Source organism: Gavia stellata, chromosome 6, assembly GCF_030936135.1.
Source record: "Gavia stellata isolate bGavSte3 chromosome 6, bGavSte3.hap2, whole genome shotgun sequence".
NCBI lineage: Eukaryota > Metazoa > Chordata > Aves > Gaviiformes > Gaviidae > Gavia > Gavia stellata.
Genome location: NC_082599.1, coordinates 40,752,217 through 41,040,574, shown reverse-complemented (window position 1 = coordinate 41,040,574; position 288,358 = coordinate 40,752,217). Strand labels below are relative to the sequence as shown.

At 37.5% G+C, this 288,358-nt stretch overlaps 1 protein-coding gene across 1 annotated transcript; it reads right to left on the bottom strand.

Moving 5' to 3' along the window:
- Positions 1–80,068: 80,068 nt before the first annotated feature.
- KCNH8 (potassium voltage-gated channel subfamily H member 8) lies at positions 80,069–272,951 on the bottom strand. The gene is made up of 16 exons (XM_059818632.1): positions 272,876–272,951; positions 215,241–215,474; positions 199,458–199,589; positions 183,629–183,756; positions 180,695–180,935; positions 159,438–159,595; positions 153,648–153,855; positions 127,102–127,299; positions 122,306–122,505; positions 120,041–120,290; positions 115,311–115,525; positions 99,857–99,895; positions 97,787–98,142; positions 93,753–93,859; positions 92,585–92,661; positions 80,069–80,779 (listed from the first exon to the last, which is right to left on the bottom strand). Exons 1-16 carry the CDS (start codon positions 272,949–272,951, stop codon positions 80,069–80,071), a joined length of 3,330 nt encoding a protein of 1,109 aa, XP_059674615.1.
- Positions 272,952–288,358: the final 15,407 nt, after the last annotated feature.

Sequence of the window (288,358 nt, the reverse complement as noted above, 5' to 3'; positions counted from 1 at the left end):
ATTTAAGCTCTTTGCTATGTGTTACCATTTCTTCTGTTACCTGCTGCCATTCCAGCTACTTCAGCCTTTGAAACTGAAGCAGAATAGTGCAGAAATGATTCTTTCATTGCCCAGGCTTCCTGATTCTGATAATGCTGAATCAAGCTCTGCCAGTTTGTTAAGGATCGTTTTTAGTAATTGATTCTATGGGCTATGACAGTTCTGCCATTGGGCATTGACCTCTAACTCTTAACATCACTTACATAGGTATAAAGCAGAAAAAACTCCACATAGGTACAAAAGTGGATAACTAATCCAAGGAGAAACAGACCCTATGTATAGACTGAAATAAGTATTTGTGTAACTAAGTGCATCTGATATTGGGCTGAAATCCGAGAAAATATAATTTTAAGTGTATATTTTATTAGATGTGAGTCAGGTAGTACTTCATTGCAGATGGTGCTGAAGCTGGCATTGCTTCCTACTTACTGTGGCTTTTGGACTAAATACAATGATGAAGTTGAATAAAATATGTTGGATTTGTGTGCTTAAACTGGATTCAAAATAATGAAGTAATAAAGTAATTGAGCTCATGCTTTTGTAGTCACTGCTGGAGTGACCGATGCTTCTCTGTCTTCAAGGTGGTTAAACTGTGGGACATGGGGGCCGTCATTGATCTTGCTTTGTGAAGAATGTATCTGCTTTGTCTAACAATTTAATGTATATTTTGTATGTGATTCGACAGACAATAAAAAGTGAGTATGCCAGACATCTGTGGCCAAGAAAATGAGGGAGAAAATGATTATTCTTCAAAATTATTTGTCGCTTATTTCCCCAAAGAAAAAAATAAAGAACCCCAGAAACCCAGTGAAAGCTGCTGGATATTTTTGTTTGTTTGTTTCGTTTCCATTAAAATACTTTTAAGCAACATCTGCTGTTGAGATCTCTGCATAGCATTTCCTTTAGGTTCTAACTGCCCAAACACAGCAAGCAGCATCAACAGATGCAGTGGACTCAGATTAGTATTAATCCACAGGTGTAAATGCTGTTCCCGAGACAACCTTAGGAAGCTATTTCTATTTTAATTTCTTTAATACCCATTTTGTTTTACGTGTAATTGCAATGATGCTTCATTACTTGTAGCTTTCCAATCAGCTTTTTCTAAGTTTCTTTTAGAAATCCATATTTAAATAAACTTATGGGTTAGCTGCAATACTTAATGCTGTGTCTAGCCACCTCCATTTTTACTATAGTCGTCTTACATACTTTCACTGTTCTTCAAAGCTGTGTGCTTTAATTCAAATACAACATGGTTTTGTACTTGAATTACTTATTCACTAAATTGCTAGATAAGGTGAAATTGTCAGGAAATACATTCTGTGTAAGTATGTGGGGTTTTTTGTATTTGTAAAGAAAAGATGTTATTGATAAATATCTTTGTAATTTGAAATGATAAAGAAAGCTGTGTTTGCTGTACTTACCCCATTGTTTTAAAGACTGATGAAAAATATGTTTATTGGTCCATATGGCTGGGGTTGATGCATGTCCAAGAGCTGAAAAGACCCTTTAAAGTAAATGGAAAAGTTTTAAGACATCAAATATACTAAGGTATACTGGGTTTATGTTCTAGTTACTCCAATGTCATAAATATAGGAAATTTAGATCAAAAATTAACAACATAGAGAAATCAGTAATTTTCAGCATAATCTTGTGTAATAAGACTCTGATTTTTCTTTTTAGGTTTTTATTATATCAAGATAAACATATCTTTCCACTCCTAAATACATAACTTCATTAAATTTGTCTAGATTCAAAGGGCAATTTGGTAGAACACTGTTTTTTCCCATGAAACAGTGTTTTCTGTAGTGAAAATTGTCTTCAGGTATTACTTGTGACTGTGTAATGGAATACAAGGAGAGATTATATTGTATATGAAATGTAGTAGTAAAATGGGAAAGAAAGAAAGCATTGATACAGGAGCAGAGAAACTGATTCAGTCCTCCCTTTCATACACAAATTATGTGTTCCATAGTGTAGCCAACAGTGAAAGGAGCACAAAATATTTTAGTTATATCTCTCTTCCTCATACCTGTTCAGGGAAACGGAGACCAAGAATGGGCAGCGTTGGGCCAGCTTTGATGGATGAGACTAAAAGGAAAGTAAAACTGCTTATTTAGCATATCTTGGCAGTTATTTGTCACTTTCAAAACATGACCTAGTCTTTTTTGTAAAGTAATGAGCCTGATTAATAGAAATTATTGTATACTTCTGCTGGTTTAGGCCAATCTGACTGTTTCTTCACTAAACCCCCATATTCCCCTCCAGTCTGTTTTGTTCTTTCTGCCAGGTGTGTGTACTTTAATTGCACCGGGACATTCTATCAGAGTTTGAACAGTCTGCCCTCAGCCTGAAAGGGAATATGGTAATATCTTTCACCTGGGAAGAGTCACAGCTGCTCATATTAACTGAAAATGACACTCAGATGAGAAGATGAATACAGGCAAAAAAAGCTGTTCTGTCTCCATGCCCCCCTTGTTTTCCATTGTGCAATTAGGTTGGGATTTTATTCAGGTGTTGTTGCTAGCATTTCCTGGTATTCTGTTTCTGTGGGGAAAAGGATCGAGAACTCCTAATCTGTGCAGTATGGCAGAATTAAGCTTCTGCTTTCCCTTGGTCTGCTGATTTTGTCATTTTGTGGTGGGATCCCAGCTAATGCTGTAATGATTTCATGTTGAGACAGAATGAAAAGAGGTATGTGATGGTCTTCTTGGTGTTGTTAATTCTTGTGGTGGCTATGTAGTTTGTTTGCTTTTGTTCAAGCTGCAGTCTGAGAGATAAATGTAAACTTCTGACATTTTTTTCTTTAAATAAAAGCTTTTCTAATTCTTGTGGCTTTAAAGAAATACTTGAAAGGGTCACTAGAATCTACTATATAGATAGAGGATGGAGCTCTTTTTCCTAACTCCCAGGACTAATTAGTGATGTTTTTATAAAATATGCCATGAAGTTTTTCAAATTGGGCAAATAACCCTTGAAACTGGGATACATAAGTGAGGTAAAGGCCTGGAACTTCAGGTTCAAGTATGCGTATTTCTTTGTTTCTCCTTTCCCACTGGGACCCAAGAAGCTGCCTTAACAAACATCAAAACAGACTTTATTAAAACTTATTTCTGTTTGTTCTCCTCAGAAGTTTAGTTTGTTTACTGTCAATGTTTCTGAAACTCTCCTCTCAATGTGACCCATTTTCTGCAACCTCATGCACTCGGTGGCAGTACAGAACGCTGCCATCCGGATTTCACAGGGTTTTCTGTCTGCTTTGCATTTTCGTGGTTGTGGATTACTATATGATGTTCAGAACCATGCAGAGAAGTACCCTCTTTATCCAAAACAGTTACTCTTTACAGATCATTAAGATTATGTGGATTTTCAATATGCTTTAATTAGCTACGTAGATATTCCTAGTGTGTCTACCTGAAAGGTAGCTGCTTTCTGATGAAATGAAAGTGAAGCAAACAACCTTTCCAGGTGGTGTTGGGCAGTAAAGTAATTTGTTAGCGAAGTGCAGTATAAGTATTGTGGTGTAGCTTTAACATCCACCTGCACTGGATTTCCTCTCCAGGAAAGACTTACATAGCTGGGTGGAAGACGGAGCCGAATAACAAGTTAGAAGTTTTTGGCCCTGTCCTTTCTGATATGCAAAAGTAGCTCTGGTGGTAATCTCTTGGAGATCTACCTTAGGTGTGTGATAACTGCTGGGTTACAAATCCTCTGCGCTTCAGTGCTGTCCAGGTCAAGAATTTGGTTTTGCTTGCAGTGATGCTGGTTATAAACAGGCTGTAAACTATCTTAAGCTAAATGATTTAAGGAAGTTCTCAAAAAGATGAGAGCAGGGCTAATCTTTAAATCTAGCTAAAAACAAAAGCCTGAAAAGCATAGTACGAATGCTGATTATTGCTTGATTGGTACAAAATCGGACAATATTGCTGTCCTCAGTGGTATCCTGGATGACAAATTCAGCTGTACAGAACGATGACTGGTTATGATTTTCAGTGCTATCCTTAGAGATGGAGGATGCATGACAACTCATTTAGTGCCTATGAGCTTACTGTCTGGTCCCCATATGTTTAGGAGGTTTGAGTACTGGTTATTTGGCTTAAGAAAATGGACTATAATTCTTGAACCAAATGGCCACGTTGGCTTTTAATGTTGAAAACATTAATATCAGGAAAATCAGTGAACCTGTTATGAATAAATGTATATAGAACAGAAGGTGCTCAGACTTCTTTTTTTAGCTAGTAACGATGAGGAAACAGTAAACATACGAATAAAAGGTGATTGTGGAGCATTCTGTAGATGAAGTTACAGAAATTCAGCTGGAATGTTCCTTAATTACTTTAATTTTGTCCTTGTAACACCAGACACTTCTCACCAAGAATAAATGTTTTGGCTAATGTCACTAACTGCCCTAGGTTTTAAGTCCTGGTGTACTGAGTATTTTTCCCTCTTTCAGTCTAAAGGAAAAAAATAGTATTACTATTGGCTTCTCTAGATAAGAAAACTAGAAGAGTTGTTTCTTCTTATTTCGTGCCTCCTCCCCCAAAGTGGGGTGGGGAGGAAAGAACGAAACTAGTTCCCAAATACTCCGTCTGAAGTGTTGTACCTGTTCTTATAACAAGCTTCCTAAAATGAACAACTGTAACTATATATTTGTATTCTGATTTTTTTATTTCCTTTTTTTTTGCTCAGAAGAAAAAGAGTAGGAATCCTTTCTTGTAATTTTGTTTTGTTGAATTCTGTTCTCGATTTTTGCCTATTGCTAGTTTTTATTTGATGCTTCAGAGGAAAAATGATATCGTACTGCTGCAATATAACTTGTGATTTGACAGTTCTTCCTTTGTGTCCCATGAGGCAGAAGAGAATAGGGGGAATAAGCCATTTCATCTTTCATTGCACATAGGTGCACAGGAAAGACAGGCAGCCATTGCTTCAAGCAAAGAAATCTGCTCTAAGGGCAGGGCTGCTGCACCTTGCCCATCAAGGAATAATCCCAGTATCCTCCCTTCAGGTTCTACAGATACTAATTATGCATAATGGCTCGTAAACCTCTGGGCTGTGTCTTTGTACCCAATTCCAATGCTTAGGGGCTGACCCTTATGTTTCAAAAACATTTCATGCATGAATGACACTGTGAAGAGAACACAGTGACTGCTTTATTTTTTTCCTAGTACTTATGCATACTTATGTCTCTCAAAAAATTAGGTCTGATAAAACTAACCAAAGTTTACTAAATAAAAAGCTAGCAAAAGGCATTGCTCGTCTAGAATGGATGAGGTTGTACAGATGGTAAGCAGTGTTGTTGACTAACACACTGCTTACACAGGATTGTGAGGTGTGGTTTTTTTATTTGATATGTCTTGGATATTTCAATGGTCACTATTAAAATATTAACTGAACTTATGACATTGCTTGAGGTATTTATCCTGTCCTTGTAGCCTGGAGTCAAAGGTGCTGATATCCATCTCCTAAATCTTCCTAGACCTTCATTCCCCTGGTGACTTGCGTAAGGTCGTATCGAGCAGTGGGTGATAATCTGGGGAGTTGATTCTGGGATCTTCTGAACTACAGCTTGGAGTCCAGATTGCTGAGCTATTCTTCTTTCTGCAGTAAAAGAGGAATACTGACAAGGTAAGTATTGAAACAGTCCTAAAAATAAAGGTCAGTGGTTTTACATTCAAACTCAGGAAAGAAAAGCTGAGTAATGTTTCAAAGGTGGAAATGGTCCTGGAAATTTCACTGGAACTGTTGCAACAGTAATTAAAACGCTACTGAAAAAATCCTGAGAAACATCCATGCTCTATACTGCATCATGTTGCTATCTGAAAATTATATATCTTGAATAAAATTATCAACTCTGTGTGGGGTTTTCAGAATAGTCAGGTGGTTGATCAGCAATACTTCAAGGAAGTGAAGTTGTTCCTCTTCTCTATTTTCCTCCCTTCATCTATAGATTGGGGCAGTAAAAGAATGAACTGAGCTGGTGCAAGTTACAAATTGGTTTTGTGTTTTGAAGCTGCTAACAAAAGAAAAGAGCATCTGCAATGCAATCATCTACTGCTATTGAGGAAATGAGGAGAAACGGAATAATCTCAGCTTGTCTCCCCTGACAAGTTCAGAAATCGGTAGAATGTTACTTTGATCAACACTTAAGCCATTACATTATCCTTATGATTCATGCACTATGGTATATGATTTAAAGTACCAGAATATGTTAGCCAAAACCTATTTAAATCTTTGCTCTTGGAGAAAGGAAAGGAGCGGAAACAAATACTTTGCTGCAATGTTAAAGAGATTTAGAGTAGTAGTTTGCATTTCTGCTAATGTCTGCTTTGCCTTAGACACTTAGAATGATTTCTCAAGACAAATTTAAATGCTTTAAATGAACATTAGAAAGGTGGTCTGCTGCAAAAGTGGTTTTTTCTTTACTTGTATGGCCCTCAAAGTGTTTTAGGAACTTTACAGAGAGCTATTGGAAAAGGGAGCTTCCTTGAAGAGCTTGCAACATATTGAAGGAAGCAAGTGGTGGTCATGCTCTGGTGGCTGTGCCTTCTTGTCAGTGATGTGAACTGGTACCTGTGGTCTCTTTGAGGATTGTAGGTGTGTTGTGAGGATGGAGGTTAGCAGGTATATCATTCAGAAGTTATTTTTGAGAAGCCTTGTGGTTTGCTCAGCAGCCTCAGAGAGAACTAGGCATAGAATCATTTGGGTTGGAAAAGACCTTTAAGATTGAGTCCAACTGTAAACCTAACACTGCCAAGTCCACTGCTCGTGTGAGAGATTACAGGTACTAGAAATCACGAAATACTAGAGTGAGACTGATGGTCTATCTCTAGATTAATTTTTCTCTTTCTTTCATGTAGTGTTATCTGTCACTGAAAAATTACATTTTTTTCCACTTGTAAAAGTTATGTTTGTCAGGGCTTTCAGCCGCCTGCCACAAATTTTGTACAAAAAAATGCGGTTGAAACTAAAGTGTGTGCAAATAGTAGCATTTGCTTAGTGACGCTCTTTTTTGAGTCAGAAGAATGGTGTTTGGTTTTTTTAATACATAGTTCACCTGTCCAGGGCAAGGTTGAATACAGAGTTCTTCATGCAAAATGAGATTTCTGGTTAAGTGTGTTTCTTCAGCAATGCCCATGCCCTCCCCAGTGAAAGAGGAGGAACTTGTGTACTTGTGACTCAGCTGTTGCACTTCAGCGTAAATTGATGCTGACTGCAGGTCCCTCTCTAAGACAATATGCTGTAAACTAGGACAGCTGGGGCCTGAGTGCTTATACTGTTTTTTTCACTCCTGCTACAAGTATGGTAGCTGGGAGGAACGAAGTATGGGATGAACAGCTGCAGATAGTAACACAATAAACTACCACAACTGTGTTGACCAGTTTGTTGCATCTATAATATTCATATTTGTACTATTCAGTGGGAATGGTAGTGTTACCAAAAATCATAACCAAGAAAACTCTCCAAACCAAATGATAGTTTAGAAAGCTGACATTTGTTTATTGCAGCACTGGGTGCATGGGGGTTTTTCCTCCTACCATGCACACCCGGTTGAAATCATGACAAGTATTTAAACAGTTAACAAAGTTAGTTATGCCTACTGGTCCTACACCTTAACGAACTATTGGTTAGTAACTTTCTTACTTCATCTTGAAGATACAGTTCTCTCTTAATTCACTACGCATGCCCAGAGAGTAGGAGGCTTATTTGGGTTGGGGGCTTTTCTAGCTAGGAGGTGTGTTTTTTAACATTATAATGAGGTAGGTCAGCCTTAGGACACCCATTTGGGGCATTTTACTGACTTTGCTGTTTGGTATGTAAAAAATACCAAGTCTCAAGGTTGTATATCAGTCATTATCAGGAGACCCAGAAGCTCCTCCAAGGTGCTATATCTCAGTATACTGTTTATCTCAAGGTAAACAATGTCAACATAACCCAATACAGCCAATCACCGCAGCCAGACCGTTTCCAGGAAAACTAATGCGTATTTCAGTTTATGTGATGCAGTATGTTCTTATCTGTACAAAGTTTGCATAAAGGGGTCTGTTCTTTGTATGCTAACTAAATTGTTTAAGTCTTTGGTATCAGTAGATGCATGGTAATGTATATCAAATGGAGATCTTCACAGGGCTGTGGAAACTTTTCAGCCACTATTATTAAAATTTTTCTGAATGTTCACAGAGAAATTTTACTAAGAACTGCTACAAAAACTAATATTGGTTGTGATTTTCTTTTAAATAAAAATCTCGTAAGTCTGGGGAAGTTCCAGGAAATGGAAAGGAAAGCTAAGGTCTCTCCAGCACTTAAACAGAAGAGACAAAATAACCTAGGTAACTGGGCTGGTTGCCTGGACACTGACACCAGGCAAGGTGATTGAGGCTGATGTGGGATGCAATCAGACAGTAATGTTAGCAAAGCTAATGCCAATCAGCATGGTGCTATGGAAAGCAGATTCCCTGTTGTATTTTCTTTTGAATTAGATTGGAAGTGCTAAATGAGACAGTCTTCACTTAGATTTACATATGACATGGAGCTTGGATGCAATGTGAATTTCCTTAAAGCAACATACAAGCAGACAGCAGATATGAAACAAATCAGAATTATGCCAATGCATGTAAAAGTAAATGTGGAAGTATCCAGTTATGTGGATATTTTCTAATGGAAATCTCCAAATTTGAACTTGGTCCATTTTTTTTTTTCAATGGGTGTTGTGGAAGCATAAGATCATTGCTGGCTTAAAGTGGGGGGGAGAAAATGACAAAAGCTAGTAATGTGTTCTTCTGAAATGGAGAGTGCAGAGTACTTGAAAGCAGTGAGGTTTTAGGAGGCAATGTATTAGCAATAATCATTGCTTAAGAAAGTGTTTTTGGAGACTAAATACATGTGCTATACTGACACAGAGCTCTCTGGGCAAATACATCTGTAAATGTGTTTATAAAAACATCAGTGGCAAATATCTGATCAAATTTTCTCCTTATAAAGATGTAAATGTTTTATTGCTGTATCTGTTGTGAATTGCCTTTTCCTTAGTGTGTGTAAGACACAGATTACCAGCGTTACTAAGAATGCCTTTATTCATTAGACAGTAATTGGTGACTGTTTAAACAAAGCATGCACTTATTTGCTCACATAGCTCACTCGCATATTTGCTCATAGTACCCTTGGTGGAGCCACAGCTGATGGACCAAGCCCAGCTGGATGCTTACACGAGGAGGGATATGTTTATGCCCCAGGGGCTGCCAGGCAGCTGCTTGGAAGAGTCCTTGGTTCCAGCAGGTGTGTAGGTATTACTGTGGCTTCGTCTCAGTGTGGTCTGGTTTGTGCAGCCCCTTGCTGATGCCACTGTGTGCTAGTGGCCTCTTAGCACATTGAGCAGAACCTCACGATCTGAGTTTGTCAGTAACAGAATCACTATGGTTGGAAAAGACCTGTAATATCATCAAGTCCAACCATCAACCCCACACCACCATGCCCACTAAACCATGTCCCGCAATGCCATGTCCACGCGTTCCTTCAACACCTCCAGGGATGGTGACTCCACCACTTCCCTGGGCAGCTTATTCCAATGCTTCACCACTCTCTCAGTGAAGAAATTTTTCCTAATATCCAGTCTAAACCTCCTCTGGTGCAACTTGAGGCCATTTCCTCTTCTCCTGTCACTTGGGAGAAGAGACCAACACCCACCTCTCTGCAACCCCTTTTCAGGTAATTGTAGAGAGCAATTGGAGCGAGTCCTTGCAGATTCAACAGGACCATCGGTCTCCGGAGCTTATCAGTCCTTGGGAGGTTATCACACACTACCTTGCTGCAGAAGCAATGGGAAAGGAAGTGCGTGTTACTTGCTTTCCAAAACCTTCAGCTGCACCATGTGTTTCATCTGCCTCTGAAAACTCACCACCACCTTTCTAAACAACTTTTATTGTGTTTAGAAAGACTTGAAAACAAGCTGCGCCCCCCCCCCCCCAGCTTCAGAGCCCTTAACTGATGCTTTTGAACAAAACCCAATATTTTCTTGTGGCTTTTGTTGAACAACAAAAATTCATATATGCTGCTGGCAAATTGGAGATCTGATTTATACAGTTATGTTTATGCAAAGAGGTGGAAAAGCTTTCAGAAATATTGAAGCCATAGTACATACAACATTTTTCCATTTCAGAGAATGAGCAAAAAATAACTTTGTGGAGAAGGAAAAGCTGTGCGCTTACTGAAACTGTTGACTCATTGTTTGAGGTAAAATATCTCTGTTGTAAGTTACCTGTCAGTTCTTCCACTCTGTGTGGTTGTTTTCTTGTTTTTTTAAATTTTGTTCCAGATTCCCAGTCGTGTCTCAAAATTGGTTTTTCAGTGGTTATTACTTGCAGACTGCCAAACAATGATAATCCATCAAAAGCCATGTGAAAAAGGTTGGTAGTATCCTAAATGGGACTGCCTGAAAGACATCTCTTCAAAATCTATGGCAGCTGATGCATGTAGGATCAGCTTTGTCAGTTCTTTGTGGACTGGGCAAAACCTCGCCAAAGGTGGTAGGTGTCATGACTTTTCAGAAGCTGTTAAACCCTTTTTTAGTGGTTTCGGTTACTTTGTTTGAAATATATTGTCAAACATAGGGGACTGAAATCCTGGCCAGAAACAGACTTGTGTGGGTTTTGTTTTGATGACAAGTGATACACAGAAGCTGCAGAAAACAAAGTGTACAGGCAAACAAGAACTGCAGAAATGGTCCTCAGAAAAAAAATTGAGACTGCCTTTGGGGTGTTGCAGATGGGAGTGATAGAGAATGCACTTCACTCATAAGAGAAGCAACAGTATATTTTATTGATATGAAATATAACAAAGTTTGGTAAATGCAACAGTATTTTAACCAGATTTGATGGCAAGGTGCACTTGGTCTATTTACCTCATGGAGGATAGGGTCAGAAAAAACTGTCAGGGAGACCCTCCTGTTGAGTCATAAGGTTCAGGAATGACCCCCTTGCTTTCTAAACTCCTTCTCAGAGAGGAGTCTAGGTGTGGCTGGATCCAATCCTTGTCCCAGGCTTGGTCAGTGGTTTATGTCTAAAGGATTATATATATATGCACAATCGATCCTTTATATCACTTAGCTAAGGTTTCAAAGTTTCAGCATGCTGTTAGTCACTTACTGAGAATCTGTTGCAGCAAGGAATCTCTCAACCTCGAGGAGTAACCTTGAGAGGCATCTCTACTCAAGGGGACATCCTGGCATGCAGCCCGCTGCCATGCAGGAGAGCTCAAAGGGCTCTTGGGCTACTCGCTATTTATGGGGGTAAGATGATTGCCTCCTAGTCATATTTACACACTGACCACAGATTTTAGTTTCTTTCAAGTTTGGCTCGAGTTGAACGTTGACCAGCACTGTGGTTAGGTGGCCATTGTGTTGTTATCTGTCTTCCCCCTTATCCGCTCTGAGCCAGATGCAGCCATTGTGACCACCACTGGTGGTTATCGCTTCAGCGGGGTTATGGGCGGTAAAGGTCGGGTGGGGAGAGCACACTGTCACAGGGATAATTGCTGTCTGGAAAAGGGCCTTGGAACTAAGGAAAAATAAGTTGTAGCATGCCTCTTATTCCCTGAACGTGAAGGAATTTGGGCTCTGCTACATTTTTTTAATAAATGAATTGCATGAAGAAAGTGACTGTACATAAACAACTTCCTCTGGAGAGAGGTGTGAGGGAGGTAGGAATTATTTTCTGAAAACAATACAAATAAACTGTTGTGCAGTTCTTAAATAGGTCAGGTACAGCTGAGCTTTTGCAAAAGTTGCAGGAGAAAAGGCGTACAAGATTGTTTTACCTTGTCCTTCAGAGAAGTAAGAGTTACTGTTGGATTATAAACATATTACATATTCAGATTTATTCAGTATATAATGTCCATAAACATCTTCAACTGAGCATCAATGTTATAAGCTTTCACAGAGATCAGTGAAGCTTAATTATGATACTGAGATATGGAGCCAGGTTATACAACTGAGCCACAAGAGTCAGCTTAAAATACAGACAGATTGCAAAAAAATTTGAACATCACAAGGTATGATTCAACCTACCTTGTAAATACTTGCTTTATTATAATTTGAAGCGCAGGTGAACAAACTGCAAAGATTAAAAAGTTGGTTTTACTGAAAACAAATACAAGCTGCTTCTGTAATTTTTTCCCAGTACAGCTGATGTGGAAAATGCTGGTATTGCTTGTAGTTGATTTAATGCATCTTTGCTTAACTATTTACAATTACTGTTATAATTAGTACCTCCAGAAGTATTGTTATAAACCATATTACATGGAAATAAATTGCTGATACCAGTGGTCAGAGCAACACTAAACCACTTGAACACTTGCAAAGGATTCTACTGCCTGGAGGAGACCTGGCTGAAGACGACCCCAAGGCCTTTCACTGCCATGAGGAAGGCTGTGCTTCGTTAGCTGGGTTTGTCACCTATAAAGCTACTGTGGCTGTCAGATGATAGCAAAGGCAGCTGCAGCATCAATCGCTGTCTCTCCTCCTGCACCCCTTCTGACCTGTGCCTGCAGTAAGAGAGAATACAGCATGTACTGGTGCCAGGGACTAGTGCCAGCTACTGCTATGACAAAATGACAGGTGACAGTTTGTGGTGGGTGACAGTCACAACCGATAGACCAAATGGGAGCTGCTACTCGCGAGCAGCTGTTCTGTAAGGCAGGAGAGACAACTGGCAGGCAGGACGCAGCAGATGATGCGGCTGCCCTAATATGCAGTTTCCTAGAAAATGGACCTATGTCACTTTTCCAAAAAAAACCCAAAAAACCCAACAAACCAACCACCAAAACAAAAAACCCCTGAATTAAATGCAAATCTATGCCTTATTCACCTGCTGTGACAAGATTGGTAGTATTTTCTTCTTCTGTTTCTTGTAAAAAGTGCCCGATTTCATCAGGCCTCTGTTCTCCTTTTTCCTGAACTAGACTTAACTGCAAACCTAAATGATGTTTTACTGCATGTGAACTTCAGAAATGTGGTACAAATCTGAACTGGAAACTTTCATAGAAATCTGTTAACAGGACCATAAGCCCTGCTGTATGCACCTAAGTATTAGATATTTAATTGAGAAAAATCCTTAGAACATCGGGTGCCTTTCCAAAATCACTCCTTAAAAAAACCAAACAATATTCAGTATGAGGTTTGGAAAGAAAAAAAAAAGGTCATAAAGAGTGTGAGATACTGAGGAGGTGATTCATACCTAAATGATGTTGAGGTAGATTAAATACTTACAGGAGTTCTTATGGCTCAGATCTTAAACAAATACCAGAGGACAAATGTGAGAGCTCTGTGGCAATTGGTTAAGTTATTGCTTCTGATGTCCAGGGTGGATTTAACAGTTAAGGATATGGAGGTAACTCTCTGTTACTCTCCAGTGGGGTATGTTAGTCATTCTGTGAAAGCTGTGCAGCTGCTTTTGACTTTAGATGAAATAAGGTGGGTGAGGATGGCTGTGGTTTGACTGGGGCATAGAAGAATCTGTGCACAGCGCCAAGCGGGATCACTGAGTAGGGGTGAGGGAAAGGGGCAGCTCTAACTTCTTCCTCAGTAAATCCATGCCTGAGTAAAAGAAACCCTCTGAAATCCTGTGGATTGGAACTGCTGCCAACAGGAAAGAACTGGTGATTAAAGAAAATAATCTTTGCCTTTTGATGGCTTATTCAGAATTTGTGCAGAAGATGAAGCAAAGCATCAAGTGCACCTAAAAGGCGAAATAGATATTTTCTGTTGGCTGACATTTATTTTTATTTTCTTTCATTAGAATGGCTTTAAACATCCATTTGCTCAGGATCTTGGGTGACATTATGTGTGTGTTTCATGTGACTATAAAAAGAGAGGAAAAAACTGAGATTTGCCACTTGCATTTTTTTTTTTGTGACAGGTAAGCTTTAAATCTATCATTTTTGCTCAAGATTAACTCAGTAATGGCCTCATGAGGGGTAGAAGCTCTGGACCTTCTAAAGGAAAGAAGGATTTTTGACATTCCCTGTACTCAAACTAAATACAGAGCCATAAAAATTTCTTCTGCATTGCAATTACACATGTTTCTAGCTTAAACCATTCTTTTCCAGTGGCTGAGAATGGTCTGGCTAATTTTAATAACTCATTGAAATGAGATATGGATGAGTAGCTACAAAATTACAGTACAATAGACTTGTTTTACAAATATTTTTCTTCCAATTGGGAATGTGGCTATTCTATACCATTTCAGATGTGGCTTCCTATCTCACATGAGGTGATATTTCCCATGTTTAAATCCGAAAAAAAATTCGGAGTCAGGCATTGAAAGGATTGTGACTGATTCAAAATTACTCTTACAATATTTATACCTAGTGTGATTTTTTGTCTGCCTTTTGCTCTCTGTAGTTTAAAGATGGTGGCAGGGGAGGAGGTTAAGGTTCATGGGCTGCTGCTCCCTGTTGTCATGAAGTATCACAGATGTTAAGAAATTGCTAATAGAGGTAATAAATTCTTCTACTAAAGAATGCTACTTCTCTCGCATCTTGCTGTGGCTCAGGTCATTGAACCTCTACTAAGATCTGGGCCTGCCAGAAAATTGGTAGACTCCATAGTAATATGCTAAAAAACTTGGAGGGACCTGAGAGTGGTCTACACGATCTCCCATGCTCGCTTAGTAGGGGATCTGCAAACTGAGCTAGGATGTGCAGCTCTGGAGGCTTGCATTAACGCAACTAAGGTCTGAGGGAGATGTTATTTTTCCACATTCCTCCTACAAAAGTCTTCTTGAAAGATGTCTGGGGAAAATGAGTCATAGGAGGAATGGCCAAAATAAGCTTGAGGGCTCAGAGTTACTCTTACTCCTGAAAAACAGACTCAGCCATCAGTGGTTCAGTCTTGTAGCTTGAAAAAGAACAGGTTGGCTGTTGCTTTCTGGTCCTCCAGCTGAGGTTGTTATACCCAGGAAGCATGGGGACAGCGGGTGGGGTGGGTGGGTTGGTTGGTTTTTCGGTTGTTTTTGTTTTGTGTGTGGTTTTTGTTTGCTTTTCTGCTTTTTTGTTTGTTTTTGTTGGGTGTGGGTTGGGGTGTTTTTTTTTTGTTTGGTTGGGTTTTTTTTTTGGTGTGTGTTTGTTTGTTTTGAGAATGGTGGTGTTCCTTTAAGGGATCGTGATCCTGGAAGTCTGTTTTGTCCAAGAAGATTATTTTCCTTTCAAGCTAAGGGTGTGTGCCCCCTTCCCGCCCCCCAAAAAAGTGGTAGAGTCTACATTATAGCTGAGGAAAGGCCATCTGATGCTGTACCTCTGGTCTCCAAAAGAGTTAGATGCCTGTTCAAACATATTTTTTTTTCTAAATGGTTGATCTGTACAGTTATGTTAAGTGAGTGATTTGAGGCACCTCATGGCTCTTTTAAGTTCAGTCACCTGTGTGAATAGATGAAGGCCAATGAGATGTTCCGATAGATGAGGCCACTGGAGAGAAAAGACCTGAGCAATGAATAAAGAGTGGTCCAGAAGCATTTGTGTACAATATAATTTCCATTTAAAATTTCTTATCTCCTACTTTTTAATTGTCCTTTGCTATCAACTGGTAAATACTACAATTCTGTTGTAGAATTTGACAGAGTCATTATACCTTCCTAAAGGAAGAAAAAGGATTTTAAAAGCTTGCTTCTAGTGCTTTATTTAAGTACTGCAAGGTTTCTTCATGCCTGAAATTTATGCCAAAATACAGTGACTAATTATAAGTGTGGTGTAATGAATGAACAGTTAAATTACAACTTTGTTTTTCTGTGATGTAACTAATCATAGTTTAGTCTCCTTGAGCTGAGTAAAAACCCGTGTAACTTCCTGTGAACCTCTCAGTTTTCTGTAAACCTTGCTCTTAAGATGTATTGTAAAAGATATTTTAATATTAGTCTTAAACCTAAGTTACATAAACCCATGCTTCCTAACAAAATTCCAAGACTCACAGTTGAACTTGCCTCCAAAAAAATCACTTGGGAGGGCGGGGGGCGAGTGGAATAAAATAAAACATGAAGGTAGCCTATCCTTGTTGTCAGAGCCCTACTCAGCCCCTGGCAAGCGCAGAGTGGTGCGGCAGGCCTGGTAGGATGGGGAAGCAGGTTGCTGAGGTCTGGCCTAAAAGTGCTGAGACTTGTTTGCTGGGGAGGACAGAGCAGTGGATGACAACAGGAAAGAAAACGGATGTAATATGCCGCAGGCGTCTCCAAGTATAATTTGTAAAGTGCTTGGGCATTTGTCCTTGTAGGCTGACCTTGTAAGGTCTGGAAAGTGTTAAATGAAAATATGTCATGCTGGTTCCCACAGCCTGAGCGAGGTGAGGCTGCTGCAGCTCCTTGTCCCCCGATCCAACCCATAGTGAGGCTGAAGGTGTATTCCCAGCAGGCACAAACACATGTATGTGTAGTGGTCACACAGATTGCGGACAGGCATTCGGAGCACTCACATGAGCACAGACAGCACCAATGGCCTCATCCTGCTCCCCTCTCTGGCTGAGTAGGATGGAGGTCTGCTAGTGAGGATCCTGCCATCAGGATGAAGCTGTGTCTCCCTGCCTGCCCTTCTCCTACTAACATTTCCAGCTGTGTGGCATTTAAGATTCTGGCCTGGGAGGGAGCATGACTGGGATTTCAGAGACAGCTTCCAGGAACGGGTGTGTGTTTTACATTGGACTGTGTCTGGGTTTAAAACCAAAAATAACAAAAAGAAAAATCTTATCAGTGTAGATAGGGCAACAATTCTTCTCATCTCTGGTACCGATCAGAGGGGTGCTAACTATGAAGCTGTGGTGGGTACTTCTTGCAGGTTCATAAAAGAAGTGGGGAGGATGCCTGTGGGAGGCAGGGGCTCCATCCTGTCAGGCTCACTGGCACTTGAGGACCGGAGCTGGGGCTTTCTTAGGTGAGTGCTCTAGGCTCTTACACAAAAAGTGAGCAGTGGGGATGGGAATAATGGCACCTGGCTGGAGGCAGACATAATTCCTTGTGATCTTCTAACAGGTTTCTGTCCTAAGAGGGCTGTGTTGCTGCCTGCATCTTCCCATATTTGGTCAATGAACAAAAGAAACTGCCTGAATTAGGCAGATTGAAGTTATTCAGAGGAAGGTGGAAAGAAATCTGCCTCTCTGTGCTGGCATCCTACACTCCTCAGGCAGCGAACGTCAGGCAGGCTGAGTTAGCCCCACTGACATCTGTTAGGCTGAGTTAACTTGCTGATACTAGTTTTTCTGTGTGTTTTGGTTTTTTTTTTTGAGGTTTGTTAGTTTGGTGTGGGTTTTCTTTTAGCATATCCAGAGAACTGTTTGGATTTAGCACATCCAGAGAACAACAGGATTTGGCTGTCCCAGCCCATGTGAGAAGAGTGCCCTAGCTGCCATTTGAAAGATGGTTTTTCTTCTGTGCAGAAATTTGCCCAAGATAGCCAGTGAAACAGGTGTTTCTTTGCAGCCACAATGAGTCAAAATGAAGATAGTGGGAGGCAAAAACTGCACAGGACTGTTCCCTGCCCCCCATTAGTGGCTATCTGAACCCTGCTCCGCATCTCGGTACACACTGCATTTCAAGCTCTTTTTCTGGCACTGCAACATAAGCCGCAGCTGTCTCAATAAAGAGTTGAGCCCTGAAAAGACTGTGTGTCCTAAGATCAGGGTGCTGGGGAACGTATTTGTAGTCAAAAGCTTTTCTGCAATAAAGGCAGCTGATCTTTGCAAATACGTGGTAGGACTTTTTTCTGCCCTTTGTGAATGACAGTTCCCTAGGTTTAAAGGTGTTGCTCCCCTGTGTGCTTCACAAAGAGCCAATTAACGTTGATTTGTTTGATTTCTGTTCTTTTTTTTATCGCTCTCTTCTCAGATTGGAAAATAAAAAGGTGGATGAGTCATCCTTTCAGCTTTCCAGTCCTTATTTTACCTGGTACTTCTACAGCTCCCAATACACTGTAGGGATTTGTTGATACTTCTAATAGGGAGATAGGACACTGCTATGACAAAGCAAGTAAGTGTTGCTGTCTCTCATGGGGTAAATTGCACCAACCCTGTAACTCCCAGAATAAGCATCAATAATTTAATTGATACTAGACATCAATAACTTAATTGGATTTAACTGCTTACCAGGTCCACCGCTCTGTGCTCATTATTTTCAATAGCATGCCTTGTTTGAAACAGCATCATTAGTTGAACAAATTTGTTAGCATTGCTTTAGGCTAAGTGACAGGTCAGCAATGTGGATAGTTGCCTATAGAAAATATTCAAGCAATTTCTTTCTTCTTTCCGTGAGAATAGAATGGCAGTGTGAGTGGTAATGAATATTTAGAGTGCTTTTATTAAAAAAGTACAAAAGAAACAACACCCCAACCAAACACACACTTTCTAACAGCATTAATTCTAATTTAATTACAAGTTTACCGAGATGAATGCAGTTAAGCACTATGTTGCACTAAAGGCAGGGGTTAGATTCATCCCTGATGCACTTCCAATGGACTGTGGAGCTATGCCAAGAGTGGATTCAGCATGCTTTCCATGTATTTTCTTGAGGCTGTTTGAGGTGGGGGGGGAATTGATGGATACTTAAGAATTCAAGACATGAGTTAAAGCAACAGATTGAAGAGAAATGTACATCTGTGCTACTTGTGACACTTTGAAGAATTCTGTAGGTTGCATTTTGGATGTCTTTTCTAAATACCTATGTAAATAAATGTGTTCTTTTCTGGGAGCCTTTGATAGGCAGGGGGAAGCCTTACAGCAGCAGTGAAGGTACTGCACATAACCCTGTAATAGTCATTCTGTACCAAGAAGTGTGCTGTAGAGAAAGTGGCCTCTTGCGAGTCCATAGCAAAGCCCCTTTGTGTTTAACCTTTGAAACAAATTATGGTTTATTTATAGCAATAATACACTTGGCAAAATTTTGATTTACATTCAAGATTTCTATTCTAACCTGGAAGCTATGGGAGCCTTGTGATGGGTATAAGTGATTTAATGAAAGGCTGAGACTATCTAAACAACAAAGGATTCCTATTCTTGTCAAGCAGTATGGTTTCAAAGCAGGGCACTTGGCTGCAATGCAGAAAATTTTGATTTCTTGCCATATAGTAGCTCTGTGATGTTAGGAAAAATCTTTTCCTTCTTGTGTGCTTCCTTTATCTTTCTGAAAATTTATAATGATCGCTTACGTCATCATGAGCGTCACAGGTTAAAGTCTAGGCAAGACTGGATATAATTTGCAGAATACCCACTCACAGAACGCCATGGAACAAGGGACTTTATGCATTGCAGCCTGTTGCTTTGGACACGGACAGGTATGTTGTGTATCCCGCTCAATTCCTTGGCTTAGAAGAATCAAATATTCTTATGGTTAAGGATCAATATTGCATGTGTTTGAGCAAAACACTCTAATCTGGAGCTTACAGACTACATGATTTGTCTGGCAGTTTATCTTTTGAATATTTTCAGACAGCCTCTTCTTTCTTTTTTCCTTCCCTCTGGAATAGATCTGGGACTCTGCTTCTCACAGACGTGCTTTCTGACATCTCCCAAAGCCCAGTTCCCCAATGAGTTAACCTTTCTCTCCAAAGCATTGTGCATCCTAGCTTTCTGCAATGACCCCTTCCCTCCTGTCTATCTAACCCTTGAAAGCCCTCGTTGTGCAAGTCCTTTTAATATTGCCTGTTGGTCCCCTTATTTGAGGAGGCCCTGGGGCCACCTTTTGTCTCCCTGTCCCAGCCAAGCTCGCTACAGCGCTCCCTCCTGACTGTCCTGCCCTACCTCATTATCTACAGCTTTCCTGAGCAGAAGTTTAGCTAATGAGACTCTTGCCTGCACAATAAAAAGGGGCTGCTTAAGTCTTTACAAACAAATGTGCAAGCTTCTAGTAACTCCACAGAAAACCTAGCTTTCTGTAGAGGCAAACTCGTACCGTTTTGAGGGGGAGGGAACTGAAATTCAACACTCGAGCAAACAAAGTCCTTTATGATGTTGCTAATGAACTGCAGCATCAGAATCCCAGAAATACCTATTGACTATTGCTAACTTATTTTTGTGCTAGGTGCTGCATGGGCCAGTGAAGAACTTGTAATCCTGTCAATCACAGAAAAATTAAATCCACTTTTCAATATTGGAGTTTCTAATAGACAAGTCTTTTGAGTGATTTTCCCCACTTGCTGAAGAACACTTTAAAAATCTTTGAAATGAAGCATGTACTTAAGGATTTTTTTTCCCCTCTTATTCATAAGTTTCTAATTTTGTCTTTAGTCTATTGGTTTGAATTAAAGATCAAAGTTGAAATTATTCAATCTATAACTTCTTTCTCTATCTGTTCTGCTTGCAGGTAGGCTTAGATTATGTTTTACCTGCAAGCTAAGGCTTTGACTTCTCTTTTTATTCTGTATGAATTTCAAATTTTAAGAGGAGAGGAACAGTTTTGTATTGTTTAAAAATGATCAGTATGACTGAGGTAGATCGCCATAAGAACAAAATATCCCTTTGTCCTCAAATTACAATCTTTTAATTGGCATGAAGGAACCTCTTCCTCCTTTTATTTTCCCTATTCCTCATCGAGCAGGTTGCAAGTAATTAACAAACAAGATTTTGGAGACAAAGTCTTTTCCTATTTAATTCTCATCTGCTACACTGCTCCAAAAAAGTACTGCACAGACTTTTTTTCCCTTCTAGGAATTCTTTGAAGGAGGCTTTTACCTGGCAATTCTAGTGTGCTTGCATAAATGTTTTGTGGACAACATTTAACTTCAGGTTAACTCCTGTCTCTTTTGCCAGGGGTTTCCAGCACGCATTCTACAGCTGAAGGAGTTTTTCATTTGCTCATGATGTCCTACTTTGCCTGTTGAACGCTACTCGCTATAGCTTTTCTTCTCAGCCCCAGACCAGGGCAAAACACACTGATTATTCTTTTCATGCATCCTAATTTTGCTTATCCTCTGCACTTCTTTCCTCCCCAAAGGTAGGCATTCACTCCTCTAATTCCACTTTTTAATTTCTGGATTCTGCCTCCTCCTATGCTTAGGCAAAGCCAGCCTTCACGTTGTTTCTTTTTCTATTGCTGCTTGCATTTTTCCCTCATCTGTGGTCATGGTCAAAGTTCAGAACTTGTGCTCTCTGGCTTCTCTGCTTGTCACTTGAATTTCCTCCTCCGCCTGCTGCATTATCTCCTTTGGTACTGCTCATCCTTCCTTACCTGTTGTATCACACTGTTCTACCACCTACAGTTCATTAGTATCTGTCCAACAACCTGCTCGTTTGGGAACGTTTGAGCCGTAGGACACAACGCCATCTAAGGAGAAGTAATGACCTCCCTGAGCCCCTGTCCTGCTTCTTGTCTTTGTGTCTGACTCTACATCTAAATCAGTATACCTGACGCAAATCCAGGCTCTCTGTCAGAAATGATGAAAGCCATCATAATCCTTCTCTAATGATGAGACAGAGTATTTACATGTTCACCTCTGATCTTTCTATAAGTGGCCACATTTCTTACAGTTTTCTCTCATTAAATGGCTTTTTTAAGTTAGAGGTTGTCAGAATAAGTAGGACAGCAGTTTCTGGCACCATTTGTTAGGGTGTTCTGACTTGAATGCCATCCTTAAAAGCACTGGCACAGATATTTGTGTTACCTTTGGCTGCTGCTCACTCTGAACTGCACATAGCACATTTTTCAGGGCAAGGGGAATGTAGTAGGGGAAGAAAGCTTGCTATTGCAGGGTTGTTTGGTTTTTTTTTTTTAATAGTTTGTGCAGGTTTTTTTGGCAGTGTTTGCACTTAGCTTCATATTCTAGGGCTTTTGTCATCACTGGATCAAATAAGCCTGTGTGGGCTGCTGAAGCAGGAGAAAGCTTGATCTTTATGTGTGCTTGGATTGAATCTGGAATAAGGATAGAAGGAGATACATTCTCAGAACTTTCCTTATTTCCTTAAAAAGTAACTCAAAAGGAGAAACTGTTGCAAAATTCCTTTTGTTTTCAGCCAAATTACTCAGCTACCCTTTAATAGAATAAAGTCTCTGAGTCATGGTTGTTCTCAGGACTGTACCACACTCAGCAGCTGTGTGTATATATAATAGGTTCAGGAAATCCTCCCGCTTACCTAAACTTGAAAGTCAAATGGTTCAGTTTTCTCATGAAACAAAATCAGTTGTGTGAGTTTTAAATAAAATGTAAGGAGTAGATTCATATGGTGATGGTGGTAGTGGTGGTGTACTCTCCCTTATAGGCAAGATTGAAGGACACTCAACATCAGGAGCAGATCAGCTTGGTTTTTGTTGTCCGAGTTAGAACAGAGACCGAAATGCCAGTTTACTCATTTAAATGGGGATTAAAACCCTGTTTTCTTCCTGGGTTTGCTAAATATTTGATATGAAACGAACGAGAGAGAGTTCAACACAGGAATACTGTGTGTTTCATGGCAAGAACACATGCCTGGGAAGAGAGACCTGAATGAATTTCCCAGTTTACTTCAGTGAATTTTGTAAATGCTGAATGAAAGGATATGAGAAGGCATCTCCATAGCACTGCGTTTCCATTCAGTCAGGATTATTCCTGAACTGGACTTGATGATTATTCTTGCAAATAACTCTGATCAGCAATCTGTGGTTTTTGATGGATTAACTGTTTTCTAAAATGGTTGTCTATCCTTAAGCATCTTAATTTACAATCTAAACAGTTCTGTGTTAAATACTAGGGATTCCTCAACTGCGACAAAAAAATGATGCATGATTTTTCATACTGATCAGTATGACATTGCCATTGATCAAGCTGGTGGTATTATATTTTTAAGGTTTTGCAAATTTCATTCTGTTGTCTTTTAAAACTGTTGGAATTCTCTCATTATTTTTAAAACTGTTGTAAAAACATTTTTCAACCAGAATTGGATCCATTTTATGATATTAATTTTGTATTGTAGAAAACTATTACATTTTAATAAGGTCTACGATTCACTGAAACATAATACTACTGTAGAATCACACAGATTTGGGTATTAACACTTCCTTGTTACATATTACTTCCAAAAATATGCCTCTGGAGGAAAGAGAATGCCCTACTACCTGAAAATGAACAGTAGCCTGTAATACTGTTTCAGAATTGTATAGCGGTACAAAATCCCTTGAGCATAAACCAATATCTCTTTAAGTGATTAGAGGTTTTCACCTTCAAAGCACCCAAGCAAGTTTAGTGTTATCTACTGTTTCCATATTCTGTTGCCTCTCCTGGTTTAATCATGATAGAAAATTGTATGCCATAAAGTTCTTTATGCCTCTTGTTATGTATGGATAGACTCCTGTTAGGCAAAGCTACTTGATGCATAAATTAAAAAGAAAAAGGGAAGTCAATACCAAGTCAAGACTCTGGGAAATGCAGGTTCAGTGGTGATGACAAGGTAACTGTAGAGAGAGACTATCGGAGTGGAGTCTATTTATAGAAAGTATACGTCAGGAGCGTAATGCATTGAATGGAAGAAGTAATTCTTGTCCTGATAATGTGCGCAGTGGCAACTATTTATATAGCTTTTCTTCTGTACTCTATAGAGTTTTTGTGGCTTTTTCTTTTAAAGTGAATTTATTTCTTGTGAAAGTTGATATAATAAGGGCATTAGAAATAAGAATCCTTTGGCTACCTGCAAAGAGGGGAAAGTATGAAGCAGTATCATGGTCAAGCTTCCTCTGTCAGGACGCTTGAATCCTTTTTTTAAAGGTACTATGTGACAGATGAAACCTTGTGAGTTTTAAACACTCAGTTTACAATTTCAGCATTTCAGGTTGTCCACAAGGGAGGGCTCTGTCCCAAAGCCCTCCCATTTCCGCTGCTAGTCCCCTTGTCTTTGGAGGAGGAATGTCTTACAGCATTCATAATGGTGATTGAAGGGAACTTTAAGTTGGAAGCTTGTAATGATGACAGTGCAATGAAGCAATCGTATAAACTAACAAAAAAGTTTGAGAGGAATTGTGGTGTCTCTTGTTTGCTAGGTGTCTTCTTCCTTTTGGAGGTCTTGGAAGGTTTAAAGAAAGTTAAATATAAGCCTAAGCTGCTCTCCTCTTGCTTCAAAGACTCTAATAAAGGAGAGTGGTAGAGGGGAGAAGTCACTATGTGCTGTCTCTAAAATAACTTCAAGTTATCCCATCCTGAAATGCTGCTGCAAAAGACCAGGTCTCAAAATGTTTGTCCCATGAAAAAAATAAATAGAAGAGATCAAACTGAGTTGCTGGGGGAGTGTATGATCTGAATGTTTCTGCAAGTCTGCCATACTGGTTCAACCTCTAACCTCATGGCTCAGTCACCTGCTAGGAGCTGGATTATTTCTGAAACATCGTACTATGAAAATGGTTCAGTTTGGCTTCAATGAAAAAAAATTACTTTTGGATTTAAAGGAAAACATTCAGTGTTTTTCTTCAACAATTCTCTCCTCTTACATGGCCTATGTCTTTGCATATTGGTTTGGTTAGAAAATGTAATCCATATTTTTCCCTTTTTCTGTTCAGCCAGGTTAATGCTCATGTTTGTCTTTTTGCTATATATGCGTTAATTAGTGCGTGATATCTTTTATTATGCCTATTGTGATAAATTAGTATAAAACATAGTAGGTCAGCATTCTACACTGTAATCAATTTTGCAGTGATTGGGTTGCTGCATCATTAATACATCAGTGATCTAGAGGATGGTGGAGGAGCTATTTTACAACTGTAATTGCCAATGAAGTATGAAAATTACCTGTGAACGCATCTGATAACACCTGGATCCAGAATTTCTTTGTTCCAATTCACTCATCCTTACCTTCAAAGATGAAGTTTCAGTATCTGTAGTGCATGAGCTGACACACTGGGTGGAAAGTTCTTGATCCAAACAGCTACCTATGCTCAAATTATGGAAATTCCAGTCCTGATTTATTCTTCATCATCTTAGATTCAGGCAAAAAAACCCAAACCCAAAAAATTCTTGTGCACCCCCAGCCTGCTCGCTGGTGGGTTGGTGTGAGAAGCAGAACCTTAAATCTGTGTGAGCACTGCTCAGCAATAACTAAAACATCCCTGTATTATCAACACTGTTTCCAGTACAAATCCAAAACCTAGCCCCCTACAAGCTACTATGAAGGAAATTAACTCTATCCCAGCCAAAAACCAGCGCAAGGAGATTTCTGGCTGCTTTGCTAGACGTGTTAATTGTTGATAGTTTAGAGGACTCTCTTAATTGATTGTCTGCCATTACATAGGGTGTTTGATGGAAAGCACAAAGCTCAGGTGAAAATAAGAAATTATTGGAGGTTGGAAATTTGGCAATTATGTTTCCTGATGGAGGTTTAGACTTGATAGGGAAGAAAATCTTCACAGCACAGCCATTACAAAGACAAGGTTTTTGAATCCCATAAGTAAATTATCTGTCATTACCAGGTGCCTCAGATTTTTTGTAAGGGGTATTCCTGTTTCACGTTATTATCAGGTATCTGTTAGGTATCTTCTGGGTTATGGAAGTACCATGGTTCAGATGCAGCTTACAGTGAGCAAGAGGATTGTGTCTTACAGCTGAGTTGAGACAAGTTGGCATACTGAGAAGAGGACAAGACTCAAAAAATTTCATCTTTTTCTATTGTTTTAAAGAGCAACACTGGGTGGTGAAGCAGTGTGGTAGGACAGTGTAAGGAAGCTGGTTTTGACCATATGAATGTAGCAAAGTAGGGGATCTTTTCTCTGTCTCTTAATTAGTCTAAATGTAGTAGTAACCCAATATATTCTTAAACTTTAAGTTACTGATATTCATCAAGAGTAGAGGAAATAAAAAGGCTGCTTCTTAGTGGCAAGTTCATCTGGAATGTTTACATTTCCATGGAGGAGAATTGCTCCTGCACAAGCATACTCAGACAATGACGAAAGATTAGTAAAGATAGCATTAAGATAGCAGTTGAACAAAGAACAGCCTCTAAAGCCAGAGGAAAAGTTAAAAGTAGCTGAACAAAGCACAATTTTGAGTTTATTGGTACCTAAGTCCTTCGAGATACTGTTTGAAAGGGAGATAAAATAACTGTGTTTGCTGTGCTTTTTTCAGGGCTCTTATTAATTTACTCCAGGTCAATGTTAATGGTTAATTGACAAATTGCAAGGCATGTATAGAAATACATTGCATTTAGTGTGTTTGTAGCAACAGCGTTATTAAAAGGAAAAAAAGAGTATGTAGTAATGTCCTAGAAGTTAGGAAATACTCAAGTTCACAATAACGAAACCTCAAGTTAATTTCCCCACAAGACTCCTTCTTGATTTATTGGGCTGAATATAACTATTTAGAGGGTGAGCTAATGAAGGAGGATTTTTATAAGGCCTTTTTCCTGCTTCTTGTAAGATTGAGAAAGTGTTTAGCAGAGCTAGCAAAAACAGAAATTACTTGTAAACTTGTGTAAAGTTGGTAAATGGTTTTAATCACCAGAAAATAAGATGAAGATTTCAGGACATAATATTCCAGGAAAACCTGTATTACATTATACTTGGTCCCTTCTGTCTGTGAGGGCAGAGGATTCTGGAAGTAGCCAGTGCAGCAAACACGTGCTATGAAGGGAATTGGCAGCTCTTCGTCAGTCTAGTCAACCAGGTGGTGAAGCCTAATAAATGGAGCCTGGACTGGAAAAGAGGTAGTTTCCTAAGGAAAAGAATAAAACCCAAACTACTTGGAAAGAGGAAAAAGAAGATAAATGAGCATGTAAAGGAGTATTGGAGAAGCTGAGAAAGAGAAGCTAAAGCAAAGAAAAGTAGGAGGAGCAAGCTTTAGGTTAAGCCTATTAAATAGTCAAACTGTGCAGGTGAAGTGATCACTACTAAGTGACCAGGAGCAAAGCTTATCTGACATCATCAAAGAGGACACAAAAGCAGCACAGAAATAGGTACAAAGGGGGGAAAATAATCACTTAATCATCAAGGACATTTTGACTGTTGAGCAAAACTGTACAGAGAAAATATCACTGCAGATTCCTTCACAAAGACATAATATGGTATAGCTTATAGCAATACTTAATGATATTTGGATAATGCTGTCCTATCAGAATTTTAATGTCTGTGGAGTCACACACTGCAAAAATTACTAAGCATCAGTACTACTGTAATATTTATGTGGTCTTCTGCCCTTTTCAGTCTATGTTGTACTCTGAGCCATATGTACCTGAGGCAATGCATTCTTACAATACACAGACTTCTGCTCTAGCCATAGGGAGAAGCAGGGGAAAAGAGCTGGAGATGAGCTGTGTTCACTCTCTTCTCTCTCTCCCTTCTATCTCCTGTCCAGCCAGTAGTCCTCTCCCTGCCACCCCAGCAAAGTGACAGAGCAGAGAAATGCTCTGCTCATGGGATCTGAGTCGGGGAAGAAGGGAGCTATTTGTTTCATGGGAGGGGTGGGATCCAGGTGCCTCACAGCAGTGTGCCTCTGGGAATGAAGACTCTTGGAGGGCAAATTTCATTCTTTCTCCTCTCTTGTCCTTTCCTTCTCCTCACAATATCAGGTCAGATATCAAGCAGGGGATTAGAGGTCACAAAGAGAGAAGCTTACATGTACATCTTCTTCCAACCTACAGTTATCCTAGAAGTTAATCACTGTTACAATAGTTTTATTTTGGTATCCATATGGCAGAACATTTAAATGTTGATCTTAGGGAATTCCCTTAGTGAACTGAGACTCCTGGAATAAATCATCCCTTGCTCAAGATAGGTTTCCTTGTGTGCCACCTGCAGGAACAATACATCTGTCTCATAAACTGACCTCTTTCTGACTGTTGAATTTAGGGTAAATGCTGGATGGGCAGGAGGAGGTTGAGGGGGACAGAGTGGTAGGTAATAGAAGCCTTGTGCCCAGCTGGGAACAAATGTGTTCTGTTACATGTGTTTCGGCAGTTGCACATCGTATTGTCCATTCTCCTTTTCAGGCCAAAGAAGCAGGAGAAGCCGGGGGAAGGAATACACAACTCTGCAAGCTGCACTAAAAAAAAAGAGGTTAAAATGAGTTAATGTTGAAGTTGCTTCCTTTTTTATTTGCTGAACTAATAATGACTCTTCTTGAGAAAAGTTACTTGAATAGTCGATATAAATGACAGACATGAACACTAAATATAATCTTCTGTGAAAAATTGAAGGTTTTGATGACTGGAAAATACTTTTTGATTTACTTCGTATATTTTACTTCTATAAAATTCCTTGCCTTCTGTAGTTTCCATAGGTGCTGGATTGTTTCTCTCTATTGTTTTTGTACCAAATCTGACTTAGAAACTGCAATAGAGATGAAGATCAAAATTAGTTCAGGCTTCCAGGCCTGATACTGTCCACTCTTTCTTTTAGAAGGACTGGAACTTATACATAAGAACTAAGCAGTTCAGTTCATAGGTGGAAAGAATTAGAGTACAGTTACAGAGTGTTTTGTCACAAAGTGGAAAAGTCATTTCATTGCCACCCTCTTATTTTCTCTTCCTTAGTATTTTCTGAAATCTGTAATTTCTGGTAGCCTTTTTTCTTGAAGAGAATGTAATAGTTATTTGCTAACTTTTGGTGTTGTCGTTAGGAAAGCACAGACAATTGCATGTCAGCGTCTGCCCTCCATCTTTGTCTGTATAAATTGCATGGATTACACTAAAAAATTAATCTGCCCCACGTAACGAATGATAAACTCCCTGGAATTTCTGAAGTGTAGGATATAGTATGAGGCCTGAAGAGCTGTCTGCTCATTTGCTCTTAAACAGCTTTTATTTCTCTTCCAGTGCATTGTTAGTTTCCTTATGAGATACCTGCTTTAGCTGTTGGATGATGAAATCTCAGGTGCCCAGCACTGATTCTCATCAGTGAGAGTTCATTCTGTTGGCCAGTTCACAAGGAAATTTGGATATATAAATGTAGAGGAGTCAAATTAAGCTCTTAAACAACTGTCCGAGTAAGGTATGTACAATAAAACCAGTATGAATTTGCTGATCATCAGCAAATCGGTAGCACTGATTCAGGGAATTGGTAGAAATGTTGCGCTAATCTGAAAGTCAGATTTTTAGGCTTCATGATTTTATGGTGGAGGGAATAGATACTGTGATTGATCTACTCCTTGTCTTCCTGAAGCTTCCCCAGTTCTGTTAGATAAGATGATGTGTCAAAGTTTCAAAGACTTAGTAAAACCCTGTTATAAGAAAAATACCACACGGTAGCTATTCCTCTAATAAAAGAGAGCTGTTACTTATGAGAAAGAACTACCCATGGGCAAATACTTGAAAAACTTCCATTAGATTTTGTTCATATGGTTAACGGTTGAACTTGATGATCTTAAAGGTCTTTTCTAACTTAAATGATTTTATGATTTATAGATCTGTCTTTTAAAATTGCAGAAGGCCTTCTTGCAACACCCAGGTTAATGTGTTTCACATTTTTCTTTACTTTTACAATTGCTTCCTATCATATAGACCTTAGTAAAGCCTTTGACACCGTTTCCCACAGCATTCTCCTGGAGAAACTGGCTGCTCATGGCTTGGATGGGTGTACTCTTTGCTGGGTAAAAAACTGGCTGGATGGCCGGGCCCAAAAGGCTGTGGTGAATGGAGTTAAATCCAGTTGGCGGCCGGTCGCAAGTGGTGTTCCCCAGGGCTCGGTACTGGGGCCGGTTTTTTTTAATATCTTTATCAATGATCTGGATGAGGGGATTGAGTGCTCCCTCAGCAAGTTTGCAAATGATACCAAGTTGGGTGGGAGTGTTGATCTGCTTGAGGGTAGGAAGGCTCTGCAGAGGGATCTGGACAGGCTGGATCGATGGGCTGAGGCCAACTGTATGCGGTTCAACAAGGCCAAGTGCCGGGTCCTGCACTTTGGCCACAACAACCCCATGCAACGCTACAGGCTTTGGGAAGAGTGGCTGGAAAGCTGCCCCGCAGAAAAGGACCTGGGGGTGTTGATCAACAACAGCTGGCTGAATATGAGCCAGCAGTGTGCCCAGGTGGCCAAGAAGGCCAATGGCATCCTGGCCTGTATCAGAAATAGTGTCACCAGCAGGAGTAGGGAGGTGATCGTGCCCCTGTACTCAGCGCTGGTGAGGCCGCACCTCAAATCCTGTGTTCAGTTTTGGGCCCCTCACTACAAGAAGGACATTGAGGTGCTGGAGTGTGTCCAGAGAAGGGCGACGAAGCTGGTGAGGGGTCTGGAGCGCGAGGCTTATGAGGAATGGTTGAGAAAGCTGGGGTTGTTCAGTCTGGAGAGGAGGAGGCTGAGGGGAGACCTTATTGCTCTCTAGAATTCCCTGAAAGGGGGTTGCAGAGAGGTGGGTGTTGGTCTCTTCTCCCAAGTGACAAGTGATAGGACAAGAGGAAATAGCCTCAGGTTGTGTCAGGAGAGGTTTAGACTGGATATTAGGAAAGGGTTGTCAAGCACTGGAACAGGCTGCCCAGAGAGGTGGTTGAGTCACCATCACTGGAGGTATTTAAAAGGCATGTGGATGAGGCCCTTAGGGACATGAATTATGGTTTAGTGGTGGACTTGGTAGTGTTACGTTTATGTTGGACTTGATGATCTCAAAGGTCTTTTCCAACCTTAATGATTCTATGATATCAGAAGCCAGAGAGGAAACATGGTCACTTTGACTGGCAAAGTCAAATGACATCTTTTCTAATGTTGTGAATTTTGGTAACTTTTCTGTTTGGATCATATTAAACAAGTAATGATATGGAGGTATAAGAATGTCTTAAAATAGTTTATTAGTTTGGGGGTTAATTTTGGTTACCTGAGAGAAGCAATGACTGCTGCAGTCACCCTATTCTCTTTCCTTGTACCTCAGAAACTCCACCTTAATCATCACTGTAGGCTTTAAATTTGGTTTGTTGTGGATGGTGACAAAAGACAAATGAGGTGGGGGGTTTTTTTTGTGCTTTTTTTTTCTTAAAGTGACCAGCTAAAATTACTGAATTCTGGGTAGTGGTGAGATCACAATTTTCCCCATGGTGGGTCACACATGTATTTAATTTCGGGGCCAGTTACTACCTGGACAGAGATGGGGTGTTCCTGCAGTAGGAGCTGGATCCCAGCAAAGAATTGTAAAGCTTCCTCTGGAAAGAAATGTGGAGACACTGACAGTGCCTCATGGCTGTGACAGCAGTCCATCAGTCATTACTGGCTTTTCCTTTCCGTGACTATTTCTGACTTTACCGTGAGTGGGAAAATTAAGATGAGTGGGATTGGCACAGGTAGGAAGTCTGTCTCCAGTGATATCGTAGAGCACACCTGGGTCTGTTGCTAACAAAGCAGACCTTTGATCCCCAGAATAAGGCTGCTTTGCTAGTCATTCATATTAGAACCCTGGATGAGTAGATTTGAATATGGCTCAATTGCTTCTGATCTTATTTTGATAGAAATGGATTAAATGGCATTAAAGCAAAGGTTTAACCATAACTGGTTTTAGAGCCACATGTCTATGGACTTCAGTATTTGAGTGTCATTTATTCTTCCAGAGCCCTGGGATAGTAATGTGTGATTTCCTAAGTGTATGCAGTTTTGGGATACCACAATATTCTGTGTAGTTTGTTTAACTCTGTATGTGCTGGGTGGGAGTGGAACAGAATGAACTAGATCAATATCTTGTTTTTTTATTTTATGGACTTGATGATCTTACAGGTCTTTTCCAACCTTAGTGATTCTGTGATCTAAACCAGTGTTTTACTTTTTCAGCTTGTATTTTTCTGTGAAAAGTGTTAAACTGCTCTTGGACAAGTTTATTGAATGCTTGATTTTGACTTATGGCATGATAGACAGGAATATATTTTCAGTAACTAGGAAACAACATACTGAACATAGGACTGGTGAAAATCCTCCCATAAAAAGAATATATTCACAGAAATCTTACCAAAGCTGCGTATGTGTATTTATATTTCTTTTTTCCTTTCCTAAAATAAAATCCTGCTGGCAGAATTTTATATTCAGAAAAATAATCTTATTGTTTGTAAAGAACATAAAACTTTAGCCTTTTATTTTGTGAATTGTTATGCTGAATGGATCAGATGCTTTTTGGGCTAAAACATGTATTTCAATGTGTGTCAGACTTCAAGACACTGTAAATAATCTGTTCTGATGTACACTATATGAGGATTTGGCCATTTAAAAAAACAGTTCTATATATTTTTGGGAAGGAGCTAGTATGCCTGTCTTTTGTGAAAGAATACCATGTCCTTTAATGCTTTGCAGCTTTATTGGTAAAGGGTTTGCATAAAACTTATGAAATGGCTCAACGGAATTTATATTTTGAAGCTCCTTCTAGGGTAGAAGTTGTATCCTTATTATTAATATTTCAGCCTTGATTTAAAAGGTTTTATTTGCATTTTTTTCCCTAATAAGCAGTACATATTCTCATACTCTCAAAGCAAAATACAAACAAAGAACATCCCTAAACCCTTTTGATCTTCAGGTTTTATTTATTTATTTAAATGCTTTGAAGGACAGGGAATTAAGAATAGTTTTCATTGCAAGGATTGTGAAGCTATCCAACATTTTAACAAAGCCACTGCTAGCACTTTGGAAAGGCTTTTCTTTAATCAGATATTTAATGCTGCAGCAATCAGAAAAGGATAATAGTGATTTTTTTAGCAGCTTAGAAAATAGAAACAATGGCTATTGTAGTGTGTAGCAGTGGTCCTTAACTGTTAGTCTAACATAGCTAAACACCTATTAAGAACCAAAGAAGATCTATTTTTCTCCATTTGAACAGCTTTCATCATCCTCTATTACTTTTTGATGTGATGCGCCACAAGAATTTACCTGTTGTACTAATGAATATTTCGGCTTGCTGTGATAGCTGAAATCTTCCCTAATTTATAGGGCAAAACCTAGAAAGGTCTTTGAAGATCATCAAGTCATTTTATGACTGGGAACCATATTCTCTTTTTCTCTTAAAACTGGTTAGCTATTTGAATTACAGGTTGCAGTCTGGTCCTGGAATTTTGTTAAGGAAAACTTGGTTAAAGTGATTTTAGCCTTCTCTGGTTTATGTAACATCATCTTCATTTATAATTTAAAAATAACAGAGTATCATAAACCTTTTTGGCCTTCAGCAAGCATATTACAGAATAACTCCACTGAAGTCATAGACTTTTGTCTGAAGTTCTAGCCTTCTATGGCTCTGTGAATGGCCACAGAAATATGATGCCTGTGGCTGTGGGGGACATGCTGAATACAGGTCTATAAGTATTTAATAATTGCATAGAAGACAACAAATTCAAAACATGATGTTGAAAGAGATCCACCACAGAATCAGGACAGGACAAATCAAGACAATTTTTTCTGAGAGCAGAAAATTAATTTTCTCCTCGCTTATTCTAAACAAAACATGAACTTTGGGAACCCACGTGAGAGTTTTAACTATTAGGAAGTAATAGAAAATGGGACTGCATTTAATGGATTTTTGCTTCCAAATTTCCTTCAGCTTTTTTAATTGACTCATCTAAAAATGCTGTAAGGAAAAGTGGTGTTAGATTTGCTTTTCATTTAGGTTAGCAGAAATAACCAACCAAAACCCCCAAATCCCCAACCATTCAAAAAGCCCCAAATCTTTTTGGAACTGGAAGTGAGTGGAGCAATGCATTGCCCATAAAGAGGGAGTCCCAGTTCATGCTACTGCATCACAGAATCATTAAGGTTGGAAAAGACCTGTAAGATCACCAAGTCCAACCATCAACCAACACCACCATGCCCATGTCCCACAATGCCTCGTCCACATGTTCCTTGAACACCTCCAGGGATGGTGACTCCACCACTTCCCTGGGCAGCTTATTCCAGTGTCTCACCACTGGGTTAAAGATCAGCCCAAGAAATCTTCCAGCAGTGAAATCACTTATGGAACTCCTGCAAAAATTGCAAATTACAGTGCACTAACATGTTAAAGGAAAAATGTCTAACTAGTGCTGTTCAATGGCAGAAGAGAGTTCAGTTTAATCTTTGCTATACTTCATAAAGATCTGAACATGACCTACGTGTATTCTACTTTGTCTCCCTTTCTAATGTGGGGACAAGGAAAAATGGTGGAGAACTTCAGACCAGTAACTGAGGTGTGATTTTTTTGGCAAGTTATTTGACTTGCTTTTTATCTTTATTAATACCAACCACAGTAAACGAGGTCAAGTGCTTGGTAAATGTGAGACAAATATTATCCCTACTGCGATCCACTCATATGGGAAAAATTGAGGGAAAATTAGAAACGCCTTCCTCTGCATGAAGGTTGTCAACTGTCATGTGATTGTGGGATACTGGTCAGTCAGAGGATTGTTCCAGTAATGGTAACTGGGCCCTGTTGGAGCAAGAGCTGTAAGGATTACAGAATTTTCATGTACTGAATTGCTGAGATTTCCTGGCTCGGAGTGGAAACTTGATTCAATATTTAAGAAAAGATCCCTGTTTTAAGTAAAGGGAGGGTTGTCTGATAACCTTTTTCAGTTTTGTGTAAAAGATTTTTTCAAACACCTTTCCACCAAATGAGTCACATGAGAGATGCTTTGTGGATTCAATAGAGGATTCAAGCAGTTAGTATTGATTTGATGAGTATTTCCCTAATATTATATATAAAGTGAACAACAGACAGTGATTTGCAAGTCAGATATAAAAGAAAGCATTGACGTTGTAGGAACCTGTCCATTAATGCTGTCTGTATGAGCTTTTTCAGTAACAGAAGTAATAACTGCATCCTAAACCTTTGTCTACAGGAACAAGAAAGCTGGTGTTTTTGTTTCTCCCACTTTTCTAGGTTCTCAGACTTAAACAGTTCCCTCGCTATAGAGCCTGCACTGGATTGGGTGTCTCTGTTTAAAAAGAAGTAGGGAAAAAATTCCTTTGTTTATCTCTGGGGTGCATTTGTAACTGTTACACATGAGCATAAATACTTATACACATACATGGGTGCTACATATCACACACACATGATGATGCTAGGGAGACTGAGAGTGGACAGAATGAGTGCCTATACTGAGCTTATAATATGTTCCTTCCACAGTAAGGTAGTGAGAAACCTGTTATACTCAGAATATACTGTCAAATCTCTGTAACTCTCTTTCCTGAACCATTACACTTGCACGGTGTCTTGAGCAAGTTTATACAATGCTACTCAAAGCATTGCTACCCTAAAAATCCACAGAAGGGAAGATATTTGCATTATAATGTTCTTTAAAGGAATATCAAGTAAAGAAATAGTTGCTTCAGGCCAGGTAGGCTAAAGAAGAGATTGCTGTTCTTTGCTTCTCTGTATCCCTATTGGGCCACTTTATATTATATATATCTCTTTGAAAGTCAGGCTAGCAAACACAGTGTAAGAATATACAGGACAGCTGGCTGGACCATGATTAAAAAAGACATAACCTCTAGCTTTGTGCTTAGCTGGATCTATTTCTACAAGAAAGTCTTAAAAAGTCTTGCATTACTGTGCACATCAGTTCTGTCCTTCTTTTGTGCAGCTTTTGATGGGCTGTAATTGTGTTCCTGGCATTCACAGTGAAGCACATTAATTTTGCTTTTAAGTCTTTTGAAATTCAATAGAAAAATATGCAAATGCTTCAGGAGGAAGTATGTAATTCAAAAGAGGTGTTATATGTGATTTTTTTCCTAACTGAAAGAATAGAGGCTTCATTGTCTTTTTAGGACTACTTTATTCATCATGATAAATCAGGAGTCTATTTCCTCCCCAAACTTTGATATGTGATTTTTCCAGATCCTGACAAGATTTGTGTGTGTGTGGAAGGGAGAGGGGTTCCTGTTGCTGTTCTTATTATTTAATTGTGTATATACCTCCATGATAAAATGGGTTGTTCCCTCATGGATTTTCTTAAAAACGAAACCATCACAGTAATATTAGCTTATTTAGTCAGCAATGTAGGGCAGAGATTAACTTTACTCCCATGATCTCTTTGTGAAAAAGTCTGCTACTATAGTTTAAGGATGTCAAGGGTCCAGTGTATGATCAAGTGCATCTTACAGAAGTTAGGTCTGTGAAGTGACAGCCACTGCCTTCATTATAGTCTGGGGAGACTTATTTGCTTGTCAAGACTTACAATCCAAGCTGTTAACAGGCTGAAAAAATCCTCTTTCCCAAAACATAATATAAAATGGACATCAATTTACATGTCAACAGAATATGCTGTGGATGACCATGCAAAAAGGTTAAGTACGCTATATATGAGCTATCCTTCCAGGTGCTATCTACCTTAGTCTGCAGAAGTACCCTTTCATTCCCTCACACCATATGCGTCAATAAGTCAAACCCATGTAGGATGACCCACTGATGATATGATAGGCAAGATCCCTATGCACAGCACTTGAAATAACTATTACCCGTCTTGGTTTGGATCACTGACAGAGAAGTAATTACAAATTCTGGTAACTGTCCTGCTTCCTGTTGTCAAGTCTTGAGGTATTCTGCATAAACTTTAGATAGGTTAGGCAACAGGACTAAGAAGGTTTTATTCACTGGAGCTTGTGACTATTAAATGGAAATTGCTTTGGATTCTAGAGGGACTCTCTGGCCATTGTTTGAGATCCTGGCAATAAGCTAGAGAAAACTACTGTCGGGGGAATGGTACAATCCAATACAGGCACCTTTGCCTGTAGAGAGAGTCCTGTCAGATGCAGAAAAGGAACTTGCAGAAGTGGGAGGTGAGCAGCTTGGTTTGACACTTGTCACTTTATAGAATTTCCAGAATTTGGCAATCCAGAAGTGTCATTCCTCTGAGGCATAATGGGAAGAGTATACCAACTGAGCAGTGGGATGTCTTAAATAATACTTCAATAATTAACACTTGTGGCATTACAACATTGCTGACAAGTTCTCTCAAATTTTGTTCCCCATCACTCCAGTCTCCCCAGTTCAAATTCTGATCCCAGCCTGAATGAGGACTTTTTTTTTCTCTTTTGAGTGGGATGGCATATGGATGAGATGACAAACAGAAAAACACCCTATCAAACAAAACAACCCACAAAACCTTGTCCTTTGGAGGTGGGATATGCATCTATTCAAACTCCCTTCATTTTATATTTAGTTTGAAGACAATGCAAATGTATATTGAAATCTGTTGCTTGTTTTTGGCTTGCTATGAACAGAAGATCAGGCCATACATAAAGGCATTGGCCTCTCTTCCTACCCAAGCTTCTAGAAGTTACTCAGTATTATGTGATCACAAGCACTGTCCAGACTGTTATGGAAATTACACGTGCCAGTCACCATGACAGAGTTTGACTCTAAGTTTCCTCTGAATCAGTAAGCCAAAAAGAGATTCTTCTATAAAGTCCTTTTTATTAATAGTGCTACAGCTCGAGCTGGGTGCCTCCGAGGAGGGACCTTGAATGAAGAAATCCCTGGGCAATTATACCCTTAAAATCTAAATTCTCCACCCCTCACGCGACAGTTTGGACCAGTAGTAACATCTAGGGTCTGGGGTTTTCCCGTTCTTCATTGGGTCCTTTCATTGTCTCTAGGCAGGCTGTTTCTTTTCTTATCTCTAAGGTTGCAGCTTCTGTCAATGAATGTAGCTTCCTTATCTTCTGCCTTGAACCAGCTCCTGGGCCTTCTTTTACTTGACTAGGTAAAAGTTCAACATCTCTAGGTGAAAGTTCACAGCTTGTGGCCTAAGGTTCAGCAAATTAACTACTAATGCTAAGCAAGTTATGCTAAACAAGTTCTATATAAGTAGTATACCAAATAGCACAACGTGACTGCCTTTGCTTTGATTTTCCAGCCTGGTTCCAACAGCTGCCCTTGCCAGAATAACTTGTTGGCTGGAAAGAGAGAACAGTCTTACTGCCCGCCACTTACCTGCCAGGGAGCGTCCCCTGGAACTCTTCTGTGTTTTCTCCCTTATGAAATCGGGTGAGAAAGGAAGATAAAGACACAGTAGCACCATAAATGGCTATTGCGAGTCATTAGAGTATCTCGCAGTTTTGACCTAGGAGCGAGCTGTTACCCATCAGCTGTACCGCACTAAGTACAGAATAGAAACAACCAAGGACAGTTACTGTGGAGAAAACACCTTGTGCCGACTCGCTATCCTGTGGGAACTTCTGTTCCTAAAGCTTTGAGAAGAATGGAGCAATTAATGTCTGTGAGGCTCAAGTGGATATCGCTCATTAAGTTGTACTTCATGTATATTTCTCATGTTGTATTTGTGACTTACATTGGCCCTCGAGGGCTAGCTGAAGGATAAAATGTTGCTGCTTTAAGCACGGTGCAGAGTAATAGCTACTGTGGCTGCCATAGGGAGTGGGTAATGCAGGGGGAAGGCGGACACCGAGTAGGGGAAAGGAAGGAGACTCGGGACGTGTCTGCAATGCGCCTGCTAAATGGGGAGGGAAGCAATGGACCTTTCTGTTTGGCAGGTATGTTTCAAATCCTCCAGGCTGTATGGCCTCAAACCACTTTTTTCAGCCCTATGCTTGCAGTCTGAGTTGCTTTTACTTATGAGAAAGGTACGTGAAAGGTGTATTTGTACACTTGGGGATAGGTGTATGTTTCCGATAAAGTCTGCAAGTGAGATTTGTGTGGGAAATATTGAAAAACTGCTAATGCTTCTAAAAGGTTTTTAGTCTTAATGCTCTTTCAGTCTGCTTCTGCTTGCAGATGAGGTTCTGTTGGCAGTAGAAGAGGCCTAAGAAGTTTCTGACCTCAGTTATTCTTTCCCATTCTTGCATTGAAGTTATACAAAAATAACTGGTGGTGGGGCCATATGGTAAACTGAGCTGACTCAAACTTAGAAAGTATTTAAAAGTACTATTTTCTTGCTGTGAATGGAAGGTAAGTGGATATATTATTTCAATGACTAGAGTGTTTCTGTGCTATTTAGGGAGTGGACAGTGAGCAGCAATACAAAGTTGACACCTCCCTACCCTATCTTTCAAAAGAAAACATTCATTGAACCGCAACTGAATTTTTTTCTTTATTTGTGCAAGCAATCTTTGCTGTTTATCTTGTAATTGCTAATTAACAGTGTATTGCTACCTTCAGCCTTTCATGCTAACTGCAAGTGTGTCCCTTTTAAGCTTACTGTTGTATTTTCACCTGTTTGAAAAAATACTTTGAAAAAATATATTCATTGGCTTGCATTTTCTCATTGTTTCTTGGTTCCTGTATGTTGTGGCTATCCATGTGTATTTTCAAGTACATCAGACTGAAAGCTTAGATCCTGCAGTTGTTCCATAGCAAAGATTGACATTTAGTGGTTACTACTTCAAGGTTTGCTTTTGCAAGAGCACTGCAGTATTCTGATATGGGACCTGTGATGCTATTTTGGCCTGGTGGGCTGGGAAGACTTCAAAACAAAACTGGTGGGTAACTGATAAAACCCCAGGTGTATGTAATAGCTGCAGTGCAGAAGGCTCTTTGCAATGTACAGTTAAGTTTGGAGTCTTGCTGGTGATGTTTTACTCGTCTCCAAACGCGAAAGAGGAGGACAATGGCTTCAGCTTTTTCGCCTGTTGTACTTTAATGCATGTAACAGTGCCAAGACAATAAAGCATCTTCATGGTCATTTTCACAGATATTTTTCTATTAAAACTACTAAAATAGTACACTAACACTTAACTTGAATGGAAGTTACAAAGTTATATTTGATATATGGATGTGTCAATTGATTTCTGTGCTTGGCAGTTGGTTTGTTGATATTTGTGGAGGAGGAGGAAGGTTTTTAAACACCTGAACACTTTAAGAAGTTTTATTGTAGTTCTCTTTCTATGTTAGCAGTGTAAAAACTGTAGGTTAAGATCATAGTGATTGTTTTGGTGAAGGCAAAGAAAACTTGAACAAGAGAATGACAGCTCTTACTGTGAAGTGGGGAGGTGGGAAAGGATAGGAAAATATCATTAAATGGGCTATTTTTTTATAGAAAAGCAAACACAACTTATCAAAACCAAGGCTGTTACTTGTGAAAGGAAGTACGAGCAGGGAGTTCACACCTGATTTCAGTGGAAGAGTAGACTCTAAAGCGTTTGGCTTGGTCCTTTCCCACTGTCTCCCCTTCTCACTTGCTCTTGCTCTGCTCGTTCTCACTCACTCTTGTTTTCACTAGCCTGTCTCAGGAAGAGATTTCCCTTGGCATTCCCATTTAATAAAACAGAAACCTAAGTTTCTGTGTTTACATAAATTTATTGCCAGCCTCCAGGCTTGTCTTACTATGCCTGTAGTTTAAAATGAATTGCAGTACACTATTAGCAGATTGAGAATACTAGGGGTTTTTTATTGTCTACTGCAATATTATCTGTTAAAGAAACTTCATCCGTTCAATGCACAGTCATGGAAGAAAGGGAGGATTTATCCTTACCCCTGACATAGAGGGAAGACAGAAAGAGAAAGATGAAAGTGGAAAAACTACTTTGGCCCTCTGTGCAAACTGAAATTCTATTTCACTGGTAATTGCCTTCAAAACCCTAGAAAAGGCACTGTTGCTGTAGCTATGGCATTCTGCAATATAGCAGCATCCAATGTAAATTCCCCTCACTTACACCACTTCCAAGTATATCCCTTGCATTTGGCCTCTGCTTTGTGGGCAGTGTGACCTACTGGTCAGGACTGCTGGCTGGCTGCTGAAATTCTTGGAATTTTACTGAAAGTCTCTGTATGTGTGAGAGAATTCAGGCTAGAAACAGCAAGAATTTTAATGGCGGGGGGGAATATCTCATGCTCATAGGGAGAATTTTGAAAAGATGGTCTTGGAAATATCTTATGTATTACAGTCTGAAAGCAGATGACTCCTCCTCAACCCCAAACCATCCTGTGAGTGTGCTTGCTAAACAAGGTTAGTGAATTTAGGTGACTTTCTCTTTATTCCTGAGCAGATGGATTTATAATATGCTATTGCAGAGGAATACGTAGTCTAGTTTAATAATACAGGGCTATCTAAATAGATTACATGGTTTTTACACAATTTTGCTTTTCAGTACCAGTAAGGCACAGCCAGACATATTCAGGAGCACAGCATAGGTGAAACAGACTCTGAGTCTTCTCCTAAAATGGCTGTAAATCTACTTATCGTTCATACAGCTCTGTTTTGCCTCTGAGGAGGAAAAAGTGTCGCTTATAATGCGAGATTTGATGCATCTAACTAAGTGAGCCTTGGCTTTTAATTTACACACCTATATAATCCCTGCAGAGAGGGAGGTGCTCCTAGTTGTTCTCTGAAGATGCTTATCTTCTTAAGTTGGCTGAGAGAGGAGAGGTGGAGGGGGGGACAATCTTCCCTTATATTTAGTTACAAAGACATGAATATCTCCCCTTCTCCCCCACCACCCATGCTGATGAATGCTTTATTCAAGCAAACTAATTTCCAGACCTGGAAAAAATATTTGAGAAAGTATGTGGCGATTTAAAAACAAAAGGAAAAGCTGTTGCGGAGAGTAGGCAAAATGCTGCATGTGCTTGTTGAAGTGGTAAAACTTGAGGAGGGAACAGTAGGGAGGTGAATAAAACAGCCTTGAAAGCCATTCCACTACTGGTGTATAAGCTGAAAGATGGAGTAAGAGCCAATTTTCTTATCTCAACAGCATAAGCCTTGCAATCAAGGCTGTTCTCATTTTTAATTGTCACCTGTACTGTCAGCCAGCTTAGTGTTCCTGCATAGAAAAGTGTTTGCATTTACCTTCACAGTCACATCTGGAGCTAAGGTGCTTATGTACATCCAGCCCAGCCTCTGCTCACTGTGTCCGATAGCAGGCTCCTCTTCAAGGCTCAGAACGTGCTTACAGAGGGGACGTCAGTAATGTTTTGCACTCGAGAAAGTGCTTAATTTGTATGTAGATCCCCACGTCTCCCCTTTTAGCCTCTCTTCTGATGGGGAAAAAATGGTCCATCCGTGATTCTTTGAATTGAGAGGGTCTTGTTAGCTGCTTTTTTGCTGGTATGATAGAAAAAAGTCTAGAAATGGAAATCCAGGCCCTGTAGGTTTTCTTGAAAATTTAAATATTTGAGTTACATTAAAAAAAAATAAAAAAAAAAAATCTTGAATTACTTTATTGATTGATATATGTGTGCTGAAGTAAAGCATACACTCTATTTATCTCAAAACCCCCCAATGTTTCTCTGGATCTTTGGGAAAAGCAGGCAAAGAACTGACTATCTCAGAAAAACTATAATTGTCTTCTCTCTCTCTTTCATATTAATATGAATCACAAATGGCTTCAGTGAAACTTTCTGAAATAGTTGATCTAAAAATCAATGCTACGTAATTCCAAGGACAATCGAACCCATTATAAAACCAAGTAACAAATCCAAAATAATCCCCGTATGTGGTAATCCCATCAGACCACTGATATCAATGAAACCCATTGCTGGTTTAAAATTTTGATACTTTTAATGACTTTGGAGTACCACGGGTGGTGCTTATCAGAAAGTATATGCTAGTGTCCACTGTGATGAGTGGTAGGGTTCATATTTAAAATAGCTTCTTGCTGTTTGACAAGAATATATATTTTCCCCTGCCTCAGACAGAGTTGCATGCCCTAAAATCTGCACTTTTTTTGTGAGATCACTGTTGTTCATGGCTACTATTTAAAACTCTGTAACAATACTTGAGGAAGGAAGAGTTCAGTTCTACTAATCTCTGTCTTCCTACAGACTATTTTTTTTAAATGTGGAATTTTGGGAGCATTTAAAAATCTATTTAAAATGCAACTTGTAGTAGGGTGCTACCTCTATAATGGTAAGAAAATGTCTTTAATTACCTTTTGGATAAAAGCTACAGGTATTATCCTGATGATGTTTTTTCACAGTCATCTTGTTAAGCAGCATGACATGTTTGGGAAGCTTCTAATTTGTAACAGCCAATGTGTATTTGTTGAGAGCTGTCATGTCAAACCAATCTCATTTCTTTCAGTGACAAGGTAACAGGCCTTTTGGATAGGAAAAAGAAACAGATGTTGTATATCTTTAGTAAAACTTTGTTATTGATTTGGACAATATTCCCACAAGCAAACTAGACTAATACATTTAAATGTAACTTGTAAAAAAAAAAAAAAAAAAAAAATTTGAATTTCAGTAGTATAGGGACAGAATGGATGAGTAAAAGTAGGATGCTTCAGGGATCTTTCCTGGCTGGAATACAATTCAATGTTTTCATCAATTACTAAGATGATAAAATTGAGGCTACTGCCTCAATTTTACACTCCTTTGTAACCACAGAAACAACTGTGCAGGTAGCAGTTCAGTAAAAATGTCTGGGAGGTAGTGTGGATCAAAAGCTGAACAGGAGCTAACAGTGTAACACAGTTACCAGAAAGGCAGAGGTAAATGAGATTAAAGAGTTTGAAAAATGTGAAATAATTCTAAACATTGGTGAAAAACATAGTTGGGATGTGGTGGCAAATTTTGGTTAAGAGGAGAACCAACTGGGCCAAGAAGACCAGAAATCATAGCAAAGCAGGAAAAACTATCACAACATAGAAAAGACGAACAGTAAGGACAGACAGACATGAAATTGCCTTAATATACTGAAAATGAGACCTAGGAAGAGACGTAAGTCTTGAAATGTATTAAGAATGCCTATAAAGGGAGAGAACAATTTATCTTCATGTTTAAAGGACAAGAACTAATGAGCTTAGGCCACAGCAAAGAGTATTAAGCATCAGGAAAATCCTTCTAACTTTATAGCAAAGTCTGAATGAATTGTCTGGAAAGCAGTGGATTATCAACATAGGAAGTTTTGAAGAATAAGCCTGACAAATATCTGTCAGGAAGGTATAGGATCACAGAAGAACCATAAGTCGTCTTTTTTTGTGGGGGTGTGACATGCATGTGTATTAACACCAGTTATGTTCATCTCATAATGAGTAATTGGGGAAACCTTTACTAAAGTTTGTAATGCTTATAACAAGACAGTGACATGGAAAACTCTTGGCGTTACTTGGCCAGAACTGATCTGTTGTTAGAGATGTACGCAAATGTCTTTACCGAAGCTATCGTTCCCAACTGTTGTTGCTTCTGTCATTCCGTTTAACGCTTACATCTTTGTCAGGCGGATCATAATGATGATCACTTGCCACACTTTAAATATCTCAAGGGTATGCTATTCTTCAAGGCAGCAAGCTGTTAGGCTGGCTCTGCTGATTGTCAAACTGCACTTTATAGCTAGTAATAATAACATGAATTTTTTTTTGTTAGTCTTAAATAGCATGAATATTTTTGCATTCAGAGTGGTGATAAAAGATGTTGCGAACACAAGCCCTTAAACCTTGTTGGAAGTGAAGTCAAACGGTGTTTTGGGAATGTCAAATCTCGGATTGAAAGAAAGCATAGAAAATTTTCGTCATTGTTATTCTGTGGTTTTTTGATTATTTCCTGTGTGTCTCTGAAATGTTCTGAGGTTCAGTTGTCCATAAAATGTGACCTGTGCTATTCAGTATGGAGGCTTTTGGGAAACATGGGAGTGCATCAGGCCTTGCCCACGTAGTTCTTTACCAGATGGGTTGGAAAGTTGGGGAAGCAGTCAGAAAAGCAAGGGAAACCTCCTTTAGATTTCTCTGAAAGACACATAAAAGATAATGATTTAATGGAATGCCTTGCTTTTAAACAAATAGAAGTTTCCTCCTGTCAACTAGGCTTATTCTACTGTTGAAATTACCATCTTAGCAAGTGGGACGCTGATGTGGTATCCTGGAGAGAAAACCAGACGTAAAGTAATTTCCTCATATCACTGTAGGTCAGGTCTGCAGATGCAGTGGGATGCCAAGGTCCAAAGGTAATAAACTGGAAACTTCCCTCAGTTGTTGGAATTACTACTGTACAGGATGCCACTGAACAACGGCGCGCAGTTTGACAGTAGGGCTTTAGTTTTAGACTTGTGAACCTTTTGTTATCCACCTGTGGCCGTATTTGTGCCACCAAAACAGCAGCTGACCAAGTGATTCAGGTAACTGCCTGAACACCAAGGCCTACTGAGACTTTTCCTTAGGTTGTTTTTGAAGAACGTACAGCATTTCTTTATTTACTTGTTCAAAGCTGCTCTGGATCGCTTAGTTTGTTTGAGATAATCTTCACCCTAACTGAGCTATAAAAGATTTATAAAAGCTGAAATTCCCCAACAATGTGAGAAAAGTTTTATAATAGTTATGCTGTATATTCATTTCACTGGATCTGTGTTGCCCCTCCGCAACTCAAATCCTTGCTTAATTCTGTTTTCACCTTTAGTTTTATTGCAAATATTGTTATGCCTGAACATACCTCCCACACCTCTGCAGCAATGTTTGATCCATTTTGAATGGTTGTCTTTTTCAAATATTATTTCAACTCATCAACATGCTTAAAGTCTGCATGCTGCATGTCTTTTCATAGGTGACACTGTGCCATCTGGGTTTCTGTTCAGATAATAAATGCTCCTTTCTTTGTTTCATCTCACTTCCAAGTTTGCTTTTTAATGGCTGACCACTGTTCCTTCATCTTCACCTAATTTCCTGTTTCTCTATGTAGTGACTTGTTCACGTAAAAAAAAAAAAAATTATAAAATGTGAGGCCAGTTCCTTATGTTGACTATTTCCTTGACAAAGAATTTGATTTCAGCTATGTCAGGTTGACTCTCTAAATCGATTTATTGATCAAAAAATAAGAAAATAACTAATTTCACCACCCCACTGGTATACTTTTTCATTTTTGCTTGTTCGTTTTAAAAGCAGTCATATGAAATATCAGCATAGCTCATGTATGGACTATCTGTTGTTAGTATTCATTTGGAATTGTTTGAAGAAGCAACAGAAACACAAACTAGAGGTGTCTGAGATTGGGTATAAACTCCCCAAAGCTGTGAGGATGTTTAAAATGGTTCATTGTGCTGAAAGGTGAAGGAGTGTTTCAGAATAAATAAAACAGAGCTTACAGCCTTTTCATTTACAGCTGTAATATAATGAAGTTATTTTAACAAGCACACAAAGTATGTTAGAAAACAACAGCATGCCTTTGACTCTGAAAAAGCTTTAGTTATAAATGCTGACTTACCTTGACCCTGTGTGTTCACCTGTCAGACAAGGACCATGATATCCCAGTCCTCCTGACTGGAGGATCCAGTTTTGCATAAATTCAAGAGCAGCTTTTCTTCACATATCCTAGCAGAGAGAGAGATTCAGAAGCCAAGCATTTCTCTCAGCCTCCCTGGGTTAGGCCTTTCAAGGGTTAATTTAAGTATCTATCATCTCAGATGACAATGTATTTTAATAGTCAAAGTAACTTACAGGGTGCTTCAATAACTATATAACTGTAGAAGATAGTTTGGAAAAAAAAATCTTTATTTATAATCTCTCCTGTTCTTGAGTTAACATTTTTCTTTACTAAGTGGAAAATTATTCAGAAGCCTCACTTTTTTACATTGTTTGAAGATAATAGTAGTAGATCAAACACCAGCATCATTTATTAATGTTTTCTTACAACTGAATGAACCCATAAAAGTTAAACTCATTCTGTAGGAGGAGAGCTGTTCTTTTCCAGAATAAAATTAATGCTTTGCCCTGCCATAACTCTGCCTGATTGCATATGTGTCACTGAGCAATCTGACTCTTGGATACACATGACATGGCTGTCAGCTGCAGAATCCTCTTGTGCACATTGTGTGTGTGTATATATATACACACACACAGGGCTTATTAATGCGGCTCCTGAGGGCTTAATGGGCCATGGGCTCCCTGGTTTGCGGTTGCCAGGCCTCTTTTTCTTTTCTTCTTTTTTTTCTTCTTTGGGGTGTGGATCCTCTGCTTTCATAGTTTATTCCTCCCTGCCCCTCTCATTCAGTAGCCCCCATCCCATCCCATCCCGTCCTGCAGAGCTGAGGTACCAGAGTGGGTGGTTCTTTGCTGACTCCAGTATTAGTGGTAACCTCTCATCAGCAGGTGCTGACCTGCTATGCTATGACAAACAGCAGCGGCAGAGTGCTAAAGGCCAGTGAAGTTACTCTCTGTCATAGATATGTACTTAGTGAAATGTGAATCAAAGCTGAACTCTGATTCCCCACTGTGGAGTGGCTTTAATGAAGCAAAAGTATTGGAAACGTCTCCTTTGGCATCATCCTGGAATAGCTTTATCTTCTCTCTCATTTAAAACAAACAAAACAACTTCATTTCCAGTTAACCCTGTGGTTAACCTGCAACTCTGTTCCTTCAGGAATGTATCACACATTAAAAATGTTGAGCATCTGCTTTGGGGTAGAACAAAAATCACTCTCTCACAAAAGAACTCTCTTTCCTATACAGAAAAGCACTGAAATAACTAATTCTCATTTCACAAATGCTCCATAGCCTTTCTTTTTTAATCAAGGATTAGTGAGTGGAGTTTTTTTTAACTGTTGTCTGTTAGAAAAAGGGTAATGAAAACATAGAGGAGAAAGTGGTTGGTATCGTAATTTGTGTGTGTAAATGTGCTACAACATTTTATGGTATTTCTTGGGTCATATTAAGTTGGTTGAAGAATTCTGTTTGTGAATTTGCTGCCTTGGGTATTCTGACAGAAAATCAGCTTCCGTAGAACAAATCAAAAGTTGCATCACAACTTCAGTAGCTCCTAGAAAGTGAGCTTAAAAGTGCAGCTATTTAACTGGCTGCTTGTGTAAATAACTGCTCAGAAGGAAAGAATTGAACTTTGGAGAAATGTTTTGATATTTTTAGTTGTCTTTGATAATGAAAGCTGAAATACTTTTCTAAATGGACTTTTACATAGTATATTCTTCTAATTCTCTATGTGACTCTTTTTTAAATGTTACAGAGTCTGTGAATTCATATTAGACAGAAATAAGATTAAAATACTGAGCAAACCCACAGACTCCTGTACGTCAGAGAACAGTTCAATGCCACAGATGAGTCCAACTTTACAGTCTTTCCACTTACAAGGGCGTATTTAGAGCTTAATGAACGTTGTGTGCTAGTTTATATTATGGGATAAGTTTCCAAATAATAACAGAAAATTAGGTTGCTGTTCCCATATGACGCTAATAAGCTGCATTATAGAGAAGGCTCTAGAATGAAGTGGTCATCTAAAATTGAATTTAGGGCTGAAAACCTGTACTCTGTTCCTCATCATCAATTTATCCTGTGCTCTCCATTTTAATTGTTCTGTGATGATCTTTGAAAATACAGCTGTCGTGAGAATGTCAAATGAACAAAAGTACATGACGTACCAATGCATTGAGGACACTGAGGACATTGACCTTTGTGTAAACCCATGTTCCATTTCAATCAAATATGCCATCACACCACCCATACATTTACAACAGCTTCATAAAAAGTTAGTGCTGGCACATATGACAGACAATTAGACTATCCTGCTGAGTTCACTTACAATGAAACAGGACTCAGGAGTGGAAGAAAATCATCAAGTGGTAATAAGTATATAGTTTCATTTGTTCGTAATATATTGATTGGGGAAAAGTGCAGCTGTGGAAAGTCAATATGCCCGTATACTGTTGTCCCAGCTGGACAAATGCACTTAGGGTCGTCTTGTTATTGTAACTACAAAAGTAATCAGTTTTAAAAGAAGACCATAGCTACCATGTAAATGGGTATTGAATTTAGCAGAGCAGAACCAGTATGTTACTTCTTGGCAGCATCAGTTTTCCTATATAAAGCAACCCAAAAAAATTACCAGCAGAAAGTCTGTCCTAGATGGTTTGTGTTTAACTAAAAATATAACATAAAAAAAGCATTAAGCAGTCAGTTCCGGAAGGGGTAAGAAATAACACACAGAGACACAATTACATCCACCAAGCAGGTATATTCCGGTAGCATGTAATCCCAGTATTATGACAAATTCAAGTAACCCTATTAGAAATGTTTCAAGTTTGAATTCGAAGACTTCCCATGCACTGAAGGTAAACAGAATTGTTGACAGTGCAAGTGACCCTCTTAGAAAAGCTACAGGAGAGGGTGAAGTGGTGGTGGGAACAGAATATGTTATGAGGCAGGAAGTTGTTCAGGTTTACAGCATCCTTCTCAACTTCTATTGAACATGCTACAGATACTTTTGTTGTGAAATAAAAGTTGATGGCTTCCAAATGAATGCAGCCGAGAAAACTAGTTTTGCTGTAGGCTTGCTCTTATGTATTTGTGGAAGTATCACGAAGAATCACTTCTAACACAAAGCTTTTTTCAGAATAAGGTGCATCCCACCATCCTTTTAAAGAATTCCCACCTCTGTTCATGCTCAGATCCCTGTAATACGGAGGGTAAAAAACCTGCCAAACTCTGCAGTCACATGATGTACACTGACTATGTGGGAAAAAGAGGTAATAAAATCCTTCATCATAAAGAAGGGATTGCACTCTAGAAGAGAGTTTCCTGGTATAGGAAAATAAATGTGCATGTTTTTCTTCTGCTCTAGCCAGCTCCCTATCCACCTTCTCCAGCTCTAGCCCTTCTCTCTGCAGTGTCTCCCTTTCCAGCTGTACATCTGCTCCTCCTATTTCTCAGGACCGACCAACACACAAACCCTTTCAGTTTGCATAGGTTGACTCAGAATCAGCTGAGGCAGAGAAAGAAACACTGGTAAAACGGAATAAAGAAAAGAGACAAGACAAGCTGTGAGAGCAAGTAAGGGGCTGGAAGAAATTAAACACAGGGATAGGAAAGGTGTCCTCAGTGTTTTCCACCTGAGGTTCAGCACCCAAGCTTGGGCTTGCACACTAGCTGCAGGCAGTGCCGTATGAATTCCTGTGCTTGGTGTAGGTTAAAGTTGCTTGACAATACAGGTTGTGTGAGATCTCTCAGCAGCTTTTGATGCTTCTGAGAGTGGAGATGGTGGAAAGCCAGGGACAATCTGCCTTTGGGTTCCCATCACATCCCCATGAGGGAGGAGACCTTGGGCACTCCTATCTGCACCCTTGCTCATGCTGATCTTACGTAGCGTAACTACATGAATTCCCATCAGGATGCTCTGAGCTGCCAGTCATACAGAGGAGCATAACCTATCTCCTCACCTCACAAAGGTCTGATAAACTGCACACAGCTTTCCAGGTGCCACATACAGGTGAGGTAATCTTACGATAGCAGTGCCATGTGAGTTAAAATCTTGCTTTCCTTTAAGCCAGCAGTAATCACTGCAGACACAGAGACACCTCTTCATGTTTTCACACTATCTGAAAATACTTTGGGAGGATGACTGCTAGTTCTTCCAGCTCTCATTCATGTTAATGCAATCTGTGCTATTATTGCATTTATATTCTGTCAGGGCTGGAAGTTCGAATCAGAAGCTGGATTTTTCAAGGTGTCAGATGTATCTGCATCAAAAATCAGTCCCTTGCCCCAGTGTCTTACTCTTCCTTAGAAAAATAAGTGTAATACTGAAAGTAAATAGTAATAGGTAAAATATTTTAATTGTAGAAACTTTATGGTATCAATCTGAGTTGTTATGGGATTTGAGCACAACTGCATATGCTTTCTTTTATTTCTGGTGTGAGAAAATGTTAACACACACCCACCCCCACACCCCAATTACAGCCTTTAATTAAGTGTGTGTCTGTATGTGTAAACAAGCATACAGCACTTGAGAGTCCCTTTTGTTAAACTATATGCTGTGTTACCTTTAAAGGTGTCAGTGTTGTGTGGACTGAATATATGCTCAGTCTGTATTTTTTACAATGGCATCTGCTTCTCAGGATTTATCTGGCATTTGTAATAATACTTGTTAAATTTTTCCTTGGCTCTTGGTAATGATGAAGGTTTTATGGAAAAAAAAATATTCTTCTATCTTCTGTCACCTAGCTTTGCTTTCTCTGGCCTGTCTCATTCTACATACTACAGTCACCATCCCTGCTCCTGCTGGTACAAGCTGTTGTCCCGGTCTGCTCCAGACTTTTAATTTGCGAGTCTTGCTGTTTATTCCAAGTCATTCTTTCCTATAGTGTCCCTGTGAGTGAGTGGCTACAACTGCTCTTGGCTTTCCTGCCCCACCACTCTTCCAATTTATTTCCTTTTATTCCCAAATTTCTATCCTCCTGCTGCAGCAAAGTAGATTGTGTTCCTGATGTTACTGATTTTTTTGTGAGGGGCTTTAAGCTTTTTATTTTATCAGTAAACCCCCACGTGGTTGCTGCTGCCTGATGGGATGCCTGTGCTGACCTAGCATGCAGCATCAGTTTCTTTTTCTCCCTTCTGCATTGCTATTTTTGTCTCTCGCCATTCTGATCATTACTAGGGTTTTTTTTTTTTTTTTTTGGATCAGCTAATGCTCATTCATGGAATTCTCTTCACCTCATCCCTGCCCCATACACCTGCCATGTTTGATTTGCCCTGCCGTTTATTTGACTCCTTAGGCTTCACATACGTATATATATATACACACACACCCCCCTGTTTTACGTGGACTTCTTTTCTCTTCTTCCCTAATGGCTTTTGCAAATGTGGCCAATTTCAACCACACCTTAGAGAGGTAAAGTTATCCAGCAGAATTAAGTTTCTACTTTTTCTGTGAAAACACGCAGCACTGAAAAAGAACATCACTGTAGGTGTTTTCATGTATGTGTTTTTGGACGCTAGAGATGCTGTGCTGCAGAGAACGCTTTTGAAGGGCTCTGAGGAGAGACACACGACATCCATCCGTGAGAAACAAAACTATACTAGTTTACACTTGTTTTATTTGCAATTTGTATTACTCTAACAGAAGGCACATTTTGGACAGACATGAAACTTCTTTTTCTCAGTTGCCAGTATATATGTAACTTGTGTACAATTGCAGTCGAAGATTCACCAAGTTCGGTATATACACCTGTTTAAAAACATGAATTTGTTTACTATGGTAAAAAATGCAGGATGTAATCTTTTTTCCATGAAGACCTGTTTACTTAACAGACTTGTATTTCTGTCTTTTTTTGCACGTACTTGAGAGCTGCTTTTGAGACCTTTTTTGCTTTCTCCTTTTTGGGCTTCACAAGCTGCTGTTGGACAATTTCCTGCTGTCATAAATAAATCATGCCCATAGTTAAGTATTCTGTATGACTTTTTTTTTTGCCTGCATTTACCATATGAGTTTATTTTTAGTCTTTATTCTTTCAAAAGATGCTGGTTTAACAGAATCTCTCTTCTTTGACTCTATCTTTCTTGCCAGAGGTTATTCTACTAAGACTGTCAATGGGAATGCATGAAACAGAAAAATCTGCAGCAGCAAGGATTGCTGTAATCCTTTAGTGTCATTCCACAGGCAATGAGGTCTTTCAGGGGTAAAATAAGTTCACAGTTCAGTCGCTAACAGTAGCTATATCATGTCTCATCCTTGAGATACATTGAAGAATGATTTCTGTTGAAGTATAGATTTCCTGATGTGGAGGGTAAGTGCTGGTAGGGGTGAGAGCATCTGCTTGGACAGCTGTATTTCTGATTTCCAGAGCTCTTCAGTGCAGCTCTGTTACTCTGAGACTTTCTGAAATAGAAATTCGTATTTTTGGTTTAGCCCATCCAGATGTAATTCCCTTTATCATCCATCACTTTCAGTAATGATTTTCTACCCGGAAACTCTAATATCTGAGGTGGGGCCACTTTAATTGAGTAGAGTTGATTGAAATAAAACAAGAGGCATCAGTGTAAGGCTGTGCAATGAAAGGGCTGTACTATCCATGAGCCTTGCAAATGGAGGGGATGATGGCTGGCAGGGGGTATAATGCTTATGAGGGGCAAACCTTATCTCTACTACTAGACCTTGGTATTTTAAAATGGTTTGTCTTGTTCATCTTCCTTGTCCTTATCTGTGTTAACATCAAATGAAAATACCTTTCTCACAGGTTTCCCACTTGTCGTTTCAGGCAAGAGTGTATAGCTTGACATGGTACCTCTGGTAGCACGTTTAATTGTCAATCCCTGCCTCTACCAGTCCATACCTTAAACCATGGCCCAACCACTGTGCTTGCTCTGTTAATTGCTTTCCTTAGCATTGCCTCTTTGGTGAAAGATAATCCTTCATTGCTGAAGGTGGGACCATTTTAGGTGAGGTGAACAGTGGAAGCCAGCAATTAGGCGTTTCCTGATTTCTGAATTGTCAACAAAATCATAAGGATTCTTTCCATAGAATCACAGAATCACAGATGTTGGGATGCTTTCTGAAACCAGAGAATTGTTTGAATGTGTTCTTCAAAATTATCCTGCTGGAGAGAAAGATAAAAATGTCATTGAGTGACATTTGCCTTACCTAGCGTTGTTATAATTTCTCAGTGCAAATAAAGGAGCTACTTCCACAGACACCCCACCCCCTCACCCCTCCCGCCCCGAGCTTGAAATCTGAACATACCTATAGTTAGACTGCCTTTCTTTAGGAAAGGAATTAAAGAATGGAGATAAAAGAATAGAAATTAATAGCACCTGACAGTGTGACTTCAGAATCTCTGAGAGGGATGTTCAAAGACTCTTCAATGCATAATATTAATTTTTATCACTGTTGACTATTACATTTCTTAAAATTGCCTCTAAATAGATCTACAGGGGTGCAAAATCATGCACACACTTGCAAAGCATTTCTTGCACAATTCGAAGGAGCATGGAGGAGGAGATCCAGGTCTAGGTTATCTAGGGAAGGAGGAGGAAGGTCTGGTCAGTGCAAAGCCCAAGGAAAGGTCTAACATAAGAACAAAATTTTCTGTGAGCAACTTCTAAAGATTTGCATAGAATCTAGCTGCAGTTTTAGGATCCTGTTTTATCCAGATGAGCAGAATCATCATTGGCATAGTACTACAGAAAGAAAAAATGTGAGAAAGAAAGGACTTAATAGCATAGCGAGACTTGTGTTTATGACAGCCTCTGAAAACTGTGTTTCTGTAGCCAGCCAAAATAAAATTCTAAAGCTAAGCTGCCTGTGATACATACACCTATAATAAGAATTTGAGTTGGAGAGTGGCATAAACATGCAGTAAAAGTTTGGTTACTATAGGAGAGAAGTTCTTTTAATTTGTAATGCAAATCTCAGAAGCTGTATAATGAATATAAAGAGGAATGAAACATAAACATGTAACTTAAAATTACTGTGGAAGAAATTACTCCAAGAATGGTGCAAGTAGGAATAATTTAAAATTACTGTATAGTGCAAAAGATTCTTCATCCATAAGACTGAAAATCGTGGAATGCTTACACCACAATTTCTAACAGGAGGCTAGAAAGAAAATCTGTGCAGTGGATCTGTGGAGCAGGAATCTTGCCTTTCAGCAACACTCTTTACCTCCATGGTAGTTCTGAAGGTACTGGTTATTTCAAAGATGTCCTGTAATATCTAGCTCAGTCTCAGACAACTAACAAGAAGCAAACAACTTTCAGTTAACAGATCCCAGCATAGGGTGAATCTGTCTGTTTTGTAGCGTGCCCTCTTTTGTAGTTAGCTTGTGAAAGCTTTCCTAAGTTAGTACAAGTAAAAAAAAAAATAGCATTTTTTCTTACAGTGATCAATTATAGTATGCTTTGTTTTTCCATGGAGAATAAAACTTTGGTTCACCACAAGTTATTCCAACAATAATGTACTGGTATTGCGCTCAGTATTGCACATTCCTCTACCAAGTAGTATGGTAGCGACCTAACAGATACATTGACCACAGTACATCCTGTTTTCCCAATCAACAGCTAGTTGCAGCTGTTATGGCAGACAGCTTCCAGCACTGATGCATTGCCATGCGCAGCAATTGATTTGGATGTGAAGCTGCTCCACTGGCAGAACTCCTGGCAGTCATGCTGGGCCAAGTCAGCAGGCTTGAAGGCCACCTCCATGTGACTGACATAGGTATGTGGTCTACTAAGACCTAGGAACGCCTGTCTAGCTGTACCATGAGGATCAGCTGGTTTGTGTTGGGGATCACAGATGGAAGAGTGCTTTGGAATGCTAAGCAGCACTAAAGATATGAGGACCCAAAGAAGGAGGTCAACTGAATGTCACAAGTACCCTGAACAAATTCCTGGTTTTGAGGGAATCATTTTTGTCCCTATGCTGGAATAAGCAAGCTCCCTGTTCAGGCCTGGACACAAGTTAATTCAAAGTGCTGCAACAGCATTGGCCCAGCTGCAGATACAACTTGGTTGGCTCAGTGGAAGAAAGCCAGAGCACTGAGGAGGACCCTAAGGTATGGAAAATTGTTCCATGCACTCCCATTGAGTATGCTGGGTGTGCTGTGAAGTACTCGCACATTGTCACTAGGTGTTACGCTCCCAACTTCTCTGGGTAACCAAGAGAACACATGGAAAAAAAAGTTGTCAAACTGTACCTGAAAATTTTCAGATTTTAAAAAAACATTTGCAATGTGTTACGTGTAGTTTGAAAATAAGTCATTGTCAGGACTTTCACTGCATTTTGGTTTGAGAGACAATCTGATTGACAATTAAGGGATAGATGGTATTTATTTATAAGGCTGAAGAAAGGAAGTAGAAAACCATTCGATCAGGATGAAGCAGCTCATGGAGCATGGAAGTAATCCTGCAGTTTGCAACTCTTAACCCTTTTGACATATGATGGCCAGTTTTTGTGGCTGATACATAGGGAAATTAAATGATCTAACAGAGTGTCTAAGTGTAAGTAAAACTCAAGTGAAACCTAAGGGCTGTGATACCTGAATAAAATAGGTATTGGTGGTCCCACAGAAAAAAAATAATATGGGACAACTATCTTTTGGTAAATGCAAGGTCATCTGAAGCCACTTACCCTTCTTTTCTTTGCATTGAAGGATAGGATATAAGTAGGGAAGAACAGGTACATGGATAACTGGTTTGGCATAGCTGATATGCAGCAGCTAATTTTTATTGTAGTGTTTAAGCCCTATCAGTTTAGTTCAAATATTTGACTTACGTGTGTAACCTAAACCAATTCTAAGCAAGTGTTTTAAATTACTTTAAGGGGTTGATATTAGTAGTTTGTAATGTCTTTCCTTAATGCATTTATGATCAACGTGCTTAGTTTTTTAGTATAGGGAAAGCCTTGTGTATAGCCTTGGTTTGAACTTTTGAGTTTCTAAAGTTCCTTTTATTACTCTTGTTGATCTGAACTTTTATTCAAATATTCAAATATTGTTGGAATAGTATTTGATTGTGAGAAAAAATTGAAGTAATTTGGCAGAACTGAGGGAGAATGTATCACTACTGGAGTCAAAATAGTGCACCAGGACATACAAATGATATTTCTGAGTATGAAATTGTTTTGAGAATGAAAAAACTTCTCATTTTGCCTAGAATTTTTGTGTTGACTGTCAAAAATATTTCCCAGTGCATTAAAATCGATACTTTGGGGCAATGATTTTGGTGAATTAATATTTTTTAACATTTCTCCTTTATCTGCACCCAAAATAGAAAGAACTCAGCCCCAATATATTTTGTCAAAAAAATCGTGACCAGATCAATCTGACATAATTTGTGTTCAGGAGCTGATATGTATAAACAAACATTGATATCAGTGTTACTGATCCGTTTGAAAGCTGTCTCAACATCTGTTACTGTTTGGCAGAGGGGCACAGAATGTACGGATTTTTAAAGCCTTGTAAAATGCTTTCATATTTATGTAATGATTGATATTTCATTGCAATTACTATCCTGATAAAATTCTTCACCAGAGGTAGAAGGATGAGAGAAGTTGAGACAGGCACATCTGCTAGTCTTTTGGAGATCCAACAAACTTCTAAATGAGATTCAGACTTTGAACTCCTTTCAAGTTTTTCAGCCTGAAACCCAGAGAGGATAGTAATGGACTGAAAAGAAGCACACTGTATTGCAATAAAATGTATCCCATAGTAGCCATTGTGATGGTTCTCTAACCAGTTTCACTAGTCAAATGTTTTCCTTACAAATAGGAATGAGAGGAAATGGGAAGCTGGCTGTTTCCTAGCAAGTGAATACCACTACATCTATGACACTTCTAAGCTTCTAATGTTATTAAAGGATACTTTAAAATATCCCTTCTCACAAATTATAGTAATTGTGTAGTAATAATTACAATGGAGTAAGACTTCTGAAAACACTGCTTAGAAGTACCATGAGGGAGTCGCACATTCAGAAAAATATACTTCATTAAATAGCAGAAAAGTGGAATTTTGGAATGACTGAAGATGACAGTTGTCATCTTAAACGTTGAAGTGATTTATTAAAGACATTCTTAATTTGTTTACACTTGAGATATGCTGGTCTTTAAAACGGACATAAAACTGACTAGATGTTATCCTCAACAAGTTTTGCAATATCAAAATCTCTATGGGCATGCCTGTGCTGTACTATACAATGCACAATAGATACCCCCAAGCTGATGTTAAGAGCTAGAAACAGAACAGTATAGTCACCTCACTTGCCCCAGCCAATTTGCTGCTTAGCCTGGAAGCGAGTGGTGGAGCTGAGGATCAGAGCTAGAATCATTAGTAGTATTTTACAGTGTTTCATGGATGATGATCCACTTTGCTTGGAGGCAGGTTGAGAACCCCTGCAAGAAGCACAGTGCCCAGAGCATGTGCACTTCCCTGTGGAACCCACAGCAAAGTTGCTTTGTCTTTTCTGAGGCTAACTGGCTGAACATCAGGCTCATATCTTTGATAACACTGGGGCACTGGGGTTTTTGTTAAAATTGGGGTAAGGCAAGCCACACAGCTGTGTTTTCAGGCAATTGAATTTACAGAACTAGGGCTTTAAACTTAATTTCTCCCTTTACCTAAGCTAGAGCTGTAACAGCCAGTGTTTGCAAGCAGAAGTGCAGGGATAACAACAGGATAGCTGTCAAGTTTCTTGGAAAGTACAGTTGTAGGTAAAAAGAAGCTGTTTTTGTGATGGTGTTTTAGAACAAATTTCACTTCAATATATTATAATGATATGCATATCAGTTTACAAAATCAAGCAAATAAAATTGGAAAAGGCCAGAATTTATTTGTCTGTGAGCTCTCATGGACATGCATCATGGCACAGTCTTTACTTTCCATAAGACCTCTCAGTCTATTGCTCCCAGTATATTCTTTTGTGGTTTGAGCTTGAATCATTGAGGAAGCAGCAAAGAGAGAAACCTTATGGTTTTAGTTTCTTTGTTGGAGCAATTGCAGGGGAAATACTGTAAAAGTCTGTGCTAGAACAAATCCAGTATAAAGGGAACTTACTGAGAACACAAGTGCTAGGCAAGTCTCCGTTGATCATGTGTTAATCATAGTGGGGTTTTTTTCAGGATGCTCTTAATTGTACCTGTTTGAATCTGTTTTGCTGTTACGTGAATTGCCTCTGGTTTAAAGAAGAAAAGTTTTAGTGAATTGTGATACAAAGCCTTCCAATCTGAGAAAGCCATAGAAACATGGCTTCCCAACCTTGTTCTGGAAAACCACGAAGCCTCTCTCATGAGATTATCCTAAGCAAATAAATAAATCTTGACTTGAACCAAAAACAAGGGTTTGAAATTTTTGTGTAACTGACACAAATTTTTTGTTGTTCAATGACTGAAAACAAGAAAGTGTTGGAGCCTTTTGCCAAATGCATTGAACTGAACCTGTTTGCAATGATATTCCCACTTCTTCAACCCTTGAGTATATTTCTTAGTAGAAATGCTATTTAATCTGTCATTCCCTTCTACAACCAAATTCTTTAGTAGAACAAAAATGACTGTCTACTAGATATTGCCAGTATATAATGAAAGAAAAAATAAAATTAAATTGAATATTATGATTTCAAAAGCACAAACAGTTGATGCTAAAAGTAAAAATCATCTTTCCCAAACATGGCACACATCAATTTAAGTTTAATTAACAGTAATAGCATCAATGCCATCTTGGTGCTCGTCAGAATATTTAACAGTTGTTGGCAGATGTCTGGCAATACAGCAGTAATTATGAATCTTTCCCTGTTGTATCATTTCTATTTAATTCACTTTTTAAATGAAATCACAGAGCTTATAGACTTTTCAGGTATGTTCAGGTCCACAGTCTATGGTGCACACACAGCATACGCCAACCTGTTTTCTTAAATTAAATCTATGCAAGTCTAAAAATAACTCTATGAACATATGTGCTAAAGTACTTAGAGGTAACCTTTGTTTTCTCTCAATGTAATAAATCAAAACTGTAGAGCCAAGCACCTGCTGTTGCAGCTCCTCTTGCACAGTCATACATCACTTCTCAGTGCAAGAAGGAAACTGCTGATATGTATATAATAATTTGTAGAAAGTACTTATGACAGGATTTTAAAAAGGAATGTAGTATTTCTAAGGAACTTACCCTCCGCCTCTTTGAAAGAAAAAACATACTAAAAAAAGATGGTTGATAGGAGAGTAACTTTCTATAGAAAATTTTTACCACTTTAAGAGCTTTATACTTACAGATCACCTGTTGGATGATTACTAACTGTTCATTATCTTGTGGTTTCTGTTAAATGAGATCAAGGTGTGTTCACCAGAAGTCTGTCTTGGAGCACCTTGAATAGTACATGGACCTCATTCACATTCTTGTGGTTTTTCTTCAAGTCCCAAGAATTGGTGGTCAGAGCTGCTTTTATCATCTGAGAAGTAAAGCACTTTGGTATGAAGCTGAAGAAACATTGCTCTGTTTTGGCATACCACGTGTGCTCTGTTCAGTGGGAAAAAGTTTGTCAGATCATCACTCATGCTTATTAAATTGACTCAAGCATTTAAGATGCGAAAGCAAATTGCTCGTCGAAAAGAAACTAAGCTTATGACTCTTAAAAAACCCAAACAGCTATTCTGCGTAACCGTGAAGGGCTAGGGATGCCAAGGAAAGGCTGCTGCTGAGCAGCCTGGCAGAAGGACTGGAGGGAAGGAGGAAGAGATGAGGAAGCTGATGCTAATATCAGCAGTATAGAGAAGTGTTAAGGAGGCAAATGGAGAGGCCACGCGGGAAAGTTTAACACATATCCAAGGCTGACAAATGCAGCACCCAAGCCTTCAAAGATCTGCATCTCCCTAATTAACGAGTATTAATAGATCTTAGGGCAATAACAACAAATAGTGCAGGAAGGGTGCTATCTATGTTCTGTTTTGTGTGTCTTGTTTCTTGGCACATTAGAACTGAGTGGCAAGGCGGCATCCAAGTCCTCAGTTATTTCAGTGGGTTTTTGTCTGTTTGTTTGGAACTGCTTTAGGCTCGTGCAGTGTGCTTTCTGATAATACCATGTCTTTGTCAATTTGTAAAAAACTGTAAATCTGAAATGTGATATTTTTCTGTGGCCAAGTGAAGGAGCAGTCATGTAACTTAGATTTATGCCTTTTGGCTGGTTTGCCTGTAACCAACTGAATGAGATACTGCATTTCCTTTTACATTTCTTAAAGACAGTGTTTTTTCTCAGCGTATTTTTTTTTAATAAGGTATTTTTATGTTACTGTTTACAGTTATGAAACTTTTGGCCACACTGGTGTTGGGAAGTATGGCTTATGCTGATAAAATACAGGTAACTGAAAATTTATCAAATTAAGTTTTGGATAAAATAATTTCTAACAGTATATAATAAAATTAAATGAAGGCATGATTTATATTCTTTGTATAATGATCTGCCTGCAAATTAAAAGTTTTGGATCATCATGCCTATAACGGAAAAATGATATGAAGTCTTTGGTAGTACACTGAGTCAACAGCTCGTTGCGTGGGATTGGTGCTGTGCGGGCTTTTTTGGCTTGCCTTCTGGTTGACTTCTTAAATTCTTTTCAATTATTCTCCATATTTGGTTTTCAAATAGCCCTAGTATGTGTGGGTGGGGTTTTTTGTTGGGGTTATTTTTTTCAGAAGGTAATAGGGAAATAGCCCTAAACGTTTGGCTACTGAGACCTCTTTTTTATAAACTTAACAAGAAACCTTGTATTTTAGGACTTTTTTTAAAATCATGGTTATTATAATGTTAAGTGGAAGTAGGCAGAGTTGAATAAGATGTTCACATCACTTAGCTTCTCACACTGACTTTGTTTCTGGGAGTTTAGGGAGACTTCTGTGAGTGAACTACAGCGAACTACTACATTACTAATCATTAGAAATGAGTTGCCCACCGGTTGGTAGCAGTCCCAACCAGCTTTTTCGATTGGTTTTCTCTTTCTTAGGCTGGATTCTGAGATTAATGCATTCTCCACATGTGGGGTTTACCGCTAGTGTGAATTACGAGGCTGGTGCTATAAGGCCATGCCAGAACAAAACCTGCTTGTTCGCTTCTGGCTTAGCGGGGTGCACAGAAAGCAGAAATATAATGAGGTGAGACTGACTTTTTACCTGTCTGTAACAGCAACTAAAGAGTGTCAGGAGAAGATCAGTCTTTTGTCTCACCAAGAACTTTGACTGAAGGCTTCAGCTTCTTTAACCAAAGCAGAACACCCAACCCAGTCTTGGGATCGATTTTCAGTAAGCCCTGGTCAGCAAGCAAATGATTAAGTCCATGGTATAATAAGGAAGGGGATGGATTTTTAGCTTTATTGCTTGCCCGTTGGAAAAGAAGAGTTACTTGAAGGGAGATGGAAGTGAAGGAACCTGGTGCCGTCTCTTTGACAGCATTGGTGATGATCACAGATGAAGAAGACGGGCCATCTCTATGGGGAGTGCCAAAATTGGCAGGTTTTTTTGTCTCCTATCAGAAGGTCACAACATAGTGGGGTGATGTATTACATACAACTGCCATATGGCACCACTTGACAATACTGCTGTAATTAAAAATAACACCTGAACACCATAAGACTAGTGTGGATTTCAGGAATATGTGCTTTTCAATCTATCCTATTTGCAAGTCTCCCATCACATTTCATCTGACTATTTTCAATGAAAGTAGACGAGCTATGCTTTTTACAACATGTATTCTAAGGTAAATCACTAGAAATACTCAAATACAAAATACAGAAGGTAAATAAATACATCTCTCAAAACAGCCAGTAATCCCTTTACTGTAAATGCTGTCAAGCATAGCAAGAGGCAAGGTATTCCACACGAAGTACTTAATCCCTTTCAAAATAACCTTTTTAGGTTAGACTTAAACGCAGCGTGTAAAATGTTAATGCAAATAAATCTGCTTTTGTTGCCTGTGAATTATTCAGATCTGAATATCTGCCACGTGTAGTCTGCAAGTTCATAGAAGAATCTTAACTGAGTCAATCATTAGAAGCTTCAAGCAAGTATAATGTGCTCAAGTACTGTAACCCAGCTGATTACACTAATGCAGCTCAAAGAGAAATATTTGTACTACCAAGGTCATTAAGAAAAAGGTAGTTGTGTGTTTCAAAGAAAGATGTGTTTGCAAACCACAATTACATCTAGTAAATTAGATTATTATGCAAAAGCCATAGAATTGGGAGTCTTCTTTCAGTGATAGTTATCTTTGCCTCAGCTGAAACATATGCTTCTTTCGAATGCTTGGGATGGCATGCAGGCACAAAACCAACTCATCAACAAGCAGTCCTTTAAGAATTAGATAATAATGCCTAGACACTGTAAAAACAATTCAAAGAGTTTAATGATCCAAGACTTGACTTGGCAAAAGAAGAAATAGCTGAGTGGAAACAGAAGTGAGGTGGTGTGGGCTGGGACTGTACCACTTCGTTAGGCAGTGCGTTTCACCTTTCCTGTCTTGTTTTCCTTTTGTCTGCTTGTCTTTATTCAGGACAGGGATCATCTACAACTGCGTGTGTGTTGTAGTACATGACACTGCACACTGGGGTCTTGAGGCAGGGGATGCATGTTAAATCATGCCCTTGTGGTAAGAGTATAACAGAGATAATAAGTGTGCTAAGAGGATACGGATGTCATCATGGGTTTTTTTAATCTATTGTAACAGTCATTTGTGTAACGCAATGACAGGAATAATTTGGCATGTAGAGTAGAAGTGCGTGTGGATGGATAGATTTCTAGGAGAAAGATGTGAAGGGGAAAGAAAAGGCAGAGTGGGGAGAGAAATGTAGAAGGTTATAAAAAGAGAAGAGACCTGATACAAAGACTGTATTTCACATGGAAGGAAAAAATGACCCTGAAATTTTAAGGACATTATCTTCCAAACTTTTTTATATCGTTACTCCATATTAAGGATGGGCCAGCTGAGGGGGAGAGCAGTAGCAAGTTGGGGTAAGATATAAAAAAGAAACAGGTGCTTTGATCCACTTCCATGCCTAAAGTTTTATTTTGAATGCGGCATTGCACATGACACACTTATAAAAGAGTGTGGTCATAATGACTTGTCTCAGACTTGCCCAAACAAACCTTTTGGGCAGTTCTTCAGACCTCCAGGGGTCCTGTGAGTGTAGCTATTTGAGGTGGCTCAGCAGTCTGGTTTGCTGCTCTCTTAATCCCACTCTCCATGCAAGCCTGCTGCAGTCAGCCCTGCTACAGCAGGGTTCAGCTTATTATGCAGGCAGAATGTATTTACCTTTCAGAACAAATGAAGGTCTCAGTGCTTTCAAAGGGTACCAAACCACGCATACTGCTTGGTGGCCTGCATCCAAGCCTGCCCCTGCTTCTCCGGAAGCACAATGACAATTTGGTTAGTCAGCAGGAGACAAGCTTCAGCCTTGGAGATCTGGAGAGGCTCCAAATATGAGATACAGATCACATTGTTTTAAACTGCATTCAGTAGTCTGAATAGTAGGTATTATCTGTACACAAACCTTGTTTCCACTGCATCCTTAGCCTATTGCAAGAAATTTTCCTGTTCACTGTATACTGTATATAGGTACTTGATTCAACTACCTGATTTCTATTTCTCAGGTGTCACCATACACAAATCTCTGTATGTATGCAGGCCCAGGTTTCTCACCTCATTCTAATTTCTCAGTATATGAGTTTCTCTGAATAATTACACAAGGCAGCAAAAGGGGAAGAAGGCATCATGACTCTGTATGAGGGCTTTTTTCATTCAGACACTAACAGAGGCATATGCAGTAATTGCTTCGTTCTTCAGAGAGCTTAAGAGAAGTGGCAGACACTTAAATGAGACTATTCTTACCCAGGATTTCCTATGAAAATGAGAGATGAAAAAGGGGGGTAAAATAGATAAGTTCCTTGTGAAAACCACTCAAAAATGCTTCAGTATGCAGTGTTATTACAAACCACTATTACAAGTCACTTGCTAGGGATGCACGAGTGAGCTAGAAGTGGTTTTGGACTTGGATTGTTCCTCTTGGTAGCATCTACTATTCAAAAAATATTGAACAGTGTTTGGATGTGATAAATTTATAAAGAAATATGGAAATATAATGATATAATAAAACTGTAGTAAGGGAGCGGCAACAGGGAGAGTACTAAAGGGAGGAAAGGTCATGGAGAAGATATAGTTGTTATTTTTGTCATTTTGTTGAAGTTTATAAGCCTTTCAAGGGACATGACAGAAATGTACAACTTCCTTGAACCTCAGCATCATCCCCCTAGCACAAAAGAAGCGAGGGTGTTTTTGTGAAAATGAGTGTTCAGTTGTGTAAATAAAGATCATATGGATGTGGTTTAGACTACAGATGACTCTTGTAATGTGTATGATGGCCTCTAAGGATCAGAAGACTAGGGGCTGTGAAGAGGGCAGAATGCTAACAGCAGTGAGGAGAGGGGCAGAGGCTGGAAACTTGTCTCAGGACATGTAATTCCTCTTCTGGACTACCAAATGTGTGCAAATTTTCTTCTGCAGTGTCAAAGAGATGTCATAAAGTGCTACCTGAATGTAACACTGTGCAAGGTTTTTATGTTAGGCTGAAAAAGAGTCTTCAGTGATGGCTTCATAACTTTAATAAACTCAGTCTTCACTTACAAAAGAAAAAAAAGTTTGAGGCTACATGGCAAATGTGATGTCACCAGTTTTTGCACTGCAGCTAGTACTCATGTAACTACTACATATGCTTTTCCTATCCCACTTCATCAAAACCTTATACCCCATGAAAGAGGATGCTGTCATCTTACAAATTATGTGGTATTAAAAAAAATAATCCCAATATCTAGATATATTGGACCTTCTTAAATAACCTTGTTTTATTTCAAGGTTTCTTATCAGTGTGTAGCTCTCCAACTGTTTTTCCTATTATCCATATAGTGATAGAGACACTTATAACATTATTGTCTTTCTAGGCGTATGCCTTTGTTGTATGACTGGTTTTGCCTTTTTTATTTTGCTTTGCCACTTGCTCTATGGCAGGGATCGGGTGTTACTAGCATTCAAAATTGCCTTCAGGAAATGTGCAAATTGCCTGGAGAGCAGTAGAAAGATGTTGCATCCATTCCTTACTGTAATTGAGCAAGATAACAAGGTCACAGCCTCCACCTTGATGTCACCTGGACCTTGGTGCTGTGGGCTGGTGCACTTTTCAGCCAGATCCCATAATTCTTGAGCAATTCAATGGCTTGTGCAAATTCGCAGGGGATGGGGCCACGGGTGTTGGTGGCCAGCTGGTCGCTCAACAAAATGCGTGATGTACACTAGTACCAAGGCGGGGTGAGACCAAGCTGGTGTGTTAAGTGCTTAGCAAAGTTTGAGAGTCAGTTTAGGCTGTTGGAGTGGAGCTGCCCTGTGACTCAGGAGACCTTGTGCCTGTTTCTGGTTTCACTGCAGGGTAACTATCACCAGCAAGTCACTTTTCCTGCCTGTGCTGCTGCTTCTTTGGCAATTTATGTACCCTTTCTATTAAAAAGGAAGCTTTTGGAGGTATGGATTGTCACAGACTATGCATGTGCACAGTACATTTGTGCCTTGCTGTCAGGTCCTGTGCTGCTGTTAGCTGTCAAAAATCCCATAGACTTTTTAACTGTCAAAATCTTTCATAATTCCCTGGCAGAACATTTTGCTGTGGCCACTCCTGTTTCAGGGCTTCTCTCTACTTCTTGCCATTTCCTGCAATTACCAGCTCTGCTGCCCTTGTTCTTTAACACACATAAAGCTCCCTTATGAATTTTTGCTTTATCGCTTCTCACGTGCTTTTCCTTGCTCCTCTTCTCTTGGAGTAGAAGTGTCTCCCTTGCCAGAGGCTTACTGCTGGTGCTTGCTACCTACTGCTATGGCTCTTCTTTTGAAGGATTATCACAATTGACTAGAAACCTTTTGGCTAGGAAGCAAATTAAAATGGTAGCCAAAGACCACCCAGGGTATAAAGTCCTTTACATTCTGGACACAGGTATATCCAGATCCCAATGACAATCCTGCTCTGTGGGGAAAGGAGCCATCGAGTCTGAGTTGAGATAATTTGATGGAAGTTGATCCAGTTATTAATGGACTTCCTTAAGGAAACTTAATGTGGAGACTGGTTGTTTCCTTCACTTGCGAAATGGAGTGTGGTGTGAAATGGAGTAGAGAGAAAATAGGTAGGAAAATAAGAAGAAAGTAGGAAAGGATTTCAGCTACAGCTGGGCAGCCTGTTTTGTTTTTGCTTTGAATGATCTGGTTTTTTTTTCTCCTTAGGTTGTCTTGGCTTTCTAGAAGCAGATTTTAGTCTAATCTTGAATTATTTGTAGTTTAAATAGATTTTAGTTATCATCAGCTGCAGAAGCATGTAGAAGGCAAAAATAAATAAATGTGTTTTAAGTTCACTGATAACGTAAGTGCTGGGGTGGGGACTATCTCATTTTAAGCAAGAATGAATTAGTTTTGAAATATTTTGCTGAACTGGAAGTATGAAAATAATTATCTTTTGGGTAGATGTGCAGTGTTTTGCTTTCAGGCTTTTAACACTTGATTTTAAAATGAATGGAAAGGAGCTTTTAAAATAGCAAGAAACTTGTCTTAACAGCACAGCTATATGTTTGATACAGCACTGGAGTCTTAGAAGTCCTGTCTCTCTTGCTGGAAACTGTAACTTAGTGATTTTACCTGAAGTGGAGAGTACCTCAGGATATTTTACTTTCCAGTTATGATGACATTTATTAGCTATTCAAGTGACTGCTCTCCTTGATGCTTAATGCTTCCTTAGAGAGTTCAGGGACAAAGGTGAGAGGGGTGAAGTTTTTTATTGTTGTTATGGGTCTGTCCAGGGTGGAATCTGATTCTTTTATTAGCTAATGAAATACTCTGCTGTGATACTTCAGGCTTCTCAGGGAACTGCACCTGATGACAAAAGTATTGTATAAATAGGCAAGCAGAAAATTACCTGCAGGTTGGAAATTAGTGTTCCCATCCCTACAGCACATTGCTTCAGAAATGAAAGGCAAGGAATTGTTGAAGGAAAGAAACTGCAAAATTGTTAATAACACCCAAAGTATCAGAAATTTATCTGAAAATAGTTTTTGGGAATCATGTAAAAAAGTCTATTCTGGCAGCATGTTGACTGTATCTATAGAGGAAAGAGAGACTAATTACATATTATAAGGCCTTAATTGGCAGCCGAGTGAAGTAGTATATCTGGAGCTAATGGATATAAAAATGTCCCTCCATAGACAATGGATTAATATAAATTTTCAGGTCTTCTCAAGAAGTTGCTGCTTATAGAGTGAGCTGGTTATGACTCCTGTAAAAGATAAAAAATGCATGTCCTGCTTGGACCAGAAGATAATAGGAAAGGGGTATCTGTGGTGTGCAGGCTGGCTTCACTTGCAGAGTGAATGCATCCTTCCTTGACCTTTAAACACCCAGCTAATTGAAAGCACTTGCAGAAAGAAAATGATCGTTTCACAATAGACTAAGCAAGGATGGTAAGAGGTTACTAATGGAAAAATAACAGTTCCAAATAATTTTAAAAAATGTTTGGATAGAAAAAACATAACGAAGAAGAACCCATGCATTTATTGAGGTAGTATCGGTAAAGTACACATTATTAAGATACCTGAGCTAGATTGGTCCAAAGCTGGAACTTTCATTCTATGGGAGACCTGGGGAGTTGGTGTTTGAGCTGTATCTGAAGCAAACAGCAGCTTTTGAAGCTTTTTGAAACCTTTTCTTGTTCTTCAGTTATTTGAAATGAAAATATTTACTAATGTGCATATGTCATAGTTTCTGAAACTTTAAAGCTGAGTTCCCAAAGACCTTGAGATTAGGAATTAAGGTTTAGGGTTCCTTAGTACACATGGTCCAAATTTCCAGTGCCCCACAGTTTGGTATCACAAAGGTGAAAACCTGTGGTATTCTGTACAGCAGGGGCTGCCCTGGAAAAGCGGATTTGGAAAGCCCAAAGACTATTAGGTTAATTATCTGGGAACTGTCTATATTTTGTTAAACATCAATGGCAACTTAGATATTTTTAGAAGGCATTTCAGGTTCAATAATTCCAAATTTTCCATTTAAATCTGTTTCACCTGAAAATTCCCAGTGAGTTGTACTCGGCGTACTTCTGTAGCATCTGAGTTTGTGAGAACTTCACGTTTTATGAGTGCATAAAATAAATTGCAGTATCTGTCTTTAAGTTATTAGTGTACAACTTTTAGCCCACCAGTTCAAGTGCAAATCTAATTCTGGTGGTTTTGAAAGTTGCATATGAATGCTTTTGAGGCACATCAATATCAATGCTAGTTCAGCCTTGCACCCTAAAGAACTACAAGTAGAAAGCAGAAGGAAGTTATCAATTTTCTCATTATTTGAAGCACGGGCTATGTTAGCCTTAACATGGAAACCATAAAGCCTGCTGATGGATAGTGAGGTTCCCTCTTTGGTGAGCTGGAGAATGTACAGTTAAGCAACTTTTTTTTTTTCTTATGGGCAACAACTAATATGAAGGAGACAAATGCACTAACGGTATGGAGCAGAATAACCCAGGATTTAGGAGAAAAGATAGAGAATCCAGAAAATGGCTTTTAGGAAAATATAAGCTAACAAACTGGAAAGCAAATTAAGCTTGACAATAGTCTAATAGGCATGGATTACCCCTGAGGAGCTTCAACTGGCCGGAAGGTCTCTCTCATTCTCTTGCTGTTTTGTGACAGGCATTCTTACTAAGGCAAGTGGGGCTTTTTGCAGGAGAAAATGGTTCCTATGAAGATTTCTAAAAAGCCCTTTAATATAGATTTCATACATGGACTTGGTGCCTGATCAAGGGGAATAAATGTCTTACAGATATTTGAAAATACTAAAGACAAATAAGAAAGAAAAAAAAAATTAAAAAAGCTTATAAATAGGATTTTCCTGACATTAAATGAAAGCTGAACCAGAAATAATTTTTATTCTTATGGTAACCACTACTAGGCAGTAGCATAATTCAGGTGAAAATAGAAGAGTGATTATTATGGATGCCTATAAAAGCATTCTGTCTCACAGTTAGGTAATTTACACTGTGGTGGTGAAGATATTTATATGGCAGAACTTGTGTGGAAAAACAAAATGAGGACCCAAGATCAAGACAACTGTGACCTGCGGGGGAGAAGCCTTTCTGAGTAGTTGCATTCTGATGTACCCTAAACCACTAGGCAACTTAAGGCAGGTCTTGTTTTTCTGTCATTGCCTTCCTGAGGGTCATTAGCTGAAAACAAGGATGTTGGAGTTTTTGTCTGTTTGATTTTTGTTACCAACACTAACCAGAGAAGAATTCAACCCTAAAAACTTAAGTCCCGAGGTTCATCTTGTATCACAGAGAGCTCTTGTATCCATCCCAGCTTCAGGATAATGACTACAGATTGCTGTTGAGCCTTATAGTTAGTAAGCTCTTGCAATCCTCTTCCTGAGTGGTGGTGATTCTTTCCCCTCCCTTGCAGTTAGTCTCTGGATTTGGTTGTTGTTTTACAGGTTTTTCTTTTAAATGTTTCCCAGCCAGCAATGAATCATTATGTGCTACTTTGTTCTGCTTTCCACTGTTCTGAGGGCTTGTTTTTTTTATTAATAAGAACAATAACAAACAGAAATCCACAGCTTTTTCATGGTCATTATTTGCAAACCACATTGTTCCAGGCTGCCTTGCACCTGTGTCAGAAATTAAGTCTGTAACAGACACTTAACATACATACAATGAAAAATAAAACTAGTGTTTGCTTGGCACCAATTTAAAAATAATATATTTACATTCCGTGTGGATCAGCAGCTTTAATATTTGGCTGAAGTTCTGAATAGGACAATGAAATCCTTTTATCTCGCACTTAAGCCGTTTATTTTACACTGATGTTATTCACATGACAGAATTTACACAAGATAAACCAAAACAATCTCAGGATCAGAAAAGCTGTCCCTGCAGAGAGGAAAAAGGTTATTTCTAAGTCACCACATTCTGGTTTAAACCAAACAACAGCAGGAAAGTAGAAAATGAAAATGGATTCACATCAATATTAAGAATTAAGAGTTCACTGAGGAAAGTTCAGGCTGGATGGATGTCATAGCCTGGCTGGAGAACTACAATAAAACTGTAGTTAAGGAAAAAAAGATTGGTTTCTGCCACTGACATTTATGACTGCAAAAAAAATCAAATGTTCTTCTACTCTGCAGAACTCAGCTTAGAGCTGGCAAGGGACGCCAGAAATACTGGGAACTTGTCATAAACTCTCTAGGCTAGACTTGGATATGGCTGGAAAGTTCAGTGCTGTTATTAGTGAGAAAGAGAGAGAACTGGGAACTGTTTCATTGTGGGAAACTTTCATTTCCCAAATATAGTTTGGAGAACAAATGCTACTAACAGTGGTAGGCAAAAAACATGCAGGAGAGATGACAGCTGGCAGATTTAATCACCAAATGGCTTCTGAAACAACAAGAGGAAGGTCCTGTATCAGGTTTATTTTAGACTTTTAGCAGGGGCATTGCAGAAGGTAACCTTGAACCAACTGACCACATATAGAGAATTTAAATTAAACGGAAAACAGAAGTCTGAAAGGACATGCATACGACAGTCTGAAGTTAGTTGAACCTAGGTTGCTCAAGGGTATGAATACAGAAGAGGCTTTGCTTTTCTTCAAATCAAAAGTGTAACAAAATATCTAGACTCCATATTCCTAGAAAGAGGACAACGTTTTTAGACACAAGCTGCAGTATTAACATCATTCATTCACACAAGAATTTGTGTCTATGCTAGCATATTCAGCATAATCTGGCAAAATAGATAAACAGTGAATTATCAACTATCAAACTCTGTTAATAGTATTGAATTTATTGAAATTGTGAACATGAAGGTTGGCTGTAAATAACTGTAAAGGACCTCACTGCTGCTGATTTGGGGGGAACCTGTTCCCACTCCCAAAGCTGCCAGCTTTTTCCTTACCCAGGTGAGTGCCTCAGTGTATATTAACTCACATGAAGGTTATGCTCAGAGGCAACACAGGACACATTCTTTCCTTTTTTCCCAGTTTGTTTAATTTTGATTACAAGTTTCCCAGGCTATAATTTGTTTCTGGTTTCAAATAGGGCCCGGAGTCTTCGAACTCGGGCTTGCACAATGATTGGGGGAAAAGGTGTAGAAGTGAAAGCACAGGATGTCAAATGTCTCTCAAGGACTTGACTGCCTTTGCTTGAAAGGCTGACTGTAGCAGTAGTGAGGCTTGGGCAGCCGTATGTGCAGAGTCAGCAGATGTACTTTGTATGGCTAGGGCACATTGCCTGACTTCTTGTCTCTGAAAATACCTGTCTGAGGCAAAGTTTATCCTCACAGGCACTGAAATGCACAGGTATTGTCCAGATGTGATTTTTATGTCTGATAGCAGGTTAAGGAAAAGGGCTGCTCTGCTGCTCTTGCTAACCTGGGCTTGCAGGTGCGATACAAAGCTTATGCAAGTCCTTTAGAGGCTACATTTTTTTCCACCTTGCACCCATGAAAAGCCTAATTAATTATCAAACTGGGTGGCATAATTCAAGCACCTGCTCTCAGAAACTTAACAAGCACTCTTACAGGAAACTGCTGTGCTATATAGCTCAGACCACAGACAACCCTCCCGTACGTCTTGTTTGTCGGTAACCTATTTTTGTACAAAGCATAGTGCTGGGAATCCTTTGGCGTTAGTGCTTGGAAACGCTTTCTTCTTTCCTAGGGCTCTGTTCCCTGCTCCAGCTGTGTGCTGCTCCCCTGCCGCAGGGCAGCGGGGCAGGCAGGGAGGCCACTCCTGCCCGGTGCTGCTGGGCTGGGCAGAGCGGTCCGTGCCCAGGCAGCCAGGTGCTCCGCTCCTGCCTCCCTACAAGCCGTTGCGGGACCTTGGATAAATTTTTCATGCTCCTTTTTCTCCTTTCTGCGCTACTCTTTGTTTTGTTAGGCTGAAAGCTCTCTGAACTTCGTATTATCCCCATATACTGTGGTGAATACAACAGACCCCTGAACTCTTTTAGGCACTCCAGTTTCTACCGCAATGTGAATAATTGCTAAACTAAGCTCCGTAGGATGCTATTTATTTTCCAATACAACTTTCTTATTGAAGTGAAGGGTGACCAATGCTTCAAAAGACTGTGTGCTATGGCTCTAGTGAGGATATTGTCAAACGTCCCTAAGAGTTTTTACAATCGCCTGTTTTATTTTTTTGCTACTAAGTAGCTATATAGACACCAGCTTTTGATGACAGCTGGTTGCTGAAAGGCTCTGTTCTTACCAACAGTTCAAAGAACACTTATGTTTACATACTGGTTTGCATCAGAAATAGGCAGCTTCCTGCCTTGGATGCTCTATACTTATCATATTGCTGCTGTTTATTAAGATAATTTAGTCCTAAAAGAAATTATAAAGGATATTTAAAAAAAAAAAAAAAGTATAATGTTTTACAAAAGATTAACCAGCAATTTTATTTTTTTTTTTTTTTTAAAAAAGCTTTGCTTGTTGTTAGAGAGGTGGTGAATAAGGAAGATTTGCCTTATCTCTGATATGGTAGAATTGCCGGTAGCTATTAATACGCTGTATATATACATTCATCAGAGATTCTGTGGCACAATCTGTAGCGCAAACTGGTAATTTTCTACAGGGAAAAATAAGCAGGTGATAACATTTTTTTAAACCCCCAATAGCTGCTTGACAAGCATGTCCCAGTAACATTTAAAAATGCTATTATGAGACAGCGTAGCATTCAGAGAATGTGTGTTTTGGGGGTTTTTTCCCCCCACATGTATTAGATTTCATTGCAAGCAAAGGTGCAGAAGAGGACTTTGTCACTTGCTTTTGGAAAACAATTTCAGACTTGATGTGAGTGAGAAGAAAAATATTTTCATTTGTGTGATTACAATTTTCTTTTCCTTTCCTATAAGCAAGTCTAATACAAGAAACCCATACATTTTTCACATACTACAGGCTTTAAAATCTGAAATAATGTTGAAATTTTCATAGTAAGAATGTGAGCTGTAATTCTGTGGATCAGTGCTGTGTAGGGATGGAAAGCACCCAGCAGCGCTAGATATATGTGTTAAGTTACAATATTATGGAAGAAAACTCAGGAATTAAATGATTGACAATGTTGGCCTTTAAGAAGGCATAATTAGTCTGTAAAGTTATCGCCTATTGAGACTTGTGGTTCATTTATCTCATGGTGCTGCTGTTTTTGCCCTGTGTCTGACTGCAGAGACAAAAAGAAACTGGTGTGTGGGATTTGATTGTTTGTACATGAGGTGATTAACACTTCTTTTTTCCCTTCTTTATTTTTTTTTTTTCTCTTTTTCTTGAAGGAAGCTTAGATTTTTAGAGCAGGAAGCAAAATCTTTCAGGTGCCTCATGAAGAAAAAAACCTCCAAGTTATGTGGATTTGAAGTGACTACACAATTATCTTGTGTTTTATTAGGGCAAGCTAAGGAAGAAGTAATCTATTTAATTGCAGAAAGAGATCAGAGGTAGAATATACTAAAAATAAGGAATGACAATAGTTACCGTGTAGGCCAGGACAGGGTGCATGTATACATATAATATCACCCACTATGTATAAAATGTGAAATTTAAGTGCAGATAAGATGGACTTACACATTTGGAAAGTTGGACTGACTGTCCTAAATCCTTAGGATGTGTGGACTGTTAAATGTGAAGGCTTGTGAGTTTTTAATTTAAAAAAATTCTTCTTTATCTTTGCGTGTTTCCCTGAGAGATCTGACACTTTCTGATTTACTTAACGCTTCCACTATTGTTTTGTAAGACCTTAGGATTTATCTGTGCAAACTCTGGTTTTGCCTGTTTCTGAGCATTTTCTTTGAGATGCTTGTGATGCCTGAGTGTCCTTAGTGCAGTAGTTCCTACAGTTGTGATTTATGACAGTGTTAAGTAACTCTTTTGCACTACTCTGGCCCTTACAATTTGGGGGAAATCAACTGTAACAGGTCAAAGGCAAGTAAAAAAAGAATGAAATTAAATAGTTCTCTAAAGTTGTAACTTTTAGGAAACCTATCAGTGCATTTTGACTATGTGAGGCTGATAACACAACATCTAGGATAAGAAAATCAGAAAACTGAGGAAACATGTTTCTTTTCAATGCTCCTCATAAGCCAGTTAGTGGAAGCATTTGCTCCATGTGAGATTAATTCTGCTGACATTTTATCCTATGGTTAGATAAATACCAGCCATTTATTGTAATACATCATTTGTACAATTCAGTGTCACTGAATATCTTTACTATTCTTTTTTCTACCTTGCCTCTGTTGTACTGGACTGTTTCTTGGTTGTGTATAAGACCTTTGGATTTACCATGGCAAAAATTAACAGGTTCCTTAAGAGCTGTGGAAAGAGAATAAATTCCATTATTAATCTCTTGTACATAAAGGCAAAGACTTAAAACATACCATCAAGACATAAGTGTAAGTTTATATACTAAATCTTGAACATTAAAACAACTTGAAAGAGGAAAGTACTGCTTCTCCTCTTGCACAATTTTAGTGGTTCTGAGTTCTGATTGAAATGAGTCTTTCAACTCTTAACCTTCATTAACTTGGTTCTTTGAGAGATTTCCAAAGTCTGGGAGACTTCTGGTATCAAGGTACATATGAAATAAAATTCTCTTTTCATCAGCCAGTTTCTCTAAACAAAAGGATCAGATCTGCGGCATTTCTTTGTGTTTTCGAAGCAGGAAATTGCTGTTTCTTGTCATTGTTGCCACTGACTGTGCATGGCAGGAGTAATACAGGGACACTGGGAAGAGAAATTAATGAAGTACAGAGGAGGTCAGTGGTTGGTCTGGGAATGATGAAATAACTCTTATGCTCATCTTGCAAGGGATAAAACTGATTTTGTCTGTGGCATCATCTAACAAACTTGCAGTTATGCATTTTTCTTAATAGAATTTGACTATTCTGACTCTTCGCAGATACTGAGGGAGATAGGCTTAGGTTTCTTGTGATAGTTTGTCTGATTTTCTAAGTGAAGACTCAATACCATGCAGGCTGCTGGATTTGGTGACTGCTGTGCAACTTCCCCTTGCTAAGTCGGGGGATAGAGCCAGGAAACCAAGCACCAGCTTTTTCCCTTTTCTCATTGCTCACTCCATTGCTGCCCAAATTCCCAGCTATAGCCTCATTCTTTTAATGCTGAGGTAAGTTGTTAGAAGCATTTTTCTAGAAAATGGGAATGTGACTGTGCACTTTCTGTGGTAGGCCCAATGGCACTAAATATCTGCAACATGTCCCACCAAGAGGGGTGTTGGTACCGGGTGCTTTAAGTAAGGAAAGAAGATGCAGAAAAGGTGGAGAACAGTTTGCTTCATCCCAAAACTTCATTTGTGAAACACAGGATTTTTTACAAGCTACCAGGTGAGGCTATTGACACAGTGTGTTACAAAATTGCCTCATAAAATAAAATGTTTTGAAATCTCATGTGCAGTTAGCAGATGGACTAATTAGAGAGTAAATTATTTGTGGTAGATAACCTTGCTTTGACCCATCTGCTGGTTATCACAAGAGCTGGGTATGACTTGTAAAAAAAAGATAGGTATTTGCAGAACTTGTGATAAGCTGTGTTTCTTAAATGGAATCTAGTAGTTATCATGAGCACAACATAAATACATGTCTTTAAAAATATATCTGAAGGTATAAAAGCAGAAAACAGGAGAAAATTAATGGGAGATCCTACTTTTGAGGTTTTTTCCTTTTTTCAATGCCTTTTTTTTTTTTTAATGCCTTTTTTCCCATTGTCAATGGAGGCAACTGCAGCATTGTGAGAAGGTAATAGTGCATGAGATATTGTCGTGGTTTAACCCCAGCCAGCAATTAAGCACCATACAGCTGCTCGCTCACTCACTGTGGGTGGGATGGGGGAGAGAATCAGAAGGGTAAAAGTGAGAAAACTCATGGGTTGAGATAAAGACAGTTTAATAGGTAAAGCAAAAGCCGCGCACACAAGCAAAGCAAAACAAGGAATTCATTCACTACTTCCCATGGGCAGGCAGGTGTTCAGCCATCTCCAGGAAAGCAGGGCTCCATCACACATAACAGTTACTCAGGAAGACAAACGGCATCACTCCAAACATTCCCCCCCTCCTTTTCTTCCCCCAGCTTTATATGCTGAGCATGACATCATATGGTGTGGAATATCCCTTTGGTCAGTTGGGGTCAGCTGTCCCGGCTGTGTCCCCTCCCAACTTCTTGTGCACCCCCAGCCCACTCACTGGTGGGGTGGTGTGAGGAGCAGAAAAGGCCTTGACTCTGTGTGAGCACTGCTCAGCAATAAGGAAAACATCCCTGTGTATCAACACTGTTTCCAGCACAAATCCAAAACGTAGCCCCCTACAAGCTACTATGAAGAAAACCAACTCTATCCCAGCCGAAACCAGCACAGATATTGGTTAGAGACGGGTGGTTTACCGCCTGAATCTTGACACAGACTAAATCTGCTGTCTTACTGCATGACTGAGTTTGGTAACCACTTCGTTCATTAGTGGCAGGCTAGGATGGTTCTTTAGAGGGAAATGACCTGGAAATGAGGAAATAGATGGTTGAGTTTGATGGTGTTATAAAGAGGATAGAAAAGATAACGGGTGAGAAAAAGAGAGGGAAAATAAATAAATAGAATGAGAGAACAGGTACTATACAGAAGAAGAAACTAACAGTGATGGAAAATGCAAGAAAGGATGAAAATGCAGCAAATTTAGGAAGTAAATTGATGCAGAATCAGATGGGAAGAGCAATCCTTAGACAAAAATGAATTCTGTTTCTTATATTTGTAAAACTTTGTGCAAAAAGGAATGAAGCAAATTGTCTGAGCTGGGCTGCTGGATGTTAGGGTGTGGGATGCTTGCACTGATGTTCATAATGAGCACCTTTTGAGGGTAACACTTGAATATTACAGTGGTTGTTGCTTTAAAACCAGCAATCCTCCACGGCAACGCTGTGTATAGAACTATTCTGCTTATGGTAATCCTATTCGGAAATTATTGTTCCATTCAAAAATGTCTGTGCCTTCCCATTTGTCCCTATGAATTGTCATTTTACCTTCAAAACAATATCTGGCATCGGTTGCCAGATATTTTCCAACAAAAGCTGCTTGGGGGATTCTTTTTCCTGAGGCTTTCATAATATAATGGTGTCAGGGAGTTTAAAATAGACCCACCCTTCAAATCCAGATTTCTGTTTTGCTGACCTTCCTGTTCCTTACTCAGTTTTGGCCTGAAATGAACTGTTGTCCTGTCCTAAGTCCCTGGAGCTTTCCCCTGGGATGCAGTACGCTCATCTGTGTGATGTCCATCTTACAGACTCTCTGCAATCCAGGTAAGGGCTACGTATGTCCTTTGAAACTATAGCCAATACAAATGGCATAGTGTTTGCCAACTTTGTGTAGGATATATTTGACACTTGCAGAAACAAGGAACTACTTATGACAGATATCCTGGTGCTATTTGTTCTCAATTATGCATTTTTTTTTTTATTCGAGATTTAAATGTACAAGAGTAAAGCTATGGCTGTTTATGCAAAGTGACTTTTTCTTTTTCACTGACCTTTTTACACTTTTATATAAAACTAACACAAAAACTCCAGAACAAAACATCCAGTTTTAATCTTAGGATACCAGTATTTATACTGGAAAAGAAAAAACAATGCCAAAACTTTAAAGCATATACATAATGGTTTATGTATTGCTTATAAAATGAGAAAGCAAACACTGATCCCAATTTATATATGTAATGGAAATTATTAAATGATATTGGGAACTAAGCCTGGTAAACAAGTAGTATGTTTGTGCAGCCCCGGTCAATGGCTGGGATACGGTGAGCCTAGACTAGCCTGTGTATTTCATTAATGCAATAGTTTGAGGACAGGTTACCTTATGTGGCATGAAGAAGGCAGCAGTGAAGAATGAGGATTTGTGGACAGCTGTGCTGTGTGTGACCATGCATCCCAAGGAACCACCATCTGTGCTTTATGATGCGGACAGGAGAGGGGCACGGCTATACAGGGTGCTGGCCGGCTGCTGAGGTGAGGCGGTGCTGTATCGCCACTGAGCTTCTGGCTGCTCTGCTGGGATCACGTCCCCACTGCCCCGCATTATGTAGCTCCTGACTTCTGGCAAGTGGGGCTCTGCTAGCATGTGCCTGCCCTGGGTGTGGGGGCAGGCAGCTTCCCCCAGCCCGTCCTCCTGCCCTGCAGCGGGGTGGACAATGGCAGACTGCTAAGGAAGAGGCAGGATTTTTTGCAGAAATACCTTAGACCTGTATTCGCTATTCACTTTCTAATTTCTGGGATATGCCTTATTTAATCAGAACTTCTATGTTTAACCTTAAGTTAAGTAAAAATTGGAATAAAGGGGAAATAAGAAACCCTATATATAAACACTCACGTTGAAGTGGAGACATGCTGACAAAATTCAGGCAGCTCAAAATGAAAGTTGACACTCTGTCCTTAATTTGTACCAGTGGGAATAAGGATGTGAAAGAATGTAAGTCGGGCACAGAGTATCAGCTGGGATTTGTGTTCCTGTGCACGTCCAAGTGTTAACAATAAACTTAGTCTTTGAAGTTTTCAGAAAAAAAACTCTTAAGGAAGTTAAACATAAATCTGTGCTCTGTAAAAATTTTAATTTGATAACAATCACCAGTTTGCATTAATTATTAAATGTAACTGAATTGAATTTACTTCTCTATTTTAGAACATTCAGTTTGGGTTGTAAACATGTTTTCTTAGAAATCTTGCTAAAGAACAGGCAAATATGATGCATGCCGTGCATCTTTAAAGATATAAATCAAAATTCCAATGCAAAGCAGTAGCTCTGATTGCACTGTAACAATATAAGTTCCTAATACATTAAATACTGAAAAAAAATCTTCAAATTTTCTTTGGGCACACTCTTTTCTTTTTGGCTAAATGTCAAAGCTAGTTTTTACATATGTAAGTAAAAATCATCAAATAAATATTTTAAACTTTTTCCTTTGTCTCTGATTAAATAATTGTAATTTTCTCCTTTCATATTCCTCAATTTACTCAATGGTTTTCATCCCTCTTTATTTTCTTGTCCAGATGTAAAATCCCAAAACAGGGATGCATCTTATCAATAATACTGCAATACTAAGACATAAACCAAGGATACTTAATGTTATCAGTATAACAATTCACATTTTAAGTAGTGATAGCTGGCTGAGCTGAAATGTAGTTTTCTATACGGTTTTATTTTTTAAATAAAATCATACTTTAATTTATTTGTATTCCACTAGCATAAATACATTCATTGCAAATTGCATGCACATAAAAGGGAATCCATTTGTAAACTACATAATATCTTAACAATAAATAGTATTTGATCTAATACATGATGTTAGTGCATTTCTTGTTAAAACCTGCAAGCCTTTACCAAAATGAAAACAAACTCTTATTCTCATTATAAATATTTTAAATAATTAAGTACATGTTTCATACCAAGTATATAAAAATAGTATTTCTGGATAAATTAAGAGGTTTCATTTACATGACAAATAACGTGCAACAACTAACCACTCTCTACCAGCTCTATTTGGTTGATTGTCTAGATGACATGCGGCGATAATTGTCCCTTTGCCTTCACAGAACTGACAAACAGACCAGCAGGACCCACGATCACCTGAAGCAAACAGTGCCATAGATATTGTTTGGGAACAACAGTCAGACACTCAGGGAGAACCTTTGCTTCGATGAACAAAAGCCACCCATGACAGGTCTTTTGTCCTAGACTTCCAGCTGCTCTGACCCTCAGGGTCTTTGGACTATCACAAACGTCTGCTAAACAGACCAGTAAGTTATATCTGTATACAAAATGCTTTTCAACATGCTGCTAGAATCTAGAAATTTTTTTTCTATAGTATGAACCAGAGATACCTTTTCTTACTTTCTATAAATCTGAATTTTCATGTTTGTAGGTCTCCATGATCGCCAGAGAAAAGGTTAAATAAAGCAGTCATGCAGTACTCTAAATTTAAAACTGGCAGCTGTGGAACAGGTTTTGAGTACCACTTCGTGGTTTCTCATTATACATCTATGGCTTGGTAATCTTTATCTTTAACATCCCTTGTGCTTGTCACAACGTTTATCGGGAAATCTGGGGTCTGTGCAGAAACTACTCCAGCTGTTCCTTCCACATCCCATGATCCTGGCAGGTTCTCAAGGCTCAGTGAGCTGATTGCTCCTTGGCTAAAGCTACCTTCCTCAGATCTGCTGGGGAGCACGAGGTGTAACGATGTCTCTGATGAAGAGCATACTGAAGAAGAAAGAGTTGCTGAAATAGACTGAAGAGGAGTCAAGGTAGTGTCTGAATGGGGAGAGGTGCATCTTAAAAACTGCAAATTGTCTTTCTGAATTACCTGATACTGGGAGGGGGAATTGTGAAGGCCTGTTGTGTAATAAAATTCACTGTCCACAGAATTCTGTAGGTTGGGTTCAGTTCTTTGGGGGCTGCTGCCTACAGAGGACAGATCTGTGTTCCAAATGTCACATAACGTGTTGCCACGACAAAGTTGTGCTTTGGTGCAAGTAAAGTTCCCAGCTTGCATGTGTGTGCAAGGTTGATGCATAGTCCAAGCCATTCGAGACTGCAGACTTTCCAGGGTAGGACTTCGAGATATGCTGTGCAAAGCGCAGAACCCTGGAGGCTTCTGGGATGTGAGCAAGTTCTCCAGTAGGTGCATCATGTTCTTCATATCCTTTCTTAATTGTGAGACTTCTTGAGTTAAAATTGTCACCTGTTATGGCAGGGCAAAATATCACAGTATTTATTTATGCAGTCATGCCCGAAATACACACATAGATGCCTTTTTTTCTTCTAACAATATCAGCTTTGATCTGTGGCACAGTGTCTTTACTTTAAAGAAATACGCTCTACTAATATACTTGTGGGAAATAGTCCATCCATCTACCTTACCACAGCTACATGTTACACTTCCTGTGGCATATTGAAACAATTGAAACAACTCAATAAAAATGTATGCTAGAAACACCATAGGCATAATTCGTCTGATTTTAAATGATATTCTGTATATAAAGAATGGCCTTAGGGTAAGAACTGAGATGATTTCCAGTGACAATATGACATCAATAGCTTCTTGATCAATAATTAAATATTTTAATGCATAAACCTTTTTTATTAACCTATTTTATACTGACGAATGACATAAAAATGAGGTCTTGTGAAATCTTGAAATACACATGTGAAATATACTGCTGTCTTCATAGTAAAATAAAAGAAACCCATACCTAAAGTTTTTGAATGCAAGTAGTAGTTACATGAAAATCTGGTGGAATACTACTAAAAAAAAAAAAAAGAAACTGGAAGCTCTAAAACCGACTTGCTACCTCTAAACATTTAAACCATATAAAAGTCTGTGAAACAGTTTGTTTCCATGTAGTTATGTTTGGGCTTGAAAGGTATTGCGTATAACACTGGCAGAGATAGTAATCCATAGCATAGATTACTCTGGCATGTGTGCAAAAAAAAGAATCATATTTTCTATTAGACCTTTTTTCTTTAATGCTGAAACCACTGATAGCATCCAATTAATTACATGAATCGCATGAAGTCTTTAATCCCCTCAAAATTGCTGTTTTGGGTGGGGATCAGATTGACAAGTTCTGAATTTGTGTTTTAAAGTAAATTGATACATGAACAATAATGGTGACATTTGTTAGGACATTACAAGGACATTTTGGGAAATGAAAATCCTAACTCAAACATAAAAGTCACCACTCACCATTTCAAATGTGTTTGTCTTTCCTTTTTCCTTCTTAAGGAAAAGTTTGTAGGAAGTTGAAATCAGTCAATTATTTTTAATAAAGAGAAATGAACCTATCAAAAGGTAGAAATGAACTTTGTCTCCATAGCAACTAATCAATCTATTTTAGGTCAAACCACTGTCATTACTGTTAAAATAGTGTTTCTCATACCAATGCTAGTGAGAATACTCTGTTAAAAAAAAAGACATAACTGCACATTTATCTTCAGAAGGATAAACCACCTGTCAAAAAGAAAAAAGGCTTATTCAGGGTGCCTTTCTTTGCTGTGAAGTAAAGACACCACTGATTAGGTGCCCTACACAGATTCATTTTCATGTAATCAGAAATAGAAATACAATTTTCATTTTTCTGACAGCATAGTTCCAAAGAAATCTGCTGAAAAGACATTTCAGGCTGTGTTTGACTGCGTTACTATAGGCACAATAATTATAAAGAAATTCTGAGTTAGAAGGGAAGTAGGAAGCTCCAGTACAGCTCCTATACATCTATTCATTTCTCTCCGAGCTAAGAGTTCAAACCCCTCGTATTGTTTAATAGTTTTGTAATGATCACACTACTCCTAGAAGGAAAATGCTTAAAGGGAGGAGGGTCTTGAGCGGCACATTACAGGATCTCTCTCTGCCTCTCTCTCCCCCTCTCTTTCTTTCTGCCTTGTTACCTGATTAAGTCATGCTAGACAGAAAATAGCCATGAGATCTTCTGCCAGCTGAGATTAAGCTTTGAATGCCTGGTAGCTCATTTGAACTTCAGTTAAGTGAGGGTTTAAAATAGATTAGGAAAGTGATCTGTGAACAGGCTTCCTGTGGGGTCAGAGCAGCCAGAGAAGGTTCTTGGTACTGTCGGACTGTAAGGAAACACACTGTGAGATTTCTGGATAAATCAACAATGCAAGAATTCTGTTGCTCCATTGGAAACTGGGACATGGCATTGCAAAACCTCCAAAAGCTTCTTTGGGAAAAAGGGGGGAGGACAACCAAGCCCATGGCTACCTTGATTCAGTGGTCATCAGTCCTTTTTTAGGATCATCACTGGCCTCTACTCCTTGCAGATAAAGCAATTTTGTTTTCTGCGCCTAATTTCCCAACTTGCATCCATTTTATAATGCTTTCTGCAGTCGTGCAGATAGGAACATTGATACTACCTTATGAGTATGCACTTACCCAAGCTATGAATGCTGTGTGAAAATATCTGCAACTTTAAAATATCTTGTTTGGCTTGGTACATGTTTTTCTCTTCCATTTCTGATTACTTAAAGGCTTTTTAAAAGTTTAATTATTCTTTAACATGTTTCCTTTGCTAATTCATTGAGACAATACAGCAAAAATCAGTACTTGTGATAGTCCTGAATTTCTGTTAATTACAACTTGCTGTAGTGCCCAGATACTATTTTTGATATATCAGCTAGCTCTTAGAGTGCTGTCTTCTCGTAAGCTTGCTCTCGCACAGTCATAGGAACTGACCTGATAAACCAGCCTTTGATGTACACTTCAACAGTGTCCAGTAGTATGATAGTTTAAGATCCAAAGTTTTTATGCCAAACTTCCTTAGAAATTGACCACTATCTAGTGAGATCTATTTGCACCAATACTGCTTGACAGATAGGCAAAGCAAATATGTAATTTTCTGGATCATTTAAAACCTTTTCTGGATTTTACAAACTGTTACTCTTACTGGATTAAACCTCCAATATCTGTACCAGCTACCTCTGTGTTATTACACTTACATACTTACATAGTATACTGTTACTGCGACTATAATAATAATACTACTATACTGTTTATGCTATCTTTTTTTACACCCTGCAGAGATTCTTGAGCAGATGCAAATAAACAGGTGTAACAGGGAACAGTTTTATCTATAACGTTAACAACTTCATAGTGCTCTGGAAAGTGCAAAAGAAGAGATTAAAAGCAGAAGAAATGTTAAGTCTATGAAACAGAAATTGAAAGCAGTACAGTTTCCTCCCGAGTGAAAGGACTGTTCGTTGCACGCTGGTAAGGCTATTCTCTTTTCAAGAGTTCAGTGATTATTGCTAGGCAATAGAGCTAGTTGTACAAATGGTTCCCGCTGAGCTAGGCAGACAGCTTTAAAATGACCTGTGAGATCACAAATATACTTGAAATGCTGCCTTAACAGTTTCTAGGACTTGAAAAAGATACTGCAATGTTTCCTGTTATAGAAACTGGGATTTATACAGATTTAGCTTGAATTAGTAAGAGGTGCTTCTCAGGCTGGTCAAAAGCAATGTGCTGGTACCTTTTTAGCAGAGTCTGTTATAAAGAATATCTTTCAAAACAGAGGTTAAAAAACTATATTTTTTTTAACATATGGGCTTTAATAATAATACTTTCTGATGCCCTGACCAATATGTTTTAGTAGTTGTATTTTGCATTTTCAAATTACTTCGACAGTTTCAGTAGAAAGAGTATTTTTCTTTACTACCAGTATCAAACTGTTGTGCAGTTTGAATACTTTGTTCCATGTAGTTCCGTGGTAATGGAGGTGATTGCATTTAAACCTTTCCATAAAAATGATGAAAAGCTCTATACAATGTAAGATGATGATGGTGGTTATTGCTTTGTTTAAATGGTATTGGGTGAACAGGTTTCTTTGGTTTTCCATTATATATTCCAGCATTTAGATTTTTTTTTTAATGTTAAATTTTCTACTAGAATGCCTCTCTCTCATCACTATTCCTGGAGAAACCTGGAATTAGCCCTTTTTTCCCTGATTAGAAAGCTAATAGAATACACTGCTATTTTTTTTTTTTTTCTCTGTGGTTTACTCCCTTTTGCAATTCAAACTTCACCTAGGCGTCTTTATACCATGACTCTTTCTGAACACCCAAAGAGGTGAAGAAGAAAACTTGGTCCTTGAGAAATGGAAGTTGCATTTTGGCAATGCAGAGAAACTACCTGGCTTGCACTGCAGATGGCAGCTTATCTATTCCCTTGCTTGGTGTTTCATTGCCTCTTCTATTCTGGTGCTTCATAAAGTCAAGGAGACTTTCAACCAGAATGATTTGTCTTTTGAGGCTCAGATTAACTAGCTGCTGATACTGTTTCCCAGTAAGTGCATTGTTGAATGAATGAAATGAGAACTGAGCTGAGACAGGCTTTTCTCTGATCATCAGCATCTCTGTGGTCATTGGTATTATGGTGACAGACATTTCTGATTTAATGGTACTTTAGAAATAAAGCTAGTTGCAGAAGAAAAAAAAATCCAGTGCAGCTAATCTGAGTTCAGATTAAATATGTAGGATTTGTGCAATGATATGATGGTTCAGTTTCAGTGAAATAAATCCAGAAATCTGGAAGGTTGTGAAATTTGCTTTATTGTGTAGAAGTTGAAGAAAATTTGCTGGTTTCTCTGCTGACTTGCTAGCCAGCTCTTGGGTAGTTCCAGGGCAACCAGTCTGTCTGGGTAAATTAGGGCACTAAGATTATTGCTATTAAACAAGTAAGGACAGAACAGAAAAATATAAAGGACTAGATAATTTAAGTGTATTGAAGTCAACAGGGCTTCCATGAAATTCAGTCTAGAAAAAGGGTTCCCAAACTGCAGTTCTAATAATAATTTGTGGCTCTTCATTGTTGGATGTGGATGCTGCCATCAGGTTGGCATAGAATTAGGACAGTGTCAGCATGATGGGGGCAATAAGAAAACCAGGTTTGGAAATTACTGCTTTGAGGACTTCAGAAAGTATCAGAGACAAACTGACTGACTAGCTACTGACTGGGAACAAATGGAGGATCATGGAAATCCCAGGTGACTGGGAGAAGAGAAACTGTTAATGTGTACTGTTGAAAGAAAGCCTGAGGTTGTATATATGATATCAGGCAAAAACATTAAGCAAACAATTTCTGTAAGTGCCTAAAAGAATAGTTAAAAGAGAACATGCAACATACATTTCTCAAGAATAAACCATGGCAAAACAATACAATTCTCTTCTTTAACTGAAAAGCTGGTTTAATAGATAAGAAGAAACTGTAGATGTAATATATATCTTGTCAGAAGACTACGCAGATATTACTGTCCACATGCCATTCTTCTAAACTAAGTAAGAAAATATGACTGAAATGTATACACCGTGAGTTGGATTCATACATGTTTGAAATGGTTTATGATCAATGGTTTGCTCTCATCCTGGGAGGACATTTCAAGCCATTCTTTTTAGCAGCCTATCCAGATCTGGTTTTATTTAATGTTTATTTTTAATGGCTAAATGGAATTCATGTTCAATTTAAATATTAGTAATATGAAATTCAACAAAGATAAATGTTAAACATTACATCTGAAACGAAAATGTCAGAGGCATGAATATAAGTATAATATTCTGGCTATGCAGAGTATTATAACAAAATATCTATGGAGTTTTGCTGAATCACACTTTGCAGGCATTAATCATGCTCCCAGGATATATCAACAGCATTTTTTTTAATTGGACACAGGAAGGGGATTCTCTTCACCAGGAATGGCTTAGGCTGGTGCAGCTTGAGATCATGTACTTTGTCAGTGACTTAAAAGATCTAACCAAAGACAATCTAAAAGAAAATGCTACCAATGAAGAATTTTAGAAAACGTGACAGGCAAAGACAGAATGAATTTGGTTTGTTGAGATCTGCTGCAACAGTATGTTTCCAGGGTAAATTGGTTTTAGAAGGAGAATGGCAGTCAGCTTTTTCCTGTATCTTCTAGGCATAAGAGAAAAAGCAGTGAACTTATATGCCAACAGAGATTTACATTTAGATGTTGGGAAAATAGATCTTTTCACTACAAGGTTTTGAAATGCCTATTAGAGAGTTAGCTGGATAATTGTCGTCATCTCTCATGGTAGTAATATTTTTTATTCAAATCTGAAGTCAGCTTTTGGTGCCCAGTTGATTTTCACACTGCATGGCTTGCTCTCTTGATTAATTTCTTTGTCTCAGGTGCCTTTCCACCAAGGAAAAGTGCAAGAGAGACACCACAGCATATACGACCTATGCCCTGTATGTGCTATATGTTCGGCTTAAAAAACAAAATTAACCTAAGCTTTAGAGCATCAGCCATATTTGTTACCTTCATCTGCCAACACCTATTAAGCTAACATTAAAAGAAAGAAAAAATTAGCTGGAAAGACTACTCTACAATCATCAAAATACAAGAGCAGAGGGAGAGACAAAACAACAACAAGGTAGGAGTTCTATGGAAATATGAATGTCAGTGCTAAAAGGGAAATATATTTTTACAAGTCTCAGTAGACAAAAATGTGTTTACTTGGTGTTTATGGTTTGGAAAGCTTTTATTTCTTAATACAAATAATACTAGGTTTTATGTCTTGACTTTTATGCTAAATTTACATAGCTAAAATCCAAAATGGATAAATTAGTCACAATTAGTTTTCATCATCAATAAATGTCATTAGTTCACTTTCTGCCACATTTTTCTTGATTGGAGGATGTTTTCCAAAGAAAAATATTGGGATAGCTTTGCTGCAAAATAATTTCTCTCATGTGATAATAGAGTTATGAGCTTGTTACAAAGAACATGTTTTCAATTACTGTAAGTCAGAGGAGTTCTTTATATGAGTTCTCAAGCTGCAAATTGAACTTCAACATTACATTCCCTATGTAAAACTGAAAGCCTGATTAACTTTGCTTTATGAAATGTTCTTCATTGGCACAGATTATAAAATGACTGTTTCCATTGTGTGCATATATTTTTAGTATTAAGGAATATGTTTTGCTTTAAAAAAATATGGTTTTTTTCCTGTCCTGAGAGGAGAATGAGATTGATTTTTGGCAGCTGGATGTGAAATATGTTTTAAATTTTCTCTGTTCTGAAGAAGTTCCAAATGCTTAGAGTGTTTTAAGTACTTGCTGTAAAAAACCTAAAATTAAAAATAGTTGAATTTCCACTAAGTGCTCCTACATGCAGCTAAATAGAAGGCAATTCTCTACTACAAAACCTGATCCTAATCATATTTCCTCATCTTTGTTTGTTTTTCAGTTGAGTGGGAGAAATATGAGTACTCTGTTCATTATACTGTTTTAGTACTGTAATTGTGGGGTCTATGGATGTGGTAAAGTATGAAATCAGCCCCCAAATTCTGCAGCTGAAGGAGGCTGCACTGGAGCTGGCTCACATATGGGAAAAACAGGGGACATGATAAAGAAATCTGAGTTTGTCTGCATGTACTGCACAAGATGTCCTGTATATCTGAGCATGAAATAGTGTACCTGTGTATTTGAATGGAGAACGTGTACGTGTACGCTCTGCAAATTACAGGAGATAAATAGTGACTAAAATTTGGGTATTTTCTTTTTTTTAACTGGTCTATGTTTTAAATAATTGAGGTTTGGGTTTTGCACGTTGAATCAAAATAGAAGTATTTCCATGCTTTTTTCATACAGATAGAGAGCTAAAAGTCTAGTAGGAAAATCTGCTTAGTGGTGTCCTGGTTTTACTTCTGGGCTCCTTAGTAGTTATGTGTGGTTGCACCAGGTAAATGGTGCCTCTGAAAAAATGCCGAATGTTTAGAAACACTCATCTGATCAGTCTTTGCATTGGAAAGACCAGGTTGGATGTACAGATCTCTGCAAAGGAAGGATGCATACCTGTAAGGCGGAAGACCTATTCCTAGATTCTCGCTCTGCCTAATTTGGAGCAGATCTTTGAATTAAGCTTTCCCCAGCTCAGAAAATATGCTATGCTGTTGGGTATTCAGTCACTTAATCTTGAAACTATTGCTTAAATAATTGCATTTTTACAGAAGCAAGAACCTGAACCTTAACTCTCTTGCCTGCCACATACTGAACTATAATGAAATTCATGTCTTTTTTTATTCAGTGATTATTTAGACTAAGTGGAATGGGCAAATAGGGTAGGAGATTAAGTAGTCTTTTTCCACTCCACCTTGCAATACTGAACTGGAGGGAACTTCCCTTTTATCAGCTTGGATCTCATTCAGGCTCAAAATGAGAAGTGAGGTTAGGTGAGGGAATGAAGAAGCTGGGTAACTGACAGAGCAGCCAAACCATGGAGCTATACAATAGGAATTTGGGGTGAGTTCAAGTTTCTCTCACATTGCCTAATAAAGTGGCAGTGCTGACTTTGGAGCCTACCCTCCTTAGAGGAAATCTGTGCATCCTAAGTTATTAGTCCTAACTTTAATACATAACAAACTCTGAGAAGTGAAATCAGGGCTCTTTCTTCTGTTAGTCCCATTTTTAGGTAAATGAACTTTCCTTTGAATTATGTAGTGAATGTCATATGCCTAAAATACTGCAAAGAGCTCCACTGGATATCTAAGCTGGGTATAGCTTGTTTTGTAGATATATCTCTGGGGTAAGTCTTTTGTGCTTTGCTTTGCTAAGAGCAGACTGTATCGAATGTCTGAATGGGAAGATGCATGTCTTTGTTCCCCCAACAAACAGCTGAAATGTTTTTAAGCTAACTAGTGAACTGTTGTAATACAATTGCCTTTCATGAAAGCACTTATTTTGGCATTTGTTGATTGACTTCTGATCTCTACTGGAAAATGTATTAATGATAATGTTTGCTGCTGTTGGCTACTTGTGACCTGTTTTCTCATATTTTCTTTTTCAGGAGGAGGTTTCATGTCTCTATAGAGAAGTTAATTTCTAACTCTGCTGGTATTTTAAATACCGCTAGCAGTCTGCTGCAGAGTCATTCATAATCTTCCATTAATGGTCATCATGGAGTGATGGAATGATGAAAGTGCTGGGTCTACAAGTGTTGTTCAATACTTAATGTAACAACAAAAAACCCAAGGAACAACTAGTGTATTCCAGCAAGGCTACTCAGGCTTATCTGGGTAAGTACCAAGTCAGTACTGTCAGTTCAGCAACTCCGTATGGGGCATGTTTGAATACATGTAGAATATGCAATTAAGCAGCCTTATAGTAATGCAGTTTTTTCAATGTAAATTTTGATCCATGGGAGGACTTGGAAGATACCAATCTGTCTCTGGGATCTGAGCCCAGAATGTTACCTATGAAATCTAAATCTACACCAGCTTAGAATTGCTCCTCATGCTGCTTTTTTATGTCCCAGTCTAATATTTGTCCATATTGTATGCCCATGCATTGTCACATTGTATTGAGAATTCTCACGTATATAAATGTTTCTATGTTTAAGACTCTTGCCTGGTCAGAATGCAGAATGCTGTTTTCTTTGCCTGGGGACTTCTTAGATAGAAAACAAAATATGAGCCTGGAAAGTAGAGTATACTCCTTCCCAGTACTGCAAGGCACCAACAACAATCTTCATCTTAAACATGCCTACACTAGCGTAGATGTACTCTATACAGCATAGAGTAAATTAATCTTAGAGATACTGCAAAGTCAAATATAAATATTCTCTTAGGTTCCTAGACTAAGTCTGGTGTGTTTTCTAGAGTGTAGGGTTTTCTATAATCATCCATGTAGCCTCATGTAGCTCTATAATCTTCTATAAGTTCTATGAAGTTCTGTAATCAAAGGTATCTTTCTCTGCCATTACTGAACAGTAAGTACAACTATTTCCAGATTTTTTTCAACATTATTGTTTTATTTAGATCTTCTGTTGCATTATTATTAATGTCATTTTATCACTAACCAGGCTAGATATAAATCAATTCAGGTGTTGCCAAAAGATGTCTGAACCTACCAAAACCTTGTTTGGTTTCCAGTTTTAGTACTTAGCACTCCGTATTGGTGCAGGCCCCAGTCAGTTACGCAGTGTGAAAACAAATTCTGTCTCACACACCAAGCTAGCAAGACTCCAGAAGTTGGTGTACTCTTTTTAAATCTCCAGAGATTCTTGTCCTCTTACTTACAGGACTCCTAATACCTGCTCAACAGACAGAGACTACAGATGAACCCACTTCTGTCACACTCCTGTGGAAAGAATAGAAAGACCTGCTGGAGATGACTTCTTTTTGTCTGACAACCTAATGGTTGACTTGTTTAATCAAGAATTAGTGGTTCAAATCTGTCTCCGTTCCAGGAGAGACTGCAGAATTCTTGGGAGGTAAGCACCTCTTATTTCAATTGAAGTCTCACAGGTAGCATACTATGTGAAAAAATGGACTGATCCCCCCCTCCTCAATTTTAAAATAGAAGAGTGAACCATATTCAGAACAGTGAAATGTTTGTCTCTGGATTTTGGATCCTGTTTCCCTGTGTGGAAACTTCAGTGTTTTACTGCATGTGGTCACATTTCCTTTTTTATGTTAGTGTGAGCAAGCCAGTTGCAAAACATTTTGTTCAGATATTGTTAGCAGGGAAATATGAAGATTGAGCATGGAGGGAAATGACCTTCTTCATGGTTTTTTTTTTTCTTCTTCTTTTGTTTAACATACTGCCCTGCTCCAAGATTTATTTATTGCTTTTCACTAGAAAAGCAATGACAAGCCCAGAACTATTGCAGTTGAAATGTTTGGTTAATCCACAAGATGCCTGCCTTAGCACATCTGCCACCATGATGTATTTTCCAATTGCCTCCTGCAGATAACCATGTAATACATCTTTATCTTTTAAAAATACCTGTCCTTTTCAAAGTCAAAAGGGATGAATCAATATGACTTGTCTGTTTCAAAAGTGTTATATAAGAAATATAATTTTCTATCATAATAGTGTTGTCAGTGAACATATCTTGGAGATATTTTTGAGTTCTTTGACCAAGCCTTATAAAAAACTGTAGTCAATGGGGCATGAGACTTTTGTCTGAACTCTACAGTTTGACATACAAATGAGGTGATGCATTCATAGTGACTAACTAACCATGCATGCACTCTTAGCGCAGGACATTTAAGTTATCTGACCAAGTTAGCCTGACTGAGGATGAAAGAGGTTTACAAGCCCAATACTTCATATATGGAAATAAAGAATAACTGGATTAAGTGTACACAATATAGAAGGAAAACTAAAATAAAACTAGACATTTCTGGTAACCAAAGAGATCAGGAAAAAAGAAGTGAAACTTCTGGTGGACTTATTTAAATGTTTCCTCATGTGGAATCATAAGAAGTTGTCTCTAATCTATTCCTACTGAACAATAGAGTATGCTGGGAACAGATACTGGTCTTGCAGTATAAGTCTGAGGTTAAAGTCTGATGCTTTCATCTTGTTAGCTGAAGTACTTCAGTGGCTGACTATATGACACAGTTTAGCCAGAGAGCATCTCCTCTTCAGTGTCAGATTGATAGTTGATTACAGGTTTGAAGTTATTAGAAGGGAAGAATAGAAAGCACCACTGAACAATATTGACCCTGCATTCCTCAGGTCATATTGCTTGAGCAGCAATGGATGAACTTCTGTTTCATTCTAAATAGGCACTGGTAAAGTGATTTGAAATGTTTGATGTGAATTTGAACATGACTGGCTTTGCGTTTCTTTCAAGGAAATTCTCCAAAAGCATAGCATTCACCAAAACAAGAAAAATTGGAAGAAGGGGCTTGGGGAAAGAATGAGAGGAAAGAGAGAAACAGAAGCATATACAGAAGAGGATAAATCCTAAGAAAATTAGATACACTAACTATGCTGAACTCACTTTGTTTGTAGCTCTAGCACATGACACAAACTTTTATATAGCTTTCATGTAGAAAATTAATCTGGGAGTTACAAGCCCCAAACTGCCCTAAATGTAGGAAGCCCATCCAGTTTTGCAAACTCATTTATCACACCTTTATCATATTCCCAAGTTTTCTGAGTTTTCTCCAGGATTCCTTAAATCATTGTTAATATCCTCCAACCCCCACAAAAGTTTGTTACCTCATTATTAAGCTTGCTGATCTGCTGTTTGGTCTCTTCTGCTTTGATAACCAGCACAGCAGCACCAATTTCGGTCTCTGAAAATAATTCAAATGCATGTAAATGAGAGAAGTATAATAACTTGGAAACAGCAATGCTATTCTTGCACTTATCCAATGCTTTAAATTTAAACCTAGTTTGCACATGGGTTGAATGAAAATAAAATCTTGTGTTTAATGTTCAGTGTATAATGTGTATGAAAAGTGTGACAAATCTGCTCTCTTCAGTCTGAACCTGAAAGGACTAAAAGCGACAACCCTGATGCCAACCATGACACATGTCAATTGTTTTTAAAAATCAGAGATACAATTAAGCTTCTATTATTATTTTTCTGTTTGGCTTTAAGAGGAACAAAATGTGTCCTAATAGCCTCCATGCAAAAGGGACATAACTATGTGAGGACTGTTTACTTGTAACAGAGGGGATGTTGGAAACAGTCTGAGCTGTGCTAGTTGTGTCACATCAGTATTAGTCCACCAGTCTCCCCTCAGTCTCTGGTTTTTTTTGGTTTTTTTGTTTTTTTTTTTTTTCTCTCTCTCCATGTTGATATGCTCTGTTCCTCTGTGGTGCTATTTTATCAACCTTTTCAGAGTATAGGTCATTTAAAGCTTCCTAAAACCTCTTGCTATTCAAGGTTTTCACTCTTTTACTTCTAAAAATCCAGGTACTTCCATACACCTCCATGTCTGTAAATATCTTTAACAAAAATTGAGGGCCAAGTTTGCATATAGCTCTTTATGAATTGTTGTGGGTTTTTTTTTTTTTTTTTTAATTTGGTATTAGAGTGTTTTTATCTTGAATTTTGTCCTTGTGTTCAGTACCTTACATGCCCAAAGATTTGGGAGCATGAGGCTCCTGGATGATCCTATAATACTGCTGGTAAAATATAATGCATGAAAATACAGTACTCTTTGCAAGATATTTTACCATGACTGTCTGTTAGCAGGAAAACAGCAAATGGCCTTCAGGACCCTGTTGTATTTTTCTATAGTACCAATTATGGTGCTGAAAGTACAGATATATGTTAAATCCATTTATGCCACTTCTGAGAGTCAAAGAAACAAAGGGGAACAAAACCAGTTATGAAAACTGTTTTCTCTGAAGGGTGATTTTCCCAGGCAAAACTCACCTCCAATTGTAGGAGATAACCTGGATTCGTGCCTGAGCTGATCAGAGCTGAAGTCAAAGGTTTGGCTTTCCTCATTACGGTTTCCATCTTCAATCCCATCAACAATTCTGTTGAGAAAAGTAGGAGTGATGGAGCAGTTTGATAAACAGTATCATAAATATCATATTCATAATTATGTTGTCAAAATTACTCCTAAAGGGCACATTTTTAAGCAATGGTAAATTTTGCACAACATTAAGGTTAGAGAAAAGTAAAACCTGTTATATTGGTATAACTTCTTGTGAGTCACTGAAGTTTAAACTTACTGTTAGAGGAAGGAATGTGAGGCCAAACATAATTAACTGAAGTTTCAAAACTTTCATGACTTCTGTGGTATTATCTGGGTCCTATCAAAACCTGTATTGAATATAGTTTGTTTTTCATATCTGAGGTAATCTGTGGTCATTCTTTCTTCTACACAAACTAAAGATGCTTCACTATGCTCTTGTGAAGTTTAAACCCCCCTGCACATAACAGTCAGACTCCTATATTAAGCTTACTTAGGCAGAGACTAAGCCTGAACATAATCTATTTATGAAAGCATCTCTGTAAACCACAGTCAAAAGTGTTGTTGCCATGCAAATAGCCATTCTCAAATTCAGTTAAAACTAACTAGCTGAGACAGAGCAATCTTGTTTGCAAATTGGGTATAGGAACCTGTGTAGACCAGCCTGCAATGTCCCAGTTACATTAGTATTGGTTTTGGATCTAGGTACTAGAAAAGGCATTTTTGTCAGTTCTACTCATGCATTGCAGTTGACCTCCAATTTCCAGTGTCAAGAAATCCAAAGAAAAAAAAAATGAAACATTTTATACAATAATCAAGTGCTGCACACAAAGAATAGAAAACTGGTATCAGGTGGAGGAATCAATACACATTATTAAAAATATATAATTATGAATATTTTTTGTTCTCATTTATAATAAATTGTGCTATAAAGGGAACTGTTGATGAAAGTGACTCAGTTGATGAAAAGGACTCAGAAAACTGCCAATTGACAGACGTGGAGCATCAGTTTCTTGTTTTGTCCAGGCACAAGATTCAGAATTTGTCTTACAGTAGGCAGATGAGTTAAATAGTAATCTGGAAGGGCTAAAGCAGGTACAGTTTTTGGCCTCTCTGTCAATGGTGTTAACTGTGATGATGGAAATTAGACTTTCCATCTAATAAGGATATTCTCAAGCAGACTTCTTGACTGGAAATATTTGGAAAAAGGATGAACAGACAACACAAAGATATCTGTGATGTATTTGGCTTGGAAGACCCATGTAACGTAGAGTTCTGTGTCATCTCTGAGTGTTCATGATGCCAGTTGGATGTTATTAAACTTCACTCTAATCTTAACTAATGTCTGGGAGGAGATGAGACTCCAATGTGGAACTTGAGCTGCTCTGGCCTATGCTATTATCTACAGCTGAAAACCTGAATGATTACTTTGTTTGAAATTTGCTATAAAACCTATTTAATGTCATCTGGCCTCACTGCTTCAAAAAGCAAATTTTAAACACTCATATCACTTTTGCAGAGATTTCTAATTATATAAAATGCTAACATTTTAACTGCCTTTAAAGAACACAGGGGAAAACGTACTCAGACGTGACTTGGAATTTATAGATGTTATATTCTTTAAAGTGTTTAAAGATTCAGACTAAAAAGAACCCATATTATCAAAAATAGCTAGTTCTGGAGAGCCAAAAGACAGGCTTCTATGTGGGAAATATGTAATGGGCAAGATGCTTATTCATATACAAGGAACTGGCTGTGGAGCAACATAATCTAGTGAGTTGAAAACATGAGGGGACAAAAGTAATTGGTAAGTCTCACCCCTTTCTGAATTAGCTATTGTACAGCTCTGAATTTTCTCCTGAAAACAGACACCTCCACTCCTAGAAGCCAAAAAGTCAGGAAAGATTAACATGTGATGTCTTCTATCCAGCCAGTCAGGGCTTGAGTGCAGTCGTCCATGTGGGTCTGAGGAGATTTAAATGCATAAATGCCTCCTCCCAGGGCTGCCTTTATTATCACTTACACTTTCTTCCTTTTGATGCTCTTCTACTTCATAGGCAGTACCCAAAAAGTGATTGGGAAGACTATGACTGTATCCTAGAAGTTAAGATGTGGGCTTCTATTCCTTGCGCCAAGAACTATTCAAATATTTTACCCAGCCTCTGTGATTTATTACCTTCACTGTGGTGTACAAGGAAAGAACCTGAAGCACTAGTGAAGAGTTCTGGTTGGCTTAGTCTAGGGAACATCCACAGTTGAACAAGCTTCTTAAGCAAAGTATATTCTCTTGACAAAGTGTGCTTATACACCTCGCAACTGCACTGACCAGACATTTCAACCAGAGTATTGCCTTCCCCTTACACTGCTGTCCAACAGCAAACACAAGCAAGGATCTTAATTAAGGTTTTATTTTCTCTTTAATACTTAATAAGAAACATTTAAGACTCTTTTTAAAGTGGTTTTAACTTGTCAGTTTAAATGTTCTGATAATACAAACTCATTTTGGGAAATAATATGAAAGTATTTTGGCTGGAAAACAAAGTCTGAAAAACACATGTCTTGGGCCAATTTTCCAGCCTATTAACAGGATTATTCTGCAGTTACAAAATTATGAATGGAAATAGGAAATAATAATATATGTAACAACACTTGTTTCACATTTGCTCTTGCAGCCTTGGGTGCCGATGTCTGGCTGCATATGTTCAGAACAATAATGAGCGAGATTACATTTCAGCAGAAAATGTGAAAAGTAGCTTTCCCCTGAATTACCTACCACTTGTTATGCAAATGATAATAACCTTTAATCATACCTGACCTGAACCAAATTCATATGAGATCTATGAACGAAATGAGAAGATATCCACTATGCTTTTCAATTTTGGTAGTGTAGAAGCTGGTTTTCTGCACATTATTTTCCCTTACATTAACAAAGCTAAAATCAGTTTGTATCCTGCTCCTATTTGAAATGTAACTGTACTGATCAAATATATGATGAGAGGGAAAGATTTCTATATAGTCTTCCATGTCCTTTTTTATGATTGCATCCCTAGTGCAGGTGCCTTGACAGAGCTAACAAATATTGGTCAAGCTGTGGCTATTTCATGTTTGCAATGGCAAGTTGCTGAAACTGCCACTCTGCCGCTAGTGAATAAAGGAAGTTCTTGAACGTGTAAAATACTTCAAATTACAGAAGCCAAAATTTGAACTGGAAAATCAACTGCTGCAGCTCCTCATATGTGAAAAAGTGATCGTGATTTCTGTAAAGAACTGATCCCAAAACTCTTGGTCAATAGTTAACTATTACATTGCAGCAATTTAGAAATAAGATACATAAATCACCTTACAGATAAAATACAAGTAAAATTTTAAAATACTTAAGATTATGCACTAATAATACCACAATAAACTATTATATGACTCTTCTTTATGTCAAAAGTCACAGCAAAACAGATTTTCTCAACTCTGTATTTACTCTGTACCTAACTTGCATTATCAGGTTTCCTTTCTCTAGTGTGAAAACAGCTCTAAATATTTTCTAAAATTGCTAGGTGATAGTTTTCCATTATAGTCCTCTACTCCAGTAATTTTTTCATTTGCACAGCTATGCTGTATTATCATCTACATGCTTTCTAAATTGCTGTCTCTCTGATGGACTCAGAATGTTTCACAGTGCTATTGTGGGAATACATATTATTATAGATGGACAAAATGATACCATAAAGCCAGACTTTTCAAATAGTCATTTTCATAATTGCTCAATACTTTCCCTTTTACTGGCAGAAATACTTTATTTTGCAATAAAGTCCTAAAGTCATAATATTCTGCACAGTATGTAATACTTCCTACAATAAGAGGACTTTTCCTTCTCTGTGGAATGAACAAAAGTATCAACTATTAAAGAAAAGGAAATATTTTGTAGTGTTACAATCACGATATTTTTAATAAGAGTTACATGATAGAAAAGAAGAAAACTGTTCATAACTATTACCTTGGGCTCAGGTCAGGTGGACCACTGGTGGTCAGTGCTGAAAGGTGTAACTTAAGGTTTTTCTCCTTCCTTCTGGAGTAGTAATGGAGCTCCGTTTCGTGTTTGGTTCTTGAGGGGTTTGAACTGCAAGCACGGATGGGTGAATGAAAGGGCACCGTTCCGGAAGCCAACTGCTTCAAGTTTCTTCCTAGGTGGCTTTTATTGCTTCCAGCCTTCTTCTGCTGAGAGCAATTTGTGCTTCTTGTATGGATTGGTGAAAGGGTGCTGCTCTCTTCTTCTCCCTCCTCATCCTCATCTTCATCTTCCACAATTGAAGGGAGTCTCTTCTTTATATTTCCATTTCCCTTGAGCTCTGTCTAAAATAGCAGATAATACATAGTAGCATAAAATTCAGAGCCTGATGTTGCAGAAACACAATTTATTCTGGTGTTCATCCTGGAACAAACCCAGATCTAGCACAGCTTTCATTTCTCATTAGAGATAGTTCTTTGGAACTCTTCCATAGCTTCCCTCTTCAACTGTGGCTATATATGCGTACGTAAGAAAAATACAAATTAAAAAAGGTCACTAGCGACATAGCTAGTGAACTCACTGCAATATATTTTGTTACCAAGAAAGATTATATGACTAATTCTTACGAGCCATGTGCCATATGTACATTTGAGTAGATTAATCTTGCTTTACTGAGGCATTATTTTTTTTGAATATTACACTTTCAGTCTCATGGTGGACCAAGGTAAAGAACTGAGGCTAGTTATTCATATAATTACATATTTTCATATGCAATCATTTTTAATGTATAAATAACATTTACACCAGTTCAGCTCAAGCCCGAATGTCCTCTGTATCTTTCTTAGTTGTTGTAACTGAAATCACTGCTGGGGTAGTAGGCAGATTTTTCAGTTTACACAAAGTCCCGTTAACGCACCAGTGGTGTGACAGTGTCAACTTCAGAACTGAATCATCGAAAAGCAGAGCTACATCTGTTTTTTAAAAAGAGCAATTTGAATGCTTGCTGTTGGAACCAAGGCAATTTAGAGGCAACATAGATCTGGGTTCTATACTTTATGTACTAATTAAAGCACAGTGTAAGAGAGCAACGTATTGTTTGTTATTGTTTCATGGTAACAAAATATACTGGTCGTGAGTGCTGAGATATGCCAACATGGAGCTCATGTCAGGATCAGGCCATAACTCAAAAATAGTTCCATTTATTCCCATGGTACAACTTACTGTATTTATTGGTAGTAGGTGAATGGATGAAGGCAGAATCAGGTTCCAGGTAAAATTAACAAAGTCCACACATCTCAGTGAATAGTACAGCCAAATGTAACTTCATGGTTTCAGAAAAGGTTGCTATTGAATTCTTTTCAGGCTACTCCTCTTAAGCAGGCTTGATTAAGGCACTGTTAACTTTAGCTAGAAAAGCTCAGATGAGCTTGTATAAAATTTCCCACATTCAGGCTAAGTAAGATTGAGTGGGTGAAAATGCAGATTTGGGAATTTATCCAAATGTTCTAAGCCCCTATTAGTATCTGTCTAAATGTTTTGCAGCATGGGTTAATTTTGCTGTGAGCTACAGCACACTTCCATTGAGTGAGTGCTTTTCTTTCTTTTAGTATACATTGACAGATTTTGTGAACTAGGTCCTTTCCATCTGAGATGTATGAAAAGGTAAGAATTTAAAACAGTAGTAAAAGACCTGTCTATACAAAATATAATAGCCTTGTTGTAACCATAATAGTCATCTGAAGTCTGTCATGATGATCAAATTCTACAGGACCCGATGCAGTCTATACCCTACAGAGAATGAGCGTTACCCATATTCAAAACTTTGGCCTGGGTAACCATGCAGGTGTGTAGTAGGATATCCAAATCCAGCACCTGGAAGAAAAGGTCATAAGCTGTTACTCATAAAATGGACAGTGGCAGAACTGTCTGCAGGATACTATTTAAAGTCTCATTCTGAAACCATGGAAGTGAGTTGGAGTTTTTCCAGCTTTGCTCCGGCTATAACTGTGTGCATGTTTCAAAGTCAAGCTTGGCATATTTAAAACGTGACTAACATACCTGAGATAGCGTAGACTTGTTTGATAATTTTGATATTACCTGAAAAAAACAAAACAAAACAAAGAAGTAGCAAATATGTGCATCTGCACAGTATTGGCTTCCAAGAGCATACAAACATCTAAACCAAAACACTTATGTTGATACAAGAAAAGAATCTGATGATAAAACAGCTGTATTAAATTAAATGGTGACATAGCACAGAACTAAGGACACTCCTTAGAAACAGATGCTGTGAGAACAAAAAAACCTTGTTTTATTTTTATTAAAAAGATAGTTCCTGCAAAAATGACATTTTACTTTAATAAAAAGTTGGGTCAAGGCTCCAAACCTATGAATGAATGTAGATGGGTGAATGTATGCCTGGTGGGTTTCAGTGCTAGTTTGATGGAATCCCATGCAGAAACAGGGCTCTGCTTTGGCCCTACCTCTTTGTAGCTTTTGCTCCTGTGCCAGCCTAGTCCTTACATGTAGATGATCTAACTAACTGTAACATCTTTGGGGAATTTCCAAAGGCAGTGATGGGACTGAAGCAAGTAGGACCAATATAATCCTGAGGGAGATACGTGCCTAAGAGCTATTCAAGGCCATGACAATTTCCCTTCTTGCATTAAACAGAAAGCAAAACAAAAGAAAAGGAAGAATGAAAAATCATGCAAGTTTAATGTGTAACTACTTCCAATAAAATCCACTGCAACTGCTGAATAATATCTGTTATGAACTTTGTTGTTTATTTGAATGTCCACAAGGTCTGCAAGTCTCTGACAGCCTACATGCTGTATTTATAGGAAAATTTTAGTCTGCCTGGTAGAATTTTCAGAAGTGATTTTCAGCTTTCTTAAACCCACTTGTCAATATAAAAAGTGCCTAACACCCATCAATTTTAAATTCGTAGCATCAATTTATTTTTCTCCAAACTCAGGTAGAAGTTGTTAAGCCTTTCTGGAAGTCATTGGGACTCCCTAGTTTGTTTGATAAGTCTTCCAAACTCCTAAATACACAAATTTTAGGCACAGATTTGGAAAAAATAATTATGGTGGTTTTTTTTTTCTTTTTTTTTTTCTTCTTCACAAGTCTTTTGGGGTAACCAGAAAACTGTTTTGTAGTTGCTTATAAAAGTGAGGGTACTAGTAGTGGTATAATATACAAATACACAATATTTAACTTTGTGTAATCAGAAATCCTGCTCCACAACAGCCAAGCCAGTAGCAGGTGTATCAATAAATTTAGCAATAACACTCTAATAACTGCCAGACAGAACAACTGCAATAATTAGGCTATGTAAATAAAATAACTGCTGTGTTCTTTCTGAGTTAGATAAAGTGCTAGATGATATTAGCAAAGGATGAGATCTCAGATACTGAAATCTCTCAGCTTGCAATGTAATCTATGCTAATTGAAGAAACACCATCTCCTTCAAGATTCAGGAGAACAGGAAACTGGAAATGTACTAAAATATTAAAGTCAGAATTAGTAAATATTAATGGCCTATTTTGCACATATGTTTAAGAAGATTAATTTACAATAGTGCCCAGAATTTTGTGACATCTGTTTGTTTGGTTTCCTGGCACAGGTGCAGTATGAATGTTAAAGATCTTAGAAAGTACGAATTTGCCTGATGAAGGCTTTAGAAGTGACTTGTCATTTGTAGTTTGTAATGCAGGTGAAGTTTTTTCCTCACTACTTTTTTTCCTCCTGAGCACATGTGTTAATCCTGATTGTACATCTTGACAACAGAGGCAGAGAAATCCTTATATGGGTGTCTCCTAGATAGCCTGGTGGTGTTTCCCACAGCTCTGCTGGAGCCTTTCAGCTGGGATGGACTTTCAGCTTCATGACCAGTTGTGAGCAGTGTTCCCCGGCTGCCAGGGCCACTCGCTCCGCTGCCCATCAACACAGCAGCCACAGCCACCCATCGGTCCTCTGCTCTCAGCGTTACCCTTGCCGGTCACCGCAGCAGGGAGAAACTGGCTGCAGAGGAAATGGGGGCAGCAGCAGCACTTTGTTGCCTTATGACCTTACCAACAGAAAGGTAAAGGGATTTTTTGAAGGCAGGTTGGTTTCTGCAGGGAGGGGAAGTAGTGTGTCCTTGGGAGGAAGGGTAGCAGAAAAGGATAGGTATGAACAGGGAGCAGGGACCTGAGAAACTACTCATCAGACTTTCTTCTTTCATTTCCCCAAACTGACCCCTTTAGCCCCCTGAGGACAGTTTCAGTCTGGGTAGGCTGATACTTTTAGATAAACTCTAGACCTATAAACTATTTTTTCCATAGCATAGAAACCACAGTAAAGAACGTTGTAATTGCTTCTGTATTAATACACTGCAGCCACGTTTATTGCTTGTAACTTTGAACACTGTATCTTGCACACATACAACAGGGGCCTGGACTTCATGGCTTGGTAGTTGAAAGTTGGTATAAGAAACTATAATTAAGCTCTGAGCAGAGAGAATTCTCAAGAGTTTGGCATTTAAACCTCCTCCAGCAACTCCCTTCTCTGTCTCCCTGAAAATATACCATTCTCAAAGAGAAAAAGGAAAGATAAGAACAAGGACAAAGCCAGTCAAAGGGCAGTAAATTTAAAGACCTCACCATACAGAGAGATTTATCTCTGTAAAAACGTAGTGTCAGAATAAATAATTATGAAGTGCTGTCCTAGTTTGTGATCTGCTGAAACCTTTTATTTAGGGCAACACACTGGTGTAGCCTTCTATAAAATGCTTTTTTTTCTTATGCAAAAAGAAGAAGGATGCAAAATAGCTCACATTCTAGTCTTTTAAAATGAAGAACAACTTTTAAAGGATAAAGGCTCCTGAAAGAAAAACATGGGTATTTCCCCTGCCATGTGTTAGGGAAAAAACAAAAAGACTGACGTTAGCATGAGTTGTGTGAAATACTGTCAAAGGGTCTAATTCAATTTTTAATTTCAGCCCTGGTGTCTCCTTATGTCTTGTGAAACCAGCTATTACATTTAATTTCACAGAATAAAACAATAATAGATCAGGTACTAAAAGCAGACTCATACAGAATTCTTCCCTGCACATAATGTCAAATCTATAATCTTGTAATCGTTTAACATGTCACTATACAGAGCTTAAAAATTTAGTAATCTTTATCATTGCTTATTATAAGCACAAAAAGAACATTTCCCTATCTGAAAACACTGGTGGTTTGCTGTTGAAAGCCAGTGATCTGAAGATTTTTCTAGGGTCAAGAGACAGTAGTCTTTAATAGAAGAATCTCTACCAGGAATTGCGTCCAAACTAGGTAATTAGCTGTACAGTAATTCAAGATGAATTCCAATTATAAAACCCTAAAAAGAGAAATATAGCGATGCAGCTAAATTTGGGGTTAATACATTAAATGCCTGGGTAAGTAAATGTGCAATTTTGGGCTCAAAAGAGTATTACCAGCTTTTACTGGCCCGATTCCTGGTGCTTTCGTGGGAAGTAGGAACAAAAATAGAAACATAATTTCAGTGATTTGCCTGTAACTCTTGGGTCCTAAAATATATTAATAATTCCTTCTATCTGAGGAGTCAAAAGGATAAAATACACTTTCAGGAAAGGATTTGAAATCAAACTAGAATTGCAATGTTCTCAGTCAGCATTTGGAAATAGGAAAAACCCATTTAGGAGCATTGGCAGTGTGGGGAAAAAATAAGAATGCATGCCATATGTTCTATTCTTTGCAAATTTACTGTATGGTAATGGAAAAGATACAAATACATAATGAGGGATTATTGTACCACTGAAAAGCTTAATGCCTCACATGTGTTCAGGCCTCAGTTTTCCATAATCAGGAAATTTTTCAATGAAATTTCACAAATCCTTTAAATCATAAAGGAGTCAATTATTCATAAAGAGTTTCTCAGGTTAGATATAATTGTTTTATGTCTACATTTACCGGGCAACTTACCCCTTCGTCTTTTTATTTTTTTTTTTCTTTCTAAGATTTTTCTAGAGTTCATTGGCTTGTTCCTATATTTTCTCAGGTTTATTCTTATCTCTTCTCCTTGCTTAGTAGAGAGATAAAGAAAATGTATTTTGTGGAAGCAGATGCTTTCAGCGTTCTCTGATTCTACTTACAGTACAGAGTATATTGAATTAGCAGCAAAAGTTGAACAGCAGATCTGTCACCAGTATTTTATCCTAGGTGACCAATAACTGTCAATTGCGATGGGCTATGCAATCTTCTAAGTCATTATCCTACATCATTCCTATCTTTTGAATAAATTATTGCAACCTCTGAAGTTAGGACAAGTGTTCAATAACTGGCTGGTTGTGGTTAGCTTTGGATAAGTTTTTTGTAAATTGAAACATTCTTTGATTTAAATTTCTCACTTGAGCTTTTATATTTAGTACTAAAAGTTTACTTTTCATATATTTCTTTCAAACCTGGATGTTAAGTTCGCTGCATTCATTAGCAAAATATTTTACTTATACTTTGATCGTTTTATTAACAATACAGAATTTATTGCATTTTATGTTAAAAAGATAAATCATGTCACAGAAACAAAACCTAACCTCTCTGTCGCTTGCTTCATATCAAGGATCGAATAAAGGGTAAATGTGGCTGGTATGATTTGTCATTTTTACTTCTATATTCTTACTTTCCTCTCCCCTACCCTAAAACAGGAAAACAGTGTCCCAAACTGCTCTGAACATATATCTTTCATAGCAAACCTGTGCCAATAAAAATTTGAAAAAAATTAAGGAAGAGTCTGTCAATAAGGTCAAAAGGAGACAAAAGGAAGAATTGTTAAAATTGACAATAGACATGGCAATGACTGTACTGGCAGATTGCGGTTTTGGAAAAGTTTGCAGATTACTGCAGACAGAAGATATACTTTTTAATATTCCTGCAGTTTGATTACAGTCATGTAAGGATTTACATAATTTTAATAGAAACTACGATAAATACTAACAGCTTTCAGAGCAATGAAACGCAAAATTCTTCCCCTTCCTGAAAATACTCAGGTACATGCTTAACTTCATACAACTCTGAGATTTCACACAGGCTTACAAATATTTGCTGGACTGGCCCTGTGGATTAATACCCAACCCGACTCCTCAACTTGAGGCTGTAGATGCTGTGGAAGATTTGCTTTTAAGTTTGTATTATTAACTTTATCTTTAAATGAATCTTTGTACTACTTTTTATGTAAATATGTGTATATAACTTCAGAGAGGCTCTTGAAAAGAAAAGAGGAAGACAATGCAGTAGATCTTGAAAAATATTCTCCCAAAGAATTTTATTACCTGCCAATTGCCTGTTTCCAAGGATCCCTAATGTTGCCCAGCTGTTTTGCTAGCACTCAGAGACCAAATCAGTGGGACGAGTGTTAACAAGTGATTAACTGAGGACAGCAACGTATCTGCGGAGAATTTTTAAGAACATCCAGCTTTGTCTGGCTTTCAGGGTAAACCTTACAAAGAAAAATGCAGGGACAGGCACAATCTGTTTCCTTGTTTCAAAATCTGTGGGGTTTTTTTCAGAAACATTTCTTCTAAATAATGACTATTTTGCTTTTTGGGTGGCAACTTGATCAGTAGATTAACCTCTAGTCAATTCTCCCAGAAGGAAAAAAAGTGCAAACTGAGCACACACCTGGCCCCTAGACATATTCAGAGTTAAAACTTTGGCGAAGACAGCAGACTTACACTACCTGTGAAAGCTATTAGCATGATTTCACCTCAGGGCAAGAAGTCATGTCCTGGCATGTGAAGGTATCAGCAGAAGTCTAAGTATATAACCTTGTTAAGTAAGAGAGCCATCATAATTTCCTTCCCCTGAGATGCAATTTGTGTTTTCTATATATGCATAATACAGAAAAGCTGAGTGCATAGCTTTTGGGAGCTCTTGGCAGCTTTGTTACTCAAGACATTCTGCATAGTTTAGAAACTAAGTCAACATGGGCACTCAATAAGTGAATAAAATTGCTTCAGTTTTTAAAGTGCCATGATACAAAACCAAACCCAGTGTCAGAGAAATCCAATATCAATTTTGCTGAAGGAATGAACATAGTGTGAGTATCAATGGAGCCTGTCCCTGAATACTTATTATATACACAGTATTGTACTGCATATACAGTATATGTGTATATACTGTATGTATATATTTGTTAGTTACAATCATGTTATTATTTATCACAGCATTGAAAAAGTGATTTCTATGTCTTAGGTAGGAACTTAATTATCAGCAGAACTCTAGTTACACTTATGTAGGTAGCTTCTGTAGCTCTGGTTTTACTGAGTGAAGGTATAGATGATTAAAAAGAAAAATATTCTGATATATTTGTTTTTATATCAGTAAAATCTTAGAGTGCATTCGTACATAAATGATTTTTGGTTTTCATTTTTATATGCTTTCATATCTTTGAACAGAGGGGTGGGTCTAGATGATCTTCAGAGCTCCCTTCCAACCTCAGCTATTCCACTATTCTGTGATGATTAAAAAAATTGCAATAAAAATGCTGCTAGCTCAATAAAATTGAGAATGCATACTTATATCCATGTGGAACGCCTACTTGATACCAAAGTTGCATGGATTATAGACAGTTTGCTCAAAGACTACATCATATTTAATTTCACACATTTCAGCATGTATCCTGAGGTTATAATGACTCTGCAAGTGATGATATAGGAACTTTATCATATAAGCCAGTCTGATATACTCATTATATCTCAAGCTAGTCTGTGCCCTTGGAACCAGTGGTCTTATAGAAGAAGTTGTCGTAAGTATTATAATATCCTTCATAAATTAGTGTTACTTTACACAGAACAATAAAAGGATAGGTTACTGTAAGAATGCTTCTAAATTTAAGGCTGCTATCTGGTCGTTGCTATATCAATGCAAAATAAAACCAACTACGGAAAAAGAAATCCACTCTCTAAATTCATACCATTTTAAGGTTCAGATACATTAGGGTTAATTTTATTTTCCATTTTTTCCAATGTAGAGACAAAGATTATTAATATTGTAAAAGTTACATTATCATGTTTCCTAAGGCACAGTGAAGCATACTGGAAAAATTTACCATCTAGCATCCCTGTGTAATTAAAATAGAGAGATGGTAAGATTCCAAGGCAATACTCTCTGAAAGCCAGGAGCTTTTCCTGGCTAAAATTCTGTTTGACACAGTGTTTTATACCCTCCTCATACCACAGTCTAAAAACATCAATAAGCTGCTTTGCTAGCCTGGATTTTTTTTTCAACATGTAACCCTCTGGTTAAGCTTTATAATCTGATGCAGAATGCAAAAATCCCAGGAAGTGAAATGAATGAGAATGAAAATGACTCAAAAGCTATAATTAGAAGTAAAATTTTGTCATTTAAACATTTTAATTCTAGTTATAGTGAAAATTATATTTGTCAAGAAATTGCTAAGGTCCAATTGTGAAAATCCTAATTACGTACATGCATTGAATAGTGTTGTTATAAATAATGTATAACTAATGATCATGATTCCTGTCTCTTAATCCATTCACAAAAATAAAAGAGTGACCACAGGGGAAGGAATTTTGGGATGGGTCATACATGTAATATACTCCCAGACAAAACAAAACTAAATAGGTTATTTTCCTCTCCTCCTCTTTGGCCTTTTCCACACCTTGTGGGATTCATTCTTACAGCCAATCGTCTATTTGTTTTAGGTGTAAAATGGAAAAGACTTGTAAAACCACAAGAATTAATGAAAAAAAATTAATGGAAAAGATGACATAATTGCATAAATAAATTGTGGTGAGATGAACTTTGTAAACTTACTGTAAAATGACCGCAAATCAGAAGAATAAACTATTAGAGAGACAAAACCAGACAGCATCAGTGGCTGTGTGTTGTTATTTTCAAAAATATTGGAACATCTGAAGGCTGCAGAAATGAGACAGGAGCATACCAGCAAAAAAAAAAAATTCTTCAGGTAAAGATACTAGGAAAGAAAATGAAAAGGCCACCAAGCCTGCAAGAGAAAAGGCATACCAGTCTGTCCTTTTTGAATTACATGTTTCCTTATTGCATTATTTCTCAGCAGTGTACCATATGGAAGGATATATTAGAAACATGATAGTGAGATGATTATCTTGAGGGGTACTGATGGCTCAGAGGTACCACACATCATGCTCACCAACAACGGCAAGTAAACAAGCTTTATGAGTTAGCAGACAACAAAAAGGAGTGAAACCTGGCTTGCACTATAGCTCCAGGTCAGCCCCACTCCCATGCTGAGTGAAGGTGGTAATTGTCAGGTTGAGGGAGTGGAGGAAGGACTGACTGTAACACTGCACAGGGAGGAGATATTGCAGCAGAATCAGTTGCCTGAAACTAGCATCCACCTTAAATAGCCAAAGATCCATCAAAACATGCTTACTGTCCTGAATACAGGGAGACCTGTGAAATATCTTGCAGAGACCTAAATGACAAAGCTTGTTCCCAAACTGCTTCTCATTCATTTAAAATCGGAAAGACAGTGTAAAACAGGTGAAGGAACTGCTCTGTTTTTTTGCTAATGGTCATGCCCTTCTATAGCTGCACAGTCCTGTTACTTGTTCCCTAGAAATAGAGAAGTTGAGCTGTGCAAGTGAAGTTGTATGAGTGCTGCCTTGTTCAGCAATAGGGCAGTTTATTTTGGGAAGATGGAGAGAGAGAGAGGAAAGAAGGAAAAAAAAAATTCCAGGTGATCCCAGAAGCATAAATGAAATAGCCAAGTAGCTTGTAAAATGTTAAAGAGCACTGATTGCAGAGTAGTCCATGCAAATGCATGTAAGAGACCTACTCTGGTGAACACGTGAGGAGTCATGTCTCAACATTAATTATATGTTCACCATTTTTAAATTATTTTAGTTTTTGATAGTATGAGGAGCACCTTCATTCCTATACTATAATTGCTGAGAAGATGAAAAGCTTGCAGATTCCATCTCATATCAGAAGAGGTATAAAGGAGAAATGGAAATACGGTGGCTGACAGGCAGAAAGCAATGGATGCACAGCCATAAGTCACTTAGGATCTCTAATAGAACAACAATAATTTGTTCTGTGTGGCTGCCAAGCACACAAGGATACAAGAGAAAGATAATAAAGAGGAATCCAAGGTTTGGGTTTTTTTTTTTTTTCCCCTGAATAATCATGCAGATAAAGTATTAGAATTCTGTTGCTTTAGGTGATTTATTCACTTCTCTATTCCTATATTTCTATAATGCTTGTATGGAAACAGAAAAATTGCCATTGACTGCTCTCCTGTTTTGCAGAATTTATACTTACTGTGCCACAGACAATAAACACCAGTGAGTTACACCTGCAGTAATAGTACATGTTCTGCCAGACGAGCTATTGACAAAGGTGGATGCTTAACTGCTTGTACGTTTGTTTAAAAATGACAAGTTTTCCTCAAAGTTATCTAATGCCACGCTACATGTCAAAGTAGGGCTTTTTAACTTTTCTAAGGTAAGCCACTTCTTTCCACACAGCTGCTGGGTAATGTGGGAAAGCCCTCTTCTCTGTTAAAAAGGTGGTTGGAATTATTTGGGAAATCTTCTATGGAAATTATTTATTATGAAAAATATTTTGCAACCTGTGATTTTCCTGCAGTGTACAGGATGAGCTATGATCTAAGCTGGGGTGGAGGAATTATGACTAAGTGTAGCACTGTCCTAAGAATTGGTTTGGAAATTAATTTTTTCAATGCACAGGTTTTATTATAAACACATAGGCAATACCCAAGAAATAGGATCTTTTTGGCTCTGAAAGTTAAACACAACAGTAAGTAATTATGTGACTGAAGTTTGTATCAGGTTTTCTTATCTTACAACACTTGCCAAAATTAAAAGCAACTATTTAAAAAAAATGCTTATTTTTTCCTTAATATCAATAGAATTGCAAATAGGATAACTTTGATTTTTTTCTTTAAAGCAAAATACTATTTATTATGCAGACAATAAAGACACATTAAAAAAATCAGAAATGTCATACTATTTCTATTGCTGATTCGTAATAGATAATCAAATACGTAACAGATAGAATTACTTCTAAGTTATTACTATATTGGAAAGCAGCATTCATAAATTCAACAGACCTATATTAGAATATCTAAAAAAAGCATGACTAAAGAGGCAAGAATGAGTGTATGTCAAATACACAATCCACTAGCTGAAAAACAGACAGTAGCTACGCAGACTTTCAGCTGAGTTTTGTGCTTGCAATAAAAATATTTTTTGCTATCCTTTTTTCTGCCTACAGAAGCTACACCACCAGTTGGCACAAAGAAAGATAAAGGTCTAGAAATAAACCAATTGAAAAAAAAATAAGGTGGAATTACATATATGCTTTTAATATACTTGTTTAATGCTTAGCTGGAATGAACCAGAAAACTCAGCCTATTTTAGATTAGAATTTGTAGACGTTTTTCTTCCCTATCTGTGCCTTCTGTTGTATGCTCCAGAGCTTAGAGCTGTTTTCACCTTTAAGAACAATTGGTTTGGCCAGCTGTCATGTTTCCCAGTAGAAAATGAGGAGCATCCCTTGCAATTTGTTTGGTATTGCTAATAGCAACCTGAGCTTTATTATATTAAAAAACCCTCACAACTCAGTCATTAAAATTTAATAAATTCTAAACACTAGCCTCTCCATAGTACAAGAATTAAGCCCTGTTTTGTCAGACAATGCCTTTCTGGGGTGGAGGGGGGGGACGACGGCGGGAAATCCTTTGTTTTTATTGCTTCTTGGTTGCCTTTTAGCATTTATTTGTCTATTTATTTATTTTATTATCAAGGAGCCTGGCTAAGCTGCAGTAAGACTCAATGTTCCCAACTGGAGGAAGGATCTACCACTTTTCTCATGCAGTCCTTACATTTCATTTACACTGCGGATGCACTGAGGGAAGCAGTCCTGCTTCAGAGGCTGAGTATTTTCATTTTAAAGAGAGTAGCTGCTTCTCCTTTGGGGGGGGGGGGGCGGGGAAGGGAAGCTCTTGTAAAAGGCAGAACACTGCTTTTAAGGCTATAAAAGGAAAAGTAGATCCTTATTAATTATGAGACCTGTCTGCAAAGACAGATTTTTGAATCTTCAGGAATATCATCTTTTCTTTTTGAAATTTACACGTATTGATAGTGTTCTAGTGAGTCAAAGATTGTGCCTGCATGGTTTTTATCCTCCTTTGGGACTTCATTACAGCTTAAGGGGTGGCATAGGTGTCAAGGAGGCCTCTTGTTCTTTGTATCAATCTGGCTATAACCAGCCTTTGATTTTTTTTGATGAATAATGATATCTACACTGTAGACACTTCTGCGTAGACACAAGAAATAATCAGAAACAATAAACTGTTAGCAAACCCAAAAAGATATTGTGCAAATATTTACCTATTCTGAGTTTCTCATAGGATTATTCAGAATTATGAACATCTGCTACTGCACTCTGAATATATAAAATAGCACATGTTTTCCAGGGCTGGTGGATAGCAAAATCATTTCCAGTTTCTTTCATATAATTGTATTATATGTTGTAAGAACCTTCTTATGAGTTCTTATCTTTAGCAAATCAGGTATCTGACTCTCTTACTGCCTGCTATATATGCAATCTGTAATATATAATGCAAAATTATATGGGTGGGGTGAGGGGGATGTCAAAATCTGTGTCACTTAGCAAACTATTTCATGACTATGACATCAGTCACAGACCTAGAAATATTGGTTGGAACACCTGAATGGCTGAATTGTTTTAATGTCACAACTCCAGCTACCAAACAGATCAGCTTTTCCTAACTGTCCTGGAATAATTTAGTACATTTAAAAAAACAGTTACAAGTTTCTTGAGCAAAATTCGGCAAAGAAAGGACAGAATATATATATAATCAACATAAAGACTTTTTCCTAATTTGCATCTTGCTGTAATGAGAATATATAAAAAGGTGGCATAATAGCATTGCCAGTGTGATTGCACACACATTAATGGTTATAATCATAAATCACTTAATGATTGCTGGGTTTAGAGCTATCATGAGGAACCACTGAAACTTTATCTCCCTGTTTTTGTGTCTTTCTGTTTCTCTATCTGTTACCCATTAGAGGCTGAAATAGTTACACAATTGCCAGCTCCTGTAGTTAAAATCTCTTGACCTTTTCTTCCAAGATTATTTAAACAATACTTTCAATCTTTCTGTAACCAGACAACTACAGTTTCTACTTGTTACCGGGAAATCTGGTTACAGCTCCTCCTTGTTTTACTGGAAAGTGACATGGCTATGGAAGTCCTGGAGTATTTTCCACACCTTACTTGGATGTTAATGCAGATGGATCACATCATTATATACACTCTTATACTTGCAAATGAACCAAGAAAACAAATCAAAAATAGTTTTCCTAGAGATTTCTGTGTGGGTAGGGTAGTTACATGATCGAGTGCTAAGTACCCAACTTTGACGCTCCAGGATCAGGAAACTCCTGATGACTTCTGGCCCTTTTGGTCCACTTACTTTTAATTCAGTTCAGATCTCTTACTCAATTTTGTGTGCAATGAACGGTTCAAACAGCACAAAGAAGGGGATAATGGATCACCAGGACTGCATCTTTCTGCAGCCTCAGCCTTTTAATGCTGGCTTAAAGAGTTAGGAAATCTACAACTTAAGGCACTTTTGGTGGACTGTGGCTGAGAATGCAATAATGTTTTAGGTCAGGACTGAAAGGCCCTTGGCAAGTCATAGTGGGGAAATTCATGCTATTTCAATCTGTAGTTCACCTGACCCTAAACTAAAAGGCACTTAGCAAGTCATAGGGGGGAAATTCATGCTATTTCACCCTGCAGTTCACCTGACCCTAAATACCGCTACTGAATCAATTTTCAAAAGCATTAAATTCACATTCAGTTGCAAATTTGCAGGAAAAAGAGAGAGAGAAACTGACTTTTCAAATGAATGAATCTACTGTTTAACTATGGAAAAGCTCTCCAAACCCAAAATTTCCATAAAGCTGCAGAAGTCATAGACACACACAAAAGTAACATCTCCCTTAGGGCGAGAGAGCAAGATACAGTGTCTCAGCTGCCAAACTCTCCCATAGCACCATTACCAAGAAACAATGCTATATTTAAAAAAAAAAAGGTCCTATTTTCATACGCACAAAATGTACTTCTGGAAACCTTCTCCTTACTATTCTGTGAGAGTAAACCATCAGACAACGAATTTCTGAATGCAAGTTATGTTCATGAAGACATGGTATTTTCCAGGTGAAGCAGAACAAGCGAGTGGTTGACCAGGCACACTTGCTACTGCCATGGCTATCTTCCCTCATTTGGTGAGCCCTGTCTTTGTGGTGGTACAATTTTTGGCCACCTTATTCCTGCTTTTTGTCCTTATTGATAAGTAAAATTGTTGGACCAGAAATGAGGTGCACCTGACTGAGGTTAGTTCTGCTGCAAGGGAAGTACTAGCAGAATATAGTTAACCCAAGGATGTAGGAGAAAGTGACACAACAATAGGCTGTCTTGGGTTCTCTAAATGGGCTTGTGACACTGGATGCTACTCAGTGTCAGTATCCTGAGGTTTTTTCCTTTAAGATAATGGGTTATATCATGAAAATACAGTCTGTATTCAAAAATTCTGCAAATATTTTCCTTTTTAAAGCAGTAAAGATCCTTTGATATGTCCTGTACTGCTTTAAATCCCACCTTCCACAGTGAGTGTGAGGAGGTTTTCCTGTCTGCACAATCACCTTCAAGGCTGGTGTAGGCTTGCTCTCAGATGACAGCAGAGCGTCTATACATCACCTAGCCAACTCTAATTGGGAAGAGTTGTCCCTGATTTTATAAAAGCTGAGTGTGTATGCAACTGATACGGTGGTCCCCAGATTTGTCAGCATACAGAAAGCATGAAGGAATACATTGTCAGGGGTTCATCAAGGTCTGTGACAAAACCAGAGAGGAGAATGCAATCAGCTTCAAACCCTTTACATGGTGTTACACTCCTTTTCAGATTAAGCATTCCTCCCCCAAGGAAAATGTGTTGGTTATACAAACTAATCTTCAAGCTCTCAGAACAGATGTGTACTCTCTCAGCTGCTGTCTTCAGCAGCAGGAAGTTTGGGGACATTTCAAGAGACACACAAATGAGATGCCCTGATTATTTCCCTCTGTACAAGTTTGCCTTTGTATGTTTACACCTTTCTACTGCAATTGTTTAAATAGCATCGCTGTGGAAACACTTGTGCCAAAGTACACCTAGTAAGAAGCTTACATAGAAAAATCAACCTATATATCACATCCATTGAGTGTTTGAGCTGAAAAAGGACTTTGGCCCACTGTTCTTGCATGCATTAGAGCAGTTCTGTCAGCCTAGAGGTTCCTCAGGCCAGCAACGCTCTCCCTGGGTGGCTACTGCAGTGCAGAACTCGCCGTGCCCTTCAGTACAGAAACACATGTGAGCGGGCATGAGCAGGGAAGCCGTAGTGCTGGAGTGGCATGCGTGCAGGGCATCCATTGACACTTTGCTTCACAAGCCAGCCAAGCAACAGGCCACTCTTCATAACAGTGAGTGTCTGCCTATGCTAAGTGGAGGATAACAGCCACACAGAGTGTGGCGTTTTTAGGCTCTGCAGCTCTTTGTGTTGTCTGCCCAAACAGATAACCTTTTTTGCCCTTTATGCTTCCTTGGCATTACATTTGTCCCCTGTCTTGATAGTATCCTTGTCCCCAGTCATGTGCTTCCAATGTTACTTCTCTCTGTGTGTAAGGAGAAGCACAATACAAAGACAAATACCTGAACTGTTAAATGCTAAACTCAAAGCTTGGCTATCCCTTTGTTCATACGCCCACATGGTTAAGTCAGAAAAGGAGAGCTGTCATAAAATCTTTTCACGATTAAGAACTTAATATAAATATTTGCTACATTATATCAGTGCAAGTGCTTTGGTAAGTCTATACTGAAGTCTTTCAGCAGTGCTTTATCTGGAATTTCTTGTTGTTATTTCACATTAAATTGCTCATTTAAATGGAAAAACACATTTTAGTTGCAGTGAGATGAGAAACAACCATTTGTCATTTTGAATGTGTGTGATGATATTCTTAACTAAGAAGTGATAATCAGTGATCTATGAAATGAATGTTCATTAGGCTGGCACATGAATTCTAGAAAAAGTATAGTTAAATAATTTTGTTTGGACATATGCTTTAGAAAAAAATGAATTATTTTTAAACATAAGTTTAAAAGTGACAAAATATTAAAGAGGAATGTTCTCTCATAGATGATGTTTTCTATGCAAAATTAGAAGCAGAGAACATGTTTGCTCTTTATGATCTGATAATTGATAAACGATTCATGTAGGTAATGACTGAATTATCAAACAGATGGAATGAGCAGTCCTTTTAATGTAATCTGTGTATTATTTTTTTGCTGTGACAAAATTATGAGAACTGGCTAAAGTATGAGAAACATCTTAAAGGCAACAATAGCTCTAGAGACCTTTAAAGATACTTACATCACTTTCATGGCCTTCTCGTAGATTGTATGTGAGATCATGCTGTATGTCTTCAACAAACTTGTGAGCATACTCTGGGTAAAGGTCGAGCACTTCAAAGAGACCTTTGAGGATAATGCATTGGAGGTCACAGTACGTTAGAGCTTTAACATCTGCATTTGTTTTAATAACTTGATCCCTAATGGATAGGTTTGCTCCAATTAGATCTCCTTTACCTAAAAGAAAATACAAAATTAATAATCTTCAAAGCATTAATTCTTTACTTCTTTTTTGAATCATGAAGCTGTTTAACATAATTGCTAAATCTTAAATCCCATTGTTACTGCCGCATTGTTTAATTAATAACATTTTAAAGGATCTTCGTCTAAAAGCTGTCTGGTTTTTTGCAGGTGCAATCTTATATGCAATTAATTGGAGGTACAAAGACTAATTTCCAGACATGTAACTACCTGATTTAAGGGAGCAATCAAGTAAATATGTATAAAGTTAGGATTTATACTCGTAATTAATAGCAGGTGCGATTTTGTATTTCAAAAAGTGAACGTTATGTTTCCAGCTTGGTTTTTTTGTTATGGCAGACAGGTGTTAAAATAGCATTTTAACAATGACACAATTAAGTATAGATTTTAAGTTCAAATGACCCTTTTACTTAGAATTTCGATTGAAAAACATTTGCAATCTGTGACTGCATAGCTACGCCTCATGATGTATCTTAGTTGGAGAGGCTATTAATAGATGTGTAGCTCAATGGCACTTCTGTCAAGAAAAAAGAATGAATTCTTAAGCCGTTATATTGTCATTTATGGGCAAGACTGCCTTAGAATAATGGATGTGTTAAAAACCACAACTGACCATATATTGAAGAGCACAAAAATTTTATAATGAAAAGCTTCCATAAACATCTCACCTGAGGTATTAAGTCCAAAGAGCAATCATTGCACCAGAGGTCTTCCTAAAAGTTAATGCAGATTGTCTTTGTTAAAGACTTGGACAATGTGATGGAGTGCACTCTTGGCACGTTTATGGGCAATACCAAATTGGGGGGAGTGGTTGACATGCTGAAGGGCAAAGCTGCTATTCAGGGGAACCTCAATGAATGAGAAAAGGGCTGAGAGGAACCTCAATGAATGAGAAAAGGGCTGATAGGGACCTCATGAATTTCAACAAAAACTAATACCAAGTCCTGCACCTGGGATGGAAAACCTCCCTGCAGCAATATGGGCTGGGGACCGACCAGATGGAAAGCAGTTCTTCAGGAAAGGGCCCAGGGATCCTTGTGGACAACAAGCTGAACATGAGCCAACATGTGCCCTTGCAGCAAAGAAGGCCAAGAACACCCCGGGCACCATTAGCAAGAGTGCAGCCAGCAAGAGCCAGGAAGTGACTCTTCCCCCCTATATGTCACTTGTCAGACCACGTCTGGAGTACCATGTCCAGTTTTGGGCTTCCCAGTTCAAGACAGAATATTGACATGCTAGACTGAGTGCAGAAGAGGCCACCAAGATGATCAGGGACTGGAGAACATAATGTACAAGGAAAGGGTGAAAAAAACAGGTATTATTCTGCCTTAAGAAGAAAAGGTTTTATTGCTGTCTTCAACAGCCTAATGGAATTTTCTCTTCTAGAGAACACAGAACTAAACTCCTCTTCAGGGTGTACAGTGCAACAAAATGTACTGGGCACAAGTTGTAACAAAAGAAATTGTGATTAGAAATCAGGAAATGAAAGTCACCATGAGGCTGGTCAAATGGTGGGACAAGCTGCCCAGAGATGCTGTGGAATCGCCATCCTTGGACATCACCCTGTGCAAGCTGAGCTAATTTGGCCCTGCTTTAAGCAGGTTTAGGTTGGGTGGCTTCCAGAGGTCCCTTCCAATCTTACATTGTTCTGTAAAACCTGAAAATCCACCCAGCATGTGATTCCAACTGCATATTACACAGGAAATGGTGTACTTGAAGAGTAAGTAGGTTAAACTAAGCAACCAACCATCCCTGAAGCTGTTTAAGATAATTTTTATATTTTAAAATACTACTGGTAATTTTTTCTCTTTACAGGGAGCTTGTACAGCTTTCTCAAAAGTGCTTATCATAAACCGAGCATAGGGAGGAGTTTTCTTTTATGCTAGGAATATACATACATTAATGTTACTTCAGGGTCTCTTAAAAATTGCAATTAGTATAAATGAGAACTAGTACTAGCTTAGGTCAATTTGGGAAAGGTAAATCTGATAAATGACAATAACATTTGTCATTGCTCATCACATGATTTGATGCCTACATAACCAAATGTACTGAACAGCTAAGCAATAATTAACTTTTACTTTTTACTGTAAATATCAGCAATTCTTTAGATTTTTTTGATTATGTTAAGCAGAGGGCTGGCAATGTTAATCTATTGCTGGCTGTGTAAATACAGACAGGGGAAAAAATATTTCAAATATACCAAAACTGATCTTTAAACAGCTTAATTGGAAACTTTTTAGGCATACAAACAGTATTAGTACCAATAATGCATAAATAATTTGGAAAAAATGTTAGAATTGTATTTGATTGTAGTTACAGTGTTTGATGAAATAACATACAATTGATCTGGTGATGTTAATGTATGTTTCTTTTCAAATGAAAATCATGTAGCAAAGGCAGTAAGGTAGTAAGCTGAAGTTTCACATAGAATTACTGCAGCAGTAAAATGATTCTACCTTGAATACCAACATTTGTTACATAAACAGAATCATGTAAGTTATTCTCAGTAGCTTTTTCTTTCTTTCTTTTTCCTTGGAGAACAAACTTATTCATAAAAGTTTATGCAGACACATCTGTTTGTTAATATATCTGGGACATGCAGTCAAAGTTATAAATTTCTTCTCTTCATGGATATCTTTTAAATCACTTATGGCTAATACTTTTTAACAAATCTAAGGTGTATGCTCAAACAGTACATAACTTACATTAAAAAATATTTTCCTATAAAAAATTTCCTAACTGTCATTATTAGATATCAAGTAATAGTCTCAAGAGGAACCAAACAGCTCTATTTAATCAGAGCATTTCATTGTATTGTTGCTGTATTGCTTGTTAGTGAGAATGGTTCAGTAAACAAAAACTAATCCACTAGAATTAGAATCATGACAGAATTATAAAATAGTGGTCTGGGAACTGTAAGTAACCCAGCATTGTCAGGGAAAAAACTGCTGCCTGGGATTTACATCACATCAGTAACAGTTTCTCATAGGGACCTACAGGTTTGATGCATTCACCTTCTGCTGGTGTTAATTAGGTTTAAATGATGAAGCTTCCATTCACGCTAGCGAAACATTATTTCATCATATTATCTTTATGTTTTGCATTGCAATTTCATTAACTTCTCTCGGAAATCCACTAATCTCTTTCTTATTGTTTTCATTGTCACCATTACACAATGACGCTTTCATTAACATTTTCAGAAGTGCCTGAAAGTGGAATCATTAATGAAATCATAGTTCCAACGGGGGCAGCTTTTGACCTTTTGCTACATTTAAGCTTATGTTTTTTCTAAGCCAGATTTTATAGCTTTGATCTATGTGATCCAATAAAATCGAGGCATTCTAAAACTTCCTAATTACAAATGAGTGATGGAGTGATGTGGACTGTCAATCTAATGGAATTAGAGAGTTATGAAACAAATAGGACATGTATCACATTTATATTCTAAAAAAAGACAAATCAAATGCATGCTAGTAAAATAAAGGAAATTCAATTACAGAAGACCAGAAGCTTGCATTATCAACAGTCCAGTTCAATCCCACAAAACAGGAAGTAAAAAAGGAAATGTTCTTTTCAACTCTGCTTTATAAGAATACTAAAAGTTATTAGAAAGAAGAATATGTTTAAATCTAAAGAGGTATTAACATAGTAATAAAATAATTCTTTACATTTAGAGTAAAATTTTATATTTTACTTTATCAAAACACTTTATAAACATTAACTCAGCAAGGCTAATCATCCTTCATCTGAAGATAAAGGGAATCTCCTTAGTAGGCATTAGATTGAGGCCAGTCACTGAAATTTACAGATAGAGATGCTTAACCCTAGATAAGTCAAAGCAGTCATCTAGCAAACAACTACTAAACGAAATTTATTAGAACAGAACTTCTGGCCTTTCTCTGTTCCAATATACTCAGATGACTGCTGGCAGCATCAATTAGCTTGAAGAAGTAACTCTTCAGGGACCAGAGCCAACAGCGCTTGTTTTTCATCACATAGCTGTCCTGCAAGAGGTGTTCATATGCATTCATCAGAGTGAGAGCAGGCTCACATTGCTTTCTTTCATTTGGGAGCATTAGTGGGAGCACTGCCTGGCCACTAGTTTTCATGAAGAGTTTAGGAACTAATAACCAATGTCCTTTGAGGTGTCAATACTATCATAAAATTTAGCTGAAAGCAGCAAATTGTATCAAAAGCTAGCAAGTAGGTCCTTACATGCAAATGAGGGAGAATAAGTATAAGAAAATCAGGATACAAGTGAAATATTGCACAGCTATCGCTCTAGCAATTGAAAGCTACTTAGGGCAAAAAAAAAGTAAGTTTAAACTAAAAAAATTAAGGACGTCCATAGGTATGAATAGCAGATTAAAACTGAACAAATTCTTCCTCATCAGACTACTAGGACACGCTAAGTCAACAGTTAGTAGTGATGGTCCTCCTACATTGAAGGACCATTCTTTCTCTTTGAAGCTATGGTTAAGAGCATACCGAGAATCGCCAGCACCGTGCTGTCCTTCAGGACTTCCATGGAACCTGAGCACACAAAGTAGATCGCTTGTAGGGCATCTCCCTGCCGGAGGAGGTATTCCCCAGGAGCACAGAAGGAGGTTTTGATATGCAGAGACAGAGACCTGAGGCAACCACGGCTGGCACACTCAAAAAGGGAGAGCTGCAAAATCTCCTTGTTCAAGTGCATGGTGATGTCTGAACGCAGCTCATCTGGGAAGTCTTTTAAAAGCTGTCCAATAAAGAGAAAAAGGGACAAAAAAGAGAAAAAGTGTAAAATAATTTGTTTCCTCTTTTGCAGAAGTGATTTGATTTAGTAGTGCTGCACATGTCATACTGATGCAAAAATTTCCCTTTGATTTTTCTTATCCCCTTGATAAGACATGTGTGCTATGTCTTGATAAATCTTTATGCTGATAAACACTGATAAATTCCAGGAAAAACATGAATAAAAATGTGCCTTTATAGAAAAACAAGGAAAAAAAGTCAACAACACTGTGTGTAGGAATTTCCTCTAATGCACAATTTAACCTTGTCCCAGTTCTTCTCAGCTGTTAGAACACAATAGGCTGTTCAGGTATATACCACTGTATACAGTGACATATACACTGAAAACAGAGCCAAAATGAACTTAGTTTAAATTTTCTTTAAAATGCTTGTATAAAATTCATTGGTAGGCTATATTGCTTCTTCTAAGGTAAAACCACTGGAAAAGGAATAACTCAAAAACTCTTTGTGTAGTAAACCTCTAAAGGGTTTTTTGGTGGGGCTTTTTTTTTTTCTTCTTTTTTCTTAATGATGCAATTGGACACTGAAGGGGAGTTGTGAAAGGAATGGAGACACGGTGCATGGTCAGTGGAAGAACCTATGGAAACTAAAAGACTATAAGGTTTTCCCATTTTCCTTGGTCTTAATTTTAGGCAAATTCCCAATGTAGCCTGCCCAACATTTAATGGTATCCATACATGTTTTACAGAAGATCTGCTGCAGGATGGCGAAACTGAGAGAAACATCTTTCTGCTCAGAGACAGTCTTCTGAAAATGACATATAACTGCTTAAATCATCAAAAATTTCAGGTGGAGCTTTTAAAAAAATGTTTAAGTAAGTGGTTTCAAATGTCTGTGCCATTGACGCAAAGTATACTGCCGGCCTACGGGCAGAGCTCTGGACTGCGCAAGCTGCAAGCCCGCAAGCATAGTTTTCTCTGTGGTTTGAGGAGATCTGGCATCTGATCAATGCAATCAGCCACTTGACCAAGTGAGCTTAGACAAGGCAGTTTGTGGGTGGGAGGCAAATCATGAAGTATTGATGGTCTCTCCAGAGGCTGCTATTATAATACAGCAGTCACTCACTTTCAGTGTGACTAAAGATACAGAAGAGGAAGGTGATCCTTAACCAAATCTAGGAAAGCTTTGACATCTAAGCGGTTTTTGTACCTTTGTAAATCTTACTAGGCTCCTTCCGTTGCTAGGATGCTGTTGAAAATCCCATTCTTTGTGCCGTGCACACCACGAAAAGTATTTATCAGGAAAAAAATGTTCTCAAACCCAAATTTTTCCGCTTATTTCCACATTATCTTTAGAGGCCACTGAGTTTTATACTGACATATATAACAAGAACTCTGAAGGGAATGGTTCATTCAAATAACACGCCAGCAGAGAGAAACCATTATTCCTCTTGGAGTATAGTAATACATAACCTGGATAAGTCATTTAAAACAAGCAAGCAAAGACACAACCAGAAATCTGTCTTTTGAGTTCACTCTCATGTTACATTCTGCAATATTTAAAAATATAGTGAAATGAATAACATAAAAATTCAGTTCAAACCACTTGTTTACAGTAATGCAAAGAATAAAAGAGAATGAAGGAGGGAGGAAAGGGCAGTAAAGAATTCCTTCCTTTAAAAAACACCTAAAAAACCCAGTAGAATTTTTGTTTGGTGAAAGGCAAAACTGCTCACTGGGGTGTTTCTGCTAGCATCATCCAAAAGGCTTCTGATGAATGCCTCTTCAGCATTTCAGAATTATGGAGGACTTTGAATTTTTAATACATGTTATGATGTTCTAAACCAGTTCTTTCAATAGCATACCCTCTTCCTGGTATAACCCAGCTTTATTTCTAGGAATTTTCTTGTTTATATGTAACAACTTAACACCAAACACAGCATCACAAATGGAAAATTACTGCCCGACTCTAAGTCCATAGTCAAAACCATCAAACACACAAACACCCTTGTTTGGTTACCTCATTGGAATCAATTCCATTATTGACAGACCACGTGGTTTGGAAATATTCAAGCATCCTTTGCTTTAGCTGCTGTGGCAGGTGATGGACCCGTATAAAGTCCTTCAGATCCTTGGTTCTTGTGTGATAAAGGGACCATCTGGAGTACATCCTCTGAATTATGGCAGTCACATTGCCAAACACCAAGGCATGCATCAGAGCTAGGGAGGACAGAAATTATGTGCAATGAGGAGTGACTTGTTACATTAAAATGTAACACGAAAAATAAACAGGATCTTCACAGAAAATGAGTTTTCTGCTTGATAGATATAGAAAAGCTTTTGACTACAAGACTCCATGATTACTATACAGTAGTATTCATATGATTATTAATTTCCATTTTTTGTGTCACTAGCGGTCACAGTCATGGGACAGGGTAGAACCACATCTGATGCTATGTGGTCAGGGTACCAAGGAAAAGAATGCCCAAGCCAAATTAAGTTTATAGTCTAAGAAAAAAAGGAAACAGATGAACACATGTAGGCAGGCATGCTCAGGAAATAATGAGAAACTATTAATCAGGATGAAAACTAGACTCAAATGATCAGTTAGCAACTATATAGAACGCAATTGATTTCGGAGACCTAATATAAATAAAAGCAATTACTAATGGGGGACCATGTGTAGTGGAATGAGATTGTAAACAACAACATTTAGAGATGTATCATATTCTAGGGAATAAGATGTTTAAAAAAGACAGAAAAAAACCACACTGTAAAGCAGAAATTCAGGTTAAAAAAAAAGTTACATTCAAGCTGAAAATCTATTTTCTTATGTTGCTTGAGAAGGTCAAATACGGTATGAAATTGTTTATCAGAATGTTCTGACACCATGGAGTTTGTCTGCAATTAGAGACTGGCTTGGGAATAGAAAGACCAGGAGCAAAATTGAAGAAATGCTTACAGACACAGGTCTGGGTTTGTCTGTGCAGAAGTGTGCTTGCTGATTATCAGTGGGAAAAATCATTGCTAGATTGTATGTCATGTGGTATTGATCTGAGGTATATAATATACACATTTACAAATTGTTTATCGAAAAAACTATTAAAGAGCTTGATTATTACTCTAAAGGGACATCTGTCTTTGTAGTGCTTGAAAGAAAGCAGACAGACTCCTCAGAGTGGCAAAGGAATTGGTTTATAAACAAGACAAACAAGTTGTTGAGCTTTTATGGCAATTTACAGAAGTCCAGTGTGAGGGAGGAGAGATGGGGAAACAGGAGGAGGAAAGGATGCATTTTGGTGGTTAATGGTAGAAACAGGCAGAAAATCCTTTAGTTTGGAGTGCTGAAAATTTTTACAGGCTGAGTAAGATGCAAAGGAGCTAGTAACAATATCTATGTCTTTATTATGAAGGGAGTACAGAAAAACAGATAAAGCGCTGCAGTGTGGTGTAGTTTCACAATACAGTATGCATTCTTGTAGAGGTGATCCAATGATATGATTAAGTCAGTATAAGTCCATTAGTAAAAGAAGATAAATGAAAAGCGAGGCAGAGAGAAAAGGAGCAGATACAAACACTAGAAAGAAAAGTAAACATAATTGGAAATTTATTTCTAAGAATAATAAGCTGGATCAACTAGGTGTTGTTCCTGATGATACAATGAATTGCTGAGTCAGTAATGTCAGAAGTTTGGGCAACCAAATGTGAGGGACTGGTGTAATGCTAGATACAGGATATTATAATAGAAATACGGCAGCTGGGGCTGAAACAATTCAGCCAGACATAGCTAAATAGGCTAAAGAGCTGGTGTAGCCTCTTTAAGGATGTGATAATCAGTTTAAAAAGGGGGCAGGGATAAAGCATTAGGTGGTGTATGGATGCATATGTAAAAATCACATGCGATATAAGTCTCCCAACAGGCTCCCAGGTTAGGAGCTGGGCAGTGTAGAGATCTCGGTGATGTTATTATAGGCACAAATATAATTAACAATTTTGTTATTATGGAAGAAGCTGTCTTTGCGCATGTACATTGCAAGACAGCTGCTACTGATGATGACAAGATATTCCTGGCTGTGATAGGCATTAGATTTCTTTATCAAATAATCACAGACCCACCCTGCTTTCTGTAAGAAATCTATTAATCCATTCTCTAAACCTAAGTCAGACAAGTTAAAAACTTTTAGGAACTGTATTTCATAAAGTGGCCTTGATTTTAATGGATATTCTAAATTACATTTTTGTTGCTTAGAGATCAGAGGAACACCTCTGATCCCAGAAAGGACTGGAGCTACTAGAATGGGCATACAGTCTCATAGATACAAAACTGCACATTCTTTGCTCAAAGAACATGGAGAATACAAGACAGCACATGGTATGGTCATATGCAGGAGGACAGATCTGATTGATATTTTACAGATGCTGCGTATCCTAGGAATTCTGGTTAAATTTTAATAAGTAACTTTTCTTTCCAACTTTAAGAAGAAATACTGTGTAAAATAAGATGTTTTATCTTCACAATATTACTTGAAATACTGTGTAGAATAAGATGTTTTATCTTCACAATATTACTTGTCTTAAATTGTAATTTCAAATTCATGCAAAACAAAAATTAATACCAAGAGGCAGGTAAAAATCAAACAAGAATATTATAAGTTATTTATCTGTTAAATTAGCAATTGATTTTTTTTCCTGGCTTCAACTTTCTTTAAGGTTGCAATAAATTCACTTCATTCTTTCAATTTGCAGTGACACACATTAAAGAATTACAGACGAACTAGTGATAAACTAAATCATGCTATCCATTACATCTGAAATTTCATAAACTAAAGGATTGGTCTAAAAACTGTAAAAAACTTCACATCAATTTTTCTCAAGACATCACTTTCCACTAGGGAATTTTAAAATTAAGTATCAGCCAAAACCATACATCAAAACACATTTTAAGAAATGAAAAAGTGTTATGCCCTGAAGTATACAGACTAGTACTTTATTCCTAATAAAGTTTTCTGAGGCATGCTCAGCAGTCTGCACTGTATGATGCTAACTCCTTCTTCAAGTTTCCTTGCTCTGCTGATTTTCTTAAATAGCATCTAAAATACAATTTCTCAAGAAAATACCTGCAAACCAGCCTGTTCTGCTTTCTTACCTGGATATATCTTGTTCACTGGACCCTCCCAGATGTAAAGTCATTCTTCTACCTGCTTCCCTCTAAGTAACTTTGCCCTTTAGTTTTCGGTTCCCTCTTACTACATTCAGTCAACTAGTTCTTCACAATTTGTTCAGTGCACAAGCGTATTAGTTCTACCGCTCAATAATATAAGAAATGAAAAAGAAATTGCTATAGCTGCACTAAATAAAAGTATAGGATACTTTTACATTCTACTCTTTTAAGTTTGTGAAAGCTCTGCCGTATCAAAGTGCATTAAATATTCATCATCACCTTACACAGGCTATCTCTTGATTTCTTGATAGAAATGAAAACTCATTCCTTCCTTCCAACAGATTTTATGTGGTGAAAGCCCCAATGCACAGAGACCACACTGTATTTTAAAACTATGATTTCATGCTACCAGCAAAAGCAATTAATGAGCTCCTTGTGTTTTTGTGACATTGTCAAAATCAAAACTATATAATTCTTGGACGATTCATTTTCAGGACTGGGAAAAATGACAATAATTCATTGAGCACTTTTTATACCACTTGATGCTGCAAATATATAGTTTATGGGTCATTCATTGTGTTCCCTGGCTTTCAAGTGTCAAGTTGCCAATTTATTTTTGCCGAGGAAAATTTACGCTGCAGAGCTGACAACCAGTGCCTTACTGACTAGCCCTGGAGAAATACCTGTTAGTATTTCCAGAACAATTAGGCAAGCAAAAAAAAAAGGGGGGGGGGGGGGAGGGAGGCAGTATTCTAACAGTGAGTTGCTTTTAACTTTCACACCCACTGTGGCGTCTTTGAGTTTTATGATGTACATACCATGAAATAGCACAGCTAATTTTTTTTTGGAGGAAGATGAAGGTAAAGCAAGAGTTGCAGGTACTTTCTCCAGCGGCCTTGGCTTACCAAGCTCTGCAGGTGCCACCAGCTCACTGGTTGTGCCCAGGTGCCTCAGCAGAAAGAAGGTGACCATAAATGAGCGCATGGCTTTCCCCAACAGTAAGACCATTTATTAACATAAATAAAAATACTACTAAGAGCTCCAAATAGGAAAAAAATTTGCATTTTGATTCTAATCTAAAGCAGTGATGTAGTAAAATTTACTTAGTGATAATTAAGCTGCTTTTTGTTTATGATAGGGTCACCTATGGCTCACAAAACAGTCCTCCTGGCTCTGTCCTGTCTCCATTGCCTTCTGTCTGGGCTGGTCCTTCAGATGCAGATATGCACCAGCTCACAGCCAGATACACGGGTGGACTGCCCACCTCCCCTCGCCATCATCCCCAGGGATGCTGTGGGGACAACTGGAGCTGAACGTGCACCTATTACTTGGCTAACTGCAAAAGCGCCTGGAACTTAACCAAAATGCTCCCCTGGTGCATGGCTGGGCACACTCACTGACGATAATGTGAGTTTGCATTTTACTGGGTGATGACTGTCTGTTGTCACCATAAGTGATTAAAAGGTTAGAAATATGTCTGCTTAAAAGAGTTTATCTTGTGTAAAACCAGCAAAGTTATTTCCTTCTTTTGCCATTTTTAATTAAACTTTCTGTTGTGGTTTTTTTTTAAAGAAACTTAGCAAAATTTCAGCTCTTATTTTACTTGTCCTTACCCCCCCCAAACATTTTACATGATGCTTAGCATTTCTACCTACCCCCAATCAGCATTGTGCAAATGGAGAAGATCTTTTCAGCATCAGTATTGGCTGAAACATTTCCAAACCCAACGCTGGTGAGGCTGCTGAGGGTGAAATATAGGGCAGCTATATAGGCACTTCTGATTGATGGGCCTCCTAGTGTATTATTCTCATAGTAAGGAGACTCAATACGTTTTCCTAGCTCATGAAGCCAACCTGAAAAACAAAGCATAAAAAGAACTATTAAAGAATACTGACACAATGATAACTACATATTCTGTAAAACAAAATAATTCTAAAACAAAAATTATTTAGAAGACACTGCGTTCTTCACACAATTCCAAGAATAAAAAGAACATTAAACTGTAGGAATTTATATAGCACGTAAAGGATGGTGTCTCTAGAGTATTTATTTTTATGCATGGTTATTTATGATAAGAACTGTATTTCTGTATGGAAATGAAGTGGTTTTGAATTGCATATTACAGGTCTAATTAGATAATTCACAAAATCCATTAAGGCACTGAAAAGAAAAAAATCATCACCTAATAACACTGCAGCAAGAATGCAACATTGATTTGATTCTTTCCATTTGTTAATGCTTGGAAAGTTTGTTTTAGATTCTAAGACTAAATTATTATAATAATAATTACATATTTAGAGCTTTTTATATGTTTCTTTTTACAGTAGAAAAGATTCAAACAACTAAACATCCTAACTTACAAACCAGAATTAATTTTCAAAAGATGCTTCAGAAAGTATTTGCTAAATTGTTCATCTAATCTTTCCTTTCATTTAGCTAAATGAGGCTATGATGTGTGCTGGAGAAAGTAGAATTAGCTACTGCCTCATAGATATTTAAGAAACAACAACAAACCAACCAAAAAACCCCCAAACAACAAACCAGGAAAAAATATGCAGTTCCTCTTTTGGAAAAGGAAAACAAACAACCTGAATGAATTGCAGAAACACAATGCTTCACAAAAATCAAGATAGGAAAAAAAAGATAAAAATCAGTATGTGTGCCCAGTTTTGCCTGTTAAGCAGTTTTCTTGGGAGAGTGGGAATCTTTCCTGGATATTCAGGGAGAACCACCAGAACAAAATATTCCTGGCAGGCAGAGTTCTATTTTAGAAAAATTGTTTGGGGATCCACCTGTTGTAAACTGAAACCTGCCAGACTGAATCACCTCCTGAAGATTACTCCCTCTCCACTTCAGTCAGCATCCGTTTCTTCATTTTGGATGAGTCCAAGTATGAACTAGGGGAAATCCCCTTGTACAGAATATCTGGAAAAGTAGGGGGCAGATTTAAAGTATCTGTCCCAGCACTTCCAATTAAGTTGGGGAAAAAGTCTGTAAGAATTTACCACCTACAGCAGACTTGCTGAGCCATGGCTGCTACCATCCTCAGCTCCACACTCTCTTGCAGAGAGAAAGCTAAGCCAGAAGAGCTGGGTAATGACAGTGTGAAGTATAGCCTTGACCGTGCCCACTCACTCTATGCAGGCAAGTGAATTTAATCAAAAGCCTAAAAAAAAGTGCTCTGCATTGTCATAAGATGGCGGTACTGAGTGGGCTGGTCTACCTTGCCAACAGACAAGAAAGCATATGAAAATCTCCTTGATTTTGCCTTGAAAGAAAGTATTAATCACATGAGGCTATTTTATATTTGTGGCTCCCAATTATTTAAAAGGAAAGAAAAGCAAAACTAAAAAAAAAAAGTCTAACTGAACCAATACCAGTCCTCTCTCTGTGCCCTACTGTTTTCCTGAGATTACACTACATTTCCCCAACAATAACATGGCCCTTTGTACAGCAGATTTCATTCCTATGCTCCTGTTAAGGAATGTAATCCCACACATTAAAGAATAAAGAATAAAAAACTAAGGAAATCCCTGGCAGAGAGTAGATAGAGTTAAAAAAAGTCTATCTAAACCTAATGTAAAGAAATACAATCATAAAGTTCAATGTTAGGTTTTGAAAGTATTCTAGTTGTATGAAGAACTGCAAAACTAAAACAAATTAAATAAGTTATTTTAAATAATTGTAACTGATGTGTGAATACTGAAATAATGCATCTTAGGAGAAAATCTCTTTCCTGAGAGTGTTCTAAAAGCCACTGATTCTTGGCCTATGTATTCCCATTTTTCTGCCTTTCGTTATCTAAATTAATTTCACATTCATTGTTCCTGGTGGTCATAGTGCATCTGATTGCACTTTTCTCCACCTCAGTTTCAGCTATCAAACAAAAAAAAAAATTGAGTTCACCTATTCTGACTTTATATGAAACATCAGGGGCCTCACTTTCAGACTATCTGGAAAAGGTGGATGACTCCATTCCTTGATTGACAGATATATGTAAACTGTTTTCTCCTTTAGAGCACACTTTATGTTCAAGGTTATCAAACAAAACCCCCAACCCTACTGAAACATCGTTGTTCCTAAAGGATGCATTACTGCTAGTAAAGGTAAGGTACAAATAGAAATGCCTACATTGTATCAAGCAGTAGAAGTCCCTATAATATTTCTGATATAATTCTACTACCAAAGTACCAAATACAATATTAACATTTTACAGTTGCTAACAAGGACTTCTGGCCAGGACACCAGTATTTGAGACGAGTTCAGCACTCTGTGCCCAGTTCTGTGGCATAACTGAGGGTCAGACAAATGATTTTAATCAGTAAGAAGAATGGCTTATCACTAATCTACAACAGTAGCAGTTAGCAATCATTAGCAATTGTTAACAATTGCTAAAAAGATGCCCACTATATAAAGGAAAGCTATTAGGTAACTTTCTTTAGAAATGGATTTGGAACAGAAAATGTATATCTGAAAGTGAAAACCCAATAAATATATTCCTCTGATTTGTAGATAAGGACATGTTTACAGCTTCTCATTTCTATTTTGGTTGCTAGAGATGATCCTAATCAGGACTTTTTGAAGACATTATATAGGATGAGGTTTCAGCCAAAGTACATAAAATGCTGCAAGATCTTTCAGATCAACTGTACTTCTCAGATTTTTGTTGACAGCACTACGTTTTTTTCCGTTTGGGAGTAGAGAAAAGATACTGTTGGCTGTAAATACTTTCATTAGCCAATGGAAATAGTCATGAGATAGCATGATTGACTAATGCCTTTTACTTTTTTGGTTCCTGTAGGTAACAGCTCTCAGCAGATTCTCTGACAAACTTGAGTAATTAATTTCTGCCCTCAGGGAAGAAGAGAAAAATAAATATACCTTGCAGTCAGAGGGAGCTTCCTAGACTTCAGCCTTATGAATCCTGTCTGGTTCTGAATTAGCATTGTCTAGATACAGCTCTGTGACTTTGAAAACATTTTTAAGCACCAATTAGCATAATTAAGAGGAAGATTTTTCAAAAGGAAAAAGAGAACATAAGTAATCAAGTCCCATTGGAAAAGTCAGTAAGAATTGGGTATCTAGCTCCATTAGGCTACTTTGAAAATCGCTGCAAGATTCTGTATTGAGTTTCATTTACCTGTATCTGGGAAGTGCTCAGGTACCAGCAGAAACATAAACAAGCATTTAAGCATCTGTAGATGACATAATTTATAACCGGACATAAAAAACATTATCTCATTTACTGGACATCCAGAAGCTCAGTCTTCCCTCAGTTTGGTGCTTGCACTGTATTGAGCAGGTACATCACTCCTTATAATTTGCAGATTCATTCTATACTACTACTTAGATTTTCCTTAGAGGCCAGACACTTAACATACCAAAATCCTGTCTGGTAGTTCAACAACTTAGAAAATAGTTGCATTTTCTAATGCATTAATTACCTACAGCATTTACTCTATAAAACAGGCAAATATTTTTTCCAGTTAAAAAGTAGACCAAAACTCTCCCATTTATTCTGGATTACTGTGCCAGGAAGTGCAAAGAGGTATGGACAAGGAGTATCTCTTAAAGCATCCTTGAATGCCTGAAAGCAGGAACAGTTCCCCAATAGACCAGTTAGAAGAGAAAGGGTGGGACAAAGGCCCACCTTCTCTCAGCTGTCGTTCATATCAAATTCAGGGACTTTGAGTATTCCTAGGGGAAATGCAGAGGTAGAAAAGCCTATCTGCTCCCACATCATCACCTTTTGTGTTTAAACAGTATTTGAACCTCATTTAGGGCCAGACCATACTTGGCTCTTTCATGCTAGTGAGGAAAGAGAGTAATCAATGTTATGCTGATAGTAGGCAAAGAGAATATGTAACAAGTAATGCTAGGGTAAACGAAAGGACACTGTCAAGCATGGGTTGCCTTTAAGGGCTATGTTTCAGGCTGAGTTATGTTTTTCTGGCTCAACTGAAAAACTGGAGCGCTAAATGAAAGCACAAAAGATGGCAATGGCTTTATTAGATGCCATGTCTTCTTTATACTTCTCCAAAACCTAGAACTGTACCTTATGAAATAGCAGGCAATACAAAACCATCCAAAACCAAACAAAACCTAGCAATACTGGAGAACAAAAGACAAAAAGTATAAGTAATTCAGCAAACACTGAAAAATAATAATAAAAAGAAGTCCTGAGCCGGAGCGCATACAGCCTTCTGATGTAAATAGACGGTAACTTTTAAGACAGAAGTCTCTATATTTTATGCCTACTACTGTGTGTTGCAGTGAACAGTTTAGGGTCATTAAGGAAAAGATAAAAACTATACAAGAGAAATTAGATCCTTCATCACTGGAATGCATTTTTAAATGAAAATCACCATGTGCCCTGAGAGCTATGTTGGCTCCCACTGCAGCAGTCCCTGGTCACTGCTGATAGCTCCTCATTTCAGATCTAGAGTCAGGCAGGAACTGTAGGTTTGCATGGGAAATCACACCACCCTATCATTCTATAGCTGCACACTCGAGTCTGCAAATGATCATCTCATATTTCCATTTGACATGGAGGAAAACTGTTGCAAAGATCCCACTGATCTCAATGAAGCCAAGATTTTAGCTTGTATCTCTCTCTACTCTGTTTCCTTGAAGTATTAACTTGCAAAAAACCCCAAAACCTTAGGGCAAAACAGTTTCTAAGATAGAACAAGTAAGTGAATTCCCTTCTTTTTAGGTAGAAGCAGTCGTGATTACAGTCTCTGGTGAGATAGAGTTTACTTGTCAAAATCACTTCCGTCAACTGTCCATGTTGCGCCTTCAGAATGTGTAATATAGAGAAGGGGAGACCAGAACTAATATTGTATTTGAGATAAGGTGTTACCATCATTTTTTATAACAGTATAATGAATATATTCTACCTTATCAAACCCTAATTATAATTTATTAGACATTAAAAGATTAGCTTTGCTTTTAAGATTGCTTCCAAAGAATTTTGTACGGTTACTCTCTAGTTGTTTCTGACTGATACAATTAATTCAAAATTTAGAGGATATAAGAAGACTAAATCATTTTACTTCTTCCAGTGTGCTTGACTCTGCATTATTGAATAATCATTGCCTCTATTCTCATGGTGATTACTCATTTAAGATATTCAAGTTCTTCTCAAGATCCTCAAAGCCTTTTTAATCCCTGTCTAGCCAAAATGTTTTTGACATCTGGAATTTTTTCCTGCTAAAATATTTGCATTTTTTTCCCAGACTATTAATGCACTGAATGGCACCATTCCTACTACTTGATCCTGTGGAACATCGCTGTTACTCTTTCATTGCCACAAAACCTGATCATTTGTTTACAGGTTTGATCTATGATGGAATTTTGCCTGTCATGTTAGGAGAAGCTCCCGGGTACCAGAGCAGATGGTTTAAGGATTAAAGACCCCCAGAGATGACAGGAGCAATCATACTTTCAACCACTGCTTCTGGAGGACTGTAAATGTGGCGTACCTTATTGCACCACGTCACAAATAAAACATGAACCAGGCTTTTCTTTGACATAGATTAGAAAAAATATGTACTAAAAATAGAATACCCCACAATCCTGAAGGTGCAATACAGCTGCAAATTCTAGGAGTATGAAAATGCAGCTCCATCATGTGTGCCTGAATGGCATGATTACACAATAGTAAAATACAGGACATGAGTTTATGGTCTTTTAGAAATGAAGATTGTAAATAAATGTTATATCTGTAAGAGGAAACCTGAGGTGCATCTATATGGCATGCCCATCATTACAGGTTACAAAGGAACAGCTCTGGTCTAGAGGCTATATTTGAAGAAGAGAATTAGCTGGCATTCAAAGTAAGAAAAAGTTACGCGGCAGTGCATGAAATGTAGACTAGAAAGACTTCACTATTAGTACAACAGACATAAGCATAATGGCTGCATGACAATGTGGAACCCTTAACATTAATCTATTCCCCTTGGCCTTTATTTTGCTAGCACACTTTCCTGCAAACAGTAGATACCTAAAATGAGAAAGAAAACAAATATGATCAAGGAAAGACATTAACCTTTTTCCCAAGCACTGAAACCCTGCTTAAAAATGTTAAAGTCATTCCCAAAATAATTTATTATAAAAATGTGTTTTCTTATTTTTGCATTGTAAAATATGGTCCTTAATGGAGTGTGTTCTTTATTATGATGGATTTAATCATAATTTTTTTTCTTAAACTGGAAAGACACATTAGGTATGAATGAGACTGATAGTGTGACAGAACTAGAGGAACATCTACTGCAGTCAAATCCACATAGTCAAATTTTGCAGAGGGAAATTCTTGACATGACATAGAAAAGAAATAGATTTAACTTGGACTATGTGAAACATAGTTTTATCTCAGCTGCCTGTGGCTGGAGTCCTTGTGGTAGGAGCACACAAAGCCACTCAAAGCTGCCCTCTGTGACCCTGGGACTCGAGCCCAGGCATCAGCCATGCTGCCTGGGAACTGCCATGCATGCAGCAAGTATGGAGATCAGTTCTTCAGATCAATGCATGGCAGAGGTATCTACCCTCCACAGTTCATAGCATCACCTTTCTCTTTCCTTTGTGACACATTAACTGTATATTTTAAAATTGAATTTATATCTATTTTAATACTTTCTCACATTTTTCTTTGTCTGAGTCATAATCCTTGGTAGCATACTGATGCATTCATTGCACCAGTTTATCCAGACAATAAAGAGTTAACTATGTTAACCTCGTACAAGTAGATTATACTTAACCTCTGGGCTCAGTGGACTTTTAAGTGCCGACAGAATTGAGGCACGTGGCTATTACCATGATGGAAACCACAGAACATTTTCTACAGATATATTTAAAAGTTTATACACTTCTGCTTGATGAACTCCTACATTATAGACAATAAAACTCACAAAAAATAATCCCTTTGATATGTAATCAAAGAGGAAAGAAATGACCCCTTTTCTATCAAGTACTCTATACCCTTTCTATTAAGTAGATAAAATCTTTAGAGGGGAGAGGACAAATTTTATAAGAAGATTTCATGCTTCAGATCTGAGATGTTCATCTTTTTAAAGCCTAATCCATAAACCAAAATAAAGCCTTCATTCATATAAGTGCTATATAAATCATTCACACCTCCATGTGAAATCATTATCATCATATTTTGGGGAACTTGCAAACAATAGCAATGTCAAGAAATACACTAATTTAAAATGAAAAGTAGTTGAGAGTTTCAAAACCATACCCTTCTCAGAAACAAAGTTTGATGAGACAACATCTCTCCAAAATTATACATGAGGATTCACGAGCAGCAAATTTTAGGATCTTTCCAAATTAACAAATGAGGTAAGAGATGGGCATGAGCCAAAATCCAAAGTACAAACATGCTGAGATCTGGGCCATATATTTGCATCTACTTAATGTCTTTATTATGAATCAAATAAAAAAAAATAATCAGGATTTGAACATATGTCAGATGAAATTGTAATCCTCTGCCAGACTTTGGGAATTCTACCACTGATTTTTGAGCACCTGTAACATCACCCAGAGAAAGTTTGAACTTGGACATAGTGCAGTCAGAAAAGAAAAACAAAGATAAAAATTGAAGGTCCATGTATGCCCCACTGCTCCATGAAGCTTGCACACTCAAGATACACCAACTTCTGTACTCAAAGGCATTTAATTGAAACGGTTACCTTCATATCTGGTTCCTTTTTAATGCTTGCCTTAAATGATGAAGTACCCTTTGCAGATACATTGACTGGTCTTGGACACTGGTCTAGAAACTTTATCTTTCCCTAGATCCTTAGAGATTAACCTTCTAGAGACATACAGTGAGACAGATGTTTTAAAGACTTTTAAAACTCATGGAGTTTTCCAAACTAAATGCATACTCCCTTTGGTTAGAGCACTTTTAGATACAAGCCTAATCTTTGTCGGGGTACCAAAAAATTAATTCAATTTGAAAAGTGACATCCTATGTAACTCTTTTGTAAGGCTGAATAATACCCTCTGTAAATAAATTGACTGTTGTATTTCTAATTGAATATATACTTAGAAGCTATCATAAAAATAATTACATTTTGTGGAGCTTTAACTCATGTAACTCGACAAAGTCGTAACAAGATATTGACCCATTGTGTTCACTGCAAATGAAGTTTTCATGATGCAATAAATATTCAATGAACTTACTAGTTTCAGGAAGAAGAGGTGCTCAATTAAGGGATTAAAGAAAGAAAAAAAATCTAAGATCTAATTGTAGTGTTGCTGATAACAACAAAAATACAGCTGAGCCCACAGAATTGCTGAGAACATGACAATTAAGCTTTAATTGTCTGACAAAACTCAAGTCTAAAATACAAGTATCACTGCTTAGAATAAGAAAGTAAAATTTCTATCTTCTCATGGTAAAATTGATGCCCCCTTGGAGATACTGACAAAATTCCTTTGTGGGGAGCATTCAACTTCTTGTCATCAGCAAGGTGTGGTCTGTTGAAGAATTTGTATTTTCATTTTGAAAGGTCATGAGTGCAAAGAAAGATACTTTTTATCCTATGGGAAGCTTGTAATCCACCCCAGTGAAGGCACTATATGTGCATGGATTATAATGCAATTTCCAAAGTCTCTCTGCTTGATCACTCCTTGACTTGTTCATGGCTTGTAAGCGATAGAGAAATAGGCCTGATACGAAATACTTGTAATGCTAACATTTTATTAGAAAACAATGTTGGAAAGATATATTTAAAAAAAATATTTGGTTAGTTATAACTAAGAACAGGGTGGAGTTCTGCAGCTCTTCCACCTGGTGCAAAATACTACATAAACACTCCACAAAACACAGTGTACATGAACTACCAACAGCTGCACACATTTCAAGCCCCAGTGTCTTGCCAGAACCTATGTTCATGCATTAAACATTAACATTTCTAGATGAAGCCCTATCTTCTTTTGTCTGCAAAGGTTTTGCTCTTACTTTTTCTTCTGCTGGGCTGGATAAATCTCTGAGGACCAGTCCAGACACAGTTCCACAGTCAGAGCCCCAAATATTTCTTAAGGTGGTAGATAATTCATATGAATTAGCTACTTACATTTCTCCATCACCATGTGGCAAAATGTTCTCTTTCCTGAGAAGTTATTTCATGTCTACAACTACAGTATATTCTGCTGAGAGAGGAAAGAAGGGAGTGGTATGGGGGGAGACATGTCTCTGAGTGGAGCTCCAAGACGGTCTCCAAAAAATTAGGGGATGCTCTGCATGACCGCAGAGGTTATTACTGGAGGATTTTTCCTCCATGACCATTTGCCAGGTGGAATGGGAACTGGATGTCTAAGCTTATCCTACTTGGTGGGCCGGCCCTGCAGGCTGACTGGGGAGGCTTTGGGTGGCTTGTCCCTCTCACCCTGATGCTACCTTGCTGCCATGTAAGGCTGCAGATTGCATCTCTAGGACACATAACTGGTATTCTGTAGATGTCTAAACAAATCAGACAGCTACACAGCTCTTTTGTTCATATTGGTGAGGAAGACTCAGATACGCCTTCACAACAGTCTCATAGTGTAATGCAATAAAGATTCCACTTACAGTAGAGATACATTTATTCCAAGGTAGAGACCTGACTATATTACACATAAGAGCTATGTATCAGCATTTTAAGAGCTAACTCAGCAGATCTGCAAGGAACACATTCCTCTTGATATTTTATGATAATTCTCTAAACATTTATACTTACTGTTGCATAGAAGCTCCAGTGTACATGATAAGTGCACCTGCACGCCTGCAGAACTAGGTCATAAATTCCTTCAGTCTCATTTATCGAGGAGTAGGTAAATTTAGAAAAGAAATGTACTGGAAATTATTCTGCTCTGAGGTAAGCATGTACAGCTCTTCTCAACAGTAATTTGTCAGCTGGCTATATTTGGATATGTGGGAGATTTAAATGCTTCTTGCTTTTGCAAGTCAGCAGTTTTTTTTCTCTTCCCCACTTCATTGAAAGGACGAAATGGGGATATTTTCAATATCAACTTTCCATTACTGTGGCAGTCAATACATACAAAGCGCTATATAGAGCTAATTATTTCAATTAAACTTTTTCTTTTTACTAGGCATAGTTTATAAACAGCTCTAATACCATTAACATATTTGTAGTGAAGACAAATGCCATCTAATTTTTATTTAATTACCCTGGTTTGTCCCCTCCCCAGAAAAAGCAAGGCATTTTTAAGGGTTCTTAAACCAAAAGAAATTAGTAACCTAAGTAAATTAAATGTTTTTTTGTAATATCATGTAACGTTCATTTAATTTTTTGATTACAGGTAAAACATAGAAGTCTAAACGTATAGCTAATTTAAGAAATAAAATTGCAAGCATAACATTAGAAGTATATAAATCATTTGCAAATCATCTCCTTTAAGGAGATGGACACACTGTTACTTCACAAAGAGTCTCAGCATTTAACGTTACTGCTCCTTAGGCAAAGTGGCTGTTACTGTCCTTTTCCAGGCTATCAAATGCCTTGCAGCTAAGCTTGGAATTAGAAACGTTAGTGCTTCTAGTCCATTCAGGGCAAACAGCACGTCTATCTATGCTCTCTCTGCTTCCCTGTGCCTCACCAGTCTGTACCCAGCTGTTAGAGCTTTTCTTATCTTATGTTTAGATTGTAATACCCTTTTGGGCAAGAGTAGCCTTTTTATCCTGTGTTAATTCAGCAAAGGCGACAAGAGGGTCTTGACCCATAACTAGGATCCCAAGTGCTGTTGCAATAAAATTAATGGTAATGACTTTTTTTTTTGTGCTGTCAGCTAAAGTGTTCTGCTTTGCAGTTTTATGTGTTTGGAGTCCAAATCATGACAAAAAGAGTTTGAGCTACTATGGGTGATATATTCTGGTCTTTTTTAAGAAGTAAGTACTCTACTCTATATAACAATACATATTACATTAAAATGAAAAATTTATTATCAAAATATGCAAAAAAATCCCACAAAACAAAACCTTGAAGAATGTCAGTTATAAGGTTGCTAGAAAAATTTTGCATCTGCACGTATGCAGCGCGGCATAATCTAATTACCTAACTCCTATCATAGTTGGTAAACTAATCTCACCTCTGCCCTGATGTTCTCACCTGCTCAGGTCTCACCATCAGAGAAACTCAGGCTAAAGTCTTTCAGTACTTTATTTACATGGCACTTTCTTGGTCCTAACAGTGAGTATATTAACAGTCCTGACTCAGAATCTGCAAAAAGGTTCTCCTGGGGGCAATGACAGTGGTAATCAATACTTGAAAATGTCTGTAAAAGAAAGCATTATTTATTTGCATGAGCAAGATATCAAGAGGACTATATTTTTTATAAAAGCAGTGAGATGTGCTACATGTATTTTCATACTGTCTGTTTAACCACCAGCCATCCGCAAGAGTGGGGCTGTTTACTTCTGGACTTCTCTCTGGAGTCCTCTCTGCTTCTCAAAGCTGAGTAATGCAATAGGTGGTCTCTGACAGTTGATACCTTCCCTGCTCCTGCCATCTCCCAGACTCCAGCAATCAAGACAATTTTCAGCAGCTTCTACCTGTTCTTATGCAGCCTCCCAACTTGGTAAAACAGGGGCAGATGCCTCAGCACAGAAGCTATTTCCTTCAGTATGTCTAATTACAAATGAAGGGGTAATTGCAGAATTGCAATAAAACCATGCTAGTTTTCATCTGACTCGCCTGCATAATCACACAGGGGATGATATGACAGTATGGAGTTCAGTTTGGGTCAGTATAGACTGTTGCAGTCTACATGACATCCATTTCTCCTCGTCTTCTACACTAATAGCATCCATGCTAGTTAGATAACAGCTGAGTGTGCGAACCCTCACTACAATCCTCTCCTTGCTTGCTCCATAGATTTCTCAGTATTGTCTAAGTCTTTTCCTTTGCATTCTTACCTAAGGAGCCACTGTGTTGCTTTCTGGACCAGGACGCTGCCCCAACCAGGCAACCATACGATAAACAGTATTAACACTTTATTTGCTCTTGCCTTGTCTTAATTTTCTAATCCTTGAATCTAGAAAATCAGTAATGTTTTTTAATATGATTTTTTCTATGTGTCATTTGAATCAAAGAAGTTGAGATCCAAACATATTTGGCTTTTGTGAGGGAAAAATCAACAACAGGGGATATTTTACTCCAGATTATATCTTAACATAATAGCAAAACAAGAATTTGAAATCTAATGAAGGCTTGATGTAAAAAGGAATAAAAAGTAAAGAAGAAAGCTAGTGTCTTAATGGGAAAGCACACTATGTGTTTAAAGTTACAGCAGTTCTGAAATAAAACATGTGTCTACAGATCCGACAGGTCTTTCTGAAGTGCGTGACATAAGGAAATCCTAAGCATTAGCATTTTTATCCTATAGGTATCTTAGATCTGACAATGAAAAATTATTTAGAATAATTAGGTATAACTATTTTTAGAGAATCTGGCTTGTGTAAAACTTTATAGACTGTGGAGTGCTATGACATACTCTCACAACTCCACATCAGTCTTTTGTTGAAAGTAGTTGCTAGTTAACTTTAAGCACTGTCACCTGAAAATGCAAAAGAAGCACAAATATTTTCCAAGGTATGTGAAAATGGAAGAAAGTCTGGAAAGAAGAGAGTCTTGAATAATTTCTTCATTTTTATATGGAAATGATTTTCTATTCTGGTAGCAGGAAAATCATTCTTTTATCAAGCACCTGCTCTGTTAAAGGGCAGGAAAATGAATAAATAAATAGAAAATAGGAATACGCACAAAGGACATCTTTAGATTAAAAATGTAAGGCATGCTTGTGCTATAAAAGAAAAGAAAAGCAATTTTAGTCGTTATGGGATGTCTGTGGAACGCAATATAGCATTCTAATGCCCTAAGATCAATACCTATGTGATGAGGCTGAAAGAGGCAGTCCAATCAAACATTGAAGCAGCTACTGAAAAGATTTCAAAATATATAGCAAAGGCTTTGCAGGTTTAAACTGGATTGAGACATTGTAATTTGAACAGCCAAGCCATGAGCTTTGAAACCAGAAGCAGTAACTTCCTTCTGAGAAATCCTAACAAAGCATCCTATTACACCAATGTGTAATAGACAGTAATGTTTTAGCAAACTGGTACAAAGCTCTCCAAGAGGGGTGGTGTAACCCTAGAACAAGCTACCTAAAGAGATGGAGGCCTCTCCAGGACTTGGGTGGAGCAAGTTGTGTCTGACCCATTTTAGTGCTGGTAATAGTCTTGCTTCAGCTAGCTCTCTGAACTAAATGAACGCCAGAGGTTCTCTCCAGTCAACATTTCTACGATTCAAAGTACAGCAGTTAACGGTTAAAGAGTCTGATGTAATTTCTAATTGACTGAGCAAGGTTTTTACACACAATATTTGCACCTTTCAATAAATTATATTCTATGGTATTTCTGTTACAGAAGCCATGTGGAAAGATCATGGTGTTATTTTGCCTCTTGGGACTATTCCCTCTTCTGGGGTGTACACTGAGCTGATTTTCTGCCTATGTGTGGCACTGAGTATTTTTATTACATTTGCAGAAATTGGTCCAGATAGAGCTTTTCCACTGAGATAAAAACTGCTTTGTGGAATTAATGAACAATATGTAGGTAATATGCAGTTAGACACAGCAGGACACTGTCAACTTTGTCAAGTCTCAGGGGCTTCATCCACACACCAGTATTCTACTTTTCACTTAAAAATTGTCCAAAATTTTTGCCCTAGGTACAAAACCTTGGAAATGTATTAATAACTACATAAAAACCTCACACTCCCTTTAATAAGGTACTTTCATCCCTATTTTTTTCTGGGCTGCGAATCCAGTGGGGTATCTCAGTCCCAGGGTATTCTGTGATTGCTAAAATGGTTCAATCAGAAGGCAAAGTATGGTCCGTAAAGGAAAATATAGTTTAATCAAGGAACTGAGCCTGTAGAAAAGAACAGCAGGAAAGAATGACAGAATAAAACCTACTAAGGCCCAAAACAGCTGGGATAAAAATTAATGTTAAACTAAATGCAAGGGAAATGTTTCAGTTCAGATCAACAAACAACACTGGCTTAGCACAGCTCCCTCACAAAAATAGTGGTTTGGGTTTTCAAGTGAAATATTGAATGATTTCCACAAAATTAATTTCTATGGATATTTTAAGATTTAAATGTATATTTTAAATCCTGACAAGGTCTGGTATACACAGGTCTGAAATGAGGGGTGCTAATAAAGAAAACTTCTCCTGGAAAGTATGATTTACATATAAAGCAGGCAGAAAAGTAGGGCCAGGTTTTCAGATAAGCCTTTATGAGACCTTCATTTATAAGCGTAGGTCTTTACCATGTGCAGACAGGTTTCCACACACACTTCCAGCACATGGCCAGGTGATTACAGCTGGGCATATATAACCTCCTTGTAGCAGTTAAATTTCTCTGTGTCTATTCTAACAGACTGACAAACAAGTGAAAAACTACGTGCCTCTGCTTGTCTTGTACTAAAAATTGTGCATAACTATGAATAAATGCAAATAGGATTTCCTCTTCAAAAACTGGATGAACTTTCCCTCCCCAATCGTACTTATTCAAAACTGTAACCCAATCAGATAAAAGAAAAAGTTTTCTGTCATAAATACTTCACACTATAAGCTTCTCCAAACTGGGCCTCGTATATAGTATCCTACACCAGAATTGTTTTAACCATTCAGGTAAGGTATCCAGCAGACTTTAAAGAAATATTTTGTAGGTGTTTTGAAACAAATAAGTACATTTAGTCACTACAATTTCTTCATGATTTTAATGAATTTATCTATTTTAGTTCTTACAAGGCTAGAAATCGTATACTTCAAACATTAATTAACGCAAAATGTACACATTGTGCGTACAATAAAAGCGTTACTTTTGCTGAGAGGTAAAACTCAGAGGATTGAAAAACATTGAAAATACTGAAAGAAAAGCATTCCAGTATAAGGCATTCTCCTGGTGTTTAAAATTTCTGTTTCAACTGCCTTAGAATGCTTCTTCACTGTAAAATGCTTCAGTACTGTGGTACACCTCCTTGTCTTTTTCAAAGGATGTACAATGTAACAAGTGCAGTTTGTAATTATTTGTGAGATGGGTACTTTGAAAAGTCTCATAGCTTCAAAGTAATTGTCTTATTTTCGTCATTTAGTTTATTCCTATTTATTATTCACATATGACAATCCAGGGGCTAACTATTTAGTGTAAGTGCTGCAAAAAATAACTTGAACAAGTTGGCTGAGACTTCAAGATACTGATGCCCCTAAATGCTTCACAAGAGTGGTAACCATAAACCATTTCCTTCATATATTAATTAGAAATTATTTTTCAGCCAGATAAATTCACTTACCCCGTCCCAGATATGCAAAATAGACAGGTGAGTATACGGTGTGTATGTTCCACACAACAATGGACCTTCAATACAGACATCCCAGGTCAACAGTGCATTATATTTCATTTTACTAAATTGAAGATGTCAGTGCTCATGCATGACACAACTGTATTTTTTTAATTCTTTTTCTTAAATTTGTCTCTTAAAAATCAGAAATGACCATAGTTCCAAAGTAACTGGTTTGTTATTACCAATTACAAAAAATTTTAAAAACTGATAATCAAAAACATAACAAAGCAGACTGAAAGAGATTAAAATCAAACATTCAGGTACAGAGATGATAGACTGAAATGAACAACAGGTCACAGCTAGTGAATGATGTCCTGTGCAATTTAGTCAGCATGAAGTTCTTTCCTCCCCTGCAAGGATTCATAAATCAGACATAACAATTCTAACCTGATGGATGTGTGTGTTTGGAGCAGTGAAACTAAACCAATATTTTATAGTAGAATACAATTTTCTTGGCCAAGAGCCTTGGAAATTTACAAGCACTCTTTCTGGAAGTGAAGAGGATCCCCTTAGTTCTATCAATGCAACAAAACAAACTGAACTGCTGTTCCCACCCTCAACAGACATGATCAAAACAGACCAGGGAGTGCTGGGGATTTGGGCTGAATCTTGCCTCCTGCCTGGCAGCATGAGAGCAGATGTCAGCTGGAGTCTTTGCCAAGACTCCAGTCGCAGTTCATTACTATTGCTCTTATTAAGCTGAACACTTGTTGAAATTACTAGAAGCTGTTTTGTCATAGGTCCAGACCCAAACTCCAGAAGGTAGGTCTGGTATCCAGAAGTAGGTACACATACCTGCATGAACTGACCACTTACATGACCTGGGTCCAACACCTGATCATTCCTTAACACTATAATTTTACCCCATGTCTTTTGTTAGCTGATCTACCTGACAGCCCCAGTACCTGTGTCCTGGTTTCAGCTGGGATGGAGTTAATTTTCTTCCTAGTAGCTGGTATAGTACTGTGTTTCGGATTTAGGATGAGAATAATGTAGATAACTCACTGATGTTTTAGTTGTTGCTGAGCAGTGCTTACACTAAGTCAAGGACTTCTCAGCTTCTCATGCTGCCCTGCCAGGTGCACAAGAAGCTGGGAGGGGACACAGCCAGGACAGCTGACCCAAACTGGCCTAAGGGATATTCCATACCATATGACGTCATGCTGAACAAAAACAGGGGAATGGGCTGGGCATCGGTCAGCGGGTGGTGAGAAATTGCACTGTGCATCACTTGTTCTGGATATTATTTAATCAATATTATTAATATTATTTTCTTCGTTTTCTGTCCTATTAAACTGTTTTTATCTCAAACCACGAGTTTTACTTTTTCTCCGATTGTCTCCTCCATCCCACTGCAGTGGGGGGGAGTGAGTGAGCAGCTGTGTGGTGCTTAATTGCCGGCTGGCGTTAAACCACAACAACCTGGAGATCCGTGATCACACAAAAATCTCAGCTTTCATAACTTTTTAAAATTAAGTTCCTAGTTACAGAATCATAGAATCACAGAATTATTAAGGTTGGAAGAGACCTGTAAGATCATCAGGTCCAACCATAGTTGCCAATGTTGCTAAGAATATATTGAAAATAGGAATCTCAGAGGGTTCAAAACCAGATAATTATGCATTTTTAAAATATCTTTTTTTAAAATTTCTTTTTGTTCTGCTTTTTGAATGTTTGGATTTGGTAAAAACTGCTCAAGTAACATTCAAAAACAGAAGTAAATGCTGTACAGAGACAGAGCTGGAATGATCTGGGATCATTAATAGTTAAGACAATTCATATATAAAAAAGAGAAATAAAACTAAGCCTGTATCTCAACTTTGATACCAACTCTTTTGTCACATCTAGCCATTTAAGTCATTAAATTGCTTTGCAAAAACTTCAAGATACATGAATATTTACCTGTTTCTACAATACATTATGAGGATTAATATAATGTGAAAATACTAAGAGTCAAGAATTAACTAATTATTGCTTTGACAAATTATATATTCTATTGACCAAGAATGGGAGTAATGGCACTGATTTTTCCGATATGATTTCTACTGTTACTTACTCCATGGTTATGCTGGGTCCAAGAGCACCAGAATCTTGTATTAGTTCACTAAGATACATTGTTTGAGGAAGAACTACCAGATACACAGACTTAACAATAGCCTTTCTTCTGAAAAGAGGATAGCCCGAGTTTTAACCTGAATAAATGTACCAATGCCACAAGTACCTATTGTCAAGACAATGCTTAAATCCACAAATTTAGAATTCCTGGCAAAATTGCTCAGGACCTTAGGAAAACTAACAAAGACTGCCTCAGGTTTCTTAGCATAAGCTTGGAAAAATCTTCCCGGCACTGAAAACTTCCCAAGCTGTTGAAACTCAGGAGAGTTACAGGGCAATGACTCTCTTAATGGATATTCCAGCTTGATGCTGACTTACGAAATTCTGACAAGGCTGAAGCTACTGGGGGACCACAAAGCACTTAGACAGAATTTAGGAACCCTAGCTCAAGAGTCTAACCTAAAGCTTGCATCTAAGACATTAGACACCTACATTGTGGATAGTCCGTATCAGCCAACTTCTGCATCAGGCCAGAAATGCCACCATCTTTGCATGATTAAGACACTCAGAGCACCTCTCTTATCTGCATCCAGTGGGGATCCTTCAGCCATCTTGCCCCCACATCTAAATCCCCTGAAGGACTCAATGGGGAAGGTAGTTGTGAACTCTTGTTCTTCCTCCCTCACCCATCACTGTATAGCTCTAGCAAATTTAATTGCAAAAGAGTGAGTATGTGGATTGTCATTTCACCTAATACCTCACTGGTAAAAAGAAACGTGAAAGACTTCAGATCTCTCTTCTCCTCTGCCTTGGAGAGTCCAAGCTTTCTTCTCCAGCTTCACCTGGACATTGGAGACTCTGGGTAGAGACTCAGGCATTGGCCATTCCTCTGTTGAAATCACATCAGTTTGGGAAGGAAAAGAACAACCAGGACTCAAGGAAGAGAGCTGCCCAGAAAGAATGCTGAGTGAAATAACCAATACATCAGGATATGGTGCTCTCTGAAAGAGATTTGCCTTGTACCTGTATCTTCCATACCTCAGGCACAAGTTTCAGCGCCCGAAGCCGATACTGAAGAAAAGTGAAATTCTGTAAAAACGCCTCTCCCTCCTTCTGTGGCCAAAAGAAATCAGTGGCCTCTTGTTTTGTTTTTCACCAGAACAATCTACTTCACACGCGTGCTCTAGATGGAGACAATGCCAAGCTGCTTGTGCAGACTCAGAGGAGTGCACGAACTGCTGCCAAAAGGGGCAATCCTTACTAGCACAGGTGTAACACTGCACAAACACAGGTAAACTTTCAGAAAAACTCAGCACTGCTAGTATTACCAGTTTGGATCAACACTGAGGGTTTTCTATACTAAATTCCATTACATGAAACATACATGTCCTTCAGTGAAAAGTGCTTATAACTTCCCTGCAGCCCAATGTGAGGCATATAAACTTTGAGTGAAAGTGCCTGAAGGCAAAAACCTACTTTCAGCATTTCCTACTGTTTCCACTCAGATGCTATGCACCCCATTCTGCACCTAAATCTGCCACCCATTGCTCTCAGTGCTAATTCAGGGTATAAATCCTTCACTGGCAGTCAGGCGTCCAAGTCCCTTTAAAGTCTCTGAATGCAAGCATGTGATAAACAAAGTGTGGTGTGGAAGAGTATGTGAAAGAATATATTGCAGAGTATGTGAAAGAATGACTGAGTTCTTGTTTTCAGAAGTGCTGTAAATTACAAAACTAATAGAAAATTAGTAGAAACCTGAGATGAGAGGGGAGATATTTTATTGAAATAAAGATCTAAATAGCTGAACAATACCCTTTACAGACCTGACTTTAAAGCTTCTCCCAAAGTAAACACATATACTTTATTTTCTATAAAACCACAGGTTATTTTTAATTTTATTTTATTCAGTTTTGCTTTGATAACAACTCCTCCATAGTCAGAATGTTGTAAGTGTTACTGTGGGTGGACTAATAAAAAGTTGCAGCTGAATTTCTGGTGGACAGGAAGGAATTTTTTTTGAGACAATTACACAAATTGTACCTGACAGCTTTGACTGTCTAAGGGAACCAGTATCCCAACTCTTGGCCTTTTCCTAACCTCCTCACTTGACAGCTGAGTTTCAACAGCTCATATGGTTCTCACAGAATGAATGCCTTTAACAACAGGAAACATTTTCAATATTATCTGTTTCCCATAAAGAGAGATTGAAAAGTCATTTCTCGTATTTGATAAGAACTTGAAGGGGAATAGCTCCCTACAAGCTAATTCAAAAGAGCAGACAGCTAATAAAGACCCTATGCCTAAATCTGATACCAGTTAAGCCTATAGAAATGAGAGCCAATGTATTGAAGTCAATGGAATTAGAGTGGTAGGATCAGCCAGGAACCTCAACACAGTCTAGCCTTTACTCTGTGTCAGCTAACAGAAAGTTAATCTTATTTTTACAGGTTGCTGAAAATCATGCCATGTCTCAGGGAAACATCTGTTTCACTAGTGAGAACAAATGAGGGGACAAGGTGGAATGTAATAGAGAGGGATCTGAAAAAGCTAGAAGGGAAAAGCATGACAAGGAGTGTATCACTCTCTCAGGCGGGTGGGAATGACCAGTCCAGGAGTCATGTTTTTATCAGACTTTAGAGTCAAGGGGCTGCATGTGTAACAACTGTTTCCTGTGATGGCAGAACTTGCTGAGGTAAAGGTTTCTAGCACCTGAAAACAGTACCCATACTGCATATCTTCCAAATACCTCATGTAATGAGTTAAAATATCAATACTAGAGCTAAGCAAGAGATCCAGATTTTAACATTGTACTACACTGGTATGTGTCCCAATGTCACCATGTCATGACAGTTCATGAATAATATTCCCAGACACTACATCTTTCTCATTGTGCAACCACGTGGCTAAATTTGTGAATGTAATCATGTTTTTAAATTATTTGCAATGAGAATGTTGCCGGAATAAGGACAATAAATGAAATAAAGGCTTACAATTAGGCCCAGCAAGAACAAAGCAAATACACTTTTCAGTTCTGGGTATTTTCATAGGGAGAACTTTATCACTCCCATTGCCCCAATCCAAATGCAAATTAAGCACCTCATTTGTTTAAATTAGCGAGGGAAATAGATACACAGAAGCAAATGCTACTCCCACTAAAGTCAGTGTTGTGAGATCTGGGCTATGGTGCATATCTGATAGCACAGCAAAGTCCAAAGTATTATGTTAACAGTACTGCAGCTTTAAAATGTTTGCTTTAAGTGTTAGCAAAACCTTGGTCTTGAAATCTGTGCCACAGGATTTCTGAGAAAGCACTAAATGGAGTAAGGAGGTTGCTAAAGTTTTTTTTTTTCCTCACTCTACCTCTCCACCCAAAAATAGAAGCAAACATAAAAAGCAAAAAAATCTTCTTTTTGTTCCAGGCATGGTTTTCCTTTCTTAGAACAAACCCATCCTGATACTTCAACTGTTGTATGTATTACAGTATCCATACCCAGGGTACCAGTTTTTCAGGTAGACACCACCTGAGACACTCCAGTGAAGAATAAAAAGCATACTTTCCAAGGGGGAGACACTTTGCTTTTAATAAAAAAGTATAGTAATTCTATTTTTTTACATTGTATTTTTTAATGCTGTCAGTTAGAAAGCCTCCTAATGCCTGGAATGAACTTTGTATAAGATCTATGGAAACTTGAGTCTCCAGTTTTGGTATTAATGTAATAAAACTAAAAGTTTAAAAATTAAAACCTGTAAATACAAGACTAAGGATCATATTCTACTACTTTGCCTGCAGTAAGAAATCTCATCTACATGCTCTCCAAAACAGCACAAAAAATTCCAGCTGAGGCTTTCATACAGGAGAACAGAATATCCTCAGTGTCTTACAATAACACTACTTTTGTTATACCCCAAGCAAGATTTCTCCTGTGTGCTTATTAGTTTATGATTTATTATAATCTCCAAATCTCATTTTACTTTGCTTAATCACTCATCCCCTATATCACATGTACCATTCTCCCCTCGATGTACTGCCTACATGGATGCTGTGAGGTGTAGCAGACTGGTCATTTGAAGTTTTCTTAAGGTGAAAAGAGAGGCTAGCTACATATAATCAGCTGCGTATCAACAGAGTAGCACACAGCGGGCCAAGAGTTAAGGTCATTGTGTTTTACCAGCAAGTAGTTTGCATGTGGAGAGCAATAGAATTTGCACTCATTGAAGAAATTACATAATCTTATTTTTCTGCTCATATATGTGACACATAACCTTAAACAGAAATTTTATCAGCACTGAAGTGGTCTTTGCAAAATAATGGCTTCATGTCAGGTATCTGGAGTTTTCTGAGCTCTTTTTTTAAAAACCGATTTCTAATACTTCAACATTTTAAAACTGTTTCCCTTAAAAAAGCAAGCAAAACCCCCAAACAAATCCCCAAAGCCATAAAATATTTAACTTAGTGCTAGAGAGAACTTTAGAAGTAACCATTCTGGCAGATACAGAACCGTATCTGTAGGAGCTTTGCAGGAGTCATTGCAGTATAATTTTTATTACACATTTATAACAGCTAAATGTTTTAGAGACTATCCATGAAACTGGTAGAACAGCTGTCCAGACAAAAACGCAAAAACACACTTTTGGAAAAAACCCAAAATAAAAGCAAGCTATAAGCTCAACAGTGAAGCCCTTTTGCCAGGTAGGAGGCTAAACCTAAGAGTATACACTGCTAAAAAGTGCCTTGGCCCATCCAGTGGGGAGCTGTGTTGCCTGCAGCTCTCCAGGGAAGGTCACAGTCTCAAGTTGAGACAAGCCAGTGGTGAGAGGCTGTTAAGGAGAAGCCTGCTAGAAGATGATCAGTGCGTGATAACACAGGTACAACACTCTTCACTGAGCTGCAAATGGGACTTCTGTGAAATGGCCCTCTTCCGAATAAATTGGGATTTGTTCTAATGAGGTTGTTGGGACATTTGCTTATTACTGCCATTGCCCAAGAGAGGACAAAACTGAGGGGTGGAAGATAATGTTTGTGTAACAATAAATGCCAAGAGCCACCAGGGGATATGAGGAGAATTTCCTGAACGCAGCCTCTGCTCAGGGAAAAGGGAGAGGGATAGACTGCATGGGGAGTGCTGCCAGGAGCCCCACCTGGGGAGCAAGGATGCAGCCCATCTTCATCATTGGGAGTGCAATGAATACCTTGAAATCAGCTATCATTTGTGGCCTACATAAGCGGACAATGTGTCTTCATAGCTACTTCCCGCCGGAAAGACTCTTCTTATTATTATCTGGGTTTGTTTTTCTGTTAGCAGTATTTGACCAATTTGTGCACAGTGGGCTTTCTTTGTACATTCTCCCCTACAGCTGCAGTCTTTTCTTTGAGAGGTTTGCACTCTGTGAGGAGTTCAGCAGCAGGTCACAGACCTGGTTTACAAAGGGAAGGAGAAATAAACAACCAACGAGAAGAATAAAAAGACTCCACAAAGCTTTCAGTAACCTATGAACAAACTGGAGAGACGTATTTATCGGACTGACTTTCTTCTTTTCCTCTTCCTGACCCAGCATCCTCACCTCATCTGAGGCTCTTTTAGCATACTTGTCATTTGTCCTTCAGACTTATCATTATTAGAGGAGATTTAATGGAGTTAAGAGAGAAGAAAGAAATTAAAGGAGATAAAAATAGGGCATACTGCAGTTCAAATGCATGTCATTGAGCTTTTGGTCACAAGTGTTTGCATCATTCCCACCACCAAATATTTTTCCTATTGGGAAACTCTGTCTCATCATTAGATACTCTGTTTATGAGAGACTCACGTGCATTCTTTTTCTCTCGTAGAAAACTTACATATTCTAAATTACTCATATGCTTTTTAATCGTGTCTTTAGTATCTACATACTCTGACAGCATTCTGAAGATTACAAGAATGCTGTCAGAGTATGCAGGGATGAAATGAGGAAAGCCAAGGCCTCCTTGGAATTAAACCTGGCAAGGGATGTCAAGGTCAGCAGGAAGGGTTTCTTCAAGTACATCGGAGGCAAAAGGAAAACTAGAGAAAATCTGGGCCTGCTGTTGAATGAGACAGGTGCCATGGTGACAGATGATGCAGAAAAGGCGGAGTTACTGAATGCCTTCTTTGCTTCAGTCTTTACTGCTCCGGCCAGCCCTCAGGACTCCCAGACTTTGGAGCTAATAGAGAAAGTCTGGAGGAAGGAAGACTTTCCCTTGGTTGAGGAGGATCAAGTTAGAGACCAGTTAAGTAAACTGGACATCCACAAGTCCATGGGTCCTGATGGGATGCACACGTGAGTGCTGAGGGAGCTGGCAGAAGTCATTGCTGGGCCACTCTCCATCATCTTTGAAAGGTCCTGGAGAACAGGTGAGGTGCCTGAGGACTGGAGGAAAGCCATGTCACTCCAGTCTTCAAAAAGGGCAAGAAGGAAGACCCAGGAAACTACAGTCAGCCTCACCTCCATCCCTGGAAAGATGATGGAACAGCTTGTTCTGGGTGTCATCTCAAAGCATCTTGAGGAAAAGAAGGTTATCAGAAGTAGTCAACATCGATTCACCAAGGGGAAGTCATGTCTGACCAATCTGAGAGCCTTCTACAATGGCATGACTGGAGGGATAGATCAGGGGAGGGCAGTAGATGTTTACCTTGATTTCAGCAAGGTTTTTGACACTGTCTCCCACATCATCCTCATAGGCAAGCTTAGGAAATGTGGGTTAGATGAACGGACAGTGGGGTGGATTGAAAACTGGCTGATAGATAGAGCTCAGAGGGTTGTGAGTAGTGGCACAGAGTCTAGTTGGAGGTCGGTAACAAGTGGTGCTCACCGGGGTCAGTACTGGGTCCAGTCCTGTTCAATATATTCATCAATGACCTGGATGAAGGGATAGAGTGTGCCCTCAGCAAGTTTGCTGATCACAGAAGACTGGGAGGAGTGGCTGACACACCGAAAGGCTGCACTGCCATTCAGTGTGACCCAGACAGGCTGGAGAGTTAGGCAAATAGGAACCTTATGAAATTCAACAAAGGCAAGTGTAGGGTATGGCACCTGGGGCGGAATAACCCCATACATCAGTACAGGTTAGGGGCTGACCTGCTGGAGAGCAGCTCTGTGGAAAGGGACCTGGGGGTCCTGGTGTACAACAGGATGACCACGAGCCAGCAATGTGCCCTTGTGGCCAAGAAGGCCAATGGCATTCTGGGGTGCATCAAGAAGAGTGTGGCAAGCAGGTCGAGGGAGGTTATCCTCCCCCTCTACTCTGCCCTGGTGAGGCCGCATCTGGAGTAGTGTGTCCAGTTCTGGGCTGCCTGGTTCAAGAAGGACAGGGAACTGCTGGAGAGGGTACAGCAAAGGGCTACGAAGATGATTAGGGGACTGGAACACCTTTCTTATGAGAAAAGGCTGAGGGACTTGGGTCTTTTTTAGTCTGGAGAAGAGAAGACTGAGGGGGGTTCTTATTAATGCTTCTAAATACTTAAGGAGTGGGTGCCAGGAGGATGGGGCCAGTCTTTTTTCAGTGGTGCCCAGTGACAGGATGAGAGGCAACAGGCACAAACTTGAGCATAGGAAGTTCCATCTTAACATGAGAAGGAAATTCTTTACTTTGAGGGTGGTAGAGCACTGGAACAAGCTGCCCAGAGAGGATGTGGAGTCTCCTTCTCTGGAGATATTCAAAACCTGGACGCATTCTTGTGCAATCTGCTTTAGGTGAACCTGTTCTGGCGGGGGGGGGGAGTTGGACTAGATGATCTCCAGATGTCCCTTCCAACCCCTATCATTCTGTGATTCTGTCATCTAACGGCATAAAAAGAACCTAGCAGGGCTTCCTCTTTCCAGAAAGAAAAGGGAGAAAAAGGGATGCTTGATATTGATACGGCATCTGAGAAGGACAGCAAAAGAAATGTACCTGTACAGTAAAGCCAAAATAACCCACATGGGAAGATGTGGAGTATCAGCTGTTGCACTAGCAGGTAACACACCTTCAACAGCATACAAGTACCTGATGATGCCAGGCTCCTATACAAGGTACAGTGTTTCCCCACTGTACCATCACACATGGGTACAAGCCTTAGAAATAATAATAAACCTTAAAGAAAAAAGGAAAAGCTTAAAATCTAAAGAGTCAATCTGGAACACTCAATGAAATCAGAATGAAGGCTGGGGTGGAAACTAAACATTGGATCAAAATTAAGCATTCCAAAACCATCTCTCCACTGATAAACACCTTGTCTGCTGTGCAAAAGAGCAAAGCCTGCAAACCAGCTAAACAGTATTTCCTAAGGGAGTTTTTAACTTGAAGGCATTTCAGGGCCTATCTGTTTCAATGTATAGTAAGGAATAATCAGCACACTTGAGGGAATGCCTCTGTTGAAGAATTTGCAAAAACAGGATGAACTTTCTCATCTACTCTTCTACACAGTCTGTCTAGCCCTTTCTTGTCCAGATCCTCAATTACCCAAATATTGAATCACTCTTAAAAATCTCATTGTTTTCTACTTTTCCCATTTTCTTTTCATTTTAACCCCCTTTTTCAGATTGACCTGGAATTCAGAGCACCAATCTCTTCCTTTTCTCTACAAATAACACTAAATAATTGCATAAGATTAAATAAAAAAGGAAATATTGAGTGACTTATACATGTGGTTTTATACGTTTACATACATATATATGCATATATACACACGTGTACATATATATGTGTATATATATGGTGGAAAGAAGAACTTACCTATGTCCCAGGTAAGGGGGTTATTCTGTTCCATCTCCCTTTTCCCTATGACATACCAAATGCAGGCCATCCAGTGAGCAAGCAAGGCAAACATAGACATGAGAAGCGTGAGAACAATTGTGCTGTGCTGGGAGTAACGATCCAACTTCTGAAGGAGACGCAAGAGGCGTAGCAACCGCACTGTCTTTAGGAGGTGGACAAGGGAAACCTAGAAGAACAGGGAGAGAAAACAACTTGTCAGCAGTTGACTTCTATCACACAGTTCTCTTGTTTCAATGAGAGGAAACTCTATCTTCTAAGCTCTATGAATTTTTGCCCACTCTTCATTCAGTTACATAGCTGCATATTATGCCTGAAGTAAATCTTAAGGCAGCAGAGAATAGCAAAGATGATGGTTAAAAAAAGTGTTTACTTTTGCTGCGTACACACGTTTACTATTTCTGATTTAAACTAAACAAACTTGAAATACTGGGAGATCTTCTGTTTTGTCTTTTTTCATGCAGAGTCTTCTTTCGGATTTAACTTAAAAATTTGTTTTTGTGCTAAAATGGATCCTTCTCTGCTCTAGAAGCGAAACATAATTCTCAAACTGACCAATGGTCATTTGATTCCAATACAAAACCAAAAAATAAGCACACGTTGATTTTCAGTTTCTGCTAACAACCAAACAGTAGGCTTAACTCAACTATGTATGAGATGAACCAGCTTAATAATTAAGCCTGGAAGAGGCAATAACATATAGCAGATATTTTGCAGAACAAGGAAGCAGAGAAGTGAGTGGAGACTCAGATTTGTTCTTCAGATTGAAACCTGTGTTCAGGGGGCTGGGCACATTTTACTGCTCTGTACTAAGTCAGAGTCCAAAAAAACTTGTCTTAAAACTTCTAATACTACTTCTTAAAACCCTTACCTAAAATATTATTGCCTTTCAGGTGTATGTGGCAAAAGCAGTACGAAATCTGCTCAGCACCCTAAGTGTACATCAGTTTATGAAGTATATAGTCTCTGGCCCCAGAGGAGATGCAGCAATGCACAAAGCGAGCAGTCTCTGGATGACCCCATCCCCTCTAGAGCATCCTCCAAACTACATCCACACCAGAGTGTTCACAGCTCCCAGTTTTGTGTGGAAAATACTTGGCTCATATTTCAGTGGTTTGGTAGAGGTAGCAAACAATATGCAGATTAGGATCCCAAATATTTTTAGTTTAATTTTTTGAAGACTAAATAGGCATAATTTTATTAACAGTAAATTTTTTTCCCCCTTCATTAATGAGACATTAGGATTAATGCCTACTATGTACCTGGCTAAAACAGGATACACGCATCAGCTAGAAAAATAACATCAAACTTGACATGTCTTCCCATAGCCTTCCCAGAGCACAGTAATGAACTCTCTGAAAAGAAAGTCTAAAAGCACAGCTCAATCAACATCCTTTTATTTGGCTAATCCAGAATAACCTGAAGCTGTTCCCAAAACTAATCATCTGAAATCTTAATTTTATAGGTGTGCGATCACTAACAGCTAGGTCGAGGTTGACTGAGAAATTCTGTAACATGGTGTATTTTAGATTTATTCATGAAGACTTAACAATTCATTGATTTTATTCCAGTCTCAGGAATTAAGTTGGTGGGAAACCTGTAAACAAGAAAATAGTAAATCTACATTCTTTTTTTTTGCTACTACAGTTTTGATAGTGCATAAGTAATTCTCCCACGAGCTTCTTCACGCTGTATTTACTGCATTTATTTAAATTTTTTTCTCAAGAACTTTTACATTTTTTCTCATGTACATAGCAGGGGAAAAACAAAATCAACAAAAACATGACACTTATTTAAAATACTTTGAAGTTCACTGCTGTCAGGAATAAGATCTGACATTAGAACGCACAAACAATTACAGGGTCTTCTCTTCTTGCATTTCTTTTATCCATCTTATGTCATCTACAATAAGTCAGTGAAATTAGTTATGTCTGTGGCCTTAAGCACAAGAATATCTGAAAGTCTGGGGCAGAAGACTGCAAAATATTTGAAGGAATTGACATGTTTGTATTAATACAATCATATAACTATTAAAATATAATTATTCTAATTGAATGCCATGCCACTACACCAACTGCCTCTTTTTCTGTGGTAATTAATTTCCCAAAGCCTCCTTCCCTTCTCTTTCATCAGCTTGTTTGAACTAAACATGGTTCTGTTGCACTCTTAACATAAAGGGGTCCCTATTCATGACTGACTCTTCAAGGTGATTTAGTAATATATAAAGGTATATATAATGATTGTACATGGGCTACGGCCTTAACAATGGAGCCTTCATCTTTACATGGGTGCCTGTGATTTACCACATCACAACCAAATAATGATAACTTAGGTGAAATTATTTTTTAATTAGATTCTTACAAATAAGAAATTTCAAAAGGGCTGTTACAATAACAACTGTGCCCTGCCAGTTATCACTTGTGACTAAATTCTGACCATTTTTATTATGTTACAAAACACTGATAGATATAAAAACAGTGAATCATGTATCATAATATTCCTTTTAACATGGAGACATGTTTCATTTTAAGGCCTAAAGACCACCTAATTTCAAAATAATTTCTGCATAAATTTGAACACAGACGTAATTAATCATATGTAATTGCACTGAATTTTCTCATTAGTCATGCCAAACACTCTGCCATTGGAAGACCTGAAATGCCATCAGGCAGTTTTGTTTTCTATGTCACAAATTTAGAAAGACAAAATGAGGAGTCAGCACTCATACTTGTGCCTGTGTAGATTTTGCTTTGCCCACAGATATAAAACCATCTAAATTTTCCATTTGGTTAATCGTTTTAGACTAGCTGGGTTAACCTTTTTGTATCAAAATGACAGAGACAGAATTTTATCTAAAACTAACACAAACTAATCATAGCATAGTGGTGAGAAGTACTGAGAAATAAAGTTGCTACAAACTAGCGATGAAATTCTCTGCTTGGAAGAATCATCTCCTATGGCTAAAAGGAATTAATAAGGAAACATGACACATTTTAAGAAATGACTAGTGGCAGGAGTCTTTATATCCTTTTTGTCTCCTTGGTTAATTGGTTTTCCTCAAAAAATGATACTCTTGCTCTATAACCACCAATAGTTACTCAGAGGAGAGGAAATTCAGTCATTATAACTAGTGCTTAATGGCCTGTTTTTTACTTTGGCAGCATTTCACACCGCGTTGCCACAGATTAATGGATCCTTTGTGTCATGTGAATACAAGGATGGAAGGAGCTGGGGTCTCAGCAGGCACTGAGGTTAGGCAGGAACGTGTCTGAGATCTCAGACCTCCAAAGAGTCACCCATTTAGTGGTAGGGCAGAATCCCTGTAAGCTGTAAAGGCAGTAGAGCCAACTCATACAGTTTCACTTTTTTTCTTTCTAAATATCTTCAAGGATGGCAAGAGACTCCACAGCTTTTTCATGCACCCTAACTCCACAAATCTCCAACTAGAGGATCACATTTATGTGCCATACATACCCATGTATGTATGGCACTATACCTATAGCTTGCAGAATTTAGAGCATCCCTAAAAGTATGGCCTTTGTGCCAGGGCCTGAACAGCAAAGGAGTGAGATGCTCCCTGATGCCCCTTCTCACCGTTCTGTTGAGGCAACATCTGAGAGTCGATGGAGTGAAAATCTGAGAACAGACATGAGGAAATGGCTTATTAAATCATAAAGTCTGAAAACAGTGGAATGTGATTAACACCTCCCCCCACTCTTGAAATAATTGATAGTCATTGGTATCTTGAGGATTGTACTAACAGTTGCCAAGTCTTGCCACAATAGGAAATATGATATAGTAAGGCACTGTGTTCCCACTGAGGAATAATATAGAGAACAAAACAACCCAGTTTGCTGGGGTGAACACAGGGTGCAGACTCCCGCATTCTGGACTTGCTCTCAGTTACCAGAGAGAAGAGGGGGTTGGCCCTTGACTCTCTGCTATGTAGTGGTCTTTATCGTATAGCAGCTAGCTAGCAAAGTTGAGCCAAAGCAAATGAAGCAGATTGGACCTTGCAAGAATTTTTAACAAGGTATTTAACTCTTGGAGCATGCAGGGACCTATGCCTGTCAGTCAATGTTAATTATGAGATCAACATGGCTATATATCCTTTATTACTTGGGACTTAGTGTTAGGACTTAATGTACCATAATTACCTCATTAACTAACACAGGGACATTTCAATGTCCCTGGATATTCTTAGTCACCATATTTGTGATCTTATTAGGGAGAAAAAGTTTACAAGTACAACAGACAGGAGATGTGTATTATAGTAGCATTTTTAATATTGTGACATTTTAACTGTAAAAATAATTACTGGAGGATACTTTCTTTTCCAGAATTCAGTACGGAAAGCATATCAGTCTTCCAATGAAAAAAGATCAACTTTTTTTTTTTTTTTTTTTAAATTTTCTCCTGGAAGGAAAAGATCAAACCTGGTTCATTCAATGGAAAATTCTTAACGGAAATGAAAGCAACACAGTTATGCTGGCTGTTTGGTTTTAATATAAGGGATAAACCGAGATAGTAGTGTATTTAAATAGATTACCCACTGGTTGTAAAAAAACAGTGATTGAAGAATGTGGAACTATTAACCGTCTGGTTTTAAAAGCTACTGCTAGCATCAGTTGGATAGTTCTTAATGTAATAAATGGAGTGAAAAGGGAGAGCATCGAAGGAAATGGAACTAAATGATAAAACCAAAGAGGATACCTTACATGGGAGGCTTCCTGACTAGTGTTTTTCTCTGTTTTTTTTTCTGATAAATGTCTATCCTATAATCTATGTATTTGTCTGTAACTCAGATTTAATGAAAATGAGATTGAGTGCATCTGTTCACAAAAGATCAAAATTCTGAGAATTAAAAAGTGGACAGCTTAAAAGCCTAAATCTCTTATGTGAAAAATCCACAAAACTGAGAAACCTCTGCCAACTTTTTTTCCCAAAATTAAACTTTCTGATTGGAGAGGGAAGGGGTGTTTGGGTTTGGTGTTTTTTTTTTTTTTTTTTTATTTGTTTGGTTGGGTTTTTTTTTTGCTTAGTAGACTTTTACTCTATTAAATCTAATAGGGCTATCAGAAGCAAAACCTTTGTCTTAGCATAAGTAAACCAATACAAATGTAACCCATCATGATTATGACACCACCAAGCATTAGACCCACACATTTTTCAAAGCAGCTTAATAATTTTGTCATTATATGCCTAAAAAAGATGAGTTGAAACCAAAGCCAAAGTTAATGACAATTGTAAGTAATAGGTATTAGAACACACAAAAATTGGTGATAATGCCATCGTTTTTGCACTAGAATACAGAGGTAAAGAGAAAGAAGATTCCCAGCTGAGTGAAGAATGCTGACCATACTGGCCATAGCAATGATTTACTTCACCACAGTAACAAGTTATGAGTCTTGAAAAATTAATTGGACTTACGCAGCATAAGAGAGCAAAAGCCACAAGGACATGTATTTAAGTACACTAAGCAAAAATGAAGCTAACATCGGTGTGACTGTTTACAAAGTAAGGATAATTGAATTAAAAAAGATGGTACATATGTGTCTTGTAATTATTTTAATTGACATGTACAATTACATTGTATTTCTTCCTTCAGCATCCAATGTGACAATAACTACAAAGCTGAAAAAGACACCAAGGTATTTTAGCTCATTCAATTTTAGTCTCCAGATCTGAAAAAAACCAACAACAAACCCCTCTTGAAAAAAGAACGATTAAAAAAGACAGGCTGGTACTTACCACAGTGACGTTGAAAGCATAAAGAAGGTCAAAAGGAAGTGCAGCAATTAAATCAATGATAAACCAGGTAGTCACGTAGTGGATACAAATAGATCTTGCTTCAAATATAACTTGGCCAGACTTGCTGACATATGTTGTTCGGAAATTTAAAATAATATCTGCTTGACAAAGAATGAACAGGATCAGATACAGCATTTCTTGATTCCTGGGGATAACACCAGGAATCTACCACAACACTGATTGTTTTTCTTATGCATGGCAAAAAACAGATGAAGAATCTAATGCAGAAACAGATAAAATATAGCGGTAAGAGATCCACACTCATAGAGTTAAACCAATAGATGCACAATGTTGTTCTTTGTAAGGAGTAGAGAGTTTTAAAACATTTAAAACTCACTGATTTCAAAAGGAGCTTGAATTAAAAAACCCACAACCCACATTGCTCTTTAAACAGTACCAAATACTGGTACAGTATTTTTCTTAATGAAAAATGAGGGTATGATTGTTGTGCATAAAACATATTTATGTTTCTTTTGAGATAAAAAATAATTAATTACTTTATTTAAAAGGCATAATTGAAACTTTCTTTTAGGGATAGCTGTCCAGCACAGAGAACAAATGTCATCCTCAAGGATAACCACTTGTTTACCAACAGAAAAGTGCTGAATTCACTTGAAAAAAAAAGGCTTTTGGGCTATGGTGGAGATATGAATTGCTTGGTGGCTTGTGCATTTTGCATGTTCCTATCCAACAGTCCAGGATGAGCGTCTTTCAATATGAGGTATAGTTTTGACATGTCTTGCCAAAACACATTAACACTCAAAGAAAAGCTCAGGTCTTGACAACAGAGTCTCAATTATTTTCATGTCCTACAAGACAAAGACTATAATCTGTCCTCGAGCTATGCACCCAGTTTCTACTAACTTTAGCGAGAACTACTTGTGTAACTTTTACAATGTCAGAAAAGAGTGCAGCCAACCATCAAGGCTGGTATTTTACAGCAAGATAATTAGCCTGCTGCCTTGCAAATTCTAATGCCTCATGTTGAAGACCATCTCAAAAAAGAGAAAGAAGTGATCCCAAGTGTTAGGAAAACATTCAGAGTATGATTGACTTTTTTCTCATTAAAAAGTAACAGCTGCAGGGTGATAGTCTTGGCAATCTGAAATCAGTGGACTTTCTTTAATGTCCAGGTTATTGAGAGGCAGCTTTCTAGATGCTAGTCCTGTGTGTAATAGACTTGTCAACTGTGTTATTTATTATTAGCCTATTATTAAGTGTTACATGGAGGGAACTGCATTCCCTGTGCCCTCTGCCTTTGTCTATGGCAGCAATGGCAGCACTGACTCCTTTCTATCTGCTAGATGATGCACAAGAAGATACGCCTTCACCTGCCTCTTCTACACACTGCTTTTGTAGGGAGGTGGCAGCAGCAGCTGCTGGGGTCTGGCTCCACACCATAAACAGCATGGAGCGTGCAGATGTTTGGGAAGTGTTTGCTGCCCAAACAGATGTTTCTTACAACCTCTAGGGAAGGGGAAGTAGAAATATGAAATGGAAGCACCTACAAGTGAAATTCAGCCTCTTGCCCACCAGCAGGGTGAAGGAATAGGAAGATGATGTCTGTCTTGCAAATGGAAATAAACACAGACCATAAGAACTTCATAGTTTCAGCCTATTCAAGGGATTAGTTTCCTCTTTGGATGCAGATATTTCTTTTCCTCATAGCTAGATTCTAGTGTGCTATGTAAACCTGCTCCAATTCAGCACATTCCTGGGAAAAAAGAAAGCTATGAAGTCCTAAAAATTAAGCATACCTCAAATTTCGTCTCTTCATAATTGAAACATAATGAACACTAACAGTACTAGTATTGTAACTTGGTTTTAAAGCAAATCAAGTTAGAGCTAAAAGGTGGGTAGTAGTAGGATTACTAGTAGGAGTAGTAGATTCATCTACTCTTGGTTTTGTAGGCCGTTTCCAGGGCCTGAGAACATTTCTTCCTGCTATCCACACATGAGAATGAATGCTTAATTTCTGATACACCTTTTATCCTGCATTTTTCATTCAGTATATGAGAAATGTCTGCAAAGACCAGCATGTACAAACAGACTCCCCATAGAAAGCAAAATCGAAGGATAGATTTTCTGGAATATGACACACAAAGTATTGCTACCACTAGAGCCATAAAAAGAATAGAGGACGAGCTTTGTCCCCTTTGCAAGCTTTTGTACAACCTAGATAGCAAAACGCAAAAAAAAAGACTATTAAAAGATTTTTTCCCCTCATGAATAATTTGAAAATAAAAAATTTTAAAATCAAACCCTTATGCTTATATAGCACATGTACACTTAAAATGGCGTAAGTAAATATTTATGCAGTTCTCTTTAAATAAACCAGATTTTATTAGGTTCTGGTTGTTAGGTATTTTTCACCTCTCCTGAGTTTTCCCATTTATCAAGGACATTGTTTTTCACCTTTTCCCATGTTTTTTCTCTTTTTTATTGTATTTTTTTCTTTTGTGCCATTACTTCTGAATTAAGAAGACTTTGAAAATGACACTTTTTAACAATGTTGTTAGTATAATGAGGACAGCCAACACATAGACTTACAGTAAAGGACAGCACTGTAAAGCAGAGCAAAAGAAAAAGTATCTGAACAGGTTCATCTTAACTGAGTAAATCAACTCGATATAAATCAGTCTGACACATTATAAAAGCTCAATGGAAAATGCTGCCTCATTGAGAGGGCATGGGTTGCCACTAGTCTATATTAAAGCAATTTTTCATTTCTAGAATTTTATTTTAGAATCTTTTGGTATTAAAAGAACATTAAAAATGGAAATTATTTGACTCTTGCTATACCAGGATAGCATTGGAGAGTGGTACCTACTGGACTCAAATGCTTAGGGCTAGCATTGTCTACGTTTGGACCAGGCAGACCCAGTATTTTATAACAACTTCTTATTCATGCCTCATGAACACAGATACACAAATACAGCAGCCACACAATCCATACAGAAATTACTGTTGAAGTCCTACAACAGAGTTCACACTACTGTTCTTGCAAAGGAGTGTGAAAATTAAATCCATCCACCTACTAACTTTACCCAGTTGCTTACATTTCATTTTAAATATAATGGAGTAGCTGACAATCTGACAAATTACTAATTCTTATCCAGGTTTGAGCAGGAGATCTGTTGCCATCACCCAGTATCCATGACAGCATTTCCATCTTAACAGCAATATCAAACTTTCTTTCCCTTAGTGTACTTGTAGAGATGCTTTCCTCCATGTTTTCTGTGATGTGCTGCTTGCACATTGTGATGAAGCAAGCTATGAAGAATTGGAGCTAAAGTTCTCTACATTTCTGGGGCACAAGGTATAAGAAGGTTTGCCTAAAGCACTGCCAAACATTGGTATAATGTTTTGCAAAAGGGTCAATTTTACCATCTCGTTTAATTCTACTCAGATTTGCATTGAGATACCCATTTTGTGAATTTGTATTATGTTAGATGATGCTCTGAACCACAAAAGGATCTGATGAAATTCATAACTGCTATAAAACAGTCATGTTTCATTATATACACTTAATTATTTTTTTTCCTCTTGACTGAAAAATCCCAACCAGGTTTTGAAGTTTCATCTCCATAGAGTTTTTCTTAAAGTTTTTGTAACATAATCAGAGAAGCACTACTATGATAGATCAGCTTCTATAAAATACTAATTAGACTTTCATTTAACATGTAGTAAGACAAATGCACATTTAATCAATTTCATTGCTGTATGCATATTTTTCACATACATATTCCTCATCCTTAAAGAAAGGATAATTCTGTTGTGTATTTTTACAATTTTATAACAAATAAATGTTAATAGCTCCAGTTCTAAAACATTTTAGTATTTCATCTACTATTTTCAAGTTCTCCAATGTGGATAATAGAACTGATTTTTCAGCTATATTTCATCCTGTCTTTCACTTTTATGGCTGTTCTACTTTGCCAGTGAAATAGGCACAAACAGTGAATGTATGCGTTTTGGCAAGGACAACTTATGCCCATAAAAAGAGAGGCAGTTACTGAAAAATATCATCTATTCATATTATGTAGGATGATAAACACAGCAACATAGGTGCCTTCAGTTATAGATATATACTGGTTGTTCTATAAACTTAGTAATAAAAATTCCTAACAGTTTCTAAAATATAATAACTCCCTAACATGGGATTAGATGTTCTGTCATTCTGTGGCAATTTGGGATAAATTAGTGTTGTAATCTGTTTTAATGGGGGAGGGAAAAGTTATTTTTGACTAAAAATCCTTTACTGTTTGGATCTGGAAAACATGATCTTATACACTGACACTGTGAAATTATGACATAATCTAAGATGTGCACTTGGAAACTTTTTTGAAGATGCCAAGTGCTTTATCAACGTATATGTTTGGAACAAATTTTAAGCATGAGTTAACATTCAGGACATTAAGGAAAAACAATAAACCTTCCTAGTTATAAAAAACCCCTAGTTAAAACAAACAAACAAGCTCAGAAAATTGTAAGATACAAAATAACCCAGAAATTGAAATGTGGAAAAGATCTGTGACTATCAAAATTACAAGTTTGAAAGTAAGAACAAAATGTAATTAAGTTTAAATGACTAATAAAACTGAAGATGCGTATAGACTATTACAGTCCACTTGTCTCTTATTTTCGAAAAAGAGGAAGACTCTGGTTTTAGAATGAAGTAAGAAGATTTATCACTAAATGATGCTGTAGATTGTACAGAAGTTTATCATATAACAAAGGAGGCATTAGACACTTCAAGGAGATTTTTTAAAAACAAAGTTCCATCTAATATTCTAAGTGGAACTTGCTGAGAGACGCTTTCTGAATCACCAGTACTAACTTCTAATAAAATCCAGAAAATTGGAGAAATGCCAAGGAATGGAATTTGCCACAATAATTTTAATAATTTGGGGGGCAACCACTAAAAGTGATGATCCAGAAAACAATAGATTTGCTAATCACAAGAAAAGCAGATCATTCTGGCATATGTTAAATGTGTAGTAGTAACAAGTCATGTTGAAGTGTAACTAATGCCATAAGTTCATGGAGGGTGTGAAAACAACACACTGACTTTTGCCAAACAAATTATGTCTTTTTGATACATCTATCAAACTAGTTGACTGCTGCAGAATACTCAGATGGACTCCAGTTATTTCATCCTGTATCATTGTAATTCTAAGGTCTGCATTAATCAGAATATGAGACACACAAAACAAAAGCTGAACCTGGCTTTCTGCTCAGTTTCAAAACGTTATTATGGGTTTGTTTATAAATTAAATTGTTTCTAGAAGATTCATCTTGGCTGATTAAGTTCACAGTGATACACTAGTTTTTAACAAAGAAAATGGATGACTGTGGCCAGTCCAAATCCAAACATAAAAGGGCTCTAATGTCTCCATATAATAGGCTAATCGCATCTAAGACCCAAGAAGGAAAAAAATACCTGTAGAAGGGGAGATTCTGGCTTGGAAAACAATGACACCAAAAGAGATTTCTAATAGCTAAGAGTGTCAGTATGGGCTTAGTACAAAGCTGTGGCAAAACCAAGAATATCACCTGTAAATAGAAAACAGTTCACGCCTTTGGTGAAACAACTACAGCCATACAACTCTACCACCCACTCCTCCAGACAAATGAAAAGACAAAGAGAAGAATTACAAAAAACTACCTGGACTTCACTTTACTTGATGTTATAAATTCAACATTCTTGGTTTACCCAGCTCCAGAATACTCACAGGAGAACTGACTTTTACTTGTTTTCATCCACTGATAGGCTAATTAGGCAAAACAGGATACCCTGAGTAGACATTAGGTAAATATATTTTGGACATCAAATGTGGCTTAGCAAATGAGGTGATGAACTTGCATCATTTGGATTCAGGTTAAACACTCTTACGCTGTATAACACGCTGACATACTAAAGATACCTAAGTTACGTTCAAGCACACAACACTTAACATACATGGACTCATGTAACTTATGTACATGAGGTGAATGTATATATGTAGATCTGCCAGGGAGAAGAAAGGCAGGTTTGACTGTCACGATCATCCTTTGCAGCATTGAGTTACTCTGTTTTTCCCTTAATTTCATAGCTTTGGGGGGAAAAAAGATTGGGCGGTGGGGAGATTGATCTCCATTTCTCCCTGCATGTTCTTTAGGTAGGCTACACTAACACTAGGTAAAGTAAGATCTTATCTTCCAGCCTGTTAGCCATTATACTCAAGAAGCCAGGAAGCAATTTTTTTCCCCACTGATACACCACTGAGGGCAAAGAGAAGAGGCAGACAGAGACTCAGCACAGACAGAGGATCATGTTGGATCATTCCTTTGAGGTACCAGAAAAGATTTCTTTAGGATGTGTTTTGATCAAATGCCCAGTTCTAATGCCAGATCTGGGTCTGGAAAAGAATTACTTTCCAGGTTTCACTGACAGAAATGTTTTATACTGTCTTCTGCATTTTGAAGCTAGACAGTCTGCTAAGTTATATAGTTACTACTATATAATAGTTACTACTATATATACTAGTTAACCTATACACTGCTAGTAGTGGATCTATGGTATATCTGACAGTTTGATCTCTACCATTCCCTTCCTTTTACCCATTAGAGATGAGCCTCCTAAATTAATGAAATTTTGGGGGGCATTCTTGTTGTTTTGGCACAGTGCTGATCCTTCAAATTTTCCAAGAATTAGTGCAAAGCCTTAACACAAAGTGACCTAGACACATATCTAAGCCTATCTGGTTCCCTGGACTAAGGTCTTGCAGGTTATAATTTGTTTATGCTTTAAGAACTACTGTTTTCATTCAACAAAATGCTCAGGCTGAACAGAACATATAAGTAAAATCAGAGATACAAAAATTTTAGATTAGATCACCAAGTAATCTCAGCTGGCCCTGCATTCTTAAAGCTACAAAAATGTTCTAATTTTTCAGTAATGTGAAATTAGCACGATTTCATATGGTTCATAATGAGCAAGGGGTTCAAGTTCAGCTCCACAGGTGCTTAGTAGAGTTAGTTGATTACTATTCACATTTACAGATCAGTGTGGTAGCACCAGCCACATACATAACTACTTCATCTAGATTTGCTTGATATAGGTAAGAAAGAAAGATAAGGATATTTACATTACTAGTATTTTGAAACTTCTCATTCTCTTTTGTCTCAGAAACCTCCAGTGTGGGTTATCAAAGTTAGAAAAAGGATTTGCTTACTTATTGCACATTAGCATTTGTGAAACAACTAAAACTTTAACAGAAAAGGAGATAAATGCTTGCTTAAAAATCCTGTAAGCCATCCAGTACACCAAAGGCTTATCAATGCGCATATGGAATTCACTGTTCAAGATTAAAGAGATTAAATTTCTGCACAGGACCCCTTTCTGCCTTTTTATCAAAGCAATTTAGGACAACAGCCCCAGATAACATTTTTATACATAAAACTGAATAGGAAATGGTGCTTCTTTATGCTCCCAACCCATTAGACAAAAGTCCAAAGGGAGGTAGATGAGTGGGATCCATCTTTTATTTCTTGACAGCTTTCTGAGCTATACTTGGGTGTAAACTGTTTCTTCATCTGGGTAACCTTATTTACAGCTTAACTGCTGCACTAAAGTACTTACTGAGAAAGCTGTAAAGGCAAAAAAAAACCCCAAAACACAACTCCTGAGGCAAGAAGCTTCTAAAAGCACAACAAAATCTTTAATGCAAACTTAGAAATCACCATTTCTCCTGAGAGATTTTATTATTTTTAGGAATTATATGTTCCACAGTGTTTTTGGGATTGCTGTTTAAAACGTGGAAGATTAAGGTTTTTTTCCTTTTTTAAAAAGAAATATTTTCTTATCATTAAATCTAGACTAGAATGGTAAGCAAATCTAGACTAAACTAGAATGGTAAGCAAACTGAGGCAAGAAAAAGTAGTTAAACATCAAAAAAACTGTACAACAATCTGTTCTGAAAGTACCCATTGATTATTTAATATGTTAGAAATTGTGAATCTTACTGTGCACTATCTTCTACCTACCAATGACACTAAGTTTATCAAAGAACAATTTGAAATTCAACACAAGCATCAATATTGTGAACCTCTGGAGATTCCAGACAACTCCACAGCATCAAAACTAATGGTTTTCTTTGGTGCTGAATTTCTGTTCCAAGAGAAATGAGGCGGGCTTTAAGCATTTTCTACATCAGGAAGGGCAACAATTTTACAGATTACAGCTGTAAACCAGGCAAGAGGGACATTTAATCTCTGAGCTGATTGTTAAAGCATACATGAAGTGACTTTAATATCTTTGGACTCTTAGTGGGCCAAAAGTTTTCTACCAGAGGTATGTTTGAATATATTAAGTATGCTCTAACAACAAACCAGCCTGTGCAAGCTTCATACTTAAAGCTGTATTTGAGATGTTTGTTTCAGACTGAGACAAGAACTACAATCTCTTTTCTGTTTCGGCAGTTCTCGTAACACAAACAACAATGAACAAATCATTAATAATAAGCATTATTGCTACAGAAGAAAAATTCTCAAGTTAACTCACTGCGAATTTTTTCTATGTAAGCTGGAAAAAGATAATTTTAAGTGGTCTTGCAAGCTACATAGATCATGCCATGTGCTCAGCAAAGCAGAATAGGAGGCATAATTATAGTCTCTAACATGAGCAATGTCACTAAAAAGTTGCCTAAAACTAAAGCAGGAGTAACAGCAGATAATATCAAATTGGTTGACTCAATACATTCTGTGCTGGAACATCTAAAATACCACCTTTACATTATAATACTTGAGAGGAAGGAAAGGGTGAAGCTTCTCTATTCTTGTCTTCATTAGGAAAAAAGCTGGGTTCTTATTTTAAGTTAGATAATTCAATTTCAGTTAAAATTAGACAGCAAAAAGTCAGAGTTCACATGAATTAAAGCTCAAGATAAAGTCTAGACTATCCTATTGACTTTAAGAAAGGCCTTTAAGTTATGTATAAACAACAAGGTGCCTTTTTTCCACAGATTTTTACTGTGTTTTAGCATAGATACACCTGTTTTGTTAACAAACACCCATGTATTTTAAGTCAGCCCTGACCTGTGTTGCAGACTTTTGCACCTTCCCCACTTGCTGCTGTGCAGGTGAGCCTGTGAGCTTAACAGAAGCAAAGTGTGTCAGTCTGCCAAGCAGCAAGTAATTTTGCTGCTGCCAAACACAAAGGCAAACTTGACCTGGCAGCACTCAATAGGGAGAACCCAAGATCTCCAATTACAACAGGTTTAGAACAAGCAATCATATCACCTGTGCATCTCTTCCTCACCTCTAAAGATTCAAACAGAGCTCTTTTTTCAGTTATTTCAACTCTAATTTCCACAGCCCGTTCATGCAGAATCACTTCATGTTAAGAAAAATTCAACAGCAAATCAATGGCCAGTCACCCTCAGAAAGACTGCTCTGCTTAGTCTCCCTAGGCAAATCTCTTACGTCCCTACCCTCTCACCTTCTCTTTTACACGCCTACTGCTTTCACCCTACATCCTCCAGCACTGCTCCGCTGTTGTGTCCAAACATGAGCTACTGCTCCTCACACCCTCTGACCACATGGGCCTGTTGGTGCGGTTTCTTTCTGCTTTTCCAGTCCTGCTTCTTCTTCTCTCTAGCCTGCAGACTGATCACCTTCCCCTACCAACCCCACACAAGGCAAACCAGAAGCCCTGCTAGGCACTAAGTCCCTAAGATGCATGCAGAAAAAACAAATAGTGACTGACAAATCTTATAAAACCATTTACACAGTTTTGATACAATCTACCTCAAACTTACACCTTCATTCTAATTTATCTTCTAGTTGGATCCCATGGCTAACTAGATCAATCTACATGGATTCTTTCGGCCTATTATTTCCACTACCGGTAAGATACGGGCACTCAACCCTTTTAAAAAAAAAATTCTTGTAAGAAATGTGATATCTCTAAAACCTATATGAAGTTATACTGAAGATTAAAGAAAATGAATCTGTACAAAAACAAACCCCATTTTTCCAGCTATGAAAGTGTCTACATTGAAAAATGCTAATCTGTATGCAGTTGCAGTTCCTAATCTATTTATGTATTTTGCTCCAATTAAGCTCTTACACAGTATCCACATCAGAAGGTTGGGACTAACATTATCCTAATGTCTTCCAAGTTTGAAATTACCATGGCCTCATGCTTTCATGATATTTTCATTCAAGATTTCTGAAGCCAATACCGTGATTTAACTGAAAAGTTTTAACTTATTCCTTTCCTTATTTGAGTCTTGTAAGGGCTTTTACTCACCCGTTGGTGACCATTTTCTTTTTCACAAGCTTCCAGTGTGAAAATCCATTCCCTACCAATGCTCAGTTCCTATGAAAAGACAACTTATTTCATAGTTGAGCATAAATGAGCTGGGCACTCTGAGCAAGTCCATAGGTTTTTGGAACTGTTTGGTGACCTCTCTTGAATTGAAGCTTTGTAGGACATCCTTTACCAAGCCATCCCTTTCTAGTTTTCTGTCATGATCACATTCACACACAGACACATCCATTCAGTGAATGGTACGAAAATACCAGTTTAAACTGGTGCTCAACAAAGGGAAAGAAAGATTACATTAAAAAATGGAGGTTGAAAAAAAAAAAAGAAAAAAAAAGAGATAATCCAGAGGTAAAAATTTATCTGGCAGATAGTTGAACCTCTTTACCCATAAACAGGATTATTTTACGTGAAGCAGTTGATTTTCCTATGCCAATATTTTTTTTCTTTAGGCTTGATTTTTTTAAAATAAATCCTACTGCAATTAGATATGTGATCAAGCTACAGCAGAATAACAATTTAGGATTAGCCAGATGATTCAATAACTGCCCATGGCACACTTTTAGATTGCAGCAAATGCTAGGTAATATAACTCAGTTTACCTCTCTTTTACTGTGAACTATATGAAGTTGAAAACTCCTGCACCTTTAGGGCAAGTAGTATACATATAGGCAGTAACCAGGGAATTGGGTGATGCATGATTTCTTATTAGACTACAGTAATTCAATACTGTGCTTGAGACCTAGATGATTTAGGTGTATTAACTCCATTGATTTTCAGAGCAGACAGTTTCCTATACCACCTCCGTCTCCTAGATGGTACAATTGGCTCTTCTCTGATGTCTTTTATTTTTTTCATCTTCCTTTATGTGATTTTACATTGATTGCCTTTAGCTAGCAATACTTTCCCCAATGTCCAAGCTCTTTGATCTACCTGATTATTTGAGCCAATGTTATTTAATTACGTATGGATAATGGTATTAGAATCCGGCCAGAGAACTTTTAGGAAAAATTCCAGGAAATATTAGTACTATATAGCTTGAAGAACAATTTATCTGTTCCTATATAAACTCTTACTTTTTCTATTCTACTGCTGCTGTAAACCTAGATGTTCCTAGTAAATCTCCTAGGAACAATTTATTCAAATGGATGTGTGATCTTTCAACTCAGCATATCCCATCAAAATGTCTACTACCACAGTTAGCTTGATGATTTTCTTTTAGATGCTGACATGATAAGGTGAGGGAGATTATATTGGTTTTATATAGAAAAGGAAAGTAATACTTATTTTACACCTGTTGCTTAGGAATCTGGGCTATTATGAAGTCAAATAAAGTTTACAAGAAAAAAACAACAGAGGTTAAGTAATAAAAAGCCTAAATGTAGGGGGTTTATAAAATAAATACATAATATATAATATATAAATAATAATATATAACAAAAGAATAAGTCTTTATAACAGCCTGTTGCAGCTGCTGAAGGAAAAACATTTTTTTTTCTTTTTATGAAAGTTATAACAAATTGTGAACAGATACTAAGTAACAATCAATATAAACTACAGAAAATTTGACGTGAAAATCTAGACCTGTTTGGGAAAGAGAAAGAAATCTCTGGTAGCCAGGATGAAGGAAAATTACAGTTTTGGATGTATTAGGAAAGAAATGCTGATCTGCAACTTTATTTCCTTCATACTAGTGGCATCCCATTATGAGAGAAGATTAATAATCTTGTAGAAAAAACAGATGTATTCAATAAATACTTCTTATCTAGTTTTGGAATGCAGCAGCAAAGTGTGGTTGTGTCATATCAGATGCTAAATTACAATTCAGTGTATCCTTACTAAGAATCTGCTGGTAATAATGTTTTAAACCAGTAGTACTAAACATTTAACAAGACGTCACTTCTGCAGGTCGATGAAAAAAAACCACAAGAAAGAAATGTCATTTACAAGCCATAGATGTGTAGAATTGTGGATTCTCCTTTCTCTGAGGTCTTTGAAGAAGAGCTGATGTCCTTCAGGAAAACATCCTTTAGCCAAACACAGTTTATTGGAATTAATATTAATATCTGGATTAAATATAATGTCTTATATTTAGGATTGAACTAGATAGTCAAAATTTTTCTTTCATGTCAGAATCTTTATGAACTGAAAGGTCATATAAAACTACATATAACTGAAATCTCAGATGTGTTGTGTTGCCATAGGTAACAGTGAGAAGGAAGAAGGCAGCCCACATTTTATACTGCTAGAAATTAAAGAAATTAAGTATCCCAAGATACAAAGTATAGGTCCCAATGGACTTGAAATCTAAAAAGGAATATCAAACCCCACCGTTGTACCACCAGGATGGCATTTTAAGTAGAAAACTTTGTTCTCTTCCACAGCTTAAGAAGAAAAAAAAAGTCTTATAGAGGAGTATGATTATTAAAGAAAATTATGCAAAAGGATTAGAATTAGTCCTTAAGCAACAGTACATTTAAAATGGTAAAATTTGGCTATCAAGTATATATCTCTCTCCTATTTTTCTTGGGTGCACCCCCCAGTAACATTTTCTCCTGGCCATTAGCACTCCAGAATATTGTGGAAACAACCCCATTTGGTTTGTGTGGGAAGTCACAGTGGTTGGGAATGTAATTTCAGAGACCTCCATTCAAAGAAGCTCTTTTTTAGAGTCTTGTGGCTTTAGCTGGATGACTAGAATTCAGATGAACAACGGAAACACAGTTTAAACCTACACATTCTCAAAATCCTCAGCATAAGGATATCGCATTCATGTAATATGATGGACCTCTGAAAAAAAGCTTCTGCTAATGTGGAATGAATATAATTCATAAGCTTTGTTCTGTTAAAGTCACCACTGAATACACTAAACTGTTTTGCTAGTCAAATTTCTCTAGTGAAAAGAGTTTGCTTACAATTGGACACCAAGATGCTTGTCACTGTACAGCACATGAAAAGTGGCACGGTCCCTGCTCTAAGGCAGTGCTATGACATATGCTCTCAGCCTTGCTCCATTACAGTTTGGCAAAGCGACAACATTTTTAGTGACTTTAATGGAGTAAGATCTATTCTCAGGTATGACAGATCCTAGCAGAACTGATTCCCAAAATCCATCTGTAACTGACAGACCGATTTGCTCTTCCTTACTATTTGTTCTTACAGTGGAAAATAGTGGGATATTGAAGTAATACCCAAGTGTAAATACTGTTTTACTTGGGTAAGTTATCCATTAATATAAGAAACTGAAATCTGAAGGCATTAGTATTTTGAATGACTATTGTGGTAACAAAAGTCGCTCCCGCCAGGAATATAGTATGGTCAGTGTTAATGCAGTAGCATGGTATGCTCTACCAAACACCATACTTAGGCTGCTGTACCCATTACTGTGGTCACGCTGGGACACACAGAATGACCAGCACACCAACGTTAAAAGAGGGGGTTTAATTACAACTCTTTACTGTGCTGAAAGCCCATGAATTCAAATCCCAGTATTATGAAATTGAACAAAAGACCACAAACTTAAAAAAATAAAAAGCCACATTCTTTTATCTGCTTCTTTGATTTTCAGCCCTTTGGGTTCACCTTTTCAAGTTGCTCTCCTTAACTATGAGGGTGTTAAACAGGGATTAGCTAATCTCAGTTCTACAGTAGCTGATACGCCAGAAAAGCATCATATATTGTGACCTTTACAATAACATACTAAACACTGGAAAGATTTTCTTTTTTATAAACTATGCTCTACCTTTTAAAAACAGACTCAATCCATGAACATCTTGAGTAACTAAAATATATTACATTGACTTTTCTACAAAGGAAGATATAGACTTTGGAGTCTTGAAAGAAAAGCAAAGAACTAAAATTATTTCTGAAAAATGAACTGCTAGCTCTGCTTTTAAAAGAAGCTAGTATTTGTGATTGCGGAAGTGTGAAAGTTTCTATATGGGTAATTTTCTTAATAGAACCTGCAGAAATATGGCAAAAAGAAGCAATTCCAAAGAGTGAAGAAACATCAGTCATATGACTTAACTTCTCATGAAATTCAGTGTGTGTGAAGCAAATGTGGTTGTTAGGTATTTCATGAACACAGTTCACTTTACACAAATGCTGGAGACAGCAATGAAAAGATCAAACAAGTAAAACATTCAGTGGGCAATGGGGCAACTTCTTCATGCATTTAAAATTTTTTGACCAATTCCAAGGGGGAAAGCTGAAATATTTTTCTCAGAAATTACCTCATGCAGCTTGACAACAATTCATATACATAGGACATTATCCATAAGTAATTAAAAAAATATGAAAAAGACCACATGCAAGCTCACAAAAAATATGGTAAACTATTATGCATCTAAGCATTTCCTTGGAAATGACCTGAATGGTTAATTAAAAGACTTTAATCTTATTGAAAAAATATAGTGTTGTTTTACCATCGTGTTATAGGATAGAAAACCTAAATACAAACTTTGTCTGATTGTAGCTATAATGCAAGTCAGTCATACTCTGTACAACAGGGCAGTTTTAACTTTGTATACCTTTTGAAAGGAAACATAGCAGAGTGAAAAATACGAAAAAAACTATTACTACAGCATTTCCCAATGTGTGGATTGACAATAGGCGAAACAAATGATTTGTCACACTGCTTTTTTTTTTTTTACAATAGCACCACAGCTTAGACAAAAAAGATGAAGAGTCAGTTCTTAAGTGCTCTTAGCACTCTTAAGTGCTCAGAAGCTTGCCACTCTGATGTTACAAGTCTCATGGTGAAATAGAAAGTAAGAAAGAAAAATAATCTGTTTGAAGAGATTCATTTAGGACAGCTGAGAAGTGGAACAGTGACTATATTTGCCAGAAGCACAGATGCACAATATCTTGACCCAGCTATAAAGCTGCCTACAGACCTCTCACCAGAATAGTAAGGAATTACATATGGTAAATCTGCATATTTCAGCCTATACTCGTGAGGTTCCCATCACCTTACATGTGTTTTTTAAAAGGCCTTTATCCTGCATAATCCATTTGCTTTGTTTTAGGTATTCCTTCACAAAATCAGATTTCAGAATGGAGCCAGTTCAGTACTTCTTTAAGTACTTGTTTCTTGGATTTTACCTTTAACTTTGATGGTACATGGCACAATACATAAAGATCCCTTCTTGTAACCAGTTCACCAGTAGTTTAAGTCAATGTGGTTCATTTTGGCCTCAGGAAAAGCAGGAATGCTAACATGAGCAGTTTTCTTGTCTTAACTGTAAGGTATCTCCCAACTTCAGGAGCAGTAAGCAACATTTTGGGGCAGTGATTTTTAAAACTTTGGTTAGATCTACAAGCATACATTTTTTCATTCTATGAGAAGCTGGCTAACGATGTGTAAAAATGACATCACACCTCTGCAAATGAAGAAAAGGAGTCAGCAGAGGCAATACAAGTCAAATTCTCAGGGTGCCTCAATTATCATAACATTTATCTGCATCTACCTGAAGATACAGAAATATTTCCATGGAAATGATTACTTCTAAATTATTGTGGCTTATGCTTGTCTCCTTTATGTCTACGTGGATGTTTCTGTGCTTGGAAACAGCATCTTGTGTGCAGACTAGTGTCTGTCCTCCTTACAAAGATATGTAAGGAAGGCTATAGGAAAAATTTCTAACAATATAGTGGTCTTGCTGACTTCAGTTTGATGCTCTGAGTGAGAACCTTTAGGAAATTAATTACTGCTTTTCAACATAAATATTTTGTACTGTTTATTCACATTACTAGGTAATCCATAGTCCATGAAAAATTTATTATGACCTTCCCTCCCTAATATTTGGTGTATCAACAATGCCACTCTATCTGGTTTCATGTTTTGTTCATATCAATCTCATCTCACAGATAAGACCATTTAATCACAGAATCACAGAATGACAGGGGTTGGAAGGGACTTCTGGAGACCGTCTAGTCCAACCCCCCCACCAGAGCAGGTTCACCTAGAGCAGATTGCACAGGAATGTGCCCAGGCGAGTTTTGAATATCTCCAGAGAAGGAGACTCCACAACCTCTCTGGGCAGCTTGTTCCAGTGCTCTGCCACCCTCAAAGTAAAGAAGTTCCTCCTCCTGTTTAGATGGAGAGCATCTCTGATGCTCAGAGATAAATTCCTAGAGATAAATTCAGACCAATCCCTTGGTGTCTCCCTGAATTTTAGTATATTAGGGTCTGAAAGCACACATTCTAAAATTGGTTCAAAACACTGCCATTTCCTTTCAAAATGCACAAGTCCTCTTAGATGTAAGGTCCCCTAGACACAGATATTGTTTCACATGTCCTTCTGTGCACTTGCAAAGAGATGAAATGATTATCATTATAATAATGAAAAAGGACATGAGAGAAAAAAGAAAACAAACCTTTAATTTAAAGCAACCTAATAAAATCTATAGAATTTGATACTATCTCATCTGATTCCAACAAATTTTAAGACATATTATTTTCAATACAATAATATGCACAGTTGAATGACTGTGTAAGTCATGAATGTTGATATGAATTTCTACTGGCTTTGTACCATATTTTTAAATCTCTACATATTAAACATCTGAGACTCAAGGGCTTCATATGATATAAGACAGTTTTGGAAAGATTTTGAGTAATTTACATTTGTGACAGATACTAATGGGCCAACAAGTCTCTTTAATCTACAGTATCACGCAACACAAATCACAGCTTTAGGGCTTCTAAACATGCTGCTTTTAAAAAATTAAATTGCTGATGAAACACTTTGTTAAATAATAGTTAACAAGAGCGTGATACTCATACAAAGAGAAGCGATCTTACTAATCGTGATTAATTTTCTCTCTTGAAAGTGCAAGCCATAGATAAAATCTTCAGACAAACGTGTGTGTGGAAAGAGTGGGGGAAGGGATAGGTATAGGGTTTTTTTTCCCCACAAGTGGGCAAAGGAGTATGTTGCAGAAAATCACTTAAAATTACTGTTGCCAGTATGTTTATAAAGAGCATAATTTTATAGCTATAATTAGTATCCAGGGTTCTCCACTAGAAACTGAATGATCCACAAATAGAAAACTAAAATTAAAAGTTAAAGGTCACTTACTTTTATAGCTCTTCTCTCTATAGTTGTTCCTGGCCACCTTAGGAGACAAAATACTCAGACACCTTTGATCTTATCCAGCAAATAACGTATTACCATTACCCTGAAAGCTTATATATATTTTCTCTGAACCATTGCATTGATTTCAATTCCTGTTGAAGACATCCTATTCAAATAGTCTTGTGAGTTAAGTCTGAGCATTTAGCAATAAAGTATTTATAATTTTTTTTGGTAATGTTACTTTCTTCAATTAAGGCATTCAATAATGTAATCAGGAGGTTATTACTAATAAAATGGAATGAACTGGGCTTCCAGCTTTTCTCTCCAACAGAAAGAAAACTTTACCTTACAAATATTATTGAAGAGTAACAAATATTCATTATGCTTCATAGAAATATTTAAACTTTAGCTGCCCAGATATACCTATCTACACATGAAGGATCCAGCTACCACCTATGCAAATTAAGGGGCATAAACTTTGAAGTAAATAGTGCAATAAAGCAGGTAATCTCATTCACCAGCTGAAACACTTTCTAAGATAATTTTTTTATGTGTTGCTTAAATACACTAATGTTAAACAGTTTTTCTCTCCACCTCTTTGGGATTTTAAGAGACATACGACCATCAAAAAATTCTAAAACTAAACTAGTTTTAAACTATCATAGATAGAGGAAGCAACACATTTATTGACAGGAGAACGTTAGAGAAAGTTTGCACATGTTACAGAGGACAAGAGACCTGAAAGCACACTCAAACATCACATCACATAAGTTAATCGAAGCACTAGCATATAGAGGAAATATCAAGCAAAAAAGAATTTTAATTCAATTTGAAAAGCCTTAATTATGTTCCCTCTCCAACCTCTTCCCCAAAGACAACACAAAATGGGTTGTTATTATTATTGTTTAACTTCTGTTTATGTTTTAGAGTACTTTAAAGGCTAAAGCAGTTAAACCTCTAGCTAGATGTGCTCTTTTCTCAGAAGTAATTTAATTCAGATCAACATTCCTACTTATAAGCACACCAAGTCAGGAGAACACTTCCATATGTAGTTTTATCGTGCTTAAGCATATGCTGAATCACAAATTGGATAAGCCTAAAAGATATTTTTTTTTAGCTACTAGATTTATTCAAACTCTTGTGTTTAAAGGAAACCCTTAGCCTCTACCCTATTATTTCCCTTGAACTGACGAGCAGACATCTCTCCCTTTTATTGTCAGGTCTCTGCTCCCTTTGATAACACAGCTAAAAATGAAGACCTTGTTAAGTCCAAATAAGAGTTTATGCAAGTTATGTGCGTAAAAGGAATATTATTCTATGTTCTGAGAAATCCAAATAAAATCAAAGCAGATACATTCTTTTTCTTCAATCCATGATTACAGAATTGTAATACCTCAATCCGTGATTACAGAGCTGTAATGCAGCTGAAGGCCCCATCTCAGACAGATCTCCCCACTGACTTTCTGAGGCAGCAGCATCATAAAAAGAATTTTACTCCACGTTTCTCACTGACTTCTCTCAAAGCACATAGATCATCCATCAAAGATGTGCTTGTCAGAGAGACAGTGCAACAATGCCCTGAAACATGCTTAAATGTATGTATGCTGTCAATCTTGCACATGTTCTGAGACACATTCATTCAATATTTTAACGGAGAAGGGACCATTGAGAAGTGACTATAAACACACTATTTTCTTTAAATTCACTGTGGAGATTCAAATGCAGTATGAGAATTTCCTGAAAATACTCCATAAACCTTTCCCCAGAGCCACAAATTTAAAAACAGATAATAACTTTAGAAATAATTATTTTGGGGAAAATTAAGCCATTATTGAAACTGTGGGGGAGGAATATTGGTATGCTACAGTACAATGTTTGTTGTTGCCAGTAACATAACTATGCAAAGAAGTATTTTCTAGTACTTTATACACTTTTCTTTGAATATATTTAGTTACAACCATACTTTGATTTCCTGGATGATAGATTTAAAAGTCTGAACAGAAAATATGAAGTAAAATTTATAGAAAATCATCTTCCTTTTATTTTTCTTACCCAGCTACTCTACTGATCATAGAGATACCATTTCTTTTGACTTACTGATATAAGAATTCTGTATTTCCAGCAAAGGATATAAACAGAAAAGTAGCACTGAGCAGTACACCATCTGTCTTGCTTCAGATGAATACTACAGCACATATATCATTTAGATACAGACCATACTCTCTTGTGCTCAGATTGTAATAAGCACATTCATAACACAAACCAGTTATCTACACTGGTGTGGGGTGAAAGATACAACCATTATCAAAATATCTTAACCTTGAGTCTACTGTTCTTGTATAGACACCTGGATAGATCAAGTGGAATTATTTAATTTTAGAGTCCTTAAAATGGAATGTGGAGTCATTTATGACTGACTACAGTCATAGCCTTGCTCTTTTTACACAAGACAAAAGACGATCCTCCATGATCTGCATTGCAGAATGTAGGTTTCTTACTGCAGTGCTTGAGTATCATTCAACATGGATTGCTTGCATTAACATGAAAGAGTCCACCAAGATGCAATAGTGAACAGAAAAGGAGAAAATTAGACCTTAAACCTAGTGACAAATCAATGCTCAAAGGAGGAAACACAATTATTTATCTATCATGACATCTTATTCTTCCATCAGCCACATCATCTACTAGTCTTACTGTCTACACTAAAGCTGTCAGAGAAACAGAATAAACTTTTCAAAAATTTCATAAGAAAAACTCTTGTTAAACTAAAGACATTCCGAGTTGTTTCTTAGCATTTAAGAAGTTTCAGTCTTCTAGAGAAGATCATAACATTGCTTTTAATGTATGAATTAAGCTACATTTTTTCAGGAAAAAAAGAGAAAAGTAAAGTAGAAAGAGAAGTTTCAAATCTGCAGATGATTTTATTATTTTGTTCATTTTCTTTCTCTCTTAGAACCTGTCCTAAGACTTTTCGTATTCAAGAAAGACATACTCAACTTTGTTTATTTCTTTAAAATAATAGCTTCTCCACCTGCATATTATTAACAGATCTGAGCTATGATTTGTCACTGTGACAGCACTGAATGGTATTATAACAATAAAAACTTGGGGAAAAATCTGTATGACTCTAATCAAGCATTCCTTTCTATAATCACAAAGAAATGAAAAAAGATAATACAAAAAAGAAATTCCTTTGCTACAAGACCACTATTAGACATGACCTTGTCTTCTTTTTAATTCTATAAAGGTATAAGAATTAAATGGATCATGGAAATAAAAAGTTTAGAGAACAGACCAGATGACAAGCTGCAACCTCTGCCTCTTAAATTCTATCCCTGTTGTCAGTATAGCATATTGATATTGAACATTTGCATTATTGCAATATCGGTTTTAATCTAATGTCATTAGTTTTTAAAATCTAGTGATTTTCAGCTTGTGGTCCATGACTCTAAGTGTTTGCGAAAGGTAATTTAAAAAAAGAGTATATTATGAACAACACTATAGTAATTTCCAACCACACCCCTACATTGGGAAGGTTTTAGGTATCCACAGGGTAAAACAATGGTTTTCAACCTTCCTTAAGGTTAAAGGTCCCTTTTGAGTAAAACAGGACTACCTGAATCAATTTAAAGTAAAAAAGAAAAAAAAAAAAAGGTGATCTAAAGTTCAGATAAAATCTCAAACTACACAGCTAAAATTGATTTTCTTTAAAATCAAAGCAGTGATTATTTCCTCTTCTATATTATACATTCTGCGAAAACCTTAAATGTCAAAAAAGTTATCCCAAACAAACCCCAAACATATCTTACCGATAATAAAAAGAATTTCCACTGCAATGTCACTGACAGTTGTGCTTCGAGTTGTAGACAGCTCATCATGGCCAATAAAGCAAACATTGTAAGGTACAGTCACAGCAACATAAAACGTTGCCAGTAAAATAAGCCAGTCCCAGCCAGCTTTAAAAGTGCTAAAATGCAACAATATGAATTTGGATTTTTTTGCATCTGAAACTTTGTATTCTGGAAATGCTGGTTTATCTACAAAAACATTCTGAAAAAGAGAGAAAAAAATGAAATGAGGCAAAACAATATTTTGATAATACAGACACATTTCTTAGAATGCAGCCATTTTTTTTAAAAAAAGCATAAAGAAATATGACACACTCATATGCAGGCAAGAACTAATGCTAATATTTTTCTAATGTAGTCCTCACTTATTTAGAGAGATGGTTCTGTTGATGGAATAACTTTTGTGAATGTTGGGGCAGGAAGAGTATTAATAAGGAACAAATTAAATAGACTGAGGAGGGGACTGAATCTGGCAAACTGTTTCTTCCTCTGTTGGGTGAATTCCGACTGAAGAGCAATATTTTTCTTCTGGACAGATAGGCTAAAGCTTTGTATACATGAGGACATAGTACTGCAAATAGGAATAAACACATAGAAAGAAATAGATGGTGCTGAAGAGAAAACATCCTTCCTATACAGATTTTAGAGCTGTGAGGAGGTTGTTTCAGACTAACTCTAGCCTGGCCCTGTGGACTGAACAGCTATAAGTAGTTGGAGCACCTCTCTTGGTTCAGTTTTATCTGAGGGAATCCAGTGTATGTGCACGAGGTTGCTATGAACCAAAGCACAATTAGCAGGAATAATTTTTTGATTCTCTTTAAAACTGCACTCCTGATCTAAACCAAAATAGTAATGTAGACCCACTGTAATACAGCTCCAGAACTGACTACCTTCACCATTAGACTATACCTACCTTCGTCATGTGTCTCGAGTCTCTGTCATTTAACCAGCAAAGGTCTTTGCAACAGACTTCAGTCTCATGCACCAGTTTTATAAATTCTTAGCTTTCATCCTTCAGAGTTTTAACAATAACACCTACCCTCCTGAAAAGCAGCATGTGCTACATGAACTGTCTTGTACTATTTACTAGCAAAATTCTTGATCACTGTCATTGTGCCCCTGGTTAATGCTGTTCCAGTAATGAAGAGTCTCACAAAACAATATTGTGTATTCAGCAAGCTAAGATTACTTCTGATCTTGAAGTTATTCACTATGAATATAAAAAGACAACAACTACATGACCGCAGGCTTAATTACATCTGCCTTGCCTGTCACAGCATTTCTTTTTGTGTGCTTCTTTTGAAATACTGCTGTCCTTGCCTTCTCCATTCTTGTTCTTGTTCATGAAATTGAGGGCCTGAATTCTCACTGTTGTTAGCATCAGCTCATTTTTAATCACAGGGAAGAAAATGTTCCTCTTATGATCTCCAATTCTTAGCTCTAAAAATCTATGCACTAAAGGTAGTAAATTAGACAACAAATGTTTTAAACCAGTATAATATCATCTGCACTACGATTTTGACAGTACAGGAAAGTCACCAAAAGCTAATTAAAAGTCATGTTCCTAAAAAATATTACTGTGCTATGAAAATATCACTGGAAGACCTGGTCATATTTTGCAGATTTTTATTCTTTTTAATTTTTACACTTTTTCAACAGTTAACATTTTTTAACATTTTTAGCTCTTTAACCTTTTCTTTTAACATTTAATGGAAGGGACTGTATGCCCTTTGAGGCATATACCAGCTGTGTATTTTCATGTCCTTAATCTATACCAAGTTTTTTCTGCTTTTAATTTCTAACATAATAATGTCTAAGAGGATGAATCTGCACGGTTGTTTAATTTTGGTAACCAATAAAAGGAATGTGTCTGGTGGCAGATCATCTTTTCAGGGTGTTCATGATCTATATCCTTTGGCTACTTTTTCCATTGTCTCTGTTCCATCCTCTCCCTAACCATTAAAAAAAAAAAAAAAAAAAGACCACCATTTTTCTTCTTGTGGCTCTATCAAAGATTTTAGCTTTTTGATACTAACGATATACAAAACAAGAAACTAAATACTGTTCTGAGATTTTAAGAAAAACTGTTTCTTTTTCTACCCCTGCTTCTAATAACTATAGGTTCTCATTGTTGAAACAGGCTTTGAGATAGTATTCTAGCAAAATTTTATATGTATGTACTGATTTCATATGCATCTCTAGTTTTCCTCTGCATTAACCTTTCTCCTGAAACATAGTTCCATAGAGCAGGAGAGTTATTCTTTCTCCTGAGCGTATTTCCTTAGAAGTCTTTCTGTTGCTATATTCTTGGATTTGCCTATTGTTTGATTTGGTTTTTGCAACATTCAGAGGGTGTTTATGAACTTACTTATTGTTACTGAGGGAACACAAAAGTCATTTAAAGAAAGAAACGTTATTACTTCAATTAGGAAATGAAAAAAATAAATTTACTCTGCACACAGTTGGAGACATTCACATGAAAAGCTGCCTAAATGAAGTGTGACCTTCTGGAGCTTACATAGCATAGAGATTTTCAGCTAGAGTAATACCTTGAGTTTCTTCATTATTTTTTTGGCAAATAGTAATTATTGAAATGAAATAATTGTGACAGTAAGGTAAATTGGAACCTAAAATTAAGTTCTGAGAAGTTTTATAATGTGGCTTTTCTGGGGTTAAGTAAATGTTTGTTGATGGTATGGCTAAATGCACTGTCTTGCTATATGAAATGTAACAAATACCATAGTAGGCAGAACTGCACTTTACTCCTTTTGTTACCGTAAAATTATGAAGAAGACAATTCTCAGGTACCCAACTGAACTTTTACAGCACTTTTTTTTAAAAAAAAAATGACAGTACAACAAGTACATTTTTGAAAAAGAGAAGAATTACACTTACATTGTTAATTTTTAGTTTGTTCTTCTCTCTTCTTTGTAGATGCCCAGAGATATGATAAAGGACAGCTCTACTCCGTCTTCGTGCTGACTCAAAATGTGACCCTGCTCTTCCTCTTCCTTTCCATTTTTCTGCATAACAGAAGTGAGAGCCCATTAAACATCAGGAAATGCCACTTTAACCTTTGGGAGCTGAACTACTGACATTTTAGACTTTGGTAGAAATAGGGCTAGATGTAAAGATTATAGACACCTTTTTTTTTAGTTTTGCTTAATCTTTTGTAGTTAAGAAAACAAAATGTCTCTCCTGAAGGGTAAATAGAAGTCACTGTAAACTTTTAATTATCAAATGCCTTCACGCAACTCAGAAGCAATTAATTGCAACATATTATTTCATAGATAAGAAAAATGTACTCTTTACTGTTTCAGAAAATGAAATAGTGATTACTGACCAGAGGCAAGCGTGGCTAGGAGTAACCATTAAAATGTCCTTAAGGTGTTCCTATTCTCTGTTTTATTTCAGGGAAAGAAAAAAAATTCTCTTGTGGCGTACTTTAAAAAAAAAAAAACACGAATCTGACTTGTACTAGGCTTCCATTATGTCAGAATATGCTGATTTGCAAGCTTGCTCATTAGTAATATCCAATTCTTATATTCACATGTTTAGATTTCTTTTCCCACCACGTGGTCACTGCCATAATCACTTGACACATCCCTTAGTGACATGAAATCCATTAAGAGTAAGACTGAACACTCTTTTGGAAAGGTTTGTGGCTTTTCCCTCCATTCAAATGCCTGTAATTGTCAATCATGGGATCAAATTACGTCCTTGCTTATACAGCAGTAAATTCAAAGTAACTCCAGTAACTCTGATGGAATTACAGTGAATTGATGCCAGGGTAAATGAAAGCAGACATTTTGTGATGTGTCGGGATTAAGAAGAAAAGAATTATGGGAATAAAGGAAGAAGCTGTCTGTCAAACAGATTTAATTAAATTCAATTCAATGCATATAAATTAAGGGAGGGGGAACCCAAAACCCAATTAGCACAGCTAGAAATTAACAACAAGCAAAATAACTACATCTTGAAACCTGACTAGAAAAGCAAGAAAGATTTGAATTATAGAAGACTGATGTATTTTTGGCTCAACAGCACAAAACCATACATAACAAAAAAGTTTAGGAAGCTAAACTTTCCAAACTTCTCAGTGAAGAATGACGTAATTAATGCAAAAGCCCTCTCCAGTTAAGGATGTTTTATGTGTCAGTAAGGAGGAGAAGGGGGGGAAAAAAAAGAAAGGAAAAAAAAAAAAAGGAAGGAAAAAACATTGAACTGCAAAATCAAGTAGCTACTGGAAACCTGGCAGAGGCAAATGGAGAAGCCCCATACTTCCCCATCTCCAACTTGGGTACCTGCAGGTGATTTAAAGAGCTATAATGCATACAGGTGCCAGTTACAACAAAGAAAGATAAAACAGAAGGGACTATTTCAGAAAATACTCAACTAAATGAACGTGGTTTTTTTAAATGGTTTGATGATTGAGAGATGAAAGTTTAAAACTCAAACTATATTTCAGAAGTGTATGTAAATTCTGGGTGAGAACAGAGTGTCTATCTGCTTCTCTGAGTAAAAACTAACTTAAGTCTATTGAATTGGGTCTCCATTTTAGTATTGAGTAGCTGTAGTAATCTGGTTTTTTCATATGACTTTGAAATTCTCTGTAAAACTATTTACAGGCCTCTCTTTCTTCCCTTTCTAAACCTAAACTGCTATGTTGGGTGAGGCCGTTCAGTTTTCTCTATTGCCTCCCAAAGTAGTTGGTAAAATACGCTTCAGCCCTGCTATGAGGCAGGCTGAGAAAGTGGTCAAATACCCACAGAAGATTCTGGCCAGCAATGGTGCAGGACTCTTTAGCTAAAGACTTCATCCTCACGATGTCTCATATCTAATACCCCTCCATGTCCTTAGCCTACAAAGCACAAGACAGTTCATCCTGGTAGATGGTAGGTATAACAGCCTGGGTGGTGTGTTGCGAGACCCACGCTGAACCGTGTTGCAGAAGGCTGGTACTGCCTTCAGGTGGAGTTTCTTTGAATATTTGCAGCATCCCCAGCAATACAAGGCTCTTCCCGTGTGGAAGTGAAGCTCTCTATCTCTGGTCAACCTTGAATGCCTTCTCTTTACCCTCCTAGATCTCCAATGTCTTTTTAAGGATAACCTTCATTCTTTTCCTGTCACACTCAGTTTACAGATTACTATTCTGAAGGAGACAGTTTATTTTTTACAAATACCCAGCTGTTTCTTTCTTATTCTTAAAATTTTTAGATACCTGACAGACTTGGTTTTGTCTTTCCATGGCTGATTTCAGCAAAAAGATACAATGGTAAATCCAACCATAAGCAGAAAGTCACTTTAAATACAGCTGCTTCATTTTTACCCGGTGCTTAAAATCAAAAGTTCCTCTCATCTCCCCAGATACTGTGAGAAATCATTATTCTAAAAGCTCAGATTTGGGGCTCTATCTCCTGGCGCTTCTACACACCCCTTCCGGTGTGATGGTGAAAAATAGCCCTTAAAAAGGGTGCTTTCCATTTTAGTCTTAATTCCCTGTTTCTTTGATCAGAAAAGTGGTAATACGTTTTTTAACTCTTCTTGCTGTCCTTCTGTGTTGTTTTTTCTTTCAGATGAGATTAGGTATATCGCCACAACCATCACACATGGCAATCTCAGAATTCTTTTCTGAGAAAAGAAACTAACAACAACACCTCTTTGCCAATCTTAACACTAGTCTCATAACAACTGAAGACTTCTTACAATTTTGTAAGGGAAGATTGCAGTAAAAAAAACCCACAATCAGACACAAACACCTTTGTAACTGTTGACTTTTCTGTTTGTGTTTTTACAAGAACATGAGGCATCCATCTTCCACTTAATGAAAAGTGGAAGCTTAACTCTTTTCTTGCCCCTTTGGAAAAGAAAATAGTCTATTCCTTAGGTATAAATCAGAAAAATAAAACCCGACAACTCAACTTCTGATAAGCTCTACTAGGTATATGCTGCCCTAGCAATGCAAAAGAACTGTAAATTCAGCCTTACTGACCAAATTAAAACCAAATCTATGTCTGCTCTCCTTCAAAGGACATCAGAGTAGTCAGAGCCTAGTATTGGATATAGTCCAGAATACTTTATGGTTTATCATGTTCTCATTCCCCAGATAAAGTATAATACATTTAAATCCTTGAAATGTAAAATAAAGTGTTTAATCATCAAATGGGAGATAAGACTCATACTGTTCTTTCAGTCATGAAGTTCAGGTGGTAGCAAATAAAAGATATCACAATTTCTTCCTGAGGCAGAGCCGGACCTGGAAGAGGAGTGCTCAACACATGGTCAAGGGAGCCCATTGCAGCCTGCCAGCTCCCAGGGACCTTCCTTCACAGGACAGATGAGAGGGTGACAGGAAGCGGCTCATGGCCCAGGAACTCTTCCACAGGCACGAGCAGGCTGCACCTGAATACCACCCTGCTCTTGTTCTAGGCCTCCAGCCCCAGGTTTGGCTGTAATTGCAGAGGTATAGGCGCTTCCTTGGAAGGTAAATCCATCACATACAAGCAGAACCACCATAACCTTCCTGTGCAGTGGACTCAAGCTGTCTACACTGAGTAACTCTGATGTGACCCAGAAGCATTATGCTCACTCCACAGCAGACAAGCTGTGGCATGAGAGAGACCATGAAATACATCTCTTTCCAAATACTGAAATAAGCTAACCTGCTCTGGCCAGAAAGTTTGTACATTATTGACAAAAAATATCTCAGCCTTGGTATTTTTCCTCATTTTTCACAGCATTAATTTGTATCCCTTAGAACTGCCTTCAGTTTTTCCTCAGGCTATGCATTATCACAACAGAATACGCATTAATTAAAACCACTACCTAGATTTCCCTCTGGAGCAGTTAAATGCCCAACCTGCTCTTTTACAGAATTGTCTCCCAGTCTGATCATGGATCATAACCACAGAAAGTTTTCTATACAAATCTGCATGGACATGAAAGAGAAAATTAGTATCTAGCATTTCATTCATATTACGCAGGAAAATCCAAGAGATCCTAAGCAATCATAAAGTTGGAGAATGAATAAAAGCAACCAGCACCTCTCAAATTTAACCCAGAACACTATATACTTGCAGTATATGAATTAAGTAAAGAGGAGCGAGGTAAAAATTGTCTGAGAGTTTAGTCCTGGAAACACATGCACACCTGAGTAACTTTATTCACAGAAAGTAGTTCTACCAAGAAACAAATGGGACAGAGTTACCCTGAAAGCAGACTTGGACCTCTTGGCAGTATTTCTGCAATTTCTTTCACTCCTTTGAGTACAGTAGCCATTAAAAAGATAGAGTTCATCACTAGGGACAAGACCATAACCATTTGCTGCTTTTTTACATCTTCACAACCCCATTAGCTCCATGCTTAAGGTTATATTCCCACCCCAGCTACCTGATTGCTACTGTTGTCCTGTTTGCTTGCTAGGTGGGGCTATTAGGCTTAGGGTAAGATTGATTCAGACACATTGAGTATCCTCTTCAAACAGTTATAAGTATGACCATCTTAAGTCATAACATGCAGTAAACCTGACTGCCCACACAGGCAAAAATAGAAAAGATAGTATAGATACAGCTATCTTTAAACACTTTGCAAGGAAGAATTCTGAAGAAAACCAGTGAGCCACAATCAGATGGCTAAGGATTTACATGGACAGTCAACCCTATCTGGAAAAATCAGCCTGCTATCTGGAAAAATTATATTTTTTTATGTTTATTTAATAGTGCCGTCTATACTTTTCTAAATAGGTTTACATAAAATAATGAGATGACGACTTCTTGGCTCTCTTGAGGTCCAGAAGCAAATATGAGGAATAAATAAATAAAATTTTTATTCTATTAACATTTTACTCAGAGGACTGGGTAAGTTGGCAGAGCAGCTAAGGATATTTTTATTTATTTCATTGTTTATAAAGCTAAAGTTAATCATGAGATGAAACAGCAGGTAATGCCAGCTCCCATCTAAGAAAATTTATCATAGACATAATACCCTTCTGAATGTATGAACTAGATTTCCTTTTGAACAACAAAAAAAGGTAGAACAGGACAAATGGACTTTATTCATTGCTAAGAAGCATCCAGATATGGACAGACTTGAAGAGATCCTTGTACATGCTGGAATGCTGTGAAAAGGGGTAGTAACCGGGCTAACACTATGACTTCAAACTACTGCTGGTTGGAACCTTCCCTCCTCAAAACACAGAGCGAGCTGCATATTGCTACTGCTGTGTCCTGAAATCAGTCAGGGAAATAAACCTCCCCCATTAACTTTCCTGTTTATTTCTCTAGGGTGTCATAACCCAGCCACTTGGCCCAATAGCACAGTGAGATGTTGTTACCTGGGATATCTTATGAGCACTGAACTGTTCCTTTTTGATCCTGGGTTCAATGAACCATTTATTAAATAATTTCTCAATCATTTATTAATCTTACAATTCTACCTATAAAAGGCTTCCTGTAAGAAGTGCAATCAAGGTTCTTTGTCCTTTTAATACAAGTCTTGAGAAACCCTCATCACTCAGAATCATAGAATAGAATCATGGAATCATTTAGGTTGGAAAAGACCTGTAAGATCATCAAGTCCAACCATAAACCTAACACTACCAAGTCCACCACTAAACCATGTCCCCTAAGTACCTCATCCACACATCTTCTAAATACCTCCAGGGATGGTGACTCCACCACCTCCCTGGGCAGCCTGTTTGACAACCCTTTCAGTGAAGAAATTCTTCCTAATATCCAGTCTAAACCTCCCCTGGCGCAACTTGAGGCCATTTCCTCTTGTCCTATCACTAGTCACTTGGGAGAAGAGGCCAACACCCACCTCTCTGCAACCCCCTTTCAGGTAGTTGTAGAGAGCGATAAGGTCTCCCTTCAGCCTCCTCTTCTCCAGACTGAACAACCCCAGTTCCCTCAGCTGCTCCTCATAAGACTTGTGCTCCAGACCCCTCACCAGCTTTGTCGCCCTTCTCTGGACACGCTCCAGCACCTCAATGTCCTTCTTGTAGTGAGGGGCCCAAAACTGAACACAGGGTTCGAGGTGCAGCCTCACCAGTGCTGAGTACAGGCACTTGTATCATAAAGGACAACTACAGCAGAAAGTGTGATCTTCGCATAGATACCCACGTGCCATAAAATAAATACAATGATGTCTACAGGAAACACAGTGATACTTAATCATATCCAGTATCATCAACACAAAACACATTTCATAGGCAGTCCTCAAAAAAACCCAAAACCCAAGTAAATTCTGAAGGAGACAATTGGGGTAAAGCAATTCAAAAGGATTCTGAACTAACATGAAAAAAAACTTCAAAAACAGATTGTGTGGAAGGCTGGTATGAATTTTTCTAGGCTTTTTAAAACCTTTAGCTAACTTTCAGGTATTATTCTCTAGAGAACAGCACACCAGCAGTTGTCAATAAAGAGAAAACTGATAAAAGACTGCTTTGGAATTAATGACAGAATAAAAGCGCTACCATGGGCAATAGGCTGCAGGAGGTCTGTTGGTTGCATGACACATTCTTTCTGTCAACAACAACCAAATATTCACAGAACAATTAGCTGTATGGTGGATCCAGGCTAGCCTCTAGCCGCTTCTTTATTCTGTTAACTGATTAACTGATTCAACAAGAAGATCTACTTAACGCACATACCAGCTGAAAAACTGTAAACATTATTACAGAATATTTTTTAAAGGGACCAGTTTTACACAGAATCAATGGTATGATTTTCATCATTTTAATATTATGCCTTCAAGGAAAATTCAGCTTTCAACAGGCAGAGAAAAGATACAATAGTATACATTACTATTACTGTTTAATGGATCAGAAAGACCTTTAAACAGTGGTATGCTTATGAGACAAGAAATCTTAATCACATTTTGGGCTGCTGATTCTTCCATCATTAAGAAAAAAAAGGTAGGGGGGAAAAGACACACAAAGACCATAAGAAGGGATCTTTCTCCACCTCCATTTTGGTGGTGGATGGGTGTACACTCCTAAACAAACAAATAAATCTTCTTTTTTAGATGCCAGTGTTTGGGCCTATCTCATAAAATTCAGAATTGGAAAAAAAAAATCCAAGCAGATACATCTTTCTTCAACTACTTCTAATAGACTAAGATTCAGCAGAAGAACTCTGAAGGTGAATAGACTATTTGTCCATTTATTAATTCCACCAGGTTTTACCTAAAAATTTACAAAATCTCTTATAATGAAGTAGAATATTGCAACTTAAAAATAACTATTTCATAATTGCATAAAAAGAGTTTATTTACCAGCTTATTACTACACAATTAGAAAGAGTCATCACACAAGGGAGAAAACTTTCATTTTTATTATGTCACCAAGTGTGAAATATGTCTGTTGATTTAACTGAGGTGAGTAGTCATATGTAGAACAAAACGTAGTGTTGAATTTACAGCTGGGTCATTACTTATTCTTTCAGCTGTTTTTTGATGTGACTTTTTTTTCTTAGAATAGGTTGTATTTCCCACAGTGAATGATAGCTCAAGGCAAAGTGATATGTTCATTTATCATTATGAACAAAACCATAACTGTAATAATACAGAGAATAGTTGAAATATTTTTAAGAAAACCCTAGACCTTAAATATTTCCAATTATATAAGTCACTGAGAAACTTTCATTGACTTCAGCAAGTGTTAATGTCTGTCTTATGTGCAAAGATGTAGTATTTAAGGACATAATCTCACTGGACCTAAAGGTTTTCTTTCTTCCTTTAATTCCATTATTTCAATCACATACTTTATTTACTGATAATTTGTCCTCCAGAATATTTGAGAAAGACCATTTGTAATCTGAGTTCATCGTAATTTCACAATCATTGATCTTTGCACAAATTAATTAAAAAAAGATTTACACAGAAGTTGATGATAAAGTATAACCTTTCACTTAAGTGAAAATAAGAATATATACACCTGAATAATTTCCATCTTGTAATGAAAGCAAATCTTTTGAAAATGGAGACTTGCTTTCTTACTATATTTATCTACAATTCAGAACCAGATCAGCCACCTATAAAAATGTCTTGTGGTCAGCGCAATTTGTCTAGAGTTAAAACAGGGGGGGAAATAGCTTTTTAAAAAAATTTAGTTTAAAGAGAAAAGACATATAAGGTTCAAAAACCTATAACGTCTGTGTATACGTTTCATGTGGTCATTGAAACACCCAGAAAATATCTCTGATTATCTCTCAAGGAATGAGATTTTCAGGCTATGAAAGTGACTGGTCATAAACCAAAACTGTTTTACAACCTTAATTATACAAGTTAGGATGGATGGTTGGCAGTTGTAAAATCATCTTTGCTAGAGCTAGGCAAAACTCACCTCTAATAGGTCTTATTTGCTGAGTCTTTACAGGACCTCAGAGTTGCTCTGAGGAGCTAGAGCATGAACTACATTCAGTATAATTGCAATTACAGGTGAATTCTGCAAATGGTCCAAGTCCCCTTATTTGTGTTTCTGAACACAAAGTACATATGCAATATGCATTCAGTCCTCATGGTCTCTTAATTAATAAGATGTAAGACACCAGGCTGCGTCTAGGCCTGTCTTTAAAGACATTTCTTCCTCTTCAGATTTTTTCCATAGAAATAAGACATTTATGTACATAAGTTTGCAAACCCTGTACCTCCTCAAAAAACCCTCAGCAAAACACCTACCACACACACAACTCTGAAGAGCTCTTCTAATTGGCAATGCACATACTAAACATATTCCCTGTTTCTTCCATGCTTTCTGTCGTCCGTCCTGCATGGTTGAGCTAGCAAACTCTAAAAGGAAAATCTGAAGAAATTTTCCACTAAGTCTGCCATCAACTTAGTCCAACAAACAGAAAGGCACCAAAATGAAAAACAAAACAAAACAAAAAAATCCAAACAAATAACTTTCCCCCCCTCCATAAACAGATAACTTGGTTTCTAAGGAAAATCTAGAGGTGATTGCATGAGTTTATCTAGGAACTGGTGAGTTAATGAATTATTTGGTTGCAAATGCATATATTCTCTCACCCTTCTAGGATATCTCAGAAGGCAGACTGCTTTGATGCATTTGCTCAAGAATCAGAGTTTGCTTTTCTTTTTTTCATTTTCACTCCACATACACCACAAAGGACTCTTCGCCCTCACCTCCAGAACATTTGCTGTGCCTCTCTGAGAGTTGCTGGAATGGAACTGCCACTCGCATTTAAGACTTGGTAAAAAGCTAAAGCAATGGCCGTAAAGATTGATACATCTTCTAAAGGTTCAAGGCTCAAATACAATTTATTTGCTTGCCTAAGAAGGTGGAAATCGGAGAGGGGGGCCCATCTATGTGCTCACGTGTATCTGCAGGAACAGGGAGTAGAAAGGCAGCTATACTTTTGTCCCCTTAGTGGTTACACTATCATGCACTGACCAGGGGAAAGCAGTTTCTCTTTACTGAGGGCAGAAGAGACACAGACCCTTCCTAGTTTGATGGTCAGCCAGGAGCAAAGTCCTCCTAGAGAAGATGTAACTGAGTCATTGCAGAATAAAGGCTTCCCCAATACATTCTTCCTTTGGGCAGTGGGAAAGTTGGAGTAAAACTGTGCTTCTGCTTCTATCCCACCTCCTCCATCAACAGAACTGCATGGTGACCCATGCATCCTGAGATAATTTTATCTGCTTTGAATACTGTACATCTAGGTGACTGTTCATCCCCCTCTCAATGTCCTGCCTCCTGACAGGTGTAAGGAGCTTTAAAATGAAAAGCTGTGCCCTGAATAGGGCTGCTAAAGGCTGAAAAAGGCTACTGCTGTAGCCTGAGCAATCACAAAGTAGCTGAGACAGTAATTATGCAGAATAAATCAAAGTGCACATTGCAGTATTTCTTAGAAGAAGGGCCTATCCCTGCCTCCAACAGACTTTTTAAAATAAAGATCTGGAATGCAAAATGTTTGGCACATGGTATTTCACTTCTGGCACACTGAAAAGAACAACCCCTCCCTCCAATAAATGATGCATAATCAAAATAAATCTGTTTTCTTAGAAATTCGTGTAGAGATAAGGATTAATAAGAAGCTAGAAAAAGCTAGGATTAATAAGAAGCTAGAAAAGGTGTAGTCCAGCTTTTAGTTCACATTATTACTAGGGTAAATCATCTTTGCCAACAGGCAGGCAAACCTGGCAAGGAGGCCTTCAAACAAGGAACAAGATGGGGAGAAGATGATGACCAACGAACAAGTGTGGAAGTGGTGACATGGACTGACAACTGGCTGAACTGCTAGGCTCAGAGGGTTGTGATCTGCAGCATGAAGTCCAGCTGCATTATGCCTAACAGCATTATGACTAGGGGATTGATACTATGGCAAATATTGTTTAACTTCTTCATTAATGACCTAGAAAATGGGAAAGAGCGCACTCTCGGCAAGTTTGTAGATGATACAATCTGGGAGCGAGGAGTTGTTACATCGGGCGTTTGTGCTGCAAGAAGGTTCAGAGGGACCTCTGCAGGCTGGAGAAATGAGCCATTAGGAACCTCACAGAGTTCAACAAAGGAAGGTGCAAAGTCCTGCACCTGGGAGGGATAAATCCATGCACTAGGACAGGCTGGGGGCCGAACAGCTGGCAAGCAGATTGCCAGGCAAGGACCCGAAGGCCCTGGTAGACACCAAGTTTAACACGAGCCCAGCAATGTGCCCTTGGAGCAAAGGAGGGCAAGAGCAATGCAGTCTGCATTGGGAAGAGCTCTGACAGCAGATTGAGGGAGGTGATCCTTCCCCCCTACTACACTGGTGAGACACATCTGCAGTGCTGGGTCCAGATCTGGGCTCCTCAGTACAAGAGAAACACGGACATACTAGCAAATTCAGTAAAGGGCCGCAAATATGATTAGGTGTTTGAAGCGTCTTACATAGGAGGAGAGGCTGAGAGCGCTGGGACTGTTCAGCCTGGAGCAGAGAAGCCTCAGTGGGGGATCTGATCAGTACGTATAAATCCGTGACAGGGCGAGGTAAAGAAGACAAAGCCAGAATCTTCTCAGTGGTGCCCAGTGAAAGGACAAAAGGCAATGGGCACAAAAACTGAATACATGAAATTCTGTTTAAATATAACAAAAAGCTATTTTACTTTGTGAGCGCACACTGGAACAGGCTGCCCAGAGAAGTTATGGAGTCTCCATCCTTCATGATATTCAGCACGTATCTGGACATGGTCCTGGGCAACCTGTTCTAGCTGGCCTTGTTTTGAGTAGGGGGTGCTGGAGTAGACAAACTCCAGAGATGCCTTCCTACCTCAACTGTTGTGTGATTCTGTGCTTACTATCTATTGCACACATTTTTATAATAATGCTGGAATAAAGTTGAGAAAATCTGTCCTAAGAAAATTCTTTTCAAACAAAGACCTAAAAATTTTCTCAAAGAAAAAAACCCAACAAATAGATTAACAATGAAGGCTAAAGGAAACTTTTTGGAGTAAGTCAAATTCAAGAGGTGAATTTTAGTAGTGATTATAACAGTATCTATATAACCCAGATTATTACATATTTGCATACAGAGTAGAGATCTAAAAGTAGTCGCAGACTAATTTAATTTCTTATTTAGCTACCTGGATTCTTGTGATCTCACTAACTTCCAGCATGTGTCCAAGTGTATTATGGAAAGTTCATACGCAGAAATGAAAAAACACTGACCCAACCATACCATATTGGAGTCCAGATTTGGAGTCTGGTATTTTCAGTTGAATCAGTTTTCCCCCAAAAGGACAATGGGACTCTTAACCAGTTTTCCAAAAAGTAACTGATCGTAAGTTAGGATGCTAAAATAAATCTCCCATAAAACTGTTTAAGAAACAGTTTCTGAAGTAATCATTGTGTTTCTAAAAAAAAGACCATCAATTTGATTAAAAAATCTTTTCAGAACAGTAAATGATTATAGGTATTATTAAGCAGATGGAAAGCAGAGTCTATTTCTACAATAAACTTACAGGTGGGAGAAACACGTATTGTTTTAAGTAAATTACTGATATTGATAAGTTGAGGCCTCTAAGAACATTACAATTAAAAGGGGTGCAGGGGTTGGGGAGGAGGATGGTAAATTAACTTAAAAAAAACAAACCAAACCAAACAAGCCATATGAGAGTTGCTGACTGTCACAACACTTCTTAGAGACTGCCAAACTTCTCAGGCATGTGTTTTTGCCTTTTTCTTATATTAAAGTCTTAGGACAAAGTCTGCTCTTCCCATTGGCTGATAGGGCTGATTTCACTGGAAACTTATACAGAAGAAGAGCAGAAAAAAAATCCTGTTGAATTTGTATTTAGAATGAGACATTCAAAAGAAAAGGTCATAGACAACGTCTGACATTTGGGCTGGGTAAAGGGAAGTCAGGCAAGAAAGTGGACTTTTGCAAGGCGCATTGGCACAAAGGAGCAACTGAAGTTGTGTGAACAGGTGAGATAGAATACATAAGAAAAGGTCTGCAGAAAATTGAAAAGCGTATCAACTCCTGAGGTCTGCAAAAGTAAAAAGACAATCCACAAGGAAAGGAGGCCATAAAACCAGGAGATAAAGCTCAGGAAGGTGTCATTGTGAAAGTACAAGGAGAACAAGATTTTACAGAAGAAACAGATGGTATCAAAAGTAGGAAAGGCATAAGGAAGAACAAGTCTGAAGAAGACTTTTGGAAGTGTAACCAGTGAGAGTGTATTACCATAGAGTGTTGGTGGAATGCCAAGGGGTCCAGGGCAGACTTAGGAGAAAAGGAACAGGAAGGAATTCTTTTAGATAAACTTTCTAAGGAGTTTAGAAATTAAAGGGAGATGGAATGTGACTATTAACGTTCCATACAAATTACCAAAGTCTATTCTGGGCAGAACAGTGAAGAGATAGACTGAAACAAAAACATTAATACGACACCCTTGCATGGGCAGAAGAGTTCACACCAAGCATGTTTGTATCCAAGTTCTCCTTCTCATACACAATCTAACCGCAAGAGATATGCCAAAAAGGCAATAGAAAGCTGCGCATAATGGCAATTATCTTATAACCAGAGTGGGCTTTCAACTCCAAGTTTGTAAGTTATCTGATTTGTGAAAGGACAAATTCAGTAATCTTTCAAAAAGTAAAATTATCTTTGTAGCAATATTATCTGTTAAAATAATACCCAGCAATGTGTATCAATCACTTTGCAATGTATATTAATCACCGAACATTAAAAAAGGTCTATAATAGCTTTAAACAAAAAGCAAATTCAATTTTCTCTTAATACAAGGTGCATCCTACATGCCTGATAGTGGTTGTGGTCTAAGTAAAGAAGAACCAATTACTTCTAGAAGTTAAACATTCTGAAATTTCAGATACTGAATCAGTTGCATAGATTGTACTGGGAATTCTTTTCTGACAATGATGAGATGATGTTCATCACTGGAGGACTAATGAATCACTCTGCATAGGAAGAATTTGAATGTTACTCAAAGAGCTAACATACTATTAAATTTATTTTTATATAGCTAGGTAGATTTATACAAAATTAATATGCTGGATTTTTTTGTAAATATTTTGAATAAATGATTAAATCCTGTTTCTTATCTCACTATATTATATAAAACAGTGTATTTTGCAAAGCCCTACACTAAGTATTACTTTCTGTTGCCATGATGCAAACAAGTATCACCATAGCATAAAATGATTGCCATGGTTTTAAAATGAGTATAAAGGGAAGGAACAACCAAGTTTCAGGATTGTGCTCTAAAAAGTACATCACACAAGACAGCAAAATATCAATATTCATAAGCTTATAGCAATTGAATGGGCATTTGCTGGTGTAATGTAGCTCTGCATAAGTGTGTCCCTCTGTCAGTACACAGTAGGAACAGTATTAATTTTTAAATGTGCAACAGCAAACATGAGTTAAAATCTGCTTAGATTTACAATTTGACATGAACGCACATCAAAAGCTGAAGATGATTTTAATTAATCCTAAAATAAGCATACAGCTATATAATGTTTATCAGATAAACAATAACTGTCATTTTACAAGTAATCAGTGATATGCCTATTTCAAGTCATCACTGGCACACTAGATGTGATTTCTCACTGAGTGTATCCTCAAAAATTTCTCTCTCTCTCATAAGGTAAATCATTAGCCTTTAGAGCACACATGTTCTGACAATCTCTCTTCTGTGTGGGCCCACATATGATGTTTTAGTAAACTACTTTCCTAAAACTTTCATTAGTGTAAGGTTTTCTAAGGCTTAATGAGAAACTACATAAAATATGTTTTATATTTTAACAATTTGACTTTGAGATGAAGTGATTGGTTGAAACTGGACATAAGGAAAAGCTGCAAAATGTACTTCTGTACTACTTTAAAGCCTTTCTTCAGTCTTCCAACTCAGAAATTCTCAAATATGTTTGATGAAAAAAGTGAAGGACCCAAAAAAACCCCTTCCATTATTCACGGCTTGAAAAGTAAGACAAAGGTGAAACTATTTGTCCAAAAGTACAGAAGAGGCAGACATTGTTAGCATAAATGTTGATTTAAGAATATTCAGTAACACAAGGAAGCATAATATTTTCTGTTTTAAAGTACTAAAATGCTGTAAAAGAATGCTGAATTACACTTCTCTGTAACTGAAATATAACTATTTTATTGAAAAGCTAATATTGAAAATCAGAAAAAGTTGAATACTAATTGTTCCCCTACTTCAGAAACCCATAAGGAGAAAGGGAGTCCTAAGGCCTTACCTACATTGTTTCTGACATACACAGAGATCAAATGGCTATCACAGGGTGAAAAATTTGAATAAATTCCAGAGTACTACCAGATTGAGAAATTCAACAGTAATGAAATTTTATAGAATTCATTTACCCTCTAGAGATAAACTTTTCTAGACAGTTCCTTTGACACTGAAAAATTGCAAACCTCAAGCCTTGGTTCAGTATACCTTTACAAAATGTAAACCTGGAATAAATTCACTGCCTTTGATACTCAACACAGGTCAGTGCTGACTGCATAACTTCCATCCCTCCACACTGTTTTTGCTTTGTGTTAAGAGAATTTAGCAAAACTTGACTACACTATAGAGTGAAAATTATTTTATGGCAGTTGTGAATCATTAGCATAACACAATCTTTTTCCAAATTCATGAGTGAATCCTTGCGTTGTTTCCTTTCAAAAGCAAATGAGTCTGAAAATGTATTTCTTTTACTATTGGATATTCCTAAAGACATAATAAATCTTATAATTTCATATAATGTAATGAAAATTAGATGACACAAGAATACTAATGCTTCTCAATAGGCAAAATAATTTCTAAATATGTATGTTCTGCTTATAGAAAACCACAAAAAAATGCATTCATTCATCTCTCAGACATGTTGAAATCAGATTTGCGTAAGGAATGCTTGAAAAGGTCTAGCTTTTCCAAAATATACCTCTGAAAATCCAGAAAGTAAATAAATTAAATCATTGTACACTAAAACAAATTTAATTTTGAGGACAGTACTCTGTTCCCTGGATTCCATGTTTACAGAATGTATATGTAAATAAAGTAAGTAATACGTAAATAAAAAAAATTACAAATAAGAACTTCCACAGATTATTTATCCTTTCATGTCATATAATAATTTCTTCTTTGGAAAACTAGGAGGTCTCTATATTGAAAAGTGTACATGAGAGAGAGTTTGTGTAGGTGTGACTCTCAAAGCTTATCAATGTTGGTTCTTATCAATGTTGTTGCAATTCACACAAACCTTCCTTTTTGTCTTCTGCAGCAATCTTCACTTTTGTGTCTGTTATATCTTTGAAAGAAGCCAGAAAGAGTACTACATCTCCTTTTTCATTCTTTATAGGAACAATATCCAGTAGGCACCAGAATGAAGACCCTGCAAGGATAAAGAAAGAATTTATTTCAAACAGCTGTCTTTTAGCAGAGACAGAAAAAAGTGAACTACTAAATCTACATCTAATGCAATTCTAAAAAAAAAATTCTTATTTAGGAGGTCAACTCAGAGAATCACAGATGTTCAGCTCATGTAAATCTCTTTGGATCATTGGTTGAAGCTCAGTAACACTGCTTTCTCTAGAAGCAAGGCATTAATTTAAATGCAAAATTCATCTGCAGGGATCATTAATAGAGTTTAATGAAGCTGCTTACTCCTCTGAAACCATGCTTTCCTTTGAACTCTCAACTGATGTTGCTTATTTTACCGGAATAGCTTTCATTTTGTTAACTTGACATCTGAAGCTTCCATGTTTACTACAGAATCATTCTACCTTAATCATCTGACTTGATACTCATTAAAATCTCTTGACAGAAGACCTGATAGTCAGAGCATCATTCCACTAATTCAAAGATATTTAAACTAATCAGACATCAGACTTAGAATAGAAATAGAATTAACTCCTTGCATCATACAGATGGTGAGATTTATAATACCACACATCATCTGTAAAATTAATATCACCTGTCTTCCTTACTGTCTATAACATTCACCTTGCTAAGACTTAAGTTAGACAACGTTGAGTTTGGCAATATTTTTAACTCATGTCAACCTTTCTCTGCCCACACCTGCTACATAATTATACTACTTAAAATAAATTCTTATTGTCACTGGTTGTGTCACATGTCCTGTTTGCAAGGTATGTTGTTCAATACCAATGACATCATTCGTAAGTTTGCTGTTAATGCAGACCACTCAGAACAGAAGATAATGAATGCCTAGGTGCTGGTAATGTACTGGAAGTATAATGGAGATCTCAGCAAACACCCAAGATCCCAATCCCATCCATTCTGGGATAATTCAGTCCAGTGCCAGGCTTTTGTGTTTTTCAGGTTTTGGGTATCAACATTAACTACCTCCACCCACGACCAGCCTAATAATATTATTTATAAGATATATAAGTACTGCTACAGCATTACTTTTTTAGTTTTAAATTTCTTTTTTGGACATGTCTTTACACTTCCATAATCATGTTCCTTCCCAACATACTATTTCTGGCATTCATTTACAAGCACAAGTCTACTTTCATTCATAAAAGGAAACACGAATAGTTCCCTAGACCACTGCAGTCAGAACTGACTACTACCAAATGATCAGCTGAGCTTTGGAAGGATCTTTAGGAAGAACAAGCAGATTAGCCACTTCCCACTCTATTCTCTGTCTTCTGAACTCTGCAGTCTTGAAAATGAACTGGACACACCAAGATCATAACACAGCTTTCTAATTTAAAATTTTCAACTGGAAGTTCCCTGACTGCCTGTTGAAGGCTGCAGGCAAGCATGAAGGGTGAAACAGCAGCTTTCCTTTTGAAGGGCCACCACAGTTGAAGGTCCAAAAGTATGATTCAAAGGAAATTCACCTGGTCCTCTCCATCCTGGTCAAACTTCCCAAGAGGCAGACAGGCAGATTTGAGAGTAACATTACTAGTTCAGTCATCAGGTAATGCTTCCACTTAAGGTATTTAAAGAAGGGACAGGGAGAATTGGGAACAGGAGGAAAGAAGAGTGGAGAAGGAGAGAAATATCATGGGAAGAAGCAGACTGGCTTTATATTGAATTAAATATTCTCATTTTGAGGTTGAAGACAGAGCAAACAAATAAGCCATTTTAAAAAAAGGTAGAACTGATGTCAGAAGAAAGATATTTCTACTGTTTCTTTTTCCATTTTAATTTTCGGTCCTTAATTCATTTGTGTACCGATTTGACTCTTATCAAAACTTCTGGGAAAAACTGCTCAGTGCTGTTACTGTTAGAAATGTTACAGAGAGCCACCATCCTATCAATCTGAAGTGATGCATTCAAAGAGAAGAAGCATTAAGCAATTTTACTTTCCTACTTAAAAATAGAATCACAGGTCTCTACAGAATATCATTATAGCTCTTAAACTGGCCAAATTCTTTCTTGTAAAGTTACATTCCTCCTGGCTACATTCTAGCAGTCATTTCAGTTAGACAAGAAGTGACTCTCAACTCCTTCTTCTAAACATCAATAGCCACAATGTTCTTTTAAACAGATGTTGTAATCTCCTCCAGAAGTAGAAGCATATCTTAAGCTTTTCAATTGTTTCATGTCTTTTCTACACACATACACACACACAAATTAGTCATTAAGGCTGCTCCTGGAAGAAAGTTGTAGACATCAGTCAGGTTCAAACAAACCTAACTCAGTTGTGTTAAAAAGCACACCTGGTAATGTTATCTAAAATGATAGATTTGTAGGTTTAGGGAAGTTATTGTAACATGATTCATCATTAGAAATAGAGACAAATCCATTTAATGCTTCATGCTTTAATTCATTTCCTCTTTTGTATAATCAAAATGCATTTCAATTCTATGAAAGTGAACACCGGTCACTGAAATCGTTCTACATACTGTCATCTTTTAATGTCATTTGCTGTTTCTCTTCAATCATATTTTTTCTCATGATCTGTCCTCATTCTCCTCCTCTGTAAATATGTCTGAAAATATTTTGACTAAGCAAAGCAAATACAGATAAAAAATGGTATGCACCACTAAAGAAAACACATATCCAATACACACACATGCTACTTCTTTCCTGAAGATTTCCAGTCTAGTGCTCTACATCGTGTCAGTCTTGGCATTACTTATATACTCAATCTTCAGAAGTCCTAAGTTGAGCTTGTTGGTTTGTTTTTTTGTCTTTCTGACTTTACTCCGAAAGGAGCAAATGAATATGAAGTACTCTTCAAGACTAGTGGAGATGATCCTGTTTAGGTCAGGACTAGGTCAATATGTGCTTGCACTCTGTCAAGAACAGAGATGTGCTATCTTTCATTATTGAGAAACATTCTTGGAAAAATATACTGATCCAATGCAATCTGTTACATAGCTTTTCAGAAAGCTAGCATCATATAAGTCTATAAGCCAAAAGAAGAACTTTCTACTCATCAGAAAAAGTAGTGCCCTCTTTTGTTACAGTTCTTTTGAGTGCACTCATCTGTGAGACAGAATTTCATTCCCTGCTTCAGATGGTGTATACAAAGGTCTTCTGTATTGTCAAGAGTCGTCTATCAAAGAAATTTCTTTTGGAGGTTTATTTATATACAGACTCTCTTTATTGCTTCAAGCCACCATTCTTGGAGAAAAAGTCTAATCTTTCTCTTGCATTATGAACTGAAGGTTCAAAATATATTTTAATATCCTCAAGGCTTATATAAGCACATCACAGGAAAGGAGAAAAGAGACCAAATGAAGCATAATCTTATCACAAAGCAATTTGGTTATAGTCCACTATTTATATATACATAAAAAAAGAGTGCTTTATGGTCACTCTCTCAACCACTCTTTCTACCTTCCCTCGCTCCAACAGCTAGAAGTTTGTCCTCAGACTGAAATCAAAACAAAGGTCAACAGACCAAGGAATTTAAAAGGGAGATTTAGTACAAAACCCTGCCATCAGAATGCCAACAGTCTTCAGAAGCAAGCATTCCTTTCACCAGAAAATAAGGCCTGCTTAAATCAAGGAACAGATTCAGACCATTAGCCCTATTGATGAGCTATGTGTATTCAATGTACAATAATACTCACCCAGTCATTAGTCATGCCCATCCTAGACAATGCTCAATGAAATACTTAGAATGGAAATCTTTGGTGGATATTTGGGTATTGCAGTGGTATCATAATACAGAAATGGAATGGGATAATTGAAAACCAGCTTATTTAATTCTTTAATAAAATAATTAAATTCTGTATCTATCTCCTCAAAATTTTAATTGAGCTTTTCTGCAGTATCTTCTTAGCCGTACATATTCCTATAAGTTACTTAGAACCAGTGATACTGATGCAAAGCTATGTTCTCCTTTTGCTTTAGACAGCCTGGCAGTTGTTTTGTCCAGGCAGACAAAACATTTTTTGCCACGTGTCAGCTGTCAGTGGTTATATCCACTTCCAGACCTTCACTTCCTCAGGACTTTGCTTGCCACACCACCCTCCAGACAGACACTGAGCCCGTTTGTATTGCCCCTTCCATCATTCAAGGGCAGGAAATAACAAATGAACAAATTCCTGTGATTCATCTCCACCTCTCTGTGGAGAGAGGAAGAAGGATTAAGATGCAGAGCTCTTTCATGAAGCTCTGCATCTGCACATGACATACAAGACTAATCAAATGAAAGGTTTCGTAGTCTAAGAAACCAAGTACCTGAAGAAAAAATAGAAAGTGTAAATGCATATTAGATATACAAGTCTTGTAGCACAAAACAATCACTCTTCAAGTAATAATTATAATCATATATATGCATAAGAGGGCAGAATTAGGCTGCACAAGACATAATAAATCTGGGACATTTCTTTACATTTCAGTACTTGACTTAGTGAACTAAATGTTATTTTAAGCAGATGCAAATGAAGCCTTTAAAAAAATATTAAAACACACCACCCTATTTCCAGGGATTTGTTATATAAAAATATGTTCATATAGATAACTGTAATAATTTCTCAATAAGGTTGATGCTAAATCTTCAGCATTACAACACAGTCTTATTTACAGAATCACTAACTGTTATCAAAATAAACCTTCTGCTGGATATATGATATTGCCAGAGAAGTTTTAGCCTGATCAATTCTACTTTTCCACTGCAGAAAGTGTGGACTCCAGGACTGACAGATCAGGATGCCAAAGATTTTGCCTGGGGAAGTGGAATTGGCTCTTTCATTAGGTTATCTAAAGATTCCCAGTGTCACTGATAACATTTAGTTTTGAATGTTCTGTGGTTTTGACAAGGTGTCAACATTTTGTCAAGGAGAGCAAAGTGCAAGGAAGAAAACAATGCTTTAAAAAAATGCAACTGAACTAAATAGAAAGAGAATGGAGCTGGAAGAAAAAGTATAGCTATAATTAGAGTACTTTCTCTCTTGCAAATATTACATCTTTGACAATGATCAATTAACACAGTTAATGCAAAGTTTTGCTGCTTCAGGCAAATAAGCATCTTATTCTTCTCCATCATCTCTGCAGAAATCACATGTATGTATTAACAAAATCTATCAATTTTTTCCTTGAATTCTGCTACTGTAGAGAACAGCCTGTGTGCTACATCCTACTGACAGTCTTTGGTCTGATGATATTGCAAGAAAACTAACAAGACGACATATGGGCTATCAGATAACTGATTTATATGGTCACTGATGGTTGTGCTAAAACTTTCATAAGAGTAGTAGAGAAGGCTCAAGAACTTGTTTATTCAGGTTCTATATGGCCAACAGGTCATGCTTGTAACCTGCAAGTGACCCTCCCTACAAGTTTTAACAGTCAATGTAAATCCATTCGAAAATGTCTTAGACCAGAATACAGTGGTATCCCAAGAACTTGATAGAGGAAAGGTGAGACATAAGATACCTTAATAATGAAATAAAAATTGCATTTCAGTATAAGTAGGTAAGTGTTAATCCTGTGGAGCTGATTGAGAAACTTCCATTAAAACTATCCCTGTGTCCCTCTCTATAAGCTATGGAGTACCACATGAAATTATTCAAATCTATCTCGTCTCATCAGAGAATGTGCAAATCCCCCCCTCCATGTGTTTCCACTCTCTTTTCCATGCCCCTATGCTCTGCTCCTTCTACTGCCAGGTAACTCAGTGACTCATATATCCTGTTGCCCAGTATGTCTAACTTTTTCTGCCATCACTGCCATGATGGAGAGAGGGGGAGAGGGAAAGGATGTTCTACGAGGAGACCCTTCTCAGCACAGCAATCTCCTATCCTTGCCTCTCCTGCAAACTGCCAGTGTTAAGCAGAGAGAGGCTTAACTCACCACCTGAAAGTCTCCATTTGTTACTATATGGACACAGACTGCCTCTGTTATGGCAGCTCCTAGTTTCAGTGCTTGAATTTTCCAACCTTAGTGTTCTTCACATTTTTTGTATGCAACGGCTAGTACAGTCTGCAGTGCACATTTTACACAAATTAGTTTATTAGCTCCAGCACATCTACGTTTCAGCTTTGTTTACTCAGCTTTCCTGTCTCTCCTTTTATAACTCCACTATCACTCCTATTTAATGAAACTCTGTTTCAAAATCGTCTAGTTACATTTGAGTTTTCATTGAGCAAAAGCAGAGAAGCTAAGCAATGCCTGTTAAATCCGTGTGACGTTCATTATCCTTATGTGTGCTACTTACTTTTTGCCTGCTCTAATTTCCTTTTCCTATCTCCATCCAGATTAGAAAAGAAAACTGCATTTAAGGAGATAAATACTTCCCTGATGTAATACGTTTACCAGGTTACATTTATAACAATTAGCAAAATACACAGGATTATCTAAAAACTCAGTTAAGTCAATGAAATGCATTCTGTTTACATGCAACAAGCTTCAGCGCAGATTCATAAATATTATCAGTCTGCAACTTACTTGTCCTCCACCTCCAATGATCATTACTCTGGCATGGTCATAATATAAGGCATTCAGCATTTGTCAGCTAACTCCTGGGAAAGTACTAATTGAGACAGTATATTTATATAAATAAATATCCAATATCTATAGCTAAAGTGGAAAAAAACCCCAACAAAACAAACCCAGAAAACCCCAAAACGAAATACAATTTCTTTAATACCTTTGTATTGACCGTTTCAGAAAGAGTCAGGCTCAATCCTTCCTGAGCAGTCTAGTTTTTACTTTCTTCAGTTGAATTCTGCTTTTTTCATTGCTTTGAGTTGAGCAATCCCAAAATGAGCAAATTCTGCTTTGCCTAGATTACTGTATTTTTGAAATCAATTGTTAGGACTGTATTTACAAACTATGGTCCTTATTCCTTTTTGATTTTCAGAGCACCTAATCCAACGTGTAGATGTAATCACAGCAGTAAGTATGATTTCTCAGTCTACTGAGGGATGTACTTTTGTCCCTTGGAAAAAAAAGCAACAAATTTTCTTGAGCCAGGATGATCTCTCATATACATGTATGTATGTATGGGTGCATATATATTTACATATATATATGAAAAAACATGTATTTATACACACGATTTTTCATTTCTCTCAGTTTCTCCCTATAAGCTACCTAATCTTTTTGAAATTGTGTCTGATATTTTGACACCAGGAGGAGGTGTAGCCCACATTCATCTGAATACAACCATGTTTTCAAATGATGTTATTGTGCTTTTAAGCTCATTATTTTATTCTCTTGAAAAGAAGCTTCAAAGATGACACAAAATTTCCTGTAAGCAAAAGTACACCAATACCAAACCAGACCACTACACTTACAAAGAAAATTTTCCACTTTTCCAGTTTCAAATAACCAGTGATAACAATATAAATAAAAATATCTTCATGCAAGGTATTTTCATGACCCTGATTCAGGTGTCTCTGGTAGTGGCAGCCCCTAGAAACTGAAGGTCTAGGGTCTGCAGAATGGAGAGTTGCTGATCACAGCCTCATGCTTATTCATAAAGCTTTCAACAGATATTACATGGAGAAAGAGGGGATTCTGCTAGTTAGTTATCCACTTACATTGCAAATTTCCACTTTAGAAACTGGTCATTTAATTTCCATTGCTTTTTCCACATTAACAAGAATATCAGTGCCTCTATAGTTCCTGTCTATTATTTTACTTTTATCTGTTAGTATTTATCAGCTGTTTTAAGCTAGTTTGAGGATTTTCTGTTGAGCCCATGATTCAAGAACTTTAACCTGCACTTGACATGCTGCCCACTGGCACCTTTCTGGAAGGAACAGGTTAAAGCTGGGACCTGAGAAGGGTCAAGTCGTGAATCTGGATTGATAGCTCCATCCTGTCACGTTTATGTTTTTTGTACAGAAGCATTTTGAAACATACACTGAGGAATTGCATAATGCTGTAGAGAGGATTAATCTTCCCAGTTCACCACTTGAATCCATGTAAGCACATGCTGTAAACAGATTCTGAGCCTGCAGTCTGAAAAGAATTATAGTAACCCCGCCAGTTGGAAAGTAGTAGGTTTTAACCTTTTAATTACTTAACTGCTTTATAAAATCAGACTGCTTTTGCAATTCCCTAGCCAAATGAGTGAGAGGGTTCAGTTGACAGTGCTAACATGAGCCTCCTGCCGCTCCTCCAAAAAACTATGGAGCTAATGCAAGAACTCATTGCAACTGTCAGCACAGGAAGTGGCAATTAGTCTGCACTATGATCCACTATGTGGATTTGGGGGATCATGAAGAAAATAAGAAAATGTCAGCAGCAGGAAGACAGCTAGTCATCAGGAGAAATGGTACTTTGTTCTTTCTTTAACCGAAGAACAGCCTAACTCATGGTGAAGCACGGGGACACAAGTCAGCTTTTAGCTAAAGCCAGATTTAAAAATCAAAACCAAAAGATAGCCAATCAGCAGCCTCAGTGTGGCCATAAAATTGTGAGAAAATTTGAAGAGAAGAGTGACCATTCTGATGCAGTACAAACACCCCACCCCACTGCAAAATAAATACCTACATCTCTTCTTAAAAACGGATGTGTAAAAAATAGCATAATGAAATATATCTTAAAAAAATAAAAAAGTACATACAGCATACTAACAGCCATTCATATTAAGTGCAGCTGGAAGCCCAGGGTGCCTGTGTGGAAACACTAATCCGTAAGCATTTGTAAGCAATGAAGGGCCCATCACTTTATAACAATGCAGTAAGCAGCAGGAAACTCTCATATGGATTTATTTATGTATCAATGTGCTTCTAAGAGAACAAATCTTTTCTCAGTGAATTATACTTTTAATAACTCATGTTGCTATTGAAAGAAGCTATTAGCCAATGTCACCATGAGTGCCATCAGAACAAAGTATCCACGCTGTCAGTTAGTAAGCAGCAGTCTTGTTGAAGTCTCATTAAATTACAGCAAAAGATCTCAGATGTTTTAGATCACATTGCACAAAGGGGATTTTACCGCCTTTTTTTCCCTTGTAACTGAAGTTCATCCCCTCATTTTGTCTCCTCGCAGGCTTTGTCTGACTGCTTCACCCGAGATTCTGCAGAGTTTAAGCCAGGGCTCTCTGGAGGAGCAGGAGTCTGCCCCATCTTCCTCTTCCACTGCAGAAGCTGGGACTGTCTCTAAAACATCTACACACTTCAGGGCTACACATTAGCTTTCGTCAGAGGCCATGGGTCAATCAAATGAAGTGTTTGGAGAGAAAAGGAGCCAAAAAATTTCCTCTTCTGTGAAACAGAGGAAAATAAGGACATGCATTCTGTCTACATCCACAACAATACTGCTTTTTAAGAGAAAGACTTCCCCAAGGTCAGTGAAATGTCCTAATGCCTACTGAGATATATGGAAGAAAAAAAAAAAAAGAAAAAGGAAGAAAGAATAGGGGAAAAAGGAAAAAAGGAAAAGAAAGAAAAAGAAAAAAGAGGATGCTTTACAAATTATTGATCATGTAATTGCAATTAGATATTACCATCAGATTAATTTTTCAGTGTTGCTTGCACTTTTTATTCCTCTCCTCCTGTATTTTGTACTGTAATTTAGATAATGTAAGCAAGCCAACCACAAAAACTTTTTAGCTTTCTTAGTTTCAGGCCATGTTTTTATGGCAGAGTAGCAGTGAGGTCATGCTGCTATGAACTATCCTGCCAAGCAACTTGTCAAGGGACTTCCTCTACATTAGTAACTAAACATCACTAGAAAATGGATGTGTCTGTATGAAATTGTCTCGTTTTTTTCAGTTAGAAAATTCTAATAAATGCCTCTTTTCTGACTGCTGGTCTTAACATTTCCCAAAGACATGGTGGATTTCAGGAGATTGTTAAAGCAGGGAGTCAGTTCATGTTAAAAAGGTAACATACAACTCCCGTGGTGTTCCAAAATGCTACAGGATATTTTCAGACAACCATTAAAAGTAGATTTTTAACTTCTTGTTGGAAAAAAGGGATACCATTTCTACAACGAGCAAAATACTTTTTGTAGAGAAGAAAAGCTTTAAGAAAACCTAATTTAATTTAATTTTAAAGGAAATTAATTTTCCTTAAATTTCTTTATAATTAATTAAATCTTCTATAATTTTAAATAAGATTAACCTCATCGTCTAAAAAAAGCTTTCTTTGTTTGCTTAATGCAAGTCACGCATTAACTGCAAATAATGTAATGGAGCCTTTGTTATCCTGTAGCCACATTATTCAACTGCAACCATGGCAGAGGGTATAGATGATGTCTCGTGGCTTGAGGCTTATTTCATTTGCCTGTGGTTGTCGTTGCTGCTCATGTGAGAACACTGTTATACCTAGACTTCAAATGGCCTTTTGCCTGATGGTATCCAGTAACTCAGTAAGAGGTTCTGACTTTCTCCTTTTTTCCACTCATATTCTGCTCATCTGAAATAGCACCTTGGTCCTGACCTTCCAGATAAGGATACAGAGTTATTAAAACACATATTCTCCTTCACTGATGAGAAGAGCCAATATACCTTGATTTAATCCTACTGACTCTTAAAATTAAAAAATTAAGAAAATAACTATATCATGCCTTCCTGACCTTACAAGTTACTTAGCAAACCTTTAGGTGCCAAGAACTACAAGGCACATGCCTAAGACATATCTCAGGAAGTGTTTAAATTGGTTTGCACATAGAAGGTGACAAAGTGTCCCTTGAGTCCCCATGGTCTGTCACGGATGAAGCAAACTCTGCTTGCAGCCAAGTCCTAAGGCAGCTTGTAATGGTGGTCCCAGCAACACCCACTCACTCCAGTCCTCTTACAAGCAGAGGTTTTTAATTGCTCACAAAAGCCTCCACAAACAGCCCTGTTGCTGGTGTGCACAGATACAATGGACACCACAGTGAAGCCTCTCAAATGTCCATAAGTCAGAAGTGGACACCACTGATTACATAGTGTTTCACCCAAATTACACATACACAGAAAGAGACCAATTTCCTTTCAGTGAAGGAAGGTTGTAGGACTACTACAGGTCTTAAGAGGGTGTGTGTAAGAGCAGACCTCTTCAAATACTACAAACTGATTTTTGAGACATAGGAAATCAGTCTGATGGGGTCATAAGGGAACCAAGGTATGACCTTCTCAGCAGCTGAAGATGGAGAGCTTAGACTGGACTAAGTCAATTATTATAGGGTTTATTGTAGCATCCTCTTAGGCTGTAACAGCAAAGGAAAAAATCCACCCTGCTGCTTATTTGTACTTCAGTTTGGGGGATTGTGAAGACATCATTTAACTACATGGACTTGCTATTGATAAATTTCTGCAGTGGTCTGGCAGGGAGAAGAAGAGTTTCTCTAAATGTAGTTCCTCAGCATTGCTTCCATCTGCTTTTAGAGTACTCCAAAAAAGAGATCCAGGGAGTGAGTTCTTTTCTCACAACTCACTTGAATTCAAAAAGGTTACTTTGCATTTCCATTATCATAATTGACAACTTAATTTATTGCAGATGTTTTGAAGTCACTGTAGAAATAGTAAGAGAAAAAAAAGAATTTAAAAATTCAGCTCCTAAGCTATATGATTTTAAAACTTTCTGAACAAGGCAACAATCATGAAATTCTTTGTCTTTTAATAGTTTCCTTTTCTGTTTGTCTTCAAAAAACCAATATAGCTCTGACAAATAAAAAGTTAGAAACTGACTGGGGAACCAAAATAAATACTGAAACTATGATGAAAAGTGTATTTTGAGTGGGTTTTTCAAAAGACATCTCCCTCTGAAGCTGCTGTTACTGCTGCCACAGTTCTAATACTGCTCTGTGCTAACATGGCAGAAAATATCCTGGATGAGAAGGTACAGCCCATTTATCCTACTCTAAGGATTTGTTAAAATGCCAAAAGGAGAACACACATAAAGAAAAGTTCCTATCCACTTCTAGTCATTCCAGGATTGTTTTCTCGTTTGGTCAGAGTACAACTCGTGAATATTATCCTTCTGTTAAGATCCAAATCCAAATGACAAAGACAACGAAATCCAACATTTCATCCCACAGACAGGTAATCCGTCTTACTCAGCTCCCTACCCAACTCACAGAATCACAGAATCATTAAGGTTGGAAAAGACCTGTAAGATCATCAAGTCCAACCATCAACCCCACACCACCACGCCCACTAAACCATGTCCCGCAATGCCTCATCCACACATTCCTTGAACATCTCCAGTGATGGTGACTCCACCACCTCCCTGGGCAGCCTGTTCCAATGCTTCACCACTCTCTCAGTGAAGAAATTTTTCCTAATATCCAGCCTGAACCTCTCCTTGTGCAACTTGAGGCCATTTCCTCTTGTCCTATCACTTGTCACCTGGGAGAAGAGACCAACACCCACCTCTCTGCAACCCCCTTTCAGGGAATTGCAGAGAGCGATGAGGTCTCCCCTCAGCCTCCTCTTCTCCAGGCTAAACAACCCCAGTTCCCTCAGCCGCTCCTCATAAGACTTGTGCTCCAGACCCCTCACAAGCTTCGTCGCCCTTCTCTGGACACACTCCAGCAACTCAATGTCCTTCTTGTAGTGAGGGGCCCAAAACTGAACACAGGATTCGAGGTGCGGCCTCACCAGAGCTGAGTACAGGGGCACGATCACCTCCCTACTCCTGCTGGCCACACTGTTTCTGATACAGGCCGGGATGATGCAGTGTCAGCTCGGAGCAGTCTAGAACTTCCATGAAATTGCAGGCGGGTTGCTGGAGTTGTTTTAGTTATAACAATCATTTCTTTAGCTAACAGTTACTGAGCAGAAATGCTATGTGAATTCTTAAATGATGGTTAAGTAACTATGAAAGGCTCCATATTCAAGCTTACTAAATTCAGATCAAAACTAGTAAGAGCTTTAAGTCCCAAGCTTGAATCACTACTTGTTTAGAATGAACAATCTAATTTAACGATAAAAATCAAGTCAGTTTTAAACCAGGTTTTAATCAAATTCATAATATCAAAAAATGTGATTAAGAAATCAACCCATATTCAATTTTAGAAGCTTGAATTTATTTCCCAAAAGATGAGATACACATGGAAAAAAAAATTAATTACAAATTTCTAGCTTCTACATTTTAGATCAAATCTGGAAGAAGAAACCAAGAATAAGTTACTGTGTTCATACATCCATTTCCCTTATAGTAATTTCTTATCATAATGTTGTACTCATTACTAAGCTTTTAAGAAGTATGCTGAGGGATGTTTCTGTCTATTCTGTGAGCTCAGAATTATCCGTGAAGCTGAACTTCTATTCCTGGAGTTATCCCTGAAAGTGTTCATTTGGTCTTGCAGCTAGGCCTACAGAGCAAGGCTGTAGCTCTGAATAATGGACTAAAACCAGATACCTAGTTTCATTCTGACACCCCAAAGTCCTAACAGGACACTGAAATGCAACCCTATGACAACTAGACATTGCTAGTTACTTGTCTGTCACTGACCTATGTTCCTGGTATTGCACTGGGCACTAGCCCAACTGACAATTATTTTCAATATCAGGTAAGCCTGAACATATCCGTACAGTCATTTTGGTGCCATTATTCCCAAAGTTCTTATTTTTTAAAATATTTTAAAAACATTTTTCTGCAACAAAGACATCTTTTTTTTTTCTCCAATGTTGAATAAGCTTAACTGCTTCAGAAGTTAGAAGTTAGATTTTTCTTCTGAAAAAAAAAACCAAATCAAAACAACCCCAAAACATTTAGCTAAAATGGTTAATTTACGAAATTTGGTGTCTGCACTTTGCAGCTCTGATAAAAACAAGATTATTTTTAAGATAAATTTTGCTTTTATTCAAGAACAGTCTCATGTTATTTTAATACTTATTCATTTCTGTTTCCCAAAGGTACAGAAATACATTAAAATGAAAAATACAATATGCAGTCTGGGAAATTTATTCTTACTCAGAAAATGTCTTGGAATGGCTTCCAGTCAAATTATACACAGGGATGCAAGTAGGATGGATTGTGAGAATTCTTTTATCCTAAACAATTTCTCTTTACCTATTTATCTATGGTTCAGCTACTTCACCGATAAGCAAATTGACCTGCAATCTCTTTCCGCCTGCATTAATCATATTTATTACAGGTTTGAAGCACCCCTTCATAGTGCAAAGGAATTTATCATTAAGGACAAAGACAGTGAAATGAAAATGTTAGTTTTACTTCTTTTATTTACACACATTGAAATCTCTTCTCATCATGCCACTCATCTCTATACAATACTGGAGAAAAGCATCTCTCATCCTTCCAGATTAAGATCATCCTTTCCCTGTATTCAGACATGATTTACAGATTTGAAACTACTTTCTTTGAATAACCTTCCTGAAACATGAGTTCAAGGAACTATGGGAGTCTCTTCTAAATGCTAAAAACCACCACCAACAACCAACAAACACTCCTCCCCGCAAGACTCTCCAAAAAGTCAAGGGGAGGAAGCATTTAGCAGCATCTTCAGAGTAACTTCAAAATTTCATACTGTGAAAAATAGCAGTCATGAACAAAAGCTAATTAAGCAACATTTCTCTTTTTTTTTTTTAAGTCAGGGAAACTGAAGCTGCCTTCTCCTAATACTCTAAATCACTATCTTCTTGTCAATACATAGTTATTACTTTTAGAAAATAACTTTTTAAAGTATTTGATGTAATAGTAGTAATATTTGAAGGGAAAATGTTTCATTAGTAAAAACATAAGGAGGATCTGTGAGGAAAACAGGTGGCCTAAACATATGCCTAGAAATTCTGGCCATATCATAAACCAGAAGGTGATACTCCACAGGCACCCATGGATCCATTGAGCCCACGGATCATTAAGCACATGTGAAGGGCCCTATAGCACTGGGGTGGCTGCAGTCCTGTCAGTATCTCACACTTAATGGCACCTGTTTGAAGATCACATGAATGATCGCAGTGCAAATGCTTACAAAATAGGTACACTGGAGGACCCTGATATAAATCAAACAAGCTGGTAAGTGTGCATCATGGGGTGCTTTCTTCCATAGCTCACTCATCTTGACTACAAAATTGTCCTTATAAATGCCCTACCATAGGAGTGAAAGCTTTGGTGGTGCAACTTGAAATTTACTGAAGTCTATTGGAGATGCTTAATGCTTGGAATTTTTTTTATGTGACAATACATACCTAAATATAAATTTTATTTAGAGTACGTAGCCACTTTTTGAAAATCATTATTATTGTATTTATATATAGTGACTGTAGAGAATGAGTCACTTGGATCATTCAAAGTTCTGAGTGATTTATTGATGAGACTGAAAATTTTACATAGCTACTGTCTACCTTACATTGAGTATTAATTTTTTAGTTACAGTTTCAACAATAAGGAGTAAGAACTTCAATATAAGAAAAAGTAGAAAAGGCAGTGTCATACTGAATGCAGATAACACAGTGTCTCACAATGCAGTTTAGGACCCCGAATTTCTTCTATGCAGCTTTGTAACTTGTCATATACTTATATAAAATCACTAACATTAATATAAATATAGTCTCAATGTGTAGCCCATTGTCTTTATTCAAATCTATTCTTCTAGGTCTGATTATAGACATACAAAATCATTACATAGAAATGCATACTATATAATATATGCATTAATACTGAGTTTCGTTCTTTGGGACTAACAAAACAAGAAAGAAAAAACTTACCATTCTTCTTATAGAACATGATTTCTCCTTTGAATTCTACCTTTTCCTCCAATGATTTCTCAATTTGAAGAATCATCTGTTCATTTGTCTCAGCACCAAGTAAAAATTTACAGCTGCAGCTCTTCTGCATGACTTCAGTTCGTGCAAATCCAGCAAGCTCACAGAAGCCATCTGAGCAGTAAACAATAGGGAATCCCTTAACCACCTGAGCATTTGCAAGGATGAAGTTACTATCTGTAGAACAACACAAAAGTAAAACTCAAATTACAGTCTGAATTCTACATCATTTGACATAATAATTCCTTTAGCTTCATAGAAAGGCACAACTGGACATACATTGAAAAGCAAAGTCCCAACTGCCTTCAAACAGGAATGCAGCTTTGTTTTTAAACCATTAGTCTGAAATGAAATCAAGTCTAACAGTCCACAAAGCACCTTCATAGGACGATTCCTCAAGGCTATGTACAACTTGCATCATTGCATCCGCAAGCAATAATTTACAATAACTGCCTCTGAGATGGATGTTAGCACATTAAAACAGCCACTTGGTCAAAGACTGGTGACAAACATGGAAGCTTTGGAGACATTTCAAAGGTGCTATGTTATGCTGCCACTCAGAATACTCTGCAGTCTGAACAGACACAGCTATGACTTAAAAAAAGCTAATCTTTCTATGCTCTCAATAACCTAAAGTCAACCTTTATCAACACTTAATTTCTTTTATGCAATTTTGCAAGAGAATCCTTAAAAGTAGAGTTGAGGGACATTCAGGGACTACATGGAATTGTTTGTCCTTTGTTTTCTCTTTTTTTTGTTGTGAGGAAAAAGATTTAAATCCAAAAGCACTATCAGCTATCTTCCAGAGCCTCACCATACTTCTCCCACATGAAACAGGCACATCAAAGATTCACCATCCTGTTACACCTTAATGCACTTTATAATTTTTCAGTGTGTGCAAGAAGCAACTATCATGTATGATAAATTCAAGAATAGTATATTGACACGGACATCAATCAACAAAAAGCGATGTTCTAATTTGAGTTCAAATCTTTGGCAAATCTTGCAGCCTAATAGCTCATTTCCATCCCTTGCGGAAGTGTCCTTGAAGGTTTTGTACCTTAGGCTCTTATCTTCAGCTTACATCAACAGCTCTAGTACTTTATGATCTTTTTAAATTAGCATTGAGACCATTTCCAGATAATATATGAAGTTCTCATACAGTTTTTTTGCCTGTGTTTCCTTATCTTGAAGCAAAAAAAAGGTTTTATGGGAGGAATCTCTCTACATTTCACATTGAGGGAGGAAAGACTATTTTTTGCCTCTTGCTTGTTAAGGAATGTTTACCTTACAGCTTGCTGGTAGGAGCTTAGGAGCAGTCTAGTCCCAAGACAGATACCTCTAATTTTTCAGAATTATGTGCATGTGGATTCATGTGTATGTACTAAGGGAAAATACTATTAACTAACCCAGAATCCCTTGATAAATATTCATAAATTTAAAGAGAACAAATGAATTATTTTAATGGAAAACTCAGTTGATATGCCTAATCCCCATACAGGGATATATTATTCATGAATGGGGAATGGAAGGGCAGAAATCATAAACTAAAATAGAGGAAAAATAGGTCTGTTTCAGCCTTAACTGTCACAAGAGTTCTACATCCATGAAATTCCAACAACTTCAGCTACATTACTCTTTATTTACCCAAGGGATAAAGTACTATGGCTGATACTGCTAAGATTTCAGTACTTTAAAGACAATGCTGAGATTTATTAAATGATCAATTTGCTTTTAAGACTTTGCTTCAGTTACTCACCTTTTACTTAAACCTAATTAAAGTCTTTCAATAAATGATTTTTATATTAAAACAAACTTTTCTCATTTACCAAATAATGTGATTTAAAAATGCATTCTAGTTCAGTGCAGTGCTTGACTTAGCCTGTCATTTTTAGTTGCCTAACTAGGGAATAAGTATCGTTACGATTCATGCACTGATATGCTGCTCCCCCTGTCAACACAAAACTAAATACCCACACTGCCAAAAGAATTAAAATCCTATGCCTGCACTGCAGTTTAATGATGGTGTTACAGTGTAAGGCCTGCAGATCATACATCCCAAATGCGTCTGTAGCTATCAAATTAATTTACTCCTGGGTTTCTTATTGTTTAATCTATAATTATGTGATGCAATTTTTTTAATTTTTTTTTTTTAATTCTAATTGTTGTGAATTGCTTGAAGCAGAATATGGAACACCAAAAAGACAGAAAGGGTAGGGAGGATGCTCTCGGAGTGCAGGAGTGTTTGAATATCACTATGAACAGGAATACACTGGAGCTTACCAATCATATAATGATTTTATGAAAAATTTAAGATGGGCAAAGATGCTGTCATTTACATCAAGATAAACCCACAATACTTTTGGTTACTTTAACATTCATAGCAGAAAACAATTTACTTCTAAAAGCCCAATCCAGTTCCAGCTAGATTAAGAGGCAATCTTTCTGTTAACATCAGTGGATGTCTGATAAGGCTTGTAAGCCTAATTTTACTTAACTTTTTTAGTACAACAGTAAAGCATCAGCTTCAGGAAAATACAATCAGAATTATATTTTCTGGTTTTCTTGAGCTTGAAGTTCAAATTAAATTATGAAAGGTGCACTTGTAATCCTAAACTTGTAAACTATGGGAAATATTTAAATAATATATTGAAAAAATTCCTTGTAATATTTAAGGATCAGGCAACATAATTTTGTCCAATAATCATCTGTGTTTCATCAAATTATATGGTAATATTTAAGTGATAATTAACATTTACTTATTACACAAAGCAAAATTTTTCTTCAAACACATCTTGAAATATTCTGGTTCAAAGTTTATTTCCTTCTGTAATTTATTTTCATAGCTTGGAATCTTTAATAACACTTGCTATTCCCAGGGCACATAAAGCAACATAAATTTTTTCAAAAAAAACCAAGAACTGAGGGTGAAATTTGTAACATTTAGGCTTCAGTGTGTCACAAGTAACAAACCCAGCATTTAATTCTATGATCTTCAGTGATAGCTAGCTAGATCTTAAAATTCAAAGTAGGAAGAATGACATTTTATTTAGAATAATTTATTAGAAATCTATGGACTGCAAGACAGCACCTTTGCTTACCTTTGAACTTAGAGTAGGAAAGTTGCAATGAGTGATACAAACCTATTGGTCTGTATATTTTGGTATATGTTTATATGTAGATTGCGATACTTCCATAATAATAAAGAAGACATCGAATTCCATATTGTTCTTTCAGCACATCAGCATGAATATTAAGTTATTTTATTCAGCTTGGTTGGACTTGATGATCAGGAGACAGTACTAGATTACTGGCAGGATATTTTTATTATTTTTTTTAGATGAGAAAATACATCCAAGCTAAATTCAAGATCTATTGAAAATGATACAACCTTGAGCCTTTTGGACTGATTAGGCATACAAGGCATGTGCAATAACAGAGTAACACTGCTGCAAATCTGCATACAACCTGAAAGAACAGATTTTGACAAAACTGTGAGTAGCACTCTTCAGCTCAGATATTGTTAAGTGCTGTAAGTCTGTGCAAAATAAAAATGTTCAAATTTTGTATTTGTATATTAGCTTTGGATAAAAATACTTGGTTGTATGTATGCGTGTGATGAGTAAAGGATGATTTAAAAGCAGTTCTGTTAAAGATGGGACAAGAAGCCTAGACATAAAAAAAAAATAATCAAACAACATTCACTAAGTTTTCATTTAGCAGCAAGTCAGTAGAGATGGATGACTATGACAGAGGTATTCCACAACTGTTCAGCACAATTTAAATGCAGATTTGTTTGCGCTATGCTTCTTTCCCTTTATGTTCATTTTTTGTGAAGATCAAATGACTTTTCACATGAAAGTTCAAAGGAAGAATATTAGGAGCTTGCATGCCTGCATTTGCTTTGGAAGCAGGACATATTTGAATGGATAGGACATTGATCAACAGAAGTCTTGCATGGTTTCCAGAAACCTCTGCCAGACACATACCATAAACTCAGAGACAATTAAACAAGCTGAACCAGAACCACACTAACTACACCTTCAATCACAGACTTACACTACGTTGCCCTGTTTCAATGACCTGATAACCTAAAATTATAACCTAAGAAACAGAACAAATTTATATCACATGCCATCTGATACAGAGAGAGGGGTTTGTTAAACATCCCATGACAGAGTTTTAGAATTGAGATAATTAAAGGCAAAGGCTATTATGCAATTCTCTGCTTCATAATTAATGTACATAGTCTATCTGACTGTTTGTAATGAGACTATGTTACAATTAAACTCAGCACTCCCTTGATAAATCTTACTGTCATCTTATTTAGCAAAAAATGACAAAAGGGTTTTTGCTTTAATACTGTAGCTATGCCTGCTATAAATCTCATCGTTGTGCTTCCCCAGTTCTTGTAACGGTTCTTTTCAATCAAAGTCCAGATGGTTTCTGCAAGTCTTCATCTTTATCCGTGAAAAGAACATCTATCTGACTTCTTGTGCAACTGAGCACAGCCAACCACCATTCTAATTTTAAATATTAAATTATTTATGAATTAAAAAGGAAGAAAAAAACTACAAAAGAAAAAAATCCCTAGCAATCAAAGAAGTTGCATTAATTAAGCAAGTGACTCACACAGTTACTCTCTCGAATGGAGAACAGTCCATAATTCTTCTGGATGAAAGAATTTACTACATTTAGGTTTGATTCCACAGTTCCTACATGGGCAACTTAACAAGAGAAGTCTCATTCCAGGTTCGCACAAATTACTGTTACAGAAAACATGACCACACTAACTGTTAAAGATTATCTAACTAAATTATTAAAATAGCATACAAAAACGTTTAGTTTTATGTCAGCACATTTAGATGCAAGCAAGTTTAATTAGAGTTTAAGCTCATTTACCAACTACTATCCTTTGAATCTGATTGAGACCAAAATGATTTTATAATGCATACACTTCCAAATATTAAAGTTCTTGAAAATCTCAGTACAGTTAACTGAGTCACTAATGTGAGGTTAAGATTTATCCAAATCTCAATCAGAAAGAAAGTTGATTATACTGGTACCTCTTCCCACTTTTCACTAAAAAAATATCGTATATTCCAGTGAATTTACAGTAGTACAGTAAAAGGTAGAACTATTGTGTAATAAACTAGAAGTATGGATTGATGAACTAAGGACCTGTCACTGTAAGCTGTATAATTGATTTAATTGGCCAAGTCACTTCAAATAAAGGCTGACATTATGAGGAAATGTATTAATAAAATTGGGTAACTGTTACAAAATTCAGAGTACAAAACAATACTTGAAGTACTTAGCTCTATGGACTCAGCTCAAGGATGAGCCACCATAGCTCCCACTTAACCTGCATTGCCAAAATGAATACCCATTATGTAGAAAAGCTCTGAAATTCAGCAGCTAAGAAATCAACCCTTCACTTTGCATTTACAGTAATATTTATTCTGACAGTGAAAATGCTTTACTGTGTACAATATTTATAGCTACAAAAAGAGTTAATCTGTAATGCAGTTCACCGTAGAGATATCCAAGCAAAACTTGAGCATCTGGATGCTAAATCATCTCCTAGTCTTATTGATAAACACAGATCATAAGCCATTTAAGAGACTCTGTGTTTAACAATCTCGAACCCAGCCTTTACTGCATCAGGTCAATACTAGAATAATGACTGCAGCTTTCTTCATGACCAAAGTACCTATTCCTAGAACAAAGCAGACCAAAAAAACAGACAGTATCAGTAGGAAATGAAAAAAAAAAAACAACCCACAACTAAAAATAACCCTCATAGTGAAATGGGTTCCTGGAATCCTAGAGAAGAAAAAAAAAAATTGCTTCTCCATTAGAAATCTCTATATGTTCCTATTCCTTTTCTAATCCCAATTTCATTTGCATCTACCTGAACTGCAAAGTATATGGGCCAAAAAGGACTTTGTTCAAATAGCAACACTGTTACTGCTCATTTATCATCACAGAACACCTTTCAAATAAACAATCAGTGCAATTGTAATGGGTGAACTACAGTAAAGGAAAGGAACTTTTAGCAGAGACAGCTTTGAAGTTCTTCAAAATTCAACTCCACTAGCAGAAGCAGACATCTACATCTTTTCCACAGAAGGAAAGATTAACTAGTCTAAGATGTGTCTTTTTACTTTTGTCTTGATATTTACCTAGAATTACAAATTCACATTACACATATATTTTGTGGAAAAACAATTTAAATCCAACAGATGAAGCTGAATTAAGGTTGCAATGAAATATTTCTTTTCCCACCCTTAAGCTTTGTTTATTTTGAAAAAATCTAATTTTTCAGTAAAAAACTGCTATGTGCAGTTTTGTACGCATTGAAATGCTGCAAGTGAAACAGCACTTGCCGATGGAAAAGACAGACAAAAGAAGATGTTAGCAGTGAAGAGACACACCAACTCGTGAGTCACCAACACTTTGTAACAACATGGGGTGTCATCCAGAAGTTTCTCAACGGAAACTGAAGGTGCTTGTTTATCTGGCAGAACTGAACCCTCTGTCCCTGACAAGGGACTTCAGCTGCTGTTTGGCATTTTTTGCAGGTGCCCATTGGAGAGCAGAGTGTAGATTCCTGCCTCCAAAGGAAGCATGTTTTGCAATTTCTCCAATAAAATACATAGAAATTTTAAGTTCATCCACCAGGCAGAAGGGCCATTTCTGTAACCCATTTAATTTGCTGTTTTTTCCAGACTGCTCTGTTGATTTAAAATTCACCTGGAATGGTAGAAATGGAATTGCTGTAAGTCAAACTAACACATTAAGTTCTCATATGCTCAAATCGTATAGCCTAATGATTTAAGAGCCTGGGATCATGACTTGGCTTCAAGTGTTCAACTGAGAGAAAGGTTTGCAGATGAACAGCCCTCCTGAATAGAAACATTTTCAAAGACAAGAGCCACATCCTTGTCAAACATTTACCAATGTGATCCTGCTCATACCTTCCTTTATCACTTGTCTGAAATAGGAATGAAATAAGGAGTTGAAAGCTGGTTTGTTTACAGTTGTTTTAAGCACTATATCACCTACTCACAATTGGTGCTCAGTTTACAGACATACCAGACTTTCACCATCGCATAACATTTTGTGGTTTTACTGTCCTACACATGCCTTTACTAAATATCATGTCTGATGAACCTGTTTATAATACTGCTGCAGTGAATAGCCCTTTGGATATTTGTCCTCAATGTATGCACTACTACTGATGTTGCAATATATCTGAGCAGCCAGATGTTACGGATGCTGCTAACAGAGCTAGCGGAAGAAGATAGGAAATACATTAACGAGCTGTTATTCCTGCACACCTGAGGGGAAGAACTTAAGCTAGACATTTTGTATCCAGTGTGAAACACCTTTAAAAGATCGCATTCCTGCCCCTTTGAAATCTAATGCTCCTTTCTTCTGATGAGACTATGTTGATTATGGAGTGGTAGCTCTGGGGCTTGGAAAATATCCTGATGCCAACTATACCAGAGGTAAGGAACTGGATTTTTTTACAGTGTGATGATTTGGGGTTGAAGAACTATTTACCTACTATTGAGAAAGTTTCATCTTACCACTTTAAATTAGTGGATTCTGTGGAAATTTGTTTCCCCTTTGGAAGTGACCATGGAAAAAAACCTGTGGTACAGTAGGTTCTATATACAAAAGAAAGTTATCAGTAAATACATAAAGAAAATATTTTCAACACAGAAACATAAAGGGATCTAAGTGCAAAGAGAGTGGAAAAGCTTCATGGTCCCTCCCCTTGCTTCTACCATGCAAGGCCAGCTGAAACTATTTACTGTCCACATGCTGAGCACAGGGAACTTTCAGCCATTATTCACAAAAAGAACAAGTTACACTTGCAGCCCTGGTAGTGGCCATAGAAGAAACTGAGAACAGGCTATTCCCTCTGGATACTAGAGACTCCAGTGAAGCAGGAGTCATAAACATACTGCTTCTCCTCTGGTGACAGGGGGGCATCTCACGTCACTGCTCCTCACCTGAGCAAAATGATCTATCCTCAAAACAGACGCAGACCCAGGTCTGGGTTTAATGTGAAGGCAAAAGGGACAGTAGTAATCCTTCCTCAGCACCATTCACTTAGCACATCACTTGCACTCCACAGAGGGTGAGGCAGCATCCTCAGCTTTTCACCCATCACTATCACAGATGCGTCTAGTAACAGTACATAGCTTTTGTATGTGATTTTCATTTCCACCTGCAAGATACCCAAATAACAATATCCATACCTTTCTCATGTCAAAACCACTGGCTGTTCAAATATCACGTTACTATTATATTCTCTGAATAAGAAATACTCATCATTTCATACAAGTACTATATTTCCATGAAGTTGCTACTCAAAGCAGCTCACAGCTTTTTTCGTGTATGCTAGCTCATACACATTTATTCTGGGCGGTTCGCTGCCACTTTAACAATCCTCTACTACCCCCATGACACTTTCATGCCAGCTTGTGGTGACTTCTATTGTATTGATTTCTCTCCATAATTATTATACTTCAATATTAAGGTGTCAGGACTCTATGGCTAAAAGTAACCATTTTAAGCTTTTGCAATTTATATGCTCCTCTCTCAGTCCCTGAAATTAAAGGGTAATCTTCAGTTAATTTTAATGGGGAGAAGTAGACTCCCATGTGCCTATTCCAGTGAAATGAGTTTTCTGTAAACTGCAAGAATTTCTGCATGCAGTTTTTTCTCAGAGAAGCAACACTGATCTAAAATGATGCTGTGGAAAAGAAAGTCTGTTCAAAGAATGTTCTTCTGACAAACTGACAGAAACTATGTCAAAAATAATTCAGGAAGTTATGAACAGCGTCCAGGAAATGTCGTTTCCAGAAAGGGCAGAGTTCGATACTGTGCTATTTACCATAACAAAAAATTACACTGTGTAACCCAAATTTACCATTTCCAAATCAAAATAGTTCTAAGAATCTCAATATAGGGCTCTCTGACATTGTATTCTTGAGCAAGATCCATAAAATCCCCATTTTTGGGGGGTGGAAAAGAATGAGAGGGAGGTTACAGGTGAATTTGTGATACACAGTGTAATTTTTTATCGTATTCAAAAGAAAATGAACCATCCTGTAGTGGGTTTGCCAGCTGAGAATGATCTCATGAAAAATCCAGAGAAAAAATGCTGAAAACTGTAGAAGGGCCAGTGTTGTTGTTGAACAAACAAGCAGAATAACCTTAATGGAAAAGTAAAGTAGATGCCTGACATAGGCTATTATTTCTTATAATGAAGCTACTATGGACCTCCTGAATAACTGGTATAGCTTAGAGCTGTAGCACCTGAGCTTAGATCTACTGATTTATGTAAGATATCCAAATAATCAAGAAAGAAGCTGCTTGGGGAACCTGAAAGAGTTGAGGTGAAAATTGCCATAAGATGGTCTGCTGAAGAAAAATCCAGATTTTGGCTGAAGAAGTGGGTATGATCTGGGAAATTCAAAGCATCTGGAACTTCCTTGCAGTAAGGAGTAATGAAGTATAAAGATGCTGCAATCAAATTCCAGTGTTGTCATGGGAGGTAGTTTGAAGTCTTATCTTGTTTCTCCAAAGCGCGATTGATGAAGAATGTCTTGACCAAATGGCAGCAGACATTTGTATCTGGTTGCAAAGTTTTCATGCAAGAGAGAATAATCTTATTCATTCTAAGAGTTTTGAAATAATTTGTAGAAAGCCAGCTATTTACACCATGGATTGGTCCTCTATCTCATCAAGTAGAAGTGGCACTGGGCAAACATAGAGAAAAATACTAAAAATACACAAACAAAAAAGTTTTTAGCACAAACTGTGCAAGGTTCTATAAATTACACTTACTGAAAACACCAAAAGTAGAATGAAGCTATAAATTACAATATGATTATACTGCCATATTTCCTATGCGACCTGATGCTATAATTTTGGAAATTCATTGCTGTTCTGGATGCTGTTTTGAATGTAAAAAATAGTTCAGAGAGACTGTAAGTCAGTTGGAGAATTTAACCAGCAGCATCGTATACAACAGCAGAAATGCCTTTGTCTGATTCATAACCTTTTGCAATTCAGGAGCCTCACATCCACAGGAATGGTGGGAAGTGACTTGTCCAAGGGGTTACTCAGAATAAGGACCTATATTTACCATATGGGGACTAAACTCCTTCATATCTAAGGTAGACTGGACACTCTCTTACGGCACAGGAACTGGATAATATCGGTAAAGAACCCTTCCATACTAATTGTACGCAAGTAGGCTCTAAATGTTGAGTAAATGCACCTGACCTCACCCATATCTTCCCTTCTTGCAAATAAAGGGCAAAGAACATTTGTAGGTGAGATACTGTAGAACTAATTCCTTAACTGGAAATTATTCTGAGGAAAGAAAAAAAGGTACAGCTTTTTGTTGCTGTTTTTGTTGTTTTTCTTTTTATTCTAACAAAATAAAGTGCATGAAGTAGGAGTCTGACCTCATGGATTATATGTAGGAAAAATCACTCCATTTCAGACCTCCCTATATGTGTAAATATGAATAAAAACGGTCATTACACATATTGTGCACAAGAGCATAAATTAACTTGCTTAAGTTACAATAGCAATAATGGTAACTCTGAAAGACTTGGGTGAAAACTTCACAAAATCTACAATTACTGCTTAAAAATAACAAACAGAAAGTGTGAAACCTGGCATATTAAAACAAATGCTCTCATAGAAGCTGAGAAAACATACAGTATAGTGGATTTACATTGGAAATAGTAACAAGTGTTGTGCAGTGCCTTAGGTACCATAGTGACTTAGCCTTAGCAATGCTAAGGCTGCTACTTGTAGCCCCGTAATGTTTACCTGCACTGTTCAGGCTGTGTTTTCAGAACCTCTGTAGTATTATTTTTCCTTTATTCTTCTCATACTTTTGTTCTTATATTGTTGTTCTCACAGCCTTGCACCTGCAAGCCCAAATAGTGGTGGGGTCTCACAGGAAACACCTATCACCAGGCTAAGAATGACCCCTTCATTCCCCTTGTCTGCTTATCTTGCTTCTCAGATTTTAGTTTATGAGAACTAAAACACTGTGCACAACCCAGTAGATAATAGTAATTTAAGTATTCAATAAATATTAACCCTTAATAGGTGTACACACAAGCTTAACAAGCAATAAATACACATCACTGCCAGCTAATTCATGTGTTCCAGTCAGCGTTAATGCCATCACTTAACAGGAACAACCTTGCGGCAGGGGGAGCATGTAGAGGAGGTCCTGATAAAAGTGTAGAGCACTAGGGGAAAACAAGGTAAAAAATTGTCCTCCTTACTGCCACCCGCTGCACTGGAGAAATGCCCAGAGCTCTTCTAGGGATCCTGTCACTGCTTCTCCCAGCTGGTCACTGGGGACAGTTTTCTTTTTCCCTTTGCACTTCCTCTCTCTCTCCTTTGTTGTTTTACGTTTCTCCTAAATCAGCTTTTCAGTCGATGTATGCCATCAGCTGTGGGCTCCACTACAAAACCTTTGTGTATGTAAGCCTGTCTCAACATCTTTTGTGCCACATGAACTTCCTACTCATTCCTTACTCTCATCCTCTGCTCTTGCCTATGCAGGCTTTCCCAGTCCCTCGTGCCTTTTGTGTCACCCAGATGACCTCATCAACTAACCCCGTAAAGAAGTGCTCTTTTTTTTTTTTTAACTTGGGTTAAAGTCCTGCTGGAAAAACAGGCTGAATCCTGTGGTCACATGAGAGCAGAACTTCAGTGCAAGGGACAGGGGAAGAGCAGCATGGAGGAGGAAGAGGCATGGGATCTCTCCCTTTAGAGGTCAGCAGGTGGTAGATTGGCTTGGCTAATTCTTTGTATGGTAACAAATGGAACCCACTTTGGGTCAAAGCAGCCTGTGGTAGGAAGCAATCTGGGGAGCAGCTCAAGGACAAAAATATTGCAGAAAAGGGGCTTCTTTTAACAAACACATCAGAACCTGAATGCTGCTGCACTGTTTTCTATATTAATATGGACCCCTGTGTGGGAGTCACGTCGGTGGAAAACTGAGCAGCCACAGCAGGAGCCAAAAAGAAAATATGTTTCAGGGAAAAATGAAGTCTCTCATCAAGGCAATCATCCAAGCACTAAATAACAAGCCAGCATCTGACACAGTAATAAATTTGGATTCATTCAAAAGAGGGATAGAAGTCTCCCAACCCTTTTAGAACACTTCCAGGCTTTACTTTTTTTATTTTCTCTTTTATAAGACTTTCAAATAGTTTTTAACCTCAGCTTAGATGGAAAGACCCTTCAGAAGGCTGCCCAAGAACTTCTCTTGCTTTGGAAAAAGTCAGTCAGTCTTCTCTCTCTCAGGTAAGACAGTCCATTGCCTTAATTTCCCATTCTCTTAACACAACCTTGAATGTTAAAGTAAGCAAGACTCACTTCTTTTCACTCCAGGACACGGAAGAAATAGAGAGACAGAACTCTGAAACTTGATTCCGTTCCCCTTTTTAATTGCTATTTATTTCATTCCTCACTAGTCAATAGTGCTGGCTTGCTTCTGTCAGTATCATTAACTACTTGCACTTTGTTAGACTCTCATGTTCTAGGACATTTTATAAGCATATATATTAAAAAAAAGAAGCTCTAAACTGCCTAAATCACAAACCAAAATGTAACTTAAGAGACAATAGAGGTGGAGAGAGGAAAAAAAAGAAAAAAGTGGAATTCAGGAAAGACAGTTGCTATCAATTTAATTAGCTTGCCATTTCTAGAGGATGCTGTGGGATACAGCTGTCTGCACAGGTCAGATCGTTAACCTCTTTGCTTTGCTTCCTCATTCTACTTCATTAAAGAAATTCCAAAGGGAAAATTACATAAACAGTGTTTATAAATATTATTAAAATATTTTTAGTATCAATACCATTAAGAGGTATTTTTTTCAAGAATATCTTGGAGTTTGTTTTTCAATATATAGAAATGTTCAGTTGATTATAATCCTTTAAAATTAATTGGAATACTGTCATAAGACTAAGTTTTGGGTTTTTCAAACTTGTCCAAGAGCAGTGATTCCCCGTGTTTCTAACCCACCAACTAATCCAGTATATGTCAAAGGGTTCTTCAGAAGCAGAAAATACATTAGTTATTTTTCTGGAAGTACTTTTAATTAACATTTAAATTTGCTTTGAAAAATACCTCTGCTTCAGAAGGGCACATCTTCAACAAAATTATTCAAATAGTAAAACATGCATGAAATGCAACAATTTAAACTGATATATCAATATTTCAAATAAAAGGATTTTCATTAAGTATTTTTGTGGCTTTATAAAAAAATAAGCCGAAAGTAATAATAACAAGCTATTTCTTTTTACCATTTCATATGACATAGTAATGAAAATGTAAAACAGCACACAGGGAAAAAAATCAATTAAGAAAAGAAAAAGAAAACCATTTCCCAAAGCTTTTGTTCTTCTCAGGATATAGCCTCAATAATGGATTAACCAACATTTCTGCAGCATGCAAGAAAAGTAAATATGCTTGGACCTCTTGAAAGTAATACACTGGTGATATTTCAGGAAAAGTTTTTCAACTTGGCTTCCTCCCTCCCCCCCCAGTTTTAATAAATGTAGATTGGTAGAGTATGAATGGCATTTAGAGGAACTAAATGACATAGGCCCTACATTTCCTTCTTCAGAGGCACTCTCAGCAATTTCTTTCAGTTAGAGAGGTCACCCAGATCCTCTGCTTTAAACAACTGAGAAGATTATTTCTTATCTATTTACCCGCTTGTTGTGGCCTCCACTTCTACTGTAGTCGCCAGAACTATCACTATTTCTTTGGGCAGTCTGAATCCCCAGGAACGGAGCTTTATATTGGATTTTTACAGTAGCTGTCTCTAGCTGGATTTAGGAAATAGGAACTAATTAGAGTGGAATAGAAATAGCATTTGTCTCAAACTTGAATTAAGCAAGGGTCTGAGATTCACATATTCTTGATCTTCAGTCTACTGTACTAAAAGTTTATAAGACACACAAGTTGCTCACATCGACCCCTGCCTTCGCAGCATTTAACAACTAATCTTCTTCCTGAACAATATTCTCTTCCATTTAGGCTTTCCTAGAAAAGAATGAGCCGGCTTTTTCAGAGTTTGGGTTCCTTGATCTTAACCTAGTCTTCAGGAGGTACGACAAAAATGTAATCTGCTACCAGCTATATTTTTCTACCACAGTAGAAAACTGAATAACCTAGCAATCATCTGTACAAATTTTAGCTTCCACAAGAGGTGAAGGAAACTATACAGCAGATGTTTAATAAGTTATTCTGTAAAAAGAGGCAACTTTAAGGATTTCTCTGTCAAATATATTCCTATACCATGTCACCATGTTTTCAGTTGAAGTCCAGAAACTTTAGCATTTTTCAATATATTTTGTACGCAATAATTTGAATGTTTAACTTCTGTTAATTAGTTGTTGCTCCATTTCTTACTAACATGCTAGACATTTTCAGGCACTGCTCTTAATTATGCTGTTTCACACTTGAAGTGGGAGCTGATGTTAATTGAGCTAGTCCTATTCAGCTAGTAAAACTAATGACTAAGTCTTACTTCTCTTTCCATAACTGAAACAAAATCAGGAGAGACAAATGACCCTTTTTTTTTTTCCATTTCCAAACCCAGTATGATTTGTTTTTTTTAAAAAAAAAAATCATGAGACAGATGTGTCCCATTGACGTCCCACTGCGTTCAGCACCCCACCTCTCAGAATGCAGAATTACTGATGGTCAACTGACACTGTTAGCGATGTACTGCTGGTGCTTTCACCCAAATAACATCCAGGCCAGCTTTGTTTTGAAAGCAAGATGAGGTGCATGCATGCTTGCTGCTTTGGATTTGCGTTTTCTATATTTGATTTCAAAGTTTAAGAATATTTGCAAGGGAAAAAAATCCTAAGTAGACCTGTCACAAAAGGAGTTATAGCAAGTCTACTATAGAAGCTCCTTAACTATTAGCTGTGAAAGCCCCACACAATTCTTTCAGTTCATACCTTTCTTCTTCAGGTCCCATTCTATTTTAGTTGCTTTCAGTTCTCACACAAAGGAGCAGAGTACTTTTTCCTGGCCTGCCGAGGTGATTGTGCTGGTTGGTTTGCTGCAGGGACAGGAGCTGGACCCCTTCCACCCAAGAGACATGGGTAAGCCAAGTGGAACTCCTTCTAAGGTGTTGAGAGCCAAACAAATGCCTTGAAATATTTTATATGGCTTCTGGTTTTCTCCTCTGCAGTCCTATTGCACAAACTTACTATTTCTTAAATCATCCAGCAAGTTCCCAGGTTTATTTTCTGGGGAAGGGGGAGGGGAACTGACAGAGTATAATACAGCACATGTCTTGTTTTCTTGGAACCAGGAAAAAAAAAAGAAGTGTTTGCCATGATTCTATTAGTTTTAATCCTCCTCTCAGAATTTTAGGATGATGCAATGATACTACATAATGAAAAGAGTGAAAGTGAAACTCTCTAAACAAACTTAATTTTCTTGATATAGGTTTAGATTTGTACAGAATCAATAGAAATAACATTCTGATCCAGAGTATGCATGCATACTTTTTGCTGAAATTGTTAAAATATGCTCAGTCTTTGCTAGTCTGAAGGTTTCTGTTTTGGTTCACCACTGCACAGTATTTTTGCACAGTGTAAGTGTCCAGTGAATATACTTTTGTAATTTTACCAGCCAGAAGAACCCAGATCAGATGTGACTTTCCTCACAGTATTTGTCCACAAGCAGATACTTATTTTTCATATTTCAGTCACTGGGCCTTTTAAGGTAATATTTTTTTTTTTTTTAAGTTAAAAAGATGTGATTTGTGAACCTAATTCTTCCTTTAGGATGATAATCTGCTCAAAATTAAATGCCACTGTTAATGGTTCAAAGGTAACACATCCATAATTAGAAAGTAATAGCTAAAATAGAAACTCTGAAGCTTCCTATTGACTGGAGACGTAAATCCTGGTTACATTCAGAGAATCACTAAGGTTGGAAAAGACCTGTAAGATCATCAAGTCCAACCATCAACCCCACACCACCATGCCCATTAAACCATGGCCCACAATGACACATCCACACGTTCCTTGAACACCTCCAGGGAGGGTGACTCCACCACCTCCCTGGGCAGCCTGTCCCAATGCTTCACCACTCTCTCAGTAAAGAAATTTTTCCTAATATCCAGCCTGAACCTCCCCTGGCGCAACTTGAGGCCATTTCCTCTTGTCTTCTTGCTAGTCACTTGGGAGAAGAGACCAACACCCACCTCCCTACAGCCCCCTTTCAGGTAATTGTACAGAGTGACAAGGTCTCCCCTCAGCCTCCTCTTCTCCAGACTGAACAACCCCAGTTCCCTCAGCCGTTCCTCATAAGACTTGTGCTCATTCATAGGATTCATGCAGGATCAGTGAGAGCACTGGTGCTGAAGTACCCCTTACTTTTACTTTGATATCAAACTGCTGAAGTTGTCTGTAGACCTAGTATCTTATATTGCCTGTCATAATATACATTTAAAAATGTTATTCTTGTGAGTATGATATTAGCAACCTAAGATTAAACTCTACACTTTTGCTTTCCATAATTATTTTCCATGTAACAGATGCTGAGTCTGTCTGAAAATCTTCAACAGAATGGATCCTTGTTCAAGTGCAACCTGTTTGGCCTTTCATGATGTTTCTTTGGAGTCACAAGCACGCACACCAAAATCATGACATAAAAAGAAAAAAGAGAATAAACCTCTGATATTACTACTCAATGTAGTAACCTTTACTACTTAATGTAAAGGTAAGAAGCAAGGGAGGGGTGCTGAACCAAATCAAAAACCTTTCCTGATATGCATCATCATTTCCTCTCCTTGATTCCCTAAAGAAACAAGTTCATAATGAGAAGAAATTAATGCCATTTTAATCAATATATGTTTTTTCCACTTTCAAAAATGGGTTTATTATCTTCATCCTTAGATATATGTATTTAAAACCTCATTTTCCATGCTCTCAGTTACTCTGGTACATCTCCAGGGCAACTCATTTGACAGTAATAAATTTATCTCACTCTATAAGAGATGGAAATCTGGAAACTTAGATTAAGACTCAGTACTTTTGAAAAGTATTTCCATTGAATCCAGCACTTTTTTCCCTAGCAGCTGGCAAATTAGATTCTGATTTCAATAATATTCATTTGCATCTCATAGAAAATATTTTCCATGCAGACTCAAGGAGAGACAATAATTTTAGGATCACAATCTAGCAATTAACCAATTTTATTAAATTATAATATTGTTATCAAAGAGAAACAGTGAAATGGTAACTAAGACAATAATCATTTTAGGTTGCTGTTAATTTTAGTGTCAATAAGTATAATTTGTTTCTAAACTTCCACATTCTCTCTTTTATAAACTGTTTTATTCCATTTTAGAACAGATGTTACACTATTTATTCTCTTACTATTTTCAGTTTGTTGTTGTTTCATTTTTTAAATTCCTTCTCCCTGCAAAACAGTGGTGCCAAACAACATTCAGCTGTCAATCTGAAAATATGACAAGATTAAAACATGTGTTGATAGGTTTTTCATCTGTGTCTGTTTAGGGGAGAAAGAACAGTATCAAATGGACAAACTACTGGGTAAATTAATACACTTTGAACATTTATAAACTCTAAAAGAAAAGCAGCACCAGTGGCATCTCTAAAAGCGCATTAATAGATTGTTCAAAACATTTTAAGGAAAAGATGTTTCAAAGAGATAAAAGACTTCTGCAACTTTTGCAATTTCATTTGTGATATGATTTTTCCAATCACTAAGATGTCGAGCATTACGTAAAGTTTAGATTGGAGTGTTTGTGTCTTTTGAGATCTCCCCTACAATTGCATGCTGAATAATAACTCTTCATTCAATTTCTTTAAAATTCCAATTTTTTTTTCTCTCCAACAACCGTAACCAAATCAACACATTCCCTGATACCAGACCCGAAGTTAATTCAACTTCTTCAGTCTTACAGGTGTTAAACCTCTGCAATATTGCATCTATCTGCAAATCACTAACAGCAGAAAAAATAAAAAGACTTTGAAGAGCAAGGCCATAGCCTTCATTGCTACTAATGCAACTTTTTAATAGGAAAAGAGGTAGCAGGGCTTTTAATGGGTTTTGTTAAGCGACCAGTGTCTGGATGAAACTGTGCTGTCTGAGCTGACTGTGCTCCAGCATACAAGGTCTGCTGGATGAGACTGGTTGTTTAATACTCAGTCCACAGACCTGATTATTAAAGATTATTTTGCAATTTTAGCAGCTGTTCTTTCACCAGAAGTTAAGTAAAATAGAATCGAAGTAAACAGAAAATTCAAGACTAATCAAAACACAGAAACAATTATAGTACATTTGTTCTTGAGAATCAGTGCTCAGACTGAATTACATCAAAATGGGTTTGAGTCTTCCCAAATAAATCACTGGATTTCTCTGGATTATTATATTGGGGTTGGGGGGAGTGGGAGTGTAATTTGAATTTTTTTTGCTTTGCGGGTTGGGATTTTGTTATTCCACATTGGAGAGACTGATACTTCTTCTTTCCCTCTTATGTTTATTTTACTTTTCTGATTTCTAGTGTCTCCCCTTCATTCCTCACTTCCTCCCTAATTTTTCTCATTTATTTTTTCTGATTACTTTCTCCAGCTCCTTACTGCTAAGTCAAGCCATTTTCCATTCCCACTTTGCCTTCCAGTCAGAAGATAACTGAACAAGGATGCAAAGGCACCACCTGCAACTGAGCTGAAAACTGGAAGATTACTGAAGTTAGTGTTTGGACTATATTTGAGCTTGGAAATGAATTGTTTGTGACCTATTTCTGCAGCTAGTTATATCATGAATTACAACAGTTTCAGAGAGTAAAGGGTAGATAACCTCCCTGACAGCCAACTGTTTTACCCACTAATAAAACAGCAGTTCTGTGCTATACACACAGGACATGAGGCAGCTTTCCTTACCAGTGTTTACCCACTCCTCTGTCTTGTAAGTAGATTGTCATCTTGAAGAGATTCATCAAGACTGGGGAAAGCTGAATGAAATTAATAGCTTGCTTTAAGCTACAGGAAATGAGACATTGTGCTCAACCTCAAGATTAAAAAGAATAAGCAGAATACCCTTAACTGAAGTTGGGTCAAACAGAAAATTTGTTCTTACATTTCTTCAAGCACATAGACAGAAATAAGTGCTAATTAAGCAGTCATTATGTCACTTGCAACAGCTACTTACCAATTATTTTAAAATATTTGCCAAGTCAGCTAATAAAAACTTAAAGGAATGCAACAATTATGTGCATTAAAATGAGTGATATAAGCAGAGATATCAATAAACTGGCTAAGTCTGATACAGCAGCCCATTTCTGAATGATCAGACTGCCCTTAAGGGAGGTAGCAGACAGGCAGGACATCCCTACTCTAAAACTGACTTCTTTCTGTTCTGGATTTAATTTTATGAATGAGATTAGAATTGTTGGGTCACGCAAGTATGCATTTATTATATATCCTACCTTGTCAGTTCCTATTTAGAAGCAATGTTTATGAAGGGGCTGCATTTATTAACCATAAAGTGTGGTTTGAAAGTGGTATCTAGGTACAGCATGTAATTCCAGTTTATTGCACCATAGAAGCATAAACCTGAGTGGCAACAAGAGGCATATGTAAAAGAGTCACAGCAGTGATTGTCAACTATAACTCCAACAGCAAGCTTGAGAGATCTAGACTGGAAACTCACAGACAAAGCCCTGTAACCCCATGGGATGGAGCACCTGGAGAACAGAGAGCCAGTTTTGTAAGAAATGCTGGAGTTTGGAAATACAGATTTTGTTCCACATGAGAAACTCCCCCCTTGAAAAGTAGACTTGCATATGTCTTTGCCCTCACTGCCTTCCTCCTTTTTCCCCAATAATCAGAAGCCGAGAAGACAGGACACTCATCTGGCATGCAGGATTTAATCCCCCAAAGGTTATATCCGTAAGTACCTGAATTATCAGAGTATGTGTTCAATTTCTGTCTCTCAGTCTTGTCTGTTTCACATGAAAGATAATATTCACTGAGTCAGAGAAAGACTGAACCAATCACAGCCACCAATATCCCAGGCTGTTATGCATTTTGGGTCTGAGTCACCCCTAGCTCTTCTGATTTCTCTAGAAATTTTATGTAGAGGCTAATGGACTGACTAACTCTGGGAGTTTTCAAAGCCCAGTATTCTTTAAGTCATTCCATACAAACCTCCCCCTTTCAACTGGATTTTATTGCGAGTATTGTCCCAATAGTAACACATTCATTCAGGAAGGTGGACATGGGCATTTTTCTTTGCTGAGGCCTCAAGACAGAAATTATTCCCTCCAACTTCAACCTCTTCCTGATATTCAGACCTGCTGTAAAATGCTAGCTACATTTAAAAGAAAAATAAAAAAATCCCGAATCTCTTGCATCTGTAGGCTAACATCACTCGCCTTTTCCTAATTATTTTTGGCTGAACATTTTAATTGGAATAAAACAGCTATCACTTATACCTCTGTTAATATTTTTTTTAAAAGACTACACAAGAAGAAGCTGTCCTGTGCATATAATAATATTATTTTTAACACTACCACCACAGTTTCAAATGTTCTAATAGTTGAAACAAAGGACAATTTTGGTCATCTGCCTTGTAAATGATGTCTTTCGGTGGTACAGCTGCCACTGTAGGCTCCTCTTTGTCCTGCACAAGTCTGACTCTCCAGACTTCTGGAGCACAATAGAATATTTATTAATAGATGCCAAAATTAGTTAGCTTGTATTTACACAGTGTTTTGAAAGAGAAAAGCATTACACACGTATTGATGTTACAAGTAATTACGAATAAAACCCATCTTTGTTAAGAGCTGATGTTAATTCCCTGATGGCTTCCATGCAGCATAATTATTTCTACAAAGCTTGAGCATAGAAAACGTCACCAAAATCAGACTTGTATAGTACTGTATTGTTTACATCTTCTAGACCTGTTCTTCTAGACAGAGTCCAAGATGAGCATCTCCTCAGTCTCAATAAACACAGGATTTTAGAAAAAAATGAAGGCAACAGTTAATCATAGACCAAACTTTCTTGCTTAACTTAACAATGAAGTAGATCTCAAAGGTTGCATCTATATTTTAAAAAAATGTAAATCAGGGACCATTCTCTGGCCCTGAGGTCAATGGCACAACACATTCCTTATTTATATAGCTACCACCTATTCATTTAGCTTCACCGAAAAAAAAGAGCAAATCCACAAACAAAAACAAACGAACAAAAACACTAGGCAACAAAAGTCAGGGTAGCCTCATTCTTACTGCCTATTGAGAACAAGTCTTTTCCCTGAATCTTTCTTTGGCATTATATGTGAAAACAGAGGTTGGTTTGGGCCAAAACCATATCATAAAGCATATTAACTATCATAAAGTATAGGATAAAAGCTTCCACCTTGGCTCTGTTTCATGAATTTTGACTAAGTCTCTACTGATAAATAAAACAGGCCAATTAAAGATACCCATGCCAAGTAATAAGCAGTCAACAGTAGTCACAAAATCATCGCCAGCGCTATCAGTTGTTTGAATCAACAACCATTGATTCCAGTTAGCTAGATGTCTCTACTTGATATGAAGATTAGCTCTATACAGACAGTATTTATTCTACGGTATACATTCTATAAACACTTAATGAGTAAGGCAAATCTTTTACCACACTGCCTTGACCTTGCCTTGTTCTATCACAAGGCTCTAGAAGTCTTGAATAATGTTAGAGCCATGCTGGAAAATTTTAATAATGTGAGTAAGGAAAGATAGGAACTACAAAAACATTTTGTCTTTATTTATGTAGTTATGCATTGGAAATTTTGTTCTAATTTCCATCAAAAATCAAGCTCTGGAAGAGCCTCAGTGTGTATAAAGGGACAACACCCTCTCTGAAACAGAACACCACCTCCTTCACAAATCCAGTTTGGAGATAAAGCTGAAAAAATTTTAAAGAAATTATATGATGTATTGTCTGCAATAGTAAGATACTTTGTCCAGTGACTCAGGAAATCCCTTCTAACTCTAAATTCCTATTCTTTTTTTGAAACTGCTGAATATAAAAAGTTATGGGTGAAAATACTGGTCCTACTGAAGTAAATGTAATACAAGACAGAGGTGCCAAGAATATCAGCCCTGGGTTGGGAAAACTGGAATATTTCTAGCTGTCTTACTGGGGTGAACATTGAAGGGATCCAGGAGGTACTCTTCTAGTACCTTATTTTGAATAAGACAAATAAAACCTATTAGCTAAAGGTTTGGGGCTGAGCTATGTGTTATTCATGGAAATTTATTTGTTAGAACATTTTCAATGAATTATTTCCAATATCAATAAAGACTTTCACATTTTTAATCACATGGGCAGTATGTTTCCATTTCAGATTTCTTATAATGGCAGAGAAAGATTTCTTTCTTGTCTCCAGTTGCCATCAAAATCATCAAACTTCAAAAATATTTTCTTGGTAGTATTTTACATTAGTATCTGCTAATATCTATTCCATTAGCACTAGCTCTAACATCACTAATTTTAGGAGAAGAATGAAAAAGAACTACATCATGTATTAGAAGCTTAGGATATATATAGTCTGTAAAAATACACACAGTAACAACTTCTACCTGCTTCACTGCTGAGTTATCAACAGCCTTAGCTTTTAAGACCATGAATATTTAATTTCCATCATGTCCATTGTTCCATTTTCATTAATTGCTAAATTTTGATATCTGTAAAGTTGCATCAGGTGTACATTTTCATTTACAATGATATTTGGAGATGATCTATAGGGAGTCAAATAGTTTTGTGCTACTTTAGTCACATGCTAAGAAAACCAATAATAGTCATCATTTCCCTTCTAGATTCAAAAACAATTTTGCTAACTTAGTCTTCAAAAGCTGCATTTTTTAATATGATAGATTATCTTTAAGCTTTGTAAGTTATTATGCAAGAATGACAGATAAATTGCAAAGTACACCTGTGTGTAAAATAAATTTCTGGCTTCTTTAGGAAGAAATAAATGATTTTGAGAAATTGCTAGTAGTTTAGGTATGTTCAAACCATTAGGACTGGTTTGAAACCACTATAAAAAAAGACTGTGTGGTAGGATTTTTAAGACATCACTAGAGATTAGGGAAGCAAGAATTCGGCAGCCTAGTATTTTTAGTTATGGAGAACAGGAAAGTACAAGGTAGTCTGCAAAATTAGTTGTGGAGTTTTACTTTAAAACCTTCAAAAGTTAAATGAGCATACTGAAAGATGGAGACTTCAATTCCTATAAAATTCTTGATAGGAATGTCTCTGGCTATTAACATAGGAGGCTTTTTCTCCTTTTTAAGCACCCCTTGACAAATGTACCTATTCCACACTTAAAAGCAAGGGCAGGAAACATGATGAAATTCATTGCAAGAATCAAGACAGTAACAGCAAACATTTAAAAGTTTATTAGTTTTGAGATTACTTACTTCCAATATATGTCTTATGAAAGAAATACTGCAAACGGAGATTTCAGGATTCCATGCCCTTGCCACCCAGATTACAGTGTGTTCTGACATATCTGTATAACAGAATCTTTCAAGCTGTTTTTTCCCCAAAGTATGCCTGAAACAACTGATACTAAGCCATACAACTGAAAGAAAAGGCAGACTATATATACGTACTGTACTTTTAAAAATGTCCATTCCTCAAACCTTGGCTAAGTCTCATCTGACTAAATGTACTTCATATCTGAAGTAGACATCTGGTCTCCCTTTATAGTTGGAAGGGCAATGGGTATTTCCTGGTCATGATTCATCTCTTTTAATGTAGATGTCAAAAATAAGTCAGATGAATCATGCCCTGAAGTTGTCTATTTCTATTCACTATGAAGAGAGAAGATGGCTCAAATGCAAGGGGGTAGTTAGGTGAGAGAAACAGCATATTTCATATATTCAGAAAAGTCATGGAAAACCAGAGGTCAGCTGCCATTTATTAATCCACTCCACTGTTTGAGAAGCTAAACCAAGGTCTATGAAAATCTGAATAATGAATTAAAGTAGGGCTGATGTGGTAGAGGTTTTTGTTTTTTTTTTTCTTCCACTAAGCTATTTAATTTCCGTAGCATCTCTCAATGATTACATTAGGTAAAATGCTATCACATCATATTTTTAAAGCCAAACATTAAAACACGATATCAATGCCAATACCCAGGTATATAAATCCACTATTCTGAAATGTTTTACAATTTTTTGTCACTGAAAACCAGTTTAACTTCAAGCCTTTGAAAAGTTAAGCTCCATTTTGTGCCTGCTACTAACAAATGTTTGTTTACAAAGCATACCTGCACAAACATTTCAGTACTCCTCTACTCCACTATAAAACCAAAAGGTGGTTCAAACACCCCATGACTTGAGGTCACATGTGACTTTGCCCTGGAACAAGTGTTCAACACAGCCAGGAACCAGACACTGTTGAGGAGCATCAGCTAATATGCTTGCTTGTTCATAGTAATTGTCCCATGTGGTTAACTGCAAGGAGGACATCTGTCTGCCCTGGACACCTGAGTCCTCTCCTCCAGGGGACTCTGCACAGGCATAGCACACAGCATGACATTGACAAGGAAGCACTCTAATAATCTACAAATTAGGGCTTATTTCTGAGCAAGAACCAGCGGTCTAACCTTACCCAGTACAGTCCCACACTACTACATACAGTTATTCTCATGAGTCATCTTGCATGATTCATATTGTTTATAAATAGGGGTAGAATTCTGAATGCGCCCTTGTGTAAAACAATTTGCAGAACAGGCCCTGAATAAAATGTTTTCTTACAGACAGTATCAGACCTGACAAGGTAAAGGGCTCAACTCTAGCTATATATGGCCTTGTTTGTACTATGATTTATCTTGACATTTTTATCTTGACAAAGTTTTCAGAAAAGTTAATCTAAAAGATTGACTTGCATGAAGTTAGGGCTTCTGATATATAAATAAAGGAACTTTTCCCATATGTAAAAAACAACATACATATGAGAAGGACGAGTCCAAGAAGTTAGATTGATAGACAGGCTGGACATGGCAAAGAGGAGATGACAGGAGAAGGACAAAAGTAAAATCTTTTATTCAGTTAGCATCATGTGTTCTACTACTAACACAAGATCAGGTTTCTGCCTTGGCTTCCCACTGTTTCCTACAAGATGCAGTAAACTTCAGGTTGTGTTGCACTGACAGTATCTTGGCTTTCCCAACAGTCTAAAAAGTAGATTGGTTATTGAGAACAAAAAAGGAGATGTGGCTCAAACTACTTTTAACACTTAAGTCCATTCATGAGACACACCAACAGCCTGAATTTCTAAAATTCACTCATTAATGAGGAGACTGAAGATACTGGTTAAATTTAAAACTAGTACATAGAATGTACAGCTTTTACGTTATTACTATCCAGTGTATGTTCTCAATATTTCTTATGAAATAATCAAAATACCATGCAGTTTGAAAGATTTCATACACTTCTTTTAAATTACCACCTTTATATTCCAAGTCCTAACCCTGGATCTCACATTGCAGTCTCCAACATACTAATAGTCCCTGGAGACTAAGACATGACCACTTTGATATGTATTTGCAATTCTCCTTGATATAGTTACAACAATATTTTTCACTTGCTTCTCAGCTGCCTGTTTTCTCATTTACAGTAACAGAATTTATGGCCACAATTATGTCATGCACTGAAGCAACTTTATATCACTACAGCTTTGTAGAGATGTAGCTAATATGCTTAGGCAGCCATTAGAGGCACTCCCAGGTCTCTAAAAGATGACTTAGAGGTAAGAGACAAAATAAACACTCTTTCTTGCAGTTGGTGCAGGGACCACTTCAGAAAAGAAGAAAAAACAGTGACAACTCCTTTATGTCAGGCCTAAGTCAGCTTCATAGGAACATGTGTACAATTTATTAGCTGTTGACAGAAACTGGAATAACTTAAAAGCTATCTGGATCTATATAAATGAAAAAATAGCATCCCAAAAGTCATTACCTGAGTATGAGAAATGTACCTTTTATTTTTCTGGTCCTTTAATGCATCTGAACAGCATTTGGGTATCTAGAAATATTTTAACCTTTTAACTATATAATTCAGACAGAAAATAAACATCTATGTGCATATTTGGTATGATAATAACATATGTATTATTTTTACACCTATTCAAAAATAATCTTTACTGAGTCAGTTTTGCCTTGTAGTCCCTTTTATTTTTCATCCCCCTCCAAATGCTTACTAACTCCTGTCTGCCACCCAAAAAACCCAAATAAAAAACAGAAGTCACACTCAGAAACCCTATGCAATTAAAAAACACTAGTAAGCATGAGACTCATCTTCTCTAGCACTGTCTACACCTGCAAGCCAAATAGGAGTGAGAGCTTAGATGAATCACGCTGTGGAACCACCTAACTTAGGACAGTAGGTACCTTCCTCTGCAAGTACCTCACACTTTTCACTAATGACTGAGCTTTATAACTTTTAGATGTTTGAGTGAAACAAATTATATCCTCAAATCCCAATGATCAATAAAGCCTGCAGTTTGTCTAAAATATGGGCAGGGTTAATCTGGAGCAAAAAAAATTAAATTGTGAATGAAAAACTAGAGAATTCAAGATTCATACATAATTACATGGAGATAATACTTCAAATCAATAAAATCCACATTGGAAAATTTCTATTCAGTTCCAGCAGGATATGCTACAATAGTGTAAGACTACAATGAGAAAACCCTCAAATCTTGCTTATTATTTTAGTCTTATTTTAATGTCACCGTGAGTCTAGATTTATAGGGAGGAAATTAATTCACTGCAAGTCCACACTCACTGACAATTCTTGTTGCAATGTAAGAGTACAATAGCAAAAATAATTTCAGTGGAAGCCTATAAAGAATCCTCTATAATGAAGTCAAATGCCAGTGTAAGGTACGTTATTGTTAAAAAATGCAAAGGAAATTAAAGCAAATAAAACCCATGTAAAACTTATATTAGGATTCACAGGTAAATCTGCATATATAATCCATCCCTATTCTGATTATATATCACAAAGTACAGATTTACCATAATCTTAAGGAATACACACTCACAAACTGAACAGGAACCTTCTACCTCACCCCTTTGATTGGGGACTGTACCCTTGTATATTGTACATTTGATGTAGCCTGTATGTTGTTTAATTGTGAAAATTGTTAGATCAACACGACAGGAAAGACTTCAATGTTAACTGAAAATCATTGAAAAGACATTTTCTACTTTATGATTGAATATAAATGCAAGCAGCTTTCAAAAATTAATTTTTCAGCAAAAACTTCTACATAAGATCATCACCTGTGCGTGTTTGAATGAAATTCCCTTCCTATTTACTTAAGACACAGTCTACAACTAGATGCCAGATTTTGGCTGCTGCTGCCCAGGCAAGTTTTCCTCTCTTGACTCTCAAGTTCAGCAAATATTAACTGGGTCAATAATGACAGCCCACAGGCTTCCATCTCAGGTAGAAAAGGTGCTTGAAGGGAGCGTAAAGAAATGGAAGATTACAGCTATGCGATGTTAATTTTCAGCCGGTGTTGAACATCTAACATAAACATCCTTTAAACTGCTCCTATTTACATCTAGGCCACAACAACAGCACTTTAAGAATCCGGAGGTTACGTATGGCTTCTAAATTGTGATCTCTCCATCTCCAAAACTAAATGACTTTCTATGAAACAGATAAAAATGTGACAATTTACCTTCCTTAATTCACTACAAAAGGTTCTGTACCCGAATATGTCTCATACTTTTAACTGTGTTTCTGGTCCATGCTTACTTTGAATACTTACACTGATGTAGTTATTTTATATGATTTCTGCTGACATGAAAGGCCAACGTATTAGTTTTAGAAAAAAGGAAATCTTTACAACTCATTGCTATCTTTTTTTCCCATGAGCACATTACAAATAGGCATACTCTAGGAAACAGTCTGAGATGTTCAATAAAATGTATTCTTCATTCTACAACCAAAAAAAGATGCAATCCAAGAATCTACAGGGTCTAATCTGCCCCTGACAGACTTGGTCAAGAGTCGCTCAACAGAAGTTGAAGTGAATCACAGCAGCAACAGAAGAAAACAGAGCAACCACACCATCCTGATGTAACGTCCTGACTCTTTAGGAGATCATACCTGCCTTCAGCTCCTGCCCTCTCTGCTTAGACATAATGGAACATCTCTGCTAGCCTAAGTGTTGGAGTTTATATTGTATTCCTCTGACAGTCTGTGATGGCTCTGCATATGCAAACTTGTATAATTTCCTTAGCACATGCTGTTTAAAATAAGGTAAACTATACATAATACACTGAAGATTAATTGTAGAAATGTAAATGATCTTGGAAATTCAGTAGCATCCTGTAAAATTTTCCAGTCTATGGCACTTGTGACATGCATGTGGAGAAAAAAGCATTTCACATCAGAAAATAAATATCACCAGCAAAATACAGGAAAGTTTAAGGGAATGTTTTAATAACCCTTGAATACTTTTCAGTTCTTTTCCTGGTGCATAAACTCAAAGCATAGTTGATATAATGGTATATTGAAAGGTGTCTAGTGGGCGTCCGGCCATGAGCTTCAAGGGGAACAATATCATGCACTATCCTTTTAAATTCGAACACGTATAATAAGCTTGATTAGGAGAAAAGTCTGCATGTAGCTTTCCTTAAACAGTTTTCTTGGTCTTGCTAAACTGGTTATTTAGAACACAGGTAGTAGTCTCAAAACCTAAAGAAAGTTCAGAAAAGTGACAACACCTATGTGGCACCACAAAGAATCCAAAACAGCATGGTAACTTGGTCTTAAAGAGAAAAATGTCAAAAAAGGATAATGAAAGAGCAACTTAAAAAACATTAATGCATTCAAATGGACACGCCTAGACATATTACTTCTTATCCTTCCATTTCAGTAAGTTTTAAATTTTAAGTAGTGAAGGGTTTTATGGTGTATTGTAGGAAAATCTAATACTGCATGTGATAATCAGAAAAGCAGTAAGCACATATAAGGAGAGAAATAAAAAATAAAATAATCCTATTTCCTTCAGTTTAGTAGAATTTTGGTGTAATTAACATAAAAGCAGATATAAACCAAGATCCCGTAAGCAAGAATCTACAGACCTGCATTCCCTTTCCTTAGCACAAAATGATCTGAAAACAAGAGCAGCTTCATTAGAATAAGATGCTGAAAACTGAATGTGGGACTTGGCAGGTCTTGGGAACTCAGCAGCATCCTACAGACTTTCCCATTCTATGGCAAATGAGGTATGAAGGGGGAGGGTCTTCATTTCATACAAATAAAATGCAGGAGCCTTAACAGCAAATGTTATAACACTAACACGGAATACTGAATACATAATAACATTGAAGAGGATTTCTATCTATTTTTAAAAGGTTGTTTATTCTGTTCCAGAAGAGAAACTTGTTTTTAGAGACAGTGTTGATGAATGCAGCCAAACTGGCAAAGCAAGACAAGGACACCCACTCTCCCATTCTGATCATTATGGCCAATTATTTTTTGTGTTGCCACATGTAGGTAATTTCATCTTTTTATAATATTGTTTCTTTTCTTTCCAACTGCTTAAACTACAAGTTTCTCAGGGCCCTGCCAGTCCCTTAAGACTTGCTTGGATTGTATTTATCACAGTGGGTCTTCTTTCCCACTATATTGTGCAGCACTACTGCAATATATTGCTGATATTTCTGCCCTGGACACTCATTTGTAGATATAGCAATGCCATATCTTCCTAAGTCTCCTATTTCAGAATAGCAATGTAGTCTTATTTCCCTCGAGAGCTGGGAAAAATGCTCACAATAATTATCTCTTTGGAAATGCCTCTCTAGTCACAAATTATCTTCTAATAAGCATAGTTATTTAAAACCACAAATAAATTAAATCATTCATTGAAATATAATGTTTCATATTTATGTATTGTTTATTAATGACTTGCTGTGACTGCATAGGTGCCATTGATATTAACGTATTTCAATTCTATGTACTGTTCTTCACCTACGACACATCCTACCTTGCTACCAAGGACACATGAGCATGAAAATGCATTGCACTTATGATACTTGGAAAAATTAAACAGTTTGATGAGAAGTTTTAATTATGGATGAAAGAAGAAAATTCCGAAATCAAATTCTAAGTTTTCTGACGAAATAAATTAAAAAAATTTTTTAAAAGTAATGGACAAATTTTAACTATTTAGAAACAGTACAGAGAGTAACTTAAAAAATATGTCAATCACAACAGATCGACAGCAAGGGTGACAGGCAGTATTGTAACTTAGTGATGCCAAACTCAATACTTTCTCAAAACTATTCTTTGGCTTACAGTAGGACACATTAATAACTTATATCTATAGACAGAAGTGATTTTGTAATCTACTTTGAACATAAAAGTTTCTTTCTTATATTTGTATTCTTGAAATCTGACATTGACCTTCATGCTCAGTTTCATTTTCAGTCTCCTGACATAAGGACAGACACATTCACACACTGGACTTGCAAAAAAACCTACTCATTCCTCTTTCTGACAAAATGGAGTGTTTCTTTCTCTCTCTTTGGCTCCCAAATTACTATTATTCAACATGACACAGAGGCTTGTCTTCTCAAGTACATGCACTGTCATAAGTAAATATTCAGCAGTTACACAGGAGTCCCTTACCTTTCACTTTGTTACCTGATCATTGCCATCAAAAGCCAAAGTGATAAGGTGATATGAGAAGCCCGGCTTAGGTTCGTGGTATGAAATGAAGCAAGGAAAAGCAATCAGAAAAGGGAAAAAACAACCCTCTTCTGTGTAGCTTATTATTGCATTTATTTGATTTGCAAGTTATTTTCCTTAAAATAATCACAAAAGATGCCTTAAACTTCGGCTATTTAATCTTGCACGCTTCTACAAAGAAGTTGCTAGTAACATGTACAGAAGAAGAAGTGTGGGAGGTTTGATAGACACCAGAATCATCTCCAGTAGATTAAACTGAATGTTTTTATTAAAAGGGTCACATTTTATTGAATTTTATATATGAGAGAGATGTGGATTCAGAAGAAACCTCTTTTAATACCTTTACAGGAAAGTACCTCAAAGACATGACTTGAAACTTCTGCTGCAAAACTTATGCCTAAACCCAGATCAAATTCTATCATATATGGCATGAAAAAATCCATTACTAGTAGGTGAAACACATTGAAGGAGCTTGCCTTGAATTAATAAATTAAAGATTTAATTATGCAGCAATTTCCTGTGGTGTTCTTCCCTCCTGAGCTGGGATTTTTTTTCCCAACAGGGACAGGACTGCAACATTCAGTTAGCCTGATCCAATCCTGTTCTCCATGTTTGTTAAACAAATTTATCAGGAATGTGCTCACACATTTATCTCCCACATACTTCCTCAAAGACACAGAGGAATAAAAATAAAATCCTCATACCAAGCTGCATATTCAATTGGCTGGGCTGGTGAAGTATTGCCTTTGGTTCACAGCCTAACCCAGACAGTGATGAAGGGATATTTGCCACAGGCTGAATCAATATGTTTCACCAGCCACAGGAGTTACTAGAAGTGGTCTGGTCTTAGGCAAATCAAGCTAATCCCTTTTCTTTTAGAACGTCAGCACCTCTTTTTCAACAAGCTCTGTTATCCTAACAAAGACATTAGGGAAAGGCTTGACACTTACAATCTGATCTAGATCAATTATTGCAGGGCTTTGAGCCTTTCTACTCAAACCTCTCTAAGATCACATGCAATTGTTTAACCAGTCATCCATAGTGCTTCTTCCAGTTCCCATGCCTATGTGTTAACTGTATCTTTTTCTGATCAACAGCTAAAATCGATCAGGCTGTTAGTATTAATTAATGCCTTTGGACCAAAGCCTCAACCTAAATATTTCATTACACAGCTATTTCACTAAATGCAGCATCAAATGTTTTACAGGTAGGTAAGAGGTAGGTACTGTTGTTTTCTAAACATTTCTTCTCCTTACAGTGAAGCAAATCTGTAATCCATGTAACATTATTATTTCTTTCTCCTGCATGACATAGTCCCTTACAGCCACTCTTGATTTTTTTTTCAAAGAAAAACATCATCCTCTCAAAGTCAAACCCAGGGAATTTTTCTAACACGAAAATTTTTGAAGGGAGTTTTCCTCCTTTTCAATATAGTAAATCTTTTAAGAGATCATGCAGTAGCAAATGCAGTGATTATGGAGTTTCTTAAAGAGATCACTATCCTTCAACTACAAAGATATTTCAAAATCCAGGATATATGAAGATGGAACATTAAGGATAGCACCTCACAAATACACCTTTTAAAGACTGGTAGCAAACCTTACCTCTGCAAGACCCTGTTTATATTCTTGTCAAAAGTTAAGGCTATATAGTTGTTTCTTTGGCTCCTGTTCATATGAACATTTGTCATATTAGATTAACTAGTCAATGCCAAAAAATGAAAACTTCATACCAAAAAGGCATTGCATAAGAGCCATAATGGAGGGATTATGAACATTGGCAGAGTAGGAAAGGCAATGCTTAAGCCCACTGAACTTCTGAAAGGACCTGTATAAGCAAAACCCAGCACAGCCTTGCCTGTTACTCTGTTGGAACAAAGGATCTCCTTGTCACACCATCACAAACACATATTATCTGATACTATGATGCAAGCTTCACCAAAAATAATGTGTAGCATATCTATTCACTGTCTTTCATATCTCAGCTGCTAGGATGGAAGAGTATCTCTTCTACCCTGGAGGTCAGCATTTCCTAAATTCCTGACTGCTCAGAAGAAATATTAATCTCTTTTTTTCTTTTTCTTTCTACCTGGTTCTAATAGCATAGTAGGACAAGATGTAGAAGTTCAAGTCTATCTATTCAGTGTTCCTTGTACCAGCACAACCCATTTTTCATATCAAACTGTATAAGCTATATTTTTGTGCCTTAGAAGAAACTCTACAAGAATTGGCTGTTGGCATTGTTGATTAAAGGATGAGGTTTTTGGATTTCTCTTCCTTATTTATCTTGCATGTTTCAAGATGATGACAGAAATATATGAATTTTGCAATTTCTACTAAATAAAATCTAACAAAACCCCCTAAATACTGATGCAGCTATCTACAAAAACCCCTGAAATCTAGCTAAAATGTAAACCTAGTAATTTTTACAAACCTCAAAATAGGAGACCTTTTAAACATCTTTTAGGGAGTCAATGAATCCAGTGACTATACCTTAATCTTAAACCTCAGGTATTGCTTTAGGCTCTGCACGGTACTGTTGTCCTCTATTTTACTGTGGAATTATTTCTGGAGGTGACTTAGAAATTATATCTGTATTCACATTTTAAGGAAAGGTACAGCATTAAAGAAACTTTCAGGGTGGAGCGTGGCAGTCATGCAAGGGTTCCATCCCACAGAAATTCCCTAGGCAACCTTAGGTGTTGGCAAAACCAGGGGAGCTTGGTGTGCTGACTCCAAGAGAAACTATACAGAGAGTGGAGCGGAGTGGAGACACTGCGGCCAGGCTCTGTGATAAGACGGGAACTGGAAGGTACTATGGAACAATGAGCTGGAGACTCACCCTGATAATAGGATATGTACCAGGTCAAAGACAATGCTATTGTACAAAGAAACAACAACCTATTTAGTGTCTGTAATGGTGTGTAGTGGAGTGCCTGGGAACGGGCCCACAGTCTGTCACCTTTTGACAAAATACTCACTATAATCTCATTATAATACTAAAAAACACACCTCCATCCCAAAAGTTACCCACCTCCAAGGTGCAACCGCCCCGCACTGAGCTTGCACTCTGAATTTTTCTTGGTCTATACCTTCAAAAGCAAAGTGAGAAACTCTTACACCCATTACAACAAAGAAACATGTGACTAGAGTCACTCAAGCTCCACCTCTAAAGTAAAAATAGTATGAAAAGGCTTAAGAGAGGAGGGATGTTAGGGAAGATACCATCACAGACCTGCTCTGACATCTGGGATCAGTCAACAGGCTGAGCCTCCCCTCCCCCCGATAGGGACGCCTTTGGGTAAGATTTGAATGTTGGGCTATACCAAGTGTTTCCCCACGAGATTTAGAAAGCTCTGTAGAGTTGTTTTGTGATTTAACGTGTTTGTAGCCAGGCTATATTACTCATATTCTTGGTATGTGCACGTGCTTTGTGGGCAGTAGCTCTATCACTGGCAATCCAAAAGAACTTGTGGATAGGTTGCTTTAATCAACTACACTATTCATTAATCTAGCCATGAGAGTCCTCATTGAACATGACCAAATTCCCTAAGGGTGCCCGTGCTAGTTCATGCAATGCGGCTAGACTAGAAAGCGTATGGAGTTACAAGTGCATCCGTAATCGTGGGGATTCAATATATACATATATATTGAGCGTGATCAGACTTGTAATACAGAGAATTGGGCATCACTCAGAATGTAAGCCTAGCTGCCCCCAGCCCCTCTGATATCTGAGGACAAGCTGGAATGCAAGGGGGTTTATTTTCTGCCAAATTGCTCAGCCCTTTAACGCGACATTTACCAAGGCAGTTTCCAGTAGCTGTTTCCTCTCCATGCCAGCCAGTGTAAGACCATTCCAGTTGCTGCTCATTTCCTCTACTTATGCCAGGATGCAGAAGCACAAAGCTTAACATTTGAAGAGAAGCAGAGACTGATTCCACTGCCATCAAGAAATGAAATGAAATCTGAACAGGCTAAATCCTGCTACTAGCAGAAGACATATTTCCTTTTTCTTCAATGGAACTGTGAATATCTGTGCTTTGTCTAGTACTTGCTTTCATTATATCTGCAATTGTAACTGCATATGCTGTAAATCTAAAGTATATGTGGAGATATGTTTGAGAACTCAGAACCACAAAATCTTGTTTGCCTAAGATACATGACTATCTTACATGTCAATTTGCAGATTTAAGCTTTTTACTCGGTACTCAGAGTATTTTAAAATAAAATTTATTCTAAACCTGTGTAAACAAATTGCACTGAAAAATAATTAAGTTGTACCAACATAAAACTGGCATGAAAGATTAATCAAAAGCCAGTAATTTCTAATGTATTTTTCCGTTGTTCCTACTTCATCTTTTGCATCTACATCATTGCTGACAGTTTACTATTCAGTGTAATAGATATGTCAGTGTCCTTATTTCCACCTTTTTTAAACCAGTAATTTGAGAACAGGCAGGTCTAGAAGAACCTATGCCTTAAATCTACATTGTGTAGATCTCTGGAAAAAGCCATTTGGGATGAAATGGAGAAGCAATCGAAGAAGGTAATGAAGGCAATGGAAAAAAATCATAGTTGCTTTCTGCATCAAAGTGACTACTTTTAGAATATATGCAAAATACCTTTTTTCTTTAAAACAGAGGTTTACTCAGCTGAAAATGACATAAATAGCTTTGTTCTGTCCAACAAAATAATTTTCAACAATATTTTTTTAATTCTGAACATACCTTTAAGTCTAAAAAAGGGTTAAGATTTTTAAATACCAGGTAGAATCTAAATAGGAAGAGTTCAGATGGACATATTGTTCATTTATGACTTTCTACAGCCAGATTCTTCACTGTGACCACACGTCCAAATGGTTAAGAGGAAAATCGGTTATTCCCTTACTTATACTTTTAAAATGAATGTGTTCCTCACTATGTCTTTCATTTCACATTTTCAACTTCCTTTAAAAGAAACTCTTACAAATTTAGCTCGGTATACTGGGACTATACTTTCCTCAGAAACTCTATTTCTTAACTACATTCTTCATTTATTAGTGATCATAGTGACAGGTCACAGATTTATAGCCTTTCTGCTCAAAACTGGTGAAACCAGAGTGAAACATTTTATGTACTTTCCTGTGACTTACAAGCATGATATGAAAAAGTAATATCAAGTTCATAGATTAATATTTATCCATATATCACTCCTGGGACCATAACACTTCAGTTTCAGGCAACATATTACAGTAAGAAAATGAATACTGTATTCCGTCTATTTTATGATCACTTTACTTATATCTTGACAGATAATCAGGATGATTATTTTAATTTACACTGAATATGCAAATAGATCTGGCAATAACTACATTTGAAGTGTTCTGTGTTGTAATTAGAGCAGGGTGAAAACCACAACAAATTTGCTTTAATTATTTCCTCAAACTTAAAAATAAATGGGCCATATTCTGCATTCCTCCTTCATGCTGAATTAGATTTGCACCTTGCAATTCACAGTTCCCCTTGGGTAACAGGCAGCAATAACTACACCAAGCAGGTCAGAGCACTTAATATGTGTTCCATCCAAGATATAAAATCTGGTTTCCACCATCCCTTGTTTTTGGGATTTAGGGAAAGAAATGAAGGATAAGATAGATATGCCAGCCCCTTTCCTCTTTTTCCTCACAGTTGGCGATATATGACAGAGAATGGAGCTGTCAAGGCCTCAGTTGCTCCTTATTATCTTCCTTCAACTACCTGCCTGCCTCTACAGAAGAAAAGAAGTGCCACAGAAGCATCTGCTTTTCTTCTTCCAGGATTTACTGGGAGTAATGAAGAGACCACAATGGGAAGAAACAGAGTACCGCATAGATCATTTACTACCATTGCCCATCCTCATCACTTCTGATTTAGTGTATGTCTGCTCTGCAAATGGCTCCACTGAAATGAACGGAATAATTAATGGCATAGGGTACTAAGCAGAGTTATGAGATGATCAGTACTAAGCTGTTGCCTTCCTCCCTGAATCTGTCTTCACCCAGTGAAACCATGACCTCTTGTCTCAATCAGCAGAAAGAGCACCTGAGCACTCCTCGCCACTTGACTACAAAGTTCACAGAAGGTAGATTAAGCTATGTTAGCTGATTTTGCACAGAAACATATGAAGAACACTAATAAGATCCATTATGTTGGCTGCACTGTGAAGATACTAATCATCCCTGAGAGAGTACAAACACTGTAAATCTCCATGGTTGTTTGTGCAATAATCATTAGACCATGGCTTAAGGGAATGGTTGCAGACTCTGGCACTGTTATTATTTGTGAAACTGAAATTCATTTAAAATCATTCTCCAGCAGAGTTAGCTTGCTGGAATTATACATGAAATACAGAGTCTCTTGTCCTGAAAAAAGATTTTGTCCCCTTCTACAAAAATGTCATGTATGGTTCAAGGAAGTGTAGTTTATCTCACCCTATGCTGCTGAAGCCGTGAACATAATGACTGAGAGACTGAATTCCTTAATCACACTGACGAGCAGGTACTTGGGCTCTGCACTGGGACACAGATCAAAATTGCAGATAAGTTCGGCCCGATCTTGTCAATCGCTATGCCGGTAAGGAGCCTTCCCAAAGTTGCAGTCAAGCTCAGGAAGATAAACAGAAATATAGGCCCAAGTGTGGAACTTCTCCAATCCTGAATGTGTGTACAGTGTGATCTGATCACTAACATTTCATGTGCAGTTAAAAAAGTAAATAAAAGGTTTTATTTGCTGAACAGTTTTTGCTGTGAATTGTTCATCCAGACAGTTCTATGTTGTTCTCACAGTAATCCAGAGAAATAAAATGCCCATTCATTGAACTGTAGTTGAATTGGCAACCAGCAGTGCCCTGAGATAGCTCCTGTCTCTGCATATTGCTGGGGAAAGTTCCATGAAAAAGCTTTCAAAAATTATCTTGAATGCTGAGGTAATTAACTATTGCAGCAGCTACTGTGTGATCCAAAACCTTGACCATATGGAAAGGAAATGAGAAAAAACAAAACAAAATAATTGAAAGCAAACTCCCATAAATTAAGTCTTTTTTTTTTTAAAAAAAAGCATTTGGCTCTGAAAAAGGAGAGATAATTTCACTGAATTTTGAGTACTCAAAAATATAGAGAATCACAGCAACATATAGACAGATTAGAAAAGCAAAGCATGCTAATCTCCATTAACATTTAGAACCTACCCAGATCTATGGATTTATGACCACTATTAATAATTATATTCCTTAAAGTCTGTTTTTACATACTTTTTACCTTCTTCTTCTAAAGATTATATACCAAAGCAGAATACCTCTGTGATAAATTACTTTCTATTAAATTTGTTTTTTAACATATGTTCAGAAAAATATCATCTAATCCAAGTTACATATTCATAAGTACAGACATTCACTATGTAAACAAATCTTTGTATTCACATCTCAAAGAAACAAAATAACTATGTAACATGGACTAAAAAAACATGATATTTTTTCTTGTTTGGGGACTCTTTTGTCATTTAAGACTCTAGTTCTAAATCTATTTGATCAATCCGAAGCAGAAAGTGACCATTCCGTTATCTATTTATCTTCACTTTGACACAGATTCTTAAACTTCATATAACTACTTGTATTTATTAAATCTATCTGCTATCTATATAGCTCTTATAGAAATGGTAACACAGCAGAGAGGGCTGCTCTGTTGACAGCAGGTTGTCTCCAATTTCCACCTGCTATACTGTATTAAAATAGATAAGAGAGTATTAAATACATCAGCAACACTACTTAGCGTAATTGCTGTGGGGATGTTATTCCATCACTACTGAGACATACCACAGTGCAGAAGATAACCCTAGAATACAGTGTATGCCAGGAAACTGGTTTTGACACATTCTGTAAGTGAAACTAAACCTAGCAAAAAGTAAACTACAAACAAGAATGGTAAGTAACAAGTGCTCCCTGAGCCACTTTGCATAAACTTGAATTAATTCCATATACCAGTTGAATTTTGTGGTTCGTTTCACCCCAGACACTGTGACTTTTTGATCTGTAAAAGTGAAATATTCTTCAAAATAGAGTTTTCTTTTTGAAAGTGAAAGGATTTAAAAATAGACAGTTTTTTAAACTTTTTCATAAAAGTCCTAAACAAGGTTTTTTAGATCTGCAAAATGTTTTTCTGTTTTGCTTTTTTAAAAAATTCTCTTAGACTCCCCAAAATAAAGAATCCATTATTCACACAGCCTCATTTCAAATGTTTCATACAAATTCCTTTATACAAATTCCTTTATACTGAATGAACTTACATGTACATACATATTTGTACATACATACACAATAAAGATCCAATCATCAAGTTTTGATCTTGGTCAAAGCAATAGAAACCCTAAGTAATTTGCAAACAGCAGAGATTGAGTTAAATAATATGGAAAAATAAAAAAGAAATCAGACAGCTATATTAGGAGGACCGTCTTTTTTGTGGGGTGAAAAATAGAGACTTAACTGCCACAATAATAATATCTAATATTTTTCTCATTTAAATAACTGGAAGGAATACATATATTACAAAGGTCCCCATTTCAAAAAACAAAGGTAGATAAATTGAGTAGACATAATCTAGTAAACCAAAAGCTTGGGCCTCAATCAGGAGAGGAAAAAAAAATTCTCACCCTTAATGCAACACCCTTCCTCTTCCACTCAAGTAGTAATTAAAGAAAAAAAAAAGGCACAAGATTTTGACATACACTTCCTGCCAAGTTTGTGCTTAAATCTTTTCCTAAATCAGGGCTTTGGTAAGCAATTTAAGCACAGGAAATGTGATTTATCATCCATAAGATGTCCTCTTCCCCTTGGGATCTGAAATACATACAGAAACCCATTATAAATCTCCCTCCAGACAGATAAGTGGGAAGATGCTTGGTGTGACAATAAAGCAGAACAAAAAGAAAAACAACTTTGAGAGAAGTCAGTGCTGATAAGGCCATTTGCCAAAGGAACCAAATTGCTGAACAGAATTTGAAAACCATCAACTGGGACACAGAGTATAGGCAAAAGATGTGTGGTCTGATAAAATAATCAGAGACCAACTTTGTTTTCTACAAATATAGGATTTTACTATGCTTTTCAATGCAATCAATCCCAGAATATTTTTTCCCCCCATTTAGCACATATAGCATCATCTGGAAGAGAAATATTGCTATATTCAAGAAAAAAGTAAGGCACTACAAGTTATAAATTGCATGCTGACTCAGAGATGGATGATTATGTATAAACTAATTTTGTATCTGTGTTTTGAGAACTGTCAGGAGGGCTTGTTCCTTATTCTCCAATTTCCACACATGGACATATAAATACAGGCTAAGCCAACCAAATTCTCCTATTTTTACTCCCTATTAATAAAGCATCCTACAATTGTCAGTAACAAAGGAAAAATTGGAACCCACATCCTTGTAATATTAACAGGTATTGTTGTGATGCTGACTTTTATGTTATAAATGCATGATATAACTGCATAGCTTTTCCTAACAGTGGATAAAACTATTTTAAAATACTTAATGGTATACAAGGTAGTTCAGTATATGTGGAAACTACTTCGATAGCATTTTTAACATTGCATAGAACAACAGAGCCTGTAGTAAGTACATGATGTTCTGACACTTCATGCCAAATAATGTTGCTATTTTAGGAAGAAATGGTTTTCATGGGGATAACTCACTAATGACTGCATGATTGATTAGAAGTATCTTGCAATGTGCAATTCGTTGGTCATTAGATTCATAGTTATTTTCGTATTTAAAAAAAAATACAAGCAGGAATGAGACTGTGATCCCCATCACTAAGCCAGTCAAGTTCATACTCCTCAAGTATATTTTCAGGCAAAAAGAAAACCCTATTCAGCAATAGTAAAAGCATTAAATAACTGACTGTATAGTCCAGTCGTGGTTTAATTATCAGAAAGTACATCATGTGCATATTAAGACTGCTACTTATATCACACATACCTTAAAAAGCCCTCTTCATATCCAGATGGGTTAAATTTATGGATACAGATTTGGCTCCTTTCTCAAGGGTCATGGCTATGCCCAGCTGCTTCATTTTGTGTGCTAATATATGATTTAGCTGAAATTGTGTAAAAATGAATGTTGCTAGGTAAGTCCTTTAAGCGTCATTTATTTCTAAACTGTTGTTTCAAGCAAATAAATTATTCCAGTTAACTTAGGCAGTAATTTCTATTGATGAAATTAGCTTAAGTTCTATCTGCTTCAAGCAAGATGGAAAAAAAGGCAAGACAAAAACCAAAGCAGCCTAGCTTTTGACCACTGCATTTCACTCTCTGCATCAGTCCTCTCAAGATGGTATTGTACGAGATCCTCCCATAAAACCAGAAAAAAGGTAACTCTCACACATAATTGGTTCCATTGTTTCCAGATGTGAGAGGAGCTATTAAAAGATTCTTATCATAAGTTTTGTGCAGTTATAAAGGGTAGCTATACGGTCTATTTTAGACCTCTAATTAAAGTGCATCCAAGAAGCACTACAGATTAAGAATGCAAGATTCCCTCTGCAGTCAAAAGAGAAAAGCACTTTCCCCTACTCCATTCTGTAAATAACTTAAACCAGTTAAGGAAAAAAAAAATAGTGCCAAATTCACCGTAACTTTCAGAGCTTCTTTCATCAGGAAAGTGAATCAAGTGCCTTACTCACTCAAAGGCCACTCCCAAATATCCAATTGACACAAAGCCCATCTTCAGTCCTTCTGCTCACACTTCTGAGAGGGGCGTTGACTGAGAAATTTGTTAGCTAAAAGGGAGGAAGGCAGTTCTAAGAAAAGGCTCATATCTAAAATAACAAGAAGGACAACTAGCATATATGACTATTATACATCTTCCCAGCATTTCAACTGATTCATTTCTTCCCTCACGGCAATCGATTTGGAATTACCGTATCAAACATTTCTTTTAGGATATTGAAGCCAAATACATCTGAACTTGGAAAGCATCCATGCAGAGTCAGTAAGTATCTATTTCAGAGTGTTATAAAGGCTGGTACTTAAACTGGTGTGGATTGCCCATGCTTGCTGAATTTCTCAAGAAAGTTGTAATCTGTTGCTGCTTATTATAATAAAGAAAACAGAACACAAATGAATGTGTTCCCTATGCATGTCTGATTCCCCCCATCTTTTCCCTTCTCAACACTAAATCCCCTGCCTGTCTTGAGCAATATTTAACAGTGGAGAAGAGGTCTGAAAGGTGCTGAGATGCTACAAGCTTCATAAAACAGCCAGGAGAGAGATTATTCATGCCCAGTTTTCACAAAGATTCATAGAATCGTTTAGGTTGGAAAAGACCTTTAAGATCATGAAGTCCAACCGTAAACACAACCCTGCTAAGTCCACCACTAAACCATGTCCCTAAGGATAATTGTAGGAACATTTTTATATGAACATTTTTTTCTCCTGGACATTTGAAACAACCTTTATACGAAAAGTTTTTGTCTTGCTGACTAGGCATTAATGTTGTAAAAAACATGCATTGCAAGTAAAGATAGAATTCCTCTTTATAGACATGCTGTTTCATCATAGCGTAGGCCATTATAAATCCCTTGTCATAAAAAATCCTCTTCATTTCTTCAAAGTCTGTGATTGAGAACATGCCAAGAAAAAGAGAGGTATTTTCTGTTTGCAGTGCAGGATGAGTCTCTGGGACCTAGACTATCTATTTCTGTGCTTTATTCCTTCAGGTTTGTCACCAGTGTAGTTTAAGCTAAGTTTAACATTTTCTGCTAGCCCAATGTTGTTAGGATATCTTTTTATGAAAGTAATTTTGGAAATGGAGGGTAAGGATGGAAACATGCTTCTCATGTACAGTAAGTCATTCGCATAAAGTAGCTACCCTACAAAAAGAACTAAGGGTGTGAAATACATCCCTTTCATGGCAAGAATGGGATAAGTATGGTGCAAGAGTGGCTTTTGGTTGTGGAAGTCTCATAACTCTGGTAGTAGTTTGCAGTTGTGGAAATGAGAGACATCCTTCATTCTTCTAACTTCTCTATTTCTCTTCTGTTACAATTATCAAGTCCTTTACCACTATACTTGAGCAACTGAACTAGATATCCTGATTTAGATACCACTACAGATCCTGAAACTATTTTGATCATCATGACCTTTCTTGAGTAAAAAAAATACAAAAGACTTCTGAAAATTACTTTTTAAGCTTAAAACCTGATAAAATTGCAGAACTGATCCAAAATTTCAAATAATTAAATAAATGGTTTTGTTCAGAACCTCAGAAGGTTTTTTATTTTGTTTTCCATAGTAACACCATATGCTTGATCAAAAGTGTGAGTACAAATTCATTCAGGAAGCATTGGGAATTTAACAACAATAATAAACATATCCCTTAGTATGGGGTAGCAGTACTGGTAGGAAGAAATAGAATTTCTATGGATACAATTTATTTTATTTCTGGGGATTTATTTACCTTCTTGATAATATAGAGAATAGCTCTTGGCTCTTGCCTCATAATCCCAGCACACAGGCCTGAATATCACACAGGACAGTAATTCAGACCCTTTCCTGTCAGGTGCCCACATTGTATATATAGCTGCCAGCCCTGATATTTGATATGCTAATCACGTACTAATCTGGCACAAAGGTTCCTGGAACAAGATAGGCATTGGTGCTTCCCTGCAGCAGAACAGCATGCCATGCAGTTGGACCAAGTCTGGCTGCAGAGAATTTCCCACTTTGCATCCCCAGCCTGAGAGATATTCCATGTTATGTGGCCCAAAATGGCATTGTCTTATGCACCAAAGGAGATACTGGTGAAGTCTGCCAAAAATCAAAAGATTTGGGTTTTTTTTTTTTTCATAGCCAAGCTATCAGAACACTCACTGCAGTGGCTTACTGCCACAAACTTTGCTTGCCAAACCTGAAAAGCTATCAGGAAGCATCTGCTTTCAAAAGCAAACTATTCTATTATTATATTTAATTTATTGTGCCATTCACAAACTCTCCCTGGAAGCCACAAATTAACCATGATAAATGAACACCAAAAACATTCAAGTGTTATGTAAATTGCTGCAATACTCTGAGCATTAAAACAGATTAAATAAAATCACTGTGCTCTGCACAGCAATATGTTAAAGTTTAATAGCTGGAAAAACAACAACTATCAAACTAAGAAACACTATTGCAAAGATTCTTTTTCATTAACTTGTCTTTAGAAAAATATTTTCATTAGAATAATTACTACATACATTTTAATTAAACATGAGCAATCAATTTTACGTACTTCTGACCATCAAAAAGGTTAGGAGATTATACCTTCATGATATAAATATAAAAACCTGTTTCTCTCCCTTCATTCTTGCTCATCTTAGAAAGTTAGCCCAACACAGAACAGAATATGTAAAGCTGGCAGAAAAAGTCTCATAATCTTTAATTGTACCCTGGAAGTATTTTTTTCAATGTCAATTCATATAAAATAATATATCAACCACATCAGGCAGGGGAAACATAATTCCCCCAATTAATTCTAACCTCTTAGCTTGTAATTATTTCACTCATCTCCCAAAACTAGGCTTATTAAGATCTATCCACCATGGTGTAGGTCATACAGTATTTTTGTTGTTGGACTTTCTGGCCTTTGTCTTTCTTCCTTTCAGTGGGAAGACACTGCCTACAGAGAATTCATAAAAGGGAAATACATTTTTAAAAGCAGAATAAGGCTAAAAAGTGAATGAACAACTATAGTCCCAGATTATTTAGGTGGCTAATAATTCCCTGAATTTGGTCTTCTGCTTCCCTGGAAGAGACACTCCTTGTACTATTCACTTGTCACTTGTGAGACTGTCAGTTGGACAATTACCTATATTTTGCAGCTTACTTAATGATGCATATAGTGGCTGTTTTTCTTTATCCCCCCTGACTGTTGTTTGCATTGGAAGAAATCTTTTCCTTGTTTCATGATTTCTGTGAGTGATCACAGCTATTTATATAAAGTTCTTACCTCTGTAATTCGTTATATTTCAGGTGAGATTGATACCACATCAGGTTATGACTATTTACATTTAAAAAACAAACCCACAAAAGAGACAGCAGAAATCAGTAATGCTGAAATTATTCACCACAAAAGACACAAACAGAAGGCCTGCAGCTGCCCTGACAGTTCAAGCAATCATTCCCAGAAGACTCTCTTCAGCAGAAAGATGAATACATGAACTACTTCTAACTGAAGCATGCTTTATTCTGTAATTAAAGCAGGTTATCACCTTCATGTATGTTTCTATATTTACAAACCTGAAATACAAAAAGTCTTGAAAGGTCCAGATAATTGCTTTTCTGAAGATACTGTTGGGGTCGAAAGGAAGTGCACCTCTAATACATAATTATTTTGTTTAGTTAGGACAAAAGTAGAAGGAAAAGAGCAACTCAGATAGCTCCAACTGGATGCAGGCAACGAAGTCTCTGTGCACTTCTCCAAGTGTTCCTGCTTCCACTATCTGCTTTGGTTATTAGCACTGAGTTGCAATTGGAACCAAAGCCCCGGGTCCCCATCTGGATCCTGCTCATAGCAGTATGAAAACAGCTCAACAGCTGCCAGTTTTATTTGTATAAGAATTACGACTAATGAGTTTAAATGTCTGCAGTAATTTCCACCTGTCCATCCTGACTCTTGCTGATCGCTGCCTCTGCTGCAGGCATCGATCAGCTGCCTGGGGAAGCAGCACTGAATTGCTGTAATTCACAGCCCCATGCGTGGAGTTAAGCTGGGACTGTTCACTGCCAGGATGCAATCTGTAGCTGCTCAGCAGCTGTTTGGTCAGATCTGATCCACCCCAACAGCAGGAGTGGAAACTTCTGGAAGAGGGGCAGGACAGACAGCAAACATGAGAACCACAGCAGACTTTCAGTCATACTATATGTAAGTTTATGAAGAACTAAGATTATGTGTGGATGACTGGATAGCACATGAAAACCCTAAAATCAGTTAAAACAAAACAAATAAAACGCCTGGTTCCTCATTCCCTTTATAAAAGTAGTCATTTATAAAGGTAGTCCTTTATTAAAAAAACACCCTACACCCAAAAAACCCAAGTTGCCATAGTCAATCCTTACTATGCTTTTTCACCAAGCCAGCTACCCAACTTACTTTTAATTGCTTCCTTCCCCCATATCAACCAGCTAGAAGTTACAATATGATGAAATGAAGACTTTGATTCGTTGGTTTTAGTGGCTAAACATTCACCAATAAGATAATGAAGACACATCAGCCTATGACATTCAAGACTACCAGATGGCTTTCCACCAAGCACTAGGTAGGACTACAGGTAATTTGTTCTCTGAGAAGAGAGGAGACAGTGCTTTTAATTCTCCTGTGACTATTCCCGTTCACAGTAACATTTCCCTGGCCATATTCTGCACTGAAGTGAAGCTTCCCACAGAGCTACTGCCATTTAGTTCATTCCACAGCACTACCTGCTGATCACTCAGCAATCCCTTCAGTCAATCACTGCTTCTTCGCAGCTACTCCCTCCTTTTCTCTTTCTTGGTTAAAGATGACTTGTACACTGTACCACATAAGATTACCCTTTCCCTCTAAAAATCATTCACCACTCCAGTTCATACTGTAAATAAAACTGAAAAAATCAGTTTTGTATTTAAGGTCAGTTAAAATCTATTTTTTCTTGAGGCTTTTAATACATCTTAAAGGAGAATAGCCTGCTTTTTCAAAATTGACATGTCACTTATGTCTACTGGCTGCACATACAAAGATGAGTTATTAAATAATTATCTGTAATTGCTAATGAATTTGAAGACAAAAATCACAGATTCAAAGAGGGAAAAATGACAAGCTCTTATAGGGATGTCAAAGCTATTGGAAATAGTTGGGTGCAAACCTGCACCCTACCAGAAGAAAATCTGGAAGTAGGCTTTAACTAGCACAACCTTTAGCACACCTGAAAGTGTAATCTGTAACCTGTAATCCTCCATCTTTTTGTCTCATACTGCACTGCAGTGAGTTCACATAACTGATGTGAGGTAGCCAAGCCCACCACCCTTTTCCTTAGAGAAGGACTCAGTGTAGCATGATGTAAGAGCCATTGTCTGCCTAGTTCCAGGCAAGAATTTGTTAGTACCAGATGCATGTTGTCAGACACATACTCTGCAAGGCAGTATCAGCAGTCACTCTCCTAATGAATTCTAAAAATCTCATAAAAGTCTACTTTAAAAAAGTTTAGGTAAATATTTCTGTAAAAATATAAAAAAGTAATAAAGAGATTTAGGATATCTAATGCATCCTGCTTTCTGTTTTCAATGCAGAAGCAGCTCTTGAGCACAACTAAGTAGTAACTTGGCCGTATGGTATTGTAGCACAGCTCTGTTTAAAACAAGGCCATTAAAGCCACAATGTATTTTAAAATCACAAACACTAATTTACAGTAAGACTTTGAATAACCCCCAAAATATAGTGTCTAACTGCGCTATTCTCTCACCTTTTTCCTTCCATGCTGCCCAATTACTACACCACTGAAACAGTCACAACCTCTAGCTGTATATTTTCCTCTGAAAATCAGTGATCCTGTTAATTTTCCTTATTCTTGGCAAATGTGTAGCTCAACCTGTTCCATTAATATTTATTACCTATACTTTTCTACATTGAAATTTTAATTATTGAAATGCCTACCACATGATTCTATAACTGCAGGTTTCATGAGGTTCGTGCTTCTTCCCACTGTTCTTGAAGCAGAAAAGTCCAAACTCCTAGCCTTAAGATCTTTCAACTCAATAAAGAAACAATCCAGTTCAGTAAATGCAATGACTGTCTTATCTCACAAACTTAATCCATACATTCAAAAGAAGGATGTAGATTAATATATTGTGTATTTTCATTTGGATCAAACAAAAAATCAGCTTATTGCTGATATACTATAATTATTATTGATCTATTGAGCTTCTTTTAGCCACCGAAGAAAGCGTTTGATCTTTAACAAGGAAGCTTGTTTATCCTACAAAAGTATTTTCCTCTAAAACAATATAATATTCCCATTAAGTTCCTTATCATCTTTAATTCCAGAATGTGAGAAAAGCCACAATTTGTGCAAAAAACATGCTCTTCTCATAACAAGGGACATCTAACATTTGGGGGGGGGGGGGGGGGAATAAATAAATATTGAGCTATTTGCCTTCGGACAATTTTGTCATTGTAAAAATCAAATAAATTAGCTTAGAGTTCTCTTGCATACATTTGGAATAAGATGTCTAGTCACGTACATAACAAGCTGTTGAGGGAGATGGAAGGCAAAAAGAAAAGGGCACTAAAAAAGCTGTAGTAATGAGTTTCGGGTCCATGCTGTCCAGATGAATCTTTCTGTGTTCCTATAGGCTCAAATTGAAGGAAAAGTAAAATAACCCTGGCAACTTTCAACCCCTAAAAGTCCTAAGAGCTGGAACCTGGACTGTTAGCAGTCATAAGTAATGCCTAGAGAAAAAGTGAATTCAATGCTGACACACTGGAAGCTGTTTTTTCTTCAAAAGGGCTTTGTAAAATACTACCTCAAAACAGCCTACACCCCCCCAAAATTAATACATCTAAATACTGAAATTTAATTCCTTTACTATAAACAAGGTCTCTTACATTATTTTTTTAATGATAAAAAGTATGATAGATTACATGTCTTTAATAAAGAAAAGTCAAGTTAGATTGTGTCAGAGTTTTTCTTCCATTTCTTCTTTTGACACAAGAAAGGTCTAACCCAGACTCAATGCATGGATGTATTTACATTTTTATTACTGTTCTATTAAAAAAGGAATCATTTTGTGACAAAAAAATCCTTCTTTTTTTCCTATTTGTTGGATCTATGAATAATTTTCTCCATTAAAACTTGTGTTAACTTCTTTCAACCATTTGTCAAATACTGTGAATTCTAAAGGAGATAATTTCCTGATGTTTCACAGTTTTTTTCTTTAAAGTATGTAAATTCATATTTCCTGAAACACAAGACATAGTTTTTTGTATTTCTGTTTTGTGCTTGGTACTAAGGAAAAGTTTTCATACTTAGTGCATTAATATTTTTGGAATACCTTTTCTAGAAAAAAAAAAAAAACCAGAAAAAGCTAAGGTACTATTTGGAAAGCTCATTTTAGGTCTTGGGCCAGACTCCTCATTCATTTACCTAAATAGGATACTGATACAATTTCAATGAGCTCCGTGGGATATATCTACAGTCACTCTAAAAAAAAAAAAATACAGACTTTAGTTGCAAAACTGTCAGAAGTTATTGCATGGATTTGCAAAATTCCATAACACCATGGTAAAAGTTGTACCTGAACACTTCTCTTCTCACTGAGGTAAAAAAATTGATTATAACAGGAATAAATTTCGTATCAGCTTCACTAAAAGTAGAGTTAGGCCAAACATTTTTAAAATTGGGCTTTATTTTCTTTCATCTTGACCAAAAAATTGACCTTGCATGTTGCCAGTTTGCCATTACAAAATTCTGTGAAAAACCTAGATGGTAATAGCAGTTGTTTTACTTGTATTTTCAATACTTTTCCTGATTCCTCAAAGACTGGCAAACTCAGCTACAAAGCAGTTACCTCCTTCATTCTACTTGAGGGGGAACATTTTGGAAGTTTTTCAGGACAGTTCCCTTGGCTATCCTCATTACTGCTTATTTGCCTTCTTCCTTACACAGAATAAGTGGGTTCCTATCAGAGTTCACTGATTTGATAAAGACGCAGTGCTGCTTTAAGGAAAAAACACAGCAGAATTCTGAATGCTTTTTATATAACCTGATGAAAAACATTAATGGAAAATAATTAAACTGGCCATGAACTCTCAAAAATATGTTCTGCTGAAAAGTGTCTCTTGAAGACCCAGGGACAACTGACTCAACCTAGGTTTCTCTCCAGGGATCAGAAAGCTCTAGACTTAGTCTTAAGCAGCCACTGAAAATGGAATAGATGACTCGCAAGGAGGGGAAAGAAAAAACCCAAACAAAAACCCCAACAACAAACCAACCACCATTCCTTGAAAAGGGGCAAATCATTGCAACATCATAAGATAGTGGACCACAATTCTTAAAACAAGTCCTGCATCTAAGATCAACATGGAAGACAAGGTGTTTCTCCATAACGCAGTTGTCTCGTCTATCCTTGAAATGATTGACAGCCCAGCATTAAGCTTTAGGGGTGCTCAGAAGACACGTGATGTCAAGCTCAATGTTGAATATGCTAGTATGTTAAGAACAACACCTGTTCCAAAGCCTTTGGATACTATTATCAGTCCCAGAAATCAGAAAAAGCCAGAAGCACTTGGCAAGAGAAACTCCAAAAGAAGACTTTTCTTACTCTTAAAGAAGCCTCTCTCCTGTCTGTAGTTTGAGAATGCTTTGTTTCTTTATTCCTCCCCCCCGCCCCCCCCCCCCCCCCGCCTTTTTTCTCTGTTTCATAGAATCATTTAGGTTGGAAAAGACCTTTAAGATCATCAAGTCCAACCATCAATCCAACCCTAAGTCCACCACTAAACCATGTCCCTAAGCGCCTCATCCACACATCTTCTAAATACCTCCAGGGATGGTGACTCCACCACCTCCCTGGGTCCAGTGTCTCACCACTCTCTCAGTAAAGAAATTTTTCCTAATATCCAGCCTGAACCTCCCCTGGCGCAACTTGAGGCCATTTCCTCTTGTCCTGTCACTCATCACTTGGGAGAAGAGACCAACACCCACCTCTCTGCAACCCCCTTTCAGGTAACTGTAGAGAGCGATAAGGTCTCCCCTCAGCCTCCTCTTCTCCAGACTGAACAACCCCAGCTCTCTCAACTGCTCCTCATAAGACTTGTGCTCCAGACCCCTCACCACCTTCATTGCCCTTCTCTGGACACACTCCAGCACCTCAATGTCTTCCTTGTAGTGAGGGGCCCAAAACTGAACACAGTATTTGAGTTATGGCCTCACCAGTGCCGAGTACATATTTATTTATTTTTAGATTGAGGGGGCAGGAAACAACATTACTTTGGGAGCACATTGTTCCTTAATTGCTTTTTACTTCTAGTCACTTTAACACAAGCTAAGGTAAGGTAAGCTAGCTTGTAAAAAATGCAGAACTATTATAGCAACTGTGTTCACCTTCTCCAGGCTACAGCTGATGTAATACATGCAACTTCCTTCTCTTTCAAAAATACATTACATCAGAATAGTACTAACAGTAGCTAATGCTCTGTACACACATACCTTTCCTGATTTATTGTAATATATTCATGCATATATATTTGCTTACACTTCTACATGTGCTTGAGGCAGTGTTTTTATTGTGTTTCTATTGTTCTGTTGCTCTGAACAATACTCTGAGCGCATATTCTTTGCATCCAAAAAGACTGGAAATATGTATAAAGTTGCTACCTGCATAAACAAAATAAAAATACGATAAAATAGAAGTTGAATCTACAAATGCAATGATAACAATAAGATAACTTTATTTTCAGAACAAACCTATTTACTCATTGAAACTTTATCAGAGAAGAAAATAGTATGATACCTTTGGAGAAGAAAAAGAGAGCACACTTACAGAACATCTCTAGTGGTAATCCTGATAATCATGTAAGATTTAGAAACCTTCTAAGGAGTTTCTTCTGTAATCCATTGACAAATTATACATTCATTCAAATACGTGTCACTTCAAATATACAGATTTGTTTCGATCACTGCACTGAGTATCAAGTTTTAGGCTCACATATAAAATTATACCCAGAAACAATAGTGAGGATAACATTCTTGCATTATTGAGGGGGAAAAAAGTAATCCCTTATTTAATGTCTCTTTTCCACTCTTAAATTTCAAATGCTCATCTTGAATTCAAATACAGAGTTTACTTCTGAAATAAGTGTGGTCTACTAGTCTAACTTTACAGTTATGAGTATTAACCTGGAACCTTAGACTTAAAAGTGGCATGCTTAACGAGTTACATAGCCTTCTGAATGGATGGACTGCACGACTGTGATTTTAACTTCTTTCTGTCTAGCAAAAAACAAGAGAACGCCACCTGACAATTCAAATACATCAGTATTTTCTCTAGCAATAATATGCTCTCCGAATAAAACATCCAGTAATAACAAACTTTCATGATTTTAAAGAATAATCCAGTGACTGAATATTAAAAATTGCACTTTTTTTTCCCTTAAACCAGATCCTTAGGGCTAGAACTCAAGAATTAGTTAAGAAATGTGGTCTTAAGATGCCTCTGAAACCTCCAATTCTGTATCTTTCAGGTCCAACTTCAGCTCAAGTTAGAATCAGGAGTTACTATAGCTGCTGAAAGCAAAGATCATCCAACTAATACAACCTTAAATTATGAGGTTCTACACCCCCAACACTTGTGCCAAAAAGAAGAGGAAAAGATTTTTCAAGTAGCTGCCTAATCTAACCTCTTGGTTACTTCCAGCGAAGAGCAACAGCACAACACAGATTCCAGCATCTGACCCCTGGTTTATATTCAAAATCACATTTGCTTTTTTTTAGTAACAGAGATACAGCAAGCTGCAACACAGGCCATGTCTTACAGAAACAAGTACAGAAAGGAAAGTGTTTGTTTTCTTTGTGCTCTGAACTGAGAACGTCAAGATTTTCTCTTGTGTTGACAGTATACTTTTGCAGTGACAAATACATGATTCATCCGAAACACCACATTATTTACTTATCCAAGGTTATAAGAAAAAGGGCAAAATGAGTCTGCATACCGGAAGACTAACGGTATCTTTGGAAACATTCCTCTGGCTGACTGACTTGATCTCTAGCAGAAAGAACTAGACCACTTTCACTGCACCTCCACTCCTTCAGAAGGAGAGTTTGACAGGCCACCAGCTTTTCCACTCTCACTGCTTGGAAGCCTCTCTAACATTGACCAGTGCTTATCATAGCTTGATTCTTTCACCCTCCTTTGGTCACAGGCTTTTGTCTTTGGGAGATGGACCATTCTGATCCTGGAGTCTGATCAATACCATCCTCCCCCTGAAAAGCTCAGCTGCTGCTGCCCTACACCTAACCCTTACAATTCCTTGAGCAGGTTTTGGGGAGAAGCGTGAGGTAGCACGAGTAGCCAAGAAGTGCTTTGCTGTCTTTGAAGTTTTTTGTGATAACCGTGTTATGATTAAGCAGCACATTGACTAGTCTAGAGAGAGTAGGATTCAATCTGAACGAGACGCAGAGTTTAATGACAAAGCTGCAGAAAGTGTTAGTGCTTTGGCTCAACCTGGCAGACCTCACCAGTTTGTTTATCAGCATGAAAAGCAAATGATGGGGGTGGCCAGGGATGGGGGGAGCAGGGGAGGAAAGCAAGCTTATCTGCCCCTGAAATCTGTGAAGATCACTGTGTTCAAAGGCTTTCAGTTCTGTACCAAATGTTGGTTATTCAAAAGAGACAACCTGGTTCTACCCACCATGCCAGTGGAAGCATGCTGACACCAAATTTGATATGCTTAAATCTGTATGTTCTCATCAGGTACCTTTTGATCACCACTCAGGGGTAACTAAAGCAACTAGAAAACTGAATCCATGTGATTGGTAAGGACCAAAAAAAAGTATGAACATTGCTGCTTAGGTACAAAGTTCTGTTTGTTAATACTTGAGCAAGTTTTTAATTGGAAAACAAATCTGAGTGTCAAAGTTGTTCTACAAATAGGGAATTATCAAATTATCACCAGTGACAGTGAGCAAGAAGGAATTAAATCTTGGTCTTCAGATTAGACAGATCATACAAGACTGTTAATAAGGATGTGGAAGTGCATACTTAATTTGGAAACTGATCATATTTGATAGAGACAAGAGATAATTATAGAACTTCAGCTGTCATTTTATACTATAAACATACACAAAATTGTTGTACTTTTAAAGATACAAATTAATGAGGCCATTTGCTGAACCTCTTAGTTTTGCTGTCTGAGAAAGTATCACAAATTTGCAGAAACAACTACCTCTGGTGTGGATTTATCTATTTGAATAAATAAATAGTACTTACAGAATATGTATTTTTATATATATGTGAGGAAGCAATAGAACATAATTTTCTACCATCCAACCATTTCTAAATGCTTCTTCTAATCTAAATAGTGTGGAGAAGCAAAAATGTACAAATTTTCCATTCAAAAGCCTGAAGTGAAGTAACTTAATTCAGACACTTAGTTTCATAATATTTGGAGGGTTTGATTATAGGCTTATATTTTAAATATTTTCACACCTGAAAATAATAGTCTTGAAAATCTGAAAAAAACCAAAACAAAAAACCAAAAACCCAAACCACAACTTATTAATTTGAAAATGTGTATGTTTGTTTTCTGAATGAGCAATAACCACATAAACACATTTCTAACGGAGGGAGCAAAGAGTGTTTGGATGACCTGGTGCTTAGTTATTGGGTGGAGGGGGAAAAACCCTTTGAGAAAGCATTGACTTAAACTACAATGTCAGGAACACAAAACACAGTTCAGAGTTGTAAGAAGGTGAAGGTATAACAGCACATAGGCAGATCCAAGGGCTCCGTCTTGGAAATCCAGATAGGGAAACCCTTAGTGCTGTTCTTCCACATGTGCAACACGGGTAATAGGAACTTTGCAGAAGGAGAACTCTGGAATCTCCTGCACAGCTAAGAGTCACCCCAGCATTAATCTAATTCTCTTTGTTTAGCATATATTCACTGGTTTGATATGTAAAGAATATGTATGTGTAACATACATACAATGATACAGAATATCTACCATGAGAATTCTGAGCAGCTGAAGTAACTGTCAAGTAGATGTTATCTGTGCTTTTTTGATATGCAATTTTTTCATAACATGATTTATAATTGCTAATTAGACATAAACTGTTGCAATAGTAAAATTAAATTACTTATGTGAATGAATTTTTGAAGATTTCCATGCAAAGCATATTTTCTAATATTATCTGGAATCCTTTCTTGCACTGCTGCCCAGAATTAGAATTATCCCTCTTCTGGATTAAAGATGCATTGGTGGATTAGTCTATCACTGATGACAACATAATATATCCTTCCCAGAGGCTTAAAATGAAAGGAGGTCTGTTAACTGCAGACTATGTTAAAACAACAACATAAAGATGCCTTTTGACAAAAAAACCCCAAAACTTATTTTAACATTTAAATATCATCATGTATGAGGAGGTCAAAATAGTTTATGAAACACAGCTTCAGGTTCAGGGCCACATATCAGTTCTATTCTTTTCACAAACTGTATCACCTATAAAACTAGTAAGACATGGGACCGATTCCTGCAAGGATTAGCCATCAGTATTACTTCTAGCTTTAGCCACCTGTACAACCTCAGTAATACCACCTGGACAATTTAAATGAAAACAAAATTTGCTTTAATGTTTCTACTGGATGCTCAGATATGTATACTGATATTGCAAAATTACTTTTCTTTATTTAGAAAGAATTGTCAGTTAAAGAATATTTTTTATATTTAAATCTATCATTTTAAAGGAAAAAAAAAGTTGTATCAAAGCAACAAAGGAGATGAGCTATTTCTGAAGACTTTAAATTGAGCTGTAATGTGGATTGGTATACATAACTTTGTTTCAAAAAAACATTGAGTTCATTCATTATTTTACTGCAACACTCTAAACCAGATGTTATGTTATTCTTTAAATTAAGAGACACGCTATCAGTTTTCCGTAGAATAATACCATCCTCCAAAGTTTCATTAGACGTAAGACTACGTAGTTCATGAAAAATCTTCCCTTGTGAACTGGGAATATTTCACATGCTGATAATCATACAATGATAACTTCTAGATTAGGCCTGTTTAATACATAAGCCAAATTCTGAAACTCTAACCAAAAAGAAATATTTCACTGCCTGTAATAAAATATAGTGTGCTGTATTTTCTTAAGGTACTTAAATATCCAATTACATTATTTTTCAATTATGTCCCAGAAAAAAGTAGATGAGTTGTTAGCATTAGAGATCTCAAAGTACGACGCTGGGGTCTATTTCTTCTTGTTTAAGAAAAGAGTGGCCCAGTTGACTTCATGAAGGTTAGTAGAATTACTGCTTTAAAAAAAAGTAGCTACATTTGACTATAGAATTCAGCTAAGCAATAAACTTTCTACCACACTTGTCTGTTAGTGTCACTGAGAACACAGGGATTAGACATTTTTCTAGTGTTTATTAAATAAAAGACCTGCATGTCATCACTAATGTTGCTTGCTAAATTGGATCTTTGAAGAACAATATAGAATTTGTGAAATGTTTATGTGTACAGCTCGCAGGCTGTGTGCTCCATCCTTTGAAAGGAAGCCATTGTAAAGGGGCAGGGTCCTGAGCACAAAGCAGGGAAAAACTGCTTTTCTGGCAAATGACAGCATCAGGAACAGAACTCCTAATAGAGCTGCATGCTTCAATATACAGTAAATAACACACATATGCTTTATAGAAATAAAAGAGTGGAGGATGGGGGAAAAGGACTTTGAGTTCTGTAGTTGAAGGAATTTAAAGGTACATTTAAGTATTCTTAAGAGGGATTGCTTTATAATGAATTATCTATTACACACAGCTCTGAATCATAATTAGCTATGTATCCTCAGACTACCAGAGCAGTTATAATGCAGTTCTGTGTTTCTCTACAATTGATCTCAGTGATCATGTAATTTTCGTGACATTTTACAACTTATTGATATAGTAATCACAGTTCAGTCGTCATAATCACACACTAACTGAACCATTGAGAAAATGACAATAGGTACATAATCAAGAAGATATCAAACCCATTAGATTGCGACGTTTTCAGTCAAGAAACGGCTGATAGCACCCTCAAATCTGAGTTTGTTTTTCCTCCACTTCGGATGTCTGGACTTTTTAAAGGGAATTAAAGGGAAAGGAGTTCATTTTGGCTCAAATCTGCTCTCGCCCCACCGCCCCTTCTTTTTTAAATGAGCTCCATTAAAGAAGAAACAGAACTCAAGGTACGGGCAACTCCTAACCCACAGTCGTAGGGGAGCAAGCCAACTTCCCGCACGGGAGCCAGCTCCGCACGCTAAGGCGGCGCCTTGCCAGGGGAGCTGCCGAGCGGGGCCACGCGCGGCGGGGAGCCCCGCGCCGCCCCGCCGGGACCCGCCTGGGTCCGGCTCCGGGCCCCGTCCATGGTGCTGCAGCCGGACGCCGCTGCCAGCGCCGCGCCGCCGCCGAAGGGCCCTTCCTTCCTCCCTCCCTCCCCTAACACCCTGCAACAGCTGCTGCCACTGCTGAGCCCGGTTTACAGGAATTCGGCTTTTACGGGAGATTTAATAGCGGGGCTAGTGGTAATAAAGAAAGAAAAAAAATCCCCAAACCTCCTGCCAAAGCCCTCCCCAGGCTCCAAAGCCTGCCTTTTCCTCGCAGTCTCTCGGCTACCGGGGGCGCGGGGCGGGAAGGGAAGCCCCAGCCCAGCGCACAACTTTCCCTACAGCCATCCTGGCTCCAGCGGCAGTCCGGCTCCCCCCGGCCCCGGCCCTCCCGAAGCCCCCGAGCAGGGGGTCGGGAGGAGAGGGGACCCAGCACCTTCCTCACCTGCAAAGCTGTGGAGAAGCCAGGCAGGAGAGCGGGAGAGGCTGGGAGCTCCCTCGCCTCATTGCCGGCTTCTGGTACCAAGGAAACCCCCGGAGGGCGGAGGGGAGGGACGAGGAGGCTCCCATCGCGTGCACAGTGCCCCCGGTGCATCCCCTTCTCTGGGCGCCCGGAGCCGACGCCCGCTGCCCCAGCCCAGACTCACGTGTGCCGTCAAACCGAGTGGCGATGGTGTCGAGGAAGGTGTTCTGGGGTGCCAGTAATCCCTTCATAACCGGCATTTTTCCAGCGCGGTGCGAGGTTCCCCATCAAAGTTTGCCTACGAGGTTGGTTCGAGAAGAAAGTGCAGAGGGCGCCCGGGGGAGGGGAGGGAGGAGGCGGAGGGAGGAAAGGATGGGGAGGAGGAGGAGGATGGGGATGCCGCCGCGCTGCCTCCGGCGCCGGGAGCCCCCCGCTCGTCAGCCCCGGCACCGCAGAGCGCTCCCGCCCCCGCCGCTGGCTGCCGGGCGGGGCAGCCGCGGAGCGCCGCGCACAGGTGCGGAGCCGCCCGGCCAGCAGCGCCCGCGCCCCCTCCCCTCCCGCAAAGGGGGAGGGGGGCGCCGACAGAGAGCGGCCCTGGGAGAGGCCGGGCTGCGGAGAGGGCAGGGAGAGGGGAAGAGCAACCGCTATCCACCTGCGGCTGGAGCGGGGCGGGAGCAGCGCAGGAACCAGCAGCCGCCCTGGGGCTGCCGGGCCCTCCTCCGCGCCCCATCCCGGCCTGACCCGTCCAGCTCTCAGCTCTAGCACATAAGAAGTTTCCTAGGCTTGAGGCATATTAGCTCACCTGGACTCTACTTCGTGAGTAACAATATTGCAGGGAAAACTTGGGTTCTTACTTTGCTGAAAGGAGAAACACTAATGACATGTATAGCAAGTGCCCCTACAGATGTTCACTGGAGAGCAAGACTAGAACATGGAGAATGCTCCATCAGATGTGGTCTTTGAGTTGTTTGCATGTCGAGGCTATGTTGTTTAAGAGATAGGCATTTTCAACTTCAGTGTGATTTCCTAGATCATGTTTTAGAAATCCCCTGAAAAATTCCTGGAAGAAATAAACTGGTTTTTTTGCCAACCAAAAGAATTGAGACTTACACATTAGACCTCCTGGGCTAGGATCTAAGTTAAAAAATAATAATAAAAAAGAAAAATGAAGAAGCAGGCACACAAGCTGCTCCCACAGTGGGATGAGTAACTTGCTCAGGCTGGTACCGTGGCTCTTTGAGTGCTGCCAGATAATGCCCCAAGGTACAGTCATTCCACTTACTGTAGCAGCAATGGCAAAACTTCTCCATGTTCTTTCAGAACTGGAGAAAAGAAGTGTGAGTACACTCCCTAATCTACAAAACCACTGAGCATTATGGAGGGGAAGCCTGTTGGTGTCTTTCTTGCTATTGCCACTTATTTGTGCTTCTGCCTTTCTCCAGATGGGTAAAGGACTTTGAGTCCCACTTTTTAGGACAAGCAGCACAGAGAGAGGCTCCAGGAGGGACAAAAAGGATCTTTAAGACAGATAAGAAAAAACCCCAAAACCTCAGAAAATGCTGATGCATAGGGTTTCTAGCACAGTGTAAGGTCTACCCCCGTAACCCCACCTTGGCTTTGAAGGACACAGCAGTATTTTACTGAGATCATAATCTGTCCAATTCTCCTTGTACTAGAACCCTGTATAAAGTAGTTGATATAGAGCTGCTAGCTCAGTTTTCAGAAGTGGCATGTGAAAAGGGAGTCACTATTACTTTGGAAGTCTCCAAGATATCACAGAACTATCAGTTTCTTAGTTAGCTGATTAACTTCAAATTCATGGCAGGCTTTTACCTTCATTGGGAATCACTAGTCTTGTCCTTAAAATGTATAATATTTAATACTGAATGCCAGCAATTGTTAATTTTCTTCAAAATTATTCTCATGTCTTCCAGTTCAATATAAACAGAACCTCAAAATTAATTTCTCTTTCCATTTAGTCTCACTGGCAGGTACCACACTCATAGTTAGGTTTCATATAGGTATCATGAGGTATTCATATAGGTATCAAAGTGCTCATCAGAGATTATTAAGGTAAATCTGAACCTTTGAAATCTGCCAAGGGACTCACATATGTTGTAGCCTGTGTGCTGTGGTCATATTTCAGTTTGCATTCTTTGCCATGACCTGCCCCAAACACCATCTAATTAGGGATACAGTGAAGGGGAAAGGAATGAATTCTCAACCCCACTACAGGCAGTCAGGAGACAGTAACCTGTGTATATGTTTAAAGATTTCACAATTTTGACTCACCAAAAATCACAAAAAGGAAAAAAAGCTACAATTTTCCAGTGGAGTCAAACTGCTATCTAATAACTCTGCCAGCCCATAAGTGGCTAATACTGTACTTCCTTGCACACAACACAAACTCTGAGCTGCAAATATCATGCTGTTTTGAGGGCTCTATGTCATAACAGCTTCGCTAAGTTCAGAGCTTTATTAGGAGTCCACAGTTATACAAGTACATACCCCAAAGAGAATAGATAGCTGTCAGAGGAGTTGTGTGGCATGTTCCATGTTGATAATGATGAGCACAAATTGCATCCATTTCAATAACTATCCCACTGGCATGGCAACTGCAGTGAAAGCTCTACCAATAACGAAAACCTGGTGATACACAAGAGGGAGGGACAATGCCAAATTCTTTCTAAGAAGAACATGCTGAAGGCCTTTTGCTCACAAGAGTAATACTCCTTAATATAGACCAGTACTTAACTTCAGAGAGTTAGTTGCAACACACTGAAGCATTAAGTCTGGAGTAGTTCAAAGCAGACTAATTTAACAGGTCAAAATTTCAGTGAGCTGAGAACAAAGAGTTCAGAAAAGCAGAGACAGAACAACTGAGAGTATTTAGGAGGGAGGTGAAGGAGCAGCTGAAAATTTGTAGTCAGGTCCTGGAAAATTATTTCTTAAAATTTTAGCAAAATGCAAACTAGAGACTCTGAATAGTCTGAAATAGGTTTTTGGGTTTTTTTTCATCTTTTTTTAATGTTTAAGAAAAGGTAAAATAGAAACCCAGATGACTTTAAACTTTTTTTCAGGAAATCAGCTTTCAATTCTTCTATATTAATTTAAAATTTGAGTATCTGGGATACCCAGCCACTGTCTCTAATAGATTACATATTTTTGCTGGCAAGGACAGATAAACAAGCATTGAAATATAACTTTGATTTTTGTATCTAAATCTATATCCACTCTAGGTAAATAGCCCACTCCCTGTATTCCTCTCTTTGTTTACTGTGGAGCATTTGCTGAATTCAAAATATAAGAAATTTATAGCAAGACAGTACCAGAGCAGAGATACTAAGGACTACTAGCACTGCTGCTACATTTCAGGTTGCCATTAGCACCTACATTGCAAACAAAATTTGGTCAGGGGCTTACAATTTAGACCAGAAGTACAATCTGAGAAAATAAGGTTTGTTGCTTCAAACCACTCAACAGTATGTAAAATGTAATCTCAGCCATACGTTTCCTCCTACTTACCCACAGCTACTTGGGCATTCAACATAGCACATCACATTTTTAGGCACTGTATAAACTTTTTAGATATTGCTAGTTACCCATAAATGAGGGCATGGGCAGGGTTTTGCACAGAATATATGCAAGGAGCAGAATGCTGTAGCATTTTTGATCATAAAGGCACACATCCTTTTCTTCATTTATAATTTAACTGAAAGCACATTTTCCAAGATTCTTGATTAATATTCCACAGTACCACAAGTTACCTCATAACACAAGAAGTTAGGAGCTGCTTATTGCTTCCCTGGCATAAGCACCTGACCTCAACTTACCTGCTACAATTAGGTAAATGAAAACACTTAGTGAAAATCAAATTAACAATCAGAAAGGACTGCCTGCAGCTTACTTTTGTACTTGAAATTGCCACCCACTTATTTGTTTGTTAACCTGGGCATCTAATGGAAGAAAGGAAATTATGAAAGAGTCTGAAAATTCTACAAGAGGGCAAAGAATGACAACCTGCTCTTCATCTGCCACGAACAGGCTAATTTAATCTGAAGTAGTGTGTGTTAAGAGTATTATCCTAATAAATGATCATTGTGCTTAAGAAAATACTGGCCTCTTTCTTTTGTTGTGCATAAGCCAGCAATGGAACTTTTCAAGAATAAAGCTGCATAATTGAAGCTCTGCTGAGCAAAGGACAGTCTGGGTCAAAGTTTAAATACCAAGATAGCACCTCTGGCTCAGGAGGCAACTGAGCTGCTATAGACTGGGAAAGTTTTCAAGAAAAAGGGTTACAATACTTTTCTTGTTAGTATACTCTTCCCCCACTATCTGCCGCTAGTCACAGTGGAGAAGTGATATTGGCTTAGACAGACCCTCGGTCTGACCCAGTAAGTGCTGCTCATACATTATGTGCCTTACAGAGACCTACATGTAATTACACATCTGCCAGCAATTCGGACTATAAGACCATGTTTTCTATTGTATAAAATTTTGCCAAACATGGCAATCTGCTTCAGACAGAACATCTCTGGAACACCTCAGCTAAAAGAAAAAAACATCTATTTCCAATATTTCCTCCTCACATCAAAGTACAGGATAAGAAATCTCAGCAAATGAAACTCCCTGGAATATAATATAAAGGAGGACCCATACTAGGGAACAGGCCTGGGACATGATGAGTAATTGGGATGAAATGGATGAGGGAAAATGGGAAGCAGATGTTGGAATAAGGAAAAGCCGGAGCTCTGCAGGGAACTTGGAAACCCTTGAGGCCTTAGATGGAAAGCAGAAGTCAGGAGAAGCAAAACCAAAAAAGGTCATTAGGAAATATATCCCAACCAAATTAGACTGAATGAGAATGAGATAGATGAGGAGCAGGAGATGAAGTAGAGCAGCTCTGAAACAATGGGGTTAAACACCAAGAACAGAGTTAAAAGCAAGAAAGGAAACTGGAGCTGGCTAGATAGACAGAATGACAAGGGGAAAATGCAGGATTGTATCATGGACAATTTGGGAAGGAAAGGGTCAAATAAGTGAAGTACAGGGGAGGAAAGCAGAAGAATCCATACATGACAGTACCTGGAACGAAGTTAAAGATTCAAACCTCACTTTTCCTCTGCTGCTGGCAAATACCTATGAAACGTTTTGGCAAAAGCCTCATCTCCTTTTTGTGCTGTTGTAAATAAAGGCTGCAAGCTCACCAATGTTCACAGACACGCCATTCACTAATGTACTGAAAAATCAATGTGGTAGATTCAAAAGGTTCTAGTTGTACTGATGTCAGCAGCATTAGGCTTTTGTTTTTGTCTTTCCTTTTAAAATATACGGGAAATCACACACATCAGGTTTAATGCCATTATTCATATTGTTCAACTATACAGAAACATTACGGTCTATACAATCTTGATTTGGTCTCTGTATAGTTAGAAAGCTCATCATGCATTCACATAACCAGGTCACAAGTGTGCATCAGATTTGTATAAAGAGAAGATCCTGCCTCATGTCTTCTAGAAAGTAGAAGGTGGATTAAGACCTGAAGATAATCTTTTTGTCAAACTGAAAGTGAGTCAGTGAACAGACTATATTGGATTTCAAAATTAATAAGGTTATAAAATTTCTACTTCTGTCCCCACTTTCCTAAAATAGGATCACAGTTCTCATCTCTAAGGACTGCGTGGGTATTTTTAATGTTTGTGTAACAACCAATTTTACAAAAACATCTGATAAAGCTAGAAACAAACTAGCAGTTGTCATTCAAGAGATGTTTGGATAGTGTTTGGAAACTTATGGAACCACATTTCAAACAATGAACAATTAACAAGACACTAAGTTGTTCTATCATTAATTGAGCACCATCATGTGGGAAAAAATAATCATTGTTTATAGGAAAAACATTGCTTAAAGGAGATGTACCTCTATGCACAGAATCAGCATCCAAATCTGAATAAGCAATATCTAGTTTGAATCAAGTTTGGTTTTCATCAGAAAACAAAACAAAAACACCCAAACTAAGCCCAAACCCTCAAAAAAAGTTTTTCTTTAAATAAATAAATTACACTACACTTCTGGAGATGAAGCTGAAGCTTATGGTTAGTTAAATGGGAACAGAAGTTTTCTTCTCAAAAATCTATGCACGAAAAGAAAAGATAGAGAGAATTGGATTTAGAAGAGACTGGACCCCTGTAATGGCTTATTTGTGTATTTCCTGGATATGAAAGACATTGCATGCCTGTTTACCTCACTGTGGCATTGAAGGTAATGTTGATGTTAAAGGATCTTGTAGGTTATTCTACAGCTCAAAACAACATTGCTGTTTCAGTTCACCTGTTAATGACAACTGTTATTTTTGTTCCCAATTCTTTCCTTTGAATATTTAGTGAATGCAAATGTAGCCGTCGAGAATACTCTTTATAGCAATATCACAACTTCATTTACTTATGATCTGAAGTTTAAAACTATTTCATTATAAAAAAAAAAATCCATTACCTTTTATCTGCTTGAGTTCAAAGAGCACAAAAACCAGAATAATTTGCAAGGTAACATCGTGCTCAGTGAAAGCACAGGAGAATTCAGCCTAAAAGTTTAAGATGTGATACTGTTTGTATAGAAGGCATAGTAGGATGCTTTGAATAAAGACAGTATTCACAAGCATAGCTCTAGATACAGGATTTGCTCTTAAGCCTTGAGCATGATCTTCCTACATGCAGATGTAAAAAGTAGTTCCCTCCCACAGAATTTAATTAGAAATTATGCTTCCATGCTTCCACACAGATATCCCCTGAACACTGGGAAATAAGCATCTAAATTTCCTGTCAGTGGAATTCCAGTTTAGCATGATTATTTTCCAAACACCATTATTAAAATACAACTCAAGACAGCACAAATTCCTTCACAAGTACACCTATTTTTAAATGATTAAACTGGGTAAGTGGAAAATAATCTCTTCTGTTCCCTACCTAATATTTTTGGAACACAACTTATATAGGGCTTAAGCCTCCTCAATACCACTAAAATAACTTGCGCGATTCAGTGGTATTCTTCATGACCTACAACAGTGCAATAAAGAGCAGGGCGAGACCCACCAGCTGTTTTTACTTCAATAGTATTTCTGACTTGCAAAACAACACAGGTAATGCTGAAAGTAATAAACAATACAGCTATGCTGGTCCCTAGCAGCGTTGTGTTGCTAATTCAAATTAAGATTTTGGTGGCCATTCATGAAGTGACAAGAGAGCAGTAAATGACAGCAACACTGAGTTTTTCTATAAATCACTGCAAGTCACAAAAGACTACCAAGACACAGAAAAGTCAAAAGGAACCAGAGACTAATATTTCACTAGGTGTCATCTTCAATTTTGTTTTCAGTGCAATTGCTTTGACAAAGGATTCATTAATAAAAAGTCTGGGTGGCTTTACTGGTTTTTATTCCTTCTTCTCTCGGATTTTACTGCATTTTAAAAAGTGAAAAATCTCATATTAAAATGTAAGATTAATAGCTAAAGCATGTTAGATAGCATTCAGGAGTTCCATGCTTGTAATGTACAAGTATTTTATCACTTCATATCATAAAGGCACAGAAATTAGTGCTATGATGATGAATGTATTTTTAATAGCTTTTAAAATTAATACATAAATTAGACTTCACATATAGTTTTTCTACTAAAACATCCAAGTTCTTAGACAGTATGTTTGTTATGGTAAATATGGATACCACTCAATTATATGGCTTGGTTTGGGTGTGAAGTGAACAGTAAAAAGATATTCTCAAAGCTGCAATTAGCAAGCTTCACAGAAGTCAGTGATATTTGAAGCCAGGTAATAAGTTTTACTTTAGGAAGTGCCCAACAAGGAAAATTGAGGTTTTCCCCCCGTTACATAGTTATAATCAATGTATTTGTAATATCTTTCATAACGTCTAAACAATAACTGGACTATGTTTGTGAACTTCAGTTCTCTTGGCATTGTTTTACACAGTAAAAATTCAGGGCTAATACTCATGGCAGACCAAATGTAACTTTCATCTCAATACACGTTGTACGTGACTTTAATGGACATATACTTTCAAGGTATCCTGAGGTCTTTAATCTTTGCCGTAGAAGACTGCAAATACAATGATCACAGATATCAAAAAGTGTGTTTGATGTATCATTAAAATGTCATAAGTAGTGGCTTAAAAGCTTCCATAAAGTGGTAGAGAAAGATGTGTTTATCTCTAAAATATATTACCATAGATCCAAAATACTTGTCCATAAAGTGTTAATGCACCTTAAAAAAGGACAATTTATTAGTAAAAATACAACCTCACCAAGATAAAATGTTTTGCAAGAGTTCATTGCAAGTTATTTGCCATCTTGACATCTGTACTGAAAACAGAGGGGGGCTATTTGCTCCCCCCCTGTTTCAAATACAGTCTGGAGTTCATTTTCCATCTTTTTATCAGACATTATTGTTGTCATCCTTTATTAAGGAGCCTGACTATGGGTGGTTATCAAAAAGAGAAATCCACAAAAAAAACTAGTGAACTATCTTAATGTCTAGATACTGGTATTACTCAATTTTAGGTATTTCAAGACACACAGAACAAAGGATTAACTACAGTGCGTTAAAGCTGTGTAAACCAGAGCCAACTACATCCCATATGTACAAAAGCATTCTTCAGCCCTTCAAATTTACAAGCAATGCTACACATCTTTATTTTATATCTCAGCTCCTTTCTTACTCCCAAAACACAAATGTTTACACACATACAACCCACCACCACAGGTATTATGTGTATGTATGCTATTAAAATATTTATGAATATACACGGTTTATGAATATATATGAGAGTGTGTGTGTATAGTCATGTATAAACCTACTGGCAATCAGAATGGTGCAAATAATTTATTATTGGTTAATCTGTCAAGCTGAAAAGTTTGAAGACAAAGCAGGGAGGGTGTCCTATGACAATCTTACATGTATCTCATTTAACTAATTGAGGCAATAGAAATTTGTCAGTACATCAAGTGTAATAACACCTTGTCTCCTACTTGGAGAAGGAAAAGAAAAATACTAATTTTAAAATAAATCAAAAGGGGTTAGATTTATTTAAAAAATCCTTGCATCAACTAGAATAGGTAAAATTAGTAAAGGTATTGCAACATATATGTCCTTTCTGAAAGATAGGAAAAGCAAAGCAATAGGAACCATTTTCCATAGCTTTTGGAAAAAAGTTTCATTAACTACAGTTCCAGTTATGACTTTTCATCATACCAATGATAATCACATTTTTCTTCCCATTTAAGTCGATTACATGGTAGTTTAAAAAAACCCTAAAAACACAAAACCCTTTGGATGGGCATTAAATCCTGTTTCTACATTAGAAGTACTTCAGAAGACAACAGACAAACTCTAAGTAATTAATGAACGAGAGGGTAACCTGATCCACCAAGAGTAAAACAGATCAGCCTTAATACTGATTGATCTGCTTTTTAATCTTCTCTAACTCATCAACTACTTTCCCCTCTTAAGAGTTTCATTAGTTGTTCTTCTCATGAGGCTGTTTAAACATGAGAACTAGTAAAGATACTTCAGCAGTCATACTTCATGTTTTTCTACCTAGAAGATACCCTATATCTTTACAAATAGATTAAATAAATTACTTCCATTTTCATCATTCTTATTAGAAAAACACACACCTTACTTTCTTATTTTGGAAAGATTTTCTTAAATATGTGTCTTCACTGAATGTACACTTTGAGTTAGACATTTGTGAAGAGAGACACTGCAAAGTGACAGAGAGAAAATGAACATTGCAGGAAAGCACACCATTGTTAGTTTGGGGAAAAAATACAGTTAAAGAATAAGGCATTATTTGCAAAGAAATCTTAAGCAGAATAATAGAAAAGAAAAATTAGAGGAAACATCTAACAGGTGAAAGTTACCATGTTTGGCACAGGAATAGGCTTTAGATTAAATATGTGGTGCAACATATGCGACATCAGGGAAAAGCTATCCAAGTAGGAGGAGATGACATCTAGGGAGAGAAGAGTGGGCAGCACACCAGGTCTAAGAATGAACAGCAGGAGAGTCAGGCAGTGCTTAGCTGTGCAGAGGCACAGAAGAAAAAAAAGAAAAAAGTACAGTATTTTTGTCTGTAACTGAAGCAATTGCAAGAATATGGAATTCATGATTAAGGTGAGTTTTATGCTGTAATCACATCCATATTGTTTTTGTGTGCTCTTTTCCCAGGTAACCCTCCCTCAACAGGGCTGAAACAAAAGGTTATTTCTGGACTTTGGCTGAAGCAATCAATCTTGAACTCCAGTCAGCTCCAAAATAGGTTGTGCTAGTACAGATGACACTGAGCTTGGAGAATCCTTGTTTTTATTCAGATTTTGACCTCAGTTATTTTCAATATTCCCAAGAATTTGGGATCTCAATTGTGTAAATCCTCTACTAGCTGTATAAAATCCTTTATATACTTCTATACGTTCAACCTATAAACAGTGGCTCTGCTCTGATCCTGCAGTGGATCCAAGCAAGTAAAGCCTTATGTATGCACAGCTCTCCGTGCATAGCAAAATTAGTATAATATAATAGCTAGGTGTAAGGATTAGACTGGGGATCACATTACAGGATTAGGGCAAATATATGTGCAACGGATTTTGTAGGAAATGACCAGCCTTGCAGTAGAGGCAGTCTCAGAGTTCTATTTATAGCATAATCTACTCCCCAGTCAGGTTAAATTAAAATCCTGATCCTTTTTGCATATACTAGTTGGCATATTCTTGGTACAATTTTCAAGAAGAATCTTTTATCTAGGATGGCATTTGCTGTTACAGCGCAGTTTAAGACTCAATACAGAATTTGTGTCAGCACTTTTTGTCCCAGGAAGAGCTGAAATTAAAGTATTAAAACATAGATAATACAGACATTGCCCTGGGAAGACTCACAGCTTCTTCCAGTCTTATAATAAACAAGCACACTAAAACCCATGGGCACTTTATAAGCATTTTTGGGAGGTTTTCTAGCCATGGAAAAGATTTTCCATGTTTTTCTGAAACACATTTATTTTCCAAGAACTAGTGGGTTCTGCTTCGACTAAAAACCTGTTCAGATTATTTCAGCCCAAACCTTAGTTTGTTTCACACTAAGTGACAGAAATCTATGATCACCTTCATATTATTTGATCTAGTGTCAAACAGCAGAGGCAAGAATATTCTATCTTTAGTAATAGTGTGGGATCAAAGAATGTGGAATCAAATCCAGGGTGAGCTGAAATATGCAGCTTGAAATTCAAGATTTGAATAGAATTAATTTTCCCACCTTTCAGTACCATTTTTCTAGGGAGGTTGGTCTACCAGTTTATCCTTAGAAAGCAGCAATCAAAAAATCTTTCAAAAATAAGGATCACAACTTTACTGAAGTGAACTAACAAAAATACTAACATTATGAGCAGATATTTTTATATATCACCAATATCTGATCATCTGTCAGAGGAGGAACATTCACAATTAAGGGCTAGGTATTTTGAAGTTCTATATCTTTCATCTGCTTTGTTTGAAGCTGAATATACATGTAAACATGTAGGTGCAGTTTATGGTGTTTATTTTATCTGAATGGTAATAGCTTACAATTTCTACAAGTAAATTTAATATTACCAAAATGTATTTTCCAAATAAACTCCTAGGCTCCTATAACCCTAACAGCTGTTTTTTCAGTAGAAATTGTGGTCAGATTACTAGACAGGGTAACAAACGTATTATCTATGCTCTGTAAGTGGTTGGAAAGAGATTTTTATAGCTAGAATAGCAGAACATTATAGAACTTACTGCTCTGGGAAGAGAATAATTACTCACAATAGTTTTCTTCTGACATTAAGAATTTCAATTTGTTTTATTCTTTTAGTAGTTGAAAGAAGGATTTTGCTATTTTCTCTATTACATTCAGACTATACAGTTCATAGTTTATTTTATATGCTATATAAACTATATGGAAGATGAATACTTGCAAAATTTGTAAAGAACTGACACTTGATCATAACTGTTGCAGAAACTGGTGTTTAGGATGTTTATTTAATTTACAAGAAGAAAAGAATTATAATAACAAACGAGTGATTAGTCCACAAAAATGCCTGCTGATAAAGTCCAAGGATTGTACTGATATGACATCTGGTAAACAAGAAAAGCAAGCACTTGGAAATCAACAGGCCAAAGTAGGTTAGAAGATAAGTAAAATGAAAGTCTAAATGGCTTATTTTATCATCTATTTTTTAAGCCTCATTGTGGCAGCTGAAGCTCATTTCCTCTGTGAGAACACAAGACCCCATAATCAATCACTCACACACTCCCAAAAGTCACAGCTCCATCAGTGTGAGATCTTGTTTTCAAAATTCTTATCTTCACAATTCCCTTTACATCTCCACCTGCCCAGCCTTTTCATGTGAACCTGAGATCAAATGCACTCTGCAGTGTTGGAATAAAACAAAAGAGCTCACCTACATCTGACATGGCCTAAGAGTGGAAGGCACTTTATTTACCCAATAAGGTCTCCAAGATAGGGGCAGAGCAACAGTTGTTGGAGCCAACATCACCCGGGAGTACCTGCTTGTGACCAACTAGTTACTTGTCTGAAGAACTTCAGCAAGGAGTCATGTTTCCTCCTCCCCTCATTCCAGCTACACTTTTCCTTTCCTTCTCTATGCCTCTATGTTTTCCTCAAAGTCTAGATCGTCATTCACAACTTCCAAACTGTCTACAAAATTAATGCTATCCTCTTTGTCAAGACAACTTGGCAAAGTTAATGACTTGAACTGATACAGTGGTTCTCAGATTTATTTTAATAAATTTTGACTAATCTTGTTCTTCACAAACATTTAATTACAAAACACTAAATACATCTTCCAAGTTTGGGATATTTGCATATTTAATTACATTTCCAGACTCTGGTATGAATATTCTACATTTGTCATAGTTGCTAAATATTGATGTCCTTATCTTGAAAGTCCAACATCATTCAACTCACTATAGTAACAAGGTTATTCTAACACCTCTGATTTCTGGGCCTCTTATCCTATCTAAAATAGTACAAAACATACTATTGCACTTGGACTTTAACATCTTTTGAACTAGAACAGTGGCCACCATGACATTTCAGGTTAAGTATTACCTTCTTATTTTCTTACTATGAAGAAGATATGCAATAATTTTTGCAATTTCTTTTCGCTAACCTTTGGATTATTTGTACCTTTATTAAAGCATTTTGTGACTAATAGGAGAGAATTAGATGGATTTTGATTCCTCCCTCTCCCTATATCACTGTTTATTGACTAAAATAAAGTGCAAGGATCAGCCTCAGCCTGTTCAAACATCAATTAAGTTCAGGTAAAATATTCAGTTTGAGGTACTAACAGCTAAAGATCAAATTTACAAAGGTTTTTAGGTGCTTAAAGAGGAAGGTAGGAAAGGTACAGGATGTTCAGAGATGTTTAATTATGTTGTGTAATTTTGCCTCCTGGGGGTCACCTCATTTTTTGCTGTAAATACCATTGGATGTTCACAGCATCACAGAATCACTAAGGTTGGAAAAGACCTGTAAGATCATCAAATCCAACCATCAACCCAACACCACCATGCCCACTAAACCATGTCCTGCAGTGCCACGTCCACACATTCTTTGAACACCTCCAGTGGTGGTGACTCCACCACTTCCCTGGGTAGCCTATTCCAGTGCTTGACCACTCTCTCAGTGAAGAAATTTTTCCTAATATCCAGTCTAAACCTCTCCTGGCGCAATTCTTGTCCTGTCACTAGTCACATGGGAGACGAGACCAACACCCACTTCTCTGCAACCTCCTTTCAGGGAATTCTAGAGAGCGATAAGTTCTCCCCTCAGTCTCCTGCAGACAGAACAACCCCAGTTCCCTCAGCCGCTCCTCATAAGGCTTGTGCTCCAGACCCCTCAACCAGCTTCGTCGCCCTTCTCTGGACACACTCCAGCACCTCAATGTCCTTCTTGTAGTGAGGGGCCCAAAACTGAACACAGGATTTGAGATGCGGCCTCACCAGGGCCAGGTACAGGGGCACAATCACTTCCCTCGTCCTGCTGGCCACACTATTTCTGATACAGGCCAGGATGCTGTTGGCCTTCTTGGCCACCTGGGCACACTGCCGGCTCATATTCAGCTGGCTGTCAATCAACACCCCCAGGTCATTTTCCACAAGGCAGCTTTCCAGCCACTCTTCCCCAAACCTGTAGCATTCCATGGGGTTGTTGTGACCCAAGTGCAGGACCCGGCACTTGGCCTTGCTGAACCTCATACCACTGGCCTCGGCCCATCGATCCAGCCTGTCCAGATCCCTCTGCAGAGCCTTCCTACCCTCAAGCAGATCAGCAGTCCCACCCAACTTGGTGTCATCTGCAAACTTGCTGAGGGTGCACTCAATCCCCTCGTCCAGATCATCAATAAATATATTAAACAAGACTGGCCCCAAAACCAAGCCCTGGGGGACTCTGCTCGTGACCGGCCACCAACTGGATTCAACTCCATTCACCACAACTCTCTGGGCTCAGCCATCCAGCCAGTTTTTACCCAGCAAAGAGTGCACCGGTCTGAGCCACGAGTCGCCAGTTTCTCCAGGAGAATACTGTAGGAGACAGTGTCAAAGGCTTTACTAAAGTCCAGGCAGACAACATTGACAGCCTTTCCCTCATCCACTATGTAGGTCACCTGGTCATAGGAGATCAGGTTGGTCAAGCAGGACCTGCCTTTCATGAACCCGTGCTGGCTGGGCCTGATCCCTTGGTTGTCCTGCATGTGCCCTATGAGCATGTTGAGAAGGTGTTCTCACTTTATCCTCCCCTATGCATGAGGGAAATTATTTACAGCCATTAGGACCCTCATTCTTCTGGATCTTAATATCTCCCCAATTCCCCCACATAATAATTCCCTAATCTTTACCTATCCAGCCCATTTTGACAAAGATGGCCAAGGCAGGCTGCTCCCTGGAGTGTCTTTCAGCGCAGCTCAAGTTCAGCAGACAGCAGTGATGTGTAGTTAGGGGCAGTAACCTCTTCAGCCATCCAGCAGCAACAGCTGAAGGAGTATGCAATCAGACCCTAAACACTTTAGAACCCTGGCCCCTGAGTTGTATGTGAACTGGGCCCTTATTCTCCAATATAATAATGTCACTAAAAGAGTAGCTTTACCATAAGTAGGACATGAAGCATTATCAACAAGAATAAAAGCAGCATGTGAAAGATTCTGGAAAGAATTAGCTTAAAATAAAATTCTGTGAAATATTAATTTGGTTAAACTGTTTCCTCCAGTGAAAATACAAGCTAATGACCTGCTGATTGAGATCAACTGCATTTTTCATATACTTTTAGATTATTGAAGTGTGGTACAAAAGCTTGTAAATTAATTTCACAGCTAGCTGTGCCTCCATTTCCGTAGCCTAGTAGGGCAATATGGTACTATGAATTTTATAACTAGCAGAAATTTGTTCTAACTAATATTATCACTGACTACAGTTTGAGCTGCAGGAAAACAGCTTGTATATGTATATTTTGGCCCAAACACTTCAATACAGTGATATACATGGCTGTTGCAAGTATTTTGAGTACAAACCAGGTGCTAAGGTATGTGCATGATTTTTTTTTACTTAATTTTTTAAAAATT

What these genes read in the sequence shown, in the direction of transcription:
- KCNH8 (XM_059818632.1), bottom strand. Translation starts at nt 272,951, where the DNA reads ATGCCGGTTATGAAGGGATTACTGGCACCCCAGAACACCTTCCTCGAC. An exon ending in CATGTTCTATAAGAAGAATG is followed by an intron (nt 199,590 to 215,240) that starts GTAAGTTTTTTC and finishes TTATCCTTGCAG; the next exon opens with GGTCTTCATTCTGGTGCCTA. An exon ending in TTGCACAATGCTGATTGGGG is followed by an intron (nt 122,506 to 127,101) that starts GTAGGTAGAAAT and finishes TGTCCTCCCTAG; the next exon opens with CTCTGATGCATGCCTTGGTG.